The 288,358-nt window shown below is 43.2% G+C and overlaps 8 protein-coding genes across 19 annotated transcripts in view; 6 read left to right on the forward strand and 2 right to left on the reverse strand.

The window, feature by feature from the left end:
- kncn (kinocilin) overlaps positions 1–2,748 on the forward strand; it is a 6,320-nt gene extending 3,572 nt beyond the window's left edge. The window contains exon 5 of the mRNA XM_084007608.1: positions 2,564–2,748. Within this exon, the coding sequence (XP_083863734.1) occupies positions 2,564–2,639 (76 nt within the window). The 3' untranslated portion in view covers positions 2,640–2,748. The remainder of the gene's footprint in view (positions 1–2,563) is intronic.
- A 1,459-nt stretch (positions 2,749–4,207) lies between these two features.
- Positions 4,208–7,563, forward strand: tmem275a (transmembrane protein 275a). 3 transcript variants are annotated; one of them, XM_084007607.1, is made up of 3 exons: positions 4,208–4,774; positions 5,133–5,195; positions 5,307–7,563. In XM_084007607.1, the coding sequence occupies exon 3, from the start codon at positions 5,382–5,384 to the stop codon at positions 5,991–5,993; it is 612 nt and encodes a 203-aa protein (XP_083863733.1). In that variant the 5' UTR covers positions 4,208–4,774; positions 5,133–5,195; positions 5,307–5,381; the 3' UTR covers positions 5,994–7,563. The 3 variants fall into 3 exon arrangements, with proteins under 3 accessions (XP_083863733.1, XP_083863732.1, XP_083863731.1); XM_084007606.1 differs by having other exon boundaries at positions 5,133–7,563; XM_084007605.1 differs by lacking the exon at positions 5,133–5,195.
- Positions 7,564–32,512: 24,949 nt separating this feature from the next.
- glula (glutamate-ammonia ligase (glutamine synthase) a) lies at positions 32,513–35,973 on the reverse strand. Its single transcript, XM_084007579.1, has 7 exons — positions 35,821–35,973; positions 34,948–35,140; positions 34,688–34,849; positions 34,157–34,303; positions 33,947–34,074; positions 33,654–33,853; positions 32,513–33,562 (listed from the first exon to the last, which is right to left on the reverse strand). Exons 2-7 carry the CDS (start codon positions 35,111–35,113, stop codon positions 33,250–33,252), a joined length of 1,116 nt encoding a protein of 371 aa, XP_083863705.1. The 5' UTR covers positions 35,114–35,140; positions 35,821–35,973; the 3' UTR covers positions 32,513–33,249.
- Positions 35,974–62,822: 26,849 nt separating this feature from the next.
- On the forward strand, positions 62,823–109,969 carry pbx1a (pre-B-cell leukemia homeobox 1a). 4 transcript variants are annotated; one of them, XM_084007020.1, is made up of 10 exons: positions 62,823–63,536; positions 64,205–64,278; positions 98,298–98,542; positions 98,902–98,958; positions 100,796–100,986; positions 101,884–102,019; positions 102,852–103,011; positions 104,004–104,116; positions 105,368–105,457; positions 108,169–109,969. In XM_084007020.1, exons 1-10 carry the CDS (start codon positions 63,349–63,351, stop codon positions 108,259–108,261), a joined length of 1,347 nt encoding a protein of 448 aa, XP_083863146.1. In that variant the 5' UTR covers positions 62,823–63,348; the 3' UTR covers positions 108,262–109,969. The 4 variants fall into 4 exon arrangements, with proteins under 4 accessions (XP_083863146.1, XP_083863148.1, XP_083863147.1 ...); XM_084007021.1 differs by lacking the exon at positions 98,902–98,958 and having other exon boundaries at positions 62,832–63,536; positions 108,169–109,966; XM_084007022.1 differs by lacking the exons at positions 104,004–104,116; positions 108,169–109,969 and having other exon boundaries at positions 62,829–63,536.
- Positions 109,970–112,492: 2,523 nt separating this feature from the next.
- On the forward strand, positions 112,493–119,604 carry prtfdc1b (phosphoribosyl transferase domain containing 1b). Its single transcript, XM_084007615.1, has 9 exons — positions 112,493–112,667; positions 112,826–112,932; positions 113,738–113,921; positions 114,081–114,146; positions 117,095–117,112; positions 118,225–118,307; positions 118,430–118,476; positions 118,611–118,687; positions 119,108–119,604. Exons 1-9 carry the CDS (start codon positions 112,620–112,622, stop codon positions 119,153–119,155), a joined length of 678 nt encoding a protein of 225 aa, XP_083863741.1. The 5' UTR covers positions 112,493–112,619; the 3' UTR covers positions 119,156–119,604.
- Positions 119,605–121,353: 1,749 nt separating this feature from the next.
- arhgap21b (Rho GTPase activating protein 21b) lies at positions 121,354–155,250 on the forward strand. The gene is made up of 24 exons (XM_084007554.1): positions 121,354–121,541; positions 122,492–122,705; positions 130,616–130,798; positions 130,934–130,955; positions 136,126–136,218; positions 136,648–136,726; positions 136,816–136,870; positions 140,744–142,319; positions 144,942–145,088; positions 145,445–145,547; positions 145,657–145,702; positions 146,246–146,371; positions 146,464–146,763; positions 147,456–147,517; positions 147,649–147,794; positions 147,889–148,031; positions 148,174–148,332; positions 148,454–148,532; positions 148,641–148,714; positions 148,818–148,907; positions 149,001–149,168; positions 149,391–149,496; positions 152,101–152,132; positions 152,221–155,250. Exons 2-24 carry the CDS (start codon positions 122,634–122,636, stop codon positions 153,769–153,771), a joined length of 5,412 nt encoding a protein of 1,803 aa, XP_083863680.1. The 5' UTR covers positions 121,354–121,541; positions 122,492–122,633; the 3' UTR covers positions 153,772–155,250.
- Positions 155,251–159,875: 4,625 nt separating this feature from the next.
- LOC311012363 (A-type potassium channel modulatory protein DPP6-like) lies at positions 159,876–231,461 on the reverse strand. 4 transcript variants are annotated; one of them, XM_084007801.1, is made up of 26 exons: positions 231,325–231,461; positions 180,921–181,035; positions 178,158–178,256; positions 174,523–174,617; positions 174,363–174,437; positions 173,756–173,808; positions 173,320–173,401; positions 170,431–170,551; positions 167,878–168,032; positions 167,360–167,457; positions 166,825–166,951; positions 166,153–166,191; positions 165,958–166,065; positions 165,791–165,882; positions 165,018–165,065; positions 164,820–164,932; positions 164,162–164,209; positions 163,956–164,054; positions 163,802–163,871; positions 162,438–162,632; positions 162,302–162,356; positions 162,116–162,218; positions 161,972–162,027; positions 161,809–161,881; positions 161,665–161,738; positions 159,876–161,068 (listed from the first exon to the last, which is right to left on the reverse strand). In XM_084007801.1, the coding sequence occupies exons 1-26, from the start codon at positions 231,379–231,381 to the stop codon at positions 160,922–160,924; spliced, it is 2,397 nt and encodes a 798-aa protein (XP_083863927.1). In that variant the 5' UTR covers positions 231,382–231,461; the 3' UTR covers positions 159,876–160,921. The 4 variants fall into 4 exon arrangements, with proteins under 4 accessions (XP_083863927.1, XP_083863925.1, XP_083863926.1 ...); XM_084007799.1 differs by lacking the exon at positions 231,325–231,461 and adding an exon at positions 215,517–215,747; XM_084007800.1 differs by lacking the exon at positions 231,325–231,461 and adding an exon at positions 191,629–191,723.
- An 18,903-nt stretch (positions 231,462–250,364) lies between these two features.
- kmt2cb (lysine (K)-specific methyltransferase 2Cb) overlaps positions 250,365–288,358 on the forward strand; it is a 60,579-nt gene continuing 22,585 nt past the window's right edge. For 2 of the 4 annotated variants that reach the window (XM_084008155.1, XM_084008158.1), the window contains exons 1-27: positions 250,365–251,220; positions 255,632–255,832; positions 262,515–262,603; positions 264,361–264,508; positions 265,681–265,887; positions 267,175–267,284; positions 267,460–267,569; positions 268,193–268,355; positions 268,495–268,666; positions 270,113–270,227; positions 271,908–272,083; positions 272,281–272,654; positions 276,518–276,583; positions 276,759–277,486; positions 278,970–279,092; positions 280,343–280,459; positions 280,852–280,956; positions 281,738–281,842; positions 281,955–282,136; positions 282,580–282,744; positions 282,854–282,960; positions 283,077–283,139; positions 283,256–283,468; positions 284,299–284,418; positions 284,681–284,806; positions 284,904–285,034; positions 286,292–286,499. In XM_084008155.1, coding sequence (XP_083864281.1) covers positions 255,633–255,832; positions 262,515–262,603; positions 264,361–264,508; positions 265,681–265,887; positions 267,175–267,284; positions 267,460–267,569; positions 268,193–268,355; positions 268,495–268,666; positions 270,113–270,227; positions 271,908–272,083; positions 272,281–272,654; positions 276,518–276,583; positions 276,759–277,486; positions 278,970–279,092; positions 280,343–280,459; positions 280,852–280,956; positions 281,738–281,842; positions 281,955–282,136; positions 282,580–282,744; positions 282,854–282,960; positions 283,077–283,139; positions 283,256–283,468; positions 284,299–284,418; positions 284,681–284,806; positions 284,904–285,034; positions 286,292–286,499 — 4,423 coding nt within the window. In that variant the 5' untranslated portion in view covers positions 250,365–251,220; position 255,632. The remainder of the gene's footprint in view (positions 251,221–255,631; positions 255,833–262,514; positions 262,604–264,360; positions 264,509–265,680; positions 265,888–267,174; positions 267,285–267,459; positions 267,570–268,192; positions 268,356–268,494; positions 268,667–270,112; positions 270,228–271,907; positions 272,084–272,280; positions 272,655–276,517; positions 276,584–276,758; positions 277,487–278,969; positions 279,093–280,342; positions 280,460–280,851; positions 280,957–281,737; positions 281,843–281,954; positions 282,137–282,579; positions 282,745–282,853; positions 282,961–283,076; positions 283,140–283,255; positions 283,469–284,298; positions 284,419–284,680; positions 284,807–284,903; positions 285,035–286,291; positions 286,500–288,358) is intronic. The other 2 variants (XM_084008156.1, XM_084008157.1) reach the window with 2 other exon arrangements.

The raw sequence follows: 288,358 nt of genomic DNA on the forward strand, positions 1-288,358 counted from the left end.
CCTGTGATAGACTGGTTACCTGTCTGTCTCTATATGTCAGCCCTGTGATAGACTGGTTACCTGTCTGTCTCTACATGTCAGCCCTGTGATAGACTGGTTACCTGTCTGTCTCTACATGTCGGCCCTGTGATAGACTGGTTACCTGTCTGTCTCTACATGTCGGCCCCGTGATAGACTGGTTACCTGTCTGTCTCTACATGTCAGCCCTGTGATAGACTGGTTACCTGTCTGTCTCTACATGTCAGCCCTGTGATAGACTGGTTACCTGTCTGTCTCTACATGTCAGCCCTGTGATAGACTGGTTACCTGTCTGTCTCTACATGTCAGCCCTGTGATAGACTGGTTACCTGTCTGTCTCTACATGTCAGCCCCGTGATAGACTGGTTACCTGTCTGTCTCTACATGTCGGCCCTGTGATAGACTGGTTACCTGTCCGTCGCTACATGTCAGCCCCGTGATAGACTGGTTACCTGTCTATCTCTTCATGTCTCCCTATGATAGACTGGTTACCTGTCTGTCTCTACATGTCTCCCTGTGATAGACTGGTTACCTGTCTGTCTCTACATGTCAGCCCTGTGATAGACTGGTTACCTGTCTGTCTCTACATGTCAGCCCTGTGATAGACTGGTTACCTGTCTGTCTCTACATGTCAGCCCTGTGATAGACTGGTTACCTGTCTATCTCTTCATGTCTCCCTATGATAGACTGGTTACCTGTCTGTCTCTACATGTCTCCCTGTGATAGACTGGTGACCTGTCTGTCTCTACATGTCTCCCTGTGATACACTGGTTACCTGTCTGTCTCTACATGTCAGCCCTGTGATAGACTGGTTACCTGTCTGTCTCTACATGTCGGCCCTGTGATAGACTGGTTACCTGTCTGTCTCTACATGTCTCCCTGTGATAGACTGGTTACCCGTCTGTCGCTCCATGTCAGCCCTGTGATAGACTGGTTACCTGTCTGTCTCTACATGTCAGCCCTGTGATAGACTGGTTACCTGTCTGTCTCTACATGTCAGCCCTGTGATAGACTGGTTACCTGTCTGTCTCTACATGTCAGCCCCGTGATAGACTGGTTACCTGTCTGTCTCTACATGTCGGCCCTGTGATAGACTGGTTACCTGTCTGTCTCTACATGTCAGCCCCGTGATAGACTGGTTACCTGTCTGTCTCTACATGTCAGCCCTGTGATAGACTGGTTACCTGTCTGTCTCTACATGTCTCCCTGTGATAGACTGGTTACCTGTCTTTCTCTACATGTCAGCTCTGTGATAGACTGGTTACCTGTCTGTCTCTACATGTCAGCCCTGTGATAGACTGGTTACCTGTCTGTCTCTACATGTCAGCCCTGTGATAGACTGGTTACCTGTCTGTCTCTACATGTCAGCCCTGTGATAGACTGGTTACCTGTCTGTCTCTACATGTCAGCCCTGTGATAGACTGGTTACCTGTCTGTCTCTACATGTCTCCCTGTGATAGACTGGTTACCTATCTGTCTCTACATGTCTGCCCTGTGATAGACTGGTTAGCTGTCTGTCCCTTTGATAGACTGGAGATGGATTTGGGTTCACATCCCATTTGATAGTGCTTTGAACCCCTTAAATGATGTATTCAGGTTTTCTTAGAAGAATAGTGAGCGTTTTGCACGTATATTCACGATGAATGCTGGGTCGATATCTGGGCAGCAAGATGTTTACATCAAAACATGTTGCAATATTACATATGAATGTTATTCTAAATGGAGAATATGAGCCTCACACTGCAGCCTCTCATAGAATACACGCAGGTAGACAACAGTCATCACCTTTCTACCAATCTCATCCATCCAACCTTCTGCAGGAATGTTTTGGGTCCATCATTTTCACGTAAATGCCCCCAAAAATGAGTTAACTGGAACTCGAAAGACTTTTCGTGACACGTTTTCTCGTCCATGAAGTCCTCGTGAAGCAGAACCGCCACTTTAACTCTCTGAACACGCAGAGATCTTTCTGGGATAGCGATCGGAGGGGATGCGGTCACACTTTTATTCCACCGTAATGAGATTACGACGCCCTGCCAGACGCAGACTTCAAAGCAGGGCAGCGATTTGACCCGCGCCGGTTCGATGTGCGTCTGCTTTCATCTCACGGAGCTAATTTGGGGGTTTGAGGCCGTCGCTGCGAGGCGTCAGCTGATATGGATCTGATGTGATTTGATGGCGAGTTAATTGTGTTCTGTGTTGCTCTTTCTGTCCGGTAACCATTTTTCTATTTCATAGTCTAAAAGAGAAGGTGGTCGTTTATCATTATAATTATGATTCAGGTTTTGCTACGTGAGAGTCTCGTCTTCATATAAAAATAAATTGTAGATTAATTCCCTGTGGTTCCCGTTAATGCAAAACTCTAAATTCAATTTGAGATGTAATATATGTTGAGAAGGAAGACCTTGTACTTTTCTAATTTCTAATCATTCCCAGAGATGTTTTGGTTCAGCTGCATCAGTCAGACAGACAGACAGGCAGACAGTCAGACAGACAGACAGACAGACAGGCAGACAGATTCCTTGCATGCTCCCTTGTGTTGCAGGACTTCTTCAGAAATGCCCGACATCTTATCTAGAAGGAAACTTAAGCAGCCGCCTTCTGACCAAGACCTGCCGTGATGATGTCATCAACCTCTTCCTCATTGGGTCGCTTTCAAATACAGGACCAGGAGGTGCTGAGCTCCTGTAGGATTTGTAGCTGAACTAATAAACATCTCCATATTAAAAAGAGATTGTCAAGAGAATTCCTTCCAAGCTTGAAGCCCATTCAGCATCTGGTTCTCAGCCACCAATCAGGAAGCGGTAACGGTCGCCGCGTGACGATGCGACTCGTGGTTCCTGCTTGTGTTTGTGGTGACCCCAAACAAACAAACACCACGCGCACCCCCGCGGTGAAACACAATATGTTGATATTCAGGACAGCGAGGGCAGAACGGCTGCTGCTGCTGCACAGGGAAGGAGGCTGCGCTCTGACAATGGCCGAACAATGGCGCCGACGGGGGCGGAGGAGTCCTGCGGTGCCTCGATGACAGCCAGCGGTTTCATTGTCAGGCGTCCAATCACCATCCTTCAGCGTGGCGACACACAAACACACTGCTTAAAGGTTGAGTGGGTGATTCTGGTCACAAACACTTTCTGTTATTTGACTCAAAATCCTCGTAACATACCGATAATTAATTCAATAAATGCTCATTAAATTAAAAAAAAATAAGCCATCTGTGGCCGTGGCAGGAGTGTAAAAACCGTCCAATCAGGGATGGTCAGGTCGGAGAAGATGATTGGACGGCCACTTCCTGATTGTGAACTCTGCTGATCTCGAGCACTCGTTTGGCGTTCTGGGGGCGGGGCTTTAAACCAAGGTCTGAATGAAGGGGGCGGGGCTTTAAACCAAGGTCTGAATGAAGGGGGCGGGGCACTGACAGTTTGGTGATGTGTTCAAAGTCTCTGTGGTTTTTCCAATTGACCTACTCTGCCTTTAATCGCACATCATCATCCAGAATGAGTCGAAGTGATCGGCGATTGATCCTACCGTCTCCGTGCAGACGGAGCAGTACGTCGTCCAGAAATCCCTCCGCCGCTTTACAAACTGACATTTTAACAAATGTAATTCTAGACCTTCAGGTACTCTCAGGTTTTACGGTATTATCGGTTTCGATCTCCGCAGTATTTATACTTCGCAACTAGTTTCATCAGTTAACTGGTGAAATAAATCCATATTTATCACCTCAATAAGAAGAGTTTCGGGTGTTGCCAGGTGATGTTTATCCTCCTCCAGCATGACACGTCTGTTTGTTTATCAGAGAGACAGTTTGACCTTTGACCTTGTCAGCTTATCAGGTGACTCTTGTGTATCTCAAACCTTTTTATTTTTTTTTATTCATGACTTATTAATGCCTCCACACCAGGAGAGATTGTTATTCCACCACTTGGCAACCCTTAACATTGTTCTAATTAACGACTTATAATTGATTCATGAAGCATTAATCAGGCCGTTGGTTTATGTTTATGATTTATTATTTAAGGAGGATTGAAGTGAAGAAACGATGATGGAGACTTTAAATTAAATGGTGAAAGATTTTCTTTAAAAAATGTGGAAATCAGCAACAAGTAAACAAAGGTGAGCTACTGACAAGGTGCAGCAGCCTTCACCTGCATCACACACACACACACACACGCACACACACACACACACACACACACACACACACACACACACACACACACATTAAAGGATGGTGAGGAGGAGGAGGAGGAGGAGGCACCCAGGAGATGAGACGACTTCACAGCGACCGCCGGTGAGGTGCCTCCTCGCGCACATTAACGCATCCGCTTCCGCTGCAGGATGACCCGCCCGGCGGCGCGCGCGCGTCTCGGACCACACCAGGAGTGGCGCGCGCTGTTGCGTCTGTGTGTCAAACTCCGAAGAGATGCCACCACCTCACCTAAGTGATTCCTTCCTCTCTCCTCCTGCTCCTCCTTCTCCTCCCGCTCCTCCTCCTCCTCCTCGTGCTCGTGGCGCGTTCCGGTCGCGTCGCTCTTGTTGCTCTCGTGTGTTTCCGTGACCGCTGACCGGACCGGCTGTCATGACTTTCGTCCCCCGGGACTTCGAAGCTACGAACGCGGGATGGAAAAAAAACCCCTCCGGTTGGTGTCTCGGCCTCTCCGTAATTCCAGCCGCTAATTAGTCTGGGAATCTCGGGTGCAGCTCTGCCGACCAGACGATGGGAACACCTGCAGCCTGCCGACATTAAAGGGTACGATGACTTTTATTTTTTAACGGTTATTATTAATATTAATAAATGTAAGATGTTTTTGTTGCACCGTGTGCTTTTGAATGGACGCATGCTGGAATGAAAGGGCTGATTGGATTGCGACTAAATTCTGAAATGCCATTCACACACAGCGGCCAGCTGCGGTGCCATTACACACATCATACCTCACAGCAATGCTCGTATAACATTAAGCACAATACATGGTCACATGGTGCATGGATCTCATACTGTGTGATCATAAACTGTTGTATTAATATTGTCTACCTGAGTTACACAATGTCTTGTTTTAAATGGAATTTGAGCAAAAATCATATTTAAAGCATTTCCTCCTTTTTTAAAGCGTCTGGAAACGTCGACACCCACCTGGTATTTATCATGATACTGTGATTAGCAGGAGGATCAGGTCAGAGCTCGATGGACTCTCTCATGGAGGACACTTCACTATGATCACTAGAAATCTGTGTGTGTGTGTGTGTGTGTGTGTCTAACAGCTGTCATGTGATGTCATCTCCAGACAAAGATGTTTCCGGGCCACGGGGACGAGGTCGGACTGAAACACGAGCGGATTTGATAACATAAAGAGAGAGACATGGTCATCACTGATAGAAACACTGGCACCCCCGTACCTAAAAAGGAGGCCCAGAAGAAGACGAGGAGGAAGTCCCGCCCTCATGGCCTGCCCTCCCCGGCGCTCTGCTGCGCCTGCGGCCTCTGCATCATGCTGGCGGGCCTCAACATCACGCTGGTGGGGGCGTTCGCCTTCAGCACGCTGGTGCCGTCCGCCAACCCCCCCATCATCATCGGCCCCATCCTGCTGCTGGTGGCCTTCTCGTTCTTCGGAGCCTGTTGCGTGTGCAGCCGCCTCCCGCCTCCCCACAGCTCACGGCGGGCCAAGGTGGGCGGCGGGCTGATGGGGCACGGCGGGCTGGCGGGCGGCGCGGCCTTCGAGATCGAGATCAGCGAGCACACGCTGCAGGACACCACGGCCGTGCAGCTCAGCCCCACCTCCTCCCCGGGATCCTCCCGGGCCTCCAGCCCAGAGAAGGAGGGTCCTGACGGGGCCCCGCCGGGACCCTGCAGGCTGTTCACCATGGAGACCAACGGCCCTTCTTCTGGTGCCGCCACCGCCGTGTACTCGGCGTCCACGGCGGCGGGAGGCGAGGTGAGGCTCAACCTGCCGCGGGAGGAAGCGGTTGCCTAGCAGAGCGGAAACTCTGAGTGTAAATATCCTTCTGAGGCTCGCTGAGTGTCATCGTGTCCTCTCGTTTCCGTGGTGACACAGTTCTGGTTGTGTGCTTTTGGTTTTTCTTGCTGTGCAGCCGACTGATAATTAGCATGTTAACGAAACATCCAGATGTTTCATTTTGGAATTCAGATTCCTACCTCTCTCTTGTGTCTTTTTTTGTTTTGTTTTTTAAAGCGGGGCATTACAAACAGTTTTCAAGTGGAGCACATGAAAACTTTAAAAAAAAGGGTCTGAAACCATAAACACTACGCTCTGGTTGGTTTTGTGGAAACTTCACCCGTCAGCAGAGATTTCAGAGGGCAGGAAAGAGGAAGAAGAAACAAAAAGATTGTTGATTTGTTCTGAAAACGTAAAGATTAGATGTGAAAGGTCAACAGTGAACGTTTGTTATGACGTTTGGCATTTTGTGTTGCCATTCTCAGAGCTGAACTTGATTTTTGGGGGGGTTTAAGATATTATAGGTCACAGGAGCCCCGAAGCGATTTCATCTCTCCTCAGATTAAACTCTTTCAGTAAGAACACACACTTCCCGTCCACAGCCGATACATTTGTAATGAATAACAGTGTGTTACCGTATATTTTCACATCACATCAATGGCACATTTTTTTTTGTCTGATGCATGTAAATGTCACAAAACTCACACTTTGAGGGGTGAGACATCATGACATTCTCACTACTTCACATGCGGCGTGATGCGGTTTAGGATCAGGATCCCAGATGTGGTCTTACCTCAGCAAATATGTTGCAAAGATGGTTTTTAATCGTCACAAATTTGAATCTACAGCTGAATATTTTTAAATGACTGATATGACTTCATATTCGGACAGACGTGAACCTCCACTGGACCTTGTATATACACGATGTGGGCGAGCCAAGACGTCTGACAGAGTTTAGATTGCTTAAAAAAAAACAACAGAAAAATAGAAAGAAGTATCTGTTCCCCATCACTGTGATGTCTTCTAGTCGGTTATGAAATTGACGGAGACATTTCGAAGCCTGATTTCCTTTGAAAGGAAAAGTTGCCTTAGACTGAAATATCAGGATCAAACTAACGAGGGCTATAACAAAAGTGCACAATAGCTTCAGAAAGCTCTGGATATCTATTCCATATTATTAGGAAAGCCTCAACAGGTTGTTGTGTGTGTGTGTGTGCGTGTGTGTGTGTGTGTGTGTGTGTGTGTGTGTGTGTGTGTCCCATCGCAGCAGAAATGTGTAACAGGAGAGTGTTCGCCTGCGTTTAGACACGTCCGGAGCGTTCATTCTAAAAGCTTCATCCTCTGTGACACGGCTCCTCAAACACCAGCTTCTCTGTCAAATCTCTCCTTTTTTATTTTTGCATGTTCAGAGACTCATGTCGTGAACTATCGGTGTTATTATCTGTGTGATTTGTGTAGCACTTCTAAAACAACAACAAAAAAAGAATCTGTGGATAGAATATTTTTGTGCAGATTATAATTTCTTTATTTAAAACAAACAAACAATCCAAATGTGAATCCTTCAAAAGATGTTAATAAAAAGGCTCTTTCTTTAGAAGACCAGGTTTGCTCGTTCTGTATTTTGTGACGTGACGGCGTTTTCGTGACGTGAAAATGAATAAAAATGTCCAACTCATTTGTTTTTTCCAAATAAGTTCTGAAGGATAGCATTTCTGAGATATATTTAATCTAGAAAAGCCCCAGAAACAGCAGTTTTGTTGGAAAACAAGAAGACGTGAATGATTCCCCAGATGTGTCGGTTCAAAACATCTGGTTGACTTCATAGTTCAGTTTTCCAAATAATCGCTCCTTATTGATGAATCTAACAAGTGTTGAATTACTGATGTATGATGAGGTGAAAAAAAGCCAACGATATAATATGAAATGCAAATCCTTCCACGTTAGAACATGGAGCATTTTCCTATTTCTGGATGACAAATGATTGTAATTAATTGAGCAACATGTGATTTATTTTTTGATTGTTTCAGCCTTTAATTGTTGCTGCTGTGACACTCTGAAGGCCGGCCTGTTGCAACACTTACCATCAAGATGCCCTTGAGAGGAGAACTCAATATGAGCTCATCTGCTTCTGAAAGAGTGCATGTGTGTGTTTACAGCGTTCTACCACTGGAGGGCGCCAGAGCCTCACCTATCAGATTCTGTGCGGTTACATAAATGTACGGCTGTCGTCTTCCATCAAGCCGACAGATGTCAGTGTCTGAGAGCAGAACCTCCTGATGGAGGAGAACACGCTGTACAGTAGAACATCACATTCAGGCGAATCTGCTGACGTTGCAAACGACAGCTTATTGATTATTGGCATGCAAAGAAATCATTGCTGTTTTCACCAAACATGGAGGCGTTACGCAAGATGCATCTCCCAAAACGTGTTGGTCACCAACATGACGGTTTTCTCCTCGCTGTGTGAGAGCGTGAGAATGGGTTGTGATTGGTAATCTCTGCTGATAGCAGCGATGACATCACAGCGTACCGGGAGTCTGAGTGTCCGTGGTGCTGATGGAGCTCCTGTTGTGCTCATGAAGACGGTGACGGCACAGATCTGGGGTGGCCTACTTTCCTCCCTGATGACAAAACACCATTTATTTTCTTCTTTTTCCAGAGAGGAGTTTGTGGGTTGCAGTCTTGGTTGGTGTTTTAAAAGATTAAAGGCTGCAGGGATTTGGAGATATGGATTGATAAGAGCGTGTGTTGATGGTCTGCTTTGGTTTTATAATATGAAAACAACAAGATCCTGACCCCGTTTCTCTTTTCTGCTCTGAATGACTGAAACTGTTTGAGCCCCCCCCCCCCCCTCCCTCCACACATTTCAACTGCTTCCAGCTTTATGTTGCGTTAACTGTGAAACACACAGCTTCCTGCATCATCTGCCTGTTGACCTTCGAGCGGAGAAAAGGCTCATAAACCATATTAAACGTTTAGCCAGCTGGAGGATTTATTGCTCCTCCTGGAGGAGCTGCAGGTTCGGAGGTATATCCCCATGTTTATGCTCCTTGACACCCCCACCCCCCAGTGTTACGGTCACTGCAGTTTAGCTCACCTGTCACAAAAAAAGAGGGGGACCAAATGGATGTTGACCTTTGCCCTTTGAACCCCATGCCTTCCCTTGTGTCCCCAGAACTCGTTTTATAAGCACTTTAAGTGGGAAAAAGTCGGCTCCGAAAGGCCTGAAAGCAACTTTACAGTTCCTCAGCAACGTTTTCAGCTGATATGTTGTTTTACAATAACGGCAGAGCAGCGAGCTTGATTTCTGTAAGAATAAACTTAAACAAGTAAATGTTGCCTCCATCGCTGTACTGTTGCATGTTGCATCCGTGTTGTTTGAATTGCACCGCGAGGCAACGGGGGAACCGTCACACACATTATCACCCTTTGGTTGACATTCAGCAGATTGTCACGTCAGACGTGTTCACACAGATATCGAGCTGCAGCCTCGTCTCCCACTCGGTGATGCTGAGATACCATGTATACAACTGGAAAACACACACACACACACCTGCAATCACATGCATCCTATCTGCTCTAAACCGGAGTGTGGCGGATCCCGACTGTGTGCTCCTGCATGGATGTGTTTGTGTGTGTGTGTGTGTGTGTGTGTGAGAGAGAAACAATCTCAGCTGAATGAGTCGGCAGAGGAGGGGGATGGAGGGTGTAATCAAGCTGAAAAGATTAGGGGAAGACGAGCTAGTGAGGATCTATGGGAGCAGACACCGGTTATATAACCCTAACCCAGTTCACTCCGCTTCCAAAGACAGACTGGGAGGGAGGGGGAGATGTAGAGGGGGGAGGAGGGGGGGGGAGGTTTGCTGAACTGGGGGTGAATCCTCTTGTTTCTGCACGCTATCTGTCCGTTCACATGACAATGGGTGTGAAATCCTTGTAGAAAGTCTTCTTCTGCATCAACAAGGAGGCTGAAAACAGATTAAAACGCTTCGACCTCATGAAGAACTTCTGACTGTCGTGGGTGACTTTGTGTCCACATTGCACGACTGCAACAACACATTTCAGGGGCCGCCCTGCAGGTGTTTACTCAAGATTGCCCTCCGAGTACCTTTGAACAGAAAAACATATTGGATCATATCCAGGGATGTTTTTAACCCTCCCGTGTGAAACGCACGTGAAGGCCTCGTGACCTCCGTCTTCCTGCCGGCCCTCCGTGACGGCCGCAGCCCGGAGAAGAAAAAGCTCCTCACATATCATGGTGCATCCCAATGACCGGCTGACAATGGCTCCCTCGCCATCCTTAACTCCTCCATTCACCCTCAGTAAATGGCAGTTCATTCAAGTGGCCGGGGCCGTTGCATAACCGCTTTTCACAAGTCTACATGTGGGGGGTGGAGGGTGGGGGTCCCAGTGCAGTTCCGGGGGGAGACGTTGGATGTAACAGTGTGACCACCAGGACTCTGATGTGAGCAGCATTAATGCAGGGAGGGATCAATCACTCTTTCCTATATCCAGCCATTAAAATAAAGGGCAGATCAATGCTTCTGGTTGCTTCAGTAATGCTTGGCTACACACACACACACACACACACACACACACACACACACACACTGTGTGGGCATTTTTGGCCACGTAGTCTTTGACCTGTTCTGTGAATGTTTTCCTTTCTGCACGTTTAACCGAGCGGATCGATACGCAGAACTGAAAATAGACACCGAGGGAGGGGGGTCGGACAATATTTAGAAAACGGTGACTAGAAGGCAAATATTCATTCTGTGAGTCCAGCGTGTACCGTGTGGTCGCACACCCCGAGGGGGTCGGAGGTCATCGCCGTGTTTTAGGTGATGATGTTTGACAGAAACAGAACTACTGTACTGGGATGGAAAACGTGTTGGTAAACAACGTGTGCTACCGTCGGAGTCCAGCAGAGGTCCCCAGGTTTCTCCGAAGGGGGACACGAATGAGTTCCAGCAGACTGCTTCAGACCGGTTTGTGTGCTCCACATTTTAAAGAGGCTGTCATCCTCAACATTGTCCTCAGCTGTCATCTCTCTCTGTGCCTTGCCATCTATCTATCTATCTATCTATCTATCTATCTATCTATCTATCTATCTATCTATCTATCTATCTATCTATCTATCTATCTATCTATCTATCTATCTATCTATCTTCCGTCGTTACGTCTTGGTGCAGATATCTACTTATCGCACCTTTTTGTCACGTCTTCTTGTGGTTTAGTAATGCTATGATGACGGTGTCGTCTCCCCGGAGAAAGCATGATGGGTAGTTTTGTACCGGAGCACCGTTTCACTTCACCACTTAAATATATATTGCATGGACTACTAATGATATGATCGGTAAGAGGAGACGGAGGCGGGATGACCCCTTGATTAACTTCAAGGCCTCGGAGTGTGTTACGTATCGGGTATTCTCGAAGTCGCCTTTAAATAAGTCATGAGGATGTTCGGAGTACGCGTTGGAAGGGGACGGTTTCGTGGCGTGCTGGTGGATCTGGCCCTCGCCGTCCCACGGTGGGCCCCCAACAGACCCGGTTTTGCCATGGCAGCGGGCATCGGTGCACACAGCAGTGTGGGGGCGGCCGGTCCGCGTCAGCACTCATTACGTCCAGGAGTCCCTTCAGAGAGACGCTTTACACTTTAATGACTTTCCCACAGTGGCTCTCCCCAAAAACAACGGCTCCGGCCCCCGGCTGGAGACGGGAGGAGAGTCCCCACCGCGCAACAGGGCCAAGGAAATACTGAGTCCACTGTCCGTCCACTCGGCGAGGCCAGCCAACAGAGGGAAGGGGGGGATAATCAGGTCTTTATGTGGCGTGGGGCCTACAGGGGACAGCCTCGGTATTGTCCCCACGGCCCCCTCTCTTATCCCGGGGTTGATTGTTCGGCTGCAAACACACGGTCACGTTGTAAACCCCCTACTCCCCCCTGACCGACCTGGACCGGGACCTGGACCTGGACCTGGACCTGGACCCATCATCATCCTCCCAGAGCAAGTCAACACATGAGGCAACTTCTTCTCTTCACGTTGTTTCATAACTCTTTTGTGTTGTTGTTTGTTTCCAGGTACGCGTTCTAGTTCGGGATCTTCTGTTGGCAGGTTTGTAAAAGTAAACATCCGGAGATTACGATACGAGCACATGGCAACCCAAAAACAATCCTTTTTTTGTAAAAGTGACTGTCTTGCTTTCTTTGAATTGCTTGTTGACAGAAGAATGAAATGGTGACACTGGACATGCAGACGCTTCTACGAAATTATGTCAGCTTCACCTGATGAACCTTGATTTACTGAGTAAGAGGTTTCTGTCTCCCACTTTAATTAAAAAAGAATTATATTAAAATTATAATTAATAACAGATTAATATTTTAATTCTGTTTAATCACAATTTCTCAACATAATATTAAACAAATGAAGATTTAGATTTGGAAAAATCTAAATCTAAAATCTGGAAAAAGTTTTTGCTCTAAACTTTATCAAAAAGTTGCACGTTTTCTCCTAATTATCACGTATAAATGCATAAAAACATGAAAAGCAAACCAGCCATTTGATCAGCTTCATTAAACTCCTGGTTTGGACGCGATGGTTCCTGGAGGTGCTGCTGCCCTCCACGTGTCTCCACACCGCTGACACAAGGTTCAAGGTTTCACAAGTAAAAAAAAAAAAGCTGAGATTTTAAGACAATTATTGTCTGGGTTGCAGGTTCTCCGTCTGCAGCTCGTCAGCTAACGAGGCCCGTTAAAGTGGATTACAGCCGGCGACACGGCCGTATGTAATAAAATGTAGCTGTAAACCCTCGCTGAGCACGGCGTGTTGCCGTAACAACCGCGAGAGACGCCTTTTAACACACTGCCGTCGTTCTGTATAGAAACACACGTTTATTTCTGCTGCGGCTGCAGAAGTTCGGCCATGTCATCATGTGATTTTCTTTTTGATTTGTGCGATGGACAGGTGAGCTGACACTGCTCTTTTTTTGTCTGCTTGATGCATGCTGGGAAATCCATTTTATTGAATTGATTTTGTATTCTATTCTCCTTTGAGTTTATCGTGTGTACACAGGCCTTATTAGCGGTTGTGTTTCAGCCTTTTTTAGCCACACTAGCGCCGTGGCCCGATTGTCATGCTCCCCAGAGGATGAACATCACTGATTTGATCTCCTGACTAATGGATGGATTTCATAATAACTTACGTTAACGTACGACGGTGGACTAAGAAACTAAAACGACCTCGAGAGAGAGAGTTCATCTCCGAACAAAAGAGCGTGAAATCAAGGCCCTCCTGGCTCGACCGGCTCTTCCCGTTCAACGTCGTTGCCGTCTGAACGTGAATAAAACTCGACTCCTCCTCTGATCCCGATCTGATTACATGCATTCACCCGTCTGAGCCGAAGAAAGCCTCGCATGTAACTGGAAACCAGACGTTAGAAAAGTGTAACTGAGCTGTTAAAAGGAAACTTAAACACACTATTGTTGGAACGCCGCGGGGTCATTCTGAGGTCAAAGAAATAACGCTGTCTTCCTATAAGAAACAGCACGATGACCTCCCATATCAGCCGTATATGCAAATATAGCTTTACAACTGCTGAAACAGGTTGCCAGGGTTACGGGTTCAGCAGACACAAGGATGCAGCTGCTTCCTCCACTTTCCCTGACTCGTGGTTTTAACTCTGCTGACTCATGAAGAACAGAGTCACCTCGCCTGCGTCACGCTCACTTACTGCTTACATGGAAGTCTGACACGCTGTTTTCCTCTTTACAAGCTGTCGATGTCATTGTTGTACGGGGGGGGTAAAGTACTTCTCTGCAGCTCTTCCCGTGGAATGAAACTTTACAACGAAAATGGAAAAAAGGAAACAGAGACAGCTTTTTAAACGCGTTGGCTGCTTTATGGTCAATTTAAAGAGAGTAAATATACATAATATCATAAACAAACTCAATAAAAACAGTTCATAACGTCTTTTTCTGCATTCATAAAGTGATCTCGTCATATATCAGTTTGTCTGTTTGACTTCTCGATGCAGGTCGACATATTTTGACACACAGATATCAGATTCCTTCAACATAAACATAAACTAAACTAAATATTTAAAAAATGCTAATACGTAATAAATTTATAAATAAAATTGTTTTAATTATTTTAATAAAATGCATAAAAAATAAAATAAAATGTGTTTTTTGTAAATATATATTTCCTTTTCAAGTGTAGTAAAAAAAATCTGTGTGTGTGTGTGTGTGTGTGTGTGTGTGTGTGTGTGTGTGTGTGTGTGTGTGTGTGTGTGTGTGTGTGTTTGTGTGTGTGTGTGTGTGTGTGTGTGACTTGAACTAATTGCCGCCCCACCTGTGGCTCATTTCCCCTCTTCATCCTCAGCTGTATATAAACCCGACTCTCCACTCGTCTTCCTCGGCGGTATCACATTTCATCTCGCATCGGAACACGCACGATAATCGATCGTGGGGAACTTGACTTTATTGGGATAATCGGAAAAAAATCTATCGTCACCAGCAACTTGGAAGGGATTTATCGCTCACCGTCGTGGCAGAGAAGTGGATTAAAAATGTGTATTCATCCTTTATTGATCATCATGATTCATGATTATCTTTGTTTGGTTGTTTTTCACTAAGAAAAGTTGTGTCTTACCTAAATGTAAGGAACCAGGATGTTTAAGCTCCATTTTAAGAGTTTTAAGCACATTTGGATGATTATCGGGATAATTTGGGGAATCGTGATTATTTTGTACGTAATAAGTGAGATATTTTCATATCTGCAGCACCTTCCTACATCTCCACCCACATGAAGCAAAGGCTTGAAATCAATATAAAGAAAACCCCATCCCCCCCTCCCCCCCATACTCAGACTGCTAATGGTTCGGTCCACTTGATTTAAGTGGGCTCCACCCTCTGCGTCCTCTTTTGGCCAAACCAGGAAGCATCAGACAGGTAACTCCAACACAAGTCTTCAACTCGTCACACTGAATCATGTACACTGCAGTTAGAGGAAGGTTTTACAAAGATCATGGAAAAAAAATGACTAAAAACATGAATTAAAAGTTCACAATTCAATGAGAAGGTGGTTTCTTAGAGGCCGTTTTCAACATAACACACAAAAGTATTGTAACGTTCTGGCTGTTTGTTTCCACGACAACTGTTCGTTTAATGTACAAATTGAAAGTGCACATAGAGGTGGATGTTCAGGTTCTCATGTTGCGCACGGAGAAGGCCTCAACTGGCGATCGAGAGCTGTCTGCAGGTTTGTGGTTCGGTTCAGAGGAACTTCCCCTCCTCCGCTCAGCTCGGAGGCTTTGCCCGATGCCAAGTGAGCTGAGCTCGGTGTGTCGGTGTCCCTGTGATTGGCATGAGGCGAGCCATGTGATGGTGAGATCAGCGTAATGAAGAAGGGCATCGGGAGACACTGGTTTCCTCACAACCGGGGCCGATGAATGGCTCCCGTCATCTCCAGAAAACATCAGACAGCTCAGTGACAACACTTTATGTTTTATGGAATGTGAAGCGATGATCTGTTACTGATCATTATACTGTTTTTACTTTGCAAAGAAAACCAGACAGTTCTGTTGAGCTCAGTGTGTTTGAGATCTGGAAGAGAGTAAAATCATATCCTATAAAATCTTTTGTAAATGTTTTTAAATGAACCTCTCCTTACACTGCCCAACTTTTTTGCAAAGTTAAGCTGATTACAATAATATATAATAATGCACGATTAGCACGATTAATTCATGCTTTACGTTTGCACAAACTTTAAGTATTTAAAAAACGATTTTTTTTGGAAGCTATGAATGGATTTAGGAGATAAGAATGGTGATTTGACCCCTGATTGACCCCATGTTGGAATGCTTGAGATCTCTCTCGTATCAGTGCAGAACGTTTCCTCCTGTAAAGCGGTTTCACCTGGTTCAGTGTCTGCCGGTGCAGAGTCCAGTCCAAGAGGCTTACAGGCTCCTAATATGGCTTTACCCCCCCCCCATCCAGAACAATGACCCAGCTGTGTGTGGCCCTCTGCTCTTCGGTGTGGTAGCACATATGGAAAGCCATGTAACGCGTCCTCGGGTCGTTTCTCTGCTGTTATTTATTGCATCGAGCTCAGGTGTTTTCCCAGAATGCACCTTCTGCAGCACATCGTTAGGTACAATCAATCAATCACCTTTCATACACAAGGCAGACTCAAAGTGCTTCACATCACAACATGTCGTACAATAAAGTGAAAAAATAGAAGAATTAAAAGAAAATAAAGGCAAGATTAAAAAGCATCATAGAAAGACAAACAGAATACAATGCACAATAAAAACCAGAGCGATTGCGTTTGGGTTTTCCTGCAGGTCAGCGGGCCGGCTCGGCCTCCGTTCTTATGTTTGAAGTTTGAAAAGAGGCTTTAGCCACTCGGCTCTCATAATGGAGGCATTGAGATGTGAGCTCGCCGTGAACAAACAAGCCTCTCTTACATAAACAGCCGGCGAGGCCGCCGCTCTCATTAGCATACAGACACAAACGCCGGGCTTCCGAGGGTGAACGCCATGGTGTCGGTGTCACCGCGGGGGCTTTGGGACATTTCGTGATGTCGCCACGCCTTTTTACCGCAGCGTGAAACTAAAGCTGCAAATCGGGAACGTGTTAAAACGCGATAATAGGATTAAAGAATCGTTATCTGATTTCAAGGGATTTTACACGTAAGACAACCCAACACGGTCTCGTAGCAGGTCGTTAACTCCACATTTCGTTGACTTAAAAATACCTGTATTTTTCCACAGTTAAGGTTAAAGGTGCTGAAAGACGACAGCGACGGTCTGAATTATTTAATGCAGCTGTATGAAAATGTAAAAAATGTTTCAATGCAAAATGAGCATCAATAAGATGATTATTCAATCAATAGTTGATCAGTAGAAAATCCATCTCTACTGTGTGTGATCATACACTGAATCTCTTGGTGGTTCAGACTAAACAACCAATTTAATGACATCAAACCTGGGTTTTAGTACATTCTTTAAGTTTTTATTTTCTTTCTAAACACTTAGGTACGACGGCGTATCAGGGCCAGTGTAGAAAAAAAAACGGAGCCGAGAAAGGGCGGCAACACGATGCTAACAACCAGCTTCCCATGAATGTACATATTTATTTTTCTAATTAATACATCACGACGTGTGACAACGCCTCGTTAAGATCCTTAGGGTGATGATGTTGATGCTTATTGTTGGTTTTATTCATATGAGGCCAAATTGTCATCTTATGGGTGTTCATTGATCGGGCGGTTGGGCTAAGATGCTAGCGGTAGCTTTCACTTGTCATAACAACAGCGGAACCAAGCAACTTGTTTATATCGACGATATGTATTCATATGTACATGAATACGTGAATTTATAAGTAAACGGAGTTGAGAGAGGGGGCAATATTCTATATTATATTTTAAAAATCGCAAATTTGCCACTTTTTTTCGACCCTATTTTTTTGTTGTTTTTTTCCCTACAGTGGCCCCGATACAAAGTCGTACTTAGCTCTCTGGGAACTAATGAGGATTACTTTTTATTTAAATTTTTTCCGACTTTTTATAGACCCAACAACTAATCTATTAATTGAGAATAAAGCTCGCAGTTTAAAATGAGTTATTCTTATGTCTTATTTTGTCTAAACCCAGAGATAATAAATTGAGACGGTTCCGTATGTTTGCTTGATTTCCCAGATTTATCCATTATCTCATAAAGTCAGTAGAACAGTACAATAAACACAAACAATTAAAAGCTTGCGGTTATTGAGTCTTCATGAGTGAAATCAAGGTGTCAGGGAGTCACTGTGAACCTGATCCCGATCGTGGCTCCGGTCCAACACATTTTCTCTCACAGCTCTGGAAACATAAAGAGGCCGTTTGTAGTCTTTGTGTTGAGTTTTAATTAAGATGACTCAGCTAAACGTCTCTGTTGGTGTTTGCAGGCGTGTCGGGGGAATTCTGAATAATAGTCCGAAACTCTGCTGCTGCACCCCAGAGAGGAACAATCGGACGCCTCCAGCCCGACTGACTGGGTCCGGGATCGGGTCAGGTGATGTTACACCAGATAAACCAACTGGGTCCACGGTTTTTATCCCGTCGTCCCTCTTCGAGGCTCCGGTACCACAATGCACTCGCTTTCCGCGGACCCGGTTCCCACGGTCCATTCTGGGGCGACCGGGACACACGGTGTGGTTTTCCTGCTGTAAAAGGGCACCTGTGTGTGTGTGTGTGTGTGTGTGTGTGTGTGTGTGTTCACCTGAGTGCCTGTTTAAACTGATTACATGACACCCAGAGAACAGAGGGGAGGAAACGTTAAGAAAGGAAATAAAAGCAGACAATAATACGCCACTATGAGAACTCCGAGAACAAGAGGAAGCTTTTATATGTAGAAATGAATGAGCTGAATGTTGGCTTCTGTTGTGAAAAACGTTCTGAAATGACAAAGAAGATGTGAAAATGCTGGAGAGGAAGTTGACCCAGACAACAACCGTTGCATCTCGGTGTCGTTGTGTTGTTCTCCCAGACTGATGTGCTTCCAGGCCGTTGTATAACATAAAGAACTTCCCTTTTTTTATTTTGGGAGGATTTCTCAGGCAATCTTTCTGAATTAACACAACAAATTTAAATTTGTGCACGAAATGTACTTAAAATGTTCGACGGCCATCATTTACAATAAAGCTCGAGAAGGCGTTTTGTTTTTATGCACCAAAAAAAGAGATTTTAATTATTGCATATATTTATTGTAAAGGAGAATTCCCTCATAGCTATTAATGTGATCAGATATGAGGAAAACATCTCGTTTTGATGCAGCATTTTTTTATGATTGGATGGTTTGAATCGACGAAGACAAAATAAAATACTTTATTTGGGGATAAGTGAGAATAGTCATGTATCCCTGTTTTGCCGTTATCTTGCATGTGATGCTGTCAGGGTACATGAAGCAGTTAACACCAGTAATATTCACGAGGTGGACCCCTCTTTCTGTAAAAACCCTGCTCCTCTGACCACTGGAGGGCAATCCCAGCTTCAGAGTCCACTGGTTTCACTGGTTGTGAGTTTCAGAGGGAAAAACGAGCCGAGCAGGTCTGTAGTTTAATCACCGGAGTGAGACGTGTTCTGTCAACTAAATTTAATCAAACATCATCTGCTACGGCACACCAACGTAAACTATCTGTTCATTACCAGTTTGTTTCCTGCCCCACTGACAGATCTCCATCATGCAGAGAGTTTCTGTTCTATGAACGCTGTCCTTCTGCAGCGCTACGACCTCTGGGTAGAGGTCATGTATTTGGTGTATGAAGCACCAGATAACTGGAGAAAAGTTCATGCAAATCCATTGCTACCTTTTCTTTTCAACATTTACTGGTGGAGCGAATGAGCCTTTCTGTAGTTTTGTAGTTTTCTATGTCATTTCCGCTTTATATTTATACGCTCGGTACATTCCAAGCCACATTTAGCTCGTTTTGTGCATCTAATCCTACTTAAAAGCAGAGTAGGTCACTTGGAAAAAACTAAGATACTTTGACTTTGAACTCATCGCAGAACCGACAAAGTCCCGCCCCCCTGACAGGGGGCCAATCCATTTTCTCCGGCCCAACTTTTCTGATTGGACGGGGTTTTTACAGTCCTGCCACGGCCACAGATGATATTTTAAATTGTTTTTTTTTTTATGTCAGAGCATTTCCTGAATTCATTGCTAACGCTATGTTACAAGGATTTCAAGTAATATAACAGAAAGTGTTTCTGAATAGAATCACCTACTCAACCTTTAAAGACCAAATCCGTCCCTTACTTTTAATGTGCTGAGAGGACTTCTGTTGTGATTTGGCACTATAAATAAAATTGAATTGAATTGGACTTTTCTTAAATGGCCGTAAAAAGTGCTTCCTGCTATAAATCAAACCAGTCTAGTATAATCTTCCCTTGATATAATCTATTAGTATATATTCGTGTCCGTTCTGTCGTGTTATGGAAATTTTTTGGAGACGTCCTGGTGACAGATCAGCAAACTAACAGGTGCAACAACACAACCGCCACCGGGGGAGGAAACGCAAGATTCAACAAGCCAACTTCCTTTTTTTTCTTTTTTAATAATCAGTCACAAGAAACCAAGTGAAATTAGCAGTGACAAAGCTGCTGAGTGCTGTGTGAACCAGCCTCTGACAAGCCGGTATCAGACGTAAAACATGTTGTTATAGGATTGCATAACGACGCAGATGCACTGATATGATTTCCTTTTATCTGAAGGGTAGCGTTAAATGTTCCCCGTCTCCTTGTTTGTGCGGGTAGAAGTCAAACACGGTGCAGTATCAGTGGTTTCACCTTGTCGCTGACGTAGGCTTCGTCTCGCAGAGAGACAGCTGCTCGTTTTCTAAACAGGAGTGATTATCAATGTGATATGTGCTTTATTTACTCCGTGACGGAGTAAAAAAAGAGCCTTCAAGGTTGCTGCTTTTACTCCCAGAGAGCGGTGTGATGACGGATTATTTCTTTACAGATATGCAGCTGGGATCCAAATGAAAGTGGAGTTTGAAGCTGAGTTGCAAGTCAGTAGAGTGACAGGAAGTGGTGATGTCCCCCCCCCCCCTCCCACACACACACACACAGACACACACACACATCACCTGGGTAATTGGGACACATAATGCATCTGGTCAAAAGGGATTACTGATTAAAAAAACGTGCACTACAGGGTTGACTGGATCAACACGCTGCAGATTACACTACATGCAGACGACACCGTGTTATTCACGGAGGAGGAAACGCTTCCAAACTTCAGTTGTGTTTGAAATATTTTGTTTATTATGATCGTGTTTTCTAGTTATTGCACATTATGACGCTAGTATACTCGTAAATTACATCATGCAGATTTATAACATTAAAACTGTAACTCACATCGACAGAAAAGGCTCTTGCCACACCGAGTGCTTGTCCTCTCCACACATGCTTTGACACATGTTTTTCGGCTTCGAGGAGGACTGAACGTGCGTCCGTCTGTCCAATCACCCCCCCCCTACCGCTTCATGACCTCACTGAAACCTCTGCCCTCCGTTTGGGTGATCCTATTACTCTGAACAGGTCGCAGACGGACACCAAGAACACAGCCTTATGGGAAAATGCGTCATCCCCGTTCACTGTGCATCATTCTGTTTTCATTACTGGCCGTGGATTAAAGAGAGAACTGATCCACCGCCAAGACAATCCTCCGAGTAACGACACAGCAGTTTGCATTCTTTGCTCCTTCTTCGCTTGTTTAGCCTAGTTGTTGTTGTGTGCGTGCGTGTGTGTGTGTGTGTGTGTGTGTGTGTGTGTGTGTGTTGGAAAATAAAGGATTTGCTGGGATTAGGGCCTTTGCAACAGACTAATGGCACTAGGAAACTTGCTGTGGCACCATCAGATACATGATCAGGCCTTAATCTGGCAGGAGCTCAACGGGGTGTATGTGTGCGCGTGTGTCTGAGTGTGTGTGTGTGTGTGTGTGTGTGTGGGGGGTGGAAAGGCCACTGCTTTCGTGTAATCATTTCTAAATCTCTGCGTTGTTCAGCAAGTGTTTTATCTGCTGTAGCGAGCAGATTGCAAGAATCTGACAAGAGATGAGGAAAGTCTACGACTGCATTGGCGTGCGCGTGTGTGTGTGTGTGTGCGTGGTGTGTGTGTGTGTGTGTGTGTGAGAGACTCTTATCTTGTCTATATGAGATCGCTAACCCTGCAGCGTATCCTCATGCAAAGGCTCGTAGAACATCTCAAAATGTTTTTTGGGTTAAAATGCCACATTTGTGACATAAAATCACTCTTTCCACCCGTGCAGCAGCGTTCTCCGGGGTGAAAGTGCTGCGTTCGTTTGACCCGTCCATCCACCGCGACCTCCTTCCGACGTGGACTTTGCCGTTCTTTGAGCTACGTCGCCTGACTTCCTCACAGCTGCAGGCCTGCACACCTTGGTTCGTAGATATGTGGGTCATATGCGATCTACAGTGCATAGCTTTTTATAGGTATAATAAGAACGAGGAACGAGGGCGGCCTGAACCCTGACGGACTGACTGCAATTATGCATCAGCAGTTCTAGACCAAGAATAGAGACGGGAACACTCAAATGTGGCTGTGTATAATAATTCCATAAAATCGGGGAACTCCCAAGAGACGGATTTGAAGCAGGTTAGCATGCTATTTACCAGCGATGAAAATGTTAATCAGGTACATTTTCTGTTTCAGGTTTGACCATTTGATCCATGAGCAACTAAGCGTCGTTAGTTTAACAGTAATTTACGACGAACCCCAATAGCGAGATATTTTCGTCTGGACCAAAGTGGTAACGACTCACGTTTCACTCGAGGGCCGGCGGGGGCGACATGCTTCTCACGGTACCAACGACCCTACAAGCAGTTAAAATCACCTGCTGGTCAGGTAGAACCGAAGACGCCGCTTGGCTAAAAGAAACTAAAGCCCAGCAAGCTTTCAAAGATCCCCACGACCCAGATGAGTGTTTTCTCGGACTTAAAGGACCCGTGTGCAGGATTCAGTGGGTCTATTTGACAGAAGACATTATATTTAGGCATTGAATTGGATGCCAACACCACAACAAGCTTTTCCAGAAACTAAGAATCGTTTTGTTATTGTTACTTTTGGATTAAGCCTGTCTGTTTATACAGAAGCCCAGAACGGACAAACTAAACACTGGCCCCTAGAGGGAGCTAATCACATTGCTACGCTAAAACTGTCAGCTTGAATTTGGCTGCACGAATTAACCACGTATAGGTTCTTCTACACGCTTGGAAAGGGAGGGCCGACGGCGGACGGTGTATTCAGATGGCTGCAATCTGCAACCTCACCACTAGATGCCGCTAAATCCTACAGACTGGTGCCAAATGGAGCCAAAGCCTACCGACGACATTACACAACTGTTTTCACAGGCTGAGTCACACGTTCACCGTGACTGATAATCTGACCTTGTGCAATGCCAACATAAACTGAAGCTACAAACTGCACCAAATGTTAACAATAGAAACATGTAGAGCCAGTAGAGATAACACACCAACAACAACTAACTGAATGTTCTGCTTTCACAATGTTATTATATAACCGTCACATTAGCACCATCGTGTGAACTTTGTCTTTTTTACATCGTTTCTCACACACACAAGTAATTACTGAACAGTTATGTGCATTATGTAAACAGCGGACAAACAATTACGTGAATGGGTTCAAGTAGCTTTTCACAGAGGCTCAGTGTGTTTTTCTGCCCGTGCGTTGAGGCGCGTAGAGACCAAAACATCCAGCATGTGATGTCATACGTGCATCACTTTTGTTAGAAAGCAAGCAGCAAATAACAGGTGTGCTAGTCTGAGGTTTTACAGCCTCGGCTGTTCACGCTGTGAGCAGCTTCTTAACCGACATGTGCTTGTCAGCTTTGGTGAGCCGGTTGTTGTCCTGGCAGGACTGGTGTGTTGTCCTAAAAACAGCCATCCCAGCATGACTAACTGGGATGATCCCTGAAAGTCTGTCCACCCCTTCAAGAATGAAAAGAACACAAAAAGATGTTTTTCTACATAGAAGATGCGTTGTTGGGAAAAATTCTCAGTCATCCAGATAGATTTTCTTTGAACACTTTATCGTAGAGTTAAGGTCTTTTGAAGATGTTTCTCCTCTTGTCCGAGAGGCTTCTTCAGTTCTGACTAACAGTTTTAGGTATCTGAAGCTATCTAAAGGTATCTGAAGCTATCTGAGTGTATCTGGAGGTATCTGGAGGTATCTGAGGGTATCTGGAGGTATCTGAAGGTATCTGAAGCTATCTGAAGCTATCTAAAGCTATCTGAGGGTATCTGGAGGTATCTGGAGGTATCTGAAGGTATCTGAAGGTATCTGGAGGTATCTGGAGGTATCTGGAGGTATCTGAAGGTATCTGGAGGTATCTGGACGTATCTGAAGGTATCTGAAGGTATCTGGAGGTATCTGGAGGTATCTGGAGGTATCTGAAGGTATCTGAAGGTATCTAAAGGTATCTGAAGGTATCTAAAGCTATTATTCCACCATGCGAGTCTTTAGGGTCACATGAGTGTGGATGGTTGTTGATTTGTCTAAGCACTGATCTGAGGACTGTATTTTACGTGGCTGATAGGTTATGTGTTAAACCACCTCCTCTATTGAGAGATGCTCGTTTCCAGGTTTCTTTCACTCTCAAACCGTCTGTCTTCCTTCACCATGAGGACATCGGTGTCTTCAGAGGAGCGTCCCCTCAACCTTCAGATTCAGACGGACCGCTGAGTCCCGACCTGAGGAACTGACTCGGGTTTAGTTTCCCCCAATGTTCAGGTCCATGGTCTGGCTTGTGCCTGGTATTTTGTCCTAGTCGTGGTGTTTGTTGTCCTCCCGGGTTTCTCAGAGCGATACGTGCGATGACAATGTTGTGTTTTTTTGTTGTTTTGTGTCTCTTTGTTCTGCTGATGAAAGCCTGTGTTGAAAAAAAGGTTTCCTGACTCCAAAACAGGGGCGTGTCTCTCAATATCCAGCAAAACAAGTACATTCACTCAAGTACAGGACGCAATACATTTGTGCTGATTAAGCAGATAAAAATGGCTACTTGACAAAAAGGCAAAAAAGCAAAAAAAACTGGGCCTGATTGGGATGCCATTAATATGATGGATTTCCATTAAAAAAATATTCTGAAATTATTAAGTTAAAGCTTTGAACCGCTGAGACCACTTTAATGTTAATTCTGTGCAGTTTGGGGCAAATTATACCAAATCCTTTTTTCCCATGTAGTATAACTCAAAATGGTGTCTTTCATTATTTTGCCACACCAGGGTCCCAAAAACGATCCTGGAATTGTGTAATTTTGTATTCATGTGTGATGATGTTAGTCTCCATAGCAGTCATTTCACATATGGAGACCATTTAAAAAAAGTCTTGACGTAAAATGACGATTACAAGACTGAATAGAATGACAATTTCTAGAACAGACGGGCTCTTGGGGTCTCAATGTGGTATTTTGGAAGGATTTCTGACTATTGAATATTGAAATTAGAGCAAATCTTAAAAAGCCAGACCAAACACGAATGTTTTAAGTAGCCTTTGAAACGCAGGCAATCATCCACTCATTCAAACACTTACAACACTTAAACTTTTTAAAATGACAAAGCAGCTTCTCCTCCGCCACGCCCGATCGCCCGGCCCCACTTATGTAACGCTAAGCTGCCGTATCGGCGTCTCATGAGCCAAAACAAACAAACCCAAGATCAAATTAATGCAACGTATAATCTCTCTTTGTTTTCCACTGTTACGTTTCCGCAATCTTTTATCAGGACTCGGGTTGGGCATGCCTGAAGTGTTTTAATGTCCAAGAAACCACTTTGACATTGTGGTGTGTGTGTGTGTGTGTGTGTGTGTGTGTGTGTGTGTGTGTGTGTGTGTGTGTGTGTGTGTGTGTGTGTGTGTGTGAGAGAGTGTGAGAGTGTGTGAGTGTGTGAGTGTGTGTGTGAAGCCATATTAGTGTGTATGCTTAAAGGGGCGGTTCAAATTGGTGTCAACATGAAATCCTGGAGGAATAAGCATTCCTTTTGTCGAGGTCCTTTAAACAATAGGTATAGGTGTTCAATGGGGGGGGGGGGGGGGGGGGGGTTCTCCTGTCTTAGCTGGTCAGGACTAGAAGCACGTGGATGGACGAACAAAGGAAGACAAAGCAGTGGTGTTTTTTAAACTCTCCTGCTCTCCGGCCTTTAGGAAGTGCCTGATCGCCGTAAACCAACACGGGACTTCACCCAGGTGGTTTGCCGAGTCCCCCGTCTTCATATGATCCAGGACCGGGAGTTTGTTGTGGTCCCTGGCGGCGAGAACCGGGGGGGGAAGTAGTCGGTTGGTAGGAATGGAGTTGAGCTGTACGATAAAGAAACAATGCCTGTGATCAATTGTGCGCAAGATAGGTCGTTTTTAAGGAAGATTATTAGGTGGGTGTTATGGTATAGACAACTCAAACTGTGATGTCCACGCATGGGCTTATAACAGCATTATCTCCCAGATCCTTACGTTTGTTGGTTCCCTGGTATTCCTTGTTGCTATAGCAACAGGTTGTGTATATGAGCCAAAAACAGAGCATTCAAATATCAGTAATTGTAGCTATTATATTGAGTCATCTTCTTACCGTGGTAAAATATTATATCCAGTCATTATTTCACGTCTAACGTCATATCAAATCATCATCAAACACTCCCTACTTAGTGTATTATGTTCACTGTCCACTTTACACTTAAAAAAAACAAAACAAACCCTCAGTGTTTGACTCACGAGCGTAGTAAGTGTTTATTATGAGGAAGTAGCGAGCTGGTGATGAGGGTGTGTAACATATTTGTATGTGATACTTCTGCTATGAGTCGATGATGCGTATATTAATAGTCATAACTTCCACAGAAATGTGTGTGAACTTTGTTTGTTTCTGGTGGAAGATGCAACCTCGTCCCTTCTTCTTCTTCTTGCTCATGGAAGGCCGTACCACTCCCCTAGAGGTCTAATTATCTACTTTACTGCGTTATTGAGCAGTAAACGTTTGGACAGACCTCAAATTCTCTTTTGAACTTTTGACACCCAGGAGACATCTCTGAGGGCGCACCTTCAGCCAGATAAATATCAATATAATATCAATGTATCCCTGTTGAAGTTGCCAGTTGACACTGATTATTAAGATAATTTCACAACCGGTTTGACGCAACCATATATGGTCACGGCTAAACACATATAAACGTTGCCATGTCTTGACACGAACCCCGTCTTCCCGGCTTGTTCCATCGTACCAATAAATCCAAAATAACGCCTCACTTTGCGTGAGACTTTCTCCGTATCTTTGTCGGATCGTATATGTTTTACTACCGACAGACAGACGGGGATCAGCTGGCAGACAGAGCAATCAAGGAAGTGCCAGAACAAATGTCAGGGCCACATAAAAAACACGTAGATAATTATTAACAATTCTATTCAAACCCATTGACAGGAGAGTCGGTGTACAGTATTAAAACCCAGACGGGCCTACGTGAGGGCTGCAACAGCCAGGGATCCAAACGGGGAACCGGCTCGGCTTTAAGCTGCATCTGCAGGCGGCTGAAGACGAGTGTGGAAATCCGTCTCACGGCCGTGGAAATATCTGCGTTTTCCCTTCGTGTAAATGGGGCCCGAGGCGCAAAGCGGGTTGCCCTAGCAACAGAATGGCAATGGAAAGGAATATAAAGTTTATGCATCAAGCTATAAAAAGGAAGAAAAACGCAACCATGCAGATTGTATTGATTATTTGTTGACACACTGCAGGTTGAACCTGATGAGACCAGACCTCGCCTCGCCTCTGATCCTGGAACGTTGTTAATGTTGCAGTCCGGTTTCTGAGGGAGTGTTCAGTTCGCCTGTTCATTCAGGGGAAACGGATGCTACATGACGCACATGGTGCTAAGTTTCTCACCTAACTGCTGGTTTGGCAACATTTAACCAGACGGGTGTGTACATGTATGACTCATAGGGTAGGCACCGTTTATGAAATATCCGGCTGCCACCGACTCAAATAGCTGAATAGGCAAGGATGAGGCCGATCTATTCAGTTCAGTTAAATATATTATTTATTTATACATATTTATATATTATATACCAAATGGATGATGTTATTTTCAATAATAAATAACAATTTGCTTAATTTATATCTATCTATTTCTTTGTAGCATTTTGTTTTTACAAACAGCTTATGAATTAAAACGCTGGTGATCGGTGCCTCCGTATCGGCCGTTACCTGAAGCTCAGGTATCTATGGGGACTTGAGAGAGTCCGATCCGTGCGTCTCCTATACGTGATCTAAGACCCCGAACGTTGACCTGTTTCTGGGTCTTTTAAGCAAACAGCCGAGCCAACGTGGTCGGTATAATGTCGGCTTTGTGCGAGGCAGCATGCAGCATAAACATGGCTGCTTCCTCCGGATGAAATACTCATGCTGATCGTCTTAAGCTCATAAATGAACGCTCTATTTAAATAGGCACCCTTTGGTTTATTTTGCATGAAACAAATCAAAGAAAGCTTCTTTTTTTTTTTTTTACCAAGCTTTACAAGCTCATGCCACAAAATACATCCACATTGTTGATCATGTGATGTAGTTTGAGTCAAATCCCCTCTGAATCTTTCACCACATTAAATATAGCTACAAATTTTAAGATATAAAGTTGAATCTGGCATGTTTTTTCATGTTTCGTAGGTTTTCTGTTATTTCAAGTCTGCTGCTGTTGTGATCCAGTATTCCCACATAAAGCAATCAAGTTTCAGTATGTATTTTTTTTTTATTTGATGCAGTTTTACTGAGCAAAAAGTGACCTCACAAAATCTTTTCTTCGGTTGGGACGTGGATGTGCCTCATTAGGAAACGGACAGAGTCACAGAGAGTGGACTTGTGGGGGTGCGGGGCCACCCGTTGTTTTTTTCTTGTTAAAGAAGCAGGGCCTGCAGAGAAATCAGCTTTGAGGGGGGGTAGCATCTGGCCGTCCCCCCTGCCCTCCCCCCCTGATCTATTCATGTCACGGAAGTGTGGACCGTGTGGTTGAAACTGAGCGTAACTGATTGTGAGCTGGAATGCTAAAGCTCGGTTAATTATGAATGTGCCACTTGTTTTTCTCCTCTCGGGGCTCATAATCCTCCACGCTTTAAAATGTGAGGGTGATGTTTTTATTTTCTTCATAAACAGCTGAGCTGAACTCTACAGAAAACGGGCTGCAAACACAAGTCAGACACTGGTTTTGTCTTTTTTTTTTTACACCGCTGCACCAAAAACACACACTCTCCTCTATCTGCAGTCTGAGAGAAGAACTGTGTCACTGTGTCATAAGGTAACGCGGTGACCAATCACAGCACAGGGAGAGGGGGGGGGGGATCAACTCAATCACACTTGGGCGCTCAGCCAATCAGGATGCTTCCAGCCGGGGCAACATCTGCCTGTGTGAAAACACCAAAGCTGCACCAACGTGGAGATAAACACACCGCCACTATGTGTGAGCACACGTGTGTGTGTGTGTGTGTGTGTGTGTGTGTGTGTGTGTGTGTGTGTGTGTGTGTGTGTGTGTGTGTGTGTGTGTGTGTGTGTGTGTGTGTGTGTGTGTGTGTGTGTGTGTGTGTCCCCCCTGCACATTATAGCCAAACTATTGTATTATTTTTCTTTAATGAGATTAGACATGCTTCTGACCAAGAAATGAGCCAACTTTATCCTCAACTGGTGTTTCCTCTCTCCATTCCCATCTCTTACCATTTTATTTTTTTAACAACATATTTTTTTTATTTTTTGCACATTTCATCATCCTCCATGAGCTTCGGCGTGAGCGTGAGACGTGGCTTTAATGCGGAGCTGCCTTCCCTCTGTTGCACGTCGTAGAAGGAAGAGTACTGGTTTGAACTGGCTAGATGTGTTACACAACAACAACACAGGAGAAGCTCCCACAGCGGAGCCTCAACACACCAGAGATGCTCTGAGCATCTACGCTTTCTCTCGAAGCAGCATTTTTTTTAACAATGGATTACCCAAAACGTCACTCATTGTTTTTTTAATGATACGTTAAAATAAATAAATAAATAAATTGGACAAAGATGGAGGGCATTTTGTGTGTGTGTGTGTGACTAGCATCTTAACGTTGTGTGTGACCGGGAGGGGGAGGGGGGGCTTTATTGTGCAGCTCCACTTATGAAGACCCCATTTCAAGTTTTTTTTAAACCTCCTTACATAACATGCGTTTTTTTTTCTCTGTTTTTCTCCCACTCTCACTCACTCACTCACTCACTCACTCACACACACACACACACACACACACACACGCACACACACACACACACACACACACACACACACACAAGAACCACCAGGATCCAGCCTGTACATTCCGGTGGTAGTCATAGCAACAGGGCAGCATCCCCTCTTGCTCTCTCTCCATCCTTTGTCCAGTGTCTCCCCCCCCCCCCCCCCCCCCCCCCCCCGATCGTTTGAGCTTCCCAGGCGGAAGGTGGTTTTGGATTCTGCATGCAAATCGAAGCGAGGAAGTGGAAGGGAGTGAAGACGGTGACTGGATGTCATTAGATGTGGTTTTTTCACAGATCGTAGCGAGGTGATGAACCCCCCCACCCCCACCCCCACATCCTGCCATGACATTTATTTAACACAAGCGTTACAACAGAGCTCTGCAGATTTCTCTCAGATAGATATGAATGGAAACATTGTGAGAGGGAGATGGAGTGAGGTTAATGTTCTGTCAGCCGTATGCTCCAAGATATATATATATATATATATATATATATATATATATATATATATATATATATATATATATATATATATATGCATGCACAGGCGGTATGAGGTCGGAGGAAAAGAACATTGTGTCCCTGTTCGCGTCTGGGAATGTGAGGGGTTTGACTAGGAATAATGGGCTGGGAAGTGGAGGCTGTGTAATCACGTCAAGCAGTCAGCGGATGGAGTTTTTCAGATTCAATGTTTTGGTTCTGGTTTCGGGTGCATGGTGGTGTAGATTCCACGGTCGGGTTTGGGTTCCTTCTGTGTGGAGTTTGCATGTTCTCCCCGTGTCAGCGTGGGTTCTCTCCGGGTTCTCCGGCTTCCTCCCACAGTCCAAAGACATGCAGGATGGGGATAGGTTCATTGATGACTGTCCAGGGTGAACCCTGCCTTCACCCAATAACAGCTGGGATCGGCTCCAGCCCCCCGCGACCCTGAATACAGGATAAAATGTAGACGATGGATGGATGGTTCTGGTTTGGGTTCATGGTAAAGCTTAGTGCACACACGTGGGAGGGAGTTTCACTGCGTTTTCTCCTTATGTGCTGCTCAACGGCTTCTGCATGAAGGAGATGTATGGATAAATATTTCTGTGAGCCCCGTCATGTGACTTTGGACTTCTGTTTGTTTCAAATGAAGCACATCGAAGGCAAACCATTATTGAAGGAACCTATTGTTACTTTTTGGTGACACGTTGGCAGGAACATTACTAGACACGTGCCTGCATGTTCCTCCAGGATAACTGAGACATAAAACTGCAGCTGTGTGAGGTTGTGATATATGATTTTCTGTCGTACATTTATTTAAATTCATCAGAATTTTTCTCTTTCAAAGTGTTTTTCAGGAATTCAAGGTAGCATTGGTCAATATATTGATTTACACGTTGGTTGATTTTGGTGAGGTTTTTAAAACTCTTCTCCAAACTTTGCAACTTTCTGTACCAGACACAAACTCTGATAACCTGCAGAGGCAGACACACACACACAACACAGGTTGTTTGTTTCAGATTTTAAACTCCGAGCACGCTGTGTTCAGGTCAGCGAAACGTCCTCCGGAACAGGACTCAACCTGCTCAAACTTCATGCTTTATGAACTCGTTCCCCTTCAAAGCAGGGAGCTGACTCACGTGCCACTCGGGATGTAGGGGAAAGGTCCCGAAGCAAACTCCTGCTGCCCTTCCCCCAACCGGGGGTGCCGAGGACACAAGGAGTAAATGTTTACGAGGATGTGTGGCCTGCTTTGATGAGGTTTGAAAGAAAGGGGAAGAAGTTTGACTTCAATTGCCACACAATTTAATATTGGCGATATGTTCCTGTTTTTAAGTATCTATATTAGGGAGAAGCATCTAGTCTTCAAGGTTTAATAGTGAGTTGAGCGTTTTTTTGCGTGTGTGGTTGAAATGTCGACCTTATCTGTCAGCAGGGAAACAAAGACTCCCTTCACTGTGTTCATATCTGTTCAGACTCTCAGCTTTGTGCCGGTTCTGCAGCACCGATCAGATGTGAGCAAAACTATAGGTTTATGAAATCATGCTTTTACATCTTAGTTGTTTGACCTACATTCTGCCTTTTTGTTAGATGTTTACCTCAACTCTCCTTGTGAACAAGCTGTGGAACAAAAACAAGTGCATTTCTGCCACGTCAGCGTTTGTCTGGCGCCGTGTCGTCGGTGACGCAGCCCTGCTGAGGGAAGATGTTGATGCTGCTGCAGCGAGGGATCGGGAAGTCTCGTGAGTACGCCGGGTTTCTTCCCACGGGCTCCCAAAACGCAGTCGGGAAACAAAGCCGCCATTGATCTGCTGCCCGACTGAAGTATTTGGCAAAAAGTAAGCCTGGACTAGAGTTAACGTTTAGTGCATTTCATTCTACTTTTGTTTGCCGCCGTCACCGGCTTCTGAAGATGGGGAGAAGGTGTGAACATTTAGATTTGGAGGGTAGGGTCAGCGGTTTCCTGTGGACTTGTCGACGTGTAAATGACTGCATTCCCCAGATGTTGTAGGAAATTGTGTGGCTTTGAGCTCCGGTCTCCCTGAGTGGTAATCTAGTTAGCCAGTTAGCTTAGCATAAAGCCTGGAAACTGCTAGCCTGGCAGTCTGAAGGAATTCGTAGTCAGATTTGTTAGGCGCTGCTTCCCCTCCAGTTTACAGACTTATGCTAAGCTAACTGGATGCTAGTGGTTGCATTATATTCCTGGCATGCAAGCTGCAGAAAATGTACCTTAAAAAAGGCAAAGAGTCAACAACCATGTTGTGGTAAAAATAAAAGTTTTAAATGCATCAATAAAAAACACCAGGTCCAGTAAACATGAATGTTTTACCAAATCAGGTGAGTTACAACGTCGTAGTTAACAAAAGGATAAAACTCCTCGAGGAAACCTACAAAATGGCGTTATGGACAGATCCACCACATTTTAAACAACATAATGCCTGAGTACAGACGACTACAGAGTGTACCACACGAGTGTGTCAAAATCTGAAGACAAACATGGCCATTTAAAAAAATAGACACTTCATGAAGAATTAGTAACGTTGAAGACTGGATACTTTAAAAAAGGCAGGTCAACACAATATTCTTATTTCTTCTCTTTTTTTTTTTTTTAACAGTACATGAACTTTGTCAGATTAATTACGTTACACCTGCTGTCCAGCCTTTAGCAGCTCTACTCTTCAGGGTTCCTGTGCTCTTTAGTTCGTTTTAGTCAACAAACAGATAGGGAGGGAGGGAGGGAGGGGAGGGGGTGACATCGCTATAAAACAGTGTTACAAAAGCCGATCCCGTCTAAAGGAGGGGAAAGTCGTACCCTGCCATCACCAGCGCATAACTACCAAAGATATTACCGTTGCAAGTTGACCAGCCAACTTTATGCCATTAAATGCAGGTTAAAAATAATCTCAGTGGGAGAGAAAAAAAATACAGTACTAGTTTAAAGAAAATATAACGGGAGGGGGGGGGGGGGGGAAGTCAGTCATTGAGTTGTGGGGGTTTTAGTATTCCACGGGCTCCTCCCCCTCCTCGCTCAGCAAACAGGTGCGGATCAGAGCCTCTGTGACGCCGTACGGGTCGCAGTTGGCCGACGGGCGGCGGTCCTCGAAGTAGCCCTTCTTCTCCTGGCCGACGGTGCGAGGGATGCGGATGCTGGCGCCGCGGTTGGCCACGCCGGCGGAGAACTCGTTGATGTTGGAGGTTTCGTGGTGGCCGGTGAGGCGGCGAGCGTTGTCCAGCCCCCCTTTGGGGTCGTAGGCACGGATGTGGTAGTTGTGCCTCTTGCCGAGCTTCTCGATGGAGTCCTCGATGGCTCTGGAAGGCGGAAAGAAAGATTCCCTCCCGTTAGAAACATTAAAATTTCACCACATTGCCGGGAGCCGTCGAGTCACTCGGTGACACTCACTTCAATCCGCCGTCTTCCCTCATCTCCTTAGTGCTGAAGTTCGTGTGGCAGCCGGCGCCGTTCCAGTTGCCGGGGATCGGCTTGGGGTCGAAGGAGGCGATGACGCCGAAGTCTTCACAGACGCGATGCAGGATGAAGCGTGCCACCCAGAGATGGTCGCCCATCTTTATCCCCTCACAAGGTCCAACCTGGAACTCCCACTGTTAAAATAAATAAATAACGTTATACATTTTAAGACGGCTGTTAAAACCTTTAAAACCACGTCCAACCGCGGAGCAGGCTTTGATCGTTACCTGAGCAGGCATCACTTCTGCGTTTGTGCCACAGATGTCGACTCCAGCGTACAGACACGCTCGGTAGTGGGCCTCCACGATGTCTCTGCCGTAGGCTTTATCAGCGCCCACGCCGCAGTAGTACGGGCCTGGAAACGCATCCACGAATCAAACAAAACCATCTAGACATCTATGAGCGTACGCAACAAAAACTCAAATATGGCAGCTCACCTTGCGGTCCGGGGAAACCGTTAGACGGCCAGCCAAAAGGATGTCCATCTGTGCCCAGGATGGTATATTCCTGCTCCATGCCAAACCAGGGAATCTGCTCCTCGATCATCTCCATCACCTTGTTGCACGTGAGTCGGAGGTTGGTTTCTGCGAGAGAAGATGACAAAAACAGCTCGATTAGAAGACTGAAACCAAGCATAGTCAAATGCAAAAAAAACAAATTCACATTTACTTGAAGGCCAAAGGGTGGGATGTCCCTGCAAGATACAGAAAGTGTTGCCAGATTGAGGGCTACTTTAGAGATACTGGCACTTCTCAGCTCGTTAATGCCTGCAGTCGTGTATGCACATAATGGATGATGCATCCATATGCGCAAGTGTTAATGTATGCAGCAGTGTGTGCCAGAGGAACCACATGTTTGTTTCAAGCCAACATTTCTTCTCTTTTAAAATGATAGCACGTAAAACAATGACACATTTCTAGATCCAAATGTCCCAAAAAAATCCAAGATTGTGAGTTTCTTCTCGTTACCTGCAGGTTTGCGGTTGTACTTCAGGACTTCACACAGGACCAGCTTGTTGGGGTCTTTGCGGAACGGATCCCGGAACATGGCAGCAGGGATCAGAAACATGTCGCTGTTGGAGCCCTCAGCCTGGTACGTGCTGGAGCCGTCAAAGTTCCACTCGGGAAGCTCTGCAAAGGGGGGGGATGGACGGAGATGAATGCACTGCAGGGTTATACAGAAAGGGTAGGATTGTTTATAGGAAGCTTCAGATGGGGGGGATGCTTACCTTCGATGCTTTTGGGCTCAAAATCTAGTGTCCTGGTTTTGCAGCGGAGCCCCTCTCCGGTTCCATCAATCCAAATGTACATGGCCTGGACTTTGTCCCCCTGAGGGAGCTCCATGTACTGCTGCTTCACAGCTTTACTCAACGTGGCGCTGGCAGACGTGGCCATCTTCTTTTATTTCCTACTATAACACACCTGAGGAACGAGAGGAGCAGGAATATGAGACCTCCGTGTGCGCTGGATCACGTGTTTTTTTGTGGGTGGACCTCTTTTTTTTTTTTTTTTTTGGTGAGTGGGGGTGCGAAAAAAAACACCATTGTCCCTTTTCCAGAAATGAGGAGGAAAGGGGCAAAAAAAACGCGTTGAGGATGTTAAGTGAAAGCCCCATTTCCAGTATTTTCCCCCCTTGGAAACAAAAGAGAGAAAGCCACTTCGCCACGTGACTATTAAGACTGATTGGAATTAGCGATGCGCCTCGTGGAAAAACCTCGCATCTACCTCTATGGAGGAAACAGACACCATATATATAAAACCCACACAACCACTCCTTAATGATACATCCTGTTGCCGTTACGCCCGTTGTAGTCATGGTTACAATAGTTGGCTGACACATGGTGAGGCAATGTTACATCATAGGGGCTTCCTCGTTGTAGTCCGGCAACCCATCAGCCTCACCGCCGAGTCTCATTCAAACACAAGACGCACTTCCGTGTAACTCCAAAACAGACTAAATGAGAATAAATGCGAATTAAAGTCCGCGATTTCATTGTCTAAAGTTTGGAACAATGAAAAGCTCGAGCTAAACCACAGACGAAGGTACGCGGAAGGGAACAAAAGGAGGAAGAAGAAATAATAATAAAAAGGAGTAACATTACCTGGAGAATCGAGGAATTTGAAATAAAAACGAAAGGACGGACAGGTCCAGTGTCTTGTCGTGTGATGCGTCAGTGTCTCTCTCATTCTCCGCTACCGGAGTCTCCGGAGATGAGCGCACTTTATACGAGCATGAACTGCGAGGGCTGCCCTGTGATTGGCCAGAGAGCGGATGGAACACGTGACAAGCGTGCTAGTGCTGCTGCCTGCCTGCTGCTGCCTGCTCCACGCATCCTCCTCACATGTACACATGGTTTTAAGGAACATGTTAATTATTATGAATCTTATGTATAAAAACAAGGATTTTAAGGAATTATTGTTATTAATAATTAAATAAAGTGTGAAGGATAGATCCGTATCGTGCTTCATTGTTGGCAGACAACCGTGAGACAAAAATAGCAAAAAGACGACACCATGTGGCAGCACTGCGGTACTGCACCGTGTACAGGTTTTAATGGGAGAGACGTTATGTAATCCGGCCCACTGAAGAATAATATCATCTGGTAGGTACACGCTCCGGCATAAATACTGAGTGCACACGTGAGAAAATGAAAAAATAAATTCATAATAAGCCTTAAAAAACAATAACAGAGGCCCATTAAGCTGCTTCTCAGTCTGAAGTAGCATTCTTGATTATGTTGTGGTTAATTATTGGCATATTCACCCCCGTTTGATTCATGTGTTAGATTTAATGTAATTGCCAAGTGTGTATATTAGACTTTTCTAGAACATGTTAAAAAGTAGGAAAAACACCCTAAAAACATCAGGAAGTCATGGGAAGAGTTCACGGCTAACCTTGATGCAAGCTAACCTGCTTAAGCTAGGCTAGGCTAGGCTAAGCTTTTAGCACTACCGGTAGCTTAGCTTCTGTTGCTTTTCTTTTAGTCATTGTTGGATTCAGCAACAGTTGCTAACATGTTGGACTAACTAAATTATTTATCTTTCGGTCACAGGAAATGAAGTTAGCAGGATTAGGAAAATGTAGATTAAGCTAATGTTTGCTGCGGCTATCCTAGCAGCTAGCTAGCTTTTCTCTACCGGTAACATGATCGTTTTTAGCTTTAACGTTACACACCTTTCGCTAACATACAAATACACAGAGACACACACACACACACGCACACACACACACACACACACACACACACACACAGTGTGGGTCACACATTTGTCATAATAATGTGTTTTAGTGGGGAAATATCCGGTACCAACTTTTTAACTTTAATTATTATTATTATTTTTTACAATATAAAGTATACATTGTATATCACTAAACTTGTACACATTTACAGTGAGCCGTTCCTCTAATACACACAGAAAAACTACTGTTGATATACTTCTGTTAATACTACCACTAATGTTAATACTACTACTACCAACACCAAATGCAGTTGTAACCCAAGGCCTAGTATGCACAAGAGTTCTGCCTAAAAGCCTGTTAAGGCAGTTTTTTTCTCACCACTGTCATTGTAACGCTTTGCTCCTGGGTGATGTTGGTACTTTGAAAATGTATGGACTCTGAAAATCATGAGTATTTTGGTCCTGCTCAATGCATAAATTGTCCTGAGATAACTTCTGTTGTGATATGACACTATTAATAACATTGAATTGAAAAATGTTGTAGTAGAGGTTTAATTTAATAAGTGTTAGTATATTTACTATTAACAACTATTTACTATAATTACTATTGCTATATACTATGTGTGTGCGGTGAGAGTTGAATGGTGCCACCATCACGAGGTTTTGGACGTGATTGTTGTTGTTGCAGAGTATTTTTGTTGTGAATCATTAGAACCAAGAGTAAAAGCAAACATGTTTCTTATCAGCCTGCAGCCGTCTGCAAATGTTGTGGACTGGACTCAAACTAGTGAGCAGGAAGTGCCATGTGAGTTCAGCAATAACATTTTAATATTAATATTAAAAGCCTCTCCCGTGTATAAAAAAAAAAATCACATTTTCGATTTACTTTGTTCTTCGTTTGGATCGGCCTTTCTTTTGTATATTTGTTTTTTTATCCGGATGACTCGAGCTTTCTAACAAACTGTAATTAAACCTGCATCCGTGATGCACTGAGAACATTGTATGACATCAACAAATAACCATTGAGCAAACCTCTGCTGTTTTGCAGTTCAGTGGATGGACAGCGCCACCTGGTGGCCTATCGCTCCAGAGCAGCAGCTGAAGATGAAGATGAGGAGGAGGTGGAGGCTTGCTGTTGCAACGCTGACACTGAACCATCGGACTTGTTTCACCTCTGGAGGACCTGAGACGGGGTGGGTCCCTCTACCGGAGACAAGTAAGACCAAAAACACAAGTTTTCAGTTGAGGGAAAAAAAGAAAGTTGGGTAAATGTTTGACGTCCGTATTATAATATTAAACAATTATCTATAAATACAAAGTAGGAAGTTGCATATACAATAATGCAATTTAATGAACATTGATCATTTTCAATTTTGAAAAAAAGCACTTTCATAAAATAATCTCAACTCAAATTCAATTTGATGTCTACTTCTGGCTTTTAACCGCGTCTCTGAGTCTTCGTCAGTGGTCGAAGTTTACTCCGTTGTCATGGCGATGGACTGATGTTTAACCAGATGTGAGCAGAGAGCAAGTGGTTACAGTTTCCAGAGAGTTGGCTCACAATAAAAAGAGTGGAGGTCTGTTCATTTTAGATCACATCTTAACCAAAGTACATGTTGCGTCCCTGGTGGATGATGAATTTACAGCCCATGTGAAGTGACTGAAAAAAAAAATATTTGTCAAGTTTTCACATCTTAGTCATGGTCACATTTGGCTGAAGGCACCGTGCAAGCTGTTGCACCAGTCTGTCGGGAGCTTTTCCGTGAAAATAAGTGATAACACGCATCAGTGACCTGTTCTTAAACAGGAAGGTGTGGAATCTTTTATTTCGGTTTGTTTCCATGTTTATACATTTTAATATACTCTTAAAATACAAGATTAATTTATATATATATATATATATATATATATATATATATATATATACATGTATATGTATGTGTGTGTGTGTGTCCCTGGTAGACACAAAGTCATAGAAACAGCAATGTATGAAAATTATTAGAGTACAGGAGTGTTTTGCATTTTTCTCATCCCAGAATTATATTATTATTATTATTTCACCCTGCCCTTGTGAGAATTAATTAAATAATACATTGTAATGTTATGCACCACAGTGGGAAAAAAAGTTTGTTTTTTAAGAAAACGAGTAAATGCTAATCCTTCAGCTGGTTCTCAATGTATCTTCATCCAAAACCTTCCTTTACCTGCATCATGCCAGAAAGCAGAACAGCAAAATAAATATGTCTGAGAATATTTAAACATTTATAAATGAATTGAAGGAATTTTAATATTTTATTTCTTGTGCCTAATTTAATAGATTTGAACGGTGTCAGTGGCTGTTTACATTAAAAAAAGACAATAAAACCACAACACAAAGCTGAAATATTGATCCGTGTGGTTTTGAACCCCTCCCTAACCCGCGGTAATGTGCTGGACTCGCTGATACTGTGGGAATCTGATCTGATGTTTTATCACGTCAATACGTAGACGCTTGTCATTTCCGAATACACCTGAAGTGACACGAAGGACTTTTTACTCATGAAGTCGTTCCCCGTCTCACCTTATCGTACGTTTTATCCTGATGCAGACAAACACACGAGTGACTTGGTGAGAAAGGATTTCTCCCGGGGGAAAGAGAGATCAGAGGAACGGTACGGGGTTTCCCCGACAATGAGAACAATGATTGGACGCAGGAAACGTCTCCTGCTTGACCATGATTCGTTTTTTTAGTGCGACCCCCTCGGTGTGTTTAACACATGGGCAGACTGTAAACCTATATGAGACAGGAAGTCAAGAGTTAATCTAGAAAAACTAGAAGAAGGGTGATTCATTGACAAGTTAATCACTGTTTTTTTGTTTTTGATTGCATCATTTAAATGCAATTGTTCTCAGTTTTGCTATAATAACTTAATGGATACAATCGTGTTTAACTGCTGATTCACTCAACTATAAGTCCATACCTTCGCGCTCATGCCAGGAAGTCATTTATTCCTGATTTTTTAATAATAGGAACATTGGGGAAACATGGACTCGACCAAAGAACCAAACCTTTTAATCGATTTAATCAACATGTATCTTTGCTTTCCCCCCCCAACGGATGCAGTGATCTGATCTGTGATCTGTGATCTGATACTGACCTGGTGACCTGGAGCAGGTGTTAAGTACGCTTTCTTCATCAATGCCATTATGTTTACACAGTTGCAGCTTTTCCTGCCCTTGAAATCCCGGCCACATGTTGCCTTACATAGAAATTGGATTGTACTTTACATTGACAGACACCTTTTGTTGACTTCTTTTCCTTTTTAAATGGCTGAAAAGATCAAGTACAAACCACTAATTGTTGTTATCCAGACATGCTATAAATAATATTGTTCGACATTCTCTAACAATATGGATCGTTTTCACCGCGCGGCTCTTAATCAGAGATAAAACATGCAGCATTAATGCAGTGTCGAGCTTTCTTTGTTGTGGATGATTACTTTTCTATTCCAGCAGAGGGCAGCAGATACCAGCGCAGGACCTTGTCTGTGATATTACATGTCTAACCTCATGTGATGTAAAAGCAAACTGGTCTGTCAAAATCCATTAGATATAGAGTATTAGTACTAGAGTGATAGGGAGTGAGCCGGGCACAGTGGTGCTATTTTTTAGCTGGGATATCAAAGGAGTGGAGTCCAAGATACAAATAAATTATGTTTCCCATCATGTGACTCTTCTAATCGATCCGTATTGTACGACTGTATATTCTCAGAAAGGGCATTTTTTGATAGGAAAACTTCCTCTGCAGACTTTAAAAGCCTCCGCTCCTGGTTTGCAGCTCGGCCGTTCAGCCTGGAGGTTGATAGAATAAACCCTCCGCGCGTCTTAACCTTCACCCCGCCAACCTGACAACAATTAGGCCCCTAACACCTGCGATCCCCCCGGCCGTCATAGATCATCATGTCCTCTACTAAACCGCAGGACAACACTCCACCTTTAAAAATTAATAAGGCTGACAACATACTTGTCGCTATTTCGATGCCCAGCGTGTCCTCTGTGACTCATCGGTTCAGCTGTAAATCAGGCCAGGAGGAGCCTCGAGGGATTGAATTCCTCCAAAGCTCCTTCAGAACACTTTCTACGGAGCATCAATAACCAAACACTTTGCAATAATGCCTATTAGCACGGCAGCATGAAATACTATTGATTGTTCGAATGAAAATCAGCAGGAGCGCAAGCTGTTGCTTGGATTGTTGCCTTTTGTGCGTTTCTTTTTGTCTCTCCGGTATCAGCGAGGATGAAGGCGGAGCAGCGTGAGGCATCGTGGGTTATATTTAATCCAGCCTCGGCTCTTCTTTGGGATAATAACTTTTTTTTTTTTTTTTTTTTTTGCTCCATTCCATGACTTGTCTGTCATCTTGACATGGCAATATCTCCCAACTCCACTGTTTCATAGTCAGTTTCATTTACTTCCAAATACCATTTCACACCCTGCTGGCTTTAACTAGGTATTATACAGCGTGCGGGGAGTGTGCTGCAGATTGAATCGTGACAGACACAACAACGTTTCGGCTGGAAAAATAAGTGAATATTGTAAGTGGCAGACTATATAAAATGATTTTTTTTTTTTTTTTTTTTTGGCTTCATTTTCTCGGCGTGAGTTTGTGTGACTGTCATCCCGGTCTCTCCGAATCATGTGGGATGTCTGCAGTTGATGAAATGTCCCTTTATCTTGTTTTTAGGTTTTCTTAAATTTAGAGAATGAATGCAGAAATCCTCCTCCTCTGAATGAATTTTGTTTTCTTATAGTGACGTACATACTATGTTAATATTGCTAGTGGTATACACTCTTAGCTCTGTCACCTTGACTTTCCACTTGAATTTGTTTTTTTAAATTGCTGCATTCTTACAAAATCATCCAGTAGGTTTTTATAATAAGATTAATAGACGATATTATATGTAAAGAGCGTAGCTTAGCGAAGTAACGCTAGCTCACGTTGGCTGTGTAATCCAGCAGGATGTTGTGTGATTTGTTCGTCTCCTGGCCCCGACGGATCGATCCTCTCATTTAACTCTCGGCCAGAGTTGGATTGCTTCTGTGGTTTTTTTCCGTTTTTTTTTTTTTTTTGCTGGCGTGTCAATCGCAATGGACATTAAGGAATTGAGTTTGTGCCTGCTGTAAATTCACAATATTGTGGGTTTTACTTGCATTGGGAGAACAAATCGGCAGCTCAGTGAAAACCGAGTGACCGTTTAAAGTAATAAATCCACTTGTTTGCATCTTGCAGGTGAAATCAGCAACAGAACCAGGATTGGTTGCCATTGCATAGATGCACAGCAGTGCAATCAAGACACAGGCATGTTTTTGTCATTTATGTATTCTTCTCCAGTAATGGCCCCGCTGACGCCGACAGGGGGGGGGATGTGTGTGCAGCGATGCCAGTAGGTGGTCCTGCCCGTGGCGTGGTGGGTGAGCGTCGGTGGAGTCCCTGCTGCCACTGCCGCTGACATATCAGAGCTGTTTATTAAGAGGATGACAACTCTATCAAGCCCCATAAGCGGGCCCTCGTGCACAGGAGTTCTTTTGTTACTTTCGGGGAGGGTGTCATCAATCTTGCTGCCATGCTACTCTCTTGAGCTGTTGATGGCAAACACGATTCCTCCCTTTCTGCCTGGCCTCTCCCGCCTCGCAGTCTGGAATCAGGCGTTGGTGGTGGTGGTGGGGGGGGATCGGGGAGAGATAGGAGGACTTTCCCCGAGAGTGCCTTTTCTTGACAGGCGACGGAGCGGACCGTTTGGACACCAGGGGTGGATATATAGGACCATGTAATGAAAAGACGTTGACAGGACCTGCTTGCTCTGTAATGAAGGTCCTCTGGAGCTGTGAATAGATACGCACATCTTTCACGCTTTTGTCTCCCTGCCTTTCCCACAGAATCCATCTCATCCATTTTACCCCTGAAAAAAAAAAGAAAAGGTGTAAGAGAAGCATCCCAGACAACAGCTCACAGTGTTAAACATTTACATGCAACGACGTGGTGTGAATTGTTAATGAAACAGCAGCTGAGTTGATTTACACCTACGATTTCTAGCTAAATCCCTTCTGCATCAGACCATGGAAGTGCAGTTGAATGCTCAGCCCCTTTCCTTTCTCTCTCTCCCTCCCTCTCTCTCTCTCTCTCTCGCTGTCAGTGCTACTCAAGACTCAGTGTAGCTCACAGAGATGGACTATGATGTATGTACTCCACTTTAGCATTGGCTGAGGTCACAGACTCCATAAATGTCTTAGACAAGTCTGATATTTTAATCTCTTTTTAGTGAGGGGATGTTGGGCCTTTGCCCAATCAATACGCAGGGCAATAGCCTTGCCAAGATATCTCATGGTAGCTTTTCATTGTTCTGTCTGGAAGCTGAAATGTCAAGCAGAGTAGCGGCGCTCCAACTGGAGCTGAAACGCATCATTTTTTATCATCTAGAAGCTTCTGACAATAATGAACGCTGCAATCGCAGTCTGAGGACGACTCTTGTCTGAGGAAGAGGAGGGAGGAGGAGGGGGGAGACTGACACCTGAAATTTCCTTTCTTATCCTCAAATCAAGTCTGTTTTAATTCATCAGTCAACAGTAGCCCAAAAAACAGCCGGAGAGTGTGTGTGTGTGTGTGTGTGTGTGTGTGTGTGTGTGTGTGTGCGCCTGCCTTTTGTAAAGCACACAGCCAAAAATATCAAGACGCTCTCTCACATTAACATTGCTAATTTGTTTGCCAATGGTCTCCCAGGCGCTGAATAATTGGCTGTGAGATATTGTTTGTTCAGGTGTTCCGCATAATTGAATTCTGTATGGAAAATACTGTGAATGTAGGAAAGAATAGAAAAGAAACGGTGTACGTTTGTGATACGCTTTCTTTCTTCTTGAAATGGAGCTCTTGCCGTAGATTAATTCTCTTCCCCGATAGTGACTCCTGATGATTGCAGCGGCACATTAATTATTACGTGGTCCTAATGTATAAAAGCACGCGCACACGTTTTGAATTAAAAAAAAAAAAAAAAACACAACTCAACTCGTGTTCACCCGTTTCCAATTAATGTCCCGTTGTTACGTTTCTCTTTGTGGAGATGATATGGTTTCTTTGCTCATTATGATCTTTTTTTTTTTAAGTTCCCAGATTGATTTCATGCACCCATTATGCTGCATTGAAACCCCTTTTTTTTTGTTATACGTGCTGTGCTTTGAGTGCTGATAAGGCAGCTAATGTGTGTGTAGCTCGGCCCCCGCGTGCACATGTGGAAGTGATATCCAGCCAGACGCATGTGTTGACAGAGCCGGATGATGTATTTGATCATAGTTAGTTGTGAGGAGGGTTCTTGCTTTGGGTTTGATTCAGCTGCCCGACGCTGACCTCGTGCCTCGGCTCAATCAGTCACCTTGTCCTCCCCTTGACTCCTCACCCCGTGATCCTTTCCTCCCACCCCGAAGGACTCAAGGAAAACAGCCCCAGTGCTCAAGACCCTCCCCTCCGCTCGAACCCCCCGTCTGCACCGAGATAAATTAGAAATGGAATCAATGCCGGGTTGTTGTGTTTGTGTGCTGGGCTCCAGTCAGCCTCTCTCTCCCGTTAACACTTCCACCTGTACAAATAACCAACTCAACTGGTAAACAATCAGTGAGGAAGTGTTTATAATGCAGCTCCTCTAAGAAAGTGTTTACTGTCATTATCTTTGATATTAAAATAATTCATGTTCACTGGAATCATATTTTATTTGAAGAACGTGCACTCGCCCTGTCAGTTAATACATGCAAGTAGTGAAGTGAAACTTGAACTAGCCGCTACAAGCATGACACGCCTCTGACACTACCGTGGCCGGTTGAGTTGCATTGTGGGTAATGTAGGCAGCGGGTTCTTACAAGGAGGAGGAACACCTGCATTAAAAGAAGATGGTTCTGCTGCATGTTTGATCGTTTTTATTGATTTATTTTTTAATAAATTGCTATGAACTGCATTGATATGCAGAACGGGAACGCTACGGGACATGGGTTCTGGTCTAGGAAGCGTTCTGGTTTCTGTTGAAGCAAGCTTTGGTTGAATGCATCGGCCGTAAAAGGTAATCACAGAACCCACCGGCTAACATCTGATTATGATTTTAGCTCGTTATCGGTTTAAAATTAGCTCGTAAAACTAGCCGCTTTCTAACATCGTCCCTCAAAGTCGCCAGTTGGACTGAAAACAACGGGCAGCGAAAAGGAAGTCTGGGCCCCAGATATCTGGTAGCTACATCGGAAAACATAGAATTATTGTCTGACAGTAATCTAATGCAACTAGCTGTCCCTAAAGTTGGAAAAAACCCTCTCTAAATACTTTGCTGCTGGTTGCCTTGTTTTCTTTTCCTTCAGTTTTCTCAGTGTTTGATTTTACAGCGCTCATCGTTTGTGTGTGTGTGTGTGTGTGTGTGATAATCAGTGACAGAGATGTTATACGAGTGTGACAGAGTTCTATTTGCCATAACTGACATCTTCATCCCATCACTTTCCTTGTTTTTTTGTTTTTTTTGTGTGTGTGCAACTTACCAAGCACTGGCATCTGTGGTGTTTCCAGGCGGATACGCTGCAGCGGAGTGGGAATTCAGAGGATTCAGACAAGGCCACTCAGCTCAGGCAGGTGGAGAGACGGAGGCGCTGTGCACACGAGCAGCACAGGAAACCAGAAACTGACTTCTACTTGAGGTGTTTAGCAGACATGCTGTCAGATTCAGAGGTCAGAGGGGATGATTGTATCGACGGGTTTTTCTTCGTCGATCATAAGTGAGTCTGTTTGGTGGTGTGTGTGTGTGTGTGTGTGTGTGTGTGTGTGTGTGTGTGTGTGTGTGTGTGTGTGTGAGATGGGGAAGGGGGGGGGGGGGAGCAGACTCCAACAGCAAAAAAAAAAGAGCTTGTGGTGAGAAAAGCACTACGAGTCACCGCATGTGAGTTTGTGCTGAATGAAAATTGCATCAACGCAAGAAAATCCAATTTTCACAATACCCTCTATAAATTCCAGCATATTTGCTTTCTCAGCTAACACGTCCAACTTAATGTGGCCCACGCGGCGTTTGAATTAGATGGAATCATCACCCGAAAGCCAAGCTTCGACTCCCTTCATTTGTGAACACGTTATATAAAGAGCAGCCATCTAAATGGACGGCGAATGGGTTTGAAAATGTACACGACTATTCCAATTAACATCCACTAAAGGTGCCGACGGAAAACGTGTAAACTCTTCTTTGTGTGCTCATTTTTTTTTATTTCACACTCTTCACCACAGTCGGTTTTACTCACAATTTACGTAACGCACTAAACTGCATGTGTGTGTCGTATTAAGTAGGGATCTCATTTTTTAGCTTCCGATCCGGATATTTCCCGATACCGGTTTTCTGATACCGATTTCCGATATCACTTTTTGTGTTGGCAGCATTTAATTTGGTGTACATTAAGTAATAGACAGGCATCCAAGCTGTGCTCAATGGCTTTTATTCTCTCACTATCACAAATAATAAATAAATCTGATCTTTCATTCAGTTCACTTTATTCTGTTAAATAGGACTTTGGTTGCTCAACATTCCAGTACTATAATATGAATATTCACTAAACTCTACTTCTTGGAAGTCATTTTTAACTAGCTAACCTATGTCTTCGCTCCACTTTCAAACTAGATAATCGCGGCTGATGCAATAGAACAACAACAACGAACAAACATAACGATGGAATCATGGGAAATATTAAATATGGATCGGCCATGAAATTTAATTGGATCGGCCGATCCCGATCCACCTTAAAAACCCAGTACTGGGGTATCGGATCGGGACATTCCTAGTATTAAGTCAGAGCAGTTGGCAACGTGAGGCATCCATCATTAATAAACAAAAAAAAACAGCTCCTGTTATCAGATTGACAGCTCGACATTAACATCATATTTGTGCATTTTTTCCAAAATGTCAAATTTTCATGGAGCCGGACAGAAAAAGGATTGTTATAAGCTTTTTGACAATGCACTTTTTTAATGGGATTTAAGGAGGATTTCTTGATTTACTGTCGAAGGTTTTCATCACACGGTTCCTTGTTAAAGCCGCCATGCTCTCATGAAGGTCTAAATGACCCAAAACTAACGTTCATTTGCTGCTTTTTTGTTGTTGTTTTTTTGCCTCTAGCGCAGCTTCTGCTTGTGGCGGTTTGTGGTAGTTTCAAGACAAAACCATGAGAGCATTTTTTAATCCTTCAATTTATCTTCAATAATTCAATATAATGTAAATGTAAGATTAAAATAGGGATATTGAGAATTGAAGTATTTTCCAGACACGTGTTTAACTCACTGAAGGAATGTAATGCTGATTATTTAAAGCCTTTAGTGTAAGAGTGGACTTACTTCAGTGGGTTTGTTTTGTTGAGAAACTCTACTTTCATTATTGCAGAGCCGTTTCTTTGCAGAGATCCTGTTTGCGGCTGACTTTTTTTTAAAACAGCATTCATTACGTGCGACTGAATGGTTGCTTTAAGTGCATGGTGTTTGTGGCACCGAGTGTAAAAAAAAAAAAAAAAAAAAAAAGGGTGTTGTGTGTTTTCGCTGAGGCTTTTCAGTTTGCCAGTGGCCCACGATGCCTGACCCCTCCCTTTCTTTGTCACCGCTGGCGCTGTACTCTGTTTTCTCCCATCTCCGTGGCAACCAGCACCCCATGCCATTGTGTTGATGTTTGTCCACAGCTAAAGGTGTCGCCTATGTGTTTAATGGACCTCCCAGTCCGCTTCAGTGTCCGCTTCAGAGTCCCCGAGCAAAGCTGAGCGGGCCGGGCCCTGCCACTGTTTGTCCCTGGGTGTCAGTGAGTCGAGGCAAAGGGTGGGGATGAGATAGGGCTGATAATGGCTGCTTTGTTCCTTTTTTTTCCCCTTGCTGGATGTGTTGAAGCTGTGCTCCTGTGGACCAGGAGACGCCTGGTCAAACAGAGACACACAAAGGGCTGTGGAAACGGCTGGCCGTGGCCCATTCTCCACAGTCTGCCACGCTGCCAGCATACACCACCTTCTGCAGCCGCGCTGAATTACTACCCTCGCAACCTTTCACACATAGAAGAAGCACTCTTTCACTCAGTGGGAACACTGACATTTGCCTTTTTTGTTTGGAGACAAAGGATTTTTTTAATACGAAGTTGTTGGGTTTTTTTTTTCTCTTCCAGGTGATCACTCTAGGCAAAGTGCACCATCAGAATCAGCAAGGGGGCGCTCTTTTGAAGGGCATTCAAATGTTTTCACACATAAAAAGCCAAGCGAGCTTAAGTCAAGAGTGATGCTCCCGCCACCGCCGCCGCCGCCGCCTTTGATGTGAACGTAGTGCTCTTAAGATATTATTTTCACTGATTGATTGACAAAGTAGGCACCAAGCGCCCCGATACCCTCATGTTTTGTAGTTGTGAATGGGGGGGGGGGGGGGGGGTAATGGTGAATTTAACAATCAATAACAGTGAAACCTTTGGAATGCCAAGAATTAATCTCTCCAGCTAATGCGCCACATACTCTCATCTACCGGCTGGTGTTTTAACCTCTTTAGCATAGCCCCTGGAGGAATGGGGAGGGGGAGGGGGGGGGGGATATGATTAGGAATTCGTTAGAGGGCTTCTATTTTTATGCTGATGACACACTTTCTTCTCCCGGGCCTCTCGATGTTGCTGGCTCTTGACTTTCGCGCTGTCTTTTCTAAACTAGATCAGCTGTTTACCACCGTGTAGGAACGTGACACCGAGTTCACAGACGAAAGCAGAAGTAGGTCTGATTCAGTCAAAAGCCATTCACGGGCTTCTTTTAACCCCCAAAGGCGTGTTTTTTTTTTTACCACGTTTCACCAGTTGGACCTGCAGTCGCTCCACCTGCCTCAACTATTGCGACACACGGGAGGGGGAAAGAAAAAAGGGTGCCATACAATTTTGTTGAAAAACTGCGTTTTTTTGTTGGTCCCATCATGTTTGGAGCAGATTACAGTGTGTCCACACGTCCCCCGCCTCCCCAGGGGGCCTTCTCTGTGGTTCAGGTATTGTGACCAGGCAGGCAGGCTGGTGGCCCTGGGCCCTTGGCGCCTCGGAAAGGAGAGGACAGTGGCTGCGTTTGTTTCCCACTGAAAGGGATTACAGGTCCTGACGGCCATGATTAATCACCCAGAGGCAGACATCTGAATACATCCAGGGAAAGGTTCAACTTTTTAATTCATCCCACACACAATCTATTCAAACCAGCTGTTGGCGCTGCTTTTCCCTCATCTCGCCGCTCTTTCTTCTCAGTGACCATTGCCTTCCACCGTCTTTTCTCTCTCCCCCCCGTTTATGGCTCACATAATTACCCGGGGACGCACAGTTGTTATAATTGTGGGGGTTGCTTTGGACGGGTGCTCTGTGCTCTATTTTTATTGGAGATGGGTTCCTTTCTTCTTTGTGGGAGAATAGTTAATTGACTTTGTTAATGCTTTTGGGGATCAGTGATTTCTCAACAACAAATGACCTTTATGGAGCTCGGCGTCACGTATTGTTTAATGTGCATGCGTGCGTGCCTAAGCAAGTGTGCAAGCCAACGTGTGTTGCATCAGTGCATGTGTGTGTGTGTGTGTGTGTGTGTGTTGATCCATTGTGACCTTTTCTTGTGTCAGGTGTGTTTGTGCAGAGAAATATCCCCCCTCTCTCTCTCTCTCTCTCTCTCAAAGCTTCTTTTTCCAAAACACTTCAAATTCATAAACATTTCCGTGCCGCCGCGACGCTGACAGACAGCTGAATTCCTGTGTTTTGAATAAATTTCACATCTCGCCATGTTCATATCCACTCATGAGCAGGCCTTCTCATTAAGACTCAGCAGGTTATATGATGGTATTGCTGGAATCCCTGGAGCAAAATGAACAGGGACAGCTACACTGCTTAATGCAAGGTAGCCTAGCAACAGATAGTGGGGATGGCGGTGGAAACATACCCTCATATTTATGTTTACATGAGAGAATGATTTGTCTGTCAGGCTGATGGATCCTAATGTTCTCCTCTCCCCGGGGCTTTTCTTGTGCCGCACGCAGGCCTGACACTTACCCTGAAGGACAGGCACCACCTTCCCCAACACGCATGAATACTTAATACTGTTAGACTGCATTTATGCAAAGAATGGAAATGGCACTAGACGAAGGAGAAGGGGAGGGGGGGGGGTGAAAATGCATCAAAAAAGGATGACACAGTATGCATCACGAACATGGGGAGGAAAGTGACTGAAGACATAAGGGAAGACGGTGTAGCATGTTTTCTTTTCCTGCAGTTTATTCCTCATAATAACATGCAAGTAATCGGATTTGTAGTTTTCATGGGGAGTCGTGACCGTTGACAAGTGTGACGATATAAACGCAAGTCACTTCCAGTAAGTACAGTACATGAGCTATATGACTTGATAGAGTCCGTCTTTACAGTATGTCCAGCTCCTCCAGGGACAGACTGCATCAACTCAATTAGCCTGGCACAGCCTGAGTATCAGCACCATAGATTAGATTTCACTCTGCCTTGTTTACCAGAGAGCGGGCCGCGGAATAATATCTATACAATTTGTGCTTTCAGAAAAATGATGATGGTATCATAACGGGGGGAGGGGGGGGGGGGGGGGGCAGCAGATATAAGCTGCTCCCCTGCGTTGGTAGTGTAGAGTAACTGGCTGCTGGGAGAAGATATAAGAAAGCCCTTTTGTCAGGAGATCGGCACATCCCTGTTCATCTCGGGGAACTTGTTTCCATAGTTACATCAATGTTGTTGAAGTGAGAAGATCAGGTATTCCAGTGAGTGATCCTTTACATGAGCTTTGCTCCTCTCCTATTGATTTTCATCCCACGTTGAAAAGGAAAAGAAAATGAAACAGCCTCCTGCAAACTGTCTGAGATATTGTGGAAGTAATGAAAAGGGCAAAATGTGTTGGAAACGTGTCGGACAAGAAAATAAAAATAAAAGCATCTCAAAAAGCATTTTTTTAAAAACATGTCCAGCTCCTCTGTGTCAGGTAACGCTGTCAGAACCACAGAGCAAGACGGCAGCGGAGACAAAAAAAAACCCAAACTAATTGCTGCCTCTAACAGTCGATGATCGCCGTGTTGTTAGCCACATGCTTATGTGTTCATATGAAATCTCCTCGACAGCGTGCTGCTCGCCGTAATGCTAATGGCTTTAAGAAGAGAGTTAATCACTGCTGCGTGGTTAGCCACATGCTCGCCTCTTGCAGCATGCTCGGTGTGTTCCAGGGGTTAGCAAAACACTGGCGTAACACATCATCGCTCTTTATGAGGCTGGGGCCTTCAAGAGAGAGAGGGGGCCCACAGACGATGCTAAAAAGACGGTAATGACAGCCATTCACCGCAATCCAATTATGCAAAAGGGAGTCTAAACAATTCCATCATCCCCTAAATTAGATTGTCCTAACGAGATAAAGGCACCAATTAATCCTGAATTAATTTCTACAGCTCATTTTCCCCAGAAAACACTCTAATATGCAAATGCCAATGAGAGACGGAGCGGCATCCTTCTGCAGGCTTACACCTCGTCTGTCGGCTGCTCTCTTTGATGAACTTGTGAACTTGGACGTCGATTGTGAGGATGAAATTAGGGAATGTAGAACGTGTGTAGCACTGAAGAGTGGTTGTTTAGGAATAAAGGATGTTTTCGCAGAATTTAATGTTGAAAGTCTAATGAATCGCATTGTTTTTTTTGACACGAGAGTTTGAGAGTTTTTCATTTCCTTCTGGTCATTTTGCTTCCTTTTGAGGTTGTCTGTTTGATTTGTTTCATGTCAGTCATTTTGCGTCTGTGGGGGCGGTTTGCGTGCATTTGTGGTTGTTTTGCATCTGTAGTTTTGCGTGCATTTGTGGTTGTTTTGCACCTGTAGTTTTGCATGTCTTTGAGGTCATTTTGCATCTGTAGTTTTGCGTGTCTTTGAGGTCATTTTGCATCCCTGGAGATTTGCGTGTCTTTGAGGTTGTTTTGCATCTGTAGTTTTGCGTGTCTTTGTGGTTGTTTTGCATCTGTAGTTTTGCGTGTCTTTGAGGTCATTTTGCATCCCTGGAGATTTGCGTGTCTTTGAGGTTGTTTTGCATCTGTAGTTTTGCGTGTCTTTGTGGTTGTTTTGCATCTGTAGTTTTGCGTGTCTTTGAGGTCATTTTGCATCCCTGGAGATTTGCGTGTCTTTGAGGTCATTTTGCATCCCTGGAGATTTGCGTGTCTTTGAGGTTGTTTTGCATCTGTAGTTTTGTGTGTCTTTGTGGTCGTTTTGCATCTCTTTGTAGTTTTTATACTACTCCTATCCCATCCCTATCAGTTAACGTGTTTTGTGGTCCTCTACATCACTTTGCAGCTGTTTTCTGTTTTCTTTGTGGTATTTGTAATAGAAGAATGTTCTCAACTAAAGGAACACTCTTTAAGTTTATCAACATCTGCAGCTTTGGCAGAAAGTTGTCAAAACGACTCCAACAGAACCAAGAAATCCACGTTAGCCAAAGACAGACTAGTGGTGGCACATGTGCCTGTAAACATCTCCTCACTTTGAAAACAAAGCAATTAAAAATTTTGTTCATCATAATCATCATTATCATTTTCACACTCCTAATTGTCTCGCTGCCAGCTGTCTCGAGTTGTTATAATTGAGTGATTTGACACATTTTCATAGTGCCTGAGAAGCAGCCTCCACCTCTGGAGCAAATGTATGTTTACAGAAATGGCTGTTCAAAGTTTATGTAAAACTTATGATTCATGATTAAATGAGTATAAATCCCAAACACCCCTCCTTTGGCTCAGAATGAATGGAAAATGTAGAAATGCCTCTTAACTTCATATATTATCACGGACCACGTCTTTATGAACCCGGTTTGGACCTTGAAGCGCCATATTTTATCGATCGGCGGTGAGCTACTACCACCTGTGTGCCCCCTCCCCCTCCCCCGGTGATGACAGAAACAACCAGGCTGTCAGTTGCCAGGCAATATTCACAACCACTGGCTCACATCAGCTAATTACCAGCAGAAATCACGTATTGACAGATGGGCCCATGCATATTGATCGGCCTGCGCTGCCACGCTTCTAAATAACCAAACGCTAATGAATCATTTCCCATTTGGGAGAGGGAAGGGGGGAAAAAGAATTAGTCTTGTGCCTGACATCATACCTGTACTGCCCATAGCACATGAGGGGGGGGGGGGGTGCACACAAATCACAGCAGACTCTCCCAAGACCTCAGCTGCTCGTATATGCACCACCAACCTCTCTCTCTCTCCCCCTTTCTGTCCATCTTATCAGTCTCTCTCGCCGTCTTTCTCGCCCCGGCCATCCCTCTCTCCGTGTGCTGGCAGTTATTTTTCATGGCGGGCGAGCTGGCCCAGGCAGTAAATACCCGGCTCCTCAAGACTGCGGACCCACAGTGACCCTGCAACCTCCCGTGTCTCTGACGCCTCTCTCTCCCAAGGTCTCTCATTCCAAGGCCCCTGTGATGCAGCGCTCCGGTTGCACCGCAGACCCTGTAATTCACCGGCCTGCTAGATCGCCTGCCAGGAGCTATTGATTTTTGTTTCCCCAATCTCCAGGAGAGAGGGAAAGAAAAGATTAAAAACACTTTGTCAGTTTGGTAGGGAATAAGAATTCTGCGCAGGGGGATACCTAGGAGGGCACGGGGTCAGGGCTGAGGTACTGTACGTCTTTATGGGTTTAACTATTTCCACACCGCGGACATCTCTGTCTGTGCCACTTTGTCCTCTCTTTGTCTTTGCCTGTACGTGCAAGGGGGGAGAATTCGAGAGGGGATGAGAAGCCGAGGATTTTTGCGGCTCAGGGATTGACCTCTGCTGCTGCTGCTCTCCATATATACACTGTACAGTACAACGTGAGTGTGTTTAAACACGCACACACACAGACACAACCCCATTGAAGGGGAAATCAAATAGAGCGTTTGCATGTGTCGCATTAGTCTGATTACTCTAAAGCCCCAGTTTCATTGCAGCATGGGGAGTAATCAGATTTCCTCCTACACCCTCAGAAAAAGACTTTGTCAACATTTTTTTTTTTTTTGTTGCTGCATTTAGGTGAAGATTTACGCAGGGGATGATATTTAATCTATTTTAAGTAGCTACCTAGTTAGCATATAAGCCAAGAGGAAAGGTTTGCCTCACGGTATGTATACATATTTATAGAACCCACACTGAGGGAACAGTGAACAGAAAGGAAAGGAAAAAAAGGATTTACTTGTAAGTATGTCTTTCTGTTTTATTCTCTCCCATCAAAGAATTCCCTCCCATGTTTTTCTTCCCTGAATTTAATATGACCATATATTCATTCACACTAAATAATGTAATCTCAGAACCCGGCCGCTGTCGTCTGACGATGATTCTTTGCTTTTTATTGGTTTAAAATTAGCTTGTAAACTGGCTCCTTGTGAAACAATCCGGTAGTCGTCCCTCAACAACCAACTGCAGGCTCGCATCAACCTAGTCGGTGCCTAGTCGATGTTTATCTACATCCGGTTTTCAGTGGATGAAAATAAAGGTCCTACTTGCAGCAGTAGCATTAAACATTACACTGGAGAGCCACTTTTATGGAGCTTTTTCAATCAATGAGCAAAAAAAGTCAAATCAGTCGACTATAGGCAAAGCAAGGCAATTTTATTTGTGTAGCACCTTTCAACAACAGGGCAATTCAGAGTGCTTGACCAATCAGATTTGACTATGTCATTTCTTAGTCGGGGACACCCCTAGTGTAGAATATTATATATGGAAATACTTGGTAATTAAGTAGATACCCATGCCCTTTCACTTGTTTATTACCTGCAAGTAATAGTATAGTTGTTGTTTCGTAGATCTGGGGCCTTTTCCACCCCCAAGATAACGTGGTATTTTACTACCAAATAAGATGATGTATCTGACTGTGATATTCTTAGCCTGAACAGGGAGATAAAAAAAACTACCTTAGTCCACTATAATTAGATCACTAGCTATAAGATCTCTGTCGTCACGTATATGCACTCTTTGTGAGTGGAGTTTGGAAAGTGTTTTGACTTTTTGTTCCTTTTCCCCGTCTGAGCAAAATGATGAATTGGAGAAACCCCTTGTGCTCCCGAGTTCCCCATATCTCATTTTAGTCATTTGTGAAAACCTACGCACACACACACACACACACACACACACACACACACACACACACACACACACACACACACACACACACACACACACACGTGCTGCCACGCAGTCAAATACACTCATGCTAATGTGATGCCAATGCATAACCCCATCAGATTGTGTCACGCATGGACAGCTCTTATCATTTCACCCTAACTTCCAACTAAATGCGGGGAATGTTTTCTTCCCCCTGATGTTAGGGTTCGGTAATGGTGCCTTTCAGGACCACTCTATTTTCCTGAAATGAAATATTCATTCATTGGCGAGGACAGTCTTAGAGGAAGTCTGTCTGAAATATGAATTCATGGTTCCAGCAGACATTTCTTCAATATTTGATGGGTCATCAGAGCTCTCTGTTTCTAATACTGCGCACTTCCTCCAAATGTTCTCTCTCTTGTTTTTTTGCTTTTCCACAAAATCAGGCCTGAAAAGTCTCCATAAAAGCAGGTTAACATCTCTTAAGTCCAGCCCATTGTGCAAACCATCAGCCGGCGCAAACGAAATCAGCTTGATTGCGTGCTAGCTGGGAGAGAAAAGGCTCGGAGGTGGGCACAGTAATCCAAGGAGAGCGGGTGGTCTGCTTGGAGGCATATCGTTTTATTCCCTCATGCATATTCACTTCTAAGCCTCCGAGTATGCAGATTAGTCCTGTCTGAACAGCGGACTCTCCAATCACATCCTACTTTTGCTTTTTTTTTTATTATTTCCTTTTCTCTGGTACTGCGCCCCGCTGTGCACGAGTGCCGGCACAATGAATGCGACGTGCATGTTTGTGTACGATTGTAACTGTGAGTGTGTGTGTGTGTGTGTAGGGGGGATTTGTTTTTGCGTGTTTGCAAGTTCGGGGGCAGGCGGGTTTGAATGCATGAATAAATGTGTGTGTGTGTGTGTGTGTGTGTGTGTAGGTATGTGTTTGCCAGACACATGGCTTTGTCTCGTCCTGGCACTGCGCTCGGCTCACCAGATGTTCTCCTTTTTTATCATCCTCCACTTGCGCCGCGTTCTTTGAGGTTTAGGGAATCTGTGTCGCTCACATTCAACTTGCTCTGTTGTTTTTTTTGTTTTTTTTTTACTGGGGGAAACAAAACCGACAAGCTCTTCCTTCATTTTCCCATTAAAGAAATCAGTGGAAAATAATGTTTCAGGTCCTCCAGTAGCAGCAGTTCATTATCCACCAAGATAATGATAATGAGCTACAGAATTTGTTGTTCCATAAGAGGTCAGAGTGCAAGGTTGCATACAGGGAAAAAAAAGCCGTCCCTAATGGTGGAGGGGGATGCATCAAAATTTGCTTAAGGCCACGTCGGCAGCAGATGCCCAAGGGGAGAGAGAGAGAGAGAGAGATTTTGAAATGAATTGCATTTAATTGCATGTTTACGTTCACCTGCTGTTTGTCGTGTGCATCCGTACTTGATCACAAAGCCAGAAGGAAGAGTCAGGATTGAAAACCACTGCACCGCACTGCAGTCCCTCCCACATGGAATTAAATCAAGCTGTCACCTGGTCAGTGCCACCACCCACTAAACGCACACACACACACACACACACACACACACACACACACACACACACACACACACACACACACACACACACTCCCATCAACAAACACAGAGAGCTGTCAAATAAAGCAACACTTGTAATTATGGGAGGAGGTGAAATTCAGATTTATTTATTCCAAAATGAAGCCTACCGATCGACGGAGGGACAGCTCTCCTCCATCTGTCATCGTTGAAGCCACACTTGTCTGACACGGGGATTCATTCATCTTGTCGTCTTTGACAGTCGGATTTTCCCGGCGCACTCCCACCAGGAGTCGCACAGGATTTTTTTTTTTTTTTTGGAGGCAGACTAAAAAAGAAAACACTCTGTGACAAGGAGTAGGCTCTTTATGAATGCAAATGAGTCTGGGAAAATTCACAGCGCAGCTAGCGGTGCTCCGAGGCTCCGGCATCCGTCACAACCCCCCCCCCCCCCCCCCACCAGCTACAGCCCACGCTTTGCCAAGAGGTCTAAGGGCTTACAGGGGCCCTACAGCAAGAACAGACACACTCACGCAAAAGGGCATGGAAATCCTGTGGCTGACACACACTGCGAGTGCCACCGGTGACTATTATTTTCATGGAAATGATAAGCTTACTGTTTTTATATGCCATCCACAGAATGGCTGGTGGGTTTTTGGGTTTTATTATAAAACATTCATCTGTGTGTGTGTGTGTGTGTGTGTGTGTGTGTGTGTGAGGATGCGTCACTTGTATCACTTGACATTTGGCTCCCCTTTTATCCTGTTCCAAGGATAGTAAGTCAAATGCTATGTGACAGGTCAACCCCTTCATATCAGTCATCCTTCACCCTGACCCAGCCTCAGCTGCACAAAGACACATCCAGCTTATCCACGCTAAAAGATTATCATTGGCTACAAGACACAGGCAAATCCTGCCGGGCTCGAGCCATGAATCTGTTTACTCGCACTAACAAGGAAACACACACAGACTATTCTTGAGTCCTAAAAATGTAATATTTTTAAATGAAGGTATGAAGCCAGAAAAAAAATTGTATTTCCTGAGAGATTTAGGGGAATTTAGTTTCACAAAAGGATGAAGCAATAAGCTTCGTCTTCAAGTTGTTACTGAGGAAACCTTAAACGTATTCAGCGCAGAACTAAATTAAAGAGGCACTACGCCAAAAAAATAGATTGTTCTCTGTTGCTGGTAAGGGAGCTATTAGAAAAAAATAACCCTGATGGTGTCATCAACAGATTACAGTTTGGGAAATTACATATTTGTAGGGGGGAAAAAAGCCCGCGATTTAAACTGGGGTCTTACGTTGCTGGCGTAGTGGCCATCCTTGGTATTGCAGTATAATTGGCCCAAAAAAGTATTTTTTCCCCATTCACACCAACTACAAAAGGAACAGCTGAGAAGACTCTGAGTGTCACAAACTTCCTGAATGGACTTAAATGTCTATGAAGCCATCCATTATTGTGTTCTTTATCTCCCACTTACCCGGGGCCGGGTCGCCAGGGGCAGCAGGCATTCCAGACGTTCCTCTCCCCAGCAACGTTTGCTAGCTCCTCCTGGGCCAGAGGAGATATATAATCTCTCCAGCGTGTTTAGGGTGTACCGAGGGGAGGTGGTGAGGGGGAGGGGGGCCTCTTACCAGTTGGACATACCAGGAAAACCTCTTAAGCGAGGCACCCAGGAGGCATCCTGAGCAGATGCCCCAAACCACCTCAACTGGCCCCTTTCGACATCAATGCCCCTTTCTACTCCCAAGTACCCTCCGGATGTCTGAGCTCCTCACCTCATCACTAGGGCTGAGCCCAGCCACTCCACCGAAAAAACTACATTTGGTGGCTTGTATCCATGATCTCATTCTTCTGGTTACTACCCAAGAACATTTACGGTCAGGATTTAGATGGACTGGTAGACTGGGAGCTCTGCCTTCTGGCTCAGGTGATTTGATATTTAAATGCGGTGGACTTCCTCCCAACCCAGAGCATGCAAACCACTGGTTTACCACAGACAACAATGGCCTCGGACTCGGTGGTACTGACTCTCAAACTCGTCTGCAAACCACCCCAGTGCATCCTAAAGGTCACGGTCTGACGGACCCAACAGAAGCACATCATCATAGATGCAATTCTACGGACGCTCCACCTTGAGATCCTGTACATTAATATCCGACTTAATCTGTGATTATGGACAACACGCCCCTATATTCCCTCCAGTTTCCCCCATCTTGACTCCCCCCAGAAGACATGGACGTAAACCTTCTCCCGAGTCCACAAAACACACGTAAACTGGATGACCAAACTCCCAAGACCCCTCCAACACCCTTGCTAAAGAGCTGGTCTACTGTTCCCAGGCTAGGACGTAATCCACATTGTTCCTCCTGATTCGGAGGTACAACAATTCCTCGAGCATTCTTTCCAGCAGCCCACAATAAATGTCCCAGACTGTCTAGAAAACCTTTTCATTAAATAATGGTATGCCAATGATGTGAGCGGGGAGCCACGGAACCAGGATCCTGAAACTGAAGCACCTAAATGGAATTTAGCCATCCAAATTGAATTATTTGTCCTACTGTTGAATCCAGCATCTTTTGGACCTTGACCTGCACGAAGAAATAAAAGTATAAAAGCATACAAGACTAAAAGGATACTCGACCTCTGCTGCATCGCATCTCACAATGAATACGTCTCTTGCAACTCCTCCCAACTTCATGGATGTGCGATACTACATCTCCATGGCAACCTTTTAACGTGGTGATTTATACACGGCTTCACATTAACGACTTGGCAGTTGAGCAGCTTTTGCCTTCTACCTCAGGTTTGTATCAGAGCTGCAAAGAAACTGGGACTTGTGGGTATTTTATTTATCCGGACTTCAGTGGAGGATGGGGAGGCGGCGGCAGGGCAAGGAGCTCGGAACTGCTGACTCGGCTCCCGTCGCTTAATCTATTTGAGGTGTGATTAAAGTTTAATTCGTACCCATCTCCTAATGTCGGGCCGATGTGTGTGTTCTTCAGCAGTCGGTGGTGAGTAGTTTCAAGCTGAGCCCAGGTCTTTTCTCTCTGTCTGGGCCTCACTTTATTCATGCCTGAGGGACACCAAGAGCTGCAAACAACTGAATTTTTCATCAAGGTTACTTCCTGGAGAGATGTGCCATGCAGTTGCTGCTTTTTTTCCCTCCTCAGTGTGTTCCGAGCTCATACATAACTTACCCTGATCTGACCCGCAGCTCTATCCGGGAGGAGTTGTTTGACCCTGGTCCGGATCGGAGGATCACTGCGGAGTCAGCATTTGTTTTCTGTTATTTGTTATGAAGCTTGGTTTGGTTAGATTATGCGATATGTGGTATAATATTAGTTTAAACCCCCCCAATTAAGCGATTATAAGCAGTTTGGTTCATGGACACCAAATAAATGCTTTATAGTGTATGCAAATATAAAGAGATTTAATGTTTATTTTAACAACCCAACTCCTCCTATTAAGCATCAATAAACAGTTAATTAAATTCATTAGAGCTAAGCATAATTGTTATTGTATGTGATTATATTTTCTTGAGCTTTGGACACATTTATCAACAGTTTTATGACTCGCTCTTAATGATTTGTATATGAAAAATAATTTCTGAATAAAATATATTATGTTAAATTTGGTTATAGCTAGATTAAAGTGAGTTATAAGACGTTTTGTAGCTTCACACCTTCTGTTCATTCATCAAGTATCTCTATACTGATTATTGATGCTAAATCGGGAAAACCATCACATGCCATTCAAATTCACATTATTCTAGTTAAGATGGCTCGTGTGAAAAACTCCAACGTATTATAATCTATGGTACATTCTGCCTTCCTCCATATTCATCAGAGCAGTCTCACCGGATGATGGCAAACACAACACAACTCAACAAACTCAACTAGTTCACATTTCTTTGGGGAATTCCGACATGTTTGGCATTAACATTTTTTCTCGTCTCTGAAAAACAACTCTGCAACTTCTGGAGAAAAACATGTACTATTTATATGAATATTTTTCTTTTTTTTTTTTTTACATCAAAATGAATTTGCAATTCTAATCAAATGCCTCTTTATTTGCAGGATTATTAATGCTGCAAAACACATTTGGTTTTAATTGAGGGGAAAATATGCAATGTCTGATGATTTTTTTTTCTCTTTCATTAAGGCTGCAAATTCTCCTTTCTTCAAAAAACAAACAAGGTCTTATTTATTCTATTCAGAGTTTACTTTCCCCAAAGCATCCACACACAATAAGGTAATTCCTGTCTATTGGCTTACAATGGAATAAATTTGAATTTAGAGCAAAAAAAGAGCTCTTTGGTCATATTTCACAGTAATCAATGCAGCCCTCGATTTTTAAGTCAGACCTCAGAAGACTGATGTGTGGGTGGTATGGATCTGAAGCACCAGCCCGACATCAGAGGTTTTATATTCACTGTTTTGTAGACAAACGTTTGTGTGAAAATATCAGAATAGTATGATCTCTTTCCCCCACCACACATTCCAGTATGCATGTTTTACAGCGAACCATCAACTCTTATGTAAGGTCTACAACACTCTGATAATCCCGTCGTTATGAGCCTGTTTAATAGGGTATAAAATAAAGCAGAATGGCTGTTGGACTGCAGACTTCCATTTCAGGGCTGTACTGTGCAGTCTTGCAGCTCCTTAGTGTCAGACATTATCACCACCACTACCCTCAACCTCACCCTGCCCCTTGTGACAATTACTGCCCTACCTCCCTATTCAGCGCGTAATGAGAAAACTGACTGATCGATTTCTGTCCGGTCGGTAAAAGAAGGGAAGGAGGCATTTGGATATTGGAGAGACCCGACTGAAGCACAGAACTGCAGCATACCCATACTGTGACTTGTTTTCGGTGTTAATGGGAGATAACGTGCATGCAACAACAAATATTACATATTAGATGCAGATTGAAATTTAAAAACATGTCTGGTTTAAGGCTAAAACTAACAGGTACCTTCATCATCACTGATAAATATTATCGAGGATGCCATAGGAAAAACAAGCAAACCTACAAATATTCACATTTGATCGGCTGGAACAGGTGAAATTATTTGTAATTTTTGCTTAAAACTGATTAAGAGTCCAATTTTACATCCCTCTAACATCATTGGACCTTTTCAAAGCCTGGCTACTACATTACCCACAATGCAACTCCACCGCTGACAGTTCGATCAGAGATTAGGGTGCGTTATGCTAACAGCGGCTAATGTATCCTCGAGCTGCTAGCTTCGAGCAGAAATGAGGAGCTATATATGCTGCGTTCAAGTGCTAGTCGGAAGATCTACCTTCCCACTTGTGAAGTCGGAATTACGAGAATGTTACATTCAAGTGCTATCGGGACGTGCTAGCAGACTATAGTCCATTTGTTATGGATAGAGCAATAAATAACATTGGTGATCAAGTCTACATAGATTACAGATTAAAATGACGTACACAAGCAACGGCTAATACTTCAAAACAGGGAATTACGTAGCCTCTTCTCTGCCACGTTGAAAGCTTCTCGTTACCCAAACCCGGGAACTCGGAGTTTTCCCCATTCGTAATTACGACGTAATCAGCAATTCGTACCATAATTCCAATATCACGTGGATGCAGTGCGAGTTTCAAATTGCTGTCTCATGTGACATCACTTGAGGCATTTTTTGTCAGATTTGACTCCGCCCCCTCTGGTTTTCTATGTCAACAAGAGGACTCCATGTGATTTCTCATCATAACCGGATGTTTAAACCACCATGGCACCGTTTTTCAACAACTGTTGTGGTCCCGCTTAACAACAAAAGGCTTGTAAAAGCCCCCTCCCATCCGGAACTAATAAATTCATCTTGATTTATTATTCCTTTGACTGATTACAAGGATGTAAATATTCAGCCTCGGAAAATATATAGCCAGGGGTTGACAGAGTGTCTCCTACGAGCGCCACCATGCTGTCCTGCTGGGTCAGAGCTTCACTGCCACTCACAATTATTTATTAGGCTACATATTCACTCTCGATCCATCACCGTGCAGCCAACCGGCCCCGGTCACATCTCTTTATGTTTATTACAGTGTCCCCACCTTTTCCCGGGGCGGATGATTGACGTGCGCGGAGAGGAGCGAGGTGGGACTTGCGCGCTCCCTTCTTCTCCAATCGCGGCTCGAGGGGGGCGGAGGCTTTCCCATCCATACTCCGATTATGAGTCAGTTACCAGACATAAGCGAAACAATAACAGTTGCTGGTTACTTTGTAGCGCAGGAGCTTCAAAGGCGAGTTGAGCGTTCGCCGCGGATACGAGCTCGCGAGCGGGAAGGGAGCTCCGCGCGCGCGCCCCACTTTTAATCAGATTAGGAGGCTTTTTTTTAATGTTGAATCCAATCTTTTTTTCTTCTTCTTCTACTTCTTCTTCTTGTTCTTCTTCTTTCTCTTCCTCACAGTAGCGGCGCAGGAGTGGCTAAAGCCAAAAGCAGCGATTCAGATCAGATTTCACCCTCAAACCAGCTGGGAGAGACACCGAGAGACACCGAGAGAGAAGAGAGAGAGAGAGGGTTTGTCAGTCTCCCTCCTCCCAAATCCAGAAAAGCTTACCAAGGAAAAAGGAGGAGTGTCGGGGCTGAGAGAGACGCAGAGGAATTTCCGAGGATATTTTCTCTTCTTTTTTTCGTCCCCCCCCCCCTCCACCACCTCCTCCTCATCCTCCTCCTGCTCCTCTTCCTCTTCATATTAACATTTAAAAGTTGGAGGCGAGGCAGCGGGGACCGTGGTCAATGATGGACGAGCAGCCTCGGTTGATGCACTCCCACGGGGTAGGCATGGCCGGACACCCCGGCCTGGCGCAGCATATGCAGGATGGCACGGCGGGGACGGACGGAGAGGGGAGGAAGCAGGACATCGGAGACATATTACAGCAAATCATGACCATCACAGACCAAAGCTTGGACGAAGCGCAAGCGAGGTGAGGCTGCATGCATAGAAACACGCACACACAAACAAGCCTTTATTAATAAGAGAGCGAACATAACATGTGAGGCAGCGTGTTGGGGATGTGGAGGGGGAGATAACGTTGTGGTTTGTGCCTCTAAATGACAGCGAAGAAAAGAACATAAAAAACTTGTCACGATTTTGTCATTCTAAACAACTTGTTTTTTTTATTAAAATAAATTAAAACTATGAATAATAATATAATGAATAAATAATAAAAACATTTAAAGTAGACCAGTTGTCTCTGACACTTTTCCCCCTCATTATAAAGGAGCTTAGCTGTAATCCTCAGCTGTGATGACATGTTGCAGATCCTTTCTCATAGTTTTGAACCACTGAATCAGTAATTATACTAAAATAAGATGCACAATGAGGAGACATGTCACAGGTGTAGCAGCTGGATTCTGTTGCATATTATGTTGTCAGAAAAAAAGGTTATAATCGTGCAGTTTTGTGAGAAAATAATGAACATACGTCTAAATATTATTGGCTTTGGCTCCTAGATGTTTTTTCTGAGTGGAAACATGACAGTCACCTTTCACACTGATATTCTGTGACTCCAGAATCCTTTAGGTGGCTTTGTTGACTATTGCCACTTGTTTGATTATTGATCTGGAAAGGGATGTCCTGTCCTCTTTTTAGGAAACATGCACTGAACTGCCACAGAATGAAACCAGCTCTCTTCAACGTCTTGTGTGAAATAAAGGAGAAAACAGGTAAGTTGTTTTTCTTCTTCTTTTGCTTGCACGTACTGATACTTCTGAGAGTGTTGACGATTTGATCGTCTAAATTATTGTATTCGTCGTTCTTTATTTTGCTTTAAAAAAACAATATACATTATGGTCGTGGTAGCACTCCTAATTTGTTTGGCGTTCTTATGATTTACGATGTGGTTCTCCTGTCAAAACGTCACAAATGCATGTGAGCAGCGCCGGCCCCAGATGAGGCGCTGTCATTGGACGGGAGTGATTTCATGCCGACGTTTAAGGCCTTTCATGGGGCTGGGCTCTCTCTCCCCGCGCTCAACTGTTTTCCTTGGCCGAGTTTTGACGGCGTTTTGCAAAGTGAGCTGGTTTTTAAAACACAGAGGGCAGGTCAGAGGGATTTTCTGTTTCTTTTTTTTCCTCTGCAGCAAAGGGGGGTCAAAGTCGTGAAGAGGCAGATGTGAGAATTTGTTATTCACTTAACAGCAGATTAAAAAGCAGAGCAGCTCACATGATGAAAGTGAATATTCTCAGAGGGATGTGGCAGAGAGCGCTGCTTTTCAAAGCGAGGGGAATATTAAAAAAAAACTAAACAAAATGTCCAATTCAACCTTAGCTGTGAACGCAACCTTTGAAGCTGTCTTTTGAGGTTACAGAGATATAGTCTCGTCACTTTGTCTGCGTTTTGCAGCCATGACACTTAAAATAAACACAGGGGGCTGATATGGAGGCAATACTGTTGTTTCCCATCATTTTATACGTGTTATTCACCGACATTGCGTTGGTATGAGTCAGACTTTGGCACAGGTTTATCAAAACAAAAGGAGAGGAAAAAAAGCAAAAAGTCGAAGGCACCGGCAGACACTTTTTGATGATTTTCCCCAGATTGAAAAGGTTAAAGAGTGTACTCTCTGTGAAGGAGGAAGCTCCAGTAGGTTGGGGCCCTCTTTTTTTTTTTCTCTAAATTGCAAGCCTCTGAAAAAGTGAGAGAGTAATGCCTGGCTCTTTGTAAACTGTCTGGCGTCTCCCTGGGTTCAACCAGAGTTCGTTTCCAAAAAAGAAGAACAAAGTGACTTGGACCTTTTCCTGGCTTTTCCCCCAGTCTCTCCTCTCTTCCCACCGTTCTTGGCAACGCGGGGTTTTTCACTGTGACGAGCGAGAGGCTCCCCCTCGGCCTGCAAATTAGGACCAAGTTAGAAAAAGGAGTTTATATTCTATCGTTTTTTTTTTTGTTGCTGTTTGAAAAGCACGCTCCAAAATAGCATTTAAAAAGTTCGACGATCAGCTATTTATGAGAGAGGATCGAGCCTTAATGGCCGCCTTCCCCCCCTGTCTGCGTTTGAAGAGCTGAGCTGTGGCTCATCTTCGCCGCTTGGAGTTTTTTTTTTTTTGTGCAGACGAAACTGAAAAATCCTTTTCACTGCAGTGACAAAAGAGGGAAAACGACTCAAACCTTCACCATGGCATTTACAGCCAAATGTGCTGAGTGCAGTGTATGCGGGGTGCAGCCTGTAATTTGTCAGGTCCCTTTTTTTTTTAGATTCTTTTATAAAGAGTCAGCTTCTCCGTGCCTTTTTTTTTGTACATTGTTGCAGAGTGTCTTTAGGATAAAAAAAAAAAAACACAAGTGTGAGCTCGGAGACGAGTGCAGCTTCGGTTCAGATTTTGAAGCGGCCCTCCTCCTCCTCGACCTTTTACTGAAGAGAGGAGACGCTCCCTTCAGATCATATATCATTTGTTGCACGTAGTTATTCACGTGTGTGGTGTATCGGTATATCAGCGGCATGTGAGTGTTGACAGCAGCAATATGGGACATTGCAGCAGCAGCAGCAGCAGCAGCAGCAGCAGCAGCGAGGAGTCCGTTGGCGAGCAGCTGACAAACAAGGCGGGGAAGCGCATGCCGATTGCAGACGGATCAGTCCTTAACTGATGACCCCACCCGGCCCCGGCTCCCTGTGTATTTGCACCAGGGGTCGCGGGTTCCCCCCCCCCCCAACGTGACGCTGCAGGAGTAGTATTTAGCAAGCTTAAACAAGCTCATGTTCGCTTGCTGCTTCATGGAAAACCAAACGGCGGCGGAGGGTCGTGTTACTGCTTACAGACGCTCCCCTTTTCGTTCCCCGGGCCAGTGTTGTATTTCACGTTTTAACCCTGACAACTGCCCCCCCTCCTACCCTACCCCTCGACACTTTTTTTTTTTTTTTTTTAGAAAGCACATTGTTTCTGCAGTTCCTGAGGAGCGCTCGGGATTAGTTTTTCCTGCGCTCGCCGCTCCAACATCCTGTGAAGAGGGGTTTGAGAGTGTCTTTGTCTGTGTGGAACCATTAGGGTGAGGGAAGCTGGCACGTACAGGTTGACTAAGTAAGAGAAGCCAGACACCAAGTCAGTGTTTCTGGGTGTCAGATTCCAGGCCTACTCTCTCTCTCTCTCTCCCCCTTGTCCTCTCTCTCTCTCTCTCTGCCGGCCTGGGACTGTTTCGTCAGGCCACTCTGTGTCAGCAGCCTCACATTACCCCCCTTATGCAGAGCTCGGGTCAGATGCAGAGCTCCTGCATGACTAATGTGATCAGACGGATAATGCATCGCACCGCTTGAACTTATCAGAGCCGTTGGACCTGCTGAATCAGTCGCTCCCGCTAACTGACCCCTCCCCCCCCCACTCCCCTGCTAATTAGACATGTGCAAACATTTTAGTCATGCACACTGGTGTTTAGTCTCGTCACTTTCATCATCATCAGCACAAAAGCAAAGTTGTCCTGAAAGTGCTGCGTTGTCGGCAGGGGTCTCAACTAACAATTACTTTCGTTATCGATTAGATTGCTTTCTTGTTCAAGTAATCATTGAGTCTGTAATCGTGAAAAAAAATGGCTAAAGCGACGTCTTCAAATGTTTTTTTTGTTTGTTTTGTGTCTGACCAGAAAACCAAAGATTATATGTATAGAGGGTTGGTACGGGTGCTGGAAATCCTTGAAAACACTTGAATTTTTGTGGTGTTTTCAAGGTTTGAAACATGCTTAAAATGTGTGTTCTATGTGATGACATATATGATAGAACAGAGAAAAGAAGATCTCCATATTTGAGGGAGTGAAAACAGCATTTTCTGACATTTCTGCATGAAAAATGACTTTTGATGATGAACAGATGATGAAAATAGTTGGTGGTTATATTTCTGTGGATCTGTTAGTGGAATTAGTTTTCCTTTCATTTGTGGTCCTTCTGTAAAAAGCTGTCTCCAAACATCATGTTGGTTGTTTAGAGGACAATAACATCTCATTTAATGTGATGAACAAGTGACATAATAAGTAGACTGAATACTGACCATTGGATTGATACAAATATGGAGTTTACCACAGCTGGAAGGGGCTGGAAAAGCATGGAAATGCACCTTGAAATGCTTGAAAAGGGCTTGATTTTGACTTTGGAAAATGTGTGGGAACCGTGTAAATAATATAATCCAGAGGAAGGCAGCGAATCTTCACATGAGAGTGTCTGGAAATGACAAAAGTTTGGCTTTTTGCTTGAAAAATCAGTGAAATGATTAATCAGCTAAATTGCAGATTCATTTTCAGAGCGTTACCTCATCCATTAATCAAGTGATCGATCGCTCAAGGCTTGGGAATAAATGTAAAGGTGCGCGGCGATAAAATGTCAAATGGCTATGAATGGTGTTTCCCGTAAAACATTAACATTAAAGGTTGATGGAGGGACTCCAGTGGAGCCCCCGTGAAACGGTGGATGGACTGGTCACTATGGCTCCCAGTGCTGCTGTTTTTCAGCATTTAATTGACATGGCTGTCCATGATGAGTTCAGGGGTTAGTGTTGCCTCTCTTTGTTACTCTCCTCTCATCTCCAGTGACAGATGGAGGCATTAGTTTCCAATGTGGCGCTGTCCTGAAACTAATGGCTATGTCCTTGGTTTCCCCGCGCTAGCTGGGAGACTGTATATCTGTCCCCGACTTGGAAGTGCCGAAGCAGCAGTTTATCCCCCCCCCCACCCCCCATGTTTTAGTTTCCACGGAAATAAGACCGAACAGGAGTCGGTCTGTTCTCTCATAAATGACTTCAAATAAATAACTTCAAAAAACGGGAGTGCAAGTTTCCCTGAGAAAACGTTTTTGATTTGCGAGTTTCTAGGAAACTATTTTCCACTTACCAGAAAACGTCCCCTCTTCGTGAATAATAATAAACATGTAATATATTTCTGTAAGTAGTCTGAGGCCGGAGATGTGCTGATTGAGAGTTTATCTTTGCTTTTAAAGTGAGTTATATCAATGCATTCCATTTCACCCACTGACATTTCCTCTATATTCATATTTATGTCCGCTGCATTATCAGTGCACTTCAGAAGCAGCGGCATGCATTTTTATTTATTTTTTATTTATTTGTTTTTGCTGTTCCCTGTCCTGATATAAACTCACTGGCAATTAGGACAGCTAATTTATTATGCAAATGTTGACTGGCTTAATTGAGACATGTTAATCATGTTTTAAGAGGCTAATTACAGCCCTGTTTATCTGAGGTGGGAGTTGTAATTAGCCATGATAACAGATCTGGCTGTAGAATGGTCATATTCTGTGTGTTGACGTATGGTTGGTGTGTGTGTGTTTGTTTATATTTTGGAAGCTATTTTCTGCCTTTTTCAGCTTTTAAACAAATAGTTCCTGTCGAGTGTCTCTAGTGTTTATTTCCCACCTCTCCATTCATGTAAACAGCGAGACAGTCCTGGGAAACAGATTCATCCCCTCACCTATTCACCACAATATGAATGCATTGTTGATCTCCACGTTTCCGCTTTTCGTTTCCCGCACTTCTCCGTCCGGTTATCTGATGCAGCGGCTGGCCATTTTTACAAACAGAGCTTTTATACGAGGCTGTGTTCTTAGTTTTCTGACAGAGATCATATTCGGATCCATTACGCCAAGAATGCCTTCCCACTTATCGAATATAAAATTGCTTTAGAGAGGAAATTTGCTCTATGGCGGAGTGGAGTTTCTCTTTTATCAGATGTTTGTCTCTGGAGCAGCTTTTACTGTCTACAAAACAGCTCTGGTGACATTATTGCAGTTGCAATTGCCCCGGCCATTGTTTTTCTTATTGGTGCTGTTTGGATATGATTGGATTTTCCACAGTCTGGTGGAATTGCTTCACGCAGGAGGACCGGCTGGACGCGTATATCCTCATATTGTTGGCGTTGAAAACACCTGCAGATCTTATTACCCATATGTTTGGCGGGGGGCTACAACCATCTCTGAATTGTTTAGTTTTTCACTTGTTCAATCTGTTCGCTTACATAACAGTTAGTTATGATCTTCTATCAAAAATGTGACCCGGTGTCCCGTTTTTATTTGTGATTAGTCACTTCTCAAACGTCTGATGTTTTAAAGGCTTTTATTCTTCTATTTGTACCTGAATGTGTTTTATGAGGTAGCTGGTTGGTAGTTGATAACCTTTACATGGAGGTGTGGGATGTCATTCCTCTGGCAACCTGCCACAGCGATGTAAGTGGCGTGTTGGCAGCATGCTGGGGTTGTAGAAAAGGACTACCCCCCTCCTCCTCCTCCTCCTCCTCCATCCGACTTCGATGAACAGTCAAACGTAAAATGGCAAGCGCTCTTCCCTGGCTGACTTAGTAAAAATGACATAAATTAATACATGCTGCTTAAACAGGACCAAGATTAATGGTTGCCTTTCGCAGCGGCTTAGATCCTCTGTCAGTCGCTGCTCGCTGCCCAGATGGAATCAACACCAATCAATGAGGCTGCCCGACTCTCCCTGGATATCTGCTTAGGATGTTGAGTGGGACACACACACACACACACACACACACTTAAATAGATCCTGCATTCACATTGAAACACATACTGTATATCCTACAAAAACAAAACACAATTGCACCGGCGTTGATGCAGCGTTTCCGCTCCTCTCTTCGGCGTTTTCTTCCGTCCAAACCCGTCGCCGCGTCCTGTATCACTTCCCCGCACAGTGGGGGCGTTCAATCAGGTGCCACAAAGTCAGATGGGGAAGAGCAGCGAGGCTGATGGCTCAGTAGTGATTGGATGTTTCAATTACTGATAGTAATGCCATGGTGTAGTGAGTCATGCAGTGCAGATAGCACCATTTATTTTAATCAGGACAGGGGGAGAGAAGATGGGTGTGGATGTGTCTCCCTCGTTTCAGAGTAGTTTCACATTTAGATGCAGGGGAGTGTGTGCTCTCTCTCTCTCTCACACTCTCTCTCTCTGTCTTTTTTTATTTCATGCACAAACACACACGTGCACACACACACACACACACACTCAGGTGGATTGAGAGCGGAGGAGAGGTTGCCGTGGGTAACGCATAGCGACAAGGTACTCTCTCGGTGAGCTATTCTAATTTATGTTAATAAACCTTGCCGTTGCCGTGAGAGACAAAGGGGCCACAGATGAGCCTTGGTAACCTCGGCACCTTCAGTGGAAGGAAAAGGCTCAGACAAAGAACAATGCAGACACACACACACACACACGCACACACACGCTCGGAGAGAATAAGAGAGAAGAGATATCGAACTGTAGAGGAAGACACAAATACTGTGGCAGAGAACGATGATAAATTTAGCCACACAAAGAGTTGTTTTTGTGGCTGCAAAAATCAAACAGCCTCACGCTGGCAATCTTCAGTGGGGTGTGTGGTGTCTACTATTTCTGTGTGTGTGTGTGTGTGTGTGTGTGTCGGAGTGTGTGTTGGAGGGGGCAGGAATAGGCAGGCAGGCGGTCTCTTGGGAGTCTTGCTGCTAATTCCGTGGGGCCTTCGGAGACGCGGGGGGGCTGAGGTTTTGGATCACTTCCCGGGGCAGATGTGACACCACAGGTAGCGTTTAGCACAGTTGGGGCGAGAGCACGAGCGTTAGCGGAGGTCAGCGCTTGGCCTGGTAGGGAAACGCCATCGCTGAGAGGCAGGTGAGAGCTTTCAGACATAGAGCCGAGGAAATAACCATAAAACTCACAATAATGGGGATCAAAACACTTTTCTTGTTTACTTTGTCAGAAGTGATGAAACGCTGACATTAAAGGTTCTTCGAATCAGTTTACATCATTGCAACTTGCATCATGAAACTTGCCATTAAACGGGAATCGCATCGGAAGTCGATTTTTGTCAACCACCAGCTGCTTTGACTTGTTATTACGGTAAAAAAAACGCCGTTATGTATATATTAAAGGCCTCATTACTAGACTATTATGTGACGTTTATAGTCTTGGATTGTGATGTGTTAACGAGGTGAAATATGTAAACTACTTTTGTGAGTAACAGCGAGGAGGATTGATAACGCGGCGTCTCTGTACTGTAGATATCAGCACCTCGAGCCCGAAAGACGGGAAGTGGTGGGTTTCCGTCGAGCCTTCTGTCTGCCAGCTTGCCTTTGGCGGTGTTAGTTCTGGACAGTTAACTCCAACTGAAATTATGTTAATTGCTGTCATTTTCTTTTCTTTTTTTTTCTACTTGAGCATTATCAGCAAATTATATACTTCTGTTCATTTATTACAAAGCCACTTCTAACAGAGTTTTTACCCTTCAAAGATCAAAAGTTAGGAGGTAGTTTGTCCTTATGATGTGTGTGTGTGTGTGTGTGTGTGTACATGTGGGTTTTGTGTGAACAAATGTGTGTTATCCACAATTCATCATGTGGTGTAATAGTTTGTCGTTATGCAGGATTGAGTCGTAAAAAGTCTGGAAGCGCCAGTTAGTGTGAGGACGACAATGTGACATGACAAAGTACAACTTGTGATTTGCGTATTAATATCCCGATAATCGATACTTCTGATTGGACGCGGCTTGAACAGGGTGATATGAACAACTCAAGTATTCATGATAAAGCATGCAGATTATTTTTTAACTCTTTGTACCCAGAAGAGTGCTGTTTTTAGACACTTTAGGTCCAAAATGATATTTTTTTGTGTTTTTTCTTCTTTTTTGATAAAAATCCTCCTGTAAATCAGCCACTTCGTATTAGTATGAGAGGTGTGACATGATAGGAAATATCACACACAAACACACACCGTGTGGTTGTCTGCACTCTGTCTGTTGAAGCCCAATTTCAATTCCCAATCAATCATTTTATTGTAGGAAGTGTATTAGACCAACAAAACAAGGACACAGCATCGATTCCTCCTCAGAAGAAGTAAGGAAAATTCAAATGACATGTTTAGCAATGATATAGCACATTTTTATTATATCATTAAATAAAATATGACTTTTGTTTATAAGCCATGCTGGGGAATATCCTGTTCCTGGATTTTTTTTATGCATTGCCTTTTTATTATCTAAGCCTGACTGAGCTCTCAGGCAGCACACACTTCTTATACTAATTGGAAATAGCCCAGTTCAGTTTAAAGCTTTTAAAAAGCACCTTTCACCGGAGCAGCAGCAGCAGTGTGTGTGTGTGTGTGTGTGTGTGTGTGTGTGTGTGTGTGTGTGTGTGTGTGTGTGAGAGAGAGTTCACTAAAGGAGGCTCTTAGTGTCTCGTATTCATGCTCTCACCACTCGTTCACAAGACCTGAACCGACGACCCCGTGACTCCACGCATGCCTCCACGCCTCCACGCCTCCGGGCCGCCGCCTCTCTTTTTTTCTTCTTCTTCCATTATATTTCATTTGGCTTTGCCGGCACCACTTTGTGAGCTTTATTTTTTATTTTTCTTCTTGTCCTTCATGCCACCGTGTTTAGCCGCCTCCTCTCCCTAAACACATAAAAATCCCTTTATGTTCCTATTACTTGAGTTTTATGAAGAGCGTCTCCCCCCCCCCCCCCTCCCTACCGATAAGATCATATTGATAGATTGATATTGGGAGAGCGGCGGTGTGATAAAGGCGAGGGGGTTAAGAGCTTCTTGGATAGTTTAACCTTGATAAAACAGTTGTTTCAGTGAGGCTGATTTCGCTCCATCCGTCTTCATCCGTCAGGGCCCCGCTGAAGTATGCAAATGAAGGCAGTAGAGGGAAGCGCCGTGTGCGGTTAAATGGGGCGTTGCGAATGTGCGGTGTACCGCGCCAACGGGGTGATACTACTTACTGTCCAAATTTAGTGTGTCTCTTCTGAAACATCCTCACCCCCTCTCCCCTCCCGTCCCTCCCCCTACATCCTTTTTGTCTGCATTTCAAGAATATGTGCAGCCCTGAGAGGAACTGTGGCCTCTCGTCAAATGATTACAGCTGTGGCAGCGTTGCATTATTAGAGATTTTAAATCTTTCCGCTGGAATTTAGAGACTGCAGAAACAGTGCGTTATCCCTTTTTTTTATCTGTGTCTTCAGCGTGTGCGATATCTGCATTTACATGTTGCTGCTGTTTTTTTATGGCGGCCATATATTTGAGACTTTAGCCTGTTTATTGCGCTAATTAGTGAGTCTTGAGGTGTAAGGGTAATAATCTTTATGATAATAACTGTTTATGCCTTAACACTTCTCCCCGTTTACGTTGCTCGGGCAGCTTCATTTGCCTGATTAGTTTTGTACCTACTCAGCAGCATTAGGGGTATTTTCTTTTCTTTTTTTTCTGTGCGTTTGATTCTCCCATTTATCTGGCGTGTCGGCGTATTGATTGATTCCCCTGCTCGCTCATTATTTTGTTCTGTTCTTCACAACTCATTTTCAGAAAAAGAAGGGGCCAAGCTCCGAGGCCAGAAACAGATACCGCTGTCTTGACTAGCCACCGCGCACATGAAGCTGTCAATCAGCAGCTTTCCTGCCTGCCCTTTGTTATGGAACGCCAGCTCTGTGGGTGGGTCCTCTCGGGGTGATAGATGGCTCCGAGAGCCTATCGGACTGCACGAGGCATCCATCTCTGTCTGAAGCCTGTTAAACAAGCTTGGGAAAGCAGCCATGTAGTCCTAACCACCACTGGCCTCCACTAAAAAACCCCATTAACATTAATGAAGGATAGCTTTAAAAGTTCTCCAGTAATGGGCTTGAATTGGATTTATGAGTCAGATAGTTTGCCAGAGAGAGTACGTCATGAAAAATGTCACCAGTAGATAAATGGAAATGAGCATTTGAAAGGTCTCGGGACAGGATTCCAGCTCAGCTTAGAGGATTTTTGAGTTTTTTTGCACCTCAGTGATTTCCCTCTCCAGGTCTTTTGAGGGAAAACAAGGTGTTTTGATGGTTTTAAGTGACCGCAAAGATAAAGCTGCTCATCTTACACTCGGTCCTGCTGCTTCTAGAGAAAGAAGAAGAAGAAAAAAAGTAAGTTGTTAATACTTTTTTAAAGGCTTTTCATCCCAGGTGGCACCGGCCATTTCAATATCTTGCGACCGCCACTTTACCTGTCTGCGAGGTCCCTATAGATGGCTGATGGGAAACCGCCAGCCAATTCCCCCTCAGCTGCAGATTACTGTGCCAGTACGTTGTAATCACAATGTTGAAAAAGGTCTGATTGCACTCCATCCAACCCACAAAGTGTGGCATAAATGGGTTTTTTCGAAGGTCTGCGGTCGGTTGTTGGTGTGTCATCATAGTGCATTAGGACTGTCAGAGGCAAAATGGCTGTTTTTTTTTCTGTTTTTTTTCTTTTAACCTCTTTCATTTCGTGTGAATGTTTAAAAGGATGCAGAAATACACTCAGACCCAAACCGGGCACACAAGGCCTCAGTGTTCAGTCAAAGCATCAGTGCATCACTTTTCACACGCTGCCGTCGGAAATAGTTATTTAAAAAAGATTCTAATTTCATGCAACGCACGCACACACACACACACGCACACACACACACACACACGCTCTTAGTCTCTTCCCTGTCTTGCCTCCATTCACTCCCGCTAACCTCTGATGTCATTAGCGTCGTAGGGAGGTTGAAGGGAGAGAGGGGTTGCTATCCTTAATGAATTCCACTGTGTCTTTGCACTCCCCCTCCTAGTTAACCCTACCTCCTCCCCCCTCCCATGCTCAAGGTGTCAAATTAGAGCAGCTGGAAAAGGGGAGAACAAGGATGGACAAGGTGTGTCCCCCCCCCCACCTCATCTCCTTACTCTCCTTCAAACCACCGAACACAACACGATATTCATGAATCACGTTTACCACGAAACAACTATGCAAAAAAGAAAAAAGAAAGAAAGAAAGCGGTTGGATGCGCTCCACGTGTTCACTTAGATAATTAAGAAGCCGCTACGGCAGTTAATAAAACATTACTCATATAGGGGGGTCCACTTAATATACAGTTTAAGGAGGAATTCACCATCGTGTGCTTTTTTACACGCGGTATCGTAAATTTGCAGTGGTCCGATCCTGCAAAGTAAAAGTACTCAATTAGAAGTAAAAGTACTGCATTCAACATGTTAAGTAAACCTACAGATGTGTTTTCAGCATAATGCTGGAAAATTACTCACTATGCAGAATGTTAAAGTTACATTACAATATGTTGTTTATTGGATTATTATTATGATGTAATATGTTAGAAGCGTATTAATGTTTTGCCTTTTTTTTTGGCTTTTTAGCCTTAAAACAAAGCACGGGTCTCCTGGTAACCGTTAGCAACCAAAAAAGGTAGAACCATCCAGTATTTTTCGAGAAATATGCATCAAGTTAAGAAGAATAAAAAAGAATAAATACACATTTATGTAGCTTTGCGATGCCTTTTATCATCTCAAGATCCTAAGGCCAATTTCTCCAACATGGACGTTCACCTGCGCAAACTCCGATCCAGTTGTTGGCGTTTTAGCAGATTTGGCAATTATAAAAAGAAGAATCTAACAAGGATATTTGCTGTTAACCCTCATTTAAATAAGTTGTCTCTAAAGAAATATAAAGACGGCTAAATGGCGTTGAACTCCTGGCAAAAAAACATAAATTTTGTAAATTTCAGTCTCCCGCTGTTCAGCCAAACATTGTTCAAAACACAAATAACTTTATTTTCAATTTGAATGGAGATCTCAAAGTTTCCAAAGATACCAAATACTGTATATCTGAATTTGGGTTAACGTGTATAAAATGACACAGACAGACATTTCATATATATTTCAATAGTGCAGATAACTCCAATTCAGAGTTGAAGCAAGCTGATACAGAATCCATGTGATACTGTCTGAGTTACAAGGGAATAAAAGCAGGAAAGAGCTTGACCTCGTCGTAACTTCCTATTCTTAATGACTTCATCCGTCCACATGAAGTCCTAGAGATCCTCCAGAGAGGAGTGCATGTACTCGCTGCTCCGCTGCGTGTACAGTAGGTGGGATTACAGAGCGATACTGCTAGTGACAGCGATAACATATCAGACTCCTCACTAGCTCTGCAGCAAACACCTCTGTGTGATGTCACATCCTCCTCGTTTGGCCCGGCGATCCTCGGGAACCAGAAAAAAACACACACACCACCACCACCACCACCACCGCCGCCCGGCCAGATGGGCACGAAGCTACATCGCCGTTAGCAGTTTTTAACGATGCTCAAAGTGTTTCAGGGTGTGTTTTTTTTCCCTTCCTGCGAGCCCAGCAGAGATGTTGTTGTCTGTTTCACCCCGGCGTTAACGCTTGATAGTCCTGACTCAACAGAGAGCCGACATTCCCCCCGTGGCTGTGCTTACTCACTCCCGAGCCCGGCGTTTAGTTTTCCTTGGCAGACCCAGGCCACAGCTCATTAGACTAAGAGAATGTGCCTGCCTTAATTAATGATATGTAAATATCCTTGAATTGGCCACATTTGCATATTAAGAGAGATTTGTGGAATCTGTGGAGTAATATATTTTAATTAGGGATTAATTAAAAATAATGGGAATTTCATTTCGCCTGGCAGGTTGTGTTTGGTAGCGTGTGTGTGTGTGTGTGTGTCGGGGGGGGGGGGGGACCCTCGGTCTTTGAACGGCGAGGCAGCTACCAACATGTGAAGGAAGCGCTGCTCTTCCGCCCCGGCTGTCTGTGCTGCATACAAACGTGTGCACGTGTGCCCCTCACACACACACACACACACACACACACACACTCTGGCATCACATTCCTTGAGATGCCAGAGCCTTCCCGGGGGGTCTTCACAGAGGCTGTAGCTTTGAAAAGCAGGGTGAGTGGGAGGGGAGGGGGGGGGGGGGATCCAGCTTGAACACCCACAATATGTTTTTTTGGGGATGGTCCCTGTTTGGCTCAATTTCATCTTCTCTCATCTTTTCCTTTTTGTGTTTTTGTTGTGTAGTTGGGGGAATGGCTCTCAGACACGGAACACTAGTTGTGTTGGCAATTATGTTAATGGGATGCCATTAGGCCATGATTGTGTATGAGCGAATGGGGAGAGAGGGCACATATTCAGAGACCCCGAGTCAATGTCTGCTTTGATCCACTTCTCCCAGACTCGCTGCCACAAAAAAAAAATCCTACATATTCTCTTTCGTTTTTTTTTTGTTGTTTTTTTTTCTCCGCTCTATAGATCTTCAGTACAGCAACAAACAGTTTGACCGCCATGTCAGAAGGTTGTTTCATTTCCAGGCTATTTGTACTCTGGTAATGATGTACTCGCTGCCTTTTTTTTCTCTTGACAGCTGTGGAAATAAATCTGAATGGAGACAAAGAAACCATCTGTCATCAGCGTTCGCTAATAGCACTGATAGCACGGCCACTATCACGGCATCTCCTAGGTGGAAATCATCCCCATTACCAAGCATCAAGGCTGCTTCCTGCTTCCTGACGCTCCTCGCAGCATCTCACACACACACACACACACACACACACACACACACACACACACATTTTTCCACCAAAGACAATTTTTATTTTATGCCTTCGGTCATTTTCAGTCATTTTGGTGGAGCAGGAATAGGATGCAGTAAATGTCTGATTTCTCTTCGGGGCTGGGCTTAAGGCGGAGAGCTCCATTTTGGCATTTGTGATGTGTCGCCAGCGCGCTGATGTTATTGATCCAGGACCTTCCGAATTCATTAGGAGATCCAGCGCAACTGTGCTGCATCTTTATTTATGTTGCTGCCCCCTCCCTGGCCTCCCTCCCTCTCTCTCTCTCTCTGCCTGCCTTCCTCTTTCATTCTCCATGCATTATTCTTTTATTATTCTTTTACAGCTGCCTTATCGCCCGCATTTTGGTGAGGATAAGACCTGTCATCTTTGGGTCTTGTCTGGGGGGATGATGGGAGACTTCAAGGGGAGGGGAGGAGGAGGGAGGGAGGATGGGTGTAAAGAATGCCTGCTGTCCCCCCTCCGCCTGAAATGGACCTCCCTCCCTCTCCCTCTCTCCCCCCCCCCCCCCCCACCCCCTTCGCCTCTACCTTGCTCTCTTTCACTCTCACTGTCTCTCTTTGTAATGAGAATCTCTCCCTAATTGAGGGAGCTGCAGCGATCTGGCCGAGGGCGGTCGGGTTAGATTGTGATACTGACTACGTGACCGTTATGCTGATAGAGGTGGCGGATCAATAATTTAGGCCCTGACCTTAATGGTGGTGTTAAAACGCTCATTCCTCCGGAGTCTGGAGGCCTTAAAGGTGCAGAGTTGGATAAAGGCGGCTGGATGTGGAGGTGGGGGTGGGGGATGGTGGTGGAAGCAGATAAGAGGAGAGAGGGGAGAGTGTATTTGCAGTCGGTCCCTCGGTCTGTGAAAGGACGGATCATGAGTGATTTTTTTCCCCCCCTCTCCTACTTCCACATTCAGACACTCACATTGTCACCAAACATTCATCCTCTTAGTATCTATATGAATGCCATAAGCTTTTTACATTTTGTTTTATTTGGTGTTTGGTTGTAATCCCGTTTTCATAAGAAAATCCTCCACCCATTCTCACCGACGCTGTGAATGCATCACCAGACACCAGAAGTGAACAAAGGCCGCGGTAACGAGTGGGTTTAATCTGGTTCTGGGCTTGTCTTGTGCTCCCTAGCTTAAGGCCATGCACATTGAGGATGCAGACAGCCATCGATTTGATTCTGAGGGACATTAACGTCACGGCCTCATGCGTCTCTCTGAATCTCTAAGACCGGACTCATTCCCTGCTGGCAGGATGCGACCATCTCGGCTCCCCCTGCCTGCTCCTCCCCACCCACCCACCCGGCCAGCCACCCTTAGGGGATGATATATTAGATATAACCAATTCAATTTTATGCAGCCAGGACAGACGCCCTGGGGACATAAACACACACATTTTTAATACACTCCTCACCAGGAAGCCCAATGCGCCTGAGCCTGCGGCTGCCCCGGGTCTCCTCTCACACTCAATTATTAATGTAACGGCCGTAGTGGCTTAATTAAATAATAAAGACAAGCTCACTGCGAAGGAATGGGCCAAGGACAAGTCAGAAAGGAGGGATGGCTTTTCTAAATGTCGGATTTTGACATATATGAGGATGTAGGGTAGTGTATGTGCTATTCCAATAACATGTGGTTGTATTATCACCAAATATACATTGATGGTGAAAACATATTTATTGGATCGTCATTTTTTGTGTTAAACGAGGAAAGAGGAAAAGAAGAGGTTCCATCTACATTGCTTTGTGAGAGTGGTTTGTCTTCTAACACCCTTTTTTTTTTTCTTCTCCAGAAACCCCTTTAAAAAAAAAAAATCATTTGAGGGAGAGGTGTAGTACTTTTGGCTTCAAGTCCCAGATCTGCTCATAAATCAATTGTCTTGAGAGTCGGGTCAAACGAGGGCTTGTGATACCTCAACTACATAAAAAGAATGATTTCCTCAGATTATGGATTACTGCCACCTCAAGGGCAAGCCAGAGGAAGCACTCTGTCTCCGATATGATGAAATGTGGCGTTATCTTTTACTTTGTTTCATTAGATCCACTGGAGATTACACTCTATCCTCAAAGACTAGATTTTCCAGCTTTCTAAGATGAGCGATCTTTTGGCCTCGGGGCACAAAAAAAAAAGAAATACATTTCCAGCTCCCCCCCCCCCCCCCTCCCCCGTCCTCGACCCGCTTCTTTGGGGCTTCGTGTCTGTTTTAGCTTGTAATTAATTATTCAAATTCACTTTGAAATGCAGGGTTACACTTTGAGTGGCTTGTTTAAAGGCAAAAGCAGTTTTATTTCACTAATGGCAAGAAAGCGCCGCCATTAGATTGAAAAATAGGCCCATTGTGTGTGTTGACTCGGTGGCGTACCGCGATGAAGGATGGCGACAAACTGGAGTGTTTAAATCGGCGAATTGAAATTAATGCCCTCTCAAAGCCGGGCTTGCTGACGATACATTAAAGCCAATACTCCAGTGAGGTCGAGCAAATGTTTGTTTATATACATGAAATACGCTCGGAGAGAATGAAATTATTGGATTTTGCCCGAGTAAACACGTATATTAAGGAGAGAGACATGAGAAACAAATTGTGATGCGTTGAGGTGCCGGGCGCTCTATGTTTTATTGTGTCTTCTGAGTAAGGCGTGTTGCATTTATGGCCCTTTCTTTGTTAATTTCTTTGTTTTTCTACCATTCATTTATTTTTTTTTACATGTCCTTTTTTTGTCTGCTGACACATTGAGACACTTACAAAAGGTCATGCCTCAAGTCTGTCATGTCACATCACTTATTCAGGCCGGTTTTTATTTATTCATGCCACTTTTTGATTTTAATAATTGAATGCAGTGAAATGTTTCTTTCATACAGCTATAAAGTGCTCGCGAGGAGTGTTGACGTCTCTGGAAATATGGTTATATGGTTATATCGTCCATGTAAAGTGTGAGCTGTTGCTGTCAGTCGGAGCCGATTGAAATGATCCTGCAGCCGAAGGACCTCTGTGGTGCCCCGAGTGAGGCTGAGGCTCCCTCTTTTTGTTTTTTTGCTACTTTTTTTCTTCAGAATTTTATTGCCAGCGGCTGAGAGCGGTATTTATTTTCCTCAGACTCTGCTCTGCTATCCTGGAGTTGGCAGAGTGATTTTGTAGAATAGAAACATTATAGACTGTTAGTGTCAAAGTGTTAAATGTGATGTATAGTGCTGGGGGTTTCAGAGGGGGGGGGGTGGACGGGGGACGTACCGGTGGGGGTGAGGAGGAGGCGGTAAGGAGGTGAGCACCGCCAGCCATAACTGGAGCAAGGTGCTCATGGGAGAGAGGAGCCATCCACCATGTGAGGGATGGCAGGGTAATGTGGCGGGAGGTAATGGCTTTTCTCAGTCCGCTGAAACAGAGGGGAGATCATTAGGGGGGGGCGCCGTGCCGCGCGGCGCCGTCCGTTTACCCCGAGTCCTGTCAGCGCCGCGTTGTCGGAGACACTCATTGTGTTTGTCTGTCTGTTTTTCTGTGGCGCTGGCAGCGTTGCTCCAAAGAGGCAAGAGTGTTTGATTATTATTTTGGGCCTTTCTTTCTTACCACGATGGATAGACACTGACACTCTGGCTTACAGCTGCGCTCAGATATTTCCTTACCAAATGCTTCTCCAGCTGTGAAATCAAATCAAAGAGCAAGGCCGAGACCTGATGACAAAAACATAACTCCTTGACTTCTCCTTTTGCTGTCATTTAATCCTCTTTTACTTTTCCATGCAATTCCTTTATTGGGTCATTTATATAAAAAAAAAGATTATAAAGTGTCGGGGATCTTAAGGCGTGATTGCGACTTTGTTTCAAGGTTAAGTTTGACTTTGATTAATTAAAAAAAGATCACAGTTGCAGACGTAGATGTTATGTTACGAGGCTGCAACATAACACGTATATTTATAGTTCAAAACTCCAAAGTCTTAATCAAAAGAGAAATTGACTTCAGACGGAGATAGTTTGAGAAGCGCAGACACACAAAAAAAAGCCTTCAGGTCTCAAAGTGAACGTCTATGGCGAATAAAGACGCCTCGTTTTTTTATTGTCTTCGAGGTTATTGTCGGCTTTGGTCTGTGTTTGTTTGGTTTACGAATCATTACAGCGGTTGACATTTATGTCTTGAAAAATATACTTTTTTTTTATCAAAAGTGAAATTGTCTTCAGACTGAATCTGTATTTTAAAAAGCGTGTTTTCAAGCTTTGCACCAATGTTTGTTTCCCTATATGTAAGAACTTTAATTGTGGAGGGGGAAAAAAACAGCACCGGCGTGCCTTTTTTTTGGTGCGACCTCTGTTAGAAATAAAGGTGTGCTTTGTGCATCAGCGAAGAGTCCTCAGAACCGGTTAACAGCACTTTGAGCTGTCGGTCGATTTTTGCCCTGGTGAGCCTCCAGCCCGGCGTGACAGAGAAGATTGGACGTCATTAAGGTCTGCGCTCCCTCTCTGCTGTCTGGATGTGTGTGAAATGGGCTCTGCAAGCTGCCAACAGCACCGACTGTTATTGTGCATCTCCATCGGTGTCCGTGTGAAACCTCAAAGAAAGGCAGCACACACCTGCATATTCATCTTTCCCTTTACCTGCGCTGTAGCCTGCTGTTTTTCCAGATGTTGTTTTTTTTCTCCCCCCCCCCCCCTCTCTGTCCGATTTCATATTACCTTCCGTTGTAGTTGAAGGTTGCTTGAGGAATTCACATCTCCAACAGAAGATTTTTTTTCCTTGTGTCCCTGTCGAGACTCATTCACGCCGTATGAAAAAAAGCTTTGAGAAATATGATCCCGCCTGTAAAACGGACCAATTATTCCCCATTGACAGCCTTCAAAGCCCACTTTTATTGGCAGATTCAGCCAAATAAAACTTTATTGCACGAGCGGAAAGGGACGCCGTCATTTTTTTTTTTGCATAGCTTTTCCAAGCCCGGCGTTTATATGATCCCTATTATTACACCTCTGTGACATTTAAACTTTATTGAACAAGACTTTAAAATCTGTAGGCAGTATATAAAAGATGGAGGAATTTATTTCTTTCAGATGGAGGAGCCCCAACAGTCGAGACCTGAGTGGATCACATTGATTCACATAATACTTTTGTTTTAGGATGGATGTCTGTCTTATTTTTATATTTACTGTTTTATTCATAAAAGGGCTGTAACTAGCTAATGATCAAATAATTGCAATTATTTTTGCGATAAAATACCAATTAAAAAGAGAGAAAAGAGAAAAATATTATATATAAGAATAACACATCGTCATCATGTTGGTCATGTAGAATGACAAACAAGGATTAGAATTAGATCAGGAACAAACAACTTCTTTCATTATTGATTAATTTTTTCTTCCACTTAATTGTTTAATTAATTTCCCGGGGCCCAAGGGGAAATCTTCAAATCATCCTCAAAGTCCAGTTATTTTTATTATTGATCAATCTGTCCTTTATTCACAACTTTTACGTCTATAAAATGTTCATCACAATTTCCTGAAAGCCCAAATGAAATGTTCAAATGTCCAAAGATATTCAGTTTATGATCATTTGAGGATTTTGAAGCTAGAACTGGTGTTTTAAAAAAAAAAAAAGATTAATTAAACAATTAATTGATTATCACAATAATTATTTTCCGTCAGTCAATTTACACATTAATCGGCCGTTTCGGCTCCTAATCTGCAATAATCTGAGATGTTAATGCGATACTGCTACAGTTTAGCTTGGAAGCTTAATTTGACGCCCCCACATGCTTCAAAATGAAGCGTGTTTCCTCGACAGGCAGACGGGGAGAAACTGAAGCGGAGAAGGGAAAGGTCCTGCCCCCCTCCTCTGTGTAATTAAAAGGGGGGGTCTGTCAGGGGGCTGCTGCTGCTTTGTGTGGCCCCATATGTTTGGGCGCTGATACAGGGAGGATTATTCTGTTTGGAGGTCTGATAACAGCCTGTTTATAACCTTGGCACAGGCTGGAGTCTAATCTGGCAGCAGCACATCCCCCCCCCCCCCCCCCCCAAAAAAAATGTTCACAGAAAAAAAACACATTGGCCACTTCTTCCTGCAAGTGGGGGAAACTGTCATGACCAAAAAAAGACTTGGATGTCTCGCCTACATCTTCTGCTCGACCCTAAATATTATGCGAAATGTGAAACTGTGAAATTCAGTATGGGGATTATTGAGATCGTGGATGTTAACGGGTGTAAAAACACTCGTTTTGCTATTTTGGACGATATTTTCCTCCCCTGAACACGTCGTCATTTCCCCCTTTTTCATGGTTTTATGTCGTCGAGTACAGAATCAGTTCCTCACCTTTCCTCTCTTCATCCGGACGTCACCGTTCTCCTTTGTTGCTTTTCTTTCTTCTTTTTTTTAATCTACAGGCTGATTAGTTCGCTCTTTTGTTCTGGCGGTATATCGCCGTTGTGCTGCCTCTCACACGACTCAGTGTGCCATGGTTTTTAATTCTGCCACTGAAAAAAACATCTCCAAATGGATTCCTTTGAACGTCTAAATTAGGCCTTTTCTTGACTAATTGCTACATGATTGATTTGAAGAAATGAATTCGACACTAGTTGCCCCAGTATGGAGTATAACAAATAATAAGATTATACATACAACATTATTGCTTCTGGGTTTTTTAGTTTACCTGCTAATGTCATATATGATTGTTCTTTCTACTCCACTAAATGTCTTTATCATCTGTAGTTACTGTAAGTATTACAAGCAAAACCTGGAATCAACTCATAAAATATAACGTATAATTATGGAGTACCCAACAATCTGTAAAAAATGTGCTCCTTCCACTAACATTAAGGGACGGTTTAAGGCAAATCTGCATAATGAGTACTTTTACATTTGGTAAATATTGTTGCTTTTACTTCTGTACTTTTAAAGGTATTAAGTAAGTATTTTTACTGCTTTTATTAAAAAGTAAAATATGATGTAACATCATCGGTAAAGATTGCATCGAAAATATCGCACATCAGTGGTCGGGCAAGCTCGAGAGTAAATGAATGGCGTTTGTGACAACAAAAGTTGTGCATTAGAATTATTTTTCAACACCTCACAAACCTGCGGGAAGGTGCTGGATACTTCATCCTGCTGTGGACTGCCTGCTCTCTCTGTGGCTGCATCACATGTTACAGGCTCAGTGTTATGAAGCCCACGTGGGGGGGGGGGGGGTCTAAATGCTCTTTGCTGACACCTGGAAGAGTCCCGAACATGGCAAAATACAAAAGAAGAAGAAAAAAAACAAGGAAGGGGGGCGGAGCCTCTGCAGATAGACACTTCCTATACGCTTCTAGTGGGTCATACGTGGTTAGTCAGAGGGATTATGTCCGGTGAATAATCAGAATGCTTCCTGAAGTCCCACCTTTTTAAATGTCCACGTTAATAAGAGACGTCCAACCCCTCCAGCTGACGAGCTTCCAGCGTTGAATAAAAGTCGCTCTCGGTAATGCACCGCTCCACTGCGAGGACCCTTACCCGGCACACCGTGGGGAGAAGGGGGGGAGGGGGGGGGGGAGCGCTCGGAGTGGCAGGCAAAGAGAACTGTCAACCTGTCACATTTCTTCCCTCCTCTTCCCCCTGATAAATTAAAGTTACACAGTGTGCGTGTTGTAGCAGCGGAAGGCTGTGCAGAAAAAGGGCTGGCTCCTCAGGTCTCAGGAGATAGCTGGCAACTAGGTCAGACTGATAATGTAATGCGCTGACTGGATCCTCAGCCCACTACACCCAGAGAGGAAAAGCATGACAGGAAAAAAAGAGGGAAAAACATTAAAATGTAGGAGGGAGAAGAAAAACTTCTGTGCGCTTACTTTGCATTAACCTCGCTGGATCTGGATAATCAAGATTAGGAAGTCGTTAAGGACACCGATTGTGAGGAAATGTACTGATGAAGCAGCTGGTATTTGTGTGGGTTTATTACAAAAAGGAAAAAATATATATACATATACATGCAGGGTCGGCCATGAAGTTGGAATAATTTGCAAATGTCTTGTCTTTTTATAGCACCAAACAAATGTTATGCATGGATTCATTTCACCTGGGTAATTGGGACACATGATGTCATCGTTGCACCTGCTGGGCATTAAAATAGAAATAAACAGAGGATTGTGTCTGAAAACAAAATATTCAAACTTTATGGGCGACAGTATATATATATATATATATATATATATATATATCTCCCACTCCTCATGAGGGAAATCTTATTTACATGGATTCATATTTTTTGCATTCATGTCTTAGCACCACACATCTACGACAAAACAGCATCATGTGAGTCCACGGGGGGAGAGAGAGAGAGAAAGTGACAAGAATAAGTTTCTGCATCAGCGAGGTGCATTTTCATTCCCATGCAGTATTCCAGAGAGGCTCCGTGGGCCCCACTGTGACAACTCTGCCTCCCTGCAGGTGTAGAAATGAAACAGGCCTATAAATAGCTCAGGCAGCTGGGAGTAGAGCACTGTGGAGCTGAGGGAGGTTGGGGGGGGGGGGGAGGTGTTGGAGGTCCAGCTGGGGGATGCAGGTGTGTAGAGAGGCTGACCGACAGAATAGGACTTGCTGTATCACCCAGGGGGGCCGGGAGGGAGGAGAAGTGGAAGTGCTGAGAAAGTTAATCATCACAAACAAAAAAACCCTGCTTCAAGAGATTCACGGCAACGTTGGAAAAGAGGAACGTTATGGTTTGAAATTGCATCACAATTTTCCGTCACACTGTCTTTCCCACAAATAATGGCTCACGTTCACATAATTGATTCTCGAAGCATCACGATTTAAAATTTGAATTTAAATGTAACGAGGATTTTTCCAGCAAATCTTTCAAACAAATTCCTATTTGTGCTCCGTTACTTATATAAAATGTGGAAAGATTGCCCAAAAACATAATTAATAATTAATTCCTTTCCTGCATCCATTATTTCTACCTCTATTATATTTATGAATGTGACAACATTTCTTTAACTAACAGAAAATATTTGTTTTATTTGGAAATATGCAGATGATGACGTACTGTTTGTGTTTTTTGAAGCTGCTGCTTTATTAACTGATGATTTAATCTTTACCTATTCAGAGACCGAAATAACGTCACCTGACCCGATAAAAAAACCCGTGAACGTGTTCACGGCGTTCGTCGTGATCTGGACTCGTGTGTTTCTCTCAGCAGCCGTTTGGTTAGGTGGTTAAAGATGAAGCGGTGCAGTCCTGATAGATGGTTTGACGCTGTTGCCATGGGTACGGCCGCCTTCACTGCTCTGCTGCAGTCTGCGACTCTATCTGTAACCGTTCTTCTTCTCCTCCTCCTCCTCCTCCTCTTCCTCCTCGGTATCTCAGTGCCATCTGCACAGGTTGAACCCCTGAAGGCAACATTTGGAATTTATGTGGAATGAAACGGAACAAATCTGGGTTATATTTGATAAAGCGGCCGTTTAAACAGAAGAACATTACATTGAAGTTGATCCATTGCTGTTTGATCTTATGTGAGGTTTTCTTCGTTTAATTGACTTACTTTTATGAACGCGTGGTTGAATATTGATCTTTTTAAACACAGTAGGGCAGGTACGCCCGTGCTGCTGCTGCCGAATCCGACCGCAGCATCGATGCAGCGAGCGCTTCGTGGCTCTCTCGTGTCGGATTCACAGAACGTCTCCATGAGGATTGATGGGAGCCGGCTTCATTTCTAGTGTCAGTGTAGACGCAGAGTTCAGTTTGGGATGTTTCGGCAGCTTGGATGGGAAATTCTTCCTTATTGCACATGATTTCAGGCCGACACAGTGAAACCCCTCATTGGTCTGAACGGGTCTGCGAGTGTTTTAGCGTTTTAGGGTCAAACAATATAACACATTTGTAAAGATTTGGGGCTCATTTATGGAGTTTTTGGAGGGCTTTGTTTTATTTATTTGTTTTACTTTTTGCTCAGTGGTCACATTATGTATTAAGGGAATACTTGTATGTAGTGTCCACATGAACATGTGGATGCTTGTAAACTGTTTTTATTCTTTACTTTTCTGAGGAAAACATGATGTTACCAAACTAGCAATATACCACTTACAGTATATCTGCATATTTTTGAATTCTTCAAGTGCCTTTTATACATAGTGATGTGTATTGATTTGTGTCTTTGTATTGTAACTGAAAAATTACAATGAAAACATTTGTCAAAAAAAAGGGGTCAAATGTTGGCTGAACGTTCGGTCTAGTGCTGTGAAAATATAAAGATATATATATCGTGATATATATCTTTAAATCCCTACTGGATACGATATTGATACACTGGCGCCAGATATGGATATTTATGTATTTTTTTTATGAAAATACGCAGGCTCTATTTACTGATTCCATTAAGCCTGTTACCGTTTTGCCTCACCAGAGACACTACTTCATGACCTCTTGGCCTTTTGCCAGTCTATGTTGGAATGATGTCACACGTAGACATGTTCAGTCAGTGTGTGTTAAAGAGGGAATAAACACAGTATACGATTAATTCATTTTTTCCTCGTTCAGATACACAGATATCATGATGCATATCGTAGATGATTTCTTGCAATATATTGCAGAATCGCGGTATCGGTATCATATCGTTACGCTGTGATCGTCCTCACGTCTCTCCTGTTTGAAAGCGGGTATTTAGTGTTAAAGAGACAGTGTTTTTATTTTTTTTAAATCAAACTTCAGCTTTTAGGGCAGAAAAGGCTGCTTTCATTCCCGACATGCTTTTCATGAAAATGACATCAAGCGCTTTGCACGCTGCTGTTCACATTAATGCATTAAATCCTCACTGCTATATGCTTCTTTTTTTCTTTCTTTTTTTTTTTTAGCTGGAGGCAAAATGACACATTCTCATCAAAAACACACTCCCCCGCTAACAGTCTCACACACACACACACACACACACACTGATGATTGACAGCAGGAGCTCCCCCTGACCCAGTATTCTGCCACAGTGGGACGATCCCACAGGCCTGTGATTAATGACTAGGCTTTATCCGTGGTGGTGTGGTAGTCCTGCCAGCCGGGCCACTTAGACCGCCTCGACCACTACCTCTGCTGTAAACACACACTCTCTCTCCCCCTCCGCCTCAGTGATTCTCTATGTCTCTTTCTCTCTCTCTGCCTACAGGCATTGCATTGTCATACTCATTGTTACGGCTCTAAACCTTCGTCCCAAGTTGACCCGCTTCGACACACACACACACACACACACACACACACACACACATGCTTGTGTCCTCGTGAGTTCAGACGCCACTGCAGCTTTCTCGTGGCAAGCGTTAGTCAAATATTATTTGCATCATATCTGCATTAGGACAGTTGCCGTGGTGACCTGTCACGAGGAAATACCTTTGTTTGTCTTTTTTTTAAATGCTGTTTTGTGTGTGTGTGAGTGTGTGTGTGTGTGTGTGTGTGTGTGTGTGTGAGTGAGTGTGTTTTGAGGACCGGGCTTCAGACAAACAGTAAAACCTCACGGGGATCTCCGCAGCCGTGACAGCGTCCGAACAAAAAACGCACACGCAGCAAAAAACAAACGGCGGTTTTGACTTGAAGCTGCTTTTGATGGGAAGCTCTCTGATAAATGCAGGAGAGACTGTATTTTCCTGCTGTGGCAAATCTCTCAAGTGTTTATCGTACATTTGGTCCAGATTCTACGCTGATGCAGGACCTTTGACTTGTGTTTTGATGCTCCGCATGTGACTCGTTACTGTTTAAAAGCAATTGCAGCCTTTCAAACTGCGTGAACCAGTTACTTCATTAATGGATTCATAATAACTCAATGATCAGGTAAAAAAACACCAATATTTGCTGAAATCTGAGGATTTGTTTTGCTACTTTGTTTCATTACAAACACACCGATGGGTTTTAGAGCTGAAATGATTCAAATCAATTCAATTAATCGTAATTGATTGAAAGAAAATGTGTTTTTTTTCCAGTTTCTAAAACGTGTGGATTTGTTGCTTTTTTTTGTCTCTCACAAACTTAACGTCTTTATTTTAGTTTTGGACTTTCAACAAGAACTTTAAACGCATCACATTGAAATTATAACGAGCAATGTTATTTCTATTTTTTCTGACAGCCCGGGACTCAACGTCGAACTGAATAATCAAACAAACATATCTCCAGATCAATAAATAAGAAACACTTCCAGCTGAAATTCACTCTCTCATTCTGCGAGACCCGCCACACTGACTGTATGCTGATATATTTTTAGCTTTTTTTTTTTATGATTTGTCATGGAACAACAAACGTGGCCTTTGTAGACTTGTCGGAGTGTGATCTGAAGCTTCGGGGCATGAGGGAAGCATCTAATCCCTGCAAACTTTGAGTTAGCCTCCAAAATACAGGGGGGGTAAAGAAACATGAAAGAACAGCTGACCTTCACTGTCAATTCATATTATTCATATGTTTCTTCCTGGCGAAACACGTGCTTGACCTGAGATGCACAGATACCTACGTATATATACGTAGGGGCTCAGTTCGGATCGTTTCTATATATAGAAAAGGCAATCGGATCATATCTATTTACAGGAGAGGCATCGGCATATGGCTAACAGCATTATCATGCCATTCAAAGCACTCAGTGACCACTTGTGCTTTATGGAGAGGAGCATTGTCATCGTGGAAGACATTGCTCCCACTGGAGTATAAAATGCATCACGGGATAATCTAAGTAACCACTCAGAATCTTTTTAAATAGCAGAGTATAGTCCAGGCCGAGGCCCGGAGTCTGAATGTGGGGGGGCGGGGGGGTAAACTAATGTGGGCATATAGGGCATATATACCAATATTTATTATTTTTATCATAATTTCTTTCTCCCATATTCAGGACATGGTAATTATAAGTGATAGCATTATACAGGAAGGCTGCCATCTTTATGAAAGCATCCATATCTTTAAATATTTAACCCAAAAATTCAAGATTCAAGATTTTTATTGTCACACACACACACACACACACACACACACACACACACACACACTTACACACACACACACACACACAGAGAGAGAGAGTAAAAACCACACAGTGACCTTGGATGGATGGATGGATAGATGGATAGATAGACTTAAAACCAAATATATAATAAACTAATATGCACAAAAGAACAAAAAGTTTAGCAGCGATGTTTTAACAACCTTCCACTAATCTTGTTCAGCAGCAACGAGTACGAGCCAATCAGAGGCAGAGTAGGCCGACGGCGTTGAAAGAGGTCATTTGGCTGTGCATGAGAGTGCACTTGAAGATTTCCACATAAAAAATAAAAAAACAACAACACTTATTGCTAGTGTGCCTTTAGGTAACTTGCCACTGGTTTGGACCTCGGGTACACCGGCCACCCAGCAGGCCTCCTAATAACACGGATTATATAAGGATAATAATAATAGGATAATAATAACCAGCGGTATGTTTCTCCTCCCCTGTAGTTCACCCTGTAGATAATGGCTGACGTTTTTTCTCCCTAGCAAACTGCGAGACCGCCTAGCGCCGCCGCCGCCGTGTAAAAACGCGTGTTTCACATGTCGCGGAGTGAAGATGAGCGAAGCGAAGCAGAACCGGCAGCGCTGCCGTCTACCAGCGGCCATATGGTGGGTGTCCTCGCACGGTAGCTTCAGGGAGATGAAACCGTTCTGTTTCAGAGATGAACCTCCCCTTCTCAGCCCTCCGTGTTCATCAGAGCCTAACCCCCCCGCCATCCGCCATCAGCCCACCTCTGAGATCACCCGGGACGTCCCGCAGGTAGAGCCCTAAACAATCTCACATCACGTGGTCCCCCTTTTTTTTTTTTGTCAAATCGCCCACCCCTGCTTGTCGAGCCCTGCTCTGTGCCTCCAGATGTGGCTTAATTTACTGCGACTCTGCTAATTGCTGTAATTAAGGATTAATTACTGTTAATTACCTTCGCATAAACTCATCACCAGTCAAAGAGCGGAGCCTTATGAAATGTGCCATGCACAGGAATACACACACACACACACACACCCCTCGGAGGAGGATTATGTTGCTGGACCCCTTGTTTCATGTCTTGTCTCGGTGTGTAGGGAGGCCTTGTCGTGCAACAGTTCGGGCCAGGATGCTAACTGTCATGGACCATCTCCTCCTGGCTCCAAACGCTTCACATGTCACCTCCTCGGCAACTGTTGCCGGGGACAGCACCGCTGTCACGCTGCCATTTATTAAGGGGAATCTTGGCGAGATTATCTGCAGGGATCGGTGACATTTACAAGTGTATTTATGGGCTATAGAATCAATAATCCCAACGTTAACCTCCATGATTTTTGTATTTATAGGCTATAGAATCAATAATCCCAACATTAACCTCTGTACTGACCGATATGTCTGTAACCCTAACCCTGCTTTTAGGGTTTTCCTATTCTTTTCATCAAATATGTCCTGATTTAAATCAAAGCATTGCAAAGTTTAATACCGGTATTGGTATCGGAACAGGTTTCTTACCTAAATTATGTAATTATGTGTTTGTACCATCATGGCGGCCGATAGGCCTCTCTAAGGGGTTGTGCTTGAACGGAACGAGTCGTCCCATCATGGTGGAAGGCAAACGTGTCTAAATCGAAAGCTGTCCTTCATACAGAGGAAAAGTGACAGAAATATTGGTGTAAATAGGTAAAATATCAAATAAAAACAGGGAATAGCAGCCAATGGTTGCGTGACATGGGTGTGATTATCAGATTATCGAGCTCTTTTGACGATCCGATAAAAAGTTCTGTCGAGGTATTCGGACCAGGTCGTTTGCACAAATCCTCCAAACAACGAAACACCTCGTTTTATCTAATGGCTCTGCAGAGCGGTTTGTGGTCGACTAGCAGGATGGTGTCGTTTGTCGTCTGTTTCCCTCTAGAAACTAAATCCATTTTATGATCTGTGTTTTCATGTCTGGTTAGGTTTATACTCACATTAAATTTAAAAAAAAAACCAGGGCTTTGTTAAGGTTACAGAGACATAGTTTTGGTTTAAAATGACCACTTTGCTAAGTTTAGTGCAGCTTGGTTGTCATGGCGATAATACAAAAAGAAAGAGAAAGGAAATGTGGTTATGGCTTTGGAATGATTGTTATGAAAAAAAAAAAACAATGTTGAATGCGGTTTGAAACTAAGAAATTAAAGTGTGGATTTGGTCGAGACATTTATTCACCCGACGTCACCTGACCTCCTCCTGTCGTAATTAGGGTTTTGTCACATGACCTTAAGCATGTTTCGTTTATGGGGGGGCGGGGCATGATTGTCTTGAGTGGTGGTGAACGGTTCAAATTCAGGGAAACTTTATTGCCTTAAAAGAAATAAAAATAGAAAACGATACCAAGCCCTGCCGAGGTGTTAACAAGAAGTTAGCGTGACTCGTCATTTGTGTACATTTGTGTACTTTGTGTTTCCTGTCTCTCCGTAGACATTTTCTTTTTTGTATCTGCTTTAAGAGCTCGTGACTTCTCCAGAGATATTCAGCCTCCGTGGTTTCCACCGAGCAGCCCGGAGCCGTTAAAACTGCAGCGGTCGAGCATGAGTTCGCCTCAATCAAGAATATATATATATGTATATGTATTAAGACACCTTAAGAATGAGTGACAGCCACGGGGCTAATGCATTGCCTATTTTGAATAATGAATTATTTTAATGAAGGCTTTTAAACGGGTGTTCTCTGCGTTGGTGGCGGGGCGGCGCTCTCCGAATGCTTCTCCTCCGGCGCTGGCTGCCTCATTATCAGGCCGGCCCCTCAGGCCTCAAACTGGCCTGCTTAAGCCTCCGATGATGACGATAATTACCGTTATTAGGAGTAGCTGCGGGGGGAACATGTTCTGAAAAACACCAAGCTGAGTTCTTGCCTCGCTCGCCGCCGCCGCCGCATGAGAAACTACCGATGGCCAGTGGAGAGAGCCGGAGAGGGAGACGGAGGGAGGAAAAAAGAAAAAGGAGGGGATGAGGGGAGCGGCCACCAAATCCGCCTAATGTGACGCCTGTCAGCTCGTCTCCCACCAGCTGTCACCTCCCAAATGCACTGGGGTTCATTTTTTTAATTGACACCTCGCTTTCCTATTCCATTTCTATTTTTCGCCTTTCATTTTCCCTCCATCACTCTCTCACCTCCCTGCCTGTATAACATCCACATCTCCTCCTCATCTTGGCCCGTCCCTCCACGATTCCTTGTCCTTGGTATCCCCCCCATCCCCCATCATCCCCTCCTCCCTCCTCCACGCGATCCTCGAGATGGCTGATAAAACATAAAGCTGTTTTAGAGGAACTTTATGACTATGCCCTTGTGTACTGAGGTTGTACAGCTTCCCATTATCCGGTGATGGAGAGAACATTTTGGGGCCTGAGATAGAAAGTTTCACGGAATCGACCCCCGGATCGGGCTTTCGGCTCGATGTATCGAACGTTTTCAAAAACACGGTAGCGACGCTCTCTTTGTTACGGATTCAACAGTAAATTAGATATAATATCAGTAATCATAACAGTATATTTAACACTGTGGTTTACCTCGACTATGTGAGGCGAGATTTGCTTTTTATTTTTAATTTTGCTACCTTTTTGGTACCAAATGAAACTGTCTGTTGCAAAAAATAAATCAGAAAGCTAATTTTAAATAGACCAAACACTTGTCTGGCTGTTTACAAGAGATCTTGGGTTAGTACCACGTGTTAATTAAAGTAGTTTAAATCCTTTTCTGGCTCTATTGGAAGTTGGTTGTTTGTATAAAATGTACGTTTTCTGAGAGAAGCACCTCCTCATCACGTAGCTCGTAGCTACGTTAGCATGCTGTTAGCGTAACACACCCGAATCAACGACCGAACTGTCGCTGCTCGAGTTGCAACATGCATAATATCAATTTTGGTCCTTTTTTATGTATTTTATTTCCCATTATATAACGTCAGAGAGAACATTTCTGGCCAGAGTTCAACAAACCTTAACGAAAGAACATTTTAATAACACAATATTTAGATTAAGACACTTGTTTTCATGTTGGTAGACTTTCATTGTGAGGTATTTTAGTAATTCATACCAGTATAACATGATGAGGTGTACAGTAGATCACATGTGATGTTCAGTGTAACGCTTGTAGTTTTACCTCTGGTGTGAGAATCCGGGTCGCTTCTTATCGAACGTTCTCGTGGCTTGTATCACATGCAGATGAGAGCAGGATGCTGAAGGGGGGGGGGGGGTATTAGTGATACTTGTCATGTCTGCTGTAAATCAAGCTGCTTTTTTTTCTTCTTCTTCAGGTTCCTAGGTTGTTGTTGTTGTTTTGTCTCAGAAAGCTGCGTGGCAGGGATGAATGGTGGTGATGTTACATTATCATGTGGCTGTCGCTTTCACTCCTGCTGACTGGTCTGACAGGCCCACACACACACACACACACACACACACACACACACACACACACACACACAGGGCCGTGTCAGGAGTATGCCTGATTTATTAACTGCTGAAACCCTAGATGACGTGTATGCCCACACGATCGATACGCAGCACAGCCACTGCCTGCCCCTCTCCGGGGTCATGTGATGTGCACAAGGCGAGGACACACACACACACACACACACACACACACACACACACACGTGTACGCTGCGGAGTGTATTGCGTTACTGTATTGATGGGAAATGGATCCGGTCCAGCGTCGGCTGCTCGCTGCCAGTCAGAGGCAGGAAGGGTAAACTTTCATCACGGCTGTCAGGGACATCGCCGCTGCCTCGTTTGACCGTAAATCTTCCTAATTGTGACAGAATACTTCAACATCATTAATTAAGCATGTTTTCATTTAAAAGCACTCGCAGGGCGCCAGGCTGGGTGCTTAGGGTAGTCTGCCAATGTGCATAGCTGTGTGTTTTTTTTCTGTGTGTGTGTGTGTGTGTTTGTGTGTGTGTGTGTGTTTGTGCGTGTGCACCTTGATCCCCCCCCCCCCCCCCCCCCCTCCTCCCCTGTATGAGTGGGTGGCTTAATCGTCATGTTTATTTACACTCCTGTTGTCTGCAAACAGCAGGCAGTGTGGCGATGGGCATGAGCCAGCCCTGAAGGAAGTAAAACAGCAGAAATTAATTTAGTCAATAAGCAAAAACAAAGGCTTATTCTTAGAATTCCATTCATTATTCAGGGGAAAGGGGCTGGGGAATAGTTTATGATGCGTATTTATTTTTTATGCCTTGCCTTTTTGGGTTTACGGCCCCACATCTCAGGGTAGGAATTATACAAGAGCGTGCACAAAGGAGAGGAGGAAGGAAGGAGGGAGGGAGGGAGGGAGGGAGGAAGCGACGGAGAGGGGGAATTGTGTCCTCTCATTGTTCAATTAAGTCTGTCGGTAATGATCAAGACGAGATGATGGCCATCTTCCTTTTTATGGATATGAATCTGTGGCAGTCTGTGGAGAAAAAAGAAAAAGGGGGGGGGGGGGGGGAGTACGGACTCTTTGTTGCTGCTGTACTGGACTGTGGGAAGTGTGTATGGAAGGTTTTTGGTGTTGTAATAAAGTGAAGGTGCGTCGTAATAGAGCGCCCCTTCTCTCTGTCTGTCAGGTGATTATGCTAATGTAGGGTCCACGCTTTGCAGGGTTCCCAACGAGCACTCTGACTGGCATCGAGGCCGCCCCCCCACCCCCCCCTAATCGATTTCATTGCTATTACTGAACAGAAATAAATAAAGCTGATGGCTGTGGTTAGGGGTAATTATGCCACAGCACAGTGAATTGTTTGATTTTCCTTATTAATTGTATTTATTTAATCCATTTCATGCTTTTAGTTGTGCACTCTGGGACTTGGTAGGGAATGAATAAATCACTCTTAGGCTCATTAGATTCACCCTCTGGTTGGGATGTGCCACCATTTTGTCAGAATTAAATTGGCGAGTGTTATAATTTCCCGCTGGTGTGATTCACATGAAAAATATCCACATATCCCTCCACCACACACACACACATGCACACACACACACACACATGCACACGCACACGCGTCTGCTCCCCATCTGAACTCCTGACCTTTTCCAGCCGTCTGATAGCCATTGACATTTGCCTCTTGAGCCGAGCTTGCTCACGTGTTGGAGCTGATGGGAATGGATGATGTTATTGCTGGAGGAGGAAAAAGAGAAGGAAAGGGAAAGAGGAGGAGTGAGTGTGAGGAGGAGGAGGTGGAAAAGAGTAGACAAGCTCCCCGTGCGGCCCCAGGAATCCATCTGGACCCCCCCCCCCCCCCTCCTGCTCACCAGAAAGGTCACGGGGCGACTCCAACCTTACACCCTCATTACAAAAGAGCCGTCGCCGTGACAATGTGGCTTCTTGCTGCTCCGTCACACAACCTGTCATCTGCCCTCGCCGTCGTGGTGGAAACACACACACGGGGTGCAGTGCAAGCTCGTCTTCTCCAAGCATCCGGATAGATGCCTTGGTTTAACGTGTGTGTGTGTGTAGATGCCTTGGTTAAACGTGTGTGTGTGCGACCATGTTATGGCAGCGTGAGCTTTCTGTCTTTGTCCTTGAAGACAGCGGCTGGAATGGAGGGCTGCACCTGATCGTCTGTTTTCGGCACCTCGGAGAAAAGCAGGACACTCTGCTGCTTTACCGAGGGAGCCTTCTGGTGGCTGAACGAGGCAGGGCAGCTGGTCTGTACATAGAAGATCCATGCACAAAACCCCAGGACGCTCTAGGATATAGTTAACATAGCAGATATTGCTCAGAATATCAGCCGGCGTTGTCTTTGTCATGGGATCCGAGCGTCGGTCGAGAAAGCCGAGCGGCCGTAGGTGTGTGAATACGTGCAGGTTCAATTCCCACCTACAAGTGTGCAAACAGACACGTGGAGGCGTCTGTTGTCCTGCTGAGGGGAGATAGCGGCGCTTGAATGCTTAATTAGGAGTTACTCGTGTGATTGTGGGGAGAAGAAGTGCAAAAATGTGAGGAAAAAATATGTTCTCTGTGTTCAAATCATTGACCTTAATGATGAACACGTAAAAAAATCCATAATGCATTTTGAACCTCCACAGTATGTTGTTCCATATGGCAGGAGTCATCTTCTATATGTGTGCATCTTCATCTGTTGTCATGATATATAATATATGTGTAATAACATGTGTTCTGTCTGTTTATGAAGAGATAATAAAGCCAGAAATTGCTGGAGCAAAAAGAGAGCAATGGTAGATGAACTCTGGTGGAAGGCTGTGTTAATTTTTATTTCCTTTTTTTACATGAAATGATAGAATCGATGAAATAATAGTTTTATGGTCTCGCCCAGCCGCCAGCCTCTGTACGGCTGCAGGACTTTAATGGCACAGATTTGAACTATTAAATCAATGGCGATATTTCAGGGAGTTAAGAAGTATTGAGTCTTCATGTGGTCTTCCTCCTGTCCTCCCCAGTGCTCAGTATCCGTGGCGCCCAGGAGGAGGAGCCTCCAGATCCTCAGCTGATGCGACTGGACAACATGCTGTTGGCGGAGGGCGTGGCCGGGCCGGAGAAGGGCGGCGGCTCGGCGGCTGCAGCGGCCGCCGCCGCGGCAGCCGGCGGCGTCGGTCCCGACAACTCGGCAGAACACTCCGACTACCGGGCCAAGCTGTCTCAGATCCGGCAAATTTACCACACGGAGCTGGAGAAATACGAACAGGTGGGGAGGAAGAGTCATTTTAGATTCCAGTTATTATTCTCAATTATTCTAGTTTCTTCTCATACATATTAATATTGTCAGTATGTTAATCCAAAAGTGCATTAGTGGGATTCCCATGTAGCGTCCCGTTGAATGTGGATGTTAGACTTCATTCAGCTGCTAAGCCTTAATGTAATGTTCAACCCCAGACTGTGTTTAGACTTTTAATTACAGAAAGTTTCACATCCATTCTTTTTTCTCCTCTTCCAAAAAAAAAAAAAAAAAAAAAAGAAATCCTCCCACTACTCAGGTGACGACTCTAGGATGTGTTGTAATTGTAAATTTCTCTTTTCTGTTTAAATATGCGACTACTGAAAAAGTTGGACATCGTCTCGACTGGTGGTGGATATGGACAGAGGCAAAACTTAAAAAAAAATGTCAGTGATTTTAATCTTTATAATGTGTTACATTGTTGACATATGTGGCTTGATATAATTCAATTGCAAAAAAAAAAAAAACGTTGTTTACTTGCCTTCTTCGCGTTTGGGGGACGAGGATCTCCTCGTGGATTACAGAATTATTAAGCAAGAAAAAACTATTTTATCCTCCTATATATATCTATATATATCTATATATATATGGCGGGGGGTTTTTTACATGGTGAGAAAACACGCAGATGTACGACGGCGTATTAGGGCCACTGTAGAAAAAAAAATGTAGCCGAGAGGGGGCAATATTCCGCGAAAAAAGTGGGAAATTTGCCACTTTATAAACTTGAAAAAAGCGACTTTTTAATTTAGTTTAAAAAGTGACAAATTTGCGAGTTTATTCCGATGCTAACAACCTTCATCTATGCTAGCTAACTTCCCATGAATGTACATTTATTTTTCTAATTAATACATGACAACTTGTGACCACGCCTCGTTAAGGTCCTTGATGATGTTGATGCTTATTGACAGTTTTATTTATATGAGGCCATGTTGTCATCTTATGGGTGTTTATTGATTGGGGCTAAGATGCTAGTGGTTCACTTGTTGTCATAGCAACAGCAAAACATCCGGTCTCAGCATAACCAAGCAACTTGTTTATGTCGGCTACGACGTGAAATAAACTCGAAAATGTGCGACTTTTTTTCTCTGAATATTGCCCCCCTCTCTCGGCTACGTTTTTATTTTTTATTTATTTTTACTACAGTGGCCCTGATACGCCGTCCTACAGCTGAGATTATTTGAATCGGATATTTAAGAACTTTTCCAACGCATGCTCTCTAAGACGAACACAGATGACGGCTGAGATATTTTCCGGGATATATTTTTTTGAACTATAATGTTCTTGTTCTCTCACGGGCCAATCGGTGACAAGCCGAGCTTTTCTGAGATTTTTTTTTTTTGTCTTTCGGCAGGCGAGCAGCCATTATATCAGTCACACACCAGCTCTTTTTTTTCTTCCTAAAAGACTGTAACGTCTTGTCATTCCCTTCGCAAGTCAAAGCGTCCTGGGTTTGTCGTCTTCTCCGAGGACGGCTAGTCATCGCTAACTGTCACAGTCAATACACACCTGAGCATTTCTGTGTCACCGCGTGTGTGTGTGTGTGTGTGTGTGTGTGTGTGTGTGTGTGTGTGTGTGTGTGTGTGTGTGTGTGTGTGTGTGTGTGTGTGTGTGTGTGTGTGTGTGTGTGTGTGTGTGTGTGCAAGCAGAACGGCTGCTCGGTGCATCACTTTGACTGACGTAACCCTGGTGTTGACAAGCAACAGACACCTTGACTCTGAACGCAGTCATATCCAGTGACTGCGTTCAGACGGAGACAGGACGAGGTAGAACGAGGTAGAACGACAGCAAGAGAGAGAGAGAGAGAGAGAGAGAGAGAGAGAGAGAGAGAGAGGGGGAGACAGTTTAAACCTCTTGAACGTTAACGGGACTGAAAGCCTGCTGTCTTTTTAGATTTCTCTTCACTTGTCACATTTCCTCTCTCCATTGAAGAGGTCTTTTTAATATTCGTGAGTCTCTCCGCCGCCGCTACGTTTGTTTGGGCGTGAAGCATCTCGCCGCGTCTGCTGCTCTTTTTTTAATTCACACTATTCTTATTACCTCGAACGCCCGCTGCTGTTACTGTCAGAGCCCTCCCATGAGGGGGGCGAAGGCCGATACCATGCCGAGGGGTGCGGCCTCTCGAGAAATCCAATTTCAAACTTTTTTTTTTTTTTTTGTTCTGTCTGAAGTCTGGTAATGGTTCTTTCTTTTTTTATGAATCCCCGTCTTGTCTTGTGCATCCAGGCGTGCAATGAGTTCACCACCCATGTGATGAACCTGCTGAGGGAGCAGTCTCGCACACGACCCATCTCGCCCAAAGAGATCGAGCGCATGGTCAGCATCATCCACCGCAAGTTCAGCTCCATCCAGATGCAGCTGAAGCAGAGCACCTGCGAGGCCGTCATGATCCTGCGCTCGCGCTTCCTCGACGCCAGGTACGATCACGCCGACACGTCCAGCCAAACTACCGTGTTTTTAGACGTTTACGCCTTCGTTTTTAGTATGTATTTGTATTCTTTACTAAATATTTTTTATTTGAGGTCACTGCGTGAAGGGTGAACCATGTTTCTACTAATAAAAATGAAATCTTGAATCTTTGGGTTCAATATTTCAACTCAGATATGGATGCTTCCATGACGGCAGCCTTCCTGTAGTGCATATATAAGCATATATATTATAACAATGTCCTGAATATGGGAGAATGTTGTTTAAAAATATATATATTAGGGCTGGGTAAAAATATAGATACAGCAATATATCGCGATACTTTGCCGCCAAATACAATATCGATTTTTCAACTCCAAAGGTGGATTTAAAAAAAAAATTTTAGACGCGTTGTGGATGCAGTCCTTTATTCTTTTTCATTTTATTTTCAATATTTATTCCAGTGAATTTCATGGGAATTACTAAAATGGAGAGGCTGTTTTGAATGAAATAGTTTTGACTCAATTTGTCCTCTGATCAATATCATCTGATGTACATATACAGGTACTTGTGTTTTCATCTTTATTTATATCGCAATATCGTGATACGTATCGTGACCAAAGTATCGTGATATGTATTGTATTGTGAGGTTCTTGCCAATACTCACCAGAATATATGTTTATGAATGTTCCCACAGTGTAAACTATGTTTCTACTGTGAGTGTGACAATAAAAATGCGTCTTTTATTTTGAAAAAGGGGTTATGTATCTTTCATCCTAGTGTTTGTTTATCTGTATTTTTGTTTCAGATGAAACCACGCTGCACTGATTTAAACGAAGGTGCATTTTGTTCAGTAAGTGTTATTTTTTAATCCGTTTCTTTCTGTCTCCTTTCTGCCGTCCATCCAGACGAAAGAGGAGGAACTTCAACAAACAGGCGACAGAAATCCTAAACGAGTACTTTTACTCCCACCTCAGTAACCCGTATCCCAGCGAGGAGGCCAAAGAGGAGCTGGCCAAGAAATGTAGCATCACAGTGTCGCAGGTAACAACACGATACACCAAGACATCTGTCATTTTATCGTTTATTGTTGTTAAATGTTCAGTTTGGGTTCCGTCCAAGACAGCAGCTTATGTTCACTGTTTATACTTCATTCTACAGGTTGGTGGAAAACACTACTGCAAGAATATTATAGTAATATTTCCCATTAGATGCATGTTGTGTTTTTTTTTAAGGAGCCAGAAAAAAAACATGATAATCATCAGGGTGCTGGAAAATCCTTGAAAACACCTTTTTTAGTGGTGTTTTCAAGGTTTGAAAAGTGCTTGGATTTATAGTAAAGATCTTGAAATGTGTGTTCTATGTGATGACATATATGATAGAACAGAGGAAAGAAGATATCCATATTTGAGGGACTGAAAACAGCATTTTCTGACATTTCTTTATGAAAAATGACTTTTGATGATGAACAGATGATGAAAATAGTTGGTGATTATATTTCTGTGGATCTGTTAGTGGAATTCGTTTTCCTTTCATTTGTGGTCCTTCTGTAAAAAGCTGTCTCCAAACATCATGTTGGTTGTTTAGAGGACAATAACATCTCATTTAATGTGATGAACAAGTGACATAATAAGTAGACTGAATACTGACCATTGGATTGATACAAATATGGAGTTTACCACAGCTGGAAGGTGCTGGAAAAGCATGGAAATGCACCTTGAAATGCTTGAAAAGTGCTTGAATTTGACTTTGACAAACTATGCTGGTGTATTAAATACATGAAATAATACATAGATATTAACATTCAGCACCAGCAGTAAAACGTTCAAATGTATTTCCATCGATGTTCAACATCGCCGTTTGCCGTCTCTCTCAGGTATCAAACTGGTTCGGGAACAAGAGAATCCGATACAAGAAAAACATCGGCAAGTTCCAGGAAGAGGCCAACATGTACGCGGCGAGGACGGCGGTCAGCGCCACCAGCGTGTCGGCTCAAGGCAGCCAGGCCAACTCGCCGTCCACTCCCAACTCAGCAGGTGAGCCGCATCACGAAACCCACGTTAACGAGGAGAAGCGTTATGAAGAGAGGTGTAACGATTCATTTGATGCATCGATGAATCGATCGTCAGTCCTATTGATTCTACTTAAACCATCTGCTAAAATAAATATTAATAAATATTTTTAACTACTGTATCGTTAATGGAATCGCTGTGAAGCCAAAGATTCACACCCCTAGTTATGAATAATCTTTCTACATAAGACGTTCGTCCCACCTGAGCCTCCAGAATTCAGTCTCCGGTGCGTTTCCATCCCGACTAACAAAAAGAACGTGGCTTTCTTCATCTTCTTGTTATTTCCCTCTTTTCCTCCCATCCTTTGTTCTCTCTCTCTCTCTCTCTATCTATCTATCTCTCTCTCTCTCTGTTATTGACCTCTTGGTCTTGTGGACGTTAATTTTTCCTGCCTCTTGTCCGGTTGACCCCCGTGCACGCCATTAAGCTGCTCCGAGGGCCGAGCGGAGTCTTTTGTCATATAGAGACGTTGGCGACTGTATTGGATTAGCACCGGGTGTTGAAATCAGGTTACGCCATGGTCCCTTTACATCTGGGGAGCCGGGGTCCATTAAAGGACGAGGACCATTCTTCGGGTCTTCCTGCGGATCAATTATTACTTCCTTAATGAAACACACCCGCAGCACGGACGCTTAACAACAATACGATCCATAAGGCTCCTTTTAACCCCGACTTAAACCGTTTTATGATGATTATCTGTCTCGCCGATCCCCGCCGGTGGATTTCTCCTGCTGAATTATGGTCCGGTGATATTTTAATGTGCACATGCTGCGTCTTTTTTTTTCCACCATGATGCCTGCTGCCCTCCTGAACTAACCCAACTTAATGCACTTTTGCTAATGCATGATCATTTTAACTCCTTTTTTCTGTTCCTCTCTGTTCTTTGTCCTACTCTCTTGCTCCGTTTCTCCTCCTCCTCCTCCTCCTCCTCCTCCTCCTCCTCTATGTGTTCTCAGGTTCTGCTGGCTCTTTTAACATGTCAAACTCCGGAGACTTGTTCATGAGTGTGCAGTCCCTCAATGGGGACTCGTACCAAGGGGGGCAGGTTGGGGCCAACATACAATCCCAGGTAGGCGCCTCTCCGAGCTTAGTGACCCTGAAAGCACAACTCTCTGTTGAGATTGCATGAAGGGGGGGAGGGAGGGGGGGGAACTGTTCAACCGCTGTCCGGCGTGGAAGTGCAGACAGCAACTTGACCTCCGCCGTGAAACAAAAGGTCACACGGAGCCTGAAGCTTTACATGGACGTGGGAAGCTCATTGTCAGCCTCACTGTTGAGGAGACGACTGCGGACAGTTTTGGAAGCGTTGCAACACTCGTCAGCGCTCCTGACAAGAGTTCACGCGGCCGCCGGGGCACCGGAGCGCCGCGACCTTGCCCCCGGTGGACAGTGATGACCAGCGCGGTGGTTTCCCAGCGTTACAACTCTCACCATAGATTAAGAAAGCGCCGCCCACGGTGATCTTCTCATTTGGTTTTCAGCACTTTTGGCAGCAATCCTTCCCCCCCCCCCCCCCTTCTTTTCTAGTCAAAATGCTTTAGGTTGTCCATTAATATGCAAAAAAAAAAAAAAGGGCGGCCTGATGAGAGGTAAAGAGGTCTTCAGGGTTGTCCTTTAATTATTATAACTCCTTTTAAAGGACATCTGTGTGACCTCGCTCTCTCGAGGCGGTGCAAGTAAAAGAAAGTTCAACTTGAGCTGAGCAGATGAAGTGTCGTTTGCAGGCGTTTTCATGCTTTACCTGAAATAAAAAGCTACAAAGCAGTGAGTCTGTGAAGAACATGGAAATGGCTGCATTCCAATAGATATAAAACAATGAGAGATGTGATTGCTTTGGTGTTGTTAAAGAAAACAGGTGTCTGCATGTACGGTGGATTCTACTGTCAGTACTTTGCAGCTCCGTGTACAAGAATGTACGACGGCATATTCGGGACGACGTGGAAGAAAAAAGAGCCGAGAGAGAGGGGGGTAATATTAATCTCTCGACTCCTTTTCTTTCCTACCGTGGTCCGGAGACGCCGTCGTAAGAATGAGCTGCAAAGTTGTTGTTTTTTTACATCAGACTGATGTGTTGTTTAACTCTAAATGCATTTTCTAATTTCCTGTCATTTCTCTTGTGCAACATCTCGTTATCAAGCTTCATAATGGCAGCCAAATCATTCCCATTCAATGTTTGTAACCTTTTCCTGTTTGCGGTACCCTTTCACTATCAGCCTGACCTTTTTCCGTGTGCATGGCTCGTCTTCGTTATCCGGGGGGAAGCTTTTGTCTGACCGGGTGCCTTTTTGTCTGCGTCCCCCCCCCCTCCCTGCTGTTCCAGGTGGATACCCTTCGCCATGTTATCAGCCAGACCGGAGGATACAGTGACAGCCTCGCAGCCAGCCAGATGTACAGTCCACAGGGCATCAACGTAAGACCTGGAAACAATCTCACTTCTGCAGGTTTAATGTAATGTCCGCATGCTTGGGATGCCACTTAGCAGAGTTTAGCAGTGTTGAGGCTGTTGTCCAGCCCCCCCCCCCCCCCCCGCTCCAGCCGTGCCCTAGGTGGCAGGCAACGAGGCAGCTACCAGGCTGAGTAGCTGGACGCGCTCCTGGTCTGTCGGAGGATATTAACGTTAGCGCCGACACCTGCAGTCGACAGGAACAAGGACACAGGTGTCGTCCTCCCGCTTCCCAAATGCTACGCTCACATTTTGGCACCATAGGACAAGTCATATCTCCACAACAACAACACAACAAAAAGTCCTTAAAATAACTCTTTAAGCAGCCTGTTAAAGGACTGGGTCAGTGTTTTCTAGGTCTTTCCTTGGCGGCGGGGCCGGGCGGCGGCGGGGAGGCAGCACTGGAGGCAGCGCGTTAGCATGTAGATCCATAGCGACAGGCTGCGCGGGCTGAACAGAATCAATACGACAGTCATAGGGACAGAAGGAGCGCAGCTTTGGGCTAACAGTCCAAGCTCATTGGTCAGATCATTCATCCACAGGAACAACGGCTCTGACAGCCGAGCCGGGCGACGCACACCCGCCGTGCTAAAATAAGACCCACGCTGCAGCTGGAAATACATGTTGGGAAGATCAAATATTTATTTTTATTATGAAAAGTTCAAAATAACCTCCAAACTACTCTGAGCAGCAACGTGGGCTTTGGTAGTAAACATTTATGACTCTCTTATGAATTTCTAGTCGTCGGCGAGAAAATAAATACCTGAGCTTTAAAAAAAACATTTATATGTGAAACTTCTGTGAGGATGAAAGGATGGAAAACATATTCCAGTTGCTCCAATAACATAAAAGATTTAATGAATGTCTTCTTGTTCAATTTGTGCAACAAAATTAGTTAAATTTAGTCATTGTTCTTATCAGCTATATTGACATTAATTTCTGATATTTTATAATTTAATAATGCTTTCACATTGTTTATGTTTTGCTTAGGTTTTACAAACATAATATAATAATCTGCAGCTAAACAAGCAAACTCATATTAAACATTTCCACGCGATGCAAGACTTTTTCTGTTTGAAACAACTTTTAATAATATTTTTACCATCTTTCAAGAAACATTTAAGGTAAAAAAAAAAATGATCAGTTCAAAATGAACACTGTTCATACCTTCAGAACAGTGTTGTTGAAACTGTGTTAAATACATCCCCCTACCAATCCTATTTAATCATATTTAAATGATTAAATGAATGAAGAAGTTCAACCAATCAGTGACTCGGCTCTCTAAGGAATCATATAATAATAATCGAGACCAACAAATCAGAAACGGAAAACAACAAACACGTAGCGGGAATCATCCATCGTTCAGCTGAAGTAGAACATATTTTTATATTAAAATAGTTTCGGAGGACTCACGAGAGAATAAAAATCAATTAAACAAACCACCGTTTGAATGAACGAGGTGTTTATTTGGCCCAGATAATAATTCTCTCCCTTTAGATCTGCAGACTGAACTCTGGTGCTTCTCCTCTCCTTCTTTATCTCCAGCAGCAATTACACCTCTCAAATTGCCGGTGGGGGTGTTGCCTCTCCCAGAGATTGGAAATGTGTTTTTTTCCTCCTCATTCTCCCCGTCTGTCTCTCGCCTCTGAATACGATGACAGACAGTCTTTACACCAAATAACAGGGTTTGGAAATAAGAGGCTGCCAGAGCACGTTCCCCAGCTCTCACTAATAGCCTGGAAATTGCAATTAATGTCCTTAATGGTCTTTAGTCAACCTTTTATCACGATTTGAGAGAGGGCTTCCATTTTAAAGAGCTTTTTTTTTGTATTATTATTATTATTATTGTGATAATTTATTCTTTTATCAGTCATCTCTGGGGGTATATTCTGAGATATGTAAAAGGTTTCATCTCTCCTGTTTATCTCACATTATGTCAAACCGCTCAGAGGGGAAGAAAGCCAGGGAAGTGGCACCGTCATATTTTTTAATGAAGAGTCTCTCAAAATAAAAACGTGTTTGTCTGGGTTTTTTCTGCTGACTGGGAAGAAGTAGGTGAACAGGAGTTTTATTACTTTTACTAATGACTGAATACACAGAGTCAAATATGCTGAGAATGGGCCACATATGAAGATGATAGAGATGCACTATATACATATAGATATACATATACAGTACATATACATATATATATATATATATATATATATATATATATATATATATATATATATATATATATATATATATATATATATATATATATCCCTTTAAATCTTGCTTATAAACACATGATGTCACAAAACTGATTAACAACATTTAAAAACATAAAATTGTGAACACAGAGATTTTATTATTTTATTTTTTATTATTGTATAAACATATATAGAATGTTTAAAAACAACAACAACAACTCTGTATTATCCTTTAATTTCTATTTAACACTACTCAAACAGAAGTAAATGGGGACTATTTTCTGTGGCGGATTAATACACATTTGATCACATGGTGAGTGTTTCCAGCAGGACAATGTGTCTTTTTAATAGTTTAAAATAGTTACAATGGAGCTTCATGCACACAAAGGACTCAGACACATCAGGCGACACTTGTATTGTGTTTATCTTTGAAGACACTTTGCGTTGCCATGGAGATAACTCCTTCCCGTCTTCTCCACGCAGACAAACGGTGGCTGGCAAGATGCTCCGACTCCCTCGTCGGTGACATCGCCCACGGAAGGACCCGGAAGCGTTCATTCGGATACTTCCAACTGAACATCCGCTTCCTGCGACCTCATCGACAAACACGAGAACATGGACTGACCTTGGCGACTCACAGTATTAAACAAAAAGGAATTCACTCGCCCCACAGTTTGGAGAGGTACTGTGAAATCCTAACCAGAAAAGAAATGGAAAAAAAAGTAATATTTTCTCTGCTTATAGCGTTGGACATTTGGGATACAAACAAAGCGTTTCACAATAAAAATTCCAAACATGGCGGCGGTTCAATGGAGACGTTTGTACAGATTTCACATTATATTCAGAGGGCTGGGGTTACTTATTCACTCGTAATGTTTTCACTCATAATGATGAAATGATAAAGTAAAGAAATCAAATCATTGGTTTTAACTGAAAATACTTCATTCTACCTCTCAGCCACTTAAAAAAAAAAGTAGAAAAATATGTCAGTGACCATTAATTGTTTTGTAAAAATGAAACTTTTTGTCTTTGCAAGCAGGAGGCACATCTTCTTACTTACATTTTGTTGTCTCTCACCTATTCTATGGTACGCCATTTAGACTTAAATATTGCTCAGTTGTTTACAATGTGTGCTTGATAAAAAAAAGTATGTTCACCCCCCCCCTCTGTTTCCAAACGAGTCCAAAAACGGAGTTCTGTCAGGAGACCTCTAAGGCAACCCTGTGAAGTATGTTATCTGTAAAACAATAAAATAAATCATCCAATGGGACAAGCTTGACATCATTCATTAAGATTTAAAACAAGATTCTTTTTTTTGGTGCTGCAGCATATTGGTAGTTTTTCTTTTGCTCTCTGCTGGACATGGAGAAAAACCTTCTTTTTTTACTTGAATCCTTTATTCTGATTGTTCCCCACCACCACCACCACCACTAGAGAGGTTTTTTTAGACAATGCCAAAATGCTGATGCAACCAAAAGAAAAAACTGTCAAAAAAGCCAGTTGTAAAATATTCTTTAATCAAACACATTCAGCATTTTTCTCCTTGTTTAAATCACCATCTTCTGTCGCTTAGCGATGATAAAAGCTCCCCCTCCCCCCCTTTGGAAAAGAACAACAAGAAGAAAATATCGCTCCCTACGGAAGACAAAGTTTGTCAAGAACGTCTGTAACCGAGTTTGTTTTTCAATATGTGAACCGCAATCCACTTAAACAGGGAAGTCATTATGTTAATAGAGTTTTACGGTGGATCTTTGCTCCTGGATCAACGGGCGGGAACGCTTCGGCGTGGAGCCGCTCGTCATCGCCGCCAAGGAGATCCGGACCACGAGGACGCGTTGTTGTAAAGATGATGAAACGTGTTTTTTTTTTTATTTCAAAGAAAAAGCACTCAAGCCAATATCTCACTCTGCTGTTACTGCTTTAGACACCAAAAACAAACGTAGACAAATCAGACTCAAAGTGATGTTTTTTTTCTTTTTCAGTATCAAACATTTATGAACATTGTAAATGTTAGCCATTAAGCACTAAAGAAGGAAGTCATTATGTCAAATAATGTGTTTTCTGAGCTGTCTAACCTTGTTTATAGACACGTTTTATGTTTTGTGCCCTGTCTTTTGTTATTTTTGTTTTTATGGTATGCTTAATGTAGGCTATAAGTCTTTCATTTGATTTGATTTTTATTTGCTTTCACTCTCGTGAATTAGCTCATGAGCTTTCAACATGTGTTTATGTGCACCATTGTGCTTGACTTGCTTTGTTGGAAAGGGTTTTCAATACATTAAAAATGATATGTAATACAGCGGGATTAAACAGCATTTTTTTTTGTTATTGTGGAGTTTTGAAGGAAGTGAATGCTGGCGTGGAAACATCACACTGTGATCACGCTCTCTGTTACCTGATAATCAATCAAGGTGAGTGACTTCCTGCAGACATCATGTTCCAACATGTCGGCGTCCACGACCTTCAGATAAACGCAAACATCTGCATGAAGGTCAGGTTTATATCAACAAGGAGCAAACAAAGCCATTCATTCTGAAAATGAAATCCTTGTATAATACAGTGTCTGACCATAACGATGGTTTTAATTAGAGGATAAGGCTGGTGATATTCTATGTTTATGGTTTATCACATGAAAAGACCAAAACATGAGCTATAATGAGTTTGTTTACTTAGGGTTTCTTGCATATGTTGAAAACTGGTCACAAATATAGTTGCATTTAAAAATACAAATAAACTAAAAATATTTCATAGCAAATATCACTAAAGTAGACCCAATATTTTTATTTGTCATCCTGTGCAAGAATACATTTTTTTGAAGAGAAAAAAATATTTAAAAAAATGTGAATATATATATTTTCAAATATCTATATATATATATATTTTTCAAATATATATACACAGTATAGAAAAATATGGACACATTTAATATATATATTTAAAAATATCTATAGAAAACACATCTTTTAAATGTTTATATATCTCTAAATAAATATTTTTAACACGCATGTATATTCTTTTTTTTAAAGATATATATCATCTTTTTGTCACATCCCAACTGTGACTGGAGGAGGAGGAGAGCGGTCACATCCCTCCTCCGACATCACACTGACTCTATCCGGCCAGACAGTCGCACGTCTCACACAATTACTTTCACGGCGACTGAATATTCATAATTGGCCCGACGACAGCAGCAGCAGCAGCGAGGGTTGGAGGGGAGCAGTTGGTTGGAAAGTGCGCGGACGGTCACAGGCCTTGACTGCTGAGCGCGTGCGAAATGCCAAAAATCCAGACGGCTCCTCGCGCGCCTGGAGGGCAACCCCCCCCCCCCCCCCCCCCCCCCAACAGAGAGGGCATCAAAAACAATGTGACAGGGCTTCACATCCCAACAACAAGAAAGCATCGAGCTGCAGCTTCATCGTCTTCACTGAAATAAGTTGCATTTTTGGGTTGAGTTGCTTTGGTCACGCGGGCGTGGTTTTAACACCTCGGCGTTCCTCGGGGGGGGGGGGGGCGGTGACACGGTGCACGCTGATTGAAATCTAATGTTGCTGTTGACATCTGCCTCCCCCAGCTGTCACTGTACACTGTTTATAATTACAGCTGCCGAAGAGGAGCGTGGGAGGGCGGCTCAGACACCACAGACCCCCCTGATGATGATGATGATGCTGCTGAGGCTGATGATGATGCTGAGGCTGATTGTGCTGAGGCTGATGATGATGCTGAGGCTGATGATGCTGATGCTGGACTAACTGACCACACGGGTCCCCTGGGTGCTCCATCCCTAAATCAACTCATTTACAAGCTGTCTCTCACACACACACACACACACACACACACACACACACACACACACACACACACGCACACACGCACACACACAGACCCGTTAGGTAGGAGGACACAGGAGGACTGGGTGTGTCTTCAGGCTGTCAGGTCTTCCTTCTCTCTTGTTTAGGCAGAAAGGATGAGACAATGTTTGTTGAATGTTCAAGAGAAAAAATAAATAAATGGGAATATTGAATCAGTTTACAAACCGGATGATGTGATTGGAAACAAAGGCAGCCAGGAGGATCCATCCCTCTCCACTAGGTGGCGATGTCATCCACAAGATGAAGGTGGCGTTTCAATAAAAGTGGGAAGTATTTCTGTCTGGCACAGAACTGAAACTATTCTGCTTGTGTTCTGCTTTTCACTTATTTTTGTTCTCACAGTTGCGTAACTCTAAAAACGAGTTTCTTTTGTCTCCCCAGAGTGATGACATCATCTTTCCTGCAGAGCTCCCTGGTTGATCTGTGGGGGAAGAAGCACAAACATATTTCACACGAGTAAAAGCAGACAGAGTTACATTTTTGTTTAAAGTATAAAAGCAGCAAAATATACTTACAACTCAAAAAGTATATACTCATTGTGCAGAATGGCCCATTTCAGAATAATCTATATGATTGGATAATAATCAGTGATGCATTTATGTGTACATCACTTTTAATATTAAAAAATATGAAATAAAAACATTTAAAATTATGTACTTGTTGCTTTTATTTTGTATAATTAAACTGCAAAATAAAGTAGCATAAACCTGTCAAATAAATGTAGTAAAAAAGTACAATATGAATTGTAGTGCAGAAGTACAAATAACTCCAAATAATACTTAAATTAAATTTCTTGTAACCTGGTATTCTTATATTGTTGCATAAATGTGTTAAATTAAGTCCACGTGGTGATATAAATGGTGATAAATCGGCTCCGCGCTGCCCCCAGCGGCAGCAGAGCCGCATTACACCAAACGCGGATGGATGCGACCTGTTGGATAGTTCCCCCCAACATTCCTGCACTCCGACGCTCCTCCTCTCTGCGCACGCGGGGGCCACCAGCACGAGCCCCTTTTTCTCTCTGTGTGTGTGTGTGTGTGTGTGTGTGTGCAGGGAGAAAACAACATGGCAGACGTCGCCGTCCAGTTCGAAGGAAGAAGCGACGGAATTGTGGTAATTAAGTATTAATTAGAAATAAAAAAGTGTCATGGCGGAGCAACAAACACAAAAAAAGTTCCCTCCTTCGCGGACGCACGTGCAGATCACTCCGCGCACTCTGTGGGTTTATTTCGCGTCTCGGTGATCAAACTCTTTTTTCTGCTTCCTCCCAGATTACCGATGACTCGCCGGGCTACAGTCTGGACCTGTTCAGCTACCCGGCTCACTACTCCGGAGACCTGGACTGCGTCCTCGTCCCGCACGGCGTCATCATGGACAGGTACGACTCCCGAAACTACCCCCCCCCCCCTGCCTTCCGAGACCAGAGACCTGTAGCACTCCGCGAGTTCAACATACCTATCTAACAGTTATCCAGTCACCCAAACAAAGGCAATCACAGGTCAGAGGTCACACGAAGCTGCTTATCAACCCAGGGTTTCCCTTTCCAGCTGTGAGCGCGTGCACATGAAAGAGGCTTTGCATTTGACCAATCACAAACATGGATCAGTCTACAGCATATTTCACGTACAGGAGCAAACCATAAACTTACAGAACTACGAAGAAGTTAAACATATAATAGAGATAAAAAAAACAAAAGTTTCATCTGCAACATGCAGGAAGGACAGCTGGTAAAAACTCCCCGACTGTGTGAATTCGTAAGTCGTATTAATAGTATTAAAACTTGTATAATATGACAGCCCCATCATGAGGGGCTGTGGTTTTCCTTTAAAGCATGTGGTTCCTCTGTCTCACCTCTATCCTCTATCTCTCGCTATCATATATCACATCCTTTTTACTGTAAACATTCTAAACACGTCCCAGTTTAGTTTTTGGTTGCAGAGTTTGTGAATGAACTGAATCAGCTGACAGGAAGTAAACATGGACCCTAGCTGTTGCCTAGCAACGCAATTTCATTGAAATGCATGACGACGGAGCGTTTCAGACTAGAAGGGTAGGCTGGTCTATTTAGAAGGACTATTGAGAATAAAATGCCTCCATTTGAAATGAGAATAATAAAAAAAAAATCCCCATCATGCATCGTTAAGAAAAGTGTTTAAAAGTTGACTTCTCACGTCGCTCACAAGGACGGAGCGTCTGGCTCGGAACATCATGGACGACCTGGGCGACCACGACATCGTGGTGCTGTGCGTGCTGAAGGGGGGCTACCAGTTCTGTGCAGACCTGGTGGACCAGATCAAGGCCCTCAGCCGCAACTCCAACCGCAGCATCCCCATGAGGGTCCACTTCATCCGGCTCAAGAGCTACCTGGTCAGCCTCGGCTCTAACATTATGGTGTATTTGAGTAGAATCAAAGTAGAGGCAAAGGAGGAAAAAAAAAACACAGATTTACCCTTTAATTAATCTTTTATTTATATTTGTGTATGTAAAAATAACCCTCTTTGCTTCTGTGGATTTGGATTCCCTCAGAACGACCAGTCGACGGAGGATCTCCACATCATCGGAGCGGAGGATTTGTCTTTCTTGGAAGGAAAGGTAATTCTCTTCTTATATCGCCCGTTTTAACTTTTTATTTATTTATATTTTATTTATTTATATATGTATTTTTTACCTTATCTCTGCTAATGTGTTTGTTGTATTTATGTATCTGACGGTATTCTGCTGTCAAAAGCACTTTGTAAACTGTTGTTTTTTAAATAAGGTCATTATTATTATTAGTATTATTATTAGTAGTAGTAGTAGAAGTGGTAATAGTAGTAGTAGTAGTGGTAGTATTATATGCTGAAGGCTTTGGTGGTGGAGGGGCTGTCTTGGATGAGACGTCTCCAACATTGCGTGGAAGTCAGGATGGAGGTGTAATGATGGAGGGTGGCCTCTAGAGGACAGCCTTCCCTCTGGGAAACGCTCCAGTGCCTCCGTTGGAGGAGATCAGAGATGGTGATCAGATACGTGGTAATGTGATTATTTAAATGCCTCCTCTGCTTTATCGGAGTGGAGGGGAAACATTAAATCTGTGTTGATGGGAGAATGTACTTCCTATCGTAGATCAGGACGGGGACCTGACTCCATTCATGGATCTAAAGAGGCTGTGAGAGGATTAAATGAGGAAAAACACAAGAGACTTCTGAGACTTCTCTGTTTTCTCTGCTTGTTTTCTTGGTGACGTGTTTCCCAGTGAAACATTGACAGGTTGACGGTCGGCAGGAATTTGATTTGATGGCTAGAAAGATTAGCTAACGACCTTTTGAGCCGCGGGTTCAGATTGATGTACAGATGGATGTCGTGATGTCGTTGGTTGGTACTAGTTGACGTCAGCATGCGTCATATTCTTGTTTTCCAGGAAGAATAAAAACATTGGATGTTGATCTAAAAATACAAAGACAGATTTTTTTTTGTTTTTTTGGCTGTAAATAATTAATCTAACAACAAAAAATAAGTTTTTCATCAGAACACAGTGAAGCTCTTATTATGACGTCATCACTCTCCCGAATGTCGGTCCAGGTGCTTCGTAGACGGTTAAGAAATGATGTCACATCCTGTGTGTGTGTGTGTGTGTGTGTGTGTGTGTGTGTGTGTGTGTGTGTGTGTGTGTGTGTGTGTGTGTGTGTGTGTGTGTGTGTGTGTGTGTGTGTGTGTGTGTGTGTGTGTGTGTGTGTGTGTGTTCGTTCAGGGATGAATTACTCAAGCACGACTACGGGAGTCATTACTCACAAACAGTATTTCTAGCTGGTGTGAATCAGCTGATCTGAACACTCACCATCTGAACACACACACATACACACACAGCCAGGCGTGGCCATAAATGCCCGAAACATGAATAGGATATGAGGTAGTAAGTTTGAGTCATGGCTTCTTTTTTCCCTCTCAGTATTTGAGGCGTGCTTGTGAAATCCCTGAGCTCCCCGCGATGAACGGCTAAATTTAGTCACGTTGTTTGTGACGGAGCGCCGCGACGTTTCGCCGGAAGAAGTGAAGCGGTTGCGTGACGAGGAGCACATTAGTTAATTTGTACCTGACAGCATATATCCTTGAAACCACATTTTAGTGTGGCGTTTTCCAAGGTTTGCAAAGTGCTTGGATGTAGAATAAAGGTCTTGAAATGTGTGTTCTATGTGATGACATCTATGATAGAACAGAGGAAAGAAGATCTCCATATTTGAGGGACTGAAAACAGCATTTTGTGACATTTCTGCATTTCAATGACTTTTGATGATGAACAGATGATGAAAATAGTTGGTGATTATATTTCTGTGGATCTGTTAGTGGAATTAGTTTTCCTTTCATTTGTGGTCCTTCTGTAAAAAGCTGTCTCCAAACATCATGTTGGTTGTTTAGAGGACAATAACATCTCATTTAATGTGATGAACAAGTGACATAATAAGTAGACTGAATACTGACCATTGGATTGATACAAATATGGAGTTTACCACAGCTGGAAGGTGCTGGAAAAGCATGGAAATGCACCTGGAAATGTTTGAAAAGTGCTTGAATGACTGGAAAATACTTTTTGTCTGAGAAGTAAAACCTCCACTTGCATGGCAGTATTTCTCCTGTTTTTCTTCCGTGACCCGGCTCAGTGGGACTGGAGCTTGGATTGTGTCTCTCCGTATAAATAGAGCCCAGTTGTCTCCAGTTGATTAGGCAAACATTTGCAGAATCTCAGCTATTTCACTGTGACATTCGGAAGGAGAGGGAGTGCAGCGACGTATAGACTTCCAATGTGGACGATGCTTTTGTGCTGCTTCGCTTCCTTGTGTCGTCATCGGCGATATAAAATAATGGGTTTTACTGATGGCGCTCGCTTTAATAAGAGGAGGTTGGTTATTGATGCGCATGCTTTTACCCCTCAAAAAAAAAAAGAGAAATTCATAATGATAATTCCCTTTTTAGTACTTTTATATATCCTTTTATATATATATATTTATATTTATTTTATAAATGTATTTTATATATATAAAATGTAAAGTTCCTCCACTTTTTTCACTTTTTAAAATGTATTTATTTATTTGTATTTTTTTTTTTTATACATCCATATCTTCATATTTGCACTTTGGACATTTTCTCACTTTTTTAAAAATGTATTTATTTATTTGTATTTATTATTATTATTATTATTATTATTATTATTATTATTATTTTTATATCCATGTCTTCATATTTGCACTTTATCCATATCTTCTCTGAGCCTATACAAAAACTGCTGCTCAACTGCACAGACTGTGAATAGTTTTGGTCTTTTTTACATACTTTTATACGTTTATACCTTTTTAAGTTTTTTAGTATATTTTTTTATTCTTTTCTATTGTATTTTCCATTTGATTTCCATCCAATTTAGCAACCAAAAGCCCTTTTGAGTAAAACGTTTTTCAGGCTTTAAAAGAATCCCGTGTGAAGGGAAACAAACATAAATGAGATGTCTCATTTGCTGATATGTTCTGTTCCGTTTGCTTTCCTCTCGTCTCGACCCACCGTCTCGTCATAAGAACGTCCTGATTGTGGAGGTGAGTCAACCCCGTTCCTCCTCCTTCCTCTAAACTATGTGCCTGATTGTTTTCTCCTCTCGTATCCGGGTCAAGAGGAGCCATTACAACATGAGCAAACTTCTTAATTGGCTGACCTATATTTGGAGAAATACGAGCTGTTTTCTTTTTTTGTAAACTTTTAACTTGTTAGATGTTATCATGGGGGGAAGAAATGACGTTTAGAGTAAATAAATCAATATAGTCATACAGTCGGGGTTATTTTTTTGCACCTTTCAGCTCTTTGTTTTGGTTTTACGCAGCACAAATTCACTGTTTTCCTAAAGTACGCTAGCTACTCGGCTCCAAACAGCAGACAGACGAGACAAAGTTAGACGAGCATTAAGTTGCCAAGGAACCAAAACAGAATATAATATATAATATAACACTAACCAAAGAGCCAAATCCACTTTATAAGGCAATGATATATCAGATTAGTGTTTGTAGCTTGTTGCACTGCATCCAAACAATGAACGTTAATGTACTTTACACACTGTTATTGATCTTTTATCTACTTATTTTCTAAAATCTGCTTTTATTTTTGATATAAATATTCAACTGCATTTGGACGTAAAGAACTACATAATTTCAGATTTACTTTAAGGTGCTTTTTCCTCGTCGGACAATCTGGTGGAAAGTTTTCTTATAAAAATACAAACGAGAACAACCCAAAGTCGTCTTTTTGTTTGATTGGCTTCTTTCATTAAGTTAAGAAATAAGATCCTCGGTGAGTAACGGGACACGCCGGTGCTCTTCCTCCCCCCCTCCTCCTCCTCTCAGCATCACGTCACAGGTGAACCGTGTTTGGTGTGTGAGGTCGATGCTTTCTACGCGTTGACCTGCATATACATGACGACACAAACCGCCACTTTGACCTCTTCCTCATGCGAGCGGTCAGAAGACTCCACACTCTTCTTGTTTTTAATTCCCCTTTTCTAGTTGAAGTCTTTTTATAGGGATACGACTTACAGTGCGACCAACTTCCTCCTTTTCCACTGTACCGTGTGTTTGTGAGACGGATCTGTTTTTTCCGCCTGCAGTTTCGTAATGACAATCTCACACTTTCTCAATCCATTTCTCTGTTTTTTTTAAAGGCGATTGTAGGCACCGGGAAGACGATGAAGACTCTGCTGAAGCACGTCGAAGCCTTCAGGCCCAAAATGATCAAAGTAGCCGGGTAAGTGAACGACCTCAAACCTGAGCCGGCCACGTGAATCACTCCACATCCGCCTTCCAGTCTAGACAGAGAGAGAACGAAACCTGTCCATATGATGTCGTGGTTCTGTTCTTTCCCCTCAGATTGCTGGTGAAGCGAGTACCGCACAACGCGGCGTGTCTCCCTGACTGTACGTACCTGACCAACCCTCTTCATGAGTCAGCGGTTCACTCACACAAGACAACAATCAGCCTGCTAAGTCAGTGAGTCAGTGGAACCCGTGGACGCGTTAATGATCTGCTTTGTCTTTGGTTTCCTCTGCAGACGTGGGCTTTGAGATACCCGATCGGTTTGTGGTGGGATACGCCTTAGACTACAACGAGTACTTCAGAGACCTGGATGTAAGTCGGGTTTGTTTGAGACGAAAGAGCTTGTGATGTCTTAACCCTCGTACCCTCCTCAAAAACAGTCACACAAAGACATGCTACCATAAAATCCTGTCTATATATATATTTTATATATATTATTTTTTGCTAAATCTTTCAACCAACCTCCCTCCTGATTATAACTCAAAATATTCATTCATTTAAAGAATGTTAACCCTTTAAGTGCCAGTTTTTTTTAATAATACCACTCATTCATAAAATGAAATATTCTCAATATAATTAAAGCTATGAGCAAAAAACAATTAATTTCACTTATTTTTTTCTTTGAACCAACTTCTCTCCTGATTGTAACTCAAAATATTCATTCATTTATAGAATATTAACCCTTTAACTGTCATCAAATAAACACTCTCTTTCTCCCGGTTGTTTTTTCAGCACATCTGTGTGATCAGCGAAAGCGGGAAGACCAAATACAAGATTTAAAAAAAGGAGGAGGAGCCTGTCATGCAGACGCCGTCCAGCAGAGATGCCGTCGACTTCCAGCTGCTGACACCACATCGATCTCATGCACGCTCCCGTTTAGTTGCAACATTCCTCCTACAATCTATTTTAACAACAGACCCGACCGTGAGCTTCATCCGTCGTGATTGCAAAGAAAGCATTTTTTACTTTTCGTACATTTTATGCAACTTGATAATTGCGTCCCGTTTGAATGTGATGAGTTTTATTGGGATTGGTGATAGAATTTCACATTTTCTTCACCTGTTTGTTGCCTTTTTTGGGTTTTTTTTTAATGGTGTAGTTGGATTTCTAACACTCAGGGGGGGAAACAAAGTAGTTTAACTAACTACCTCATTTTATTTCTGTGTTTGAGGTGTAGTGGGATCATTTCACATTTTTCATTTTGTAATTCAATAAAGTCTTTTTGAGCATGTCGTTGTTATGTCACATTATTTCTCACACTGTTTGCTGAATTTTCAGCTGTTCAAACTTTGTTTGAAGTGGTGTCTTGGATAGAAAAAAGTGTTTTTTTTCCCTGAGGCTGATGATGTACAAAAGAGGGCTCCGTCGTTAAAAACATCCTCTTCCTTTGTGCATTTAAATCACGTCTTTTCATGCAATCATTGTAGTCGTAATGTGCTAATAGAACGGACTGCTCGATTCTCTAAAACTGTTAATGTTAAGTGATTCTGGTTTTAAGACGGACCAGAGCCGCTGTTTTTTTTTACCGTTCTTTGATTTAAAAACCAAACTAGACTGCATGTGAAGTGGTAAAAAAGGAACAAAAGAGAGTCCGTTTTGTTGAGCTGTGCTCTTTGTACACATCTGACATCTGACTCCTGCGGCTTTAAGCCATAAAAACCCTTTTTTTCTTTTCTTGCTCTCTTACTGAGGTCTACTGGGGTTTACAATGAATTGACTCTGACCTTTTTACTGAAATTAGGTCCAAGAATGAATGACTTGAAGGACTCCAATTACATTATCCTGTTGTGCAAGTATTTACTTGAATAAAGTAACAATAACACACTTTGAAAATACTCCAAGTATGAGTAAACATCCTGTATTTAAATTCTTTCTTGAGTAAAACTTCAGGAAAAATGTGCCGATACAGAATTTCCTTTTACTGTTGCCGTTGGTCAGGTGGGGCTAATTCCAACTACTTTTTGTTTGGTTGAATATTCAACAATACATCATGTTTTATGAACTGATAACATGTAACATAGATAGAAATAGGTCAAATAAATAATTTGAATTGATAGTGAAATATCTCTAATGTGCTTGCAAGTAAAGCATTTGGATAAATATACTTATTTCCAACCATTAAAAAAAAAAAAAAAAAAAATATGAGAGGAAAAAACACAAACAACTTTTTTAAGGAAGTATTTCAAAGATGTATGGAATTGACATCAACACTTGTATCACACAGTGGAGCTCCTGGAAGTGGATACTGGCCGGACTGGGGGGGCAGCTTTGTGAAAGTCTCGACCCCTGCAACAAAAGCTGCCCCTGAGAACAGGTGGTCCCTTTTGGCGGAGGGGGAATAAAGGAGGCATTTGTCAGGGGGGGGCTGGAAGCATGTATTTCGGTGCTGCAGACACAATCTGAACCCGTGTAATCTGTGTTGAGTATTTAATGAGAATTATGCTTTCTTGTGATATATATTATTGGGGGAGAGGTTGTACAATGGCAGCAAAGATGAGAGGAAAGATTATACACGCCTCACATTCCTCATCCACATGCCAGCTCCCTCTTCCCGACCTCACTTTGAACCAAGAACATGTGACTCGGCCTCGTTGTTTTTTTTATATTCAACGAAAGGCGGGCAGGATTTTTATTATTATTATTTTTAAATGGGTGAAATGTGAAGTTGTGTGTTACTTCAACTTTTGTCGTCTACAAGATGTTTGCTCTTTGCAGTTGAAACGGTTAAAAAACACACACACACCACCTTTTTAAGCAGCGCAGCTCACTTCTTTTGTTAGCTCGTACCTGATTGGTCCGGTCAAATACAACGTCGCTTGTGATTGGCTGAGAGCGGTCTGTTGACCGAAGGTGGACTCCCAGGGAGAGAGAGACAGGGAGAGGGAGGGGGGAGAATGAAAGAGGGAGGGGAGGGGGGAGAGAGGGAGAGAGAGTCAGGAAAAAAAAAAAAAAAACTACTGCTGCACCATGCGCCTCCCCTGAGTGGCGTTTTGGAATAATCACCGGGAAGCCGTTGTTTTTGGTACCGAAACTTACACGGAACAATGTCAACGCGTTGGCCATCTTCTCTCGAAGCTTCCACGCCATGAGTGTTCGTCGTCTCGTCGCCTTCGTGGACAGCCGCCGTCGCCGCCGCCCGCCCGTAACGACGCCTCCAACCACACAGGTAAAACTTTGTTCTGTAACTCCAGCCGCTAGCATGGATGCTAACCGCAGCGCTAGCAGGCAGCCTGTTGTCGGTGGTGGTGGTGGTGGTCGGTGGCTTTTTTTGTGTGTGTGTGTGTTTGTTGCTTTTTAACTCACTTTACACGCGTTACAGTTGTGTTAAAGTGTGTTTAACCGCCATTCTAACATCTCGCTTTGGCTGTTTTTAAAATAAAAAATAATTAAAAGTAACAAAGGAGGAGAAAAAAATAGTTTTTTTTAGTCGCTGGAGAACAACAGCTCGACACGCTCGCGCACCACTTGACCAAAGGTTCCCCCCCTCTCCCCAACGAGATGGTAAAATCCACCAACTCTACGTGAAATGTGGCTTTTGATTGATATAAACCAAATACAACACGGACATTTAAAATCCCGGTTGTGTACGTTAGTTTTCCCCAAACCCCAAACCCAACGTGACGGAGTTGGACTTTAACGTTCCGTCGCTAAGTCCACTTGTTGCCGGCCATTCATCGCGAAGCGTCGACGCGATCCACGTTTGTTGGAGCTGGAGCTGGAGGAGACGAACCGGGTACCCGGATGGGGCGGTTTGTCACGTCTTCACCGCATCCACACACAATAATAACAACAATAATAATAAAGTTGAGAGTGTGGGACTACTTTTTTTTGTTGCATTGTGCTCGTGTTTCCTCATCCCCGGTGTTATTACTCACACGCACCCTCAGTCATCCCGTTTCCACAGCAACGTCACAATGACTATACTATAATATAGTAGAGTTAAAGTTCAAGACCTGTTGCATGATGTCATTGTCCACAATGAACCACAGATGGTCACTATTATGCGAGTTGAACAGCTGATGTATTGATCCATGTCTGAGCTGAATATACATTTATTTGTGATTAACATATATCTGCACCCTCCAAACTCTCCTCCTCTCTCTCTCACTTCAACAGATGGATTAAGACATCAAGCCAGAATGGAGGTGTAACTTTGACAGAGTGGATCATCTTTTCTCGCATACTGCTGGAGCTACCTTTTTTTTCTCCTTCTTCTTCTTCGATATGGGCGTCCACGGATAACGGGATTTTACCTTGAATGATGGCATCACGTTGGTCCCATTCTTGTGACGATGACGAGAGACAGCAAGCGCGGTCTTCTTTCTGTGAGGTATGCAGTGACCCCAAGAAATGGGAATTTGTCTGTTGTTTTTATCAGGAAAGTGATTTTGGTTTCCCTCTTTCAATAAGGTGTTGTTGGTGGGAGGGGGGTTGTGTGTTTGACCACTTTGGCACCAGCTGTTTGTGTTTGTAACGAGTCCTGCTGAACTGTGTTGCTCATTATCTCACCAGTACTTCGTTATTTTTTATTGTTTTTTGCTAGTTATAGCTGTCAGATTTCTGTTTTCCTGGAACCTTCTTCTCAAAACAGGAGTTTAATTTGAAGAGTAGCATTTCATTAGAAATTAAAAATCTTAATTACTGGTGGGAGTGGGAGAAGACAATGGCATTGAAGCAGTTTATTCAAGACCCCGTCTTTCAGATTTTTAAGCCGTGAACCCTGTGATACCAGACAGGACACCATCTGCTCCTTAAAGCTTGTAGTCTGAATAGAGACCTTCATGGCAAACTACTGTAGGTAGCGAAACCCGTACCCTTTGAAACAGAAGGACATCTATTTATAGAATCTATAGTTTTTCTTTTATTCTCTCCGTTGCCTTTAATGTAATATAATCAGCTCTTTTCTTAAGCCTCCCAGCTTGTATGTGAAAAGTCTGTAAACAAGGACTCTAAAGCTCCTCGTGTTCTCACTTAGATATACTGGATTTTATTTTTAGATAATTGGATGGAGCACAGGGGAGTAAAGGATATTCATTACTTTGAGAAGACAAAATGAATCAAGAGTAAATATCCCTTTTCATATGACCAAACAATCAATGATATTTTAACACAGGACACATTCAGAAGTCATACACAGACAGTGTACACAGCTAAAAAAGAAAACCCAAACCTGGATAATGTGCTTACCGCTGCTATTGTAGCCATCTGGATATAGCCTCCCAACTTCAAAAGTACTTTAATTATTTAATCTAATAGTGTTCAACTACTCAGATGCACAACATTGTTCCCACAATATAACCCCAGGTAATGTACGGCTTTCCTTTTGTTTCTTTTTATAGAAACAAATCTTTTGCATAATGCATAAGTAACATGTTTTAGATTTGTTTTTGTCTGACAGTGTTGTGCAGTGTGAGGGAAAACCTCACACAAAACAATTAATGTGCTAATTTTGAGCCGGAAACCCTCGATTTTCTGGACATTTTGTTGTGGATTTTATGACTTCAGAAATTCACCTTTTTTTTCTCTTTTTGTTGTTGCAACAAATTTCAATGGTCTCAGTTGATGATGAATGGTGTGCCTAAAAGCAAGGATAACAACACACACAGAGAGAGTGTGACTTCATTCTCTGCTCAGGAAGACGTCACTCCTCTATATCTTTACGTAGCATATCGTTGTTCGACAATATTCATTAATGCCCTCCTGCTGTATAATCTAAATAATATTTGGTGATACTAAGCTAGTGTGTCTATTCTAGTGTATTCGACTTTGACCTTGTTGTCTCCCAGTAATAGCTACTTTAGGGCTTGTATGACACCACTTCCATCCTTCTCTCATAAAACTTAACTATTCAGTCTTTTCTCTTCTTCTCTTTGACTTGTTCCACATCGGCCTGGCGGATGTTATATTTTATATTTTGCATATGGCAATGACTTTGTAACTGGATGGAGAAGTAGTTTAGTTGTTGAGTTGAGATTTCTCTCTTTTTTTCCCCCACACTGAAGTGTTTGTCTGCTTTTATTGGCTGAATAGTGAATGGTATTCAAACATTGTGGCTGAATCCAAACAGCAGACAATGTCTCAACGTCTCCCTCCTCTTCTTGGATTCATCTGTTCAGATTGGGTTTGCAGGAAATAGACATTTTGATTGGATGCTGATCAGTCTGCTGTTGGATTTTCTCTATCTATAGCTATTTTCTCTATATATATCATGAGACCATCATAATATATATGAATCAGCCTGTTATGTAGTAGCGTGACAAAATTGAGGAGTGGAATAAAATGAATAACTGTTCCTGATTACGAAGCATGATCCATATTTAGCTCTGCAGGGGGCTATTGACAAACAGACCCCCCCATCCCCCACAATCTCGACCTCATTAAAGCTCAGTGTTTATCTCATTTAGGCTGGCTGCCTTTTACAGAACCCTCTGTGCAGCCATCACGTGGATAACTGATGGCAATCGGAAGGGAAAATTGACCTTCAATTGGATAGAAGAAGACTATTACATCCCGTTGTCTTATGGTTGTGTCTGTGATGTGTCAGGAGAGGAGAAAGAGAGACGGACTGTGTGTTTTCTTTTCTTTTTCCACAGTTTCTGTGCAGTAACGTCATCCATGTCATCTGAGAGTGAAAAGCCTGCAATGTTTTCTGTGCCTCGATTAAACAGCTCACCTTGTAGCTTGAACACGTTGTTGGAGATGTTTGATATTGTAGAGAGCTTTCCTCATAAGATGAACTAAATTCTGCTAAATCCATTCCTTTTATAAGCGACGTGACCGGTTGGAGATGTGCAGTGTTGGCAAAAACAATGGTCCCAAATGTCTTTGGTTGAAATTCTTAACTCTAAACATTTCACGCAAGCCAAACACATTGGCACGTTTACACATCTGCACGTGTTCGTGCACATCTTTGGCAAAGCTTTGTGAGAGAAATAACTAAACAGCTGTTTTGTTTTTTTAATCACGCTCCCCAGGAAACCAAAGGCATCAGTAATTTCCTCCCACAGATGTGAGTTGGGCGTATAGGCAGTCCAGTCTCATGACTAAATTCAGCTGTAGACGGTTTACTTACTCGCTTCAGCATTCATTCTCTCGCTTATTTATTTAAAACATTTTAGTTTATTCTAATGCAAGGGTGACAAATGTGGCATTCATTTGTTTTATTCTGTTGTTTCTTGGTTGATTTATTTATTTATTTTCCCGCTGGGTATTCCAGGAAGTGTGGATACACATATTTTGTGTGTATGTGTATTCACACCAAATGGATATTTAGATTATATCTCTTTATTTGCTACTGAAACATAATTTTACTTTCAGTATTTGCCCGTGAGGTGATGTGTGTTATCTGATTACAGGTGTCCCAAAGTTAATAACTCAGGGCGACTATGAGATTGCACCTTATTGGTAAGGTGTTTATACTATTGCGTCAACTCCCTGCAGTCATTGAGGTCTGTAGCTGCTTCCAACACGTAAGACACATAATTAATATAGATATCAGTGTGAAATTGATCGCTACACAACTCAATCAATTGTTGAAATGCATGTCATGTTCGCCACTGTTACCGAACTAATAGCTGCATTAAGAGTTCATGCACACTGGAGCTGTAAACTAAATTATATGACTTTACTTTGATGAAACACATCAGTGATGCCAAACTCAGCATTTCACGGTTGAAAAATGGCTTAAATCAGCCCTAATCTTTCAAGGCACATTCTCACACAGGATGTAATAAAAGAAACTTCATGCCCTCTAATAAGACCCCCTCCTCGCCTCGCCCCACAGCGTTTATTGTTTTCACTTTTCACTGTGTAGCATTACATCCACAGAACACCAGAAGCCTGTTCTCTTCTTTCTGTGGACTGTAAATGAAGCTATCAGCACATTAGAAGATGTGGTCAATCGGTGTTAATGATGACGACGACGACGACGTGTGGACGAAGCAAAACGTTGTTTAATTTTTGTTGCTAACATTTGCTGGCTAATTCCACCATGCTGTCATGCTAATGCTACACTGGTTACAGACTATGAGCGCCACCAGCTGGCTGACAGCAGCACTGGAGATGGAGGCGCTAGGGTTCATGCTGGCTGAATTTGAGTTGCTTCAGGCACGAAGGTCCGTCCCCCAAGACGGCCAAGTAGTCTCCCAGCGGTGGGGAGCGAGGCACCACAGGGTGTAATTCTGGTCTCACTTGTGGTCTGATAAACAGTAAGTCTATCAAATTACATGCCCCACGCCATATTGCTATTTTCTAACCTACTGTGGCTATCATTGTCGAAGCTGCACTTTTTTTTTTTTTTTTTTTTTGCATTTTCAAAATTATGCAGCGGATGGCCTCAGGCTAGGGACCTAGGGGTGAAGTGGCCCTCAAAGAAATATGTTTTTGCCAATAATATAACAAGTAAGATTTGTAATGGAAACACAGCCAGCATTTAAAAACATATCCTGCATGACCGGTTATCATAAGACTTTTCAATAGCCTTGTACCATTCGCAATTTTCTTGGCTGAATTTTTTTGGTTTCAATAAAAGACATCAAGGCTCCAGGCAGCCTTTTTCACTGCTGTCCTGTTTCGTCTGTCAATAATTCTAAATATTATCCTTCATTTTTCTTTTGTTATTGTCATATAAAGTGTTTTTTTTTGCATAAACACAATTGAATGGATTAGGAAATACATTAATAAAAAATGTAACTATAAATTTAAGTTTGGGGTCGTTTGAATTTTGCTCCCCATAGAGGCAACTTCGATTCATGTTTTTCAATAATGATTTACAGTTTTCGGGAGCTGCAGCCCACACGTGGGTGTTGATGACAAAAGTAGGAACGTCTCTGCAAGATGACGCATTTGCATAACTGCAACCAAACCAAATAGTACAACAAATATATGCAAAACTCACAACCTGGTCTGGACTCGCATGTATCAGTACTTCCTAATAAAACAGTTCTTGTTTATTAATATGAGCAAATCAGCTGACAATAGTCAGGTTTCCATCGGCGGCCAGTAGGTCCAGAAGAAGCGTGGCAAGCACAAAACACCGTGACCACATGGGATGAGTAATGATACTCCTAACATTGTCTTTCACTACACGGCTGGAACGCCCAGGTCCCACCAGAAGGCCCTCTGTGTCATTATCTTAGGCTTTTCACAGTTAAGTGCTTGGTTTGGACGGGATGTGGTGTAGAATTTAGCAGCCCACAGAGAACTAGGTTTCTTCTCATTTTAAGACTGCGTACTTTGTCTGATGTATTTAGAGCTGATGTCATGTGGTGCTTGAAATGTGTCATTTGGTGATGTCAGCAGAGGCTTTTAAACACACAGGACATGCAGTGTGGTTTCATAATATTTGTTAAAATGAACAAGGTGGAACTTCCAGTTCTTTTTCGGTGTGCACCTAGCCTCCAGATAACTACGTTTGCGGTTTGTAAACGGCTGCGCACGTTCAGTTTCCCCCTTTTTTAAATGTCTGATGTTAGTGGGTGGTATTGGTTTTGCCGTCCCTTTAATCTCTGTGGTAGGGGAACCACGGATGTAGTTGCTTTATAATCTCTCAGAAAATGACCACTTGTACCCCATGGTATGCCACTTTATGTGTTGGTACAAACGGTTTACAATTTGTCAAACAAGAATAGATTTTAAAGACAAGTCAGGCAACTGCGAGTTGTTTTATGTCGATGCATGCAAACAATGCTTCAGAGATGCCGTGCTTAGTCCAGCTCTGAGAATGAGACGGACGTTGCTGCACTGTGCAACAAAAAGGAAGACAAATGTCCCAGCGATGTCACATGTCTCACACATGTTTCCAAATTGACTGTAGCCCTCTGTCGCAGGGATCTCAGTGCAAATAGTATGGTAGCCATGCATGAAACCTAATAAAAACAGATCCCAGGAAAAAGCCCAAAACCAAACTAGACGTTCCAACTTCCCAGACTGTCTGCGGCTCTCAGCCCCCGAGCACATTCATTCATTCTCAAGATGGAACTCCTTAAGAACAACGTATGCATACATGCACTCACTTTCAAGAAAGAAACCGCTTTGCAATTCAAACAACTGGGCATTGTAGTTTTTTAGCAACGTTCACTTGAATGAGATTGCATTCTCAGCTGTGGATTAAATACATGTTTGGTGCTCTAGTGAATATGTGTATTCCTTCAATAAATAATGAAGGAACGTGCCAACAAGCGTTTGCTCCACAGGTGTACTTGGTTTTTCTGTTTAACTGGAGTCTTGACGGTTGGATTAGTGTATTTCCCACTCTGAGACAGGGGCCCGGCCGCTACTTGAATTCAAGAGATATCCAACCGAGTCCTAAATCTTTCTCCCAGCTGCCTCACCCAGTGCAAATATCAGTCCAGCATTCTGGTGATTCATAAATGGGCGAGAGGCAGGAGAGAATAGGTGTGCGGTTTGATGTGGGTTTTCTCTTGCATGTGTTTTCTTTGTAGCCCCTCCCCCTTTTAAAATTATATTTACAAAGTAATCTGGTAATGTTTGACTTCTTCTCAGAGTTAATTTAGATCAGATTTACACCGGAGTTCTCAGCGCCACCCTTATTATTAGCGTTGTTTTTATTCATGTTTATCAGGTAGTAGAAAAGGGAAACCACGAGGGAGTCTTATTGACCTGGAATGTCACAACGGTATTAACTACACAAGTGGCAATGACAACAATGCGAAGCATGCTCGTCTGCCAGAAGGCCCACGCCCCCGTCGGTCCTGCACATCTAGAGATCAGAGGGTTGGAAATGGCCCAGTACACTGGCTGCTAAATCAGATCCAGTTGACTGGGATCGGCTTGGCCCGGAGACACCAGGGGGCGAGGGGGGGGGGAATGCAGGCATTTCAAACATCCAGTTGTCATATCACCACCATAAGTGCTTCTCCCGGTATGGATTTGAACATTTTCTATTGCCTCGAAGGCACACGCTGTGTACAGACACGGACCGTAACATGCAAGCGCTGGTATCACAGAGCAGCCAAAGATTGGTTATGCACAGCAAAACCTGTTATGCTAGTTTCAGTAAAATACATGGGTGTCAGCTGCACCTGCAGCTCTGTTTCCCAGACAGCCACAGCAGTGCTAGGAATCCGTACTCTCTACTTTCTGACCTCCTTATGCGTTCAACAGCTCTGGGTGCCACTTAAAATACACTCCGATCCAAGTAGTTAAGGCTGCCTCTTTCCGAAATATATGGTTTAAAAGCATAAAAAAGTGGTTGCTGAGATTGAGAAGCAGTAAAGCACACTGCAAAGAGCTCCGTGGAGCAGGCTTTGGCACACTCCTTCAGGCACCCGATTTATTTCTAATGAACCATTCGGTTTGTTAAAGTTCATCCTGTGACCTACTCCGAGCAAATTGGAGATTGTGGTTATAAGTTAGTGTGAACAAACAGCTTTTGAATTTATTCTTCGTGGTTTGGCTCATTCACTACTCCCTGCAACAGCTGGATCATGTGGGAGAGCTTCCCAGATTTACACGTTTCTCTTTTAATCAAAACATGCAGGTCTGATTTTGAAAAGTTGTGTTTAGTTTTTCAAACTGCGTTCGTCACAAGTAGATAAATAGTTCTGGAAACGTGTTATTCACTCTGATTTTTTTCTGGCATTTTGCTCAACATTTCTGCCCAGGCAGAGATAGCGTGAATGCAAGCTCATCAAATTCCTCACACTGTGGGGGAATGTCTGTGCATTGGGGGGAGGGGGAGGGTTTGTTTGAGACGGGGCGAGGGGAAAACTACTTTTTCATTGTGGGCTGTTTGAACAGAAGTGTTCCCCGATGGTCTTACTGGAGCAGGGAATATGATATGGGGAGTCCTGCGTAAAGGGGTGGGGGTGGTGCACACACACACACACACACACACACGTTTCACAAAGGTGTGAGGCTATAAATAGCCAGTAAACAACACAGGGGTGTCCACAGCCCTGAAGCCTGATATGCTCTACTCTCCAGCTGTGTGAAAATGGGATACCGTGACTTCACTCTGAACACAGGACAGCCTGTTGCATTTTCCAAAAGCCCATTCTCTAAACAGTGTCCAAGTTTTAATCAATGACTTACACTTAGTCGGTGTTTATTTGTGCTAAGTGGGGACGACTTAAATTGTGGTGCGTTTTTAGCACCGGGGGGTTTACGGTCCTAATTTCATAGCTACACTTTCCACCACAAACCTCATAAATGTCATCAGCGTTTATGTGAAAGTTAAGCCTCTAAATTCCTTCCTCCACTTTTCTCTTTTTTTTGCAGAATGACTCTCCAGAGTGGAGAAGCCTGCCTGATTCACCTGCAGCGCAATACGCAACCGAGGAGGAGCCGTTCTCGTGGCCGAGGCCCAAAACCGTGCGTTTGCGGCGCACTTCGCAAGGGTTCGGCTTCACCTTGCGTCACTTCATCGTGTACCCGCCGGAGTCGACCATGCACTGCTTCCCGGTAAACGTCAGCCTCGTCTTCGCTTGTTGACATTGTCAGAAGCTTTTCACACACCTGTGTATCATTTGCTCATCACGTGAGATTACGCTTAGGTCAACAGAAAGAGTCTGACCTAGTATTTCTGTGTTTTTACAGGAGGAAGATCACAGCCGTCAAGGTAAGCAGACCGTTCCTCTCTCCATGCCTGACCTTCAGCACTGCTGAGTCAGAGCAGTGCCTCTGACATCTAATGACTCTTAATCCATCCACTCTTTGGCTCTTTTTGCTTCCTTATGAAATGAGAACAATGTCGCTCCTGTGTGTCACTGACCTTTGTGGAGGCATGAAAGGTTTGGTCAGCACCACCTGTTTCTGTCCGGCACTGACCCACCTCTTCGCATTGTTTTCACTTCGGTGTTGTTCTTGCTGCTTTTCTCCCTCGCCATAAACACAAAAAAGCTTGTCAGAAAGAGATGGTCTCAATTTTACTAGTTTGTGCATGTATGATCCTCTTTGCCCTTGTTATTCTCATGCAGACAAGCCTCACATCAAATCCCTGGCATTTGTTTGTATACAAAATTACATACTTTTAAATGCCATGCGCAACATAACTTCAATATAGACCCAATCTTTATGGTCCACTCACTATTTGGCATTAAAAAAAACATTTGTATTATTGCAACTCCTTTGTCATTTTCACAAAAACACAAGCACAAGGTTTCACACATTTTGTTGGCCCTGAAAATGTATGTGGATTTGAGGAAAACATGAACCCAAAGGAGTTTGAAATCAAATATCTATCATAGAATATTGATTATTTTATAGAAATAACAGCCTTTATCAAGACTCTTTTGCCAGAGACCAAACTCATCACTTTTGTCATAAATAATGTTACATACGAAGGAAACATGATTGTGACATGTTTTGAATACTATGTCTGTGATGTTGACCAGTGTCACATCTTAAGCCAAAACATCACAATCTAATTTTCCTAACTTTATTAGGACTTTGTGAGTCTCTTCAAAGTCTGAATTGAATTTCCAACCCTGTATGGTTGCCAAAGAGGTAACTTTAAAATCTTGTATGAGATTCTCTGTCAAAGAGGTAAAAGATGTACTGTGGTCATCCGGGAACTACAAGGTATTTTATTTAGATTAGATCTAGATTGTTCTAATTGAGTTACTGTCCCATCCTCGCGTGGTCGCTGCGAGATCATATCCCAGTGGCTTATTTGTCGGCCTCGTTCTGTGTTTAGTCCGTTGCTTTTTGTTCACCGTGAGGAGGTCGCTGTCTCTGGAATATATTCATGCGGACGTCAGTAATTCTATTAAGATATTTATATTCCTTTGAGAGGAAAATTGTACAGGAAAGCACCACTGTAATTCACCTTGAACACGTTGAGGAAGTGAAGTATTGTTTGCACCAGTGTGAGGAAACCCCATTAATCTGTCTTAACTCACGCCACAATATGCTGTGACATAATCAGTATTATTGGTGGTTTTGAGAAGACGAGAACAATTGATGGGGGAAAAACATTAGTAAAGTGATATGGTGACCCAACAGGTGGAGGCATTCATAATTGATTACTCCACACAACACTAGGGTCGGTGAACTCGTATAAATATGTCCCACGACTGGAAAGCAGGCCTTTTTTAAGAGTCGGACTAATCACCAAAAGATGTATTGTGTCATATCATGTTATTGATGTTATAACACTGAATCAGCCAGCTGCAGATGTAGGGAGATTCGCTGTACGGTGCAACAGATGGCGTAGGCTGTTGTGTAGTATGACATGGAGACGCCGCTCATTAGAAAGCACACGCAGTCACATGGTCATCTGAACATACTCGCCGACACATGCTTTAATCTGGTTACAGTCCTGCGCTAATGATAATGGTTGCTTGCATCCAATTAAAATCCTGAATGGTCCGTATATGATGCACGTACCAGGGGAATCATGGAGATCTGCACTCGGCACGGCACACAGCAAGGCTTTAAATAATCATGAGTTGTTTTTTTTATCTCGATAGAGACTACTCTAAATACCAGTCCAATTACAGCCTCGGCCCGTAACCACACGATAAACTGGTATTGTGGCGTCTCGGTTCCAAATTGGAGCCGTCTCTTGTCACCCGCTTTGTGATTTCTGCAACAAAAGGGCCACGTTGGAAAGCACTCACAGAGTTTACTCATTGGCCAAATGTCAACTTCACGAAACGGTGCAGCAGTCATGATTAATATTTCACCCAAAAAGCTAAAACGCCGTAGAAGACCTTTTTAGTCTGGAGCTTTGTTGCTTCTCAGCGGGTAAGCCAGAGAATATTAAAGAATGCTGGCAGTTGCATAATGCTGCACACGGAGGGTTGTAGGCAGCGAGCCAGGCTTGAAGACGGGTACCACAGAGTACCACACCGATGAAACAGCAGTGGACAGAAATCAAAAGGAGGGAGGGGAGAGCTGCATGCTCATAACTCTGACGCATTCTTATTTATTAATCATTTGTTGGCACTTACTGCCTTCTTCAGAATAAATATACACTTAAGCTGTATTTTTGTTTTAGTTAGGCAAGGCAAGGCAAGGCAACTTTATTTGTATAGCACATTTCATACACAAGGCAGACTCAAAGTGCTTCACATCATAAAACAAAGTGAGAAGAAAAAAAGAAAAGAAAAATAGAAGAATTAAAAGAAAATAATAAAAATTTTAAAAATGCATTACAGAAAGAAAATAGAATAAAAACATATTTGCAATAATTAAAAACAGTGCAGACATTAAAAGATTTAGCAGAAAGCTATGGTGAACATAAAAGTTTTCAGTCTAGTTTTAAAAGTGGTCAGAGTTGGGGCAAGTCTTACATCTTCAGGAAGTTTATTCCAGCCATTTGTTGCATAGTGACTAAATGCAGTTAGTAAGACAACTTGGATTAGTTTCTCCCAAACATTGGCAGTCACTGTCTCTGAGAAGTCCACTGATAGATTTATGTGTAGAAACATCCACAAAACAACTATGAACAGCTGTATCTGTAATTTATAATCTACATTCTTAACAATGGGAACACAATTTAGACTTTGCTGGGAAGATTAATGGCCTCATTGTTTGGTTGCCATTTGAAAACGACTGATTGTTGGGATTTATTCTGAAGAAGGTATATCTACCAAAACATTGGTTTATGAGTAAAAACGTTGCGTCAGAGTTGTGATGGGTTGCTGTTTGTCCTCCGCAGGGCCTCGCCACCATCGGTATCGTATTAGAGTCTCCTGCTTCTCAAGACAAGCCGTCTTTCATCTCGATCAAAGCCCTCATTAATCGGCCTTTTGCTGCAAGCACCCATTGCCAAACAAACACTTACAACAATGCCCATTTACAAACGGCAGGCTAATTCGATGAAGGATATTTTTAAGTGTTTGCTGATTAGGTTTAGTTTTAGTTTTTTTTTTAAATCTCACATCATTCTGCAAATAGTCTTGAAGTATTCTCCAATGTGAATGAGCATAAACACAAGCCTTCTGGAGGCACTTGGAACAAATAGTGTTTTTAACCAAGCCTCTCCCACTCGATTCCCCAACTGATTAGAATATATCAAATGAAACCTGGCAATGTTTTTGTATATCTTGGACAGGGCTTTCTCTGGGTTTAAATGAACACTCGCATCTATGTTTTCTGTTTCTACTGAACACGCAGAGATTAAATATATATAATATATTGCATTTCATCTTAGGTAAATTAACAAACAAAGCCAATTTCCCAAAACGTTGGGAGTGTATACAAATGGTGAGGTGCCAAACAGCACTGGTTAGGTAGAGAGTAGATGTATGATGTCCGTGTTCGGGTGGTGCTTCAGAGTGTAAATAATTAAGACATTTGTTATTTCCCAGAGCAGTCTTGTAGAGCAAAGATAAATCTAGTCAGAGTGATTCAGAGCGCTGTAAAAAAGAGAGCTCCATTGTGCACATTGTTGTTGAAGTGAGTAGAAGTTGAAGAATCCAAAATGTTATTTTCTCCAAGGTGGTAAAACAGTGAGTCGCTTCCACTTTTATATTTAAATATTTATAAATGTACCATGACTCATGTATGGAGTTATGGAGCAGCTCCATTGTGGAGTTAGTGATGCAGTTATCTAGCATACCACCAGAGGGAGCCTGTCTTGCTGCTGTGGTTAAATGGGACTCCTGTTGCAGTATTACATAATGTGAGTCCCCAGGATGTGATTCTCTATGAGTAATCTTGTTTGTGGAAGAGAGAAAAATGGAGGCACAAGTGTGTCTTTGTTTTGTGAGGTAGTTTACGGATTACTGCTGATTATTATTGATTAAATAACCACCAAGTAATATTAAAGCACCTGATTGCCCCAGTGCCCTTTTTCCAATGGCTTAAACACAAAATATTGGCAATATTGTGTCCGTCACAGGGCTGAAGTCATGTTTCTCATAAATGTTTTGGATGACTCAAATTATATTAAACCACTTTCATTGATCGTGGTCGGGATTGTTAAACAACTTTTTGTTCAATTCTTTTTTTATATATTATAAACCACCACGCCTGTTTTCATGCTGGCCTTCCCATGGGCTTTTCGTTTGGGAGTGATCGTGCGCTGACTCACTACCAGAATGTTAACTACTGGTGAAGGGTTTGAGCCACTCTTTGGCTGTGCCCAGAGCTATTTCTCAGTTTATAAGGAAAGAGTGGGAGTTGTGCAGCTGAGCACACTGTCACTCTACCTCCTCTTAGTCTCTCTTTCTCTCACCCCCTCTCTTTCTTTTCTTTTCCTTCGTTTTTTTTTTCTGCAGCCATGCAGCTGCTAGGAGACAGGAGCAGCATGAGCAAACAGGTTTATTCTCTTTAGCTGCTTTCATCCACCTCCCTAAAACCACACCATGTCCCTCTTTTAAGCTTATTATTTTCCTCTGAGCCAATTAATGATGGTGTCCATTGAAAACTATTGTAATATGGGCAAGCAACGGTCTGTTGTGCTGTCACAATGTTGATTCACTCGTCTCCAGATCTTGTGACAAACCTCCCACTTTCTCTCTCGTTCTCGTACACAGCCACCGTTTTCTCTTCTAACCTAAATGCCATGAAACAATTTACTGCTCAGTCCAGCACTCACTGGTTGTTGTTTTCACATTTCACATTCAGCCTTCAGTAGAGTGCTTCTTTTATTCAAATGTTTTGTTTGGGATTTTAATTTCCTTGCTTCATTTGTGGTAAAAACTATACATAATAGGAGATTTCTATAATATTACTTTATAGTGTTTTTTGTATGTGCAATCTTGTTGGCATTTTACTTTAAAGTGTGCATGATTTATGTGTTTGCAGTGTGTAATTGTTAACCTGTCTCTTCTCATCAGGGAGACAACGGAATAGGCTAGAACCAATGGACACCATTTTTGTGAAGCAAGTGAAGGAAGGTGGCCCGGGTCACGGAGCTGGGCTTTGCACAGGTAATCAATCACACGATCAACCAATTAGTCTCCTTCATCAACCAATACATACTAGAGAACGACTGGAAGTGTAAGTACTCCCATGGCACAATCCTGTAACTGCAAGGAGTTCAGTTTTCAGTAGTGACCCGACACCATTCCTGCTGTGATGGAGCTGTAATGTCAAACACTAGCCAGGTCATGTTGTTGGAGGAAAGTGCCTCTTTATTGAGCGGTTTATGCTTTATTAGAGAACTTTCAGCACAGTTTACTGTAAACCTCAACATCAGGTGATTTTATCTAGATTATTTTATGAGAATGCAGGATTAAGGAATATTAGATCACTGAGTGCAACGAGTCTTAGGTTGATGCATTTTGCGGGTTAGGTTTTAAGTCTGTAATCTTCTGTATGTTTTGTTTTTTTAATTGGTGTTCTTTGATGCCCATTAGGTGATCGGCTAGTGAAGGTGAATGGAGCAAGCATCATCGGGAAAGCCTATTGTGATGTTATATCCTTGATCCAAGACAGGTGGGGTGTAATGTACATTTGTATGGATGCCACTGGTCAGTCTTTGTATTTTCCCTGTTTAATTCTGTTTTTTTTTTGTTCCCCAACAGTGGTGACTTTCTTGAACTTTGTGTGATGCCAAAAGATGAGGATATACTCCAACTGGTACGTTTCTCAATCCCCTATTTTCTAAACACCCAGACACTTGAATATCTGGGTGTTGTCCAGGCCCAGAATAAGTTCAGAGCTGATCCAATTTAAGGAGTTCACGTTGGGACAGTAGTCATGAGATGCAGGCAGCCCACATAGCCCATCAGAGTTTTCTAACTAGGCCCCCTTAATCAGGCCAGAGGGGCCTTTCTCTAATCTGTCTTCAAACCACTGCTGACGCTACTGCCAAACTGGTCTAATTGGGTTGGTAGAACACCTATAGGGACACATATATAATGATATACACAGCTCCATCCACATGACGTTTTGTTAAATGCGTAAAAGTAAGAGTATTTTGCATCCTAGAAGTGCCACACATGCTGAACTACATGCGACAGCCTCTGTGGTTTGTTACCTGCAGCAGATACGAAAGGTGTCTCATTTCTTATACATGTGTGATAACTATATATGGAGTCTGGGTGATGTAGACCATCAACCACCCGGAATGGACCTGCTTTACCATGCCTGCGTAAATAGAAACGCAACCAGGGAATGAAGTAAAAGATTTTTATTCTCGTAACTAATAACTGGTGTCTATGACGTCTTTCACAGAAGCAGTTGAATAATAGACTTGCTGTTTGTGAGACGTCGGAGTAGATGGTTAAAGAGAGATGGCAATGACTCCTAACTTCCATGTTCAAAAACAATTTGCACATAAAATGCAGAATTTTATATTTTAATGTTACAATCCAGGTCAGAGATTTTTGCGTGTTGCTCACACAAATGTTTCTAGTTCGACTGCTTTTGCATATTTTAGTCAATAATGTTTTGGTGTGGTTCAGTGTTTTTAAAGTTTTAGATTTTTTTTTGTTTAGTCAGTTGTCCTGAACGATTAGCCCTAAAAAATAATATTCTAATGTCGTTATAATCCATCTAATTAGGCTTCACATCATTTGTCTTTATTTGACCTAACCATTCGCTGCCAAAAAACAGTTTAAAAATGTTTAAATATTAAAATGCGTTTTGCATGTTACTGAAATATTTCCAGCTCTCATACCAGATGAATGCACTTCGGCTCTCATCATTAACCTTTTATGCATGGTGCATGCAGCTGTTTGCAGCAACTGTGCATCCTGCACATCAGGGCAAGGCAAAGGAGCACTCATCCATTTCATATCTATAGCAAATAACATTAAGTGCTTTGTCAGGATGCTCAGCAATCGTCTCCCAGGGGCTTGTTATTATCCGACAGTCTCTTTAGAAAGAGCTTGGCTGTTTGCTTTACCTAAACATTTCCCTTGTGGATACTTAATTTTGAATCCACATATTTAACTTGATCGTAAATTAATCATTTAGAGGAATGGCATCCAGAATTGCAATATCAATATGTATTGTAAAAACGAGGCATCTTCCTCTTTAAGCACCACTTCATCCCCAAAACATGCAAGCAGCCGTCTCTCACTTATACATTTTAAAAAATGTCAATGCTCAATGTCAAATTTAGATATAACAATCTATCATGAGTCAATTAAAATTAAACGTGTAATGTCACAGAAAAATATTTTTTCCATTTCGACATCTTCTTAAATGTGTTATTAAATATGTTTCCCTTTTTATTCTGATAACCAATCGACTGTTACTCCACCCCTCTTCCCTGCTTGGCCCCTCCCATTTTCTTCCTGTTTTCTCCCTCCCCACCCATTTACACAGACCACTGTATCTTTCATGTTTGTTGTGGCCAGCAGCCACACACACACACACACACACACACACACACACACACACACACACACACACACACACACACACACACAAAAACGAAATATATTGCATGTTTGCATGGAAACTGATGAGGGCTGTCCATGAGAACAAGAGGATTATCAGAGATGCTAGCAGGATGGCGTTACACTGTAGGAGGCGGCTCACACTTGCTGCACGGAGACGGGCAGCAGTTGCTTAGCAAAGAGACAGAGAGGGTGTGCATTCAGGGAGCAGAAACAGGGAGGGAACACCAGGAAAACAGAGGAAGAAATACTGAGGAGAGGGAAAAAAAAAAAAAGATGGAACGGCATGAATGATGAGCTGAAACCAGGAGATGATATCAGCTGTTTATAACAGGTTGATGCTCAGGGAAAAGGAGAGCGGAGGAAGGAGTGGGAGGGGGGGGAGCTGTACCATCAGAGCTGAATGTATAATCAGCAGCTGCTGCTTCTGTCATGTGAGCAATAGCAGAGGGAGGGGGGGAGAGAGGGAGGGTGAGAGACATAGACTGGAGGCACCTTGTTCAGTTAGCGTAATATTCCGGCTGAAGGTGGATAGAACCATGGAGACTTGACGGCAGCGTGAGAGGCGAGTTTTTACTCCTGCTGCCTCACCCAGGGAAGGCAGGTCGTAACGTGACAACCCCTGCTTCATCTCTGCTTCTTCATCCCCCTGTGCAGCTGCTGCTGCTGCTGCAGCTCCAGTATATTTTTAGCATGTCAAGCCCAGTCATTGCTGTGGCTGTTTTTTTTTATATGATGTGTGCATTTTGCTCCGCTGGCATTTTCATCCCATGATTTTCTTGAGACTCTCCTTTTCACATGCTGTAACGGCAGCCTTTTTTTCCTCTGGAAACCACTATTCTGGTAAGCAAACAGCAGACCGGGTACCCGTTTGACGTTGACATGTTGTGCTTGTCTCGTTTTTTTTGCATATGTCATGCATGTCAGCATCGTCATGACAAGATGAGGGTCTTCAGGTTTTGTTTTTTTTTAAATCATAGCTATTCAGCTGCCGTGGTTGACTGTCTCTGTTGGTGATTCAAATGTGTAGAAATGGCCGATGCACTATGCCTGCAGTACCTGTTAGATCGAGCACTTGAGTTGGCATCCAGCTGGCATCACAGCCAAGCCTCGCCCCTTCTTTATCCTCCATGCCAGATGTCATTAGTGTGATAAAGGCCAGTGACCTCTGAACTCTCTTGCACACTCATGCCTACAAAGGGAGGAACCTTGCTTGGCGCTGATTGCTGTGGCACACACACACACACACACACACACACACACACACACACACAGCTTTATGTAAGATTGTAATTTGACACCAGGTAACAGGATCAAAGTCCTCATACCTTTACACATTCTTAGCCTTGTTGTATGTGCAGATAAATGTAGTGAGGCTAACGAGCCCATAGAAAGCTTAAGCTTAAATTGTGTATTTATTGAAATTGATTTTAGAAGTATCTGCAGTGAAAAAGTGTAGGCTTCCAAACCTTGGATGATAATCAGGCAGGCTATTTATAGCACTTTTCTATAAGGGATGGGCAACCTGCTGTCTGTCTGAGGTTACAGTCCGTCAGTCTGAGTTGGGAAAATGAAGACACTCGTTACTTGTCATCATCCATGTCAACATTTCTACGTTATGTTTATTTAAATATGTTGTGTTCGCTACTTGATTGCCTTATCTAATGTATATTGATTGTTACCCAACCATTGCTAAAAATGTCACAGTGCAAGCTTAATATTGAATGCTAAATAAACACCATTCAACATTACTGGAGAACACAGGCAGGAATAAAGAAGATATACTGGTGTACTATAAAAAATATCTCTCTCTCTCTGTGAGAAATATTGTGGCTTATACAGTGAAGTATCCTCTGGAACAGTGAGCATTACCATGAGAACTGTAAATAAGTAGCAGATGAAGACTACTGACACCTCTGAACTGCTAACGCCTCCACTCACTCTGCAACATGCGATGCCCACACACATGCATCCAGTTGCATTTGTAATATCGCACTCTACTTCTCTGTAATCATCTAGTGGCACACTGTTGAATATTACACACACTTGCAAATGCAGCTTGTGCTATAGCTATTGTAACACTGCTTCGTTGCTCTGTCTCCAGGCCTACTCCCAGGATGCCTACCTCCGCGGCCGCAGCAGTTACAGTGGAAATGCCTGTCACATTCCTGATCCACCTACAGCATGCTACCCCAGAGTAGGCTCTAAGCCTACGGCCATGGCCCAGGCGACAGACTCTGCCGTGCAGGTGTGCCAAGGGCCGACGGCACCTCCTGACCATGGGTATCGCAAGGAAATCACCGTGCCCCCATCGCCTCCTCCTCCTCAAGCATATCCAAAAAGCCAGATGGCAGTGTGCATGCGCAACGACAGCGTGAGGACTGTGGTGGTTCCTCCTGATGCTGCCCAAATGGGGCGCAGGGGTCCAACACATAGGATAGATTATGTGGACCCTGTCTTTGCCAGAGGGAGGCCAGGGTCACTGGCCCAGTATCCTCACCCTCGAAAGGCTGACGTCTATCCCAGTGGTGCGGGAATGGTTCAATTTGCAGGTCAGCCACCTCACTACCCAGGCAACAATCAAAACATTGATTGGCGCACTTACCAAACATACAAGGAGTACATTGACAACAAAGGAATCCATTCCCATGGCAGTCGGACTATCCAGGAGAGGCTGGACAATTTGCGAACATCCAGTCAGAGCGCCTTCGGTGCTGCTCATCACATTCCCCGGGGGGACTGGGGCCCTAAGGTGATGCGACGGAGGAGTACCTCCCATGAACGGTCATACCAAGGACCTCCGCCCCACTTTAAAATCGCCCCACGCAGTGCTTCGCAGGACCGCATGAGTAATGCCGAGAGACTGGTCCATGCCAGGAACTGGCCTCCCCGAAGCGTCTCCCAAGATGGCCTAATGCACAAAGCCCGGGCACACTCCACAGACTATATTGACCCTGCAGAACTAGCTCGACCCACCGAGAGGAGAGGAGGGTACGGAAGGACAGACCAAGGTACGAGGCCCAGCAGGCAGTCTGTCCCCAGACAAGCCATGCTCTACAGACCTTCTGCTGGATACAGAGGTGGCATGAGGGGGGCACCCAAGCCTTCTCTTTACTCCAAAGGACCAGATTCTCTTCAGACCCGCTCCTCACCCATGCTCTCAGACAGACACTCACATTTTGGAAAGAGCACAAGTGCTGAACATTCTCATATTGACCAAAGAGTTGCAGTGAAAGGAAAGCACGCAGCCCACACTCTCCAACAAGGCCAGAGCAGGTTCCGGGCTGAAAGCATGCAGGCTGCTGAGGCAGGTGGAGATGCAGCATTGGTGGCACACAGGTCATCTTCATGCTCCACCCCAAAGCTGCTGCCTCAGAGGCCTAGCATTCTCAAACCACCCCATCCAGACCTCCAGAGTCAAGTCAACGGGCGAAGCCCTACGGAGACCGGCGTCATTCTAAGGGAGAAACCCCCCGCTGGAAAGAACCCCAGCCCTCTGCGGCACCCCTCCTACATCCTGGCTGTGAACGACGACGGGCCGGATTCCACAGCCGACGTGGCGGCGTGCTGGCTTCCCAACGACGCCCGTCGAGAGATGCGAATGCGCCGCCTCGACGAACAGTGTCACACCTCCTGCTCCAGCAACCTGGACGAGTCTCTGGACTCCATTCCATTCATCGGTAAGAGAATCATCGGTTGTAGGCTTGGTTGTCATGGTAACATCAGCAGGCAATAGAAACATGAGCCAGTGCTGATACTGTAGCTAGTTAAAGGGCTTCCACTATCGATACTAATAGAAATCAGTCCAAAATAGATTGATGGGAAAACTGGCCGTGGAGCCTGTAGACGGCTATAGTTACATATATAATATGAATGGTTTGGGTGTATACAGTGCTGGGCAGATGGAAACAAACTAATCTTCATGGAAATATAATATTAATCAGGTTTCGTGGTATTCACGGAGGGCTTTTGTGGTATATTCAGCTTAACTGGGGCGGAGTGAAGGATGGCTTAAGCCTTTTGGGATGTATTGAATTTCTCCTCTTAATTTATTGTTTTCTCTCTTCAGGATGGATTGCAATATGCTTTAGTAGCGTCATAATGCATTTCCTAGTGATTAAATAGTTATCATTGTTTCTTTAGAAAAGCAGTTCAAAAGCAACTGAAACCCTCCGAGTGGTTGTCAGAATGTTTGGCTTTTTGCTGCTCTGATTTTTATAGCCACAGTTCCCATGTATTCAGTTTTAGAGAATCCTTTTGTAATTAGTTCAGCAGTGAGAAAGAAATACATAATTTATAGGCATGTTTGTTGGCGTGCCTGGATGAGAATATAGCCATAGTTTGTTTGCTGGAGGCGAGACTGAGTGGCCAGATAGAGAAGTTCTTTAAAATCTCCTGTCAGATTGAAAACGTATCAAATATTTTATGTTCAGATATTTGTCTCTCGCCATCTGTTTCTTCATATATTATATGTACTGTATATGTATTATGGATATTTGGCTGTCTGTCTAATTTCCTCGTTATACCACCTAATGTAGAAAAAATTGTTTATGGTTTTACTTCTGTATAACAGCAAAAAGAAACTATAATAGAAAGAGCCAAGTCAGCACATCGTTCATCTGTCGGGGTTTTTTTAACTTGAGGAAACTTTTTCTGATGGCTGATCTACTTACATTTTGGAGCAAAATCAAGAGAACTTTTTGTACTGCTTTGCAGGTAAACTGTATGGAGGAACTAGGTCACAGGCAGCGACGGTACTGGAAGGGTTTGGTTCGACTCATGGGAGTAGAGTTAGTTTCTGAGTTCAATTTGGGTCAGAAGAAGCGCTTCAGTGAAAAAAAAATATTACATTTATTGCAAAACAGTTGAATGTGGCTCCTAATGCTTTGACTTAACATTTTTTGTTTTTTAAATATTGTTTCCACGTCATTTATTTAGATGGTGATTCACCCATACATCCCACACCAGGATCTAATGATCTATATGCTCATTCACACACTGGGAGCAATTTGGGGTTCAGTATCATGCCCGAGGACACACTGTGACATGCAGAGTGGAGGAGCTGGGGATCAAACCGCCAATTAGTGGCGCCGGATCAGTGCTTCCTCCTGAGCCACCCCTGAAGAACGCCTTCGACACAGTGAAACAACGGGGTATTTCGGTCTTTCCTTTAGTGGTCTGTGTGATGCTGGACAACCAGGTGCAGGCGGTGACAGTGATGATGTCTCAACGCCACCATTCTGGGCCTGGTGCCCCCAGCCCAGGAGAACAGTGCCCTGATTGTGCAAACTGCTGGGCCTCCATCCATGGCCTGTTTGAAAGCCTTAGTTGAGTGAGGTAATTTAGTCCAATAGCCCAATCCGTCATTTTCTTTAGCTAATCCCCAAGCAGTTCATATGCCTTCCATCCTCTTCAGATGGTAATGGCAGTTCTACTTTTGCAGTGTACCTGGAATTTGGTCCTCGTTTGTCAATTTGATTGCATTTTAGAACTGTGCAGGCTTATACTTTCTCTTTATTTGCTCTGTTGGTGGCTGTGTGAGAGAGTTTTTTGGAAGAAGACTCTTCATAATGTTGAAGAACAGTTTGGGCCTGGGGCCGAACCCCTCGGGTGTTGCTTACATAGCAAGCTGCCATGCTGTACGGTCTGTAAAGGAGCGTGAGCGTTAAACCTGGAGAGATTCCTAAGGAGTTCTGTTCCTTTTGCTGCATTTGTGTCTCATATGCTAAAGTTGACTGCATGCATTAGAATATCGTGAAAGAGACTGGTCATCTTATATTTTCAAGAGAGACGAATTTAAAGTTACTGTTTATCAACCAACGGGCAGAACCTCAGTAAGTTAGCCCTGTTGGGGAGATGGTGACATCCTTTTTCCGTCGCCCCGTTTCAAAGTTGGGTACGGACTGGAACTAGGACAGTTGCTTTTAAATTTAGCTCCAAAAGCCCCTCGGCTGCAGAGAGCAGCTTTGTACTCTGAGCTGTTTCAGGCTTGGAGTGTCAGGAGTGGGCAGTAGTACTTTGAGTGTTGACATCTTCCTTTTCCTTCAAGAAACATGTCGATGATCTGTTCCCACCCTCAGCCGTGGTGTGTCACGTAAGCCACGGGGTTTTTTCAGTTTATTCCTAAATCCTACAGATGGCTAAGTTATCCTTGATACACAGCAATGAAAGATAAATACTCAGCAGGCCTGCGTTCTTCCAGTGAGAATATATATATATAAATACAAATGTACGCTGTTAAATCTGTGACAAAAGCTGTATTTAATTGCTGTGCTCACAATAAACCATTTCTATTGTCATAGATGAGCCAATCAGCCCCAGTGTGGACCAGGGGGCCGCTCCTATTCCTCCCTCCGCTGTGATATCTGTTGCACCATCCATAACGACAGGGCCCTCCAGTCCAGGCTCACCGTGTCCTCCCATTCGTCGACAGCTGTCACATGACCAAGGTAAACGGCATGGGATTGGTTGGCTGGATGGATACGTCAGTCAAGGCTTGGCTTTACAGGATGACTTTGGAAAGAACTAATTATTTTAGGTTGTTTTTACTTACTTTTTTAATTTTCATTAATTCATTTTCTTTCCTTTGATTAATCAACTATTTTTTAGGGCTAGCTTTTGAAATTAAGGTTAAGTTTAAAGTAATTTTAGCACATTCAGCTTCACTTTCTCAGGAAATACAGATGAATCACCTGTTGCCGGTAATGGTGTGGTGCAATTGTTGCCTAATAACTTGTGTTATAGATGACAAATAACCTTTTCTTTCTCTTTCTTTTTCTAATTTATTTGTGTTTTCACCGTATAGAGTCCCTGAGAAGTGCGTTGCTGGAGTCCGATACAGCCAGCAAAACAGAGCGGTCCAAATCTTACGATGAAGGTCTGGATAACTACCAGGACGAGGGCAGAAGGTGAGTACATTCTGGGGTTATTTTTCTCGTTTGTATTGGGTTACAGATCTGCCTGATCTTGTCTCTGACTTGAAATCTGCTTTTCTCTGTTGTTCTTCCTCTTCTTTAGGAGATCTTCCAGTAAGAATATGCCCAGTTTCAGAGGCCTGCGGAAGGTGAGGAACTATAGGATTACTCACAACATGCAGGACTTTCTTTTTACACGCAAAAAAAAAAGACAACACAAAGAAGTGGGATGGTTTTTCTTCTGAATACAACTGAGGAAGTAAATACTGTAACATTATCCATCACTGACTGGACAATCGGACTACTATTCGATTGCCAGATCCACATTTTTAAATGTGAATGTGGATGATTCTTCCTGTAAAATGAGTTAAAATATGGATCTTTTCTTAATCTACTTACCTCTTTTTAATAATCCCTTTATCTCCTTGACATGATGTGTGTTGTGTTTCTTTTTGTTTAGTGATTTATTGTCAGACAAGTATAACGTTGTCTCAGTTTACCCTCACGGACTTCCTCGGAAAGAGTTTTGAAAGACACCAATGTTCTAGAGATTGGAATGTCCCAACAGTGAAATCACCAGCTGATTCACAGAGAGATCGTGTTGCACGTCAGCTTCCTCTCTCACTCTCCCCGTGTTTCATGCCTGCTCATAATGCCATTTTTAAAAAAATGTCATGAATTCAAATTTGCAGGCTCTGGACGGACATAAATCTTCTGGTGATTCTGGATCTCGAAGGGATTCTTCATCGGACATCTATGCTAATTCTTCCAAAGAAGGGTTGCTTAATTTCAGGCAACTTGGTACGGATAAGAATAAGGTATGTTTGCACTCGCACCTTCATTTCAGACCCATAGATATAGTTCACTAACGTTTTGATGCGTCAGTAATTCTCTCTTTCTGTCTCCGTAGCGTGTCGGTGGAGGAATGAGATCGTGGAAGCCGATGTATGCAGTTTTACAAGGTCACACTCTGACCTTCTACAAAGACAGGAAGGATGCGCTGTCTCACGCTTCGGCGCCATCCGACGAGGACCCGCTGCGAATCAGCATCAAGGCCTGTCTGATTGACATCTCCTATAGCGACACAAGACGCAAGAATGTGCTGCGACTCACCACCTCCGACTGCGAGTATTTGTTCCAGGCAGAAGGGAGGGAAGACATGTTGACTTGGATCAGAGTCATCCAGGAAAACAGTAACCCAGATGAAGAGGTGCGTTCTGGCGAGTCTCGTGTCGTGTAAATTATTACCACATGATGATCTCTCGTAGCGTCACCTCCAGCTGAAATGATGGAGGTCTGGAAAAACATTCTGCTCGAAGGTTTAAAGTCCCAAAAGGACGGGGACATCATCTATCCACCCAGTGAGATGTCATCAGGGCAGAGCATAGCAACTACAGTTACAGGAAAAACAAGCAATCAGACTTTGTTATATTCTTATAAAAGAGAAAGGGCACACCCGTTTACAACAAAGTCTGTTTTTTAATAAAATACAATAAGGCTGGCAGTGAGCAGAATGAGGAGTAATACAGCTAATATTATTAAAAACAAGTACAGAGTCATTGGAAACTTGTTCTTCCTGGGTAGAACAAAAACACATGCAACACTTCTTGGGGCGTGAGCCAATCAGGAAACCTGCCATTCAGATAAACCTTGTTATTTGATATTTCCTGGCAAGGATTAATTTTCCATATCTGAGCTGGAGGTCTGGCAGGATTGGAAATGTTTTTGGAAAAAGTATGGTGAATTAAGTGTACATATTGTGATACTTTTGTTGGATTTACAATCAAAACACTTTCACTCATGTTGATCTGAACAAACAAGCGTTTAATCTTGAAGGAACTTTTTCTTTGGTTTGAACTTCTGTTAATGACCATCTTTAACGTATTTTTTCTTTCATTTCAGAATGCTACTGTAACAAGTCAGGACTTGATCAGTCGAAAGATCAAAGAATACAACATGATGAGGTATGCATGACTCCACACTGCCCCCTGGAGCTCAACCCTAGTACTCCGACCACATATCCACCCAGTTCAATCTACTGCATGCCAACCTAGTGTTAATATTGTTTGTATTTTTGCTCTTTTGTCTGGATCAGTACACCCAGCAGTCGGTCTGAACCTTCCCCCAAAACCTCCCGCCAATCCCTCAGTATCAAACAAGCCTTCCTGGGAGGTAAAACGGAAGGCAAGTCCCACAGCCCTCATTCGCCCAAAACAGGAGACGACCGGAGGGCGCTGAGAGGTAACGACCCCCGCTCCTTTAAGCACGCTTACAGGGCACGGCTGATCTCAGACGGCTCATTTTTGTGCATATATATTTGTGTTTACCTGTTCAGATGACTCCAGTCCACCACGGGACAGAGCTGCTTGGAAAATTGGCATCGCAGGGATCATGAGGAAGCCGTTTGAGAAAAAGACTCCAGCTGGGGTGACGTTCGGGGTGCGGCTCGACGACTGTCCACCTGCACTGATGAACAGGGTCAGTCTCTCTTTTTTTGGAATGGGTTTGAAAGAAAATGCTCCCGTTGGATCCATGCATATACTTGCAAGGGAAGCTCACTTGGAGAGTGTGTAACTTCAGTGTTCAGGTTCAGTATAATCAGCCTTCCTGTCGTGTGCAGTTTGTTCCTCTGATCGTGGAGGTCTGCTGCACCGTGGTGGAGGAGCGAGGTCTGGAGTACACGGGGATCTACAGAGTGCCCGGGAACAACGCCGCCATCTCCAACATGCAAGAGGAGCTCAACAGCAAAGGCATGAATGACATCGACATCCAGGAAGACGTGAGTGACCGACGGGTCGGGGTTGCACATCTACAGCGTTCCACTTCACTGACGTCATCTTTTAAAAGTGACAGATTTGCACTGTAAGCTTTAAAACAACAACGTTTTCACTTCTCTGCAGAAATGGCGGGACCTCAATGTCATCAGTAGTTTACTGAAGTCCTTTTTCCGAAAGCTTCCAGATCCTCTGTTTACAAATGGTGAGATCTCGTAAATGCACTGAAAGTAATGCATCAAGTCATGTTGGATTACCTGTGTGATTCTTCCTTTCACGGTTCTAATTGCAGTTTTTCCTGCTTTATTCACAGAAAAGTATGGAGATTTTATTGAAGCCAACAGAACAGAAGACTCAGTGGAGAGATTAAAGGAGCTCAAGAGGCTGGTGAGTGAAAGACTGGATATGAGAAGCCTTCATGTGAATAGCATTACATTGGAGGCATACCATTAATCACCGCTTTCCTTTTTTTTTTTATCAATTCTTTCAGATACAAGAATTACCCGATCATCACTTTGAAACACTGAAATATCTTTGTGCTCACCTCAGGAAGGTTTCTGATAACTGTGAAATGAACAAGGTATGGCGGTTAACAGGATGCCTCGTTGATCCAGTGTCTCTCCGAGGATTATTCAATTAAAACCCGACTCATCCAATCCTCGTCTGTTTTTAGATGGAGCCGCGTAACCTGGCCATCGTGTTCGGTCCGACGCTGGTCCGGACCTCTGAGGACAACATGACCAACATGGTCAATCACATGCCGGACCAGTGCAAGATAGTAGAGAACCTGATCCAGCAATACGACTGGTTCTTCACGGACGACGGTGACGAGGACCCCGTCGTACGTGGCACTTCTTATATTTCTTCTTTTTCCTTTTGTTATCGGTAGATAAACACCTTTAACCATAGGCACTCCTGCTTTTGTGCTGTTTATTTTTATACACATCTGTATTTAAAGCTCAACTAATCAATATTTGTACGAGCAATGGCTTAAATGATTAATCTTCTCAATCAATTAATGTGGCTCAGTCACTTATCCTCTCTCTTCCTTCTTCTCTTCCAGACCACAGCGGAGCAGGAAAGCACGGTGCAGTCTCAGCCTGTGCCCAACATCGACCACCTGCTCTCCAACATCGGACGGACCCAGGCGTCTCCGGGCGAAGTCTCAGGTAAGTCCGAAGGAGTTATCTCTTAGGAGCAGCAGCATCACCACAGCACACATGTTACCATGGCAGCAATAATGTATAATGTAATATTATTACAGTGTCAAATGTTGTTTTAAGATTAAATGTTAGCAGTGTATAAATGTTTGACGCTAAGACAATGAACATCATGCCTATTGTCCATAATTTTAAATGCTTTGAGCAAAAACAAGCCTTTCAAATTTTGTTAAGTTTCTGATTTTTTTTCAGCAATTTTTCAATAAATACATTTTGTAATTTAAGCATTGGAAAATTGTTGAAAAATACATTACATTATGTTGAGCCTTTTCAATTTATTCATTTGTTTTTGGATAGAAGTCTGTTGACGTTTTGTTTTTTTTAAGTTGCCCAAAGATAAAATTGTCCTCAAGTTTTATTTATTTTTTATTTTTTTTTGCTTTACTCTTTATTTCCTTTCGCTCAAGTCATTTTTTCTCCCTGTGCTTTACCTGTGTTGAGACGACTCCTTTTCTTTCAGTTCTTTTCTTCCCCTCCTCCGCGTCTCTCACACAATCCCGGCATGTTCTTTCCCAAAGAAAATCTAACAAACAAAGAGAAAACGATGGATGGTTTTAACCCTTCTGACCTCTGCCCTTCTGTGTGTAGTGTGTTGTTTTTCTCCCTTATTCCTGTCCAGCACTCACACAATTACCCAATCTTGACACAGGCCAAGTGGGCGGCGTCTATCACTCGATGATGTCACTGATGGACTCTGTTATGTCAGTGATGGACAGCTGGGACTGTAGGAAGAAGGACGAGTGTTGTGCCCAGTGTAGCTGCCTAGTCTGCAGAAACCCGCAGCTCTTTTAAAATTGGGGCGAAAAGGAGGAAAAAAAGATAAAAAAGAAAGAAAGAGAAGTCGATGTTTGTCATTTTTCCTGTGGTGTGCACGTCTCATATTTAAACCAATACCCTAAATTGAGGGGATACAGAGCGATGCTGCTGTACTTTCTCTGAAAGCCCTTCTGCTGTCTCTTGTTGTCTCTAAAGCTGATCGCGAGGACAAGTAGCATGGTACGGTCTCCCGGTCATGTGGCATAATCTGTCATGATGTCTGAGGGTGGGGTCGTAGTGGAGGGACTGAGCTGGATGTTCCCCAGCACACATGCGTTTTACACTCAACACACACAACCATTACAGACGCAGTGACTTGTGGATGTAGAGGCTGGTCGTACATAGCAGCGGACGGGTCTCCACGCATGTCGATGTAGTGGTATTTGCCGCGGCAGGGAGTTTTTTTTGTGTGTGTGTTTCAGGTGCCTCCTCTTGTGTCTTTTTTGTTTGATTTGTTGTCCGTGATGTCCTTATTTCAGAATCTTTGTCTTCATTCAACTCCAGAGACACACACTTCCTCATCTCCTACTGTTACATCATAACGTATAACACCGACATCACTCACCAACATGCATCCCTCACACTGTCTCCCTACCCAGCCCTGCACCACACACACACACACACACACACACACACACACACACACACACACACATGTTGAATCCTGAATTAGATCATTAATAGTCCCTTTCCACCACGGGAACTCTTTCTGGAGCCAAGGAACTAATCCAGGAGCCTTTGACCAGAGGATGCAGTGACTACATTTAACTTGTATATAGTTCATATGTTCCAGGACTTTATGGTGTTCCTGTAGATATCAATGCTGAATGTCTCTGATTTGTCAAAATCTGGCTTGCACAGCTTCCCTATAGTCTAAGAAAAGAAGCCCACTAGTCACAATATTAGGAAGATAGTCAGACATAGTCTTCTTCCTGACGAGGCATACATGCTGAACGTGTCTCCATTTGAATGCCAGTTACTGAATAAATACAAATACCAATCTCAGACGTTGAACCGGGACTTGAGCTTAGTTGTCGTGGTTCCTGTAATTATTTGGTGGAAAAGGACTATTAGTCTGCTTATTCTTGTTTGCTGTAGTTTGCGTGTTTTTTCTCCGAGACGACATTTTTGTGATTTGATTTTCCCTTTTTATGTTGTTGAGAACGACAGGTTACATGTTAAACGGGCCCGGCGGGACTTAATCTAGCTCGGAGTAAGACCTTCTGTATCCGACCACGACACACACTCACTGATCTGTTCAGCTCAGGCCCCTTAACGTCAGAGCCAGCTCATCACCCCCTCTCCTCTGTGATGTCTTTGAGTTTGGGAAAGAATGCCTTCAGCTGGTTGGTGGCTACGTGTGATGCTCTGTGACTGACGTGTTTGTCCGTGATGTGCCGTCGTTCCATCGATACATGAGCATGAGCTGCTTCTTTCCTGTCTTGGTTGACCGCTGGGTTTTTTTTCCACGTCGTTTCCCTCTCACCCTCCATCTCAGGCCTCCTCTGCCGCTTTATCCACTCATCCATATACTGCTTAGTGTGATTACTCGTCCTCCTGTCTCTCTGAGCCGAACCTGTCTCGTGTGCTTCCATTCAGCTGCTGTCATTATACTCACCATGTCTGTCTGTTTCAGCCCAAACAAACTTTTAACTCTTCTCTTTATCTTGTTGACTGTTTTAAACGAGTCAGAGGGTTGGCAGATTAATACTAACTGCTCTCCTCTCTTTGATACAGATTCAGCATGTAGTGACTCCTCCAAATCAAAGGTAAAGCCCGTATTAATTTTCACTACATTTTCTTCACTGTTTCTATGATCTTGTCGTGTTTTGATGAATCTTGGTTCTGTTTCCGCAGAGCTTGTGGGGGTCAGGGAAGGATCAGTGTAGCAAAGAGATGCTGCGCTCCTCCTTCTTCGCCAGCCGCAAACGTAAGAAGCCCAAGGACAAAGCTCATCCCAGCAGCTCGGACGACGACCTGGACGCTGTGTTCCCCAGGAAGGAGCTCCCGAAGGAGATCCAGCAGCAGCCTCCGTGGTCGCCGGGCAGCCGGACTGAGGAGGAGGAGGAGGGGGAGACGGACGAGACCAACGGGAAAGACGAGCGCAGGGACAGCTCAGAGGACCAGCTTGACGAACCCAACAGGAAGGAGTCTCTCTCCAGCAGCCTGATATCTGAGCCCTCCCCCTCCCTGCCTCCAGAAAACATGTCCTCCGCCCTTCAAAGCGGCTCCCCCTATGCCTCGCCCCCCCACTCCCCCGACCTCAGCTACCGCATGCCGATGGCCCACCAGTCCTCGCTGTCGGACCCGCCTTCCAACTACGACGACACGGTGTCCGACCTCGGTACGATGAACAGCACCAGCTCCCAGGCGTCCGTGCCCAGGGCGAGGCGAGGCCGGGCGGCGGCTCAGGGTCCGGAAGCCGGCCTCGGAGCGGAGGTCTGCTCCATCACCTCCGACTACTCCACCACCTCCTCCATGACGTTCCTGACGGGAGCCGAGCACAGCACCCTCAGTCCCGAGGTGCAGTCGGTGTCGGAGAGCAGGGGCGGCGACGACGCCGACGACGAGAGGAGCGAGCTCATCAGCGAGGGGAGGCCGATGGAGACGGACAGCGAGAGCGACCTGTCGGTGTTCACGGTGGAGAAAACCGACCTGCAGGCGGCTCCTCGACCCCTCCCCTCTCACAGACTCATCGAGTGTGACACGCTCTCCAGAAAGAAAGCCGCTCAGCAGAAAACGGTCAGCGAGTCTTCGCTGGACGGAGCGTGGAGCGATAAAGATTCCAACAGGCTGTCGTGCGTGTTCGGGTCAGCCCAAGGCCGCTCCACGGGCAGCCTCAGCTCGTCGTCTCGGGGCGAGTTGGACAAGGCGGAGCCCGCGTGGAGGCTGAAGATCACCGACCGACTGAAGGTGCGTCTGCGAACGTCAGTGGACGACATGTTCGGCGTGGGCAGCCAGAGGAGCCGGTCCCCGGAGGGCCGCAGCAAGAAGAAGAACATCAGACGGCGACACACCATGGGCGGCCAGCGGGACTTCGCAGAGCTGTCCGTCCTGGGAGGCTGGTCGCACGTCGGCATCGGCTCCCGCTCGGAGCTGTCGGCTGTGGACCAGCTGAAGCCCAAGTGCAGCTCTCAAGACATCTCCTTTAAGGACTGGATTGCCCGCGAGCGCCACCGCACCAGCAATCCCGAGGTCAGCCTGGACCTCTCCGAACAGCAGGGGGCGCTGTGCGGCACAAAATCTCAAAGCCTCGGAGCCTCGTCGTCCTCTGAACTTCCACATCGCCCGGCCGAGGCGAACGGAGACGTGCCCCAGAGTAAAAACCTGAGCCTGTCGGCCACCGCACACCCTCATAAACTCACTAACTCCCAGGTGGTCCATTCACGCTTCTATCAGTACCTGTGAGAGGTGTGTGTGTGTGACTGTGTGTGTGTGTGTGTGACTGTGTGTGTGTTATCTGTCTGTGAGATGTGTACATACTTGGGAGTCTGTCAGTATAGCGTCTGTCGTGTGATGTAAGTGAATGAGCATGTTGTACAAAAGTGTGTGTTCGTGAAAAGAGAATTTCTGCACACAGGGATGGTTGATCTTGCTCACGTTTAAGGCATGAAACAAAACGGTGTTTATACCTTTTTGATTTCCTTTTTTTATTTTTATGACAAATGACTTTGGGGTGGCGCGGCTGATTAAAATCCCGGTTACGCTGAAGACCAGGAGGACCTCGACGACGAGCCCGTGAAGTTTGTGCAAGCAAGTGTTGAGCGGTGACACTCGAGTTAAGATTAAGAGTTTAGCAAAGTGGCTTTTAAGGATGAACTGACTTTTAGAATGAATAGGAAGTAGTAAAAAAGAAGAGTTTTTAGCATTGCAGAGGAGCTATTTTTGTGTAAAGAAAGTTATGTTCAAAGTCAGCGAGTCTCTCGGTAACCAAATGAAGAATGTACAGACCTGCTTGCTGTAATACTGACTAAAAGCTTTAGATGCTTGTGTTTCACTCTAAAGTGTACATATCCCTATTTTTCTGTGTACTTGAATTGTGTTTTTTGGTACAGCCTGTTGTGGCGGACGCCTACCAGCGATCCGCGGTCAAGGGGCCTTTTCCAAAGGTACAAAGGTGACGAGGAGACACTGGACTTATGCAAATGGTAACCGAGATCTTCTTCATCCCAGTTATGTGGTTAAAGAGCAGTGAACAACATCCCTCTGATGCAAATGCTGCGTTTTTAGTGTTTGTGGTTCTCACATCTGTCAGTGGCTGGAGGTAGATCGCTAAGAGCAAGAAAGTAGAAAAAAAAACAAAAGGAAAATGGGTATTCAAATCAGAAAATCATGTTTTTTCACAATAGGAAGTGCCTCACAATGAATTGTTAAGGGTGCCATACTGTCTTTGTTGAGATACACGAAGATGTTACTGTGAATGACATTTTTATTGTCGACTCTTCAGTCATTCTAGAGGTTATGTAACAAAAGAAATGCCGAGCTTCCATTCCTGAGGCATTCCACTCTGGTCTTAACATGTTTTATACATCGTTTTTTTTTTTTTTTTTTTTTCTCCTCCTGTTTCATTTTTATTTTGTCATTTTAACAGAACTTGAATTTTAAATATTCCTTGTAAAATAAGTAACTTAATTGTACATATGCCACGTTTTAGCTGCTTTTACTTCTCATTTCCATCAGATTGCAGGATTCGAGTACAGTATTGTGAGATGATGATGATGATGATGATGCTCATGAGGCCTGAGTGGGTGTTGTGGGCAGTTTGGTACCTGCATGAGGAAACTTTCCATTGAGCTGGACTGTTGTACCAATGCTGTGTTTCTCTGATTGTTAGAGGGGTGTGCATAGACTCCTGAAACACTGGAAATAAATTTTGTCAATGGCAAATGGTTATTTGTTCATCTTTTTTCTTTCTTCCTTTCTTTTTTACCACATTCTAGAGAAGCATCACGGGAGTCGAAGCAAAGACAGCTTTTATGACACTATTTTGTTTCTTAAATCGATCTTAATATATTTGAAGAGTAGAACTTAAAAAGTGAATACTTTTTAAGGCACTTTAACCTGATGGGACAGATGTCTGATTGATTCCATTCACATTGATTGATTATCCTCAGCAGCCTGGAAATTAGAATATTTCATCTTGAATTTTAGTGCCTGGATCTAATTTGTGTGTAATGATGTTTGGACTTGAATGTTGTAGGACTCTAAAAGGATGAGCTGTTTGCTGAGCTGAATTATTGAACCTTCTTACTCACTCTTCTCCCACTTAAACTCTGTCTACTCTGACGGCACAGAGGAGTTTTTAATGAAATGAAGAAAAATGCAAATAATCAGGCTACTTGGCCAAGACAAAAAACAAAGAATCCAATGGCCACTGGTACTTGTAAGAATTAATTTTACATGACATCTGCTCTCATGGGTAAAGTGTATTTATTTAGATGCTTTGTGCCACTTAAAAATATGAAATCCACCTGCTCAAGTAGCTACAGGTTGATACTTATTTTCGCCACTAGGTGTCAGTAGCGGTATGTTATTTCCTTATTTATATGAATTTGCAGGTCCTGCAGCAGTATTGGTTCCTGATGTCTGATGGTGAAGGCAGACGTTGCTCAGAAAGATCAGCAGGTGCTGGGATGGGATCGTAATAACGGAGTTTAGAGCATAAAATATGTTATAGAAATGTCATAATATAGCTGTATACTGACTTTTTTAAATTACACTTTCCGACATACTATCCTGACTTTTTTCATCACTTTTCTTCAACATACTATCCTATGACTTTTTTCATCACTTTTCTTCAACATACTATACTATGACTTTTTTCGACTGTATAGCATGTTGAAAAATGATAGTGTTGAAAAAAAGTCATCATATAGTATGTCGAAAAAAAGTCATATAGGATGTTGAAAAAAAGTCAGAAATAAGTCATAATATAGTATGTCGAAAAAAAAGTCGTCATATAGGATGTCGAAAAAAGGCAGAAATAAGTCATAATATAGTATGTCGAAAAAAAACTCGTCCTATAGGATGTCGAAAAAAAGTCATAATGTAAGATGTCGAAAAAAAAGTCATAGTATAGGATGTCGAAAAAAAGTCATCATTTAGGATGTCGGAAAAAAGGTCATAATATAGGATGTCAAAAAAAAGTCATAGTATAGGATGTCGAAAAAAAAGTCATAGTATAGGATGTCGAAAAAAAGTAGTCATTTAGGATGTCGAAAAAAAGTCGTAGTATAGGATGTCGAAAAAAAGTCATAGTATAGGATGTCGAAAAAAAAGTCATAGTATAGGATGTCGAAAAAAAATCATCATTTAGGATGTCGGAAAAAAGGTCATAATATAGGATGTAAAAAAAAAGTCATCATATAGGATGTCGGAAAAAGTCATAGTATAGGATGTCGAAAAAAAATCATCATTTAGGATGTCGAAAAAAAGTCGTAGTATAGGATGTCGAAAAAAAGTCATAGTATAGGATGTCGAAAAAAAAGTCATAGTATAGGATGTCGAAAAAAAATCATCATTTAGGATGTCGGAAAAAAGGTCATAATATAGGATGTAAAAAAAAAGTCATCATATAGGATGTCGGAAAAAGTCATAGTATAGGATGTCGAAAAAAAAGTCATAGTATAGGATGTCGAAAAAAAAGTCATAGTATAGGATGTCGAAAAAAAGTCATAGTATAGGATGTCGAAAAAAAGTAATAGTATAGGATGTCGAAAAAAGTCATCATTTAGGATGTCGGAAAAAAGTCATAGTATAGGATGTCGGAAAAAAGTCATAGTATAGGATGTTGAAAAAAGTCATCATTTAGGATGTCGGAAAAAAGTCATAGTATAGGATGTCGAAAAAAAAGTCAGTATAGGATGTCGAAAAAAAAGTCATAGTATAGGATGTCGAAAAAAAGTCATCATATAGGATATCGAAAAAAAGTCATCATATAGGATGTCGAAAAAAAAGTCGTAGTATAGACATACTATCCTGACTTTTTTCATCACTTTTCTTCAACATACTATACTATGAGTTTTTTCGACTGTATAGCATGTTGAAAAATTATAGTGTTGAAAAAAAGTCATCATATAGTATGTCGAAAAAAAGTCATATAGGATGTCGAAAAAAAGTCAGAAATAAGTCATAATATATTATGTCAAAAAAAAAGTTGTCATATAGGATGTCGAAAAAAAGTCAGAAATAAGTCATAATATAGTATGTCGAAAAAAAACTTGTCCTATAGGATGTCGAAAAAAAGTCATAATGTAAGATGTCGAAAAAAAAGTCATAGTATAGGATGTCGAAAAAAAGTCGTCATTTAGGATGTCGGAAAAAAGGTCATAATATAGGATGTCAAAAAAAAGTCATCATATAGGATGTCGGAAAAAGTCATAGTATAGGATGTCGAAAAAAAAGTCATAGTATAGGATGTCGAAAAAAAAGTCATAGTATAGGATGTCGAAAAAAAGTCGTAGTATAGGATGTCGAAAAAAAGTCATAGTATAGGATGTCGAAAAAAGTCATCATTTAGGATGTCGGAAAAAAGTCATAGTATAGGATGTTGAAAAAAGTAATCATTTAGGATGTCGGAAAAAAGTCATAGTATAGGATGTCGAAAAAAAAGTCAGTATAGGATGTCGAAAAAAAAGTCATAGTATAGGATGTCGAAAAAAAGTCATCATATAGGATGTCGAAAAAAAAGTCATAGTATAGGATGTCGAAAAAAAGTCATCATATAGGATGTCGAAAAAAAAGTCATAGTATAGGATGTCGAAAAAAGTCATCATTTAGGATGTCGAAAAAAAGTTGTAGTATAGGATGTCGAAAAAAAAGTCATAGTATAGGATGTCGAAAAAAAGTCATAGTATAGGATGTCGAAAAAAGTCATAGTATAGGATGTCGAAAAAAAGTCATAGTATAGGATGTCGAAAAAAGTCATCATTTAGGATGTCGGAAAAAAGTCATAGTACAGGATGTTGAAAAAAGTCATCATATAGGATGTCGAAAAAAAAGTCATAGTATAGACATACTATCCTGACTTTTTTCATCACTTTTCTTCAACATACTATACTATGACTTTTTTCGACTGTATAGCATGTTGAAAAATTATAGTGTTGAAAAAAAGTCATCATATAGTATGTCGAAAAAAAGTCATCATATAGTATGTCGAAAAAAAGTCATCATATAGGATGTCGAAAAAAAAGTCGTAGTATAGGATGTCGAAAAAAAGTCATAGTATAGGATGTCGAAAAAAAAGTCATAGTATAGGATGTCGAAAAAAAGTCATCATTTAGGATGTCGAAAAAAAGTCGTAGTATAGGATGTCGAAAAAAAAGTCAGTATAGGATGTCGAAAAAAAGTCATAGTATAGGATGTCGAAAAAAGTCATCATTTAGGATGTCGGAAAAAAGTCATAGTATAGGATGTCGAAAAAAAAGTCATAGTATAGGATGTCAAAAAAAAGTCATAGTATAGGATGTCGAAAAAAAGTCATCATTTGGGATGTCGGAAAAAAGTCATAGTATAGGATGTCGAAAAAAAAGTCATAGTATAGGATGTTGAAAAAAAGTCAGTATAGGATGTCGAAAAAGTCATCATTCAGGATGTCGGAAAAAAGTCATAGTATAGGATGTTGAAAAAAGTCATAGGATGTCGAAAAAAAGTCAGTATAGGATGTCGAAAAAAGTCATAGGATGTTGAAAAAAAAGTCATAGTAAGGATGTCGAAAAAAAGTCGTCCTATAGGATGTCGAAAAAAAAGTAATCATATAGGATGACGAAAAAAAAGTCATAGGATTTCGAAAAAAAGTCATATCGGATGTAGAAAAAAAGTCATAATGTAAGATGTCGAAAAAAGTAATCATATAGGATGTCGAAAAAAAGGTCATAATATAGGATGTCGAAAAAAAGTCATCATTTAGGATGTCGGAAAAAAGTCATAGTATAGGATGTTGAAAAAAGTCATCATTTAGGATGTCGGAAAAAAGTCATCATATAGGATGTCGGAAAAAAAAGTCATAGGATGTCGAAAAAAAGTCATCATATAGGATGTCGGAAAAAAAGTCATAGGTTGTCGGAAAAAAGTCATCATAGGATGTCGGAAAAAAGTCATCATAGGATGTCGGAAAAAAGTCATAGGTTGTCGAAAAAAAAAGTCATAGGTTGTCGGAAAAAAGTCATCATAGGATGCCGGAAAAAAAGTCATCATGTAGGATGTTGAAAAAAAGTAATATAGGATGTCAGAAAAAAAAGTCATAGGATGTCAGAAAAAAGTCATCATATAGGATGTCGGAAAAAAGTCATCATATAGGATGTCGGAAAAAAGTCATCATAGGATGTCGGAAAAAAGTAATCATAGGATGTCGGACAAAAGTCATCATGTAGGATGTCGGAAAAAAGTCATAGGATGTCGGAAAAAAGTCATCATGTAGGATGTTGAAAAAACATAATAAAGTGTAAAACAAAGGTCCTAATAAAGTGTCATGCAACCTTGTACAAGTAGAAGAAAGCCAACCAAAGTTACATTTCAAAATGCTTTATATACAAGTTACACAGACAACATAAAGACTCAAACCATGTAAGATTTATACACTTTGTACATCAGCTGACTAGAAACCACTGACAACACTGACAGAAGTGACATGGGGGGGGGGGGGTCAAAGGTCAAGCCAACACACAAGTAATCCACAAAATAAGGAAAATCCAGCATCGTAGACTCGCCAGGTCCGGAGGGTGAATATCGAGGACTGGATCTGAATTTTTAATGCTCTTTACATGTCTGTCAGTGTAATTGTTGAAGCGTGCGTACAACTATTCTGTATTCTGTCGTTCCGTGTTTTCACATTTAAAAATTCACCCCACAAATAACTGAGAAAAACTGAAATCATCGGATGGTTCAGAACGAGGCCTTTCCATATTCTCCCATTTCAGCGTCACGTGGGCGGCCGACACCGACGCTTCACCCACAGTAAGGCACGGTGACGAAAAGAGTTCAGAAATATGACGAGGGGGAAATATGAATCCATTCCAAAATATTTTTTTTTAATATCACAATCATGCCCTCGTGTTTGTTGGTAAAGCCGATGCAGCCAGACTTTCACTCAAAGACAACACTGAACAGAGAAATTCTGAGAAACAAGTAGTAGTAACCATAAACACAATAATCAGTGAGGTGGTTGTCATGGTGACCAGACACTGGCAGCCTTTCATAAAGAAATATCTTGGGTGGGGGTGGGGGGCGTGTTGGGGGTATTTTGTGCCACAAAGCGCCCGATTAATGTTCCGGTTTGGAACGGAGAGTTGTCGCTCAATGGATGTCGATCCACTGTTTGTCCACCAGAGGGCGCAGCAGTTCATATAATCCCAGTAGAAGCATGACATGTGACTGTTCACGTCTTTCTGACCAGGTGAGGAGAGTGCCCCCTTTCTGCACATGCAGGTACTGCTCCTCAGAGTGGAGCTGATTGGACAGCAGGTGGTTTAGAAGGATTTGTTGCATATTGTGCTGCTTTAGCCGACCGGGAGGAGGAAGAGGGGGGAGGAAGATGGGGGGGAGGATGGGGGGAGGGGCTTTAACTGTCATCCTCGTCCTCGTCCTGCTGGTCCTCCTTCAGGACCTCCGGCACCCGGAAACACACCTCGAAGAAGTTCACCAGGGACTGGCTCAGGTGCTGCTGCGTCCCGTCGCTGTGGAGGAAGTGACCCTCGTCCGGATAGATCTGGAGATGCATGAACAGATGGATTTACACTCAGGCTGCACAGAAAAATATCATTTTTTATTATTGTTAATGGATTTAGACTTTAAAAATAAAATAAAATGATCCTCATATTTGTGTAGCGTGAACCAGCAATTCAAACAACTTAAAGGAAAGGTTCACATTCATTCAAATAAACATATCATTTATTAATATTGCCTTAATTAAAAATGTCCTCATAGTCATAGAATATTATAAACACTTGAAGGGTTGTACTAAATGTCTTTTTTTCGTATGAGGTTTTCATATGAAAAAAATCAAACAAATCAACTTCAACTCAATTCAATAAAGTGATTAACTGGATTGATTTAGTGTTTTAATTAAATCAACTTGCTTTAATGAATAGAACTCGTCAGTTTGGTTAGACTTAATAATATTAGTATAAAGGCTCATCTCTATCTGATGTGTTGAAACAGAATGAGACGACGTGCAAAATGAAACAATGTTTTTTAATTGAAATGTCTTGTGAAGAATTTATTCTGATATCTTTTAATGAACTTGCATCGTCAAACACAGGTTAAAAAAAATCAACATTTCAATGTAAAAGTGCAGAAACTCACCTGCAGAGTGTAGTTGGCCTTCTCGCTGATTAAATGATTGATAAACTTGGCCGTGTGCTGGAAGTGAACCTTTTCTGTGGCGGAGGAGAAGAACATTCAGAGTGTAATCACAGAATGAGAAATAACAGAATAAACATCTGTTACCGTCAGCAGTCGGGTGGATGATCAAGTACTGCTTCTGCAGCAGCTGACCCGCTCTGTGGGCTAGATTTGCCATCTGAAGGAAAAGAGAGGAAAACACACCGTGTGCTGTTCACTGACCCTGCTGCGTGAGTTCATACGAAGACTGAAAGCGTTGAAACGTTACCGTGTAAACTCGGGAGTCCGTCTTCGATCCGAGGTATCGCTCTGAAAACGCAGACGCTGCCGTTTGGAGAGAGAAGAGACAGAAAGCAGTTAGAACGACACCGGAGAGCGTCTCTTTATGAATCCATGCGGTGAAACGTTCTACCGTAGAGCTCGAAGTCTGTGATGGGGGAGACCGCCGTTCCACATTTGAGTTCGTTAAATTCCTCAGAGCTCAGGAGCATGGTGGCCAAGTATCCCCCGTAGGCCTGAAGAGTGGAGCCAGAAACCCATCAGAAATTCATTCTACTACGTATTCATCATGTCCACGTGTCATCTTGGGTTCTCCTACCTTTCCATAAACTCCCATCCGACTCTTATCGATATACGGCTCTTTGGATATGAACCTAAAAATGAAAGAAAAGCATATTAAAATGTACTTTTTGGGGACTTCAGCGTTACTAAAGGGCTTCAAGCGGCTGTCTGACCTGAGCGCCTCCAGCTGGTCCCGCTCCTCCAGCCGCCCCAGCTTCCTGCGGACCTTGTGGAGCAGGTTGGTGCCCTGGAAGCCGCTGCCGTGGCCGTCGAAGCGGATGACCACGGTGCTGAAGCTGCTGACCAGAACCGTGGCCCAGTCCACCTGGAAGCGCTCCGACACCATCTGCCCACCGGGGGTGCCGTCCCTGCAGGGGGGAGACGGGGGGGGGGTTACATCCTCTTTCTCCTCTTCCTCGCCTCATCCGGTCGTATCTCAGACGGGAGGACGCGAGGAGAGGAGGCGAGGGAAGGAACCGAGGATTCAAGCAGCAACACCGGAGGTGGTTGGATGTTTTTCAAACAGGGATGATGTCATAGCATTACTTCACTGACAAGATTATTCAGCAACTATACTTTAGTTTCTGATCATTAATTTTTCAAGAAAAGAATGGAAAGCGTTTGACGAGCTCGTCTGTCTTTTTAAAAAAGATTTGATGCATATTAAACTGGACAGGAAAGCCTTTACCAGACAGGTAGGATCGAACAAAGGACACTAAAGAACTGCATTATGGGAAATGTAGGATCCAGCATTTTTTGGGATCTCAACCCCACACTAGAGACTGAAAGTGGATGGACAGACAGACAGACAGACAGACAGACAGACAGACGGATGGATGGATGGATGGACAGACAGACGGATGGACAGATAAGACAGACAGACAGAAAAGAGGGATGGACAGACAGACAGACGGATGGACGGACAGACAGACAGACAGAAAAGAGGGATGGACAGACAGACAGACGGATGGACGGACAGACAGACAGACAGACAGACAGATGGACGGACAGACAGCTAGACAGGCGGACAGACAGACAGACAGACAGACAGCTAGACAGGCGGACGGACAGACAGACAGACGGACAAACAGACAGACAGACAGAAAAGAGGGATGGACAGACAGACAGACGGATGGACGGACAGACAGACAGACAGACAGACGGACAGACAGACAGACGGACAAACAGACAGACAGACAGACGGATGGATGGACGGACAGACAGACAGACAGCCAGACAGACAGACAGACAGACAGCCAGACAGACAGACAGACAGACAGACAGACAGACAGACAGACAGAATAGAGAGATGGACAGACAGAGAGACAGACAGACAGCCAGTCAGACAGACAGCCAGACAGACAGTCAGACAGACGTGTTGATACTCACACCAGCAGCAGTAAGGGGTAGTGGATGGATGGACAGACAGACAGACAGACAGACGGATGGACGGACAGACAGACAGCCAGACAGACAGACAGACAGACAGACAGACAGCCAGTAAGACAGACAGACAGACAGACGTATTGATACTCACACCAGCAGCAGTAAGGGGTAGTGGGCCGTGTCTATGAATCCAGCCGGTTTCAGGATCTGCATGGTCAGAGCTTTGGACAGAGACGTAAAGGTTACTGGTTTAGAACCTACCAGCTGACCGGGCTGTAACCATGACGATTCTCTCATCCACGTACTGTAGTCGTCGATGGTGATGGTCTCGTACTCCACCCGGGGCATCTGCAGGTTGTTGTAGGTTTCGTTCACGCGCTGGTTGGTCTCCACGTCCAGCAGCTCTGCAGACGACAACGCCTCCTTCCTTACAATCTCTCAAGGACAAAATCTAATATCCATGACTGAAAACACAGTCACATGACATCACTACAACAACAACAACACTCACTCTGTTTGTCCTCGGTGCGATAGACAGCCACGCTCGGTACATCTGGACCTGCACGGAGCAAATTCAAGGGGAAATCAGTTAAAGGAGCTCAATAATAGAAGGTTATTTGATTTAACAAGGCGCTGACGAAAACAATGCCTCGCTGCACATCTCCCTCCGTCTCGTCTGGAACAGACTCGGGCCAACAAAGAGCCCTCCGCGGATAATAATCCACTCCTGTCCCACGAGGAAGGAGCTTATTATTTCATAACGGATCTGCTCTCCAAAGATCCAGTTAATGGGAATAAAAAAGCCACCGGTGCTTTGACTCTCTGGAGTCTTAAACAAGCCTCCACAGAAAATGGATGCTGTGCCCCCGAGATGAAGCCCACAAGGGAAGGGAAAGAAAAACAAAGATGGAGTTTCTCTGTGGAACACATGTAGTCAACAACAACATGCATGTGAGGAATCGTAAACGCAGTCAGACAATGCACTCCTGAGGCTGATCAGCAGCGGTTTGAGGTTATCTGCTAATGTCCGGGTCGATAGAGGCTCTCTAGCACTAATTCAGTTACACACACACACACACACACACACACACACACACACACACACACACACACACACACACACACACACACACACACACACACTGTGTGGAAAGGTGGAGGACGCTCACCTTTACAGTGGAGGAGGAAGTACTGCATGTCGTGGCTGAAGGAAACGTCCACGTAGCCGCACTTGAACTCGCAGGACAGGCAGCAGCGGTTGAACGGCGGGATGGTGTCGGCGCTGCGGGGCGGCATCGAACCAGCGTCACAAACACACACGGACAAAAACACACAGAGGGACCGCTGAGCTGGGAAGAAGAGCCTACCTGTACAGGTGGCGTCGCTTGGGGTCGTCCTCGGTGCTCAGGAAGTATCTGGGAAACAATCAGAATAACAGAATAAAGATGATTTTGCAGCAACGGATATTAGAAAAATTAATCGGTAACCCTTTCTATGAAGGTCATGTATATAATGCATCATAAGCACATTTATAACACGGTGCTGGAGCCAGAATCGATCCGATTTCCCTGCTTCCTGTGCTCCCTGTCTTTAGAGAGATGGATGAGGTGAACATTTATATAAATCTATTTTTCTTTCATAAAGAAGCTTTTTATGGAAGTCATTTAATTCCTCATTCTGGGGAAGATGAACCGGTGCAGGAGGAGTTATAGCAAGGTTTATAAAGTATTATAAAGTGTTCTTCTTTCTAACACCGGGGTCACATGGGCATGGGTATGAATGCTGAACTAATAACACATTATGTCCACCGCTCATAATACTTTATAAACCTTGTCCTGCATGATTATAAACATTTAGAATGACGTTTAAAGCATTTGACGCGGCATGAGCTTGTCTGTCTTTTTAAAAATGATTTTAAATTGACTGTCGGAGTTTTAGACGACATCATTTCACAAAGTGAGAAGAAATGTTACAATGTTTCAGGGTTTCATAGAGCAAACAATACAAAGACAGAAAGGCTGCATATTAAACTGGGCAGGAAAGCCTTTACCAGACAGGTAGGATCGAATAAAGCCTTATAAATGCATTATAATGTGTTATAAATGTGCTTATGATGCATTATTTTCATAGGTGTTCTCACATGAGGTTCCTCTCGTGGTTGTAGGCCAGGATGCTGGTGACGTCCCAGTCTCCGGAGGTCAGCGACTGCAGGATGTCGGTGCTCGTGTTGGGCTGAGAGGAAAGGGAAGAGATGGTTAAAAACCAGGCTGACGCCGGTACAATCAGGGCAATCCTCCAGCTGGTTACCATGGAGGTGGACATGGAGATGTGGAAGAACTTCCCTCGGCCTCCTTGAGGGATCGCTCTGGTGAAGAAGAACTTGTGTCCGTCGTGGGAAAACAGCGGCGCCTCGTTCTGCAGAGAGATCGTCTGTACTAAATACAACAACAACAACAACAACAACAACAACAACAACGGGGAGGCAGTGTTTTCTTCACCTACCTGTCTGTGTAACCAGCTCTCACTCTCATCCTCATGTTTCTGGGAAAAAATAGGAAAATCATTATTTATTTATTTTTTTTTAAATATCTGGATCTAACAAATGATCTGTAGTTTGTAGATATTCAATAATTTACATTTATGTCAACAAATGATATGAAAACAGCCAAAACAAACGTGTGATAGTCTCGTCTTTTTCGTATTTCTGCAGAAATGTAAAAATCTAAAAGCTAAATATTTTGAGAAATACGTTTATTTGATTTCTGGAGAAGACTTAGATGAGAACGTTGATACGACTCTGAGAGAATACGAGTATTTCCAACATGTAATGAGAAAAATACTTTAATTAAAAAAGAAGAAAAGCTATATAATTTATTGAGAACAGCTGAGCACTGTTGTTTTTTTTTGTTGCAAAGGTTAAACTGGACTAAATACATTTGTTTGGGACTATTATCTGCAGATTTGGTCGGCTGGTGTGTGTGTGTGTGTGTGTGTGTGTGTGTGTTCATCATGATGAGGGATCATGTTCATGGCTCATTGGTGTGTTTTTACTCAACGTCAGGGTTTAACTTGTTCGTGGCTCTGAATCCGTGGCTGCTTTTGATCTTTTCATTGATTTGTTGAAACACTAAATACACCGGAAAGCAGATTTTTTTTGTTGCCTAAATGACTTACTTTGATGCAGACTCCGGTCGTCGCCTCACACAGGGTCAGGATGGAGTTGTTCTGGCCTCGGTTCAGCCAGTTCACAGCCAGTTTGGTGCTGGTGGCCCATTTCACCATCGTGATGTAATACTCCCTCCTGGGATGAAAACACAACGTGTGAATGCATCACCACCACGGGACAAAACCTCCGTCTCTCGACTTGATGAGACGATATAGAGATAGTTTTTTAAATCACGGCGGAAAAATACTCACGAGTTGATCGTGGATAATCATGAATATCGCCACAACTCGAAAAAACCCTCTTATTTAAGACTAATTGATTGTTTTCACTAAAAAAGCGTCTCTTAGAGATGTGGATCTTATCTGTCACACAATCAAAACACGTTTCTTAACTAAATATAAAGTGAAACCAGTGTGTTTTATTGCAAATTTAAGAGTTTTCAGAATATTTTGATGATTAAAATGTATAATATTGTGATTCCCACATCGTTCCATGCACACTCCGTTTAGTTCTTTATTTTTATACAAAAGTACCGTCACTCACCCTATTCGGGGGTCGTCGGGTTTCTTCATCACCACGGTGTGCTGGGGGCCGTTGAGGCTCACCACAGACAGGTGCACTACAGGGTTTTCCTCCCCAGCCTGCAGGGGCCGAATGGGATATACGGTCGGACAGGATTTCATTTGAAGACATTGAGGAATCGTTGTTTTTTAATATATTTTTTGGCCACTTGGGGGCAGCGGAAACATTCACAGATCATCATCATCAGTTGATATGGCAAACTTGTGCCCCTGGTGGAGTTATTAGCATTATTAGTTATTAGATTTCCATTGTTTTCTCTAAAATACAATTAACCAGCAATGTTTAAAAAAAAACAGAGGGTCCTTTAAACACACTCGTCATTCCTCTGAAAGACTTTCCAGAATCCTGAAAGACTCTTCAGACCATCTGGATGAAAAACATTCTGCCCGCTGAACAATAAAAAATACATATTATGTTTGTATTGATCAGCCGGCGCCGCTATAAATGCGTGGAGCTTTAAGAAGAAGTGTGCCACCTGCCTTCGGGTAGTGGTACTCCACGTTGGCGGGGTACGGCGTCCCCGTGAAGAAGGGCACTTCCATCTTCGGCACCAGCGTGTCGTTGATGGTCATATAGGCCAGACGCAGCCCGTCTGGAGACCACCAGTGGGTGATGTGTGTCTGCAGGATCTCCTCTGTTCAAACACAAGACACACGCTGTGAGTATACGTATGTGGAAACAGAACTGTCCCGCATATTCTTGGCTTTTTATGTCCATTTATGTTCATTGAAAGCAGTTAAATTAGTGAAATTCATTGTATGTGCACACATACTTGTTGCACAATATGAATCATTGTAAATATATTATTGTAATAGTCAAGGTTTTTATGTTTTTTCTTTATTTTATTATCCTGTGTGTGAAAAAAAAGCATTTTTAGTTCTGTTTTTTTATGTCGGCAGTGGAAACCGGCCTTGAAAATCCTCCCTGTGAGTTCAAACGAGGCATCGACTGACCGACGGATGAACTGTAGCCGACGTTCTTTCAGAAACCAAGAACCAAAAAGAAGGTACTTCTGCCTTCTTGCAAGAGAAATTATCCCTTAAGTTTCCCGATGAGTGATTTTCCTCCAGCAGGGGGCAGTAGAGCTCTACTGGAAAGCCCTTACAGTAGGACTCTACTGTACCAGCCTGCATGTGGAAATCAACACAACAGCCTTTTACTTGACAGAATGGGCAACTCAACCTTGACGGGGCTTGTACTCCGTTATCACCGATGTCATATTATTATCTTACATTGTAAATGCACGCTGGATTCATAAAACAAGGCCAGACACCGCCCCGTGTTGATAGCTCAACATTGGAGGAGTTTTGTTGCAGTGCGGCAGGATTCTCAAGGCCGATGCCCACTGAATGTTTGCCAACACAATTCCCTTTATAACCCAGGAAGAACAAAACAGATTTATTTGATCCGTTGTTTCAGGAAGGTCGGAGCGTTTAATAAGTCTCCTGGCGTGTTTGAAAAAACAGACATGGACATGCTGCAGCCGCACACGAGACACAAAGATGAAGGTTTCCACAGAAAGGGTCGGTGGTTGTCTTTCTTCCTCACACAAATGTTTGCTTTAACCTCCACGTTTCAGCAAAATGTATCAAATATATATTACATACATAGAAGGAATGTGCAAGCAGATTTTCAATTTATAAACTGGTGCTTTTGAAAAGTTCAAACGTGGGAATGTAAAGGTTTCCGAGGCTCGGAACAGAGAGAAGTTTCAGCTCTCTCACAAGGTTGAGGAGGATTTCTGAGAATAAACGCTAGAGATGAGGCAGCCTCACCTTGAACCACATGCGGAGAACTTTTTCCAAACCCATCTCAATGCACAACAAGCCGCTAACGCCGTTAAATAACGCCGGAAGCTTCTCTGTGTCTGTGAGTCTGTTATCCGCTGATAAATCCAGGAAACGTAGCAGCAAAACAAAGCGGGACAAATCGTCCTTTAGCAGCGCTTCTTTCACGCCACGTTCTGTGTCTACACGAGATAATCCCATTATTAATAAGAACAATAAACGATCAGAGCTGACCCTGAAGCAGCTCATACTGTAACAGAATCTTTCCTCATAACAAATATATTATACAATTACACTGCCGTCATTATTCAAACCCTTCGTCGTAGGAATAAAAATCCAGAATGAATAATATCAAGGATGCTTGAAACAGAAGTCCTAACTCACTAAAGAGGAAACATATAAACTAAATATAAATTAACACTTAGTGAACAAACTCAAGTGATGCGTGATTGCGACGTCTGTCTCACGTATGCAGGAATCAGAAAATGTCTCGTATTAAAAGTGTGTGCTTGACTTTTTCAACATCTGCTCATGAGATTGCAGCGCTGCAGATATGAATTCATTAAAAGTGCCTCTATACGACGTCTAGAGACACACACACACACACACACACGCACACGCACACACACTCACTCACACACACACACACACACACACACACCAGCAAATCAAAGTTAGTTTGACGAGGTTTTATCGATTAGATCCGATTGAAGAGTCTGTAATTAATATCTTTCTAATCTTGCAGATGAGACATTCTGTACTCAATTAGAAGTGTTAAAAAAAACTAGAAGTACTGATTCAACTTCTTTACTCAATTAGAAGTAAAAAACTACTTTGTACTTCAAGTATAAAGATAAAAAGTATAATTTTGAAGGGAAAAATATACCCAAAGTAAAAAAGTAGAGTAAAAAATGACCCCCATGAAGGATATTTCTACTGGCTGTTTCTTTCAATTCTTTCAAAAGGACTACGCTCATGAGTTGATGCATTTATATTAATAAGAAAATGAAAGAAATCCATATTATATTCCCCTCAAATGCATTAAAAGTAATGATCCTGTTGTGAAACTGTGAAGAGAAGAACGTTTTTAAATGGAATAAAAAGTAGAAAAGTAAAGTACAGATACACGACTACTTAAGTACCTAAGTACAGCAACAAAGTATTTGTACTTTTCTTATTGTACATCGCTTTGGAACGACGTTGGGAATGAATGATGGGGTGTAACCGTGGTAACGGTGGCCTCACCTTCGTACAGCCAGTCGGCGAGGCCGTTGAAGACGACTCTCTCTCGGCCGCTGGAAACCAGGCGGATGGCCCGGTTATCCACCGTCGACCTGTAGTAGATGTTGTTCTCGAATATGAAGATCTGGACAGAGAAGAGAAGGCAGGACTGTAAAAACTACACTTCCATCTCCACTAGACCGGCCTTCTACACGGAAACCTCTTCATCACAACGTGACTTTATCTGAATCCAGATCAGGAAAACGCCGGCTCGCTGACATTTACAAACTGATACACTCTCGGACGCCGCCGACGCCTCAAAGCGCCGCTGTCAACACAGAGTTTTGCCTGATAGCAGTTCAAGTTGGGATTCATCTCCACAACTCTGTCTGTTTGCTAATGAAGGAGTTGGAGTCAGAGTCGGAGTCGGAGCGAGAGTCGGAGCGAGAGTCGGAGTCAGAGCGAGAGCCGGAGTCGGAGCGAGAGCCGGAGTCGGAGCGAGAGTCGGAGCAAGAGCCGGAGTTGGAGCGAGAGTTGGAGTCGGAGCAAGAGCCGGAGTCGGAGCGAGAGTCGGAGCAAGAGCCGGAGTTGGAGCGAGAGCCGGAGTCGGAGCGAGAGCCGGAGTCGGAGCCAGAGTCGGAGTCGGAGCGAGAGTCGGAGTCAGAGCGAGAGTCGGAGCGAGAGTCGGAGTCGGAGCGAGAGTCGGAGTCAGAGCGAGAGTCGGAGCGAGAGTCGGAGTCGGAGCGAGAGTCGGAGTCGGAGCGAGAGTCGGAGTCGGAGCGAGAGCCAGAGCCCCCACAAGCACTCGCATGGTTGTGATCTATGGCTGCTGTTGAGAAAAATCAAAGTTGTATATTGTGGGATCAACATCTGAGGGAAAACAGATCAATGCGAGAGGGGAGCTGCGTGAAGCAGAAAGGGAGGAAGCGTGGTGGTTTGGCGAAAAAAAAAACAGGAAAAGACTTTTCAAAAGACAAAACAAATCTCAGTGTTCTCATTATTCTCAACCCTCAACACCTTCATTTAAAACGTCACATAAACGCATTAAAGCCTCCACCTTCAAAGCAGAGAAGCCATCGCAGCATTTAGTCGTGAAAATGATCCCGAATGAAGAAAGCGGGTGGCGTGCGGTCACTCGTTCCGACGCCTTTTCAGTCTTCAAGGGGGTTTAAGATGAGAGAAAATAGAGAATGAGCAAAAAAAAAAGAAAAAAGGCTGCAGAGGAGAGAGTCGTATCAAAAAGGGGCGAAGAGATGAAAGCAGCAACATCAAAGATGCCCGCCGAGCCGCCGCCGGTTTCTCTCCCGTGTAGGTGTGTGCTTGTGAAATATTGTCCAATACTTCCCTCCATCCACTTCTCTTTTTGTGTCAACATCCCCTCTTTTCCAGGTGTGTGTGTGTGTGTGTGTGTGTGTGTGTGTTGCCTTATTGATTGCTCTGTCACAGTAGAGTAATTGCTCGCAGCTTAATGAGGGGAGCGTCGGCCTCGTCCGTCTCCCCGCCTCCTCCTGTACATGTGACGCCTCGCTGCACACGGCACCAACAGCAGCAGCGTCTCCGCGTGCTGATGAAGCACTTGATTATAAAAATTGCTACGAATCCGATGAAGAGCGTTGCTGCATCAGAGAGACGGTGAGAGAATAAAAAGGAAACATGTTGGAGTCACCCGGAAACGAAGAGAGATGAGAGCTCGTTAAATCAAACACGGCGGCGGCAACAATGTTGCAAAAGGAACAATCAGGTATATGATTATCTTATGCAAATGAGTCTGCTTTCTTTCCCCCCGGCAGGAAAAAAAAAAGTCTGATTTAAGCAAAAATGATACACGATAAGAGCGATTATGGAGGAGAGAAGCCTTTTGAAGTGATAGCTGATGAAACGCGCCGCCGTCTATTGTTTGAGAATCACAAACAGAAAGTCAAAAAGGTTTAAAAAAAAATGAATCTGCCATTCTTCTTCTTCTTTTTCATTATAGTCAACAAATCACATGGAATGATCAAAACTAACCACCTTTAAGTTTCCTCTTCTTACTTTATCTCGGCTACGAGCTCATTGGCTTCTACTGAAGATGGAAATCTGGAAATATACTCATTTTTAAAGAGCGTAATCATTTCCTGAAACAGCAACATAGTATCTTTTTAGTAACATTTCTTCGGGGACTACTTTCAGCGGCAGATTAATCCACGTTTGAAGCACTAATGAGTGTTTAGAGCAGCAGGGGGACGAAGCGAAGCTGAAAACACAAACGGCGGCCTCGTGTTCGTCGTGATGAAGGAACTCGCCGCCCGGTGTGATGATGCGACGACGTGATGCGCTTTGATTTGATGAGATTGTCGGTGATCTTGGAACAGAAACACTAACTCGTCCACGCGTTCTCTGATCTGGACCCCGACAGTTACATTGTTGCAAAATAATAATAATAATAATGCTGATGATGATGATAATAATAATAATGATAAAAATAATAATATCAATAATGATAAATAATAATGATAAACATAATAATAATAACAATAATGATAAAAATAATAATAAGAACAATAATCTGATCCGACAGTTTAGGCACAAACACTTCACTCAGATCATCCAACAATTAAAAACTTTGAATGTCTTTTTGAGTTTACATCTCCTGCCACTGTTGGATTTTATTAGCTGGAGGTAAACAAAACCCGGTTTAGTGTACACACACACACACACACACACACACACACACACTGTGACTCCAGACTCAAGCCACGGGTTCTTGCGACCTCAACGCCATCTGTCGCTGTGGCGCTCCCATCATGATCACCCCCCCCCCTTAGTGCTCATTAAGGTGCACTCAGACCCTCTTATCGCCACAACGATCGTCCGTTCTACTGTGGACTTGAACCAACGTCTCCACCCGTGCTGCCTGTAGTCACGCCTCCTTACCAGCTGCTCGCCTCGGGGTCCCCATCCGGCAAACTGCAGGGCGGCTTCCTGAACTTCGGGGGGCTTCAGAGGCGATGTTTCCCTGCCGAGACCAAGACGTTAAAGAAACCCAGACGGGGATTTGACACACGATGCAAATGTGTATCTGGATACAAATGCACAGTCACAGCAAGGTTTCCCACACTGGAGGCTTCATCAATCATCCACATCATGGGTTTTTTTTTAGAACAGGCTGACTTTGCTTAGCTCACTACGGATAGAGGAGAGTGGGGGAATAAGCAGACGTGGATGGATGAACGGCTAAAAACAGCCTGAGCACAACACTAAGTTTGTGGACACTGTGGACCGCCCACATGAGGTCAGGCTGGGGGTCATTGTCCAGACGTATGAGAGGAAGACAGAGATAAAAAAAAAAGGGGTCAGAGGTCGGTCTTACTGGGTCACGAGGCTGTAGATGATGTATTTGGCCTCGTAGGAGTGTTGGTAGATCTGTGGAGACAAATAGCAGTTAAAGACAGGAGGAATTATGAATTATGAGGTCACTAGGGGTGAGTATTGGCAAGAACCTCACGATACGATATGTATCACGATACTTTGGTCACAATACGATACATATCACGATACTTTGGTCACGATACTATACGTATCACGATACTTTGGTCACGATATGATACGTATCACGATACTTTGGTCACGATACGATACGTATCACGATAAAGATAAAAACACAAGTACCTGTATTTGTACATCAGATGATATTGATCAGAGGACAAATTGAGTCAAAACTATTTCATTCAAAACAGCCTCTCCATTTTATTAATTCCCATGAAATTCACTGGAAAAAATACTGAAAATAAAATGAAAAAGGATAAAGTACTGCGTTCACACCGCGTCATGAATCTTTTTTTTTTTATTTAAAAATCGATCTTTGGAGTTGAAAAATCGATATTGTATTGGGCAGCAAAGTATCGGGATATATTGCCGTATTGATATTTTTACCCACCCCTAAAGGGTCACACTGAGGAGGTGTTTTTTTTACTCACCGGTTTCACCTCGAAGGCGAACAACACATGCTGCATGTCGGGAGAGACTTGGTAGCGGGCGGCTCTGGATCGGTCCTGGAGGTCGTCAGAGAGGAAACACAGCGGCGGTCAGAGAGGATGATAACACACTTAACACAAAAAGAAGTCAGGTGATACTCACGAACAACTGGTTGAGAACGATAACAGTTCTCTCGTTGGTGTCCACGTTGAGCTTGACGACGTCGCCGTCCCTCGTACGATACAGCAGCTCGTTGCCTGGACAACGGCGGAGAAGAGGCATTTACTCATTACCTCCAGATTCCTGCCTAGGCGCTTTATGTTGGCTACACTAACTAACTAACTCTGTTTAAATGTTTTTATTTAATGGATTCATTAAGTCACATCAATGTAATTATTACTTTAAATATTACTATTGTTGTTTGCACTTCATTATTGTCTTGTCTCATTTAAATGTTGGTCAAGAATCTACATGCATTTTAATAATTTAATAATCTTTCCCATACTGGATGAAAATACGTTTTTCTTCTTTGTTATTGGAAGTTATTTTGAAAAGATCAATAAAGATGTGTGTAGTTTGAAGTCTGGAGTGGTGTTTTTACAAGCTGGACCCTGTTTTCTCATTATAGATTGTGGGAGAAGTGACAACTTGTTTTTGTTATTATAAGTGTGTGAAAGGACCCGACAGAGAAATAAAGGTTTTTTCTTCCCGTTCTCTTGGAAACGTGAGCCGGAGAGAGAGGAGTGTCGGTTGGTGTCGTCTGGGTTTGTTTGTGTAGCTGAGTTATCACAAAGATCTTCAGTGTTTTGTGAGATCTTTCCCTTGAGAAATGACTCGGTTAGACATGATAACAAAGGGAAAGGTGAATAGAAAAAAAGTGGATTTCTCTTCAGGGTCCTTCAATCTGAACTGCTCGATGGCCAAAACATAAACATTAACGGATGGCGAGGAGTTGACTCTGAAAGATCTCTCGTTCTCGTTCAAACCAATTAAAAAAAAACCTGTTAACCTTATAAGTCACTTAGTTGGAGAAGATTCATTATTCACATGCACATTATTCTACTTATGTTCCCTTTTAGCACACTCAGGAAATACAGCGTGGCGACGATTATAATGCTGTTGCTTTTTTTCAACCCTGCTCTGTAGAAAAAAAACTCTCCAATTTTCTTACTAAATGCCAGAAATTGCTTTCTCCTGGTTACCGTAGCGATAAGAAAAAGCTTGCTACAGTATGTTATCATCAGAAGCAGCTAGAAAACAAACACCATCTCTTCAGGTTTTCTACCCCGACATCACATCCAAGAATTTGCCAAGAAAATATCTCACATCTGTTGTTTTGTATCGAGAACAAGTCTATTCTTTTTAAATGGAGAAAGAAAAGAAATTACAATTAAAATGTGAGTGTTGAAGTGTTAAATTAGAGTCGGGGACAATGTTTGTCTCGTGGAGCTCACCGGGTCCAGGATGTCATGTGATCCGAGCCGGGAGTCGCGAAAAAATAATTATATGCGGCGCTTTAATTTCCTTTATAGATTCTTCCAACTCCAAAACTTTTATGTTCACCTTAGCTTTCTGCTGAATCTTTTAACGTCTGCACTGTTTTTTTATTGTCCATTGCAAATGTTTTTATTCTCTTTGTCTTAATTTTGCCTTAGTTTTCTCTTAATTCTACTATTTTTTCACTTTATTGTATGACATGTTATGATGTGAAGCACTTTGAGTCTGCCTTGTGTATGAAAGGTGCTATACAAATAAAGTTGCCTGTACTCTAATGCAGATTTCTATGAGCCACATGTGTTTCTCGTTGCTTTCACTGGTGGATGATGTTGTATAGAAATATATAAAAAACAGACAGCTGCTTTGTCTCGGAGATCAATCTGAAGGTCGACTCGTCTGCGTGAGAAACTCGGAGGTGAGTCTAAAGACTACTGAAGCAGGCGGTGATCAAAGTGCAACGGGGATCAATTACACGCCGCTGTGCAAAGAAGGAGCGCCACGAAATATTGATGAGGAGCAGCGAAGTGTGAGGTTGTCCCATCGGGTTTCTTATCAGAAGGTCATTAGCGGCAAATGGGAGCTGATTGCATTAAAGCCAACTGACAAGATGCAACGTCAGACAATTGATTGCCGGGGTTTCGTCAGGCCGCCGAGGGCGTTTTCTTTTTTTTTTTAACTCCTGCCGGTTGAATGAAGGACACGGAAACACAGGAAGTTAACTAATTACACGGTAATGAGTCATCTCGGGAACGGTGGACCGATGTGAGGTCACAACGTGTCATGTGACATATTTACAGATGATGCGTTCAAATGTACGTCTCTCTACGGGAGAGATGCTGAAACACGTCTAACTGTCGTTTCCCTTCTGGTGTTTTTTTTGACAACAATAAACTTTTTAACATCGATGATCATAATAATCATACTTTCACAGCAGATACTCAAATTCTCTCTTATAAAGAACAAACTGGGTCGATAATCTTTCGTGCTCGGAGGGAAATAGACTATAAAAACTGCACCAAACAGCCTTTTTTAAATTTAGACCAGAGGGGCCAGATGACACATCTCATATTTTAATGGTTTATCTATAAACTTATATATTATATCATCTTTTTTTCCTGTTTGTTTTATCGGGAGACCGGCTGTGTATTAATCATATCCAAGAATGTGAAGAATAAAGAGTTTGTTTTTGACTTTGGAATTAAAATGTTTGTAAAGCTGGTGGTTGAAAGCGGAGCATCTGGGGAGCACCAATAATAATCTTCATCTCAAATCCAGATGTTAAGGAAGCCTACCTGCACACAACATCCACCTTACTGATTCAGTGATTCTTTATATCCAGATGACCACACCTCTCAAACTTATTTCCATCCTTTAATAAGAAATAAGACTCCGATCTTCACGGGGAAGCTGATAAAAACACTCCCGGTACTTGTTTCCCCCCCGTCGAACACTAGGGGGCACCGAGTCGAGGGCTTTGTGAGCTCAGGTGGCAGCTTCCTCCTCGTTGCCTTGTCGGGGTCATGGAGGTCGCCGCAGACTTCCTTTTGCTCTACATGTGTTTGATTTGAGCCCCTCGCCCTGAAACGCTGCTACACCACATGCTGGATCTGACCTGAGAGCAGAATGAGCCGAGGAAAGATGGTGCGTTGTGTTCGCCATGGAAACAGAACGAGGGATCAACTGTTTTCTTTTTGTTATTATGTTGAGAGTGTAGAAAACTCCTGTTAAAGAAAGAATTAAACTCAGGAAAATGACCAGTAGCTATAGAAACGGTTTGTTTGTTGTTGTTATGAAGGTTTCAGTGAGAAAGTGAATGTTATATTTGATATTTAGTCCTCTGTTCCAGTTTAAGCTTCCAGCTCGTCTCATTTAAAATCTTGAAGCTGCAGCTCACGGTCTCCTCAGCCGAACCCGAGAAACTCGCCTCGAGCTGGATTCCTTCATTCCCCTCACACACTTTAAAGCTTTACGATCCGGCTCCACTTCACCGACGTCTTCTTCTTGTTTTGTTTTTAGGAGAAAGGAGATAAAGTTTGTTCTTTGTAGCGTTATACAGTATATACTGTAAAAGGTGGTCTCAGCTCTTTTAAATGAAGACTTTCAGTAAAGAATACCATTTATTAATTCCTTATACTGCACTCTATTTTATATTCTTTTATTTTAATTGTATTGGCTTGTTATGTTTTCTCTCCAATGCTTCTAATGTTTTATGTAAAGCACTTTGAATTACCTTGATTAAAAACTCGCCCACTACGACTGAATGGACACATTCAAGGCAGCGATCCGGGTGTTTCACTCACCGCTGAGCCATTTGGCGTCCGGGTCGTGGATGTGGAGGTCCGGACCAAAAACATCCTCCACGGTGACTTTCTTCTTCAGGGCGAGGCTGTCGTCTTCACCTGTCAGCGACAGACCAACAGGCAGGTGTGAACGCTGTGACATCACGTGTTTATTAACGAGCTTCTAGAAGAAGACGTGAACTCAATTGAATCACAGGGTCAGTCCATGCCCTTTCACTCATTCTCACTGCCTCAGCACATTAATGTGGACCATCACCTGTATCTGTATTCACTTTACTCATCATGTGGATCTTTCCTTTTTAATACTTGTTTCTTAATAGATGTGCTTTGTGTGATGTTTATGTCTTGAGCTAATTGGACCCCGAATTTCCCCTAGGGGACCAATTAAATAAGTAAGTATCCATCCATCATCCATCCATCCATCCATCCATCCATCTACCTACCTATCCATCCATCCATCCATCCATCCATCCATCCATCCACCTATCCATCCATCCATCTACCTATCCATCCATCCATCCATCCATCCATCCATCTACCTACCTATCCACCCATCCATCCATCCATCATCCATCCATCCATCATCCATCCATCCATCTACCTACCTATCCATCCATCCATCCACCTATCCATCCATCCATCTACCTATCCATCCATCCATCCATCCATCCATCCATCCATCCATCCATCCATCATCCATCCATCCATCTACCTACCTATCCATCCATCCATCCATCCACCTATCCATCCATCTACCTACCTATCCATCCATCCATCCATCCATCCATCCATCCATCCACCTATCCATCCATCCATCCATCCATCCATCCATCCATCCATCCATCCATCCATCCATCATCCATCCATCCATCTACCTACCTATCCATCCATCCATCCATCCACCTATCCATCCATCCATCTACCTATCCATCCATCCATCCATCCATCCATCCATCCATCATCCATCCATCCATCTACCTACCTATCCACCCATCCATCCATCCATCATCCATCCATCAACCTATCCACCCATCCATCATCCATCCATCAACCTATCCACCCATCCATCCATCCACCCATCCATCCATCCATCATCCATCCATCCATCATCCATCCATCATCCATCCATCCATCCATCCATCCATCCATCCACCCATCTACCTACCTATCCATCCACCCATCCATCCATCCGAAAGTCTAAAACCGATTTTTGCACTTTCCACATTTGATATAAGTTATGTAGCACATCAACTGTAGCATATAATATAGGAATTGGTTTGAAATATTTGAAGGAATAATTCTCATTATATTGAAATCCAAAATCGATTCGTTTAATCGACTGGTGACTCTTTGAATGGATTCGGAGGACACGGACGGTTCCCACCACTCGTGCTCGTCGTCCTTCAGAGTTTGAGCAGAAAACAGCAGAAAAACACTGACTTTTTTCAGCCGCCGCCGCCGTGTTGCATTGCGGCTGCAGCATCAAACCGGCGGCTGTCACCATCTCACTATATTATGCTCTTCTTCTGTCTGTCTCTCTGGAGATATCACCTCCAACAACGATTCTCCACTCTAGATGGAGCAATTTAGAACAAGGTGCAAAGAAGAAAGACACCTCTGGTGTTGCACTATTGATCTGAGCACAGTTCACATCTGCCTGCTTTGCTTCTCAGCAGCAGGGGGGTGGGGGGGTTGGGGGGGTTGGTGGATCTGAAGCCGACAGCTGAAGGTGGAGGAGATGTGAGAGCCCTTTAACTGTCTTCTACCACACCTTGACTCAGGAAGCGTCGCACGCCATGTTGTCGAGGCGGTTGACAGACGAAACGCCGCGTTGACAGATTCTTCGTAAACACCGTGAAGTGTTTATCTGAGAAAGAAGCTGCAGAGTGAGAGGGGGGGGAGCTCGTTTCCAACGCCAGGCAAATGGCATCTCTGAAGCCGAGCCAATCGGACGACTGGACGCGGCTATTATTGTACGATGATCTCCATTAAACAGGCCTGAATGGTTTCAGACATTAAACGGGCCCATTAGCTCGGGAGGCGGTTCAAAGAACCGGTACGTGATCACAAACCGGGGGAAGCAGGTCGGATAACCTCCGAAAAAACAGCGTTCATCAGACTGAAACAGCTGGCCGAGCAGCGAGAAACATCACAGAGGAAGACGTTTTATCTGCTTCCAGTCCAACCTTCACATCTTCACATTTTTAACCACAAGTTATGTCCTTGTAAGAGTGTGAAATATTACTTTTATATTACATTTCAGCCAATAGTAGACCAGTCTAACATCTGGCACATTGTTTCCATTGTGTTGTAGATGTTTCAAACTAAAACTAATCAAAGCTTTGCAGGATGCATGTGTACCGAGGAGGACGGCGAGTGTGTGTTCGTAAATATTAATCTCATTTGTTTGTCATCAGATGTCCCGAGAAACGCTGATCAGTATTTACTGAGGATTTCAGCAAAACAGAGATTTTATCAGAAATGTTCCTTTTTCTCTGTGAATCTTCGGTGAACTTTGTTCTTTTAACCTTTTATTACCAGACAAGGTTTTTGGAGGATTTTGCAGAATCTTTGTCAGCATTCAATGACATCACGCCAAATGAAAAACATAAAATATAAAATTCACTTTCACAATAAGAGAGGGTAAAAAAAAAGTTACCTCATAAAAACAGGGAGGATTTTTGCATCCTTGGAGGAATGCATTGATAGTGTGTGTGTGTGTGTGTGTGTGTGTGTGTGTGTGTGTGTGTGTGTGGTACATACGAGGGGTCAGCAGGATGACGGAGGTAACAATCAGGGAACAGATGATGAGGATGACCAGCAGAGCGATGGCGATCCCTTTCCAGTTCCTCTGCGGCGGCGCGCTCCCCACCAGGTCCTGAAACCCAACATCACACATTAGACTGATGCACGCATGCACACACACACACACACACACACACACACACACACACACACACACACACACACACACACACACACACACACACACACACACACACACACACACACAATGTGTCACCACAGCCTGGATCTACTCCACCGTACCACAGAAACATTGACCTTCGAGTGAGGATTTGTCTTTCACACAGTATTTTCGCGGCGTCACGGTTGGAGCTCCGGCGTGCAGCTCATCCTCCACCACACACACGCCGACAACGCCGCCACTTGTGTGCAGTAACGCCGCGTCCAACCAGCTGCTCCCCGCCGCCAAACGGCGCCCGCAGCTTTCTGCCCGACAGCTGCAGAGGAGCCGCGTCCTCGACAGGCGAAATAATGAGGCGCTCGCTCTCCTCACGCAGCCCAGCAGATGGTAAATGGCTAATCGCTGCGGTTCAAAAACACTATATATATACTGGAAAACACAAAAAACTCCAGGGGACATAAAACATTTTTAAAAAGAGAGGGGAGGCAGGATCAGGTGGGGCTCCTGATGTCCTCGACTCTTTGACAGATCTGCATCAGGAAGAGGACGTTTCCTCATGAACTCACACACTTTATTAATGACATCATATTAATGTCCCTCGTCTATGAATCGTAATAAAAAACCTGAAACATGGACCTGCATTTCTGCATTCCTGTAGCCGTTCTCTCAAAGCTTCTCTTTACATGACATTCAATCTACATTTACACTCATTCACTGATGGCAGAGGCCTGCACACGAGGATCCAATCTCATCTAACACATCTGCACGCCGACGGCACAGCCCATGGCAATTTGAGATCCGGCGCATGCTCAATGACGATTTCACACGCGGACTGGAGGAGCCGGGAATCGAACCAGCGGGCTTCCGATTGGAGGACGACTCGCTCTGAGCCCCAGCCCTGTTTTTTCCCCCCCCGGAACATAAACGGCTAGCCTTTCATATTAGATCACGATTCAAAATGAGCATTCAGGCTCCCTCGTGTGGTACAAAGGAGTACTGCAGAGATATTGCATATTATTTGGCGCCCTGAATAAAAACCCATTTGAGAGTCCCGCCGGTCTTTGGGAGTGAAGGTTAGGCCCCTTTACATGCTTGAGGATACGTTTTATTATGAATTAATGAAATCTCCATCCAGAGGGTTGAAGGTCAGAAATTAGGGATTCTAGTCCACACACACACACACACACACACACACACACACACTTTCACATTAATCTCTGGTCACATTCTGGTGAGGAGAGTGAGGAGCGCCAGTCACCCGTGTCAGTCCAGCTGTTGATATCCTTGTTACCAATTAGACCCGGCTTCTGTCTGCAGCCGCTCAGTGAACCGTCCTCACGTTAATGAGGGGTGTGTGTGTGTGTGTGTGTGTGTGTGTGTGTGTGCAGCGATGATGCATTTAAATACCCTTTTCGAGACTTTAAATGTTACTTCTCCATTCAAATGTTTACGCCGCCTTCTGTCTCTGCAGAGCCAAGAATCGATACCAAAGGCACGCAGAAAAACAGCAGGCACGCCGATGAGATGATTTATTGCTGCGGAGGTAAGGCTCTTTGGCGATCAGGTGCACGCCGGATTCATAAGAAATTAATGTCCCTGTAAGACATGCTTGTTGAAGTCGAGTTTTATAGCAGACCTCTGACCCAGGGCAACAAATAAAAACAGTGAGACAGCTTCGACGTGCAGGTCTCCTTTCTGCATCTGCTTACTTGTTTCCCCACTAAAATATCTGAAATGAAGCCGTCCCGTTTCCCTGTCATCTATAAACACATGACACAGAAGAAACAAGCTTCTCTCAGCAGAATATTTACACCCTGACAGCAGCACCGGGAGGCACGCGAGTCATCTCAGTTCCAGTCATTTTATTTTCCACCCACAACAAACCCAGTCCGTTATAGTACTGGCACACGGTGGAATGATTCCAGCCTCCCATTCTTAAATACATCCTCCTCGGCCCTGTGGGCTAATTCTGGCTGCGGATGTGCAGCCGGTCTGCCGAGCGTGGAGCAGCTTCCCCTCCAGTGCTTGGCATCTGTGCAAACAGACACCCGATTATTCAATCAGAGGTCAGGGAGCTTTTCTTTTTTTCCCCCCACAACTCCGATCGATGGACGTTTTTGCCTTTTTCCCTCGACTGTAAGCGCCTCGATAAAACGGCATCCAGTTGAGAAATGGATCCGGCCTTTAACCTCCAACTGTCGATATTCCTGGATGCTCTACACAAATATCATATAAATATATAATATAAACTCACGGGGGGGTTGATGCTCGTCACACTTCCTGTGACGAGCTTTAAACCAATTACCAATTAACAAAAGCAAGCAGTTTGTTAACTGGCCGTTTGGGCCTTTAAGCTGTATGCTCGGCAGGATTCTTTTTTTGTCTTTACTCAAAATAATATGCTGAAATTCAATTCAGCAAAAAAAAAATAATAATAATTAAAAGCAGAGTTGTTAATTCATTAATCCACAGAGATTTTGACTTTGAACGCATTCTGAGCAGAATCACCTCCTCATCCTTTAAGTCATTTCTGGCGTTACATGGAGATGTTTTCACTTAGCAATAATAGTTATATAATAGTAATAATAGTTATGTAATAGTTTGAATCTGCAATACTGGAGCACGTTCTCCTCTCCAAGTCGTTCATCGTTAACTGTGTTAATAGTTGGATGGAGGATGAAAAGAAAGTTGCTCCTCTCTGTTGATGAAGTTGTCAGGTCTACGCATTTATATCCGGACCCATGTGGACCGGAACCGGTCCGGCACAACAACAGGACTGATATTTGTGAATAATTAAGGACAAATGCAATAAGACACAATATACAGATACATGTGTGTGTATGATGTTGCCCGCGGAGACAATAAAGGTTTTAATCTACAAAATAAATCAAAAGTTTACTTGAGCAGAAGAAAAAAAGTATTAAACAGTAAAAAAAAAGAGTCTTAAAGTCTTAAGAGTACTCGTTGTGAAGAACGGCCCGATTTAGAATAAATATCATAATTACATTTCATGTAGCCCGTAGGCTTCTTACTTGAGTAATTAGAACATAACAATTACAGACTGCGTTGGTGAAGTAAAGATCTAATGAAAACATTATCAGTGAGAGGCCGGAAATGAACCCGGTTTGTCAACAACCAACGTTTTCAGGATGAAACATCAATGAGATTTAAAATCTTCAGGAAGCTCTAAACCTGTTAATCCTCATTATGCAAATAAGGATGTAGAGGTTTTTGTCGAGGCTTCTTTCTTTTTGTTAAAGGGAGACTACAGACCTGTTACAGACCAGTGGTGGGACCCACTGAGACTACAGACCTGTTACAGACCAGTGGTGGGACCCACAGACCTGTTACAGACCAGTACTGGGACCCACTGAGACTACAGACCTGTTACAGACCAGTGGTGGGACCCACTGAGACTACAGACCTGTTACAGACCAGTGGTGGGACCCACTGAGACTACAGACCTGTTACAGACCAGTGGTGGGACCCACTGAGACTACAGACCTGTTACAGACCAGTGGTGGGACCCATTGAGACTACAGACCTGTTACAGACCAGTGGTGGGACCTCACTTGCAGAAACTAAAAGCAACATCTGCCATCTGTGGAGCTGTGCATTGTGGGAGTTGTTGTCTTCCAACCATATGCACCAAAAAGTCACTGTCTGCCTTTTCTTCACATTTGAAATGTATTTCCCTCCGAAGTCTGCCTTTAAGTGCTTTATTCGTTAAAGACCCGACCGCTTGCCTCCCGATGCTGAATCCACGCATTAAAATAAAAAACTAGATTCAAAAGCACTAGAGTGTATTTATAAAGCAGAACCATTATTACAGTGCCTCTGACTGCTGAATCCCTTTGTGCAAACATTTCACCCACCTACTCAACCACAAACGAGCAAAGTATCACACATGAAATGAAAACGAAAATCATCAGCGCTTCCATCGTTTCCTGCAAATAAAAACCCCAAAAACCACGAATACATATCTGTACCACAGCTATAAATGTAGATCACTTTCATGGTTTTCTAGAGTTTTGGGAAGATGTTGGTTTTCAGCAGAATTCTGGGTTATGATATACAAGATATAATCATGTATCTGTATTTTGGCGATATGACAGGGAATGTGGTGTTAAAAGAGGACAGATATACATCTTGTTAGCAGCTTGTCAAAAAAAGCAAATCACAAGAAAATGGCATAAATCAGATCCACCAACACGAGAGAAGGAAATCCGTGTTATGGGACAGTTGAGTCATATTTAAGGACAATATCTTTTTTTTTTTTAATCGATTTGGAGTTGAAAAATCGATATTGTATTGGGCGGCAAAGTATCGCGATACATTGCCGTATTGATATTTTTACCCACCCCTAGTCAAAAGTAAATATAACGGCTGTAAACTTTCGTTTCCACGAACGCCGACTTGTCTGAAGAGCTCTTAACGAGTGCGTCTGTGAGCTAAAAGAGAATGAATTTTCTTTACATGCCAGACGTGGCGAGGAAGTGCTGTCTGTCTGCGTGAAAGCCATTTCCTCCCGCCGGTCTTCCACACCACGCAGCCGATAACAACAACGGCCATCAATAAATGAGAGCCGGGGCCATTTTGGCCCTTTTCTCTCCACGTCTAAACAAACATTTCAGGTGACGACTATAAAAAGGGTAGAAAATCCCACGAGGAGAAGAAAACGCCATTTTCCCCTCTTCCTCCTCCATTTGTTCCTATTTCCACTCTATTTCTAGACAAAGGGCCGATCAGAACGAGGCATCTTTTAAAGGGTGAAGCTTAAAAGATGCTTCCACTCTCTCCCTCCCACTTCCCCCCCTTTTTGTCTAACCATTGCTTTGTCTCCGCTCGCTGCTGAAGTGTGAAATGGATCTTTCCTGATCTCTGAGCACCTGGTTTCCAAGGGAACCAAGAGAGTCATCCGAGTCAGATTTGCAGGGAAGATGGTGAGCTGTGCAGCTGATATCGCCCTCCGAGTGTCTCGTGAGGGAAATGTGACCCGAACATTCATTATGTCTCATAAACGGGACACGACGTGGACGACGTGGACGTTTGAAACGAAAAGCAAACTCCAGCCGTCAAAAAGAGACACCGGACACTCGACACTCGATACAAACTGGAGAGTGAAGCGACGTCGGCTCTCGGACGCGAGGGCAAACTTTTCCTCTGGAAGTGCATCAATAAATCATAAGCATTCATGAGCGGGATTAAGAATTCATGCCAGCTGTCTTCATGGTTGGTGGAGTCGAGCTTCGGCCGACAAGCCGAGGTCGTAAATGTCTCGTTCGTCTCGTTTACCTGCGAGTAAAGTTTGGTCTTTAAATCCCATCACAAACTATGATAGCCATGTTATAATTAACTCACTTTAATGTTATTTGGTTGTTTTGATGGAAGATGAGGAAACATTTACACACAAACGGACAGATAAGCATTCAGTCGGAGTTCTGTTCCTCTTTTTTCTACGCTTCACAAACTCCTGAGGAAAGTTATCTGGCTTTAAGCTGCTAAATGCTCCAACGTGTGTGTGTGTGTGTGTGTGTGTGTGTGTGTGTGTGTGTGTGTGTGTGTGTGTGTGTGTGTATGTGTGTGTGTGTGTGTGCAGAACGATGAGCTGAAAGATGTTAAAACCCTCCAAAGAGCAGAAGGAAGCTGGAGAGTCGGATAACAAGTGTTCCTGCTTCACTGCCGTCTGAACCGAAGTTAGAATAATAGTATTGATCAGCTTAAACATGTACTTCCTGAAAACACAGTAGTACTAGCAGGAGAAGCAGTAGCACGACTAGAAGAAGCAGTACTACGAGTAGAAGTAGCAGTAGTGCTAGTAGAAGTAGTGGTTTGTACTTGTAGAAGTGGTTGTAGTACTAGTAGAAGTGGTAGTAGAACTAGTAGAAGTGGTAGTTGAACTTGTAGAAGTAGAAGTGGTAGTAGTACTAGTAGAAGTAGCAGAAGTAGAAGTGGTACTATTAGAGGTGTTTGCAGTACTAGTGACGTCCTGGTGAGGTAAATAAGAAGAAGTAGCAGTAGTACTATTAGAGGTGTTTGCAGTACTAGTGACATCCTGGTGAGGTAAATAAGAAGAAGTAGCAGTAGTACTATTAGAGGTGTTTGCAGTACTAGTGACGTACCGGTGAGGTAAATAAGAAGAAGTAGCAGTAGTACTATTAGAGGTGTTTGCAGTACTAGTGACGTACCGGTGAGGTAAATAAGAAGAAGTAGCAGTAGTACTATTAGAGGTGTTTGCAGTACTAGTGACGTACTGGTGAGGTAAATAAGAAGAAGTAGCAGTAGTAGTATTAGAGGTGTTTGCAGTACTAGTGACGTCCTGGTGAGGTAAATAAGAAGAAGTAGCAGTAGTACTATTAGAGGTGTTTGCAGTACTAGTGACGTACCGGTGAGGTAAATAAGAAGAAGTAGCAGTAGTACTATTAGAGGTGTTTGCAGTACTAGTGACGTACCGGTGAGGTAAATAAGAAGAAGTAGCAGTAGTACTATTAGAGGTGTTTGCAGTACTAGTGACGTACCGGTGAGGTAAATAAGAAGAAGTAGCAGTAGTACTATTAGAGGTGTTTGCAGTACTAGTGACGTACCGGTGAGGTAAATAAGAAGAAGTGCATTATCTTGTTCTGTCAAAACAAGTCAAAATAATATTAAATGATTTAGGCCGCCGCCTTTTACGCCATTATCTGATTTCACTTGGGAATAAATTATTCAATATGTGATGCGATGCTTCTCTTCCTCCTCCTCCTCCTCCTCCTCCTCCTCCTCCTCAGACACATCAACTCTTCCAGGCAGCCAGTCTTCTGTGTGTCGACAATGTTAAATTAAATTACAGGCAGTCAGCGTCTCATTTAAAAATACCACCAGAGCCGCACTCGCCGTCTTATTGTCAGCAGGATACATTACCAGACAGGAGAGCGTGTGTGTGTGTTTGTGTGTGTGTGTGTGTTTGTGTGTGTGTGTGTGCTCATTTAAATGTGACTTTGAAACCAGTATCTTATGGAGTGTTTTGCAGGTATTTAGTCATAAATACAGGATAAATTTATACATTGACTGTATTATTCCTGTATTATTTCCCAGGTAAACTGATGTTATAAAACGCTTCACCATCCATTCAGCGAGGTCAAAAGTGTTAGATACCAAATACACAGCACAACGTTTTCTGTGGTGTTCCTCAGGGTCTCGGAGTCTTAATGTTGTTATCTATTTGAGTGATTAAAAAAATGATTCAAATTTAGCACCAAATCTGTGTAACGAATGATATCAAGCTAAAGGTTTATGCAACAACTTATGAGACAGAAGTGAGTGTGGGAACGGCATCATATACTATACCATTAAAATAATCTAAGTAGGGGTGAGTATTGGCAAGAGCCTCACGATACGATACGTATCACGATACTTTGGTCACGATACGATCCGTATCACGATATCACGATATAAATAAAGATGAAAACACAAGTACCTGCATATGTACATCAGATGAGAGGACAAATTGAGTCAAAACTATTTCATTTAAAACAGCCTCTGCATTTTATTTTAATTCCCATAAAATTCACTGGAATAAATATTGAAAATAAAATGAAAAAGGATAAAGTACTGCATTCACAACACATCTAAACGTGAATCTTTTTTGTTTTGTTTTAATCGATTTTTGGAGTTGAAAAATCGATATTGTATTGGGCGGCAAAGTATCGCAATATATTGCCGTATCGATATTTTTACCCACCCCTAATTCTAAGACATTTTCATGTTTCTGATTTTTATTTCTGATTTCTGACGAGAAAGATCGGCTAATCCCCTAATAATAAAAAACAGAGTCTACGTGGGTCTCCATTGAAGACTCTCTTACAAGCTCTCAGCTGAGCACACACATTCATATCGAGCATGTTGGTGCTGATACAGACAGTTGGACATGATGGGTCCTCGTAGAAGAAGAATAAGTCGGCGTTTTATGGGCCGATCAGAAGAACAGTCGTGTTGAACCCAAGAGGTCTGTGAGACCAGCGGGGAGCGCCAAGTCTGCCAGATGGCCGATCCAGCCCTGGATCCCAACACAGCAAGACAAAGTTGGTTTACTAGAAAACAACGAAGGAGTGTGTTGCTTTCATGTGAGACGCTGAAGTCGTGATTGCTTAAAAGAACCCACGAAACAAATGGGAAGGAAATCCAAACCCAAATTATGTTGAAGAATAAATACATATTTGAGCGCCAAAATGTGAGTCATTGTGACGACGTCGTCACTCGATGCTTTCTGGGCTTGGTGTTGGTGTCTCATTGGACTTCGGGAGAGTTAATAACACGTCGTGCTGAGTTGTGAAAACTGGGAGGGAGATGAGAAAAAAAAGTACAAACGAGGCGCTGCTAGCGGCTGCTGGATCCACCGACGGCGGGGGAAAAAAGCGCAAAAAATCGGAGGGAATGTTTTCCCTCCAAGGATATGAATTCCTGCCCGCCTCTGGACAAAACGGGCTCAGTAGCTTCTAATCATCAGAAGAAAACTCCAGCGCACAGCAACACGAGTGAAGTTGAATCGCTGAAGAAACGGATCAGCTGGAAGTAACCCCGCGCTGCGGTTGGTAATTTTAATTGAATGTTGCCTGAAAAAAAAAAAAGTCCCTGAAAATGAAATCCATTTTCTGAGTTAAAGCAAAGATAAGAGAGACTATTATCCTCTCAGAATAATTACGTGCAGACGGAACGCAACGGGAATGATGAAAAAATAAATAAACAAAATGAATCACAGCAGACTCATCCGTTACATAACAGGCCTGCTTATACTGCAGGAGTCACCTTTGACCCCCCCTCCCCTCGCTCCGGATGGGTGCTCGTCTTTTTAAACGACAGGAAACCGTGAAAGTGGACGCTACCTTGAACAAGACAATGACCTGTTTAAAGGCATCATAAACAACGAGGCCTTTAAAGCAGAGTGAGGGAGGGGGCGGAGCTTATCTGATGCCGTTTCACCCTATCAGATAAGCCGTGTGGAGGGGGGCGACTGCCCTCATCAAGACGGCGGTGTTTCTCTTTAAATGGAGAAGAAGATAAGATAAGCTTGAATGGCATTCACTTAGTTGCAGGTGCAACACGTTGCGGTGATGTTGCACTCAGACGTGCTTCCTGCGTTAGGATGCTCTCGTCTGTCTCCGCATCTTTGAAGAGGCAGACGCACAGGCTGGCGTTTTGCATTTGAAACCGATACCGACGGGCAAGGTCACTGTCGGGGGGTGGGGGGGGGAGTACAAAACTCTGCATGCTGAAAGAGAGAACAGAAGTGAGGCTGGAGGGAATAAAGACGCGTCTTCCCTTTTTATTATCAGAGGTGAAGTGACTGCTGCTGCTGTCAAATACAGATGAGCTTGTGTGCATTTTGACTTCCAGGTCTGAAACATCAAAAGATGTTTAAGGGTCTGCTGCTGCCGACTGCACTATAGCGCTTTCATGAATGTATGAACGAAACACTTTACACTTCAAATATTCAGAAGGTTTTGGCTGCAGAGACACGAGAAAGATCTTACCAGAAAAAGTGTGAGGAAAACAAGGAAAAGGTAAAATGCAGGTGAGGGGTCTTCAACTTTTTCTTCAAGAAATATAATAATTATATCGCTTCACCTCCACTGATGGAACAGACATTTGTTTTTGCAGAAAATGCAGCTAAACGGCGTTATGCAACCGGAATTATTGTCAAGATGTTCTCTCTTGGTGTACGAGCAAACAGGAGTTGATTTTCCTGCGAGGCACCTTTCCACCTCAGCGATGGTTTCACTGCCGGCAGCTCCGTTACGTAAAGCCGTGAAGTGGATCGGTGCCGTTCCATCGGCTCCCCGTGGCCTCATCCAGAGCACAATCCAAACTCAATGAGTTGACAAAACAATTCAGAGCAATTAACACCCACTTTATCTCTCTCTCAGACACAAACACACACACATCAACACACAAACAAACACACACACACACACACACACACACACAAACAAACACACACACACAGATAAACACACATGCAGGGGTGGTTGTTTTTTTCTCCTTTTGGCTGTGCAAACTTTTGTCTTTGCTTCAGAAATAAATATTTTTATTTTGTCCTGAAACCTATATATATATATATATACACTGTATATATATATTACTGTATATCTTGTTCAGAACATCCAACTTAACATTTCTTTCTGCAGCATTTCAGTATGTGTTATTGCTTTTTGTATTTGACTCATCTATGTTTAATTTTTTGTTAACTCCACTTTTCTACAGCTGACTATATATATATATATATATATATATATATATGGAGCAGACACCTGTGAACTGAGGTCATAGGAGCTCATTAAATATGCAGGCGGAAGTTTAGAAGTCGGTACATTAACATTCAAACTGACGTTTTCGAGCCAGGATGGTGAAATCAAACAGAAACATTATTTAAAAAAACAAAAAACAAAACGGAAATCAAGCTGCGTCGAATATATCTGCCGTTGCTACGCTGACGCGCGCGCTTAAGACAGGTAACGCGCACGAGCGCATCACGAGAGGGCAAAAAGGAAAGCTCGTGCGCGGTCCTACCTGGTCCTGCTGCTGCTGCTGAGACGCTTTCACCGGCCCGCTCGCGTCTTTTCCAGAAGTCATGGCGGTAAAAACGGGAAGAAGAGGAGGGAGGAAGAAGAAGAGGAGGGAGAGGAAGAGGAGCGCTCAACGACGTCCGCTGATAACAGGTGCGGAATAATGAAGCGGAGCGCGAAGGCGAGGAGAGAGGGAGAGAGAGGGAGGGAGAGAGAGAGAGAGAGAGGGGGGGGGGGGGCGTACCCGGTGATTTGCTCGAATAATGGAGAGTCGTGGGTGCAGACAGCGCAGGGTTCATGTGCAGGAGGAAACTGTGGCTGCTGCTGCTGCGATGTGGGAGGTTCATCATCACCCTCCTCACTGGGCTCCTCGTCCTCCTCACGCACCGCCTCCAGCTGCACGTCTATGGTCTCTACTGCTATCTATTCAACTTAGTGAGGACGTTAGATATCCTTCCAGCACTCAAACATGCATCAAAATCCAATAAAAAAATGGATTTTACACATTTTGCAAAACAAAAAAAACTTGCAAAAGTCTTCTCTGCAGCCTCAGATCGCAATCATGTCTATTTCATTTACATTTAGGGCATTTAGCAGACGCTTTTGTCCAAAGCGACTTACAATAAGTACATTTGTCAAAAGAAAGAAACCACAACATATCATTGCCGATAAAGTAAGAGCAAAAAAAAAAAATAGAAACAAGTGGTCCTCCTCTGAGTGTTCAGCAAACATACCTTAAGAACAACAGTGCTATGATTAAAGTGCTATAGGTAAGAACATGGAAGTGTTTTTTGTATTATTTCTGCATTGCTTTAAAATAAAACCCCCAAAAAGTACCCATCGTAATATAAAGGCGGGCTCAAGGTCCCCCTGCACCTATATTTAGTTGTACCAGGCTTTTTCTCAGCTCTGAGCTCACAGCAACTGATAATATAGAGAGACCCGTCGGCCCGGATCGGATCACTGTGGCGCTCATTACTGGCAAGTCCATTACACAGGAAATGGAAGGCAGGAATCAATGCGAGGAGGAATACTTTCAGGTATCCGTGGGGTGATTTCTTTTAAGTCTTATCTTGGTTAAATACACATAAAGGGCTGCTGCATCGAGGAGAGGGTAGAATTGCATTATAGCTATTATAAAAAAAACAGATTCCCTCCACTATATTGTATATGGATGCTGCTGTATTGTCTGCCAATAAAACAAAGCGCCGCTGCTGCCGGCCTGGCTCACCACGCTGCCGTCCTCCCACATAGAGCAGAAATAGTTCCAGTTCCTAACAAAACACTGTTTGCGCTGCTACTCTCTCACCGTGTGTCACATCTCCACACACACACACACACACACACACACACAATCCACATTCTTGTTAGCACAGCTTGCCTGCCTATTTGTGTTGCGTGCACACACACACACACACACACACACACACACACACACACACACACTCACACACACGCAGCCCTCTTGTTCTGAAGAGAAGCTTTTCTTCAGAAGTCATGCACAGTCTCTGCAGAGCTCCTGGCCTTTTGAACCAGTCGTCTGTTGGAGGGAAAAGGAACTGAACAATCTCAGATAAGGAAAGAGAGAAAGTCCGTATAGTGTGAGCGTTCGGCAGTCAGGGGGAGAAACTCAGTCGTACAGCTTTAATGTGAATGTTGTTCTCTCTGGATTCATTAATTAGCAGCAACACGCAGAGCAAAACTCCAAACTGCAGCACCAAATTATCTCAAATCCATCACGGTGATTATCATAAATGAGACAGTCAATCATGCAATCTGTTGATTGCTCGAGGAAATTAAAAGGAGCTTATTCGGAGATCACACCGTTGTTCACACTGCTTACTTCAGGAATCAAGACGGCGGAGATGTGGAGCGCTGCCAGATCATATAGTCGGAGTGAACCGCAGCAGCCCAGGAAACACTAACTGGAGTCTTAATTCTTCAGGAAATCTTTTGAGCATCCAGAAATCTGTGCGCTCGTGTTCTGATCGTCGTCAACGCTGTCGGGTGTTCTCGTACGTCTCCTGCAGAAGATGCCAACAGATGTTCATGTAAAGTTTGGATGCACCGATCCGTTCTGCCGTGACCGGTCTGATCTACATCAAATATACAGTTTCTTCCTCAATGTCTTTTAGAAAATCTGGTAGTTTCCGCTATCGGTTACATTTATACGGTCACTAACTACTTTTTAACGTCACAATAATCTGTCATGTCAAGTCCCTCGCAGAGAGGTGTTCATCTTTAAAATCAGTGATTCGATCGTTGGGAATCTGTACCAGAGAGAAACAAGTCAGATGTGTGCAGAGATTCCTTACTGAACTGATAGCGATATATATATATATGTATATATATACTGTTCCTGTTGCACTTTCTTCTGACAAATGTACTTGTTGTAAGTCGCTTTGGATAAAAGTGTCTGCTAAATGACCGGAATGTAAAATGTAAAACGGCGTCAGTAATAAAATACAAAATGGAGCCGAGAGAGGGCAGCAATATTCAGAGAAAAGTAGTGTGCCACTTTATAAATATATATATAGGCGATATAAACAAGTTGCTTGGTTCCGCTAATGTCGGATGGTTGCCGTTGCTATGACAACAAGTGAAAACTGCCGCTAGCATCTTAGCCCAACCGCCCCGATCAATAAACACCCATAAGATGACAATTTGGCCTCAACAATAAGCATCAACATCATCACCCTAAGGACCTTAACGAGGCGTTGTCACGCGTTGTGATGGATTAATTCGAAAAATAAATGTACATTCATGGGAAGCTGGTTGTTTGCATCGTAATAAACTCGCAAATTTGCCACTTTATAAACTGTTTCTGGTAATATTGCTATATATTATAGAATTAACAATAATACAAAAGGTAAGACGACGGGCACCATCAGAGATCGCAGCTCTACTCAGCTCTACGGCGTCTCTGAATGTTTCAGGGTCAGAATAAAAGGGAAGGGGACGGAAAGAAATGAAACAATAGAAATAATTGTAGAAAGAAACGCATATTTGGGTGGCAGGACTTTAAAAAGGCCGTACCAAAAACAACATTTGGCGGTGTGCAGCTCCACACGTATCCTGAGGGAGCTGCAGGACCAGCCAACTCGTTTCAGCACCACGGCTGTGGACAGCTCCACTGCCTGCCTCCCACTGAAAAACATTCAAGCAATCTAATCAGGATTCTGATTGTGTGTGTGTGTGTGTGTGTGTGTGTGTGTGTGTAAGTGTAATTGGGTCTGTTCTGCAAAGATAGCACAATAAATAAGAAACACAAATTAAATGAATTGCACAATTTCAGATTACATTTTTAATCCTCAAACGTGTGACGGTGTGCTCTCCTCTCGCCAAAGTGCTTCCCACAGTGGCTCAGTGACGGATTAGACTCAACTCACCGTCAGAAGAACGGGCAGCGCCGCATAGAAACAATTTGGAACAAAGTTTTTAAAAGGAGAGGTGAAAGTCAACGGGACATTTTTACAAGATAAAGACTGCATTAAACAAAAAGCAAACACGGGGAGCAGAGAGACGAGCCGAGCTCTCGTAAACAAGGAGAGAGAGGAAAAACCCAAACGCAGCGAGCGGGTGCAAATAATTGATCATCACAACACACGTTCCTGGCAGATTCCCCCGGCAACAACAAAATAAGAGGCAACACATAAGCGGGCTTAATTGGAGGAAGGGGAAAGGAAGAAAAAGGCAGCCATGGGGTCAGAGCGAGCCAGCGGAGCCTTTTTGTTGTGCTCATTTAAACCACATTTCTATCAGCTAATTGACAACGTTTTCATTTATATTCACTTGTATCATTTAGCGGTTGATGCTTTGCCTGAGACGGCATCTCGAGGCAGCCCTGTCGAATAAATCCAAAGCCCTTAAACAAGCACTTTGCACCAAGCAATGAGTGTGCAGCCCCCCCTCCGCCCCTCCTTCTGTCTTAGGGACCAACAAACGATCATTTATTTAACCGTCAATAAACAATGTGGAAGTCTTTGACTGCGTGCTAGCGCCCCCCAGTGATCACTCGTTGTCTGGCATCTCCTGGTCCAAAATAAAGAAATAAATAAAGCACAGGACAATTACTCTTTGAATTGTTTTTACTCCAGGGCTTGTGTTCATTTTATTTTACACACACACACACACACACACACACACACACACACACACACACACACACACACACACACACACATTGTTTATTGTGATGACTTGGCTGGTGGGGGGCCGTGCAAGTTATTAAAAATGCAGAGCATGTCGCTTGATTAACGGCAGGAAATGTTTCCTCATGGAGGAAGATTGTGGACGGAGAATACAAAAATATCATGTCATGGCCGTCAGAGAGAGAGAGAGAGAGAGAGAGAGAGAGAGAGAGAGGAACAAAAGGCCAGGGCCGTGTTGTTTGATAAGCGATGATTATCAGCTGTGCTCTCGAACCAACCAGCAGAGCAGAACCAACAACGCCAGACGGCACGCCATTATCCACCATGCTTTTGTGTAAATGCATCCCCAAGGCTTTTTTCCCAGCACGCTGACAAGTGCATGATGATATCATCAACACCTGTGCAATAATGCAACCTTTGGAAATAAAGCGTATCATTTTACTACAAACTGCGTTTGTGTTTTTTTTTTCCTTTTGTCACTGTGTTTCAGCTAAAATCCAGTTTTTTCGATTTTTCAACACTCAAAAAAAAAAGATTCATGTTTCGACGCGTTGTGAATGAAGTACTTTATCCTTTTTCATTTTATTATTAATATTTATTCCAGTGAATTTCATAGGAATTAATAAAATGGAGAGGCTGTTTTGAATGAAATAGTTTTGACTCAATTTGTCCTCTGATCAATACCATCTGATGTACATATACAGGTACTTGTGTTTTCATCTTTATTTATATCGCAACTTCATGATACGTATCGTATCGTGACCAAAGTATCGTGATATGTATCGTATCGTGAGGTTCTTGCCAATACTCTAGGGAGCTAGAACAGTCTCATAATTCATAAATGCACACAGAAATTCATAAATGCACAAAAAAGATTTACAAATGTATTTGGGGATTTGTATATACATGTGACTCAAAACACAAATACATTTTCAATGCACACACAAATATGTTTCATTTCATATGTAAGTAAAAAATATTCACATATAAAAAACAAGATTCATAAACATATTTCCAATGCACACACAAATCTAAAAAAAAATCACAAATACATGAATGTTAAAGTATTTGCAATCTTCATCAAATACGCATTTGGGGCTTGTTACATTCATATATGAACTGTTGGACCTGTATTTACAAAGTGCTTTTAATTTGTAAACCTCCCTGCATTTGTGTGTGAAACTTTTGAGACTCCCCTGACGTGACTCTGATCCACAAATGCGTTTTTTCTAAGAGGAGGTTGTCTGTAGCCAATCAGATGTCTCCCTCCTTTACAGCCAATCACGTGAGTGTCTCCCCCAAAAGTCTAAAACACAACTCCGCCCGCACCGGTTCATCTTCCCCAGAATGAGGGAATAAATTACTTCCATAAAATGCTTCTTTATAAAAGAAAAATAGATATTTATATAACTGTACACCTAATCTATACAGCATAAAGACAGGGAGCACAGGAAGAAGGGAAATTATCTCCAGAAATAAGGTCGATTCTGGCTCTAGCACCCATATCCCTCCAACGCAACGCACTCACGTGATTGGCTGTAAAGGAGGGAGACATCTGATTGGCTACAGACAACCTCCTCTTAGAAAAAACGCATTTGTGGATCAGAGTCACGTCAGGGGAGTCTCAAAAGTTTCACACACAAATGCAGGGAGGTTTACAAATTAAAAGCACTTTGTAAATACAGGTCCAACAGTTCATATATGAATGTAACAAGCCCCAAATGCGTATTTGATGAAGATTGCAAATACTTTAACATTCATGTATTTGTGATTTTTTTTTAGATTTGTGTGTGCATTGGAAATATGTTTATGAATCTTGTTTTTTATATGTGAATATTTTTTACTTACATATGAAATGAAACATATTTGTGTGTGCATTGAAAATGTATTTGTGTTTTGAGTCACATGTATATACAAATCCCCAAATACATTTGTAAATCTTTTTTGTGCATTTACGAATTTCTGTGTGCATTTATGAATTATGAGACTGTTCTAGCTCCATAATACTCACCCTTACATCTAACGGTCATTACCGACGTCAGCATGTTCAAATGTGACCTTTAGATGTAAGTATGAGGTGTATTTAATACTTCAGCAGATACGCCTCTCAGCAGAGCTACTATTGAGGTCATTTCATCTTCATTTTTGTCTGTGAATTTGAGTATGTAACTGGCTAATTCCAGTATTTTCTCATCCACCAGATTTCCATCTCTCTATATCGTATTTTTCTTTAACAGTGGAAGAATCTGTCATTAAATGAATTCTCATTCGTTGCAAAGCGGCCACAGAAATAAAATGTAACCTGAGCATTTCAAATCTCTTTCACCTTTCATACAGAATTTGAACCACTGGCTCTAAATTTAAATCAAACACTGTCTATTTTAAACCACTCTCATGCACAGCCGCCAAAAAATAAATCAGAGAAATTAAAGATGGCCACTGAATAACCTTAAAAATGTGAGCCCATAGACACTGGCTATTGTACAAAGCCTCACAGTGCAAACAAGAATATGATCTTGTATAAGTCTACCGACCTATATTTATTTTACTATTATTATTATATCTTTTTCTGCTCTTATATTCTGTCTATAGTAGATACTCATTTTATGACCATGGCATATCGTTGTAATGCTTAATGTGCTGTGTTCTTTACTTTTTTTTCCCTTTCTCTCTTCATTTTATATATTTTTTTCTTTTTTCTCTTCATTGAAAATCAATAAACATATTTTTTTTTTAATTAAAGATGGCGGTCAGTTCAGGAACAAGCTGTGTTATATTCCAACTCAATCATCACGTCCACTCGGCCCCAGTGACGCCTCTCAGCAAAGCATCACACCTCCGTCGCCTCCTCATGTGTGGCTCAAAAATCACAGCTTCAGGATGGAGCCGGCGGAGTGCACCAAGGATCATTACTGGACACTTCAACGTCATCAATCCGGCCCTGAGAGAAAACGCCCACGCCTGTCAAAAAGGCGGAGAGGGTTTCCAGACTGCAGGCGGAGGCTGTTTCTCACTGTCTGGACGTTACAGAGGGGTAATTAACAAGTCCACGAGGCTTTAATCAAAGCCTGATTAGTCTTTTACCAAGAGAAGCCTTTCAGGGAAGCAATCCATCCAACATTGTCTTGTCTGGAATTTGTAGCAACAAAAATCATTACATGAATGTTTTATCATTCCCTCCGTGACCCCATCAATACTTAACAGTTGTTCTGGGAAGGCTGCCCTCTGGCCAACTCGCTGTTTAAGTAACAACCGCAAAAGTTTGGTTCACATTACTCCATGTATTATCATTATTGTATTATATAAACCTGACTGCTGTACTTAAAGTCTGGAATTATTACCTTGTGGTTGATTGCCTCCACCAACTACTCATGTTGACTTCACATCCACTTCCGTCCATTTGTGTGATATGATATAAAATATGACATTTATCCGCAAATTTGAAGATATTCTTTCCCACTGAGAATAAGTTTATCGCTGTGAATTTTCATCATCATATCGGATATCCTAAATATCGCCATATCGGTGACTTGAAAAAGCGATAGCTCGCTATGGTGGAAGTGACAGAAAGAGCCTGATTTTTAAAAAATACAGGAAATAATAATTAATAATAATAATATATAATAAAAAAAACATTTAAAAATGCATTTATCATTCATGTAGGAAGATCTAATTAGTTATGAAAAACTTATTAAGCATTGTTTTTCAGAATTTTTTTTAATAATCATGTTATTTTTTACCATATAAAGAGTTTTTAAGCATATTTTTATGATTATCGGGATAATATCGCGAATCACAACATGCCTACTCTTGTTCTAAGATGTACTAAAAATAAATCTCGCACACTTTTTTCCCGAATACTAAATAGCATGTGATTACTTTTCCCAATCAGCTGACACGAGGTAATTATATCATCCAATCACAAACCAGATTCCCATCCGATGATTTGAAAACTCAAGTTCCAAACCTCACAAGGAAGCATTTCTATGTAAAGTAGAATTTTTTGCAGTTGCACTTTTCCCATCGTGACTGCTGAATGAAATATATTCACTCGGTATTTCAGCTGCATTTTTAAAGCCCCTTTGCACATAATATTGTTTATTATTCAAACAGCGTTGCTGCTCCGACTCACGACTGTAAACTTTACGCTCTACAGTCGACTGTGTCGCCGTGTTGCCCCATAAAATGCACGTTGTATACCTGAAATATTCGCTCCTGTGAACCCAAAACAACATCCCGCTAGACCTCGAATACTCGCACTCACATCTCACAAATCCTCTCCCGAGGAAAAAAAAAAAAAGATCTCGACTGCAACAACACGGCGCCGAACGCTGGGAACGGGCGTCTCGGCGAATGCCTCCAAACTCACAGAGAAATAAAAGATCCATCCAGATCATCGTCAGAACAAAATCACATCCACGGGGACCAAAATAGGATTCATCCGAGAGAAAACCGCAGCATCGGAGAAAAATAACGAAGGGAAAAAGAGAGCTTAGGTTGCCAATAACGGATCACAGTTTGGCCTCCACAACAGATCTCAGGAGTCAATTTATAGGATCTGTCCAAACTCTGTTACAATACCTCCACCTCAAGGCTGCTGGGACCAAAACCTCCACACATTTAAGACACTGGAGCAGGAAAATACTTCCAGCTTAATGCTCGGAAACTGGATGAGGAGGAAAAAGCTCCTCCAGGAGCCGCAGGGGCAGAGCAGGACGTTCAGCACCGCCGATAGTCCGAATGAGATTTGCAGTCGAATCATAGCATGTGGCTCAGAGGTAGAGCGAGGCTTCCTCCAATCAGAAGATTGGCGGTTCGAGTCCCGGCTCCTCCAGTCTGCATGCCGAAGTGTCCTTGGGCAAGATACTGAATACCCGTGAATGAATGAGTTAGATCCTGATGTGCAGGCGGCTCCTCTGCCATCAGTGTATGAATGTGTGTGAACAGGTAAAAGTGACTGAATGAAGCGCCTTGAGTAGCTAGTTAGCTAGAAAAGCGCTATTTAAAGGCAGGTCCATTTAGTCGACTATTCGGGGGTCACCCCTAATCTGGCCACTGATTTCACCCATCATGCTTTGCTTAATTCGGACCATCCTCAAAGATCAACCCCGGATTTAAGAAACAATAAATACTTGCCGGACGCCCAGATGTCTCCCGCTTCACTGACTTCAGGCTTCAACGTTTCAGGCTGCATATCGGACTACAGGCGGCTTTAACACAGTGATGTGAAACCAAGTGGTTAAAATGGTGGTTTCCATCAGAGGAACACGGTCTTGGAACACTAGCAGCTCATATCAGAAACTGTGACAATTACACCAGCTTTAAAAAGACCCTGAAACAGTGGTCGAAAACAAGCCACACCTGCTCTCATGGGCAACTCTTCGTCTTTTTTTCCTTTTGTATTGATTTCAACCTTCATGTGAATCGGGACTTATTTTTGTGAAAAATGTCTACATGTTTTACTTTTCTCTCTCCCTTTATTTATTTTTTACATTTTTTTGCCATGGTGTGTTGTCTGTATGTTTTTATCATTCCTGCCTTAGGACGACGGACGAATTTAGCAATTATGCTAACTCCGTCATGTTTACATTGATGCTCTTTGATATGTTAATTAATGTGCTAATCAAATAAATAAATACATTTAAAAAAGGGTAAAAAATCCAAGTGACAACACATTTTTGGAGCCGGGAGCGGCTTTAATCGTTTTTTGTTGAATAATAAATTATTATTATAAATAATTCTAGTCAGCTGTGTATATCGTCTGAAGCTAATGTGTGGAAAGTTGCAGCAACTCATTCCATCAAAGTGTCTTTTGTGTGTGTGTGTGTGTGTGTGTGTGTGTGTGTGTGTGTGTGTGTTTGTGTGTGTGTGTGTGTGGGGGGGGGGGGGATCCAAAGGCACCTCTGTGGTCAAAAGGGAATTAAGCAGACAGATGTTGGCTGAGTGGATACGACTCTGGTCATAAAACACAACAGCGAGAAAATGATGTCAACGAGGAAACAGTAAAGTTGCTCATTAAGTATGGCACATGGGCATATATATATACATATAAATATATATATATATAAACACAGGAGAGGAGCGGGGTGAGTCAGCATGCATTTACAGAGCATTAACCCATCTGCTGATCTAGGTCTCGTAAAAACAGACTTACGAGCCTCATGAACTTTATGTTTGCTCATCAATGGCCTGCAAGAGACTCGTAAAAACGAACAGAAGCGCAAAGTTTAGAGTTAACGCTGCATTTTGGAAAGTTGTTATGGAAACGCGTTGGAGATGAAGCGGGTAATAAACAAGGAATTAGCAGCGAGCGTGTGCTGCATCTTCAGATCGAGGGGTTTACAAAAGTCATAGGTGTAAAAAAAAAAACATAAAGAAAAGAGAAATCGGTGCAAAAGGAAACGATAATGAATCGCATCCGAGGAGAGGATAATTAATATATCAGTGGCGTTCTGTTCTTATTAGGAATGGAGTAGTGGAGCTGCAGCGGGGAGTGATTAAAAGCTAATTAGCAGCATCTGAATGAAGAGTGCTCCATCGTTACGCAGCAACGGAGGGTTTGAAAAGGTTTTCATCATCCCGCCACTCCGCACCGCCAAGGACCTCCGCCAAATAACACCCGAATAAATAAATAAAAACCCAATCTAGTTCATGTTTTATTATCCTCTCTCTATCAGCTCTTCAGACCCAAATGAAGCTTTTCACACACACACACACACACACACACACACACACACACACACACACACACACACACACACACACACACACAGAAATTCAAAAACACAAAGCTATTCTAGTGTTTAATTTACACCAGCATCGATTTTGGTTTAAAGGGCCGGTTCACCCAAATGGCCATCGCTGATTAGCACGCTAACAATTGCCAATTAGCACTAATCAGACAGGGAAGCTGAGGCTGGTGGTTACGGGTCACATGGTACATTATTATGTTCTTCTTTGTCATAAAAACAAAGTATTGTTGTTGGGTGTTCATTTTGACCTGATGACAGTATTTAAAGTCAAGTTTAGAGATGAGCAAATTCACTTAGTTTCACATTCATCTGCCGCATTTTGAAGCCAATTCGATTTTGATTGAGACAATTCATTCAATCCCAACGATGCCAGTTTAGAGTTGAAGAGTCAAAGTGATTAGGATTCATCCTCTTACATTACATTTAACACTCGTAGTAGTAAAAGCAGTCATAGTGTCCTTAAAAACACAGAAAATATCCCTCTGCCAGAGCTCTCGGTCTCTCGGGGGGATTTTTGAAAAAACACTCGTGTCAAACTGGTATCATGTCGAAACAAATTCATATTTCAGGCATCAAGGCAGCCACGAGGAGGAAAAAATAAACCCAGGACACCCGGCGAGATCAGTATCAGCCGCTAAGCTGTAGCCGGAGTCTAGAAAAGCCAGACAGCGTCTCATCGCTGCCTCGTGTTCTCCGGCGTGACGCCGACAGCATCGAGTGAAACGCCAGCATGTGTGTGTAATACATCCTTAATGAGAGAGCGTCCCTGAATGCATCACTATATACAGCTGCTTTTACCTCCATTAAAGTGACGTGGGGGTTTAGTCACGAGGGGGTGGGGTTCAAATCAAATCCTTGAAAGCGCGATACGCAGCCGTCCTTAAATCTGGAGGACGAGGATTAACGGATAAAATAGAGCCCGTCTGTCGAGTGTGTTTCTTTTATATGATGGACGGTTTAATTAAATCACATTTGATTGGATGAGGTCGAGATGAGTCATCATACATGTTTTCACCAGAGGGAGTGGTAGGGATTTAAAAATGAATTAAATCTCATTTTTTTTTGCATATAAAAATACAGAAAATCCACACAGGGACAGGAATGGACTTTTTCTTTTTAAGATAATTTTTTTGGACATTTTATGCCTTCGTTTGAAAGAACACAAGGACAGGAGATGTTCCTTAAAAAGCCGAGGCCACCACCAAGTAAAAAGAAAAATAATTAAATTCATTCTTTTCTGACCTTCACAAACTAAATTCAACATTACTGAACTGAATAAAAGCTTCAAGTTCAAACATTCACCTAAATTTGTGTTAATGTTCATAAGATACCTCAAAAGACTAACTCATGTTCTTCTTCCAGTCGTCGTTGTTTAGATTTCGTTATTAGATTTTATTTTATCGCTGATTGGTTTTAATCACAAAAAGGTTCATCCTGGTGAATTTTTATTATCGGGATCTCCGGACTTGAAACGCTCTTTAGCTCGCAACCGTGCAAGAGTAGTAACAGTGACTGATTTAAAAAAAAATAGTATCATGTCACAAAAACATTAAAAAGAGTCTTATGCATGCCTTATTTTATTATTTATTTATTGTTTATTTATGAAGGGAGAGTTGCGATTTATAATGATCTCATTTGAATATTTGTATTTCACTCAAATGGATGTTCACTAAAAAAAATCGTCCTCTCTGTGATGCAATAAAAAAGTACTTTGTTTCTTAACGACGTGAGGTTTTATTACATTAAGGGCACCTTTATACATAACAGGGTATTTAAAGAAACAAATATTTCCCCCATCGTTTTCAAAAGTTGTCATTTACATCAATCCGCATAAATACGCCGTCAAGCGTCATTATAACGATGCCAAACCTACGGGCTGCAGTGTAGGGAGAAGGATAAAGCCACGCAAGCCAATCAGAATCCTCAGAAGAACAACCAATAACACGAGCGACTTCCTCTAAAGTTGACACGACAACACATAACCGGTTATCAGAAATCTCCACTTTGGCCGGAGTTTTTAGAAAGAATCGTTTTCCGTGATAAAAACAGGGTTTTCATGTGAATGAGAGGCCAAACCGCATGGAAATATCTGCGTTTTCCTTTCTCGTAAACGGGACCTAATTTGTAAGTTTGTCAACCGCAATTCTTTTTTTCGGGATGATCTCAGCATAAAGTCTCGGTATCGTCCGATGCACGGCCCGGTCCAACTCTGTCGAGGGGGGGGGGGGATTAAATATGCATCTCGGTAAAAAAAATCAAGCTGATAGTGCAGGACGGGACTGTGAGAGCACTCTGGGCAGCACAGTGCAACCTTTGCTTAACCACAATGAGTGCGTATAGAGAAAGTGCATTAAGGTATTTCTGTGCTGGATCCTGTGTGTCTGCTTGGAGTTTTTTAATGTCTCCACCGTCGAGTAAGACACTCAGGGGAAAATATATTTGGGATTCCACTTCAGCACACAAGCAGATGCTGAATCAATAAATGAATTTCACTCCATCATACTTTATAGAAACCGCCATGTACTCCCAGTTTAACGTCTGTTCACATCACCGAGCTGCCCTTCAGCCCCCCCCCCAAAGAGCCCGGCGCTCTAAAATCTACCCGCTGACACGTTTTCACTTATAATGACTGTGATTTTACAGCAATCTCCAGCAACAACAACTCACAATGCAGGCTGTCATCTGAAGTGCTCATTATATTATCAGACAGTTTGAAAGATAGATTTAAAAAACAGCTCTGACGCCGACTCGGCACAAAAACAGCACTTTTAAAAATATCCTTCAAAGTGCTCAATGAGCAGATTGATTAAAAAAAAAACAGCATCGTCGGAAAGAAGCCCCCTAAAAGATACAAAAAAATGCCTCGTACCTGCAGAGATGCGACACACTCACCTTCCACAGTCTCTCCACCCGGGACAACTTGCGTGACTTCATGGTGGCGGCGAGGCTTCGAGCACGAGAACGGGTTGAAGGAGGAGTGATGCCGACGCAGAGAGAGCGAGCGAGGCAGTGAAGTGAATAATGACCTGATCATAAAGGAGACACACCTCAGCTCTCAGTGGGAATAACTCCTCAGTCAGCATCTCCGCACTAAGTCAGAGTGAGTGCCCACGTGGGCGGGAGCTAACGTGTCATCCGGGTCACGGCGCTCTTTGAAGCGCTTCTTTCCGTTGGCGACTCGGACTCGCTTTTTAGGCGTTTCATTCTGGATGCTTCCTCGGTTCTTTTGGTCTTCAAAAAACAACAAAAACAAAAGCGAGTCCAGGTCACCTGTGATGAAGCTTTTCAAAGATGTGGACTTTTTTTCTCACTGCTTTCTCAGAGGAGGTCACTTTAGAGGAGGTCACATGAGAGGTCACGTCAGAGGAGGTCACACGAGAGGTCACGTCAGAGGAGGTCACGTCAGAGGAGGTCACGTCAGAAGAGGTCATGTCAGAGGAGGTCACACCAGAGAGGTCAAGTCATAGGTGGTCACGCCAGAGGAGGTCACACCAGAGAGGTCAAGTCATAGGTGGTCACGCCAGAGGAGGTCACACCAGAGGAGGTCACACCAGAGGAGGTCACGTCAGAGGAGGTCACACCAGAGAGGTCATGTCAGAGGAGGTCACACCAGAGAGGTCATGTCAGAGGAGGTCACGTCAGAGGAGGTCACACCAGAGGAGGTCACGCCAGAGGAGGTCACACCAGAGGAGGTCACGTCAGAGGAGGTCACGTCAGAGGAGGTCACACCAGAGGAGGTCACACCAGAGGAGGTCACACCAGAGGAAGTCACGTCAGAAGAGGTCACACCAGAGGAGGTCACACCAGAGGAGGTCACACCAGAGGAAGCCACGTCAGAAGAGGTCACACCAGAGAAGGTCACGTCAGAGGAGGTCACGTCAGAGGAGGTCACGTCAGAGCCCCGGGAGGAATCAGACATCCACACTAATCCCTGAAACTCAACCCCAGAGGAGGCGAGCAGGGAGGTGGGGGGGGAGGTGCAGCCGAAGCTATCGGCCCCTTCACAACAATCAGCACTGAACCACTTACCTGAGCCATTAGCTGCATCTTGCCGTTCAGCACGGATCAGCATTACACAACACGGGGCCGGAGCACCGGTTGTTTATCCCGTCTCCCTCCCAGGAGCAATTTACTCACAACACCACCTTTCTGGATGGATTAAAAGCATTCGGTGATGCAGCAGCAGTCCGATGCGACGCTCTATACAGAATCCCAAGAAAGACTCGAGGTCAAAGGGACGGAGACTGCGGATGCTAATACCTGAGTCGTTGCTTAGTGCTTAGCTCGAAGGCTTTGCAGAAATGTTCAATGTGACACCGTTGAGCTCATTCTGCTTGGGAATGAATAAAAAAAAAGCAACGCAGATAGAAAAAGCTTGAAATACTCCTCTAAATGACATCATCATCATCACCAGACACTGTCTGCTGTCCAAACAGCAACATTGCGGGCGTATTTATGTCTAGACGTTGTTATTCTGAGTGTTTACGGAGCAGCTACAGTGTTAGCATAGCCTAGCTCCGATCGAGCTGAACTCCATTCAGAAAAAACAAGCGTTTTAAAAGTGTTTTGCTTCTCATCTTGCAGACAGACTTGACAGACCATGACTTGAGACTTTTTACAAATTGTCATCATTATGTAGTTACTTCTGCATCCTTTTTATACGATTATTGCAATAAAATCACAGTTAAATTGTGGATACAGCTGTAGTAAACCAGCCGATGTGTGCCTGGGTGACATTATAAACTCACAGGACAACGTTTGGTTTCTCTGTGTATCTCGGACTTCCACAACATGTACAAAGCAGCAATAGCGGTGATTTCAGCCGGGATTGATGACACATTGTTGGTGTCTACATGGAGGTAAGCCCCGCCTCCTCTCCAGTGCATCTAGCGCAAATAAACACAACCGATCCTGTGGTCAAACTTGCGGAAAAATTGGCCTTCGTTAGTCAAGTTAAGAATGTCTTTGCTGGAGGGCAGCCCCACTTCCATCTCACTGTTTAGGATTTGCAGCCCACCTGCAAACCGATTTGTTTCAGCAGCTCTAAACCCGACCAGATGTTCCCATCGGGGATTTGGACCAGCAATTTTACAGCTTAAGAGGCCAAAGAATATATCAATGCATGTAAATTTAATAATCTCTAAAATATGGTTGAAGGGAAGCTGGGGGGGGAAACAGCTAGAACTACATATTTTGGCATATTTTACCTGTTGTTGAGGTTGAGGTCCACCAATAAAACATCGTGGACATGAAGTTATCCAGAAGCTTCCTCTGTGAAGCCGATGAGGTGCAACACATGAGCCATGATGTCATGATGCCTTCCTCCACACTCGGCATTAAAGTCTCTCTATTCCCATGATGCAACAGACAATGTGGTGAGGAGAGATCAATCACCCCCCCGGTCCGGCTTTCCCCATCTATCTTTGGTACGACATGACAGGCCTCAATAGCTCTCTCTCTCTCCACCTCCTCCTCTCCACCCAACAATCATCTCCTCCCCCGTCGCTGTTCTGCTCCATGTGAGCTCCACACTCAACCATCATCACAGAAACGAGCAGCTCGAAGGAAAAGTAATCTTTTTCCTCTCGTCCCTGGAGCTCCGGGTCTCACTCAGACGCCTGACTCTGAGGAACGGGGGAGAGATATTGACTGGAGATGATGATGATGATGTAGCTGCAATACAGAATGTGCTCTCCACAATGACAGTGACCTACATGCACCTGAACGCGAGGTAAACACACACAACTAATTCAACAAACCGACCAATCATTTCTAGCAGAAGTATGGAAACTACAAAACCCACCTTCATAGCTGCAGGGACAGAACTTTGCGCTCCCCCGTCGCCGTGCCAACACGGGAATGCACAGAAAGGTCTGGCGAGGACGCGACATGAAAACCTCGCTCATGTTTTATTCATGAGAAGACTAAACCAGAGCCTCGGAGGCGGCCGACGGCCGACGGCCCCGCTTAGTCATGGTTCGATCCATGACAACACACTTTTGTCATATTCTGTTTTCCAGCAGGAATACAACATTGGGATGTAAAAAAAACGTTTTTTTTTTTTTTTGCATATATTATTAAATAGGTGAACAATATGACCGGGGATGTGATCTTAAAGGATTAAAAAAGGGATTTTTAATGAGAACAAACACGAGAGAACTCTCTGCAAGAAAGCAAATGAGAGTCTCTGCTTTCTATCCAAGTGAACGAGGATTTTATTTGATATCTGAGAGAGAGAGAAAAAAATCTACGACAATTCAGACGGATCTCATGAATCGGCGTATGTATGACATGCCAACTCGTATGCCATTATGGCGTGTTATCTGTAAGCAATTCGTATATTTACGAAAAGTCATGATGCCACGTTGGACAATTAGCTCGACTTAAATAATTGCGATTCATGATATTATCCCGATAATCATCAAAATATGCTTAAAACTATTGAAATGCCACTAAAACGTCCTGGAATCACTTTGTTAAGAAACAAATATTTAAACTGTGTCACAGATGAGACACATCTGTTTTTAGTGAACATTCTTTTAAATGAAAAAACAATGAAATAATAAATGATATGATCATAAATCAAAAGGTCTCCCAGCTTAAATACAAGACAAGTCCTGTAAATGTTCAACCGGGCTCTTTTTTTGATCGACTTATTCTGGTATTTTTTTAGCTCCATCTGCTATAAAATCCAACATCTGTTGCTGCAAATGTACCGAAGCCAAAGTGACTTGTTGCTTCTGTCCCTCCAGGATTTATACGACCCCGTTGACTTTGCAGCTCTGCCCTTCTCTCGTCCATCCGCCGTGTTTGCATGTGTTCATGCACCGGTTCAGTGACGCCTCCCGGGGGGGGGGGGGGATATCATGGCGTGGTCGATAAGCGAATCTGCTCGTGTGACACAACAGATTACTGCCGCCTGGTCTCAGCTTGGAGGAAAGGCTTGGGAGGAACGGCAGCTCCACGCCGCCGCTCTGATTCTAACAGACGGGAAATTTCCTCAAAGTTCTGCCTTCATTATTAATGATCCTCTCTGTCTGATCAGAAATGTGTCAACATGAAACGTTGCTGCACAGTGACGGGAGGACGACAGTCTCAGCAAAACAAAACAAAAAGAGGGAAGGATCCAGTGCCTTGCTCAAAAACACAGGATACATTGGCTGCTCTCTGGTTTAATACACCCCCCACCCCCATCCTCTTTAATTAAATGTGGCAATTAGGCAAAGCCACTGATGATTTCCCATCAGCCTCCGCCAGAAAAAAGGCCTTTAGCCGAGTCTGTAGGTCAGGAAATCCCTCAATGACGCAGATGTTGCAACCTTTTCCATCCTGACGAGAGGTGACATTATGTTCCTCCCCTCGGATCCACGTTAGACTCTCTGAGCTTAGTTAGTTTGTTTTAGGCTTTACAAATAGTGTGTCTGTGTGAATCCGAGCCTGAGCTCACCTCCTGTACTGTACGCTGATGTGTTGCTGCATTGACTGGAACACAACAGTCTCTAGTGGCAAAACGGATACGGTGCATGGAAAAGCTATTTAAAAATATATATATAAATATTTCCTGCACATGCTTTGCATTTTAAACACAACACAGACTGCCGGATTAAAACCTCTGTTATGTCAAGAAAGTGCAGAGAAAAAAGGAATAAACGCTTGATCTACTTTCTCTTTCTTCCGTCCACAACGAGAGCTGCACTGATGTTTATCAACCACACATCTAATAAAGCCAGTCCTCTAAAGAAAAACACACAGCCAGAAGATATACAACAAGCAAACACTGGGAGGAAAGGAAATGGGAACAAGCTGGGTTCAAAGAAAGCTATATTTAGCGTCACATTAAGTTAAATAGGAATCAGATCCACAGTGAAGCTAATCTCTGGGATGTGACTGCCAAGAAGAACAAAAAATTATTTAAGACAAAGTGATTATTTTACCGCTTTAATATTTAATCGGCAAAATTTGGACCACCACAGATTACAGCCACTTCAGACTTTAAATATCACAAGTGGAGGAGGATCGTGAACGTGACTTGAATGAAACGCTCGACGGCTCGACGACAGCCGATGATTTGTTTGTCAGTTCACACGACGTTCAGAGAAGAAAATGCATCAACCATTCTGCTGGGTCTGCGTCTCATCGGGGAGCAATAAGGCTCCTCTGTATTTAAACACTGACTAATATCCACTGTCAGCTCGCGTGGAAATAAAGTAAATCATAGAGGGGGGGAGGCCCAGCCTTCCAGCGAGGCAGCAGCCTGCTGACGCACTGTTGACAGGTCTGTGGTGGTGGTGATGGGGGGGGGGTGATGGATGGCTCATCAACGGAGCGTTGAGGTGTTTGGGTGAAGGATGGATGAGCTGTTGAGAAAAATAAAACATTTAAAAAAAACTAAATAGCAAAATAACCGGGCGGCGAGCGAGCGCCCGGAGACGGGAGAGGCTGATATTCATACAGAGCCGGAGGGGAGGGACGAGGAAAACGCTGGTTACCGTGGACGCATGCCGACGCCGGCGCAGGTCGCTCAGCGTGTAATGTGAGAGCTGCGTCATCTCCAGATGGCAGTCAGAGTCACCAGCAGCAGCAGCATGTGTGTGTGTGTGTGTGTGTGTGTGTGTGTGTGCTCCCAGAGCGTATATACAGCCTCACCCTCTTCACCTTTGCAACCATGGCAACGGCGAGCAAGAGGTCTTACGGAGGATGCTGAGGATGCTGTCCTCCGGGAGGAGCTGCGTCTGGCGACAGCATGTCATCTTGTGTGTCCTGTCTTTTATTTCCTTATCCGTCTTTTATTTCATTTGGTTTTACTTTTAGTTCATGATACATCTTAATATGTTTGTCTTTAATTTACCTGCAAATAGCCTTTAAAATTTGGGGTTAAATGTTTTGTTTTGTGTCTCGAAGCACACATTTTGTTATGACGACGATCCAGCCACGACCTTAAAGCTGCTATGATCGATATTTCTATATTGAACAATGGATGGATGACTATGTGCCACATGAAAGGGGTCATAGATGATCTCACTGAGAATTACATCAAACTCTAGTTCCCCTTTCAGCATCCTTCAGCTCACCATATTCGTTTTTTGGGGCCTGAAACTTTACCATTTTGGTTCACTCTCACCACATTCATGGCATTTTTTTGGGGAGAAGCTCTAAAACCCAGTGTACATTCCCTGCTTCGCAGCAAACAGTAGACAGACAAAGATTTCCTCTAAAAGGCTCTCAACATGGCGCTGACAGCTAATGGTGCTTAGAGCCCTAACTGGCAGCGAGGAGCAACCGGAGGATGGGGCGACGTCATCAGCTGCAGCCTCCCCTGAATCACACATATGCTCCAGATACAACGACCACGTTTGAAGACAAAACAGGAGAACAAACAGTATAGAGGTCATGCTGATATTTCCCACCATGAAGTGACATTTCTAACAGGTGTTCTACATCTTTGCGAGTGCCGTGGTCGGATAGAACTGCAGGTAAAACACCACTTTATGTGCTGGACTGTGTTCACCTGAAGTATGCAGCTAGCCACGGAGATAACGAGGACCGCCTATCACGTCGCTTTCTTTCATCCGGCTGCGAGCTCCGTCTGGCTGATTTATCGGAGCTTTACGGACCTCGAGAAAAAGGAAGCGCACGGCTAAACCGAGACTCGGAAACTGGGCCAAGCGGTTTCACTCCAATTGGGAGTATCTTTAAGTAGAAGGCACAGTTGAGTTATAGAGGACAGGCAGTGTGTGTGTGTGTGTGTGTGTGTGCCCCAGGTATCTGAATTAAATTTTACACTTTAATCACATGGTCAGGGTGATTTATGATTCCCCTCCTTTTCTCACTCCTGTTTCCTGCAATCCGGTAACAGGATAACACAATTATGCAAAGTATAATTGTACCAAGGTGAAAACTTTTAAAGCAAATTCATTTCAGAGACAACGCAGGCATAACGGCGCTTTGCTGGATGAACTCAAACGCAAAGGAAACATCCTGAAATCTAAAAAAAGACAAAGCTCATAGCTAACAGCTCCTCGTCTTCATCCCCGGAGACGTTGCCTCGGTAACCTCAATGTTTCCAAACCAGCAGCCTCCTCCGGGAGAAGATCCTACTTTCCTTCTGTCACACGTAAATTCCAGTGATATACTTTTAATCAAAAATCTGTCCCCGAGGAGGAGAGAGGAAAAAATACTGAAGCAATATAGAGCCGCGTGCTGGTGTCAGATTATTGTAAGGCCTGTGGGAAATTAGGTTTCCCACTCGACTCGTGCTGATAGGTAAATATGAAGTGACAGTTGCCATAAAAAAAACACAAGAAGCAAGCAGCGACGTATTGAAATTCAAATGTTATGTTTGCTGATAAAATATACATCTTCTGTTATTATTAACAGTATAAAAATAGATGTAAGATTTAAATAAAACACATCAAGATCAGAAAGTGTTCTGAGAAAAACTTTAAACTTTAAAAGCACAGAGACAAAACCAGCTGGACTCCTAAAGTGGGAGCTTAAAGTGAAAGTGTGACTGGAAAACAACAACAAAAACTGCATTACCTCCTTTGAATCTCTGATTTTAACGACTAATAAAATATTTCTTTCCAGTTTAAGTCAGTTAGGAATGCAATAGAAAGTAAATATATCTGCTATTTAGACTGTGAGAATGTACCACACCATTTTTGTCGTACAAACATTTCACATCATTTTTATGCTCACTGGTTTTGTATTAATTTTATTGTATCAGTTATAACACAAACATATTTGTTCTTTTATCTGTGTTTCAATGATTTCCTGAAAGGTGTCATCTTGTGTTGCATTATGGGATTTATTCTTCCAGTTATGTGGCGTCTCCTGATGTGAGACACAAACAGAGAGAGGCAGGGTTTTTTTTTCCATTTTGCCCTTGCTTTTGTCTGCACACAAAAAGAAAAAAAAAGTCAATAGCAGCCAGGTGATAAAAGCGTCTAGGGGCTCCGGTCGGAGGGCGAAGATGTCGGCGTATTTCACCTTTATATACACAACGGCGATTAATTAAGGACACTTGTGGGTTTCTATTAGCAGTAAAGCTGCTGACGAGGAGAAAGAACTACAGCTGATGTCTCCCTAGGCGACTCAAACTCTACTAAAAAATAATACTGTTGCTCACACACACCAATCCATCCAGCAACACACACACACTGCAGTAAACATTTGTACCAAAAAATAAATAAAACTATCTAATTATTTCCATTTTTTTTACCAGATTTGGTCAAATAAGAGGCTGTGCCCTCCATCTGGGACTGTTTTAGAAACAGACTGAACAGCAGTGCAGGTAAATATTTTCATTTAAGTTATTTCCCAGTCAGTTTGTGTCGGCTCCCTCTGCAAAATGAGTGGAAACAACAACAATGCGTTTCACAGAGGGGGGCGTCGGAAAAAGCCGAACGTTCCTTTGAAATGGCCTCCTCATCTCCTGAGGCTAAAGGCAATTTCATGCTCCAGCACGACTCAGGGGGACATCGGGACTAAAGGTGACCTCAAGGTCAACGGTGTAAGCCTAAGAAATATGTTGGAAATCTCGCAGCACAGTAACGGCTCCTGGCCACACTCCTGGAATCCAAACCCAAGCTTTAACTGGGAGAGGGGGAACAAAATCACAAGTATCATGTTCAAATGAACATTAAAAGGTTAAAAGGTATGTTTGCTGAACAGCTACTACTTTACTCAGACGAGGACCTAACACTTGTTTCTATTTTTTAGCTCTTACTTTATCAGCAATGATATGTTGTGATTTCTTTCTTTTGACAAATATTAAACAGCCACAGCTAAATGACCTAAATGTAAAAGGAAAGGAAATGTGGGGGACGAGCACCGAGGTTCAGCCTATAGGTGTTGTCGTGTCAGTGCTGCCAACATCATCGCCTCATGTGACGACATCAATAATTCAGAGGAGCAACAGAGTGTTGGCGGCTATTTAAAGATAAAATAGAGTAAACTGCGAACCAGCGACACGAGTAGAACAGCAAGTCGCCTCATCAGAGCATCAAGGTTAAAAAAAAACACGATATAAAGAAAAAAGCACAATGGAGGCAACAAAAATAGTTGCTGTTCTGCATTTTGCTGTGTCAGAATTCTCAGGCAAAGAAAATTAAATGTTACAAAGCTCTAAAATCACTGCATGTAGTTTCATCCAGCGGACAAAAGTAAAGCCTTACTTCTTCTATCAGGAAAGTCTAATAGCTATGAGGCTAAATTAATAAACTTTAGCTCACAACTTAATTCATTCCTTTATGACCTACGATGACAACATGACCAAACTTCATGGACCAAACCAGCCAAACCACACAGATCTTCCAAACGTTGCTTGATAGTTCTGGATCCAAACTGCATGAGTTTCATTTCTCAAAGTATCTCTGAAAACACAAACTGAGTAACAAGCCGTGGCAGGTGATGATCTACCAGGAGGCCTACAGCGTTCTCCAGGACCCCTTTTCACGACATTTACATTTTCAGCAAAAAGAAAACGACATGAAAGCTTTAAAACGATCAATACAACAAAAGAAACTGCAGGTGACATCACAGTCTACATCCATGTTTTGCCACCATTAATGAGCAAATGCTGTTCTTTGCCATTTCAGCACCACGGACAGCGCCAGAGGAAAGCAGGCACAGAAACAACCACAGAGAGTCGGACCTTCAGTCGGCCCACCGTCCTCATCTGTGTCGAGGACGTGGACCCTCTAAAGGAAAACCAGATGTCATTTATCACCTTCTCATTTCATATTTCACCAAAAACAGACACCACACTGTTTGTCCCAGGAGAGGAAAGCAGTGCAAACGAACACAAAGCAACAAAAAAACACACAAATTCTAGCAAAAGTGAATAAAAAGCAACGTTTTACAACTTTCTTGTAACCAACAAGAGTTCATACATCTCCAATGATTCTCTCTCAGCCTAAACTAAACTAAACTGAACGTCTGGAGAGTTCTGCAGAAAGCGGAGAATAAAAAAGTAGAAGTAGTCTTACATCCTCATCCTCCCTGGAGCTTTTGTTGCGGTACTGGACGTGAGCTCTCCCGTCGACCAGTTGCTGGGTTGTCTTGGCGGCGTTCTCCTCATCCGCGACCTGCCCGCCGAGGAGGTGACTGGCCTCAGGTGGGTGCGGGAAGGAATTGGCCGTATTGATCTTCCCGGTGAATCTCTGATACAGCGAAGCCATATTATAGGTCCAGTTCTGATGGAAAAGCAACTCACAGCATCAGAGCCACGGAGTCGGAGGGGGTTTTTGGGGGGTGGGGTGGGGAGGGGCGGGGGGGGGGGTCTAATGGTCTTCCTGTGCGCTACGAGGGGAAGCGATGCCAGCCAGTGAAGCAAAAAGCAAAAAAAAAGAAAAAGATATCGAGCACAACAAGCATCAATGATCGCGACCTGGAGTGCTGGAGCGGTGTGAAGCCGGAATCCTGCGCGGCGACGTCCGTGTGTGTGGCTGTCTCCGGGCGGCAGACTGGTGGGCTGAAGGTGTCAATAGTTGCTCATCTGTATTCACAACACGCTGTCTCCTCAGTTCAGATGCCTCCTTCAACAGCGGGATCGCGGCCGGATGCGCACGAGTTTTACGATCAGAGATGTGATCCCCCTCCTCCCCGCCAGACTCCCCGACGATGGTCCGGGGAAATTAAAAAAAAAAAAAAAAATGTGCAAGAAAGAGAAATGTTTCGAGACTTTGGACTCTTGTTTCTGGCGGACCCCGACCTCACGCGTGGAGGAGGAGGAGGAGGAGGAGGGTGAAGGACGCAGAGAGCCCGGCGGTTCTCTCCGCAGACGCGCTCTGCATGAGAAGTGACCGTGCACGGGGAGAGAGAGAGAGAGAGAGAGAGAGAGAGAGAGAGAGAGAGAGAGAGAGAGAGAGAGAGAGAGAGTGTGTCACCGCGCTGCTCCGGGCGCTGTTTTTACGCACGAGCGTGCACCACACCGGCACCGCGTGATCACCTGGATGACGCGTGATTTAAAGCCTGTTACCAACGAGTCGCGCTCATTTATGATGATTTCACCAGAAGGTTTTCCATTGATCATAGGTCTACATGCGTGTCCCAGGACGGAGCTCGAGTGCCTCTCTGTGGCGCGCCGGATTAGGGCAGGCTGGACCACACCTCTGCTTCAGGTGTGAGAGCAACGAACAGGCTCGTTTTTCATCACATTTCCTGAGAGAAAAAAAATCACCCTAATGCTAAAACACTACTTACACTGTTTACTTTTATTTTAAATAGTCAGAAAATACAGTCACAGTAATAAACAGAAATCTAAAACACAACTCGTTCATCTTCCCCAGAACGAGGGAATAAATGACTTCCATAAATAATATATAATATATATATAAAAGATATTTATATAACTGTACAGCTAATCTATACAGCATAGACAACATAAAAAGGCATGATAAATATGGTGCAGCATCTTCATAAATAATATCAAACAGCAGACGTGTCTCTGGCTAAATACAACACAGTCTCCCTTCTTCTACATTTTCAGTCCACAGCCACACATTCAGCTAATAAACTACAGTCCATGCTTGTACACACAGATATGCAGCTCTCTGGTAAAAGCAGAATATTGGCTGATATGTGTGGTGGAGGGATGGAGGGATGGAGGGATGGAGGGAAGGGGAAGGCTCTTGAGTCACAGTGTTGAGATCTCTGCCACGGCCCGTCACGGATGCCACCGCCGGGCGAACAGCCCTCAGCTTCTCACTGTGACAGCGCCGAACCGTCACTCCTCCACCACCACCACCACCACCTCCACCACCACCGGGGCCGCCGCCAGATTTTCTTTCTGGGAAATAGGTCATCTTCACATTGGTGCTGCTTCAAAAGCAGCACGGCTTTAAAAGAAGCCCCTTGCATGCACAGTCTATGGAACACTGCTTTTGCATCTCCCGTTAAGTGAGAACTCGAGGCGCACGCAACACAAAAGCAAAATATATTCTGTTTGATTTTGAACAAAGAGCCAGTTTCAATTAAATGTTTTGGGTTTTCTTTTTTTACTTTTTTTTGACAAATGGTGAGTCATCTCCGGCTCTGAAAGAAGAGCTGGAGGCTCACTGATTCATGGCTTGAATTATGAATGTAATCTCTCTAATAGGATATGTATCTAGAATACAGAATATTGATTTCAAAGGTTTGGTCATTCATTCGAAAGCGAGTATATGGGACATTTCTGTCTTGGTCTAATTAAAAGTTAGTTCCTTATCCCCCCCCCCCCCCTCCCCTTTTCTCTTCACCTTCAATCAATTGCTGAGTGTGATTCATGAATTAACCGAACTTGTGTGATTCTCTTTAATTGCAGAGGAGATTTATGTTGTGGGCCTGAGCATCCCGGACTCGCCTCGGTCCCCGTCATCGTTTGTTTCTCTGGTTCATAAAAGCCTTTCCTGGGTCTGCCCCCCCTCTGGGGAAATAGGTCCGAGTCACTTGACATCCATCCCAGCCTCTAAGATAGATGTCTTCCAATCTCCCTCACCTTGTTTGGGAGCCATTGAGAACCGCCTGGCTGCCTTAACACTCCCCTCAGGACCTTCTCCGGGAGCCATCGGCTCAGCACCGCCTCGCCTATCGCCTCCTCGCAGACACAGCAGCGGCACCGTGCCCGCTCGCAAACACCGCCGCAGTCATCCACTGCAAAACGTGCAGGTTCATGTAAGAACAGCTCTAACTAGAGACGGTATGAAGAACTTGCTGTTGTGAACGCTCCCCAGCTGCCTTTGAAAACTTTGAATAATGTCCAGAATACATAAAAACTAATAATAGGGTTTGTTGGAAAAGCTACCAATATTTGAGAAAAAGTATGAATGCTGTGACAAAGTTGAATTAATGTGAAACAGTCCTAATCTTTGTGAATGTTTCACAGTTTAAATGGAGTTTCTATCTGCAAGTCTGAATGACTCCATGTGCTTTGAAAATGCTTGAAATGTAATGAAAGGAAATGGGAAACAGAAAAAAACGTCAAAAATCTAATTAAATATCTCTGAAAATATGAATATCATCAATTAGAAAAATAGACGCAGTGGATTCCCAAGTGAGTTGAATATTCTGTGTTTGAATGGAGGGAGAAAAATGTTGAAGGAGTTCAGGGCCAAACGTTCTGACCCGGAAGATATAATGAGTAGAAAATAAAGAATTCTGTGTGCAGAAGAACACATGTTGTGAATGAGTGATGATGATGATGCTGCAGCATCTCTAAGAGCCTCTGAGGAGAGATCATGGTGCTGTTGGAGCCAGTTCCAACTAAAAAAGTTACTTCAGGTGTGATAAGTGGCGTTGCAATTATGTTTCAAGCTCATAAACAGATGTAATTTGTGTGCACTTGTACATACGACGCTGCGAGTGATCGCTTTAGGGCTCACGAACACCCTGGGTGAGTTGACTTTTTAAAGTCCCAGAGAGGGATTTACAACACAAACGATATCACAGAAATGAAAATGAAAATGTAATCTCATTATAAACGGGCTCATTGCTGTAAATTAAGACAAAATATCGGCGCTCACATGCTCTCAACACTCCGAGGAAGAAACGCCTGCAGGCAAAATCCCAACGGTCACTTCAGCTTCGTTAGCATGAGAAACAGAAAACATGTGAAAGTGTTATAACAACATATTTCTGTTTCAGCTTCACGATTTACTGTCACACATGAAGAAAAATGCAAAAAAAAATGCTAATATGAAAAATGTTTTACTATACTATACTACTATATTATACTACATACATACATACATACATATATGACACACACACGGAGGGAGGGAGGGAGGGAGGGAGAGAGAGAGAGAGAGAGTGACAGAGGGGTTGGATGGAGAGAGAGAGGGGGAGGGAGAGAAGGAGAGGGAGAGAGGGAGGGGGAGAGAGGAGAATGAGAGGTAGAGATGGAGAAGGAGAGAGAAAGGGAGAGATAGAGGGAGGGGAGAGGGGGAGGGAGGGAGATGGAGAAGGAGAGGGAGGGAGAGAGATGGAGGAGAGAGGGAGAGGAGGGAGAGAGATGGAGAAGGAGAGCGAGAGAGGGAGAGAAAGAGGGAGGGAGAGGGAGGGAGGGAGCGAGAAAGAGAGGGAGGGAGATGGAGAAGGAGGGAGAGATGGAGAAGGAGAGGGAAAGGGAGAGATAGAGGGAGGGGAGAGAGGGAGGGAGATGTAGAAGGGGAGGGAGAAAAGGAGAGGGAGGGAGAGAGATGGAAAAGGAGAGGGAGAAAGGGAGAGGGAGAGAAAGAGGGAGGGAGATGGAGAAGGGGAGGGAGAAAAGGAGAGGGAGAGAAAGAGGGAGGGAGAGAGGAGGGAGAGAGATGGAAAAGGAGAGGGAGAAAGGGAGGGGGAGAGGGAGAGAAAGAGGGAGGGAGAGTGAGGGAGCGAGCGAGAAAGAGATGGAGGGAGAAGGAGAGGGGGAGAGATGGAGAAGGAGAGAGAAAGGGAGAGATAGAGGGAGGGGAGAGAGGGAGGGAGATGGAAAAGGAGAGGGAGAAAGGGAGAGGGAGAGAAAGAGGGAGGGAGAGTGAGGGAGGGAGCGAGAAAGAGAGGGAGGGAGATGGAGAAGGGGGAGAAAGGGAGAGATAGAGTGAGGGGAGAGAGGGAGGGCGATGGAGAAGGAGAGGGAGAAAGGGAGAGGGAGAGAAAGAGGGAGGGAGAGTGAGGGAGGGAGCGAGAAAGAGAGGGAGGGAGATGGAGAAGGGGGAGAAAGGGAGAGATAGAGTGAGGGGAGAGAGGGAGGGAGGGAGAAGGAGAGGGAGAAAGGGAGAGGGAGAGATGGAAAAGGAGAGGGAGAGATGGAGAAGGGGAGGGAGAGAGATTTAATGTAAGTTATGATGGACACATTTTGCATTAACTGAAAAGCAACCGTTGCCATCCTTCTACACACAGCAACGAAATGACTCATCTCACAGATTAATTGGACGGAAGAGCAAACAGATCGATCAATCAATCAACGTCTGGCGGGAACGCAGTAGCCTAATATCTTATTTCCTCTGAACATCACTCAGCCGCATGGAAAGGAAACCGGCCTCTCTACATGCATGGCAGATGTTTGCACCACTTTCCATTTGGTGTTTATTAGTCGAACACTGACGATTCCCCAGCAAGAGCTGAGCCAATCACAGCGTTGGATTTACTCACGTGCTCCACGGAAGCAGCTAGCCGGCTACTTTAAAAACACCCGTAACGCAGTTAGCTACTTTCCCGGAGTTTTACGTCAACATTAGCCTCTAAACACACAGACATAATACACCTATAGAGTTTCTAGATTCAGTGAGACTTACCCTTTCCGAGGATGTCCTTATGTCCGACGTCCATCTTTGAATAAACGCCTTAAAAACCGGTTTACAAAGCAATAATAAAAAGACGCTGTTTGTAACGTCAGAATTTACTTAAAAATCACCGCGTTTTTAGGTTTTCTTCGGTATAAAAGTAATCCAGCGATAGTTATCTGTACATCCACGGTTACGTTGGGAACAGAAGCCGCTTACAGCTAATTCGGCGTACTTTTAATGGTGTAACTTTGCCCAAAATGTGAACAAATGGAGGCTAAAAAGTAGGGTATCAAGTTGCAGCCGACAGGTAGCCCGTACGGCAGAAACGTAAGCTACTTCCTGTTTACAGATACCCCGGATGACGAGTTCCAAAGATTTAGAGTAGTCATAATAATAATAATAATAATAATAATAATAATAATAATAATAATAATAATAATAATAATAATAATCTACCCAATTATAATAATAATAATACAAATAATAATATACCCAATTATAATAATAATAATAATAAGATTGAAAAAATATAAAGAAGACATTTTTTAAGTTGCAATTGTGGGAGCCCTTCTCTAGATAGCTATACATAATATATATCTGACACTTTTTCCATCACAATGTTATGTCTATAGAAATATTATCCCACACTCGCCCTCTCAGAAACATTTCTCTCTGTCAGTGTTTATCAAAATGTAATTATGTCTCAGCGAAGGCCAGAGTCAATAGGGATGTGCAGAGGAATACGTTATCGCTGAAATACACCCCCCAACGCCACGTTACAACTCTTGGCTCATTCAGTAGCATGTAAAGCCAGTGAATTCAATTACCGGGTGCTGCAAGTCACCACACTTTATCACAGTTGTGCATAAAAATCGGGAGGCTTCCACAAATCACCAAGGCGGTCCCTGAATTCACTTCGTCCCATATTCACTTGACAAGATGCCATGACAACCTTAAACACTGTAGAGTCACACAATTAATGCATAGTATTTATGAAAGCCACACTAAAGATTCACATTATATTCTAGCAAAACTCTCCACCGATCCATGTGTCAAATTCAACTTTGAATCCAGAACGGAAATCGGCTGAGCGTGTCACCTGTTGGAACTGCCACATTATTATTATCTTCTACGGGGAATAAGTGCTGAACCTTCCGGTATGCTACGCATGGAAAGGAAAGCTATGCACTGAGTCCAAATTGAAATGGTAACAGATAAGTCAGTGCAGGAAATGGAGTTTAACGTCGGCTGATGGTGGCAGAATAGACTGTGGCTAGGTTTGAGGGGGAGCAGCGGACTACAACCGTGGATGTGACAGCGGTGCATGATGAGGAGAACATGCGTGTGTGTGTGTGTGTGTGTGTGTGTGTGTGTGTGTGTGTGTGTAGCAAAGCGAGGGCAGCATTGGGGGGTGAATGAAATGAGGGAGCTTATCACATGAGAAGTGTGAGACATAATCTACACCACTCTGCCTCGCCCGCTTTTTCTTTTTTTTTCATTCAGACATTCAGATGCATGCTGGTACTACGGGTTATACCACAATGCCCCTTTGGTTATTTAATATTCCATATGGCTCAACATACATCTCATCCACTATGAAAAGTATTCATGTATTCACACCACCAACACCTGGAATAATCACCATCAGATCATTCTTACATCTCATCGCTTAAGATTCAAGATTCAAAGAGTTTATGATCATATGCACATAAAGAAACGTGTACAATGAAATTCTTCGTTTTCTTTCCACAGAACGCCAAACAATGTAACATCTAAGTATAAAAAAATAGATAAATAGAATAAAAACAAAGTGATTTAAAAGGCAACATGTGAGACATGAGTAAAATGTCACAAATGTAAAAGAACAACAGAAAGTTCTCCTCAAACTTCTGTTCTCCATCGATCTCCCTCGCAGCACATTTGCATGCAAGAGAGCAGCTTAAAGTCAGAGCTGAGCAATTAGCTTCCCTCAACGCCGCCGGAATGATTTCTCAGACAAAACAAAGAGTAAACAAAACGGTTGAAATTCCGAACATGCCAACGAGGACGTGCACGTATCTGTACACGCTTCCACCCGACCGTTCCCACGATGGCGAGCAGTCACATCACAGAGAATAGCAATGAGGCGGTAAGCGTTCCCCACAGCATATGCATTAGCAGACAGAAAATTACGGGATTGTCCATCAAGCTCCTCAGGAGGGGATGCTGAGACGTGAAAGCCCCCCTCCCTCTCCTCCACACTTCCTCCCTACCTGTCCAGCTGTTATAAACAGCCAGATGTTTAAAAAAGGGCCCTTACCCTTCTGGAAGGGGCGCCGGTGTCGATCTTCAGCTGTGTGGCGATGAGGACGGACATGCTGAGAAGTGTCACTCTCCTTCCCCTCCGCTTGCTTTGCTCACACCTTTGTGCTGTGAAGTTGAGCCTGCTCGAGGTGCCAGAGAAGTTCTCCCCCCCTCCACCCTCCTCCCTCCTCCATCCTCCCTCCCCTCCAGCTAAGGGAGAGGATGACCCGGGGGTCTAGAAGCCCAACCGAAACGCCTCCCGCTCTCCTCGCTGGGTGAATCAATCACACAGACACTGGCATTGCCTCCACAAGAGGGCTGTTTGGGGAGGGAGGGGCGGGGGGGGGGGGGGGGGGGCATCTCCTCTGCTCAGGCTGCTCCTTATCTCGTCCTTCCTCCCTCCCTCACACGCACTTAAACTCTCCAAACAAGACTTTTTCTCAAGCTGGAGTTCAATTGTAATATTGTGTGTGTATATATATATATATATGTATGTATATAAACAATAAATACAACTTGTTTCTCAACATAATAATATTGCCTGCAGGGCTTTTTTTCCTTACGTGTGTTTTCCAATCTGAGCGTGTTCTCATATTACCAAGAATTGGATCAATTCAGTTCTCGTTGCAGCCGGGTTGTGATTAGGCCCGAGTAATATTTATGCTGCCTGCCTTCCACATCGTAAAATACAACCCAACACACACACACACACACACACACACACACACACACACACACACCCATCAAGCCATGCTAACAGGACAGAAGCCTGGCACAAGCCACACCGTTGCGTTATTTATGTGGTGTTTGTGCCTCGTGGATAGAATCCTGAGATTCCCACTTTCCCAACGGACGGAGCCGTGGGAAAGTGGGAATAAAATCCCAACACGCCTCTGCTTTGCCTAATCTAATCTGCTCAAGTGACTTTAACAAGAAGCACCGAGCCGGCCAGCATTCAACAGCGAAGCATTCATAACTCAGTGGAGAGCGGTGACTCACGAGGCTAACGCACACAGTCGATCAGCCGTACCCAGTTTCAATCACAGCTCGTATCGACGCAGCTGTCCCGCCGTTTTTGCTTGCGTGTGACATCGAGACGGCGAGGCCGCGTGGACGTTTAAAGGTTGAGTAGGTGATTCCATTCAGAAACACTTCCTGTTATATTACTTTAAATCTTTCTAACATACCGATAGTAATGAATACATTAGTTCTGATATGAAAAAAACATTTTAAAAAAAGTAATCTGTGGCCGTGGGAGGACTGTAAAACCCCGTCCAATCAGAAAAGTCGGGCCGGAGATACTGATTGGACGGCCTGCTTGTCTGTCAAAGCTTACTTCCTGCTGATCTGGAGCACTCGTTTGGCGTTCTGAGGGGGGCGGGGCTTTGAACAGAGGTCTGAACTAAGGGGGTGGGGCTTTATACAGTGATCTGAACTAAGGGGGTGGGGCTTTGAACAGAGGTCTGAACTAAGGGGGCGGGGCTTTGCCAGTTCGGCGATGCTTTCAAAGTCAAAGTTTCTGTGGTTTTTCCAAATGACCTTCTCAACCTTTAACAGGCGTTTTACTTTCCACAGCTACGGAGGCTGGTTGCCTAATTTAATATGCATGAGCAAAAACGTGCAGCATTCCAATCATAACACCAAATATTCATCTGAGAAGTGAATATAATAAAAGTTGGGACGTCTGTGTTCGTATTTCACAGACGGCGGCGTGTTTTATGCCCCGTGGACAGGAAGTAGTTTGAGGTTTTCACGGCGCTTCGTAAATACTTATAATATTCAAAAGTCAGCTGAATTTCTTTCTGGCCGTGACTCACTGACTCGTTTAAAGTGAAGACTCAGCAGTTTATCACTAACGAGCGCCGGGCTTCAGCTCATATTTTAACAAGTTTGATTTGCACACGGACACCAAAAAACCCACAACGACAGGAGCGGTTGATAAAGTGCGGCACTAAGTTAAGGGTAGGCGTTGTAATCGCAGAACGTGAGGCGATAAAAGTTTGAATTAAAAAACACAAAGAACAGCTGCAGGCTGACAGTTGTTTTTTTTTAATCTCGTGTTAATCAGGAAAGTGTGTAAAAAGCCGTACTCTACGCGGAGGATAAAGATGAGCTAAAGTTCATATTTGCATGCACACCACAGGAGACGAGGTTTCATCTGAGAGAATAATTGCTCCAGTGACAGTCCCGGGGAATAATAAAGTCCTTTGAGTTAATACGAGACACGGCTGCTTGTAGATATAGCCGTATGCTGCTAACAAGCTGATTTTGTGCCATGACATTTCCCCGGGGTCCTTTAAACAGGCGCGCCCTGATTGGTCATCCTCAGTACTCATTTTTTGTCACATTTTACAGCCGTGACATACACTCACTGTGATTATCAGCATCATCCGGCTCACAGTAAGTCACTGTAATTGCAATTAGTGTAAAAGGTCGGCCGTTGTTTTATCACAGTCGACAGAAGGATTAACAACGCACACGCACGGATTCTTCTGTTTACGTGAAGCTCGTTTACTCGTTCCGTTAAAGCGTTTTAAGCGCTGGTGTCAAAAGCAAACATCATCTATTTAGTTTTGTGGGACGAATCGATGGCGACGTTGGATTGAAGATCGGTTTCCATCAGAAATCCCAACGACGCCGAGCTGGTTGGTCTTATTAGATCCCACATATCAGCGTGTTCTCTGGATCCAGAGGCGAAGCTGGATTTATTACCGCGCACCTACAGGGATAATGAAATCGTCAGTTTAGGTTTGGAAGCGTCGAGCTAAACTGGTGTCTACGGCCGCTGAATTAAATTGATAAATCATAAACAAATCAATAAATAAGGCTGGAAAGTACCGACTGCGTGGATTTCAAGAAGCAACTCATCCTTAATGGGCGAATTCGTCTTGCTTTTTTCTCCCTGTTTTCAATACTGCTAGGTGAGGCTGCAGGTCTGAAGTAGAAATGGACATTCGAAGGGTTCGGTGCTCGCTGGATGTGTGTAGAAATGTGCGTTTCTTTATGTGTGTTTCTTTACGTGCAGCATGAAATTATTTCTGACAGATGTCCTGGTTTTTGTTGTCTTTGCTTTGTTTGTTCTTTTATTCATCTTTTCCATTCTATACTTAATTTATAGGTTATTGTTCCATCAAGCTGCCCTGAAGGGACTACAGGTGGAAAAATAGCTATTTGCTCCAACCTGGCATCATGTATCTCCTCTTGTATAAGATTAATGTCTTATTGTGCATTAAGTAAATAAATTACAGTTACAATGAAAGCTACAAGCTAAACTTCATAACTTCTTGATGCCGTCGAACCCCTCATGTCCTTAACCAGGCTCTGATCCGGACTCAGCACCTTTCCCTGGCTAATCCACTGGAAGGCCCCGAGCATCCTCCTCCTTCAGCGCTCCTCCCTGCGGATGCCGGAGTCACATTCGTAGTGGTTTTACTCCTCAGACCAGCAGCTCCCCCACCTCTGAGCTCGGGGAAGGGACAGCGGTGCAAAGATATGAACACAACGCTGTCCAGGAACGCGCGTATCGGCCTCCGATGCGTCTTTATCAGCGACATGCAAAGCGGCTTACGACCCACGGAGCCCTATCAGGTCATCTGTTAGAGGCGAGGGCGACAGATGAACCCCCCGCGGAGGGGGGGAGCCATGCAGGAGCGGTGGCGTGGCCAGGAACCGGCAAAAAAAACAAAAAAACAACCTGGAAATCTTTTCATAAACCTGGTTCTCATCCACAGCAAGCCTTCCCCGGAGGGCCGAACCTCGGCTCAGCAGTTAGCGGTGACAAACGACTGCTGTTGAGCGGGGTTGTCCCCTCGCCACTCCCCCCCCCCCGGTTGTTTCTCCGTCTCTGAATTTCATTTCATTGAACAATATGCTGTTGTTTCGCCAGCGCATTATCACTCTCACTGTGGCCATTGGATAAAATAAACAGATGGTATCGAGACGTGTGCATAGTAGCATGTGTGTGTGTGTGTGTGTGTGTGTGTGTGTGTGTGTGTGTGTGTGTGTGTGTGTGTGTGTGTGTGTGTGTGTGCACGTCGGCACAATGAAAAGTCATTTCTGTTAATAGCGGTTGTGGGCAGCAATACAAACATGTTAAGCAGGCGATTCAAGAGTTGAATGCAGAAATACAGAGGGCTCGGCGGGTGAATACCGAACGCTTTTTGAAAGGCATTTCATCCGTACATCTTCCTGCTGCATACAAATGGTTTCAGTGAAAGTTTGAACCTTTAACATGCAGCTCAGAGCGCCTGTAAATCCTTGACACACACACACACACACACACACACACACACACACACACACACACACACACACACACACACACACACACTTTCAAACCGCTGTGATGCAGCTGCTCTCAGACCCACCTGATCAAACAGATTAGATCACACTCCTTGAAAATGTACTTTGAATGCTGAAGATTTCTTCAAATCTGTTTTTGGTCTGCGTGCCTGATCGTCTGGGGCAGAGACGGGGGAAACAATAGCATTGGTATGTTGGAAACAGAGAGAGAGGCCCTGTCAGACGCCTGACTGCCTCCGACTGTCTCACTCTCAGTAAATGCAAATGATGGAAGTCTAGACCTACTAGACTAGAGGTACCGGCCTCCCCCGTCAAGTCGACGGGCGGCACCGGAGGCAGTCGGCACAACAGATGAGGCAAAAACACCACGAGGACGAAATATGAAGTGTATTTTCTGCTCTGCTGGTGTAGAAGGGAACAAATGGATACCGATGATTCCATGTCTGTGTATGATTAAATGATGCCGAGGACTCTTCCCATCCGATTTAAATGCTTTTTTTTTTTTTTTCAAATTTGCAGATCTGAGGCTGCGGAGTGATGAATGGGACTCTGGCGTTACAGCAGCACGAGCAGCATCTTCAAACACTGCACAGATAATAACGTGGCCAAGTAACAGCCCAGTTTCTCTTCCTAGCAGAGCACCGTTTAGACGCTGGCATATGTGAATCCTCTCTGGTGTCATTTCTTTACAAGAGCTGTTATGGCCATAACATCCACAGAGAACATTAAAAAACCCTTCAACAGCAGCTGAGGACAAACGAGGCAAACAAAAAAAACAACAAAAAGCTCAACAAAGTGCAGATGTGGACGATTGTAATCAACACTGTAATGTAATGAGCCATTATGAACTTCCAAAAGGCTGGAAATTAAATTCTAGATATATTTTGCGTGACGAATATATATATCCTGATTTTAGTGAATAGCATATTACCTCAAAAGCCAAAACAACATCTTCTTTCTTATTAGAAATGTACGACAGCCTTTTAGGGCCACTAAAGGAAAAAAAAAACAGAGCCGAGAGAGGGGGGCAATACTCACAGAAAAAAGGTCCTTAGGGTGATGATGTTGATGATTATTGTTGGTTTTTATTCATATGAGGCCAAACTCTCATCTTATGGGTGTTTATTGATCGGGACGGCTGGCCTAAAATGCTAGCGGTAGCTTTCACTTATCATAAAGGAAGTAAACGAGTTGCTTGACCAGATGTTTGCCGTTGCTATGACAACAAGTGAAGGCTACAGCTAGCATCTTAGCCCAACCATCCCTGATCAAAAAACACCCATAAGATGACGAGTTGAATCCATATAAATAAAACCATCAACATCATCACCCTAAGGACCTTAACGAGGCGTTGTCACACGCTGGGATGATTAATTAGAAACATAATTGTACATTCATGGGCAGTTAGCTAGCAGAGATGACGGTTGTTGCATTGTAATAAACTTGTAAAACTGCAAAATAAAGTAGCAAATCTGCAAAACGGCTCAGTTTTTTTTTTTTTTTTTTTTGTAGAAATGACCTAAACATACTGTTATCATGATGAAAGATTTGAAAGCTTGAACCACTGTAACTGCAGTGACTGATGACCTGGGATCGTGACACTTTATACTAATATTATCCTAAAAAAAGTGATATCAAAAACTGCTCCAATAACTAAATAAGTTTCCATCCAATCATCCATTATCTATAAGTGCTAATCCTATTCAGGGTTGTGGATGAACTTGAGCCGATCCCAGCCGGCAGGCAGTCAGGTACGAAATACATTAAACAAAGAAAAAGAAAAACAAGAGAAATAATGATTTTGAATGTACCCATATGGATAGTAAGTCTCTCTAAGTCAGAGCTCCCTCGTTCTCAGGGAAGGATCATAATAACCAAATCAGCCGTAATGAGTTTCTGTGAAGACATGGCTGCAATTTCTACAAATTTGCTGGATCCTCTGAGAGCGGTGGGCAGCTCGGATATCGACAGCCAGACTTAATGATTTCTTTTCTATGCAAATCGACAGCGGATTATTGTAAAAAATGTAATAGGCTGCAGCATCTGGGAGTCCTTAAAAAGTCCAACTTTGGTCACAGAAACTTTCCTCTTCAGGACTTTGGGGCTTTTCTATAGCAATCGAGCCGCACAGTAAGTGGTGTCAGCAGAAAAAAAGTGGAAATGTACAGAGCTTTTCATCGCCAGTGGTGAAAATGAGTTTGAAAAAGAAGCTGACTGGAGGCTCGTAAAAGTTTAAAATAATGAGAGAAACCTCTTTGGAGATGTAGTTGGAGAAGGAGCTCGGTCCGGAGTAAGTGTGTGACTTTGTGCCTCCAGCAGAGGGCAAACTAACTCCAGCATGGGTTCAATGAGGGAGATATCAAGAGTCAGCTCCAGTCATATAATTTATTACAAGCTCTGAGGGAGGAGATGAATGAATCACCAGTCAGACAAACAAGCCAAAGATCAGTCAGTCAATGGGGCAAAAACATTGAGCTTTACACCTCTTATTGTTTTTCCCCCTAATAATGTAGAAAATACTGCACATTAGTGAGTGAAATGAAATTGGAGGTCTGCATGTGCCACTAGGTCTCATTCAGCTTACAGACCAGCCTAAAAATAGCCTACTACAGATCTGGAAACGTTTTTTTGTGGGGGGGATGACATGCCCAGAGGCAGATTTGTCACCATTTAAATATTTCACACATTGCAAGGAAACTGATTCTTTCCATCAACATATTTTTTCATCCCAAAATCGATGTGTTTCCCCCTGTCTAATTCAACTTTGGATCTTTTTTTATGCGAGCATTTGCTCGGAAATGGCATTTATGGGAGTGCTATAGCTGGGGCGGGCTAAAAGTAAATACAAATGCTTTCGGACGAGTTGATTTGTGGTGGTTGCTTTGTGAGAATATCGAAAAAGGGCAGGCCAATTCATCTAACCTAAGTAGGTAATTACAATCTGGGCAGATACACAGAGTTAAAGTTGTTTAAAAAACCAACCCATCAAGTCAGAGTTGTGAGGGAATAGAAAAATAAGCAGACTCTTATCTGGAGAAGCTAATTGGCTCGGCTGCATGTGGAGAAGCTGCATTTAGGCCACGAGTTCTGCAAACAAGTATCTTATCAAATGATTTGGTCTGTCGAGACTTAACTTCCAAATAAGCAAGTGGAGAACTAGCAGTGAGGAGACGCTTGTGCCTCTTTGCCTTGATACCCTCCTTCCAGAGCACTACGGTCAGCAGACCAACTGAGGCTGGAAGAACCCAGGTCCAGGCTAAAAACTAGGGGGGCAGAGCCTTTGCAGTAGCAGCCCCTAGACTCTGGAACTGCCTCCCCCTCCACATCCATGCAGCCCAGTCTCTATTTGTAAGTCCCTTTTAAAGACTCACCTCTAATCACTTGCCTTTGGCTAGTCTCCTTTTATGTGCCAGTGTATAGTGCCTCTGGACTCTTTTATTGCACCTTTTAAACTTATTTTATCTGAAGCCCTTTTCTTTTTTGTGCCTTTATTTGATCTTTTCTGTGCCTTTTTTGTGTTTATTCCTTGATTATTGCACTTTATTGTGAAGCACTTTGGTGCGGCTAATCCGTCTGTAAATGTGCTTTATAAATAAATTGACATTGACATTGACAGCAACAACAAAAAGCAATTCTTGTTTCCAGAAAAATGCAGGATGATATTAAATAACCACTCACATGAATGGATGAGTGTCAAAATAACATGACTGGATGTTGACACAGAAAGGAAACGGAATCTGCGGTATAATACAATTATTTTTTTTTAAAGTTGCATTTTGAAATCAACATCAGAGACTGTGATGAAGGTGATGATGAGTCCGCAGCGAATCGTCTCCTCGCTGCGCCACTTCGGTGTGACGGTGGATTTAAAAAGCCCGATGGTTTAGAAAGAAAGAAAGAAAGAAAGAAGCGGCGGCTGAATGTGATGAAGAAGTGGAGGAAAAGAAGGAAGCTTCAAATAGATTACCTTCTCTCCCTTGGTGGATCCCCGGCGGTAGTTTCCGGCACCTGCTGATGAGTTCATGGTCGAGTCTGCAATAAGACAACAGATTCACCTGAAGCTCAACAATCAACTTTACGCGCCCTCTCTCCCTCTATGTCTCTCTCTCTCTCCGCCTCTCTCTCTCTCTATGTCCAGCACACGTGCCTGTAAGCACGCGCGCGCACCCACGAGAACGTCTCTATCCCCCCTTCTCTTCTTGTAACCTGCGCGTTGAAAAAGCCTCACGTGACGACATCCGCTCGCCGACGCACGCGCCCCAATCCTGCAGTCGGTTCATTTAACGCCACCCACCTGTAGTGATGTTATTTAAAAAAAAAAAAAATGTCGTCCAATGGTAAATCAAAGCGTTTCTACATGCTGCGCGCGCGCCTCCTGCTCGCGAGGGAGACACGATGATCCGCAGAAAAGTTTCGACGGTTTTCCAGTTTTCTTTGAATGATTTGCGTATATTTAAAAAAATTAGCTGGTTCACGGTCAGTTTTTAGTGTACAAAGAAAAAGGGGAGAAGTTGAAGCAACTGGCTTTATCAGCAACTTGCATATTTCGTGTCTGCTCCCAGGAGCGAAGATCCTCAAGGGGTTCACTTCCACCAGTTTGAATCCACTTAGTCTGTTAGAAACATTAATACACTGGGCTGGCTTTCTGCTTATGTGGAGACATTTAGACCGTTCAGGCCCGGCCCTAACCAATCTGGAGCCCTAGGCAAGATTTTAGGTGGCGCCCCCCTTGCATCGGCAGTGTCGTGTATATACTCACAAGAAACTAATAATGCAAGTACACCCTTTCAAAGATCAAAACCATGTAACATGGAACAAAACACATGGTTGCCACGGCAACCGTAAAAAAAAAAACACGGAACAAAACACATGGTTGCCATGGCAACCATAGAAAACATGGAACAAAACACATGCTTAAAAGATCTAATACAAATGTCCCTGACGAATGTAAGGTGGGAGTACTGTAATTACCTAACTTTACATTATTACTTTCCATAACAACTTAGCCCCCTCCACAACATTAACTGACGTTAAAACAGTCAACTAACGTTAGCTATTTATTGATTAGCAATTAGCGAATCATGTAACGTTATCCTAATGCTAATGGGGGTTGTAATGTTGTTACAAATATTATTTCTATTAAATACGCTTTGCTTTGCATTTTAATTAACGTGGGATTATTTCAACTTTTTTTTTTCTTTTTTTTTTTTACCATTTGTGGCACTGGCGTGGCGCCCCCCGATGGACGGCGCCCTTAGCATTTGCCTATACGGCCTATGCCACGGGCCGGCCCTGAGACCAGTGATTCTCAAAGCGGGGTCCCAGGGGACCCACGGGGGTCCGTGGCACTCTACTAGGGCTTAACATAGGGCTGTATAGACCCTACATGGCATATCTGCTTATTTTATAATGGGAACAATAAGACAAGCCTAATTGTGTCCATTATTCCCCACCGGTTCTGAAAAGTGAAGCTAATGCAGAAGTGCCTTAAACTTGCATTCTCTCTGCTGGCCACCAGGGGGCGACTCCTCTCTTCTTGTATAGAAGTCTATGAGAAAATGGTCCTACTTCTCTCTTGATGTATTATCTCAGTAAACATTGTAAACATGAGTTTATGGTCTCGATCTCTAGTTTCAAGTCTTCTTCAATCCAGCATGATGTTCATTTAGTACATTATGGTCCAGCTATAGCTGGCAGTCGAGTTAGACATCTACTCTGCTTTCACAGCTCGCTGGTGATTTGTTTCTCTGACCCTGTGAGGAGCTGGACAACCACGTAACCCTCCACCGCTGTTTGGGAGCACACACTTCCACCAAGAGAGCCGGCAATTAGGGGCTTTCAGCGGTGGGTGGCGACGATTTCAGAGGCGAAAAGTGTGTCGCCCTCCGGCCCCTAGGCGGTTAATTTTTTTCTTCTTCTTCCATAGGTCTAATTAGGAAGGGATGCAAAAGAGTTCATTACAAAGAGTAAAGTGTGAATTTGGTGAAACCACAGGGAGCTAAGTGGCGGCGCGCTCTGCAAATAGGCTACTAATGATGTGGGGCTTGGGAGTTTTTCTCTGACTTTGGCTACAGCTCATTAGAGAGAGCAAAAGGAAAAGAGAATTAGGATTGATATGTTTTTTAGGATATATTTGCAGAGATCCTGTGAGGGGAACAGACTGTTTCTTCTGCAGACTTGAGACATGAGTGATTACAGTCAGCGGCCAGCGAAGACGACCTTAACACCGCTCTCTGTGGAAGAGGCGAGGATGTCTGTACTGTATAACCCCCAAACTTTCTTTCTTCTTGCTGTTTTGTTTTTTGCCGCATTGCACTGGTGTTGGACCATAAATAATTGAACAGTAGAATTTGTAGTATTATACTCAAAAGAAATGCACTTTAGGTATGACAATTCCCCAATGGGGGCGACAAGGCAACACAACACATATCTGCTCCCCTTTAAGGCAGATACGAAAGCAGAAGCAACAAAGCCAGGGAATACTTGTGCTCTTTGTTAAGCATTTCTAGCGCAGATACAGCCAACATTCACAAATCCCAACTGCAGATCAATTTATTCTCAAATAAAATGTCTTCACATGTGACAGCCATAACAGTCATTATTGTTCGCTGGGGCATTACCTTCAGTTATATAGCTTCAGAAAGGACACTTCCTGCTGGTCTGGTGCCATGGCTTTGTGTATTCCAAGAAAAGCAATCATACACAACACTGGAGAGAGTGTGTGTGTGTGTGTGTGTGTGTGTGTGTGTGTGTGTGTGTGTGTGTGTGACACAGTGTCGAGCAGCATGGTGGCATCCTCCATCTCAAAGCCATCATTTACAGATCAGCACCATGGACAGCAGCCAGGCAGCTCTCCGGTGGTGTTAATGAAGAGCAGGCGAGGGGCTCTGAAGACACAGGAGACCAGTTACAGTTGTCGTCTGTTGGTGTTCATCAACAAATGAGTATCATGACGCATAGAAAACTGCTTCCAACGTTTCATATCACTTGAGGAATCTACAGTTGGAGTTAAAATCATTTGGAAATATTACATTTTCAGAAACTTTATTTCCAAACCTTTCTCTGGAGAAATAAGTCAGAGCAGGATGCTCTGTTCCCTGAGCCTTCATATCAGCTGAATGAATTATATCTTTACAGCAAGAAATCAGCTGACCAGTAGAAAGTATCAATGTTCCCAAGATCCTGTTATCAATACCATGTTTCCTATGGAATGATAAGTGAGAGCGCTGTGAATCCTTTTGCTGCATTTCCAGATCTTGTTTCCATCTCTGTGGTCTATTAGCACTTTATTTAGATGACGTGAGATACGCTTGGGACAAAAAAATAAATAAATCAAATTTCAAAAAAGACATACAGCGTGGCAAGATATAGGTCAGCTTCTTCAAATCTGTGGAGGCAATCATTTTTTGAATTTTTTTTAAAAGAAATTCAAAATATTAGAGGTTTTAGCCTTTGCAGAAAACATCCAAAGTTCTGGCAGTTTTTTTTTTTTGTATTTTTTAAATACTGACGAGGCAAGAACCCAAAATGAACCCAAAATGTCTGCTATGATCGAATTCATTTCAAAATGGGCTTCATGGATTTGCATATGACTTATTTGTTCCATCAGTGCCCCTGAAACAGCAATCTGGATGCAGAATAAATCATAGACTTCTCGCTGGAAACCAAAATGTTCTCCCGGTTGGCCTTCCCTTTTCCCTCATTAGCATATCAACACAGTTGACCACATGGGCTGTAGGGCAATACATAAATCTCTGTTCACCGCTGATTTAATGGAGACTCAGTTGTCGGGGTGGTGGTGGTGGGGGGGCATTAGCGGTCTGTGGAAAGCCAAGCCCTGTGATAATGACCTGAATGACCAAAGGAAGTAGAGCCGTGATGTAAGAGTGACATAAGACAGACAGCGGCATTGTCCTTGATATTCATTTCCACTCCTCCACTTTGCCTGGAAATACTTAACACAGCTGCCTGCAGGAACACGGGTCACATGACGCCTCTCAAATACATTAGTAATGGCTGACTTGTTGAGGCGCACTTTAGAGGGGGGGGCTACTTTCCAGAAAACTCCTTGTAACAGAGAGAGAGAGTTACTTTAAACATTCAAGGACCCTTCAAATATGTCTTATTTGCAACAAAAACAACACCAACAACATAGCAGATCTATCATTCAAACAAACAATTAAAGGAACAGTTCCACCTTTTGGGGGAAAATGAGTTTGATGAGAAGATCGAAGCCACTCGTGTCTCGAAAGTGCCTTAAACTTGTATTCTTTCTAATAGACACAGGGTTAAAAAATAAGAAGTCAGATTGTACAGTAGAGTCTACTTTTTACTTGATTTATTAGCTCAGTAACCACTGTTAACATGAGTTTATGGCCTCAATCGCTAGTTTCCACCGTGGTGTTCATTAAGTCCATTCTAGAGTCAAACAGAGGCGTCGTGGTTACTGTGTGATAACCGTGTGATTGACGGGTCGCCACAACGTCTCGTGGTTTTCAGATCATGAAAGTTAATTGTGGTCGGCTAAAAGTGTCTTATTCTGGTTATATAGCAAGAATTTTCGTCATTGTACGGTTGTCACAGAGACTCCAGGAAGTCTCCTGACCAAGAAAGCACATACGGATATGCATCATTACCCCAAACATAACCACCACAACGAACCCAAACCTAATTCTAACCTGAACCAAACCCCCAAAAACCAAGTCTTCAGACTCTTCACACACACACACACACACACACACACACACACACACACACACACACACACTTACAGAGACCTACAGCACTGTATCAGCTTTCATGGGAAGATCTCAGACTTACAGAAACTTTATCGCTGGTTGTGGTCAAGAGCCACTTCCTGTCGGATTGCCTTTCATCCGAAAGAAGCTCCGCACGGCTCCTGTTTTACCGCTCCACTGACCCACATGCAGTAATTACACCTGACCCCCCGGACAGAGCAACGTCATGAAGAAGAGTGTTCAGACTGCACAAAGGCACCTGCAGCATTTCAGTCTGTATTTCCTCTCCAGTATATTTAATTTGAATTGGGCATCTTGGCGCCTGGCGGACAGCGAAGCCTCTTCTGCTCTTCCCCGAGAGTCGATGGGAAGATTGGCTGTTGGGAGATACCAAGTGTGTGACTGATTGTTTTAGAAATGAGCATGTCTCGTCTCAGGTGAACAAATGTGTCTGGTAACCTGAAAGTGTTTCTGTGCCACTTGGGGGATCTTAGCGATGCTCAGTTGCAGGCGGCATGGCAACACAAGTCAAATGTGTTTATGCGTATTTATCAGAGCTTTCAACGGAAAACATCCATCACATGTTACAGCGTGGAACATGACCATCTTACATCGGTTGTGAGGGATTTCCCAAACAACTTTACAGTCGGCGTCACGGGGGCTTGTTTTTAGGGGGGATTGCCAATCGGTGGCGGTGGTGTCTCACAACGCCACGAGGAATACGCTGGCCCAGATTCATCTTCAAAATGAGCCGACAACTCAATAATCTCCGTGTCTGCGTTGCAAACTGCCATGTTTTATTAGTGAATTCGTCAACGGGAGGATGAGGGGAGACAAGCTAAGCCTGCGAGAGGTTTTTTTTGGACAGATGTGTGTGTGGGCTGACAACACTGTGTTTTTCTGCACTGAAGAGTGAAGCAAACAACATTTCATGTACACACTCTGAGTAAGTGGCTGTCATGTAAAGTACAACAACAACAATAAAACCTTTGTGTTTTATCGTCCGAGCTGCATCCTACGATGGCGTGTCACTGTAGGAAAGAAAAAAAACAGAGCAGAGAGAGCGGGCCGATATTCAGAGGGAAAAAGTCAAAGGCAAGTTGCTCGTGATACGTATTGTATTGTGACCAAAGTATCGTGATACGTATCGTATTGTGACCAAAGTATCGTGATACGTATCGTGACCAAAGTATTGTGATACGTATCATGACCAAAGTATCGTGATACGTATCGTGACCAAAGTATCGTGATACGTATCGTATTGTGACCAAAGTATCGTGATACGTATCGTGACCAAAGTATTGTGATACGTATCGTGACCAAAGTATTGTGATACGTATCGTGACCAAAGTATCGTGACCAAAGTATCGTGACCAAAGTATCGTGATATGTATCGTATTGTGACCAAAGTATCGTGATACGTATCGTGACCAAAGTATTGTGATAAGTATCGTGACCAAAGTATCGTGATACGTATCGTGGCCAAAGTATCGTGATACGTATCGTATTGTGACCAAAGTATCGTGATACGTATCGTGACCAAAGTATCGTGACCAAAGTATCGTGATACGTATCGTGACCAAAGTATCGTGATACGCATCGTGACCAAAGTATCGTGATACGTATCGTGACCAAAGTATCGTGATACATATCGTATCATGGGGTTCTTGCCAATACTCACCCTTACTACAAACACGTCCAAAACGTTTCCAATGACAGATGCCTAGAGGTCAGAGGTCAAGATATGTGTATCCGCTCCACTCCGAACTCCACTCGGATGCCTTTTAGCAGCACATCAAGCCTCGTATGCTTTATGAAGAGGGATTATAACAGAAACACTCGCCACGCACAAAGGTCTACATATTCCCGCTCCAAAAACAATTAGTCATCATCAAAAGCCTTTTGTGTCTGCATGCTTTGTTTTGACAAAGAGGGGGGGGGGGGGGGGGGGGCATTCATCACCGGTGAATGGAGGGAGACACTTATTTTTTTTGCTCCGCTGTACTTCGGTGCATTCAGCCACAGTCAGCAGTGCTGGCTTCGAGACGGTGGTGATTTGTTGGTTTATGATTTATGATTCTTTGAGTGTTGGAAAACAAACCTGTCCTGCATGTGTAAATATTTCACTGAGAACGCCAACGCACCAACGCCACATTTTACTCCTGTTATAAAGCCGCACGTCTTTGAGGGAATCTGTTTAGTGGGAGAGAAAAGTCGGCGAAACATGTTTCCGCTACACAGAGTTCTGCTTATTTTCGGAGTCTTTCCTCTAATCTCTGCTTTGTCTCTTGTGATTATTGGATGTTTCCTTCTTGCAGGTACCCACAGTGTTTTAATTTGAGAGAGCACACACACATACACACACACACACACACACACACACACACACACACACACACACACACACACACACACACACACACAGGGAGGTGCAGACCAGTGTGAATCATAATTTAAACACAACTCATTTCCATTTCCTTCATCTTGTCTTCATGGGGCAGGTAATGGGTGCAGTATTCACTTTCCTTACATATAAACAAGTCTATATGTAATATATATATATAATATAATAATATATAACAACTATATTTGTAACTTAAAACATAACTGTAAATCAAATTTTTAATTGTATAACCCTCTCACTAAAGCTGCTTGTTATTCACAACAAAAAAGTTCAAATAAAAAGATGTAAATATGGAGTCTTCACAGCTGGTTTCGTGTTTTCAAGCAGTGATGAATGGTTGCAGGTAGACATTGGCTAAAAAAGGTTTGATGTTGTAATTCAAATATTAAAAAATCTGTCTGAACGGAGATTCTTCACTTGAATCAGCCGTCTGGGTTTTTTAATGTGAGGCATCAGCTTGTTTTCGTCCCTTCACTCGTCTCTATTTTGGGCAGAATAAGCATGCTGTTTGACTGAGCATTAGAGACGACCTTTATTGTTTCCTGTCTGAGATTATATTTAACATTTCAAAGAGACGGTGATGTGTCAAACTACCAGGCAGAACCGAAGCAGGAGAATCTGAGAATCACTATCTCTCGTTTCTTTTCTTTTCTGTCCACAAAGACTTCTTGTTTACGTCTAACTTTAACAGTAACGATCAACACATGGTCGAAATAAGAAGTCATTATACTTTAGTTTTTCATTATTTATTTATTTATCTACGACGGCGTATTAGAGCCACTGTAGGAAAAAAAAAACTTGAGTCGCAAATTTACCACTTTAGAAATATAAATATACATAGCTGATATAAACAAGTCGCTTGGTTCTGCTAACACCGGATGTTTGCCGTTGCTATGACAACAAGTGAAAACTACCTCTAGCATCTTAGCCCAACCACCCGAGCAATAAACACTTATAAGAAGACAATTTGGTCTCATATGAATAAAACCAACAATAAGCATCAACATCATCACCCTAAGGACCTTAACGAGGCGTTGTCACACGTTTTCATGTATTAATTAGAAATATAAATGTACATGCATGGGAAGTTAGCTAGCATAGATGGCAGTTGTTAGCATCGTATAAAACTCGCAAATGTGCAACTTCATAAAGTCGCACATTTGCCGCTTTTTGTTGTTTTCCCCTGTCATAGATAACTTAGCTGGAAAGCCTTGGTCATGTTGTGACGAGTGCAGTCTCTCATTAAACTTTGAAGTGATCCCCACGATAACCAACAAAGAGAATTCTGACAATTCCCTAATGGACTTGGACGCCATGACTTATTCAGGAAGACCTTGCATTCAGCCCCAGCAACTGAATTTGGGATAGCCCCCCCCCCCCCATTTCATGTCGGTCCACTGTATCTTCCTGACTGTCAAAGCCCTTCTTCTAAAATACATGAAGGGTCTGCTTCACCGCGGTTCGCTGGCTGGATTCTTCATCATTTTTTGGATCTCATTTAGACAGCATGTATATTATCCTAATAAGTCTCTCTCATTAATCCAGCTACCCCTCACGAATGTATGTAGATATTGATATTCATCCAAACAGATGGAGGCTGATTTCAGATTTATCTCCAGCAGGAAAGCTTCAAGCGGCGACTACTCCTTCTTCTTCTTGTGATTTCCGAGTTGGCCCGCTGCCCTCAGCACCTTCTCCCTGACCAACTGTGAAACCAAACAACAAACACTGACACACTGATTTCCTTACCCTGCCCTTACAGCAGCCAGACTACAGCGGCAGGAAGGATGTAGATGCAGATGGGGGTATTTTTCAACGCATAAATCTTGCATTTCCTATGAATACACACTTAATTATTGACAGATGGACTCCTCGCTGCTGAGATGTAGGACAGATGCATTGACTGGTTCCCGTGATGGAGATAAGCTATGTGGACGCGTCCGCCTGACTGTAAAGGAGAGGCAAAGTTAACGAGGAGAGATCGATGACATCACAATCTAACGCTAATGACACTAATTGGTCCTATAAAGTCGACTTGTCAACGGAAGGTCGGGCTAATTAACTAATGAACAGGATTAACCGGGCGAAGCAACGGCATACACCTGATAAATGCCTCCAAAGGGAGTAGAAACTTTTGATTTGGTGTGTGTGTGTGTGCGTGTGTGTGGGTGGGTGGGTGGTAGCTGTGGCCTCTAAATCTGTGCATTTTACAACTGCTGATATCATTTTTAATCTATATAATAATGACTGTATGTATATTTGTATATTTTTATATTTATATTCACCAGATTTGATTAATACCTGTCTTATTTGTCATGTTCTTATTTTGTCCTGTTGTGTCATTTTAGTTAAATTAACTGCTGCTGGAGAGTGTCAAACTGTATTTCGTTGTGTACTACAATGACAATTAAACTCCTTGAATCCTTGAATCCTTGAATCCTACTTACCTTCTATAAGACGAGGAACTATTCACTGAACGTGCTGTCAAGTTTAAAAAGGCTAGGAGTCTGCAGCTACGCTAACATGCTAACATGCTCATAAAGGCAGTGTTAATATACTGATTTATTAGTTGACAGTATTTGGTACGTAGATATACTTGGCAATTAGCCCTACATGCAAAGTACAGCTGAGGCTGATGAGAGTGTGTGTTTGTCTAGAACAGAGATCTTCAACAGGAGGTCCAGGACCCCCAAAGGGTCCACAGTTACTGCAGAAATGATTTGATCCCAAACTTTTTCTCTTCCAAAAATGTAGATATGTCCAAAAATACACCTTAACATGAATACAACCTATAATAAGCAACTATAAATCTTCCTGTTTGTGTCATATTGTCCCTCCACCGGGTCTCTAGAAGCCTTGGGGGTCCTTGGTCTGAAAACGTTGAAGACCCCGGTGTAGATTATACATCACATCGCTGTTACCGTCCATTTATTAGTTTTATAAGTAAGTTAAATATCTTGGCTGAGTGCACTTAGTGCATCAGTCGGGGTCTGACATTTTATTACTCACGTCATCCAGTGACTTCTTTACAATATTAAACCCACATTATGTTTTTACCACTTCATCAAGTAAAGAATGAAACCGAGGCTATTTGAACAATCACAGGTTATTCAAATATAAAAAAAACAAGCCATCTATAAAATCGGGGCTGCAGCTCTCAGTGGAGAGCTTGTTGAACCACTGAAAACACAGAATTTAATTGGCTCTACTGAGGTCTGTGTTAGCCCTGTGGTAGACTGGCAACCTGCCCAGGATGTACCCCCCTCCTCCCATCTCTCCCCCCAATGTGTGCTGGGAGAGCGTCCACAAGCAGATGGGCGGAGGGAGACTGAGATCGTCCTGTTTAACTGCTCGTTCATACTCACAAAAAAAAAAATTAATTTCCACATTCCCAAACACGTGACCGAAATCAGGGACGGAAATGTATCATGTAAAAAGTCAGTAATATCCAACTAGTATGAAACTGTGTGAATCAATCTCTCCTCCCTAAATGAGTTATTTGTGAGTAATATTTTCTATGATTTCTGGCACTATGTCCATACACGACAGCTCGATAACACAAAGTCTGAGGAGCTGTATTTCCTGTCTGATATTCAGTATCCTTTGGCACAAGCTTATTACCAGGATTCATATTTCTGGGATTGAGAAAGAAAATAAATAGGCCGTAACATAAATAAGTTGATGGACGGGTTTGACATTATTGGCACACTGACATTGGAGTGAGTGTGATCTGTGCTGTAATGTTCTGGCCTCGCTCCAGTCGCGTTGACAAGTGTCTGTGCAGTAAATAGGCTACGCGAAGCATTTGGACTCTCGTCACTGAAAACAAATATTTCACCCATTTCCTCTGAAATGTGTCAGGTGTGCTAATATGCAAAAATAAGTGTGTGAAATTGTTACAAAAATAAGTCCTTCAGGCAGCAGAGATGCTTTTAAGTGAGCTGTTCTTTTTGGCTTTTTTTTTTTTGGTACTTTATGGACTAAAATTGGAGCATGGTGGGGGGGGGGGGGGGGAGTGGGGGGGGGGGGGGGGGGGGGGCAAAATAAACCCACTTCAAAAGTTATTGAAAAGGAAGTTCGAGTTTTGATTATTTAGTTGCTTGAATCTGCAGCAACAGGGGGAACAAATGGCATTATTAATATTATTCCTATTATTATTATTATTCTTATTATTATTTTGTATTTGTATTTGTATTATGTATTATTATTAGGGCCAATCACAGCTGCCATTCAGCAAAAGCAGTGCAAACCCTGGACAGAAACCCACACTGACACCTCAGATCTATCTATCTATCTATCTATCTATCTATCTATCTATCTATCTATCTATCTATCTATCTATCTATCTATCTATCTATCTATCTATCTATCTACAGTATATATATATTTATATATACTGTATATACAGTATATAGATCGAGTGCTACCCCCCCCCCTCCAAGAGATGACTGCTCCCCCCCTGTACGTCTATGGGACAGGGATCTCCAGACTCCCCAGATATGAGACTTCTAGGGGGTGCAGAGTTCTGGTGTCTCACGCCCCACTAACCCTTCCTCCTGGGTTTTATGTTGGGAACTTGAACTCATCTCTTCTATTTGCTGCAGAGAGCTCCAGATATTCCACGAGGCAATATCTGAGTCAGACGGAGCTGATTTATGCAAGAGAAGCTGCTTCACGCCGCCGTACGACCAGCTGAGCATCATTTTCCTGAGATACAGCAGCTAAAGCAGCAACCACCATCTCACATGGAAGGTTTCCTATTTTTCATGAGCGAGCAAATCACTGCAGAGTAGGTGACAGCGTTCAAGGCTCCCCACGGGACCGCAACGCCTCCTACTTCTATCGACAGCTGCGTGAAATTGGAAAAACAAAACTTCGAAGATACAATGAGGTGAAATAATCTCGGGCTGGAGATAACCTGTGGTTGGCAACAAAAACACATCTTAGGTTTACTGCTGCCAGGATTACTGGACCATCCTGTGGTACATGTCTCGGAGGAGAGAATCCAGGATATTAGAGGGGGGAACACTTACAGTGGATGCTGGTATGAAGTGTAAAAGCAGAGCAGAGTGGGGTTTTAAACCGTGGCTTTAATAAGGCCTCTTGGGTGTGTGCCTGTAAGGGAGCCTGCTGTCTTGCAACACTTTGGTGCTTTTTTTTTCCAGAAAAGAAAGTGGAAGGATGGGGGTTTCACCTCGGTGGAATGTAACCGGGCAGAAAGGGACAGTTCAAGAAAGAGAGGGAGAGAGATGGAAAAAAGATGGCTGCATGGATGATGTGACAGAGAAGGAGTGGAGGGGTGGTCACATTCATCGATGACGGTGTTTATTTTAAAGTCAAATGATACAAAAATAGTTGGACTGAAATAGCAGCTGATCCACTTAGTTAAAAAAAAAAAAAGAGCCTGAACGTCACATATCGACCTGTGTGTCCTACTTTGTGACTGCTCCTCAGTGATTGGCCGGTCAGACGTGCTATCGTGGGTGACGGGGTGGTCTGCTCCGGGTCACATCATTGCATAAACATAAGTGGCCGGCTTGCCCGGGGAGCTTTTTTCTTTTTTTTTTGTTGTTGCACATGAGTCGGATTCTTTGATGATGCAACTGCTCGGTGCAAATGAAGGTCAGCCAGAGAGACGTTCTGGACAGAATAACAATACTTCCTGTTCAATATGCACAATTTTCTTTCTCTCTGTCTCTCTCTCTCTCTCTCTCTCTCTATACTAGCCCCTGAGAGTTTAAGACTCGGCTGCTGAAATCTGATGTGAGGCGCTTGATTTTTAAACTTTAAGATCAAGTGAATCCTCTTCTTCGCTCCGCGTACTCGTGTTGCTCAGAAAATGTCCCGTAAACTGCTGCTTCCTCCTCCTCTTTATCCCCCCGAAGACAAAAGGAAGACACTCATTCATTCATTCATTTTGTTTTTCTCTGTCAGGCGTCTTGGATGTGAACCTCTTGGTCTCAGATATCACAGCATGCGGACTGACGACACCCCACTCTACCCCTTTACCCCTCACTCTCTTTCTTTCTCTATCCTACGCTCTCTCTCGTAGCTCTTTGGATATATCCCCCTATGATTATAAATAGATTCTAATTAGCTCCTCCAGCCATGGGCAATAGAATTGTTCATCAAGTAGGGACTGCACTCAGAGAGCCTTTACACATTAAAGCTTGTGCAAAAAGTCAGGAGAATGGCAAATCCCCTCTGCCTCAATTTAATTATTTTTCCCCACTGCAAAGCAAGGATTCATTTTATCCCCTATATTTTATCAGTTCAAAAATAAGTCTGAGGAGCAATCAATTTCCCCTCATGGTTCAAAAAGGGAGAGAGATCAACCGTATGAGCGGAAATCACAGAAAATCAGAGGACACTGATGCTTTACAAAGTAATAAAGTACAATGCTGACAGCTTTAAGAATAGATCAATTTGCATTCAATTACATATCTTTACAAGCACTTTTGGCCCACCTTCTAATTTACCTTAAAGTTTAATTTCCCACTTAATTCAAAGCTAGTCGAGAAGCTGATTAATGGGCAGAAGAGACAAACTCATTCTTTCATTCTCTCTGTCATATCCACGCTCCCGACGGCTTTATGTGCGTTCATCAAGCAGAGTCCCTCCAGAAGTTTTGTTTTTATCCTTAAAAAAGTTCACATTCCTGTTCTTTAATGAGACTCTCTATTTAAAGGGAAGAATCAGCTGTCAGAGGAATTATGATGCAAATTCATCCCTGAAATATTTAAACATTTTATCTCTTTGAAATTAAAGATTGAAACAGCATCCCTATCTATCTGTCCTGGAGCCTTTTTGAAGTTTGTGTACTCTCTGTGGTTTTTCCAACGCTCACACCGAGGCGTCGATCCTACACAACAACGTTTATAAGGTGTATATTCTGCATGTGGCTTTAAACGGTGAAATAATCACCCGGCCCGTGCTGAGGAGCATTAATATGAGCTGAATACCTCATTCTTCTGCAGACAAAGAGCCCAGTCAGCTTCTGGTTTCATGTTTCCTGTCTGTTATATTAACATGATGCATCTGCTCACCTGGCAGCTTTCTGTCCTGTTATTCTGCAACTGTCGGTGCAGCTGCCCTTTTTACTTGCTGCCCCACCTCCAGCAGAAATATGAACGTGGTAGAGGGAGAAGAAAGATGGTCGTCACCGGGATCGTCAAGCTAGTAACAAGTTGAAAACAGACTATTTATTCTGTATTTATTCTGTGTTTATTCCAGCAAAATGAGGAAACAGTGTCCTTCGAAAAAATCAAACACAAAAAGACAAATAGGCTTTTACAGAAATGCTTCTTTCTAAAGTATATTCTGTCGTCACACTGAAACTCTGATGTTATCAGCACTTTTATTCTCATTGCACGGAGCAACAAATAACGAGCCGGTTTTCCAGACAAGTTAGAGTCCGACTATGTGGCTCCTCAGTAATCATGTCTTTTATACATCTTATGTGGAATGTATTTAAGGCGTCCCCATTTAAAGATGCCGGCGTCGGCGTGTATAACCATCAGTGTATGGCATGAATCCTGATAATCAGAAGGAGAACGCGACACAAACAGGAGGCAATTATATTTGTAGGAATAGCCGAGCAGATCGACTGCATTTCGAGACTTAACGCCCACACGATAGCTTGCGTGGCTAGCAAAGTGGAGGCCATTAGCCTAAGAAAAAAGAAAAAGAAAGGAAAAAAAAGCCTATTTTATCTCCCAGTCACAGTGCCTCTGTGTTCTCCTTAATGCCGATAGCCAAAGGGCATCAATTAAACTCAACAACCAGAAAAAGAGCTCTTTGAGCATTTAACCACTCAGTGTGTGATTATGTTTTATTTTGCTGAAATGACTTATTGTATTAGGCTGCACGTTGGTTTAGTGGGCAGCACTGTTGCCTCACGGCCAGAGGGTCCAGGGTTCAATTCCCGGGTTGGGTTCGGGTTCCTTGTGTGTGGAGTTTGCATGTTCTCCCCCGTGTAGGTTCTCTCCGGGTTCTCCAGCTTCCTCCCACAGTCCAAATGATGATGGATGGATGGACTTATTGTATTAAAACAGCTCTGCTGCTCATTATACAACCCATCATTACAAACGAACATCCAGAGATTTAGATGAGCATTAAAAGGTGAGTCTCATACATAAAAAGGTATCTGTATGCCTGGATGTGTGCGTTTTTGTCGGCGTCATTGCACACAAGACGTTTCACCTTCCACAAAGTTGATTGTTGCTCCGCCGGCTCACCACCCCCACAGAGCTGCTCATCTCATCTCTAATTATGAAATCTCCCACAACACACATTCTTTTACTTATTTAACGTTATCGCCGCCTGAACGTTTAGATGAAAAATGGGAAAAGAGATTTATTTTTTTTTAATAAAGGGAGGATGTTGCCCGCCTGCATTTTTCATGTTGAATTGTAAGTGGACGATGTAATCCGCCTACTCCCGGTGATAAAATAGTGCCATGCTGCCCTCTGTCTGTAAAACACCAGAATAGTTCTACTCCACACAAAACTAATGAACATTTTGGAATATTATTTCAGAAGAAACTTCGGTAACACTTTCTATGAAGGTCATGTATATAATGCATCATAAGCACATTTATAACATAATGCATAAGGCTTTATAAAAGTCATTATAAATGTTTATAATCATGCATGATGCCTTATGACAAGGTTTATAAAGTATTATAAGTTATTATAAGTGGTGGACATAATGTATTATATGTTCAGCATGGGCATGGAGGTATGAAGCGTTATGAATGCTGAACTTATAATACATTATATCCACCACTTGTCATAAGGTGTCATGCATGATTATAAACATTTATAACAGCTTTTATAAAGCCTTATAAATGCATTATAATGTGTTATAAATGTGCTTATGATGCAGTATATGACCTTCATAGAAAGTGTTACTGAAACTTCTGACTTAGTCTTTGTTTTCATGTTTTTGTGAATTAATTAATCAATTCACATTAAGGTTTATAAATAGTATGTTTGGGGTAAACTAGAGCCCTGGATTTTATATATATATATATATATTCTAAAATGTACAGCAACCAGCAAATAAAAGAGGGGAACTTCTTATTTAAATGCCTTTTCACGTTTCACTGTTGTTAAACATGAATATTATAAATAAAATTTACAAAAAAAAACCACAAAAAAAACATGAATATTATGAATATTTGAAATGGAGTCATTTCCTGTGCATTTCCTACTATGACAAGTCAAATGGAGTCGATGAAAAAGGGCCCGTGAGAACTTTTAACAGAAGGTCGAACAAATGTGTAAAATTGAGGGGATGTAATGAAGATCCAGTATAAAACATAAAGCAAGGGTCTTCAAGTCAAGATCAGAAGTCACATTTGATAGTGATTCTTGGTCTTATAGGAGGAATCAGGATCTCAGTATCACAGGCCCGACAACCCTCCACAGCCGCTTCATGTGCTTCAGGGTAATTAGGTCAATGGTGGTTAGTGGTGTAAATGTACACCAGGCCCCAAAGATCATCATTTAGAGAGTGACACCTGCTGTGCCTGCGGCGTCTAAACACATCGCTGACGCCATGGCAATGCTGCTGACCAAAGAAATAATAAGCTTGGTTCTACACAATGCTATACTATTAACCACGGATGTGTGGAGTCTGAATAGTTAATGTAGAAATTGTTTTCATATTGTGAAACCGTGCTAGTTATGAATGCTTTGATGAACTAAACACCTTTTATTTTGAAGGAATATAGCTGAAATTGAAAGATACATTTGTCCCTGCATCCCAAAAGAAGGACAAAAAAAGCATAATACTGTTTATGGTATATTTGTATTCTTTATTTCACTGACATTAGTCCTATTAAACGTGGAAGGGGAAACGTGTCGGTGGATATTCTTCTGCTTGGAAACAATATTTGATCTGTACTGGATGATTGTAATTTTTTCAGTGCTTGGATTGAGATATTTGATTTGATTTTATATGATCTTTATTTTCCTCAAATACAAATTACAATAATTACATGACATGAAATACATCATACAATTATGAAAATTACAAAAAAATTTATGAAATAAAATCTTCGAGGAGGGACAGAAGGAAGCTATGATTATCATGTCCTGCCCCTTCATTACATGATCACATATAATTTACATATAATTTCAATTTACATATAGCTCCTATATCTGTGTGAAATAGTTTTTATCCAAATTTTGAATATGAGCTATATATCCAACACAAAATAATACCTCTAGATCACTTTAAATCTCCAACTCCAATTCCTTCATATTCCTTTCCTCTAATTTTATTTCCTCTATTTTATATATTTGTTTGGGTGTAGGGTTCTGTTTACTTCCCCTGCCCTTTAATCTCACAGAAATGAACTTGTTATTATATAACTATGAATAACATATATATATATATATATATATATATATATATATATATATATATATATATATGTGGAGGAAAAAACAAATATAATAGGACACATACTGTCCTGTCTGGTAGCTGACGCATAGATTTCTGACCCTTTTATGCAATGTATTGTACGAGGCTCACCACAGCAAGCAAAGCCATTGAGTGATGAATTTTGTGTTATTGATCCACCTGGAGGTCCAGAACAAATGCAGTGCTGTATAGATGTGAAGGCCACAGCGTAAGACTCATATAATTACATACTTATATAAAACAGTGACCTCTCCTGCTGCCCTTTTGTGTAAAAACATGTCCCTATTTTTTTAAATTTCACTTTAATGTATCACTCGTTGGTATGCTGCTATTCATTTGTTTGAAGTGTTTCCAACTGATTAAATATTAATAATAAAAAAAATACATCACATTGCAAACACTTTTGTGTGTCATGTGTCGTGTCGGCCAGCGGGGGGCGCTCGAGGTTTAGGAAATGATGGGACAAGGGTTTATCATTTAAAGGAACAGGGCTGTGTTTATTTCCAGTAAAAAAAAAACAATTCTGGAGGGTTTAATTGGAAGAAAACTCAGTAAGTTTTAACTAAAAGCGAACCCGACAAAATAAACAACACTTACGTAAAACACGTCACGCACTGCCTCTAGTACTTATTACGTGTAGGTGCTGGAAGCCGACTCCGGGGGGGCTCCCCCCCTCCCGTAATTTAACCCCTGCGTGTACAGTATGTCTGCCTGTTTTTGCAGGAAAACCTCTACCAAAAAAAAACACACACACACACAAAAAAAACACAAAAAACACAAAAATGCAAGGCCGTCCGTGTGCGTGTGCGCGTGCGTGATAGGGGAAGGGAAGCAGTAAAGGAGACGTTGTCGTGGGGAGGAGAGGAGGTAGCTCTGGTCGTGGTCTATCTGAATGGATGCTAGCTGGAAAAACCCTCCTCCAGCACACTCACGCATTCAAGTTAATCCACCGTTGTGTGTGTTTCAGCTCTGGAGAAGGCTGGTTTGAGTCACTACAGCTGCTGCTGGCGAAGATTTGCATGAGAGAGCTGGAGCACCAACGGTTGGCAACCCCCCCCCCCCCCCCTACCAAATCCAATCCACCCCCACCTAAACCCAGACTCCACTTTTTACAGCCATCCCTGGCCATTATTTTATTTACTAAATGCCCATATCCCTCCGCAGGGTCAGAGAGTATTTTGAAGAAATTGTCAAACGGTTCTCGTGCAATTTTACATCGTTTTTTTTTTATCGCATCGGCATCATTGAACGTTTCCAACCGCCGCCGCTCGCGCAACATTCCCTCCCGCGTTTTGTTGACGGCTCGCGGACGATTCGTGAAAGGTTGCCCGCGCGCCGCATTTTGTTGTAGAAAGAGGAGGAGGTGGTGGGTCTACTTTTTTTGAGGAGCCTAGAGGGGGGCCGTGCTTCGGTGCCACTTATCATTAGATATGGCCACCGTTATAGAGTACACCGAAGCGTAAACCTTCCAACTTCATTTTAGTACGGTATTTCATGGTGATTTCGCTATTTTTTTGCGAGGGGGGACTCCACCGCGAAATGCTGTTTTCGACGAGCTAAAATGTGTTTTTTTACATGTCCTCGGCGGCGGTCGTTGCTGCGTGGCAGGCTGCTGGCGGCGAGAGTCTCCTAACTGGCCGCTTGGTCCCGCAGCTCGTCGATGCTGAAGAAAATAGAACCAGTTGCCAACCAAGCGGTCGGCACCCGACGTTTGCTGCTCCGCGCGTCGCCGCCGCCGCCGCCGCCTCCTCCGCCGCACATCCACCGACGAGGATTCGCCTTTAAAGTTTCGTTCACGCGGTGTTGACTTCTTTCGCAGCCGCTTTTGGATATATTTTTTTCGTGTTAACGGTTAATGGTAATACTGTTGGCTGTATACTTGGGTGGCCAACACCAAACCAACGTTAGCCGTATAACCCGAACTCGTGCGACGACAGCTGTCATTGGAGAAAGGAAAGTGATCCCCCCTCCTCACCCTCACCCTGCTCCCCCCCCTCCCTCACCAAACCACCAAAACCACCACAAATGCGCGTGCAAGGGAAGCGTTTCTCTGTTGGATTTACATCATCTGTCTTCCCATCAAATGGGCAAAGTTGGGAATAACATTGCAACGTTGGAATATAATGATATGCGCTATGCATTTTTGAGAACTGCGGTGTTGCTTCATTGGAGAGAGGCTAGCTAGCTCCATTAGCTTGCTAGCTAGCTAGCTGGGTGATAAAAGTGCGACGTTTCATCCCCAGTATTTTGGATATGAAGAGGATAATTCGCTATTCATAGGGGCTGGAAGGTAAGCCGATGTTGTGATGTTTTTAAATTGTTATTTTTTTGTCCCCCTTTTTTGTTACACTAGATTTGTTTAGCAGGTCGCCTTGTAAGTGAAGCCCGAGCCAACGTTATCCACCTCCGGTCTTGATGTTGAGGAGAGAGAGAGGGGGGGGGCTGTCGCCGCCTTGGCTCTCATGACTCAGACTATTCAACGGAACGGCACATTCACTAGAACGGTTCACGGGGGTGATTATAACCCGAATTAATAATATAAACGTTACACTCTCGGGTTTAATACGTCGTGTCCGTGACGAGCTACCGCTGGTTTCTACCAGAAAAGTGTAAAACCGAGCGTTGTAACGTCTCATTTTCACTTTTGTGTAGCATTGTAGTTTTCCCCCAGAACAGTTCCGTTCCAGTGAATAGACGGAGCCTTTGTGTGTGTGTGTATCTGTGTGTTGAGGGGGGCACAAATGCTCATCATTACATTGTACCCCCCCCCCCCGGGTTGTGAGTTGGGGCTAGCGTAGTTAAGCTAACTCGTTAAGTTATGTTTAACGTTAGCCGTTAGCTGTTTTGTAGTGTTTCGCTGCTAACGTAGGCGTTAGTTACTAAGCTAGTACGATGAGTTGGCCAACTCACTGTTAACCTGTTTGCTACGTGAACCCTCTTTTTTTTTTTTAGCAAAAGTTGTGTTACTGACTGGCCGATAAAACACCCAGGCTGCTATGTCCAGCACACAAAACAATTAAATATGAAAACAAAATCCTCACTGGGGGGTGCTTGACGACGCCAGTGTTACCGTACTTTTGTTCTGTGGTCGCCAAAGGAGGAGAAAAAAAAAGGCGACAGAGTTCAACACAACAGGCTAGCTATCGGCTAGCTGTATGCTTTGTGCCCCAAGCTTGAGTTAACACAAAAGCTAACGTTAGCATGTCTGGTGGTCGTGACTGCCCCCCTTAAGTAGTCACCAGATCCCAACCCCGAGATAGCCTCGCAGCCAACCTCGCTTACCTGGTTGCTCAAGCTGCTTATAAAGCTACTAATTGTTTTTGTTACATCATCACTTTACAGTGTTTTCGGGAAACTCAATATTGTAAGCCCCCCCCCTCTGTTTCTTACCTAAAGGATTTAGGCTCACATTCATAACATCTGAATATTGGTTCTTACAGCCGAACCATTGTAATGACTATTAGTATTATTATTATCTTGGTGTTATTGGACCACCATCTGCCCAGAGCCTGGAGGCCAATCTAGACATAAGAGAAAGGGAGAGAATTACCACAAATTGGCAGTGAAAAATGGTGTCAGTTCCACAATATTTAACAGCTCAAATAAGGGACCTGTCCTGCCTTTTTTTTTAAATTATTTATTTATGTTATCATTTTTAAGGTGGTGTTTAGGACAAGAAAATCTGCTAAAAGCAAATGTATCTAGCGTGGGCCTGATCGCCTCAGCATTCACATCACATTGTCCAGTCAAGTTACATTACAAAAGGATACAATGTGATGTCAAACTAGGAGCACTTGGTTTTGAAATTAACTTTTTCATGACTCATTCTAAAGCTATATAGTCATTCATATATATATATATATATATATATATATATATATATATATATATATATATATATATATATATATATATATATATATATACACACACACACACACACATACACATACAAACTACTCTATTCTACTTTAACTGCATTTTGGTGTGGAAAAACAAGCTGGCAGGTGGCTTTTGTGGATCTTTGCATCCTTCTTTTGTTATTATTTTCAAAATTTCAATACGTCTGCTTTTTGAAAGTAGTTTGCTTTTGAAAAAGATGACGTGTTGCAAAACATGGTACCCGTTCTCTGTCTCTTTCCCCTCCCCCTCCCCTCCCTCTTTTCTTTTTTCTTTTCAGGTTAATTCTAGAAAGGTCAAGTGGTGATTCTTGGTTGAAAAAAATAAATAAGAGTGTTGGTGAGGTTGATCTCATTAAGCACTTGGATTACCCCAGATGTAAACCTAGGTTTCAGTAAACAAGTGTAAAATCAGTCCGCTCTATTCTCGCCTACTCTCATTATTTCAGATTTAACTGAACATATTTATGACACCCCAGCTAGGCTCTACCACAATGGTATTTTCAAATATATCATACCGCATAACTGCCTGCCTGGTCACATGACTCGTTTAAACGTAAAAACATTTCATGTCCCTGTACTATCATGCAATAGAAATCATGGTGCTAAAATGGTTAAATTGTCCGTGTTTGGTTTATAATCATAATCGGTTATTTTCATTTTAAAGCCACATTCAGTAAGGTTTGAGACTTCCAAATGAACTCACTGAAGCACAGACATGATTATCAGACCGTTATCAGAACAAACTGTTACCTGCTTTCATGTCCAGCGGACACGAATCATCATCAGCATCCCATTCGATGTTACCGACCACATGAGGAATGTATTTTCAGCATTCTTGCCCTTCTAGCTCTTGTTTTTTTCACAAAGTTCTAAGAAAAATATCTGGTCATTAGCTTGCTAGATGCTCTCATGTCTTCACCAGCCACTTGTTAACTTTGTCCTTGTCCACATTGGCAGTGAGTAGGTGAAGGCAGCCATCACTGTCTACATTTGATGATTTCAACCCCAATATTACTGTGGCGGAAAAACCTACTCTCTCAGCCCACAAACAAACAAAAGGATCAGTGTAAATCGTTACAAACTTTTACGTTTAGCCAAACATTTAGCTGTGAATGATGGACAAAACACTTGCTGTATATACTGCATAACACTTGCTGTTCTGCAGATAGCCTTATAGCACTGCCTTGTTGAGAGGCTCGGTGTTCCTGTGCAGGCAAACACACTTTTCAAAGCTGCTTCTGCGACAAATAAACAGACAGGCGAGTGATGAATTGAAAGAAAAACCCAAATAAATGAGTGGAGAAACGCATAGCAAATCTGGATGTTGTCCTAAAGGGCACAAGGGGTCACTGAATGTGTTATAGTACAGCCATTATCGCATACTGTGCCACATCGTACCTCATCTCAACCGGATTAAATGGCGTCACCAAAACGTCAAATCAAGGAGTGGTGTTCACAAAGAGGACCGATGCTTTTTACAATGGAATTGCATAAACTGAAAGTGATCGATGGGAAATGGCCGATGGTCTACACAAGATTTTTATCTTTGAATTTCTGAGCAGCCAAGAGGGAAAATCCATTTACGTCAGCCTCCAACTTGTAATGTTGGGGGTTTTTGACACCGAGAATATCTCTCACCTGGTAAAAAGAAATAAAGACGCATGAACAAACTGTCGGCTGAATGGCTGCAATGGCCCCATTGCATCGAAACCAAATCCAATATTAACACAAATAAAATGGATTCATCTTATTTTATAGGATACACTGTTTGCGCCAACTGCTACAAATTGGTAACCTAATAAATTTAACTAATTTGAGGTTGTTGGGATAATTCATGAACACTCCCAAGTTGGAATGATGGGTGGTTTTTCCTGTTCTCCTATATATGCCATACTGTGTTAATTCAGCATTACTATAAAACAAAAACCAGGGAGACTTTTTTTTGAGACATGCCAAAGTAACATCGGATGAAATCCGGTGTGAAAAGTAAGTGATGTTTAACCATCTGTAGAAATAAGTGGGTGAAAATACAGACTTTTTTTCTGTAAAGGTGTGAACTTGTTTCTTTTGACCCAAAGAACTCCCTCGTTTGGTCAACAACAACACTTCATCGCAATAACTCGTGTTAAGCATAGAGCATCAAAATGGTGTCGGTGTATGACAAAACAGGCTAGGCAGAATAAACACACTTTGCCTCGAGCGTAAGGTGGGCTTTTCTTTCAGTCCAGGGTGCGAGTACATCCCACGAGCAGAGTATTCATATACAATGCCCATACAGCCCAATATTGAAAATATGATAGAGTACATTTTCTGGAAATTCTATTGTGAAAACTGTTTTTAACGCAAAATATGGAGCCTGGATTTGACCAATCCAGTGAGTGAAATACCCCCAAAAAATACTGGTATTTCACAACATTCAAAAGCAATTTCGATCTGAGTTTGCTTTTCGTTGCCAGTGCACTCGTGCCGACTGATAATTTCACTTCACATTGTAAAATGCAACTACGAGGCGCAGAATTCACCATATTTGCCAGTGAGCTGTTTGTAGTGGGTTTTCTACCAGTGGGTGGGTCGAAGCAAATAGAAAACCCAGGGCCGTTGGATGTGGAGTGATTACAGATTGCTTCCCATTTCGTGTCATCTTAATCCTATCCAATCCTTGAAAGCTTGTAAGCAACAAAGGTGAAAATCAGCACCTCTGTTTCTTGTTACTGCTGAGTTTAATTACATTTTCGAAGCACACCTGCCATGTAACACCTATCACAATCTCATTCTCTTTTTACTTTTTTTTTTCTTCAGAATGTCATCAGAGGATAAGACTGTGGAACCCTCTGACCAGGGACCCTCACCGCCCTCCAGCAGTGTAGGGGCCACGTCCACAGGAAGTCCTGCCCATGCAGACAAGCGACCACGTGGCAGGCCGCGCAAGGATGCGGCTGCCGCCGTCGCCGCCATCCTACCCCAGGCACCACCCTCATCCACGTCTAAGAACAGAAAGAAGTAGGCTTTTACCATTTGGATATTCAGATTAATCTTTTATTTTTAGGCCATAGAGCTCATTCCTTGAATTAGATGCAACTATGGTGTTCTGCTAGAATAAAACAAGATTATTACTTGAGACTTCGTTCAGGAATAGTCCTGCGGCCAGCTGCCAAGTCCTTTACGTTTGGCCCCACATTTAGGGTTGTCCTTTTGGTATAGAAGTAGGCTTCTAATAATCCACCTTTCTTTGGAGAACCGACTGATCTCATGAATCGGCGTATGTATGACACGCCAACTCGTATGCCATTATCGTGTGTTATCACTACGTACAATCGCCTTTTCGCGTGTTTATCAACGCCGAAACCCTAACCCTAACCGTAAAGGGCGTTTATATACACGCGGATGTGATGGGTCGTTTCGCTAGAGGGCGCTGACAAACACGCGGATGTGATGGGTCGCTTCGCTCAGAACGTACACATAGACGTGGATAACTCGAATTGCGTACAGATAACACGCCACAGGCAGTGGCGTGTATATTTACGAAAAGTCATGATGCCACGTTGTGGAGAAAGACACGACTGAACCCGGTACATAACCTAGAAAGAGTAAAGACACTGGTGTCCCTTAAAAATTATATATCGTGATTTTTCAAACATGGCTCTGGTCAGTCTTATCTGCCATTCTACATCATCGGTGGTAACCATAAAAGCAATGTTTCTTGATGCTACTAGTTAACTCAAATTGGTAAAACTAGGTTAACCTTGGGTTATATGGACTACAAACCTATGATCCCGCTTTGCGTTAGGGTGTTTCTTGCTTCCACAACATCTGTTAGTTTTACAAATTGGAACATACCAAACCCATATCATAAAAGTTGGATATTTTGTGATTGTTTAATTTAAACTAAAAGCCAACCCAACCCCCATTCTTTATAAACAGTTGAAAATGAGACGTATCTAGGTGTTTGTTTCTTAATTTACACCTAGCAAATGTTTAAAAACAAAGAAAATATATATAATAGCTCTGGATTGTGATGGACTGTTTGCTAAAACCCTCTTGCGGCTTAAACAGGTGCATTTCCTGGTCAGCGTATTACAGGAAGTAATTCAATCATTTTGGACAAACTCAAGACCGAGACATGGTTTTACATACTATCTGACAATAGTGTTGCAATGGAAGAAATCCAAATGAGGCCCTCAGTAGGTACGGTTGGTGTTTGTTTGTGAAATTTGTGTTCTTGATAAAATACAGAATATTTGTTGATGTTTTAGGCATTGCTGTTGGTTGTTGAAAGCTGGTCATGTTTTGTCCATGTAGTTGGTGTCAGTTTTTTTGATAAAAATGTCCTGATTGAAAATACGAGGGGTCGGCAGCCTCTACAGAAACGTCGTATGAGGCATTGTACAAGGTGCCGGGAAGTCTGTGTGACTTCCATAGCAACATATGATGCAGCTTAGAGCTGTTCTGTAATATAATGCCCGCAATGTTCTTAACTCTCTCTGTAGTCCGTCCTCTCAATCAATCTTAATACCCTGCTCCCAATGGATCGTTTAATCTGCAAGCATCCAGACGATTGTTAATGCCACAGTGGGAGGATGACCTCGACACACACTCGAATTGCTTCGTGTTGATGAACTGGTTAAGAACAAACCATGAATGTGATTTTCTTCTTGTGCTCTTCTTAATTATTATTATTGTTTTTGTTATAATGGTCGGTCAGTGTTGTCATTGTCAGAATTTATACCACGGTTACCCGTGTAAACACATTTCTTTGTCAACTTTGCAGAGTGATATCGCTCAATATTGATTTGAAGATTTCATTGAATTAGAGCTACTATATCTCCATAACGTCCCCCTTCCAGCAAATTCTCAACAATGAACAGAGCTTTGTGGATGGACTTTGTGGATGGACTTCTGGTTCTACCGCATGTCAGCCCATTCAACACACCCTAATTTACTATCTTGCTATTGGTTATAAAAACAATAAGCTAATAGCGACCTTAAAACTACCTGTTTGGCAATGTAGAAACCAAACTACACCAACTGTGATATACCTCAGAGGGGAAACAATTGCACAGAGCTTGTGAATTGTCCTCATAGCAAAATATTGTGTTCAGACCAACTGGCTTTCTGTCCTGCTGGATATATGCAGTGTTTGTATAAATATTAAAATGACCAGTGTTAAGGTGTTAAAAGCCAGTTTGCGTGTGACAAAAGGAGAACGTGTCAGAAATCGCTCTTGTAGACCTGGTTGTTGGAAATTACTAGATTTGCCCACGCTCCATCTGCTAGTCAGTCCAGTTCAGAGTAGCATGAATCCAGTTCAGGTTTTCCAGGCAGCATGCTGCTAGCTGGAACTACTTACCACAGCATTATTTTCAGCTTTTCTTTTTTTTTTTTTTCCTCTTTTTTTTCCCTCTCTCATTCTCCCTGTGGTGGGACTGTGGGGGGGATAAGTTGTGCAGGGTATGGGGTTGACTGTTCGTCTTGAGCGTTTGTCAGTGAAATAACTGTCTCGATGCAACTGAAGAGTAGTTGTATATCATTTCGGTTGGATATTGTGTAGCAGTCTAATGGTAAAGACGTCACCACCACCAACTACTTTTGTTTGTAATACACCATATTGTGGTCGTAGATGAAAATCACAGCTAATTCCTGCATTTGGATTTGGGATTAAAACCCAGTTAAATGTCATTAGCTTTAGACGGTTAAAGAGTTTGCTGTGAACACGTAAAAACCTGTGAGACAGAAGGTGCGCTACTCGAAACATGATTGTGATTTATGACCCGAAAGATGTAAATGGATAGTTGTGCTGCTTCGGCTGTAAACATGGTTAGCGTGGTCTTGGTGCATAGCTGTCTGCAGCTTTACATGTTTCTGACCCCTTGTGTTGTACCGAGCCGGTGAAGTAATGTTTGAAAATGTATATAATTTCATTCTCGTCTGTCTGGACCTATGCTTTGCAAATTGATGAATTGCATCAAATATTTATTATGCATATAACTGCATATTGATCAGTTGTGATGTTTGATTCTTTGGTTTGTCAGTGCAGATATAACTCATGTGCTGCAGTTGCTTTTCTAGGTTTATTTTTCTAATATCACATTCATTCATCAATTGTTATTGTTCTTTGTTCTTGAGTTGTAGAAGTCCAGATTCTGTCATTCCCGAATCCGATCTGTGAAAAAGAGCTCTCTGTTAGAAATTGTTTCCACCTTATTAAGATATTTATGTTTGACTCATGCTTACAGGTAATTATATTTTTTTCGCCAAGGTTTCCAAAGGCTTCTTCTGTCATTCTTGGGTTTTAGGGTTGTTCCTTATCTTGCCGTGGAAGTAATTTAGAGGGAGGGGTTGATTTGGCATCCAGCCATTTGTGATTTTTCTCTCCAGTGGCACCGAAAATTACCCCAACCCCCCCTTCCTCTTTCACTTCCACCCCCCCCTGTATCCTCCTGAGTACCCATGAGACTTGCAGCTCTCTTTTGGCCTGTGTTTCCTCTACCCACTTAGCATGCTAACAATTGATGTTGCTATTCAATTTGTATCCATGACAATTATTCCCTCCACACGGCGCTTCCAAGATTAGTTTAGCAGAGCTCCCATTGGAGGATGCTGACACTGACAGATCTTCCCATACTGTATGTAAATGGGGGGTACAGGGCTGGTGTGTGCGTGCCCGACTGCATGAGTTGGCACACAGGCATATGGTTGGAAACGTAGACCCGGTTGTCTGATTTGCTTATATGGCATATTCAGTAAGATATGGAAAGGGTTCTTTTTAAGAGATGACACGCGGGAAGTGGGGGGAAAGACTAAGATTACATTTAATAAGGCACCCCAGAGAGAATTTTTTTAACCAGGAGCTGTAATGAGATATTTTTGGGTCACTCAACAGGAGGTAGACACTTGAGAAGGGATATCCTGATCAGTTTTTTTTTTTTTTTTTTTGCTTTAGATCTCAATCCAAGTCCTTTTTTAATAATGTGTCTGCCACTACACCGCTCTGAATCATTACTTGCGTTTCTGTCTGTAAGCTATATGTTTATGATATGTTTGAAAACAGAATTAAAAGATTAGATTTAAACCTTTCATCTATACCTTTTATAAATGATAATATTTTGCATTGTGTCCTACAGAGAGGGCCCGTTTGTATTGGACAGGGCTTGGCTTCTGTTGGGAGGTTTCCTATGCAGTATGGATGATTTTTAGTCATTTCCATTATCGTACAAATAGTGTTTCTCATGGCCTTCGGAGCAGGCAGACAAGAGCCTGAATGTTATCCACTGTGTGTGTGTGTGTGAGAGAGAGCGCAGGCCAGAATGAGCTTGCTGGAGTCGAAGGCAAGGCAAGAGGTAGTCTATGGCGTGCGACTGGACCCACAGACCTATGCAGCGCTGCCTCGACGTCTGTTTGCCACAGCCTACAGAACAGATGTGCCCCATGTGCAAAATGTCTGACAGAGGAACATTTTGTCTGCGTAGGACTGTGGACGGGGACAGTCATGTTGGGTAGAAAGATTTCTGAGGGCTGACTTGACAATCCCAAATATAAAGATAAAGGAAGCTAGATGCAAACATTGTGTAAAATCGTTCAACATCTCCAACATGGCGGGGCGTATGCAAAGGCAAAAGCGCTGAAAATCTACCAAGAAGTCTGTAAATTTGAGTCTGGATAACTATGGAATTTTGAAATGGAAAATATGGAGGAACTGCTGTGAATGGTCACCTCACGATTCGATTGCGATTTCAGAGGGTCACGATTTGATCTCTATTTTGGATTTATGTTTAATTTAGACCCAATATTTTGAACAGTAATGGGACGGAAGATAGAGAGCATCATAATAATAATAAGAATTATAGTAATGACCATGACAATAACAAAAACATGTAATGTATCATGAATATTATATAATAGTATTCTATATTATAGTATACTATTTCTATTGGTATTCCATTTTTCTTCTGCTCATATGAACCAGAGTATTTCCCTCCTGTCTCATGCATCGTGTTTATAAAATCACTACGGTTTGTTTTGTTCTTGCACCAAAAAAAAGAAAAAAGATGATAGACTTTGCTGCATCGATGCAGAATCGTTAAAAAAAGCATTGCGATGCACCAAAGAGTCAATTATTTCTCTCACCACCCAAACCCTGCGTTTGTCACCTGCATGAAAGAAATGCTTATAGTCCAGCGGAGACGGCATTTCAAGAGTATCTGGCTTCCTCGCTGTGACGTATTTGCGAGTGAAACAGGATATTCAAGCGGGACACAACGTTGGGAGGAATTTGATTTGATCGTTTAAAAGATTAGCTCACGGCCTTCTCGAGCTCTGTGCCTGTCTGTCAGAGCTGAAGTTGCAAATTGATAAATTGATGGATGTCATGATATTATTGGTTGAAATTGGTTGGTACTAGGTGATGTAAGCATGTGTGATAATTTGTTTTCAGGAAGAAAACCATATTGGATTTTTGGATTATAATATTGATTAGGTGAAGCATATGACTGAGGATGTGATCTAAAAGGGTAAAAAGATATTTTTCATTTCAGCTCGACTTTTCAGGTTGAATACAGTTTTGAACTCGCCATGGCAGTTTGTTTCCTCGTACTGCGTTGTGGTTCACTAGCTCTCTGTAACGTCTTAGAAATATGTTGTAGCGTTTTTAAAAACGGGCAGATGGACAAAGCTTATTAAACCATTATGCAAAAAGTCAGTATTGTCAATTATGGATGATAATGAGAGGGTGTAGCTCTGTTTGTCTTCAGAGATTCGAAGGACAGAAGTATGTGTAATACATTGTCATTGTATTCACTTGGGAATAATAATTACTAATAATAATTGAAGTAATCGTTAAAACAGCAGGGTTGTTATAATACTTATCCATTGTATTCCATGTAAAAGACAGCAGTCGAATGAAAGTAGATTGTGCATGCATAATTGTTTCTTGTACCTTTTTAATTTGGGAATAATAGCCAAAAAAGAGACTTACATTTATGAGGAAAACATGCTGTATAATCAATGCATATTTTATTTTTTAATTTAATGCCTCAATGTACAATTCCCAATTGCTTGGGATGTGATATACATCCAAGCCCCTAATGATTGTTCAAACAACCCCAAGGATATGCCCGTGCAGGATACCAAACATGACTCATGCACATTCATGATTGCACATTTGTTTGCGCTGTGTTAAATAACAGAGCTATTATCATATAATAAGTAATATCTGGACTCTGATTTGAATTTCAAGTATGTTCAGTTACTCTAATGAGTCGCCAGCCCTCCAGGGACTGTAAAGAATAAATGTATTTGATCCAACTTACTCCGGCGATGAACACACACATTTACAGTCTGGTGCACGGGAAACAGTACATTTTGATTCACTACAAGTTTATCATCCCCCACATGAGCATTTATTTGTTTTAATAATCCCATTCTCTTTACCTGAATCATTGGCCCGCCTCCATCTTTGAACTCCACATACTACCAGTCTGCATTGTAACCCCCCCAACTACCACCCTTCCGCCTTGCCCAGTGCCTTGAGTGCCTCCATTAAAAATCAGTGACAGCTGTGACTATATTTAACTAATTCATGAACACACTGCCCCCCCTCCTCCTGAGGCAAACCCGGACCCTTTTTCCCCGTCTTGTTCTTTTTCGCGGCCTCTGTTTATTTGTTTGTGTCTCTTCCTCACCCTAGGGGTCGCACCAGAGGGAGGGTTGTTGTGGATGAGGAGGACAGCATGGATGGGACTGAGATAACAGAGTCCATAGGCCCTCAGGACACAGGTGAGACATTGCAATCCTCTCTTTTGATCCATTATGTACACGGTGGTTACGTTGGGGAGGGATCTAAGACTTGAACTTGCACATCCATGCAGCCTCATGCAGACACCGTTTCAAAAGGCTATTTCAGGTAGGAGATGAGTCTCCCTCTCCTGGAGAAGGATGGGTGAGAGCTTTTTCTTGGCACCCCGTGCTTCTACTTCAGGGCTATAATTGAAAGGGTTTAGCTTGAGCTGTGAAGCTGCAGTGGGTGTGTATTTTTTTTTTCCTCCCCTTACTGCTTCCATCTCTCCTCCTGCTCTGAGATTGGCATTGAGGTGCAGTGGGAAAGAGCCCTAGGCTAATGCCCTCTAAAAGCTTTTTAAAATCCCATCAGTCTCTCCAGACCCATTTATGTGCTTTTTTATGTGTGTACATCACATCACGTGACCATGCCTCCCATTCTCATACATCTTAGTGCTGCCCTGTTGCTGTGCCAGAGATATTGGGGAAAGAAATGCTGCTAGTTGCTAGCTTTACCTTTTTTGTTAGACGTACACATCAGTTTCAGCCTCAGACCTCAGAAAAGCCACCAGACTGACCTAATATTATATCTGCATATCTGTCGTTTGAAAAGGTTAAGCTGTGGGTTTAAAATCTTCTGTGTTAATCTTATGGATAACCCTTGCTTTGTGTCACAGTGTAACTTTAATGTTGTATGCAAAGCACTTTGAAAACATTTAAATATATTTGAAATTATTGATTATCTTTTTATCTTGATGTGTTAATTATAATACTTTCATTAGCTGGACAGGACATCAACTAAAATCCAAGAATTTATCTAACTTTATTGTTTCAAAACAGTCTTTTTTATGGAGAAAGATTATCAATATTTACATTTTTTTCAATTAATGTTTTGTCTAAATGATGTAACTTTTTTTTAATTTCCACGGCACATCCTGAAAAATCAATCAAATTTGATCTGTTGCAAACCACATAGTTAAACACATGCTTATCTAACACTGTAGCATAGTAACATATTAGATGCTTATTATATTGTTCAATATTCTGAAACAAAGGCATTATATGACACTCATATCCCGAAGACTCTTCCACAGACGCATTAGTAGGTAATGAGCTTGAATTTGTCCTTGTGTAATACCGTTGGACGACGCTGAATCATTGCGGTGTTAGCCTAATTACAGCTCAATGAAATGTTAATAAAAATTCTGCATCGCCCAAAGTGTCAGTGAGAGGTACTTTTGGGAGTTGTTTTGTATGATTAGCCCAGTGGATTGAGATGGTTTTTTTAATCATTTGGATCAAAAGCATGATAGTAACACACTTGCGTTTTTGTTGTATTTCAAGCATGCTTTAACATTAATAGTAAACCTCACTTCTTTTTCATTTCGTCATCTGTGATTCTTGTTTTTTTTTCCTCACCTGCCGCCATTGTTAGTCCTATTCTGTATAGGAGCTTGATGTTCCCAGTGGATTTACTGTAATCACTGCTTGAGCATATGGCCCCCATATATTTTACCATCCATCTCACTAATAAAGGCTGTGTTTTTGACCTGAAGGAAACTGACTAGAATGCAATCAACCTGCCCTATGACAGCCTGAACCTGTCAGAAGCTGCATGCTAAATGTACAGTCATAATTGGTAATTAATTAAAGCGCTCTAATAGCATTGAGGTCAATGTTAAACGGCCTGCTTTGAAGGGATTCAATGCTTAGTCATTTCTTACTGACAGCTGATGTTTTTTTTTTTTTACTATCAGAAACACCAATCCGGCCAGTGGAAACTGTGGAAGTGGTGGCCAGTGAGTTGCCAGAGGAGGACAAGCCGTCTTCCCCTCTGGCCCAGAGCCCTCCAGCCGAGAATTCAGCAGGACCATCTGTCCCAGCGAGTAGGGAAGTCAAAAGCAGGTTAGAAACACTCAACTTCCTCTGAACCATAACTGACTGAGAGATATATGATGTATAAAAAAAATTGTGTTTATATAAATGTGTACATGTAAGCATAATTATGCAATTGTGCATTTGTGTGTGGCAATGTGACATGCTGTTTGCCTTGCTGTGTACACATGCATGGATGAATGGAAATCAGCTGGTAGAGGCAACACTCTCTTCCCAGGTGCCACTCCGTTAAAGGTTGTAATCAATCTTCTGGCCTGTCTGTGCTATCGATGTTAGTGATGGAGGGCAGGCTAGCACCGTCTCCAGGGATCTTATTAACAAGGCCATCTCATCCCCTAAAAATGTGATAAATATTTACTTCCTGTTTTATTTCTCAACTTTCCTGGTCCTTGCTGCTATTCCCTCCCTTTTTTATGTTTCTTTACCACTGGTCTCGTAAACGCCTTTCTCACTTGCAATCTGCAACACTCCCTGCAATCTGAAACACTCCCATTTCCAATTATTCTTGTATGCTGATAGTTTTTGTTTTAAATGTTTTCCCAGAAAGTAGAATTTACTGCTTAATGTGGTTAAAATGTTGTTAAAAGCAACGCTGTGTTGTGTTTCTAAGAAGTAAAAATGTCTATTTGCACTCGAGGTTTACAGTTTATGGTGCATGTGATAACGGATGTAGCCTACTACGGTGCTTAATTAACTTTTTGCAAGGTCAGTGCAAAGGTGTGAGCTGGTGCAACTTCATGCCGGGTGGCACGAGTGATGCGAGGGAAAATTTGCATGAAGTTGTGTCTCGAAAGCTTTTCATCACTGAGATTCTGGATTTCATAAATGGTTCATTTCATGAGTGGATGTGCAGACAGTGCGCGTGTGCGTGTGCGTGTGCGTGTGCGCGTGTGCGCGTGTGCGTGTGTGTGTGTGTGTGTGTGTGTGTGTGTGTGTGTGTGTGTGTGTGTGTGTGTGTGTGTGTGTGTGTGTGTGTGTGTGTGTGTGTGTGTGTGTGCGCACCGCCACACAAATGTGTTTTATACTTTTATACTGGTAAGTATGTTGCTGCCCAGACAGTTCCATTGCCAGAAGATGAAGGCCTTAATTCATGGTGACATGCGTGGCACTGTATTAAGTCACAGTAGGTGTGTATATATAATTAAACACTCCCCCCCTACCACCCATTTTCTTTGTTTCAGCGAGCATCTCTGTGCCTTCTGTTACTGCGGTGGCCGTAGCCTGCTGGGTCAGGGGGATCTGCAAGTATTCAGCATCACGCCTCAGTTTGAAGCACTCTTCAGCCACAAGGGTGGAGGAGGCTCGACGAGTGAAAACAGCGATGGCGATAAAACCACTCAGCCAAAAATGGCCGGAGAGACCACCTCAGGACAGAGGGAAAAGACGAAGTAAGTGGCCTGCATGACACTGTCATCACAAATGCTTTGGCTGTGTTGGTAAGGATAGCTAAGTCGCCTGTAATGGATCCCCTGTAGTGAGCTTACCTTTTACCCTTTCCCTGGAAAGCAGTAATGATAGACATCGGATTATCCTGGTGAAAGAAAGCAAGGGTGGTGGTTAATGAATGACCATGCATTCATATTTACCTACACACTAATTCATACACACAGCAACACACAGGCCTCACAAGCTAAAGAGCCCCTCTCAGTTAGCAGGTTGTGTTGTTATTCTACATTAAAAGGTGAAATTATCACAGTCAGTGTCCCCAGGGATCCCACATCAGGTGTAGGGTGTACATGAGCCTTGTGTGTATGTGTGTGTGTGTGTGTGTGTTACATATTTGCACACTGTTCCAACAAAAGACCCTCTTCCGACCCTTTTGGACAGCAGCCTAATTTGTTTTGGTCCTTTGGAACCCCTTTTGGGCGTCTCTCTGGGTTCCCAGTGACGTACTGGGCAGCGGGACCAGTGTGGGTCTGGCTGCATGCCAAGCCAACCAGTAGCTGTTGTGTTGCTGCTGTGTGATTGGTCATCGAGGCCAGTCCTCTGTTGTGCCACACAGAGGCACAGGAGGGAGCTCAGGGCAGGAGGAGAAATTATATATTGATTTGCTGGAGAGGCAGAGGTGGTGGACAAAGGGCAGAGCTGTGGAAATGGGAGGAGGTGGGAGAAGATCATTTCATAATTGGTGATGAAACTTTGGCTGTGAACAATAAGCTGTCATGGGTGTTTGTCACAAGTGTGCAATCACGCTTCTAGAAACCAGTCTCTTGATTTTGGCCGTTGGTTTGTTTACTGGAACTAAGGTCCTTTTTAAATGCTAATGCTCCCTCTCCACATTTTCCGCATGCTATGCAGCTCACTAGTTCAAGCCAGGGACTTGGGGAAACGCATCCTTTTCAACAGATTTCATGAGACAGAACAGCCAGCCTCTTGTGCACACGCCAAACAAGATGGCCCTCTTCCTCCTCCTCCTCCTCCTCCTCCTCCTCCTCCTCCTCCCCTCCCTCCTCCCCCACAGCTTTTTATTTGCTCTCTAACATTTTCCCCCAGCTCATTCTCTCTTCATCTCTGCTTTTGTAAAAACTGCACATCGTCCTCTACCTTAATGTCTCTACTCTCAATTTATTCCTAAATTGACTCAGGCTGTCCTCCTCTTAAAAAAAAAAAAAAAAAAAAAAAAAAAAATCCCATTGCCAACCAGCTTTCTTTGCAAACCACTTCCTTTGTTGCAGTGGGTCTGAAAGCTGCGAGGAAGAACCTGACCCAGCCAGTCGATTTTGGGATGAACTTTCTCATGTCGGCCTTCCACAAGATCTTAAGGTCCAGTCTCTCTTCGAGTCAGGTAAGACCATTACACTAAACATTTGATCCTTTTAGGAATTATCTCAGCACTTTGAATGGAGATTGGACATTAATTCATTCATGAATGCATTATCTGTAGAAGCTCAATACGTTGATGCAGAATCTTCACCAGATATTAATTAGATTCTAACCTTTAAGTTATGATCACATTTCAGGGCTATGCTGGGCACATCAGAGTTGTGCCTTGTGGTCCGAAGGTGTTTGTGAGGGCGAGGGACAATCTCTGCTTAATGTGGACAGAGCCATTGACTCAGGGAGCACAAAGGTGAGTCATGGGAGAAGATCTGTGGACTAATAGGTGTTAAGAGCATCTTAATGTGTTGGGGCAGCAGTCGGCGACTGCTTCAGTGAGGCACAGCAAAGCTGATGGATCAGACTGGCTGGTAAAGGTCGGCCCGGCACCGTGGATCTTTCAGCTGTGAAATGGAAAAGGTCACGCCACTCAACAGGGCTGAGCCATCATGGCAGCTTAGCTCCTATAGCAGTGGCACAGCTCACAGCTCTCTGATTGTGTTTAAGCCCATTGGTTGTGTAGCCCATCAGCGAGTCTTGCACTTGATTTCCAAAGTGGATATTAGTGCACACTCGTAGAACTGAGAGGAATAGCTTGTGAATGGATGAATCCAATGATCATGGGGGTTTAAACGGTGGTCTTCTCTAAGATAAGAAACCAGATGACTGTCAATCCAAAGAGACATTAAAGGATTAAGCACTATTTATTTATTTTTTTACATAAAGTAAGTCATTCATAGAAAATACCGTGGACATGTTTTAGAGTTTGTTGTTTCCATCCTTGGAATGAATTGATTTGTTGCCGATGAAGACATTTTTGACATATTTTTTTCTCTCTCTCTCTGTCTCTCGGTCTCTCTCTCCCCGTCTCTGCAGCACTGTGCATACTGTAAGCGCCTTGGAGCATCCGTTAAGTGCTGTGCTGAAGGATGTGCTCAACTCTACCATTTCCCCTGTGCGGGGGCAGCTGGGACCTTTCAGGATATCAGGAGTCTCTCGCTCCTCTGCCCAGAACACATTGAACTGGCCATTCACAAATGTATGTTGAGTAGTATTGAATTCATGCAGATATGGCAAAAATATGTACTTAAGTGAAAATGAGAAACTTGAAGAAATTACATTGTATCAACTGTAATATCTGACTTAAATCCTGTTTCTTTGATTTTTCTTGCCCTCAGTTGTAGATGATGTAAATTGCGCGCTATGTGATAGCCCGGGGGACCTACTGGACCAGCTCTTCTGCACCAGTTGCGGTCAGCATTACCATGGGATGTGCCTGGACATGGCCGTGACCCCTCTAAGGAGGGCAGGTTGGCAGTGCCCAGAGTGCAAAATCTGCCAGACATGCAAGTGAGTCACCTTCCCATCTGCCTATAGTTACGCTTTCCAAGACTAAATGTTTTGGCTCTCTCTGTCTTTTCTGCTACTTTTAGTTTGTGCTAATTTTCATCTTTAGCTACCAGGCATGGTTGTTATTGCTGGTTTGTTTACCTCTGTGGTTTGTGAGGAGCCAACTGTACGTTGTACCCTGAAGCACACTCTTGTATCTTCTGACCTTATTTAAACAGCCCCGTTGCTCTGCTAGCAACCAGGCCTGTTTGCCTTAGGTGAACATTGTCCATCGAGTCCATTCCGTACAAAGAAACCCAAGTTATTTAATTTTTAATCCTTTTCTCATTGCCTGTGCATTACATATTTTAATTTGGATGTTATACATATCCTAAATCTCACCTGTATTTATAAAATTTTAAATAATTTAAATACATTGTTGTGTTGGCCAGGAACAGATCATTTGCGTTTACATCAAGCCATTCTTAAGGCGGGTTAATGGTGTGGCCATTTTTTTCTACGAGTAAAAACAAATTTGCATATTTTTCAAAAAGGTTTTTTTTTTGGCAGTGGCGATAAAGCAACACACATATTTTTGGAACAAGATCAATATTTCAGAGCTATCACACTGCAAATAAAGGCATGAGCCAATCAAGTTGTTTGGAGCACGTCGAGTTGCGCCAATATTTATAAAACAAGAACTCTGAGGCTCCGTAGTTCAAGATGGCAAAATGTATTACTACTTTCAACCTTAACAAATATTCTTACCTTTTGCGATAAAAGCCCTAGACATTTATTATACATATCCTTATTTCACATTTCCATGTCGTTTATTCTTCACGCCTCCGGTGTGTAAAGTCCTTTACTCATTGCCAGCCTTACAATTAGAGGTGTAGTGCCCCCACACATTGACTCACAAATACACGCCCAGAGCTACTGTGTATCAGCTGGGATAATATTGTAGGATGGCATCGTTTCTGCAGGAGCAAGCAGTAATGATGTATTAAAACCTTCAGAATACATCATTGCACTTACCATTGTGATGCACAACAATCAAATAACCTTTATTCAATTCTGTAAATGAGCTACATTGCCACCTTTCAGCGACTATAAAAACATTTCACTGCTGACTAGTGGACAGATACACAGATGAACACTTAATAACTTGCACACATAACCTCAGTGTCAGCTGGCGGAGATAATAAAGAGGAAAAGGTGACTCTGGATCAACCGTGTGACAACATAAAAGGCTGTGTAGTCATGAAGAGCTGCTCAATGTATCGATATTGTGATATGAGACTAGATGTCGTCTTAGAGTTTCATAATATTGTGTAAATATTTTATGAAAGAACCACTGGTCAACCCTACAACATTGTCAGAATATCTATATCAAGGTATCTGGTCAAAAAATATCATGATATTCATTTCATACAACCTTCTCTCTCTCTCTCGCCCTCTCGTACGTAGGAACCCAGGAGAGGATACTAAAATGCTGGTGTGTGACATGTGTGACAAAGGCTACCATACCTTCTGTCTGCAACCTGCTATAGACTCTCTTCCCACCAACGGCTGGAGATGTAAGGTAGGAACGTCCTCTTATAATGCTGGCTGTATTTAAGACTATAAAGTAAGATTTATTCTAGCCGATAAAAAACTATAATAAAGCTTTTTTTTTTTTTTTACCATTGAAGTGCCAACACAATATCTCCACTGTGTGTTGCTATTAATATATTTAATGGGAAAATAGTCAAGATATGAAACTTTGCTCTGGCACCCATACAACCCATGGGAGTATGACTTTTTGGTGGTTTGTGTTTGCACTGCCGCTTGGTTACGAAACAACTCACACGACTGATCTTTTAAAGGCTTCAGTTCATCCTCAGTGCTGTAAGATAACGGCGTGTGTGTATGAGTGTACATGCCTGTGAATGTTGATCACACGCATCACTCAGTTAGCCCCCGCCCGCTAAACTCCAGCAGCGCTTGTCGCTCACACGGCTGGTTCACACACCAGCCAGTTCTCTGCAGCGGTCGGAGGAGGCTGCGGCAATAGAGGCAGCAGGTATTGAAAGACCTTCACACTTTGCATCTCTATCTGACTCAGCACGGGAGGAACAAAACCCACGCACACATACCACCACCACCACCAACCCCCTGTCCCCACTCGGGTGGCAGTTCTGTTCTGACTGAAGTAGAAATCGATGGAGACTTAGTCATTGTTCTTGTTTCAAGGCTCCGTCATGTTCCTCTCGTCATGTATGAGCTTTGACAAAACGCTTACTCATGACTAACTAGTTTACTGACCTGCAAAGTCACTGTGTTGCTAAGAGAAAAGTAAGTTCCTGTGCACTTTTGTCTTAAGGAGAATATTTGGAAAGAATAATGGCTATATATAATCTCCATTTATTCCATTAAATTCTTACCGTACCATATCTCAATGAGATTGCTTTAGTGTTGAGTATCTAACAAACCTGACCCAATATTTCGTTTTTTTTATTCGATTTTTGGATTCAGAATATAGCTGCATAGAGATTATTTATTGGAAAGTAGCTTTGCTTTATAATGTCCAACATTCTATTATGTTTAAAAGCTGAAGAAGTTTAACAATACCCAAGATTTCCTTGAATTTTTCACTGTCCTGATAATGTTTTGTGTTTGAGAAGAAATGCCTGTACAGTTGTAGCATGGAGGAAAATAAAATATATATAAAAAAAAAAAATGGAATGGAATTGAATAGCTGATACAAATCCATTTAAAGTATTCCCAAAAAAATAAAGACAAAGCAGGAAATGAAAAGTTCATAGATGCGGTCCATGTTTTGCTTATTGGCAACCTGCTTTGATTTCAAGTGTCAGCCATTTGTAACACTACTTGGCAGTATGTTGCTACCATGTGGGCAGAACCGGATTAATTCTAGGCCAATGTTTTAGAAGTTTTATTCTTTTTTTGGCATTTAGAGAAAAAAAAACGAATTTGTCTTAATGATCCAACTGACTAGAAAATTGCCTTGTAAATCCATTTAATCCTAAATATATTTATTTAACTTTTAAGTCATATTCCCCAGCTCTACCTCATAAATATTTGCTGGAAAAGAGTCAGTCTTTAAATATACTCAAATTGTCAGTGGGCTTGGACAGGCTCCATGCTTGTTTCCTATCCCAAGACTTAAGTGCCAAATCTTTATAGCAGAAGCTCTGTAATCAAACTGTATTGGATCTGAATAGCTTTCAAATGAACTGAAAGGGCCTCTTCTGCTCCTCAGAGCTGCAGAGTGTGCATCCAATGTGGAACACGAACCAGCGGGCAATGGCACCACACCAGCCTGCTGTGTGAGAACTGTGTCCAAAACCAGGACCCTGCCCTGTGCTGTTCTATGTGTGCCTGCATCCTGGACCCTGAGCATCAAAAAGACTTACTCTTCTGCCAGACTTGTAAGAGGTAAGAAACATTTCTCATAACGAGGTCAAATCCATCATTCTTGTTTTGGTTAGTTGGACTTCTGTTTTTCCTGTGGCCATTTTTATGTTCCTTTTGTACCATTTAAGAAAACCACCGTAATAAATATGTCACATTTTCAGGATTTAACAGAGATCCCTTTTGTTCAATCCCTTAAAATTCCATTGCACTCATTTCAGATGGCTACACCTGGAGTGTGAGCGTCAGAACTCAGGCCAAGCAGAAATCCACCCCAGAGAGGACTATGTTTGTTCCAACTGCAAGTCTCCTGCTGCAGAGCAGGCGCTACAGGCAGAGGATATGGACACCGGCCCAGAGCTCAGCCCTCCGCCAGTCTCCATGCACATAGACTCTGAGACTGGTCTACAGCTGGTTCAAAAGCACACAGACCTAGAACCTGGCACCCAGCAGCCTCCTGAAATGCACAATGACCCCAAACCGGAATTACTTGCTGTTCCATTGCACTCGGATCCAGAGCCTGTTCAGGCTACCGTCCAGGAGGAGAAGCTGGTCACGTCAGCCCAGAAGCCTGGTGGGTCTTTGTTCCAAAAAGGTTAGATCAACCACAGGCAGATAACTGCTCTGATCTCTTTCCCTTTTTTATCTTCAAATCTTGAAGTCTTTATTTTCCTCAATGCCCAAGCGTCCCTCCCGAGACTCTAATCAGCATATTAATCATGTCTTGTTATCCCAAGGAATGTAACTCCTCTTGATGATACAAAATCAGACACACAAGTGCCAGGTTATATGATTTTGAAAATGAAAGGGAATCTTTGTAGTTGATTGATTCACTCAGCCTCTAGCCGTGCAGAAGCAGTTGAAAGTTTTGGCCACGCAACACGCGAAGTGGGCTGTTGTGGTAGTGCTGATGAAGTTTTGAAAGTCAGCAGTTGTTGCAGATGAAAGGATTGGGAGTTGTTTGGACCGAGACCAGAGAGAAGCACTCTGTCTTTTTATGTGGAGGATTTTCTTAAGGCCCCCCCCCATTTTCCAGATGGTCTCCTAGTAGCGGCAGATTAAAACGGCTCCCTTTCTCTTTTTAACTCTTGTGTTTTGAAAATTAGAAGTATTTTATTTCTCCCCCCGGGTCTTAGTGCTGCAACTTGGGCTGCATGTCTATGTAAATGAGAACCTGATGCTTGAGACATTAGAAAGGAAAATATATATATATATATTTTCCTTTTTAATGCATGGCTAAGTGAAACAACTTGAAGCAAAGATGGGCACTTGAGTTGACTGCTGACACTACTACAAATCAGCTTGACATTTGATTTGCAGTTTGTCCTTATTACACTCTAGAGAGACTTGTGAGGTTGTGATGGCACTGTGATCATGTCTCATGTTTGTCATATTGCTGTGTGCATGCTTGTAAAATCAAATCACAAAAGCTGTGTCAGTTATAAAGAGGCTTCAATGGGATTCAGACTGTAAGTGATGGCCATAAGATTCAGGGTTGGAGTTACATTCATATCCAAACAGTGATTTTCTCAAAGTGGGGTCTCTGGCACTCTATCAGGGGTTCATGAAATAATACGCTGTAAATCACAAAATTGTGCTGCATCATTAAAAAGTACATATCAACAGATGGAGATCATTTGCGGTAATAAAGCAAGTATGTGCCCATTACTCCAAACCCACGTTAGCTTTCGGCCAAGCGTCAGGTCAGAAACTCCAATATGATTGTGTCCCGCAGCCATAAGCTAATTATTTTTTAAGTTTAAGCACTTACCCAATGTCAGCTTAAGATGAGTATGTTTAAATATCTGGATTTATTGGGACCATGTCAGTCTTGTTACTGCTAATTTTCCCGAAAGCGTTTCAAGATCAATTACTTTAAAGTAGGCTATAAACGTTTAGTCCAAATGCAATTTGAATAAAATCACCACCTGTTTAAAGGTGTATAAGTGGTATTAACCTTCAATAATATTACAGATGTCCCTGCTGTGGGACTAATAAATGATTATCCCATTTTACTTTTACATGATTCAAATTGAAAACGGCCTTCTGTTTATCATTATGAAACGGGTCTGGAGGTTGAAGAGTATTATAATACAGTTGGTTTCAGTGGTGATAGTACAAATGGTTTTAAGCATATGCCTAATCGGTTATGATCAAGAGGGAGTCCTTGGGAAATTTCGTCTCCTATAAGGCGTTGCTTGTCCTAAAACAGTCACTAAATAGGATTTAATCTACAGTGAAATGTCTCCTAGCGACATGACTCGTTTTAGGGGGACATATAAGCTTATCTAGCTAGCTTATCTAGTAGAAGAAGCACCATTTTTGGTCCCAGCATCTCAGCTTCACCATGGTGAACACTTTAAACTCTGTGATGCTGGTATCTGCCCGTATGAAGCTCAGCGCTGAAATCTCCGCTCCACGCTGAGTTCTGCCAGCAGCGGAGTGGAGTATCAGGCAAATTATCGGTGAGCTGGGGATGCCAGTGGTAGCTACTCTGCCCACTCTTCTGTCTAGACTGCAGACTTCACTGGCAGGATAGAATGGAGAGGAGGAGCGTGATGATGATGATTTTAGATCCCCCCCGTCTGCAAACCTGCCTTGGAGCTACGCTGGCTCATTCATGACTCCTCACACAGCTTGCTCCTTGCGCTGCGTACACATGTGCTCTCGTGTTTTACTAGCTCTTTTTATTTGGTCGTGAACTGCTTCATCGTTTAGATTTAGTGGACAAGGTGATGCTTCCCCCTATGTGGGTTTAAAGACCTGTAGAGAGATCTCTTTATTGATTTAAGAGAAACTTTTGGATGGTTTTGTTAAAGCACCTAAAAGTCAGACTCAACCGTGTTTTTAAAACACGTCATAAAGCTGTCTTCCCCCTGGGAGATATTGTTTGCAGTGTATTTAATTAAATGTAGGAGAAATCAATTATTTAATGCAACGCAATGCTTTGTTGATGGAAGTCTATAATCGATTATTCTTTTTTTTATTATTATTTTTGGGGCAATCTTTGCAGAATGTATATAAGTAATGTAGCACATCAACTGTATCATACAAGTAGAAATTGGTTTGAAAGATTTGAAGGGAAAATTCTCGTATTTAAATCCAAAATAGAAATGCATCGTGATGCATCGATAACCGTTTAATAATCGAATCGTGACCCTCTGAATAGACTCATGATGTGTCTGATGATTCCCATCACTATATTTGATATTCCTACCATCAATAAGAGAAGGACATTTATTTTAATAATGCATTGAAATTTGCAGATTTTTTTTACATTTTGTTATATGAAATCATGAATTCCCTGCCAACCCCACGCACACGTAGTGTAATTAAAGCCGTTAACCAGAGCTGTTTATCACCTGCCAGCATTCTCCACCACTCATGCCGTTGGATCCATTCTGTGACCGCCAGTGAGATTTATTAATCAAAGCCTTGTATTTATCTCAACCATCACCTTATTCACTGTAGGAGATATAGGAAGCGGGGTGTTAATATGAATGAGGACGTGTGTTCGGCTTGGTCAATAGTAGAAGGCTGGAGATGGTTGGAGGCCCATCTCCTAATTGACTTTCTGGCATCGGCACCGGATGAGCACCTGCAAGCTGCACAGTCATGAGCCCGGAGCACACAGACCCTGGGATGTTGGTTGTCATGGTTACTCCCTTCCCTGGCAGAGATGCCTAGCAGGTGCATGTGTGTGTGTCAGGATCAGTGTGACATGGGAACTTGTGGATTGAAATGGTGGGTGCCCCGTTAAGACTAGGCTATCTGTACGGTCAGAGGCTGTCTGGCAGAATTTTGGCTCAATGTGTGGATGCCTGATAGCCAGGAATGACTAGTTCTATTCATACCAGACTAGTCAAATGCATTGATGTCTTTTAATACAAAACCAAAAGGAGAGAGGAAATGCTACCAAACCAAATAGAACGGGAGGGTAGGAAACACCAGGAAGTGTATTAAAGGCTTGTCTTTCTCTGCATTGTGACTGCTTGTTACTCGAAAGCCACTCCTCTTCATGCATGTCACATCCTTTTTAAGGCTATTGCAACAATGGACTCAAGCAGAGAAAATGTTTGTTTTTTTACTTACACCATAATACAATTTAATTGTCCATTTATTGGCTCGAAAGGTAATTGATTATCTGCAACACCGTGTTTCAGTGGCTTAACTAAAGGGAGAAGAGTTTCCTCGACTTAGATATGCCCGCCGTTGTATATTCTTGTTGGTTTTACCGTAATAGGTTGATGCACAAAAAAATATCTCTGTTCTCTCATCAGTTTGACTGCCAGGCATCCAAGCCCAACATTTCCCTATGGTGCACTTCCTTTGTTTGTGTGTGTGTGTGTGTGTGTGTGTGTGTGTGTGTTAACACTCCCCAGACCCTTAGTTCGCTCTATTAATGAACAAATATCTTTTGGATATGATCTTCTTGATAAAGAATCTTGTCTCTTTTAGAAGTCTCGGTGGGAGAAGACGTTGAGAAGCAGGTTAATGAACCATCTGTCAACGAAATCAATCTAGGTTTGTAACTGCAGTCTCATCTGCATTTTTGGAATATTGATTTAATTCAATGCTGTCAAGTTTGTGTAAACAAGATTTACATTCTCTATGGTTGTATCTTTCTTCATCTGTTAATGTGCTTGATGTCACGCCGTCCAAATATGTTCTTCTGACCGCTGTCTGTTTCCTCCCACAGAAACGAAACCAGCAGCGAGAGCCGAGCTTACAACTACAGAGAGTCCTGCGTCGTCGGCGACTCCCAGCCAGGAGTCTGAGTCTTTTCCAGCCCAGCTCTCTACGGAGGCACTACAGACACAGGATACCACGTTACAAATCAAACCAGCAAAGACAGAGGCCTGCCCCGAGCAGGGCACGGCCGACCCCAGCACAAAGGATTTTAAGGCCATCATCTCAACCACCAAAGAACCAAGTACTGCATCAGTACCTTTCACGGACCAACCAATGGAAGTCTCACTACCCCGGCCTTCGAGTATGGATGTAGTCAGGGCTTCACTCCTGGAAACCGCTCCAGAAGAACTTAACACGGAGAGGATGGAGGGTATTTTTCACAGGAACCTGGCGGAGACTGTTAAGCCCTCATCCTCTTCTACATCAGAGGAGATGTACATTTCACCGGAGAGCAAGCCCAATCTGTCATTTCCCCACCTGCCTTCAGAGGAGAAACCACTCAAGACATCGGTGGAAAGGTTGGCCGACATGGTTACCTCTCCTTGCCACTCCTCCCCTCTTGGCCGAGGGACATCTCCCAGAGAACTAACTCAGTCCCAGATCCTACCGTCACTGGGTGACCACAGCAGCGTGATGCCCACCACCACCCTCATACCACTCACCCCTAAGATTGGAATGGGAAAGCCAGCCATCACCAAGAGGAAGTTTTCTCCTGGGAGACCGCGAGTGAAGCAGGTAGGAACCTGGATATCAGTGTTGCAGAAGACCTCCGGTTTGTTTTTGTCTCATTCTCGGGCTGGGACAGCGAATAAGGCAGAACGAGCCAAAGTAATACCTTTTTGGAGTGAAGGCTGATAATTGGTGCTCATACTCTGCATTCTCCTAAATTATCTGTGGTTACGTTTTGTTAATGCTCTGCTCTGTGAAAGCAGATTCGTTTTTTTTCTTTCTTTTTTTTTTTAAGGTGGCACTGGGTTGGTTGAAGCAGCTTAAACGGTTCTGTTTTTATTTTATTTTTTTCTCATTCAAATACTTTACAGTACAGTATGCAAGCAGAGTACGACAGCGTGGTGAATGATGGTATCTCACCTCCCAGTGCCCTCTAACTAGTCATGAGGCGCATGAGCATGTGAAGTCGCAGTGTTCATGCTCTTATGTTTATTTCTATATTCTATAATAGCTAAAACGCCTTTTCCTCAGAGTCCTCGCCATGTCCCACCTCAGTGGCGTTTTCATGAGTCACTCTGTTCATCATGTGTCCACGTTACAAACATGCGCCACCATTATTGTCCCATTGAGGGTGAGCATTCATCAAGTCACAAATTTCAGTGATCATTACCATTATTACCATGTCATGGTTATCTACCATCAACTGCAGTGGGTCACTTGTGACTGTAGGGGGGGGGGGACGATTTGAATCCCCTAATATTAGTGTCCCAGTGTCGTTAAGAAAAATGGATTATAATAGAGACACCGAATGTAGACTCTCTCAGACAAATAATTATAGCAATAGAAACACCCCCGTGGCTGTAATATATTATGAATGATGCTGGTGAGGGTGGATTAATTTAGTCTGCAAAATGTGTTTTTTTTCCCCTGGATATATCTCATCTCTTAAATAAACATTATATGGCACAAACTAATTTATTACACAAGGCCTGGGGAAATCTATTCCAGAAATGTGAATGTTGCTCCTCTTTAGTTCAGCTTGCTTTTTGTCTGATGCGCTCATGTGCTGCCATGCTGACGCAACTCCCCATGTTTTGTCAACAAGCCAAACATGTTGTCATGACGAGAGGTTGCGGGGCCTCTTTCTTGCTGTATGGGGCCACGGCGCCCGGGCAAATGATGCTGTGTGAAATGCAACTAACGCTCCAGTTTTGCCTTTACAAAGAGTCTATTCGAAACATGCCTCTTTAACCCATATGCATGAACACTCTAATGATTGGCTTTAATGCAGACTATAACCTAATAACTTATTCTGTTCATAATATGGCAGCACCGATGCTTTCTAATACCGTAGGCCTGCATAGATGGATGTGTATCGAGTCGTTTCCCCAAATGGCTACATTCAAAGCTCACCACATCTCTCTAACATCTTTCTTTGTATGTTTTTGTTTCTTCGCTGGCTTTGTTTTTAAGTTGCTGCATTTTGTCGCCCTCCTCCCTCTCTCTCACTCTCTCACCCATCTCCCCCCTCCCCTCCCCCTTACCTTAGGGTGCATGGAGCCCCCATAGCAGTGTGAGCTCCCCCTTGTCCTGGTCGCCAGACCAGTCAGAGGGGTGGGACGTCTCAAAGACCAGGCAGTCCTCTGGCAGCCCCGGCTGGAGCATCAGAGTGGTAAATACTGTGGCTCACCAGAGACGGCAGGGCAGCAGCTGCCCTCCGTTAGCCCTCTGTTTACCGTGGTGACGCACATCCCCCCCCTGAGTGTTCCTGAACATCACTGGGATGTATATCGTAGCCTACTCTTCATAATTACCGCCACCTCACAGTGAGAAGGGGGGATTCAAAGACCAATGACTGAGCTCAAGTGAAACCAAAATATTTGGCTATATTGAAAATGGCTTTTGTTGGCTTTGCCATTGAATTGAGAGATCACGGGTATGGTGCAATACGACCTTCCACAGTCTAACTAGTTGGCTGATCACTTTAACTTATGTATGAATGTGTCCCATTTCCTCTTTGTCAGCCACGCTCCGCTGTGCTCTCCTCTGCGTCGTATGTGGACACGTTCAGGTTTTTTTTTTTTCTTCTTCTTCTTTGAGTTTGACTGTGAGAAGTCTGTGGAGGTGGTTGCCATGGTGACAATCATTACTCCTGGCAAGGCTGGGTGAGGGTTAATTTGTGTGCAGTGGCAAAGGTCCAGTACAGGTTAAATACCATTGATCAGTCTGTCTGTCAGTAGGCACAGTGGATAGGAGAGGCCCTCAGTTTGGGATCAGTGTGGGGTAACTGAGAAGGGATTTTGGGGGGGGGGGTGGCTGGAAGAGTCGACTTCAGTTTGACAGTCATAATTACACTGAGGCCCTCTTTCTGAAATGTGCCAAAGGAACAGTGTATCTCAGTAGTTTAGATGTCTTTTCTCACTTCTCTCTGAAATTCTAGTGTCCCTCTCAAATACCAGTAAATTCCACAAAAAGATGTTTTACTTGATGTTCAAATGTTACAGATTTCTAAGGAATCTGATGCAATATTTACACCCCTCAACATATCTTTTCAAAGCCGTAGCAATGTCAACATAAGAACTTCAATCGTTTATCTGGGCTGTACTTGCAGCGGCAGAATGGAGTAACACACCTCAGAAAGGACTTTACCTTGTTAGAACTGGCCGGTCAATGTTCTTCCTGTTGTTCAGTCCGTACAGTCAAGAATATATACAGACCTGGACGTGGTGAAAGTCTCCTTTAAATCCGTGTCTGTCAACTGAGCCATCTATCACTTTTCAGCACGTGCAAGAGAGAGAAACTTTTGCAAACGAGTGCTCGCGTCCGCTCATTTCAGGTCGTACGATGGCTGTATTCCCCCCTACAGTGTCTACATTCACCACTCGTACTGCACATTCTCTGATTTTTCTCTCTGCTCCACAGGGTCGAGGCTCGGGCTTCCCTGGGAGGAGGAGGCCCAGAGGGGCTGGTCTGTCAGGTAGAGCTGGACGTGGCAGGGCCAGAGGCAAGAATGGAGTGAGTCCCGGCATGAACCCCGGGGTATGTGCTGTCGCCTGGGTGACATCCTGACATCTTTGGCAAATATTGCTCTATATGCAAATCTGTGTTCGTTTTCCCCTCCAGCTCAAGGCATGGATGATGTATTGGAAGCAGCATTAATGTTAATGACAGAGTTAACTGTTTGCTAATTTAATTTAATGGTAAAGGCTGCGTGTTACCTGAGGGCCATTTCCTTAATACCTCCAAGTGATGACTCAGCAGTTGTGAATTAAAGATAGTATTAGCTGATTGTAATTGTTCCCCTTTTACTATGTTTATCCTAAAATCATACTAAGTGTGATTAATGTGGATCCTGATGGTGGGAAATGATAATACTTCTTATGTCCTCACACTGTGTTGTGGTTTTGCACACTTTCTTCCCTGATGTGTAGATCACCATGATAGAAGCACCATACCCAGTCAAGGATGAGGAGGAGAACGCCATGCATAACACAGTGGTCATATTCTCCAGCAATGACAGTTTCACGCTAAAACAGGTATTTGTGCATTTCATTTTGCCGATGTATTTCTTTTTTTTGTGTCCTCTCCCGTGAATTCATCCATGCACTTAGATGACCTGACATTAAATCCGTGCTCAAAGACCTCTCTCCCTCTGGAGGTTATTAATCCTTTAGGAGGTTCTGCCAACTGCCTGCAGGAAATGCTGGCGATTATGTAACATGAGATCATATTGAAACTTTGTTGTTTCTTAGATTCCGCCTTCAAAGTTCCCGTATTGAATTTAATTGTGTAACGATGGCTTGTCATTGAGGTTTCAGAGGCAGCTATGAAGTTAGCAGTGTGCGAAAGTAATTCAGACGTTAAAAATCCTGAATTGTCAGAGAATAACTACTCGTATAAAGCGCCATAGCGGTCGACCAATACAGCTTAGGTGCTGCTCATCAAGGCACCGATCCCTGAATGACACAACTGAAACCCATCAGTGCTTAAAAGGCTGTTCTGTCTCGCCCCTCAGATGTAAACGTCGCCAAAAATGGCTCACTCAATCATCCTAGTAAAAATAAATGTAGTTAAAGGCCAGTTTTCCAGAAGCATCCAGGGTTCAGTTAAGGTCTAATTTGAAAATGCCTTTTTGCACAGCTAGATTTGAGGATAGAGGTCCAGTGCACTGTTCTTATTGACATGCAGGTTTACAGATAAGAGACCATTCTCTATCATTCAGTATTAAAGATAACATGCAACAACACAAGTAGTGATTATTACGTTAGATTGTCAGTGTCTCGGTGAAATGCATTATCTTGTCTTACTTCCTTTTAGGACATGTGTGTGGTGTGTGGGAGTTTCGGCCTTGGTGCAGAGGGCCGTCTTCTGGCCTGTGCTCAATGTGGGCAGTGCTACCATCCATTCTGTGTTGGCATAAAGGTACATTTATTATTAAGCTTGCAAACCATAAACACTGTGAGTACACAGCAGAAAAAACACACCCTGTCTTTTAGCAGGTCTGCATATAAATATCTCATTGGTACTTTCACAGATCACCAAGGTGGTGCTGAGTAAAGGCTGGCGTTGTCTGGAGTGTACCGTGTGTGAGGCCTGTGGCCAGGCCACGGATCCCGGCCGCTTGCTACTGTGTGATGACTGTGACATCAGTTATCACACCTACTGTCTGGACCCGCCGTTGCAAAACGTGCCCAAGGACAGCTGGAAATGCAAATGGTGAGTGATGAAGTAATCATTAAGCTAGAATTGAATTGGTGTCAAGTTTCCTAAAAGCAAATGACAATTGAACACATCGATGAATCTGTTGTTTGTCGTTATAGTAAGCAGTTCGGGTAATTTACCACATTCCACCTCTTCCAAGATCAATAAATATCTCTTTTTAATGCCTCCCTCCCCATCTCAGTTTGAAAATCAGCCCAGAAATCTGCACTTTTCTAACTATAGCGAGGCATATTGAGTGAATATCTTCACCAAGAGGGAATCGACTCAAGAGATTCTTATTACAACTTACAAATGAACCAGAAATATTCATAACTCTATATTTGCAGCATGTGGACAGTGAAGTGAGTAGGCGGGGTGTTTTGCAGCACAGTTAATCTGCTTATGCTCTTTGAAGTAACCCGGGTTGAATGACCTCTGTCCTCCCTGTCTCCCTGCAGGTGTGTCTCCTGTACCCAGTGTGGCGCCACTACCCCAGGCCTAAGGTGTGAGTGGCAGAATAATTACACCCAGTGTGCCCCCTGTGCCAGCCTTGCAACATGCCCCATCTGCCTGGTGGACTACAGTGAAGGCACAGTAATTGTGCAGTGCCGCCAATGTGACAGGTGTGTATGTACAAAGCCTGTCTGCTCGGGATAACTGCTCTCTGGTTTGTTTTCTCTTTTTTTTTTTTACATAATTGCCCCATTTCTAAACTCGCTCTGTTATCCACAGATGGTTCCACGCGTCTTGTCAGGGTCTGCACTCAGACGAAGATGTAGAAAAAGCTGCAGACAGTAGCTTCGACTGCACAATGTGCCGAGCTTTCAAGACCACTAAAGGTAGGAGCGCCTTCTTTTACGTGTGCTTGTGCGTGCGCATCTGCTGTATGGTGAATAGACTCAACTATTGACACTTGATCCTCCTGTCTCCTTTTGTGTGTACTCTGCTGCTGCAGTTGTGACCAAGGCCATTGAGCCTGTAGTCATGACGCCGATTGTCACAAAGGCTAAAGAAATAGGTAAGTTCAGTAGCTTAAAAACCGATGGATTATAAATGATCCACAGAATGGTGACTTAGTTTAAACAGTATATGCTCATTCTAGCGCCAATTTTTATTGTATTTTATTGTTTTCAGATCTGTCGAGGACCTACACCCAGGATGGTGTTTGCTTGACAGAGTCGGGGCTTTGCCAACTCCAGAGCCTGTCTGCTACGGCGTCACGGCGCAGGAAACCCAAGCCGAAGCTGAAGCTGAAGATCATTAACCAGAACAGCGTGGCAGTGCTTCAGGCTCCTGTTGACGCCCTCTCAGAGCTCTCTCGTGATGAAGACATAGAGGACAACAGAGGTACTTGTCTCGTCGCACAAACGTCCTCAGTGTCCTTCAGTACAATCTTGGATTTGGACTCAGTTTTGGCATTTTTTTTTTTTCTTTTTATATGTGTATTTTTTCCTGCCGATTTTAAAGCTGCACTTAAAACGACTAAAGTCTATCCAATTGACCCTTAGCTAAGCTGTCAGAGCTCCCGTAGAGAGCACACTGTCTTTTACCAAACAAATATTATCCAATTTTTATACAAATAAAGTGTAAAAAATGTATTTTTTTTTAAAAGAAGCCACTTCATAGAGAGGCAGTTTGAAGGATTTATTCAGAATGTCAAACTGATTCAGCAGTGAAAACAGGTCAAAAAGCTGAAGATAGAAGCCAAGGCCTACAGATCGGAGTGTAAAAAGGAAGCATCACCTGGTGACCGAGACAGAAAACGGTGATTTTTAAGGAACTGAAAGCCTTTATTCAGTGTTTCAATGCTTAAAAGCAAAAGCAGCACATGTATACATGCAGTATACCTTCAGTAAGTAGTGTAGCATATAAGTTAGAGTTAATGAGTTCCTAGGTTTTGCGATAGAATCATACATTTTAGTCACTTTGGGGGGGGAAAGAGTTGGAAAAAATAACAACTGGCAATTTAAAAAAATACGTGTATGAAAAAGATGGTCTCCTTTTGTAATTGATGTCCTTCGCAATGGAAATGAATTTAATTTCAATCAGGTTACTGTTCTGTCCCTCAGTGCAGTTGAGATAGAATTGACCCTCGTGGCTGTGTGTCGAGGGGCCAGGGCGGGGTGTTCTCTGCCGCAGGCCTGTCACTCATCATCAATGCTCTCTCCCTCTTGCAGAGGCGGAGCTCCTAGATTGTGAGGCGAAGTCTGACTCGAGCCTGGAGCGAGAGCCAGCAGAAGACGACTCCAAGGGGGCCGACGGCGGCAAGAAGAGGAAGAGGAAACCGTACCGGCCGGGTAAGGCACCTGATTAAAGGAGACAGCTCCTCTGAAGCGTAAAATGGTGCAGTACATGCCTGACGTTGTAGCTGTAGCAAAGCACTGCCATCTCGGGGTCTCCGATGTACACTGAGCCCTATTTACTGTTTTCTGAGCCTTAATGCCCAACACACTGGACGATTAATACAACCATACAATCAATATATCTCAAATCATACCACTTCCATGATTGCTATGAAAATATATTATTGCTAATGAATTAATAACTCCCCCTTTCAAGGCATCGGTGGGTTCATGGTCCGCCAGAGGAGCCGTCCGGGTCAAGGTCCGGGCAAAGCCAAACGAGCCCTCTGCAGAAAGGATTCCACTGGCTCCGTGTCGGAGAATACCTTTGGAAAAGATGAGGGTCTGTACACCAATAATATCTACACACATCTCTATGACTGTGCCAGTTAATTGCTAAATGTGTTTTTATGTGACGGCATTTTTCCTCTCTGTTGCAGGGTGGACAGAGGCTCTGCCTGATACCCCTGTGGAGGAGACGCCCCCTGGACCAGAGGTCCCAGAGAAAATAAAGAAACGCTACCGAAAGAAGAAAACAAAACTGGAGGAAGCTTTTCCCGCCTACCTGCAGGTACGTCACCTTCGATGGCACACTCTTACTGTTTGACATGTAAACTATGAATGTGTATGAACAAAATGTTTATATCTGTGTACAACCACATAGGATAAACCCCTATATAACCATTGTGGGGGGTATATATGTACAAATAACTGTCTGTCATTATTATCAATTATTTTTAGAGCTTTTTATTTTTTTAAACGTAACCGAGCATTCCCCGACCTGAGAAAATGAATACATAAATAAATAAATAAATAAATAAAATATATAATAGAGTAAATTACAATAAGAAGTGCTTAATATATGTACGTGCATACATACTTGGTTATATACATGTCAATAAAAGTGATACAAATAGACATATAACTATAATACATGAAATTAAGCAACAAAACAAATCAAAAATCATCAATTATATTGATTTTTATTCAGCTCATTTGCACATGCACTGCACCTTCTAAAAAGCCCCAAAAATATTGCATTAGTTAAAAAAGCTTATTTCATCACTTTCAAGTCTATTTTTGGTTTTTATTATTATGCAAGCCTCCTCTTCATATGCACGGATTGTCTGGTCTTGTCATGCCATATCTTCATAAAATGCCTTTTATCTCACCCTTGGGAAGGTTGGGAATCCAAAGTACATTGCCTGGAAACCACTTACAGAACCGTGGTGCACGGGTGCCCCTTCTGTGAGCATTTTTTAAAAAGAGGAACAGCCTAAAGGAGCCCACTGTAGAGGATACTCGTCTCTGTCGTGCTCTTTAAATGCCTCCTGTCTGGGTCGTGAATTGACATACAAAGGCTTAACCAGAGATGACTTCAAGGATCCTCGTCTCTAGCCAATATCTCGGTGTCACCTTTTGTTGGCCAAAACATAGATGTGTGGGTGATGTGCATTAAGACACTGGCAGCTGTCAGTGCTGCTCTTTATCCTGCCACAGTCTGGGGATGTTCAGTCCAACCTAAAGGTCCAACACAGTGAAGCACATTTCATTAATTATTGAAATAGCCACACGTCGGGCTTTTAATGTCTCGGTGCAGCAGGGAGCTGCAGTTACATGTCTTTGAGGATGGTAGATGACTCGTGGGTATAAGTGGTTTTGGGGGGGCTGTGGCTGCTGACAAAAGTGAGGTCAGCAGCATGGTGTATTTGTTTCGGTCGGTTCTCATGGGCTTCAACGTGTTTCCCAAGCATGATGTCAAGAAAGGTAAGCTGACAAAAAGTGTCACCGCCGAGAATTGACCAGTGCTTTGTGTTGTCATGTTCAGGAGGCGTTCTTTGGGAAGGACCTGCTGGACAAAAGCAAGCAGAGCAGGCAGCAGGGGGTCGAATCGGGGTTACTGGAAGAAGGGCAAAGCCAGGTGGAGAAGAAGCACATCATCACCGCCGCCACCGCCACCAGCTTCCTGGACCCTTCATCAGACCCTCTGCTCAGCTCCTCGGCAACATCTCTTCCCACCAGACCAGCAGCAGCACGTACGTATACACATTGCTTTAGCTCCCCAAGACCAGCCATGTAATGATTCATTGCTGCTTATTAGATTTGACCAAATCTAATACGGAAAACTGCTTAAATTACACCTGGGAAGGAGTCAATGCAGGTATTGGAAAAGCCTGACACAACAGAGTGTTCAGGGTGTTTTACTCCATTCATGTCTCCCCCTTTTCAACTCTTTCACACAGGACTAAATGAGTATGACAAAGGTTTACTCAACATGCGTTCACGCCACATTTTACCCATTCATACGACAAAACAAAATCCAAGTGTCAAAGGTTAATCTCTGGTGTTCACAGGCTCATTTGAGTAACTGCAGCTCCATTCACCTCACTGCTACACTGAAGAACTACATAGAAGGATTCCACTCCACGAGTACCAAATAAAGTGATGCTTTCGTTTCTGTGGTCTCTGCAAGCTCGCACTGTCTCTCGCCTGCCCACCCGCTCTCTCCTGCTCTTTGAAATGCCACCTGCCCCGTGCACCGACTTGAATGACATTCATTGTGTCCAATGTTGTGCAGTCAGAGTGAAAGAGAATGGTAACAGTGGCTTGTCGAGGCGGATTCCTTAATGGAAAAAGGTATCCTACTGTCTTTGCCAACACTTTAAAGCTGTCCAAAGATTCAATTCGAAGTGTGCGATGAATGCTAATTTCATGCATTTGCCGTAGTTTAAGATGTCTGTTATGTTGCCGTTACTTGTTTATAGTCCCAGTCGGCAACATTTTTTTGATCATATTCACTGAAGATGCTCCAATAGAACAACATAAATCATCCGGTTTTAGAAGAAAAAAAAGCACGCCTCTACGTTCACGTAGAACCTGTTGTTTGTTTTGCAAAGATCCGACAGCGCCCGGATCATCCTGTCCAATCAGCACGCAGGGCTGTGTTCGTGCACACACAGAGCCCCTCCCCCCTCGGGTCGTACCACTATCACAGGGGGGAGGCGGAGGGAAGTAGCAACAAGCTTCCAATTCCTCGTTAAAAACCGAAACGAGGAGGTCCAAAACAACCAAGGAAAAGAAAACACCGGTGGAAAAGAAGGAAAAAAAGAAAGATGGCGACGGTGCCCGTGATAAAACCAGAGTCAACATCGGACCCGCGTTTCAAATCTAAGGGAGTTCAAAGGGCATGAAGTCAAGGGAGGAGCTCGGTGGTTGTGGGGGAGGAGCTCGGTGGTCGTGGGGGAGGAGCTCGGTGGTTGTGGGGGAGGAGCTCGGTGGTTGTGGGGGAGGAGCTCGGTGGTCGTGGGGGAGGAGCTCGGTGGTTGTGGGGGAGGAGCTCGGTGGTTGTGGGGGAGGAGCTCGGTGGTCGTGGGGGAGGAGCTCGGTGGTTGTGGGGGAGGAGCTCGGTGGTCGTGGGGGAGGAGCGTGAGAGTTGGAAAACATTAAAAATCTGACAGAGTGCCCTCCATCCGCCCGACTTGCCGACTGGGACTTTAAAGTACATCAGCTGATAAAGATGCCATATTGTACCTGCTGCCTGTAAGCATTTCCCCAGTTTTTGGCCCGGCACACTATGCAGCGCACCAACACGGCCAAATGGAGCGCAGCCACCGCCGTCAAAGTGTTTGTCAACACACCACTAACTAACGTCTGAGCACCATCTACATCTATCACTGCAACCGGTGTGTAAATAAACAGCAGAAAGCCATCACGCCTAGACTGCTTTGGGCCTTGAATATTACGTAATAAAACTGGTTTATAGGAAAACACGGAGGAAGCGAGGAAACGGGACATTCATAAGGGAAGAGAGACATCGCTATTGTTTACAGAGCCGTTTCTTCTCTTGTTTACTCGATTCTACATCCAAACACATGGTTCCAGATCACATTCTCAT

This window comes from Eutrigla gurnardus (genome assembly GCF_963514095.1).
Source record: "Eutrigla gurnardus genome assembly, chromosome: 4".
NCBI classification, from domain to species: domain Eukaryota; kingdom Metazoa; phylum Chordata; class Actinopteri; order Perciformes; family Triglidae; genus Eutrigla; species Eutrigla gurnardus.

What these genes read in the sequence shown, in the direction of transcription:
- LOC311012363 (XM_084007798.1), bottom strand. Translation starts at nt 215,708, where the DNA reads ATGGCTTCGCTGTATCAGAGATTCACCGGGAAGATCAATACGGCCAAT. An exon ending in TCGCCTTCGAGGTGAAACCG is followed by an intron (nt 173,809 to 174,362) that starts GTGAGTAAAAAA and finishes TTGTCTCCACAG; the next exon opens with ATCTACCAACACTCCTACGA. An exon ending in AGAGCTGGTTACACAGACAG is followed by an intron (nt 166,066 to 166,152) that starts GTAGGTGAAGAA and finishes ATCTCTCTGCAG; the next exon opens with AACGAGGCGCCGCTGTTTTC.
- pbx1a (XM_084007020.1), top strand. Translation starts at nt 63,349, where the DNA reads ATGATGGACGAGCAGCCTCGGTTGATGCACTCCCACGGGGTAGGCATG. An exon ending in TTGGACGAAGCGCAAGCGAG is followed by an intron (nt 63,537 to 64,204) that starts GTGAGGCTGCAT and finishes TCCTCTTTTTAG; the next exon opens with GAAACATGCACTGAACTGCC. An exon ending in GTAGCATCACAGTGTCGCAG is followed by an intron (nt 102,020 to 102,851) that starts GTAACAACACGA and finishes CGTCTCTCTCAG; the next exon opens with GTATCAAACTGGTTCGGGAA.
- arhgap21b (XM_084007554.1), top strand. Translation starts at nt 122,634, where the DNA reads ATGATGGCATCACGTTGGTCCCATTCTTGTGACGATGACGAGAGACAG. An exon ending in ACGGTGACGAGGACCCCGTC is followed by an intron (nt 149,169 to 149,390) that starts GTACGTGGCACT and finishes CTTCTCTTCCAG; the next exon opens with ACCACAGCGGAGCAGGAAAG. An exon ending in GTCTCCGGGCGAAGTCTCAG is followed by an intron (nt 149,497 to 152,100) that starts GTAAGTCCGAAG and finishes TCTTTGATACAG; the next exon opens with ATTCAGCATGTAGTGACTCC.
- tmem275a (XM_084007606.1), top strand. Translation starts at nt 5,382, where the DNA reads ATGGTCATCACTGATAGAAACACTGGCACCCCCGTACCTAAAAAGGAG.
- glula (XM_084007579.1), bottom strand. Translation starts at nt 35,113, where the DNA reads ATGGCCACGTCTGCCAGCGCCACGTTGAGTAAAGCTGTGAAGCAGCAG. An exon ending in GTACAACCGCAAACCTGCAG is followed by an intron (nt 34,304 to 34,687) that starts GTAACGAGAAGA and finishes CTTCTCTCGCAG; the next exon opens with AAACCAACCTCCGACTCACG. An exon ending in AGGGAAGACGGCGGATTGAA is followed by an intron (nt 33,563 to 33,653) that starts GTGAGTGTCACC and finishes TCCGCCTTCCAG; the next exon opens with AGCCATCGAGGACTCCATCG.
- prtfdc1b (XM_084007615.1), top strand. Translation starts at nt 112,620, where the DNA reads ATGGCAGACGTCGCCGTCCAGTTCGAAGGAAGAAGCGACGGAATTGTG. An exon ending in GAAGAAGCGACGGAATTGTG is followed by an intron (nt 112,668 to 112,825) that starts GTAATTAAGTAT and finishes GCTTCCTCCCAG; the next exon opens with ATTACCGATGACTCGCCGGG. An exon ending in AGTACTTCAGAGACCTGGAT is followed by an intron (nt 118,688 to 119,107) that starts GTAAGTCGGGTT and finishes TTGTTTTTTCAG; the next exon opens with CACATCTGTGTGATCAGCGA.